The sequence below is a fragment of the Triplophysa dalaica genome, chromosome 14 (genome assembly GCF_015846415.1).
Source record: "Triplophysa dalaica isolate WHDGS20190420 chromosome 14, ASM1584641v1, whole genome shotgun sequence".
Lineage (NCBI taxonomy): Eukaryota > Metazoa > Chordata > Actinopteri > Cypriniformes > Nemacheilidae > Triplophysa > Triplophysa dalaica.
The window spans coordinates 6,262,525-6,528,299 of NC_079555.1; the positions used below are offsets into that span (position 1 = coordinate 6,262,525).

General features: G+C 37.7%; 15 protein-coding genes and 1 long non-coding RNA gene across 24 annotated transcripts; 11 read left to right on the forward strand and 5 right to left on the reverse strand.

The window, feature by feature from the left end:
* The first annotated feature begins 14,501 nt into the window (after nucleotides 1-14,501).
* On the forward strand, nucleotides 14,502-22,682 carry LOC130435414 (chitin synthase chs-2-like). Its single transcript, XM_056766026.1, has 19 exons — nucleotides 14,502-15,147; nucleotides 16,477-16,618; nucleotides 16,708-16,887; nucleotides 17,020-18,035; nucleotides 18,110-18,199; nucleotides 18,284-18,436; nucleotides 18,522-18,696; nucleotides 18,782-18,883; nucleotides 19,011-19,152; nucleotides 19,287-19,487; nucleotides 19,578-19,862; nucleotides 20,028-20,207; nucleotides 20,297-20,687; nucleotides 20,838-20,869; nucleotides 20,950-21,014; nucleotides 21,098-21,208; nucleotides 21,327-21,544; nucleotides 21,703-21,790; nucleotides 21,868-22,682. Exons 1-19 carry the CDS (start codon nucleotides 15,119-15,121, stop codon nucleotides 22,000-22,002), a joined length of 3,735 nt encoding a protein of 1,244 aa, XP_056622004.1. The 5' UTR covers nucleotides 14,502-15,118; the 3' UTR covers nucleotides 22,003-22,682.
* A 779-nt stretch (nucleotides 22,683-23,461) lies between these two features.
* c1qtnf13 (C1q and TNF related 13) lies at nucleotides 23,462-28,623 on the reverse strand. 3 transcript variants are annotated; one of them, XM_056766230.1, is made up of 3 exons: nucleotides 26,608-28,623; nucleotides 26,359-26,448; nucleotides 23,462-24,862 (listed from the first exon to the last, which is right to left on the reverse strand). In XM_056766230.1, exons 1-3 carry the CDS (start codon nucleotides 26,612-26,614, stop codon nucleotides 23,790-23,792), a joined length of 1,170 nt encoding a protein of 389 aa, XP_056622208.1. In that variant the 5' UTR covers nucleotides 26,615-28,623; the 3' UTR covers nucleotides 23,462-23,789. The 3 variants fall into 3 exon arrangements, with proteins under 3 accessions (XP_056622208.1, XP_056622211.1, XP_056622210.1); XM_056766233.1 differs by lacking the exon at nucleotides 26,359-26,448 and having other exon boundaries at nucleotides 27,438-28,623; XM_056766232.1 differs by lacking the exons at nucleotides 26,359-26,448; nucleotides 26,608-28,623 and adding an exon at nucleotides 25,944-26,110.
* A 2,959-nt stretch (nucleotides 28,624-31,582) lies between these two features.
* Nucleotides 31,583-33,810, forward strand: ube2na (ubiquitin-conjugating enzyme E2Na). The gene is made up of 4 exons (XM_056766843.1): nucleotides 31,583-31,588; nucleotides 32,123-32,369; nucleotides 32,943-33,083; nucleotides 33,764-33,810. The coding sequence occupies exons 1-4, from the start codon at nucleotides 31,583-31,585 to the stop codon at nucleotides 33,808-33,810; spliced, it is 441 nt and encodes a 146-aa protein (XP_056622821.1).
* A 1,845-nt stretch (nucleotides 33,811-35,655) lies between these two features.
* On the forward strand, nucleotides 35,656-53,346 carry nudt4a (nudix (nucleoside diphosphate linked moiety X)-type motif 4a). The gene is given in 7 exon segments (XM_056766575.1): nucleotides 35,656-35,962; nucleotides 35,964-36,041; nucleotides 36,043-36,150; nucleotides 42,739-42,849; nucleotides 49,238-49,282; nucleotides 49,498-49,585; nucleotides 51,625-53,346. Coding segments are annotated over 7 exon segments (921 nt in total). The 5' UTR covers nucleotides 35,656-35,677; the 3' UTR covers nucleotides 51,831-53,346.
* Nucleotides 53,347-54,058: 712 nt separating this feature from the next.
* Nucleotides 54,059-74,707, forward strand: eea1 (early endosome antigen 1). Its single transcript, XM_056766187.1, has 29 exons — nucleotides 54,059-54,201; nucleotides 57,187-57,261; nucleotides 57,446-57,546; nucleotides 57,785-57,839; nucleotides 57,988-58,059; nucleotides 58,164-58,200; nucleotides 58,309-58,413; nucleotides 58,890-59,011; nucleotides 59,136-59,291; nucleotides 61,148-61,264; nucleotides 63,431-63,769; nucleotides 64,419-64,568; nucleotides 64,808-64,927; nucleotides 65,018-65,221; nucleotides 65,301-65,501; nucleotides 65,590-65,703; nucleotides 65,788-65,943; nucleotides 66,078-66,217; nucleotides 67,318-67,648; nucleotides 67,860-67,961; nucleotides 68,087-68,281; nucleotides 69,488-69,670; nucleotides 69,803-69,988; nucleotides 70,144-70,275; nucleotides 70,375-70,560; nucleotides 70,756-70,994; nucleotides 71,077-71,197; nucleotides 71,490-71,588; nucleotides 72,917-74,707. The coding sequence occupies exons 1-29, from the start codon at nucleotides 54,178-54,180 to the stop codon at nucleotides 73,037-73,039; spliced, it is 4,185 nt and encodes a 1,394-aa protein (XP_056622165.1). The 5' UTR covers nucleotides 54,059-54,177; the 3' UTR covers nucleotides 73,040-74,707.
* A 1,134-nt stretch (nucleotides 74,708-75,841) lies between these two features.
* plekhg7 (pleckstrin homology domain containing, family G (with RhoGef domain) member 7) lies at nucleotides 75,842-89,311 on the reverse strand. 2 transcript variants are annotated; one of them, XM_056766560.1, is made up of 17 exons: nucleotides 88,995-89,311; nucleotides 87,625-88,335; nucleotides 86,824-86,846; nucleotides 83,670-83,788; nucleotides 83,497-83,537; nucleotides 82,994-83,089; nucleotides 82,747-82,893; nucleotides 82,052-82,147; nucleotides 81,862-81,963; nucleotides 81,296-81,409; nucleotides 80,775-80,949; nucleotides 78,737-78,852; nucleotides 78,544-78,631; nucleotides 78,374-78,453; nucleotides 76,775-76,928; nucleotides 76,490-76,587; nucleotides 75,842-76,394 (listed from the first exon to the last, which is right to left on the reverse strand). In XM_056766560.1, the coding sequence occupies exons 2-17, from the start codon at nucleotides 88,210-88,212 to the stop codon at nucleotides 76,284-76,286; spliced, it is 2,148 nt and encodes a 715-aa protein (XP_056622538.1). In that variant the 5' UTR covers nucleotides 88,213-88,335; nucleotides 88,995-89,311; the 3' UTR covers nucleotides 75,842-76,283. The 2 variants fall into 2 exon arrangements, with proteins under 2 accessions (XP_056622538.1, XP_056622537.1); XM_056766559.1 differs by having other exon boundaries at nucleotides 82,994-83,092; nucleotides 88,995-89,310.
* A 1,659-nt stretch (nucleotides 89,312-90,970) lies between these two features.
* Nucleotides 90,971-153,362, forward strand: itpr2 (inositol 1,4,5-trisphosphate receptor, type 2). The gene is made up of 57 exons (XM_056765659.1): nucleotides 90,971-91,328; nucleotides 95,062-95,132; nucleotides 96,473-96,588; nucleotides 96,676-96,762; nucleotides 98,057-98,215; nucleotides 98,924-99,022; nucleotides 99,128-99,211; nucleotides 99,338-99,484; nucleotides 100,040-100,135; nucleotides 100,870-100,914; nucleotides 102,519-102,667; nucleotides 103,445-103,544; nucleotides 103,647-103,810; nucleotides 103,899-104,040; nucleotides 104,127-104,285; nucleotides 104,365-104,537; nucleotides 104,635-104,754; nucleotides 105,145-105,327; nucleotides 105,533-105,784; nucleotides 105,943-106,090; nucleotides 106,417-106,564; nucleotides 107,035-107,225; nucleotides 107,375-107,495; nucleotides 107,746-107,797; nucleotides 108,820-108,988; nucleotides 109,084-109,251; nucleotides 109,653-109,739; nucleotides 109,895-110,020; nucleotides 110,137-110,259; nucleotides 110,364-110,564; nucleotides 111,042-111,293; nucleotides 112,602-112,727; nucleotides 112,875-113,003; nucleotides 113,125-113,245; nucleotides 114,452-114,633; nucleotides 115,540-115,682; nucleotides 117,538-117,646; nucleotides 131,065-131,167; nucleotides 132,092-132,279; nucleotides 132,369-132,549; nucleotides 133,650-133,894; nucleotides 134,216-134,416; nucleotides 134,639-134,749; nucleotides 135,145-135,240; nucleotides 135,342-135,458; nucleotides 138,918-139,028; nucleotides 139,114-139,306; nucleotides 139,412-139,537; nucleotides 140,305-140,480; nucleotides 141,349-141,513; nucleotides 141,861-142,044; nucleotides 142,857-142,931; nucleotides 143,742-143,869; nucleotides 144,506-144,671; nucleotides 145,217-145,377; nucleotides 150,443-150,604; nucleotides 152,566-153,362. Exons 1-57 carry the CDS (start codon nucleotides 91,237-91,239, stop codon nucleotides 152,647-152,649), a joined length of 8,007 nt encoding a protein of 2,668 aa, XP_056621637.1. The 5' UTR covers nucleotides 90,971-91,236; the 3' UTR covers nucleotides 152,650-153,362.
* Nucleotides 153,363-156,957: 3,595 nt separating this feature from the next.
* Nucleotides 156,958-161,460, reverse strand: sspn (sarcospan (Kras oncogene-associated gene)). Its single transcript, XM_056766241.1, has 3 exons — nucleotides 160,964-161,460; nucleotides 159,352-159,438; nucleotides 156,958-158,530 (listed from the first exon to the last, which is right to left on the reverse strand). Exons 1-3 carry the CDS (start codon nucleotides 161,219-161,221, stop codon nucleotides 158,171-158,173), a joined length of 705 nt encoding a protein of 234 aa, XP_056622219.1. The 5' UTR covers nucleotides 161,222-161,460; the 3' UTR covers nucleotides 156,958-158,170.
* Nucleotides 161,461-162,486: 1,026 nt separating this feature from the next.
* bhlhe41 (basic helix-loop-helix family, member e41) lies at nucleotides 162,487-165,920 on the forward strand. Its single transcript, XM_056766908.1, has 5 exons — nucleotides 162,487-162,699; nucleotides 162,791-162,854; nucleotides 163,004-163,111; nucleotides 163,220-163,331; nucleotides 163,484-165,920. Exons 1-5 carry the CDS (start codon nucleotides 162,638-162,640, stop codon nucleotides 164,386-164,388), a joined length of 1,251 nt encoding a protein of 416 aa, XP_056622886.1. The 5' UTR covers nucleotides 162,487-162,637; the 3' UTR covers nucleotides 164,389-165,920.
* A 2,143-nt stretch (nucleotides 165,921-168,063) lies between these two features.
* ctsd (cathepsin D) lies at nucleotides 168,064-173,730 on the forward strand. The gene is made up of 9 exons (XM_056765973.1): nucleotides 168,064-168,284; nucleotides 169,934-170,090; nucleotides 171,635-171,758; nucleotides 171,948-172,066; nucleotides 172,156-172,355; nucleotides 172,441-172,563; nucleotides 172,669-172,813; nucleotides 172,907-173,005; nucleotides 173,191-173,730. The coding sequence occupies exons 1-9, from the start codon at nucleotides 168,223-168,225 to the stop codon at nucleotides 173,350-173,352; spliced, it is 1,191 nt and encodes a 396-aa protein (XP_056621951.1). The 5' UTR covers nucleotides 168,064-168,222; the 3' UTR covers nucleotides 173,353-173,730.
* A 143-nt stretch (nucleotides 173,731-173,873) lies between these two features.
* Nucleotides 173,874-188,201, reverse strand: slc6a15 (solute carrier family 6 member 15). Its single transcript, XM_056765972.1, has 12 exons — nucleotides 188,049-188,201; nucleotides 186,205-186,679; nucleotides 182,469-182,626; nucleotides 182,180-182,306; nucleotides 181,871-182,052; nucleotides 180,045-180,155; nucleotides 179,121-179,362; nucleotides 178,804-178,993; nucleotides 177,827-178,019; nucleotides 176,954-177,113; nucleotides 176,458-176,620; nucleotides 173,874-175,100 (listed from the first exon to the last, which is right to left on the reverse strand). Exons 2-12 carry the CDS (start codon nucleotides 186,509-186,511, stop codon nucleotides 174,708-174,710), a joined length of 2,226 nt encoding a protein of 741 aa, XP_056621950.1. The 5' UTR covers nucleotides 186,512-186,679; nucleotides 188,049-188,201; the 3' UTR covers nucleotides 173,874-174,707.
* Nucleotides 188,202-192,546: 4,345 nt separating this feature from the next.
* Nucleotides 192,547-219,073, forward strand: lrriq1 (leucine-rich repeats and IQ motif containing 1). 6 transcript variants are annotated; one of them, XR_008908772.1, is made up of 26 exons: nucleotides 192,547-192,912; nucleotides 193,116-193,221; nucleotides 193,307-193,404; nucleotides 193,662-193,722; nucleotides 194,069-194,289; nucleotides 194,399-194,467; nucleotides 194,582-196,129; nucleotides 196,232-196,384; nucleotides 196,510-196,660; nucleotides 197,127-197,320; nucleotides 197,820-197,947; nucleotides 199,040-199,113; nucleotides 199,215-199,308; nucleotides 201,362-201,532; nucleotides 204,310-204,624; nucleotides 204,928-205,099; nucleotides 205,652-205,771; nucleotides 206,436-206,525; nucleotides 208,466-208,572; nucleotides 208,705-208,785; nucleotides 208,899-208,987; nucleotides 213,501-213,630; nucleotides 213,761-213,821; nucleotides 214,263-214,383; nucleotides 217,304-217,554; nucleotides 217,635-217,649. XR_008908772.1 is itself a non-coding variant. In XM_056765452.1 (25 exons), exons 1-25 carry the CDS (start codon nucleotides 192,793-192,795, stop codon nucleotides 217,435-217,437), a joined length of 4,608 nt encoding a protein of 1,535 aa, XP_056621430.1. In that variant the 5' UTR covers nucleotides 192,547-192,792; the 3' UTR covers nucleotides 217,438-219,073. The 6 variants fall into 6 exon arrangements, 5 of the variants coding, with proteins under 5 accessions (XP_056621430.1, XP_056621434.1, XP_056621431.1 ...); XM_056765452.1 differs by having other exon boundaries at nucleotides 217,304-219,073; XM_056765456.1 differs by having other exon boundaries at nucleotides 208,708-208,785; nucleotides 217,304-219,073.
* Nucleotides 219,074-220,483: 1,410 nt separating this feature from the next.
* On the forward strand, nucleotides 220,484-224,225 carry alx1 (ALX homeobox 1). Its single transcript, XM_056766626.1, has 4 exons — nucleotides 220,484-221,011; nucleotides 221,598-221,890; nucleotides 222,286-222,414; nucleotides 223,498-224,225. The coding sequence occupies exons 1-4, from the start codon at nucleotides 220,810-220,812 to the stop codon at nucleotides 223,834-223,836; spliced, it is 963 nt and encodes a 320-aa protein (XP_056622604.1). The 5' UTR covers nucleotides 220,484-220,809; the 3' UTR covers nucleotides 223,837-224,225.
* A 7,568-nt stretch (nucleotides 224,226-231,793) lies between these two features.
* LOC130435893 (uncharacterized) lies at nucleotides 231,794-235,298 on the forward strand. The gene is made up of 2 exons (XR_008908895.1): nucleotides 231,794-232,065; nucleotides 234,414-235,298. It is a non-coding gene; the product is annotated as an uncharacterized LOC130435893 (long non-coding RNA).
* A 12,228-nt stretch (nucleotides 235,299-247,526) lies between these two features.
* rassf9 (Ras association domain family member 9) lies at nucleotides 247,527-251,870 on the reverse strand. Its single transcript, XM_056766925.1, has 2 exons — nucleotides 251,676-251,870; nucleotides 247,527-248,992 (listed from the first exon to the last, which is right to left on the reverse strand). The coding sequence occupies exons 1-2, from the start codon at nucleotides 251,720-251,722 to the stop codon at nucleotides 247,711-247,713; spliced, it is 1,329 nt and encodes a 442-aa protein (XP_056622903.1). The 5' UTR covers nucleotides 251,723-251,870; the 3' UTR covers nucleotides 247,527-247,710.
* nts (neurotensin) lies at nucleotides 251,866-256,974 on the forward strand. The gene is made up of 5 exons (XM_056766926.1): nucleotides 251,866-251,971; nucleotides 253,296-253,770; nucleotides 254,317-254,378; nucleotides 255,602-255,823; nucleotides 256,570-256,974. The coding sequence occupies exons 2-5, from the start codon at nucleotides 253,677-253,679 to the stop codon at nucleotides 256,711-256,713; spliced, it is 522 nt and encodes a 173-aa protein (XP_056622904.1). The 5' UTR covers nucleotides 251,866-251,971; nucleotides 253,296-253,676; the 3' UTR covers nucleotides 256,714-256,974.
* The last annotated feature ends 8,801 nt before the right edge of the window (nucleotides 256,975-265,775 follow it).

Consider the following 265,775-nt stretch of genomic DNA (forward strand, 5'->3'; position numbering starts at 1 on the left):
TCTAGGTTTCTCTTAATTAACATAGCATGAGTAAGCAGCATTTATTTATGATTGTTTTGGTGTTGACCTGTTTATAGTGTTGAAAAAATGATAACGCATTGTCGATGAAGATAAAACTTGTCAAAGAATGTAGTGTAGTTTGTTTTTTACAGATTAGAGCATGAAAACACTGTTGCAGAAGATGCAAGAAACATGAAATCAAGCTTAGCTTTAAACCATAAAATATATATATATAAATTAACTGTAGCTGTTCGTCTGAAACTATTAAACAGTGTAACCCTTTGCATCGTCAGCAATCCTTTATTTTACATTTTAAATATGCAAAAATTATAGGCAAAAGTTACGGATCGCAGCTTCAAGAGGATGCACGTTTAAACATTTTAATCCTTCTTAACTTTTATCCTTTATATTTTATCTTTTGTAAGATATAGTTCTTGTATTAAGGGAATGTTGGGCATATGCGACAGTGACAAACTGTATCAGATGCTGTGGATGGGTGAATTCATGCATGAAAAAATAGCTCGTATGTGAAAACGGGTAATGTGAAGATGAGATCAAATCTGTTACCCTGGAAACGGAATTTGCATGAGGGACAAAACTAAAGCTGTCCTCATTGTTATTGAATGACTCACAAGAAAATGAATATTTTTTAAGGGTGTAACAGCTGCAGAGAATGAAAGGACAGGTGTGGGAAAGTATATTTTTCTTTTGTTTTAAAGGTGCAGCATACAGGAGAAATACTGTCACTTATTTGCCACTGATTTGGCAACAAACCAGAAGAAATCACTAACACATTAAGAATGTAACACATAATACTGGTTGAACGTTACCAGTGTCTTCTTGTAATAGACAGATTCCAATTTTCTTGGAAGATGACATAAAAAGAAGCATCTGAAACAGAACATCAAAAAAAGAGTACAATGAGTTTTTTTCTAAAACAGTCGTGAGTAGTTTAACCAGACGTAGTGCACAAAAAATCTGATCAGATTATTAAAGTTGAAACATGAATTCTTTATTAAAGTGGAATTAAAAGCTTAGCCATTTGTCATGGTGTTACGTACTGGATCAGATGAGCAGGTATTATCAGCCGATAAAACCTTTTTTGTTTCATCTTTCATATTTAATTTATGTAATTAAATGTAAACAATTTAGCAGGCACCCAGAAAAGCATGTTGTTTGTGATACACAGTTATCAATAATAAAAAATATAATGAACCCACAAATAATCTCCTCCATGTTTAAAAGTTATCAAGCAGGCGCTGTAGCTATGTTAGCTGCACATTTATGCTAAACTCTTCTTTCATCTCATATCACAGGTTCTGTGTTGAATTAACATCTTGTACTGTGAAGGTCAACAGAAGACAGTGAATCATTGTCATGTTTGTTAAAACCAGCTTGAGATGTTTCCTGCTGGAACCTCAGAATTCTTATGTCGGCCAAAAAGATTTTTCTATCATGACTGCACTGTTTAACATGTACAACATGTAATGATTGTTGTGTTTTGTTTTGTGTAATGTTGAAAAATGAAAAAGGAAGTTCCTGGTTTTATCATGTCTGTCACAGGTTATTTCAAACTTGTCTGACTTTCTTCCGCTGAACACAGAAGAAGATGTTTTGAGGAATGTTATTAACTGACCCCCTTCCATTGGTTTTGTGTCCATACAGTTTGTTATCAATCAGTTACCTTCTTTCTATTTCTGTTCTTTATCAGTCATTCAGATCAAAAATCTGAACTTCTTTTGAATTGTGCCGATCAGTTACCATCAATCTTCGGTTCAGTGAAAGAAAAATATGTTTTGCAGAAGAAAAAATGTGAGGCAAGTTTGGATGACAAGAGGGTGAGTGAATGATAACAGATCATTTTTTGGGGGGGATAAACTATCACTTTAACTTAGCTGAATTTTTAAAAAATTATATATTATATTTCAATTGTTTCAAAGTCCTGGCTTTGTGATATGATACAAGATATGTGATATGATACCTTTTTTTCAGAATAAACAAACAGTTCAAAAGAACTTTGTTTTCTTTCTATATCTGTTCTTTTTTAGTTCTTCAGATCAAACATCTGAACTTTTAAATGGGGACTTAACACTTCTTACCAGTCTTTAGACTGTTCTAAAAGCAGCTTTAAAGGAGAAAAAAACTGAAAAGTAAAAAACAGCACATTGCAGGGTGTTTAGAACAAGCAAGATCATTCTAGTAAAAAATATCTAATAATATCTAGTAAATGCAGTCTCCCGGTGAGGAAGCCAGCCAACAATACCCTGTGGTGAGGAACCCAAACTCCAATGATAAATAATTGGAGTAAGAAAAAACTTGGGAGAAACTAGTCTCAGCCGGGAGGGCCAGATCTCCTCTGACGTGTCAGTTACAGAGTAAATGTTTTTGAAGAACAGGGAGAGTTTATTAGTTGTGATTTAGGAAGTTTAATTTGTTGAAACTGTATGGGTCTTTAGCCTATACAGTATGGCTTATTAAAGTTATATTTATGTTTATTTAAACAAATTAAAATTTGATATGTCATTTGTATAAAATGCGAGTGAAAAAATTGGTGAGGAAGGATCATGGATTAAAGTGTAGAATCAAAAACAGCATTGTGAAGAATATTATTGTGGTGACAAGATTGCCATCATGGTTGCAACGAGAGAAACAGATCAAACACAACCTTATGGGGATAACAGTCTCATTCATAGATTTTAGTACGATTTGCTTTTATGCCAGTGATGGTTAGATTTAGGGGATGGGTTAGAGAAGGAAGTTAGTATTGCCACTCTCACCTGTGTTCTTACAGTAAGCACAGCAAATTCCCCAATCTTGTAAGGAAGTCAACAAATGTGAGCATGTTTTTTAACCCCTTTGATATGCATTCTCAACATGTCTATGAATCAATGGAAATTTAGCTGAAACTACTGCTTGTTACATGACGGCACCAGCAAGGCACCTTTTGTGAGAATTCAGCCTAAAATCATTTTGGTTTCCATCATTGCGTGACAGATGTTTGCTTCATACTGTCATCAAACCTATATGCAGGCAGCAGTTTCTGGTTAAAACTTAAAGCACATATCACACTAGTATGTACTGTATGTCAATCATAAATAATAAAAAAACACAGAAGTCAAGCCTTGCCACCTGCCAAGTTCTTAAAGACTAATTCATTTGTGCTTTACCATGCTTCTTTAACCAAATCCGATGACCAATGACTGATAACTGAATGGTTTATACGTCAAACTTGTGAGATGAGATTATTCCAAGTAATGTGTTTGATGCGACCTATCCCTTTCATCTTTAAAAAGGTGAAACCCAAGCGGCCGGAAGTAGATGTATTATTCATAGACCGGGAATTTGCATTTCTTTTTCTGTTACTTTTCCACTTAAACCTTTTCGCAATAAGGGAAAAAACGAGGTAAATAATAAAATAAATCATTTAGAATCTTACCCTTCACGGTTATTTGTTCCTGTAAGTGCATGTCCACATTATTGTAGGGTCTTCACAAATTGCAGGTTTGTTCAATTTGAACAAAAAACGATTTGTTCATGAAACTATCACCTTAACATGAAGGTGTCTTAAAGACGTTCATTATAACATTCTGTTCTTAAAACCAGCAATATAATGCATCTACTTTTTTTTGTTGGTTAATATCTAAATATTTATCATTTTAACACAATAACCAAATTTGTCTTTATGGTAAGAGCAGAAAAATCTTAGCCTTACATGGCCAGAGAGAGGTATAATATAGAGGTATCAATAATAATATCTCCAAATATTTAGCGGCAGACTTCTCAAATCTGAATTATGGACAAGTCATGGTCAGTATTGCGTCTTAGACGGTGTTAGAATAAATAAAACAATGTTGACTAACACGTTTAAAATAACATAACAGACATGTAGCAGACTGTACCAGTTCTGGAACCAGAAAGAAGAGGAAGAAAATAACTCAGTTCAAGGAAACCGAATGGGACATTTTTCTCTTCAGAAAAATGTAAAGATCCGCCTTGTTTACATTTTACCTTATTGAATGTGATGAACCATGACAGGTCAAGTGAATGATTTCATTTTTAAAGCATTGTTAGGCTTTTCATATTCGTGTGCCATGTGTAATGTTTTTTTATTTTGGTTTACCAGCAATACCCCTTAATAAGCAATTACACAATTTAAAAAGGGATTCAGATTTGATGTTTTACGTTGTATTGTCATTCCACCCATTCACTGAATTGCAAAACAAAAAGGACAATTTGCTAGTTAACAGTGCACAATAACTGATCAAAGTGGAGATAAACATACAATTTCAATAGAGTATTATTGCTGAGCATGGGCGGAACTTCATGTCTACAAATCTACCCATCTTCTTATCGCTACTCCCATCAAAATAATACATCATGTCACAAATCAAACATCATCTCAAACAGATTTGCTAATAAGGTGCTCATTGATGGGTGTATGTGTTATATTAGCAAATACACGCTGTGCTGTGTGTGTACTCTATAGACAAAGATGAACAATAATAAATATGTAGAACATTTTTGTAGCATGCAATACCCAGAATAATAATGATAATTATGCAAACAATGTTCAGTTTGTAAAGTGTTGTGGACATTGGAATGTCAGCACATCAAGAAGTAGTTTTGAATTATTATTTTAGACAGTAGTCTAAACAGTCCCAAACAAAAGTTGTTTCATGAAAATGACAGTTCATTACTGGCCGTCAAATGAATCGATTTAAACATCTTACACGTCCTTGTCATACCAAGGGATGACCATCTTAGTGTAGTGTCTCTTATAAAGTGAATGATAATAATTATAAAAAACGTACATAGAAATAATGATGATATTAATATGTAAAGTGTAAAATCAATGTACAGTATGAATGTATTATCTATTTGGATGTTAGTACAGCAAAACGCAAACAATACAGTTGTTCTTTGGTTGTTAAAATGAACATTATATAAACAATTCTTGTCATTCCTGACTATTATGTGTTGTTGCTGAGGCCTGACATTTTAAATTATGCGACCTTGTTCTTTGAATTTTTTTAAATGCCTAGCAGGTTGACAGGAGAATCTGATGACTTATTGCGCACGCAAATGAAAGAATTAAGGTAATGAACAACTGTATTGAAAATAACTAAGATTAATAGATCCTAATATACACTCACCTAAAGGATTATTAGGAACACCAAACTAATACTGTGTTTGACCCCCTTTGGCCTTCAGAACTGCCTTAATTCTACGTGGCATAATTCAACAAGGTGCTGAAAGCATTCTTTAGAAACGTTGGCCCATATTGATAGTATAGCATCTTGCAGTTGATGGAGATTTGTGGGATGCACGAAGCTCCCGTTCCACCACATCCCAAAGATGCTCTATTGGGTTGAGATCTGGTGACTGTGGGGGCCATTTTAGTACAGTGAACTCATTGTCATGTTCAAGAAACCAATTTGAAATGATTCGAGCTTTGTGACATGGTGCATTATCCTGCTGGAAGTAGCCATCAGAGGATGGGTACATGGTGGTCATAAAGGGATGGACATGGTCAGAAACAATGCTCAGGTAGGCCGTGGCATTTAAACGATGCCCAAATGACACAAAGGGGCCAAAAGTGTGCCAAGAAAACATCCCCCACACCATTACACCACCACCATAATTGCGTTAATGAGAAATTGAACAGGTGTTCCTAATAATCCTTTAGGTGAGTGTATATGTCCACTTTTGCAGTTGTTCCCTCAAAAATAATGATGAAAGCTGGTTGGTTCATTACTAGTAAATGACAAAAAAATTAAAAAAAAGAATAACAAAAACATTTAGTTATAATTTTGTGCACTTTATTTAAAATGTATATTTGTTTGTCAATTTGTATCAAGAATCTGAACTTTTAAATGAGGACTGAACACTTCTTACCAGTCTTAAGATTCCGAAGCAGCTTTACAGTTGAAAAACACTGAAATTTAAAACACAGCACATTGCAGGGTGTTTATACAACAAGCAAGATCATTCAAGTAAAAAATATATAATAATATATAATAAATGCAGTCTCAAGGTGAGCAAGCCAGCTAACAATGCCCATTGGTGAGGAACGCAAACTCCAATCATAAATAAATGGAGAAATTAAAAACTCGGGAGAAACCAGTCTCAGCCGGGAGGGCCAGATCACAGCTGCACTTAGATACTTTGATTCAAAGTTACAGAGTAGATGTTTATGAAGAATAGGGAAAGTTTATTAGTTGTGATTTAGGAAGTTTCATTTGTTGAAACTGTATGTTACAGTATGGCTTATTAAAGTTATGTTTATTTAAACAAATTAAAATGCTAAATGTCATTTGTATAAAATGCGAGTGAAAACATTGGAGAGGAAGGATCATGGATTAAAGTGTAGAATCAAAAACAGCATTGTGAAGAATATTATTGTGGTGACAAGATTGCCATCATGGTTGCAACGAGAGATACAGCTCAAACACAACCTTATGGGGATAACAGTCTCATTCATAGATTTTAGTACGATTTGCTTTTATGCCAGTGATGGTTAGATTTAGGGGTTGGGTTAGAGAAGGAAGTTAGTATTGCCACTCTCACCTGTGTTCTTACAGTAAGCACAGCAAATTCCCCAATCTTGTAAGGAAGTCAACAAATGTGAGCATGTTTTTTAACCCCGTTGATATGCATTCTCAACATGTCTATGAATTAATGGAAATTTAGCTGAAACTACTGCTTGTTAGATGACGGCACCAGCAAGGCACCTTTTGTGAGAATTCAGCCTAAACTAATTTTGCTTTCCATCAGTGCGTGACAGATGTTTGCTTCATACTGTCATCAAACCTATATGCAGGCAGCAGTTTCTGGTTAAAACTTAAAGCACATATCACACTAGTATGTACTGTATGTCAATCATAAATAATAAAAAAACACAGAAGTCAAGCCTTGCCACCTGCCAAGTTTTCAAAGACTAATTCATTTGTGCTTTACCATGCTTCTTTAACCAAATCCGATGACCAATGACTGATAACTGAATGGTTTATACGTCAAACTTGTGAGATGAGATTATTCCAAGTAATGTGTTTGATGCGACCTATCCCTTTCATCTTTAAAAAGGTGAAACCCAAGCGGCCGGAAGTAGATGTATTATTCATAGACCGGGAATTTGCACTTCTTTTTCTGTTACTTTTCCAATTAAACCTTTTCGAAATAAGGGAAAAAATGAGGTAAATAATAAAATAAATCATTTAGAATCTTACCTTTCACGGTTATTTGTTCCTGTAAGTGCACGTCCACATTATTTTAGGGTCTTCACAAATTGCAGTACCTTACAGATGTGTCAGACAGATTTGTCTAGTAGGTTTGACTGACAGAAAAATAAAAGCTTTGTTCATGAAATTATCACCTTAACATGAAGGTGTCTTATAGACATTCATTATAACATTCTGTTCTTAAAACCTTAAGACAAAATAATGCATCTACAAAAAAAAATTCGGTTAATATTTAAATGTTTATCATTATAAACTAGCTAAACATTTATGCAGCTTTTAATTTTAACACAATAACCAAATTTGTCTTTGCCTAACATGACCAGAGAGAGGTCTGTCAATAATAATATCTCCAAATATTTTGCGGCAGACTTCTCAAATTTGAGTCATGGACAAGTCATGGTCAGTATTGCCGTCTTAGACGGTGTTAGAATAAATAAAAATAATGTTGACTAATATGCTTAAAATAACATCACTGACATGTAATACATCTCATAAGCACGGCCCTACTAGCTGTGCCAGATCTGGAATCAGAGGGAAGAGGAAGAAAATAATTCAGTTCAAGGAAACATTTTTCTTTTCTGAAAAATTTGTAAGTCCGCCTTGATTACATTTTAGGACATGAACCATGACAGGACAAGTGAATGATTTCATTTATTAAAGCATTGCTAGGCTTTTCATATTTGTGTGCCAGTGTTATGTTTATTTATTTGGTTTACCAGCAATACCCCTTTATAATACCCCTACACAATTAAAAAAGGGATTCAGCTTTGAAGTTTTACGTTGTATTGTCATTCCACCCATTCACCGAAATGCACAACAAAAAGGACAATTTGCTAGTTTACAGTGAACGATAACAGATCAAAGTGGAGATAAATGTACAATTTAAATAGAGTAGTCTATCAGTCCCAAACAAAAGTTTTTTCATGAAAATGACAGTTCATTACTGGCCGTCAAATGAATTGATTTAAACATCTTGCGCGTCCTTGTCACAACAAGGTATGACCATCTTAGTGTAGCGTCTCTTATAAAGTGAACGATAATAAATAAATTGTACATAGGAATAATGATGATATTAATATGTAAAGTGTAAAATCAATGTACAGTATGAATGTATAACCCATTTGGATGTTAGTACAGCAAAATCCAAACAATACAGTTGTTCTATGGTTGTTAAAATGAACATTATATAAACAATTCTTGTCATTCCTGACTGTTGTGTGTTGTTGCTGAGGCCTGACATTTGAACTCATGCAACCTTGTTCTTTGAATTTTTTTACGATGCCTAGCAGGTTGACAGGAGAATCTGATGACTTATTGCGCACGCAAATGAAAGAATTAAGGTAATGAACAACTGTATTGACAATAACTAAAATTAATAAATCCTAATATATATGCCCACTTTTAAAATTGTCCGTAGGGTGTGAGTGCGTGAGTGAATGAGTGAGTGTGTGTGCCCTGCGATGGGTTGGCACTCCATCCAGGGTGTATCCTGCCTTGATGCCCGATGACTCCTGAGATAGGCGCAGGCTCGCCGTGACCCGAGGTAGTTCGGATAAGCGGTAGAAAATGGATGGATATATGCCCACTTTTGCAGTTCAGAAGTTTGTTCTAATAAATGACAAAAAATCTGAAAAAGAAGAATACCAGAAACATTTACAAATCATTTTGTGCACTTTATTTAAAATGTATATTTGTTTGTCTATTTGTATTTGTTTTACACTTATTTTTTGTAAGAAAAATAAGTGTTAATGGAGAAGTTGTTTTGGTTTTATATTATTGTTTCTGAACAAAAAACAGTTTTTAAATGTTGTTCTCCAATAATAATTTTGTGGGAATTTTATGTCTATAAATTAAGTTCATTGCAGCGATAAGAATGTAGCTTTTATTTGGCTTAAAAGTGTTTAAAATCTGTACGGGGTTGGAACACAGTCGTGGCCAAAAGTATAGCGGTGACATAAATGTTTTGCAAAGTTTTTGCTTATGCTGTTTATAGACTTTATGCAGAGTGATCGGATGCATTTTTAATAATGATCTCCCCAGATGTCAACCCCATATAGAGAACCTTTGGTCAATCCTCAAAAAGCAAGTGCAAGCAGAACCGCATAAATTGTGATCAAATCCGAGCACTAATAAGGCAAGAAAGGCTCGCCATCAGTCAGGATTTGGCCCAGAGATAACATCCAGCATGCCAGAGCGAATTAAAGAGGTTGTGAAAAACAAGGCTCAACACTGAAAATATTGATTCTTTGTATATATAATGTTTATGCCAATAAATGCTTTTATAACTTAAAATATGCTTATCCAGTTTTTCCAGTAGCTATACAATAGAAACATGTGGAAAAACTATCTACAAATGCATAAGCAGCAAACTTTGCACAACAAAAGATGAAGATGTTCAAATACATGCTTCTAAAAGTCAAAAGTATCATATCGATATCGGTCCTACTGGCCCTGTATTTATTTGGAGTCGGATTAATATCCAATTTCGCAATATCGCCCTTCCCTAGTCAATAGACCAGTTGCTGGTCATAGCAGTGATGTCGGTATTATGCCAAAGTACATTATCAGTACAATGAAAATTAAGAAATGCCCCTGCTGTATATATAAAGGTATGTTTAGCATCGATTTTGTTTTACACTTTTAGTCACTTTCCTAGTTACAATTTTACATGTCAAGCATATAAAAGCACTAATTTTAAATCTTGATAAATGTATCATCAGCTTTCACATTGATTTCACTTTATAATTCAAAGTAACATCACAAGCATAAATCCCTCTATAGATGTTTTAACAGCAAGGAATATTTTTGAGTATTTTAAAAAAAAAAAATGCCATTTATAGGCTACAAATGCTGTCCGTCACTTCTGTGCAAGACTGAGTTCAAATAAAAGGCTCGTTCTCTAAAGAATCCCTTCATGGTTGTGAAGTGCTTTATTCAGAGGTAAACAATGATGTGTTGAGGAGGGGGGAATGGAGTGAAAACAGTGGATGGGAAACATTATATTGCTCCAACTTCACATTAACAAAGTGGATTGAAAGTGACCTATTTGTCAGGTATGGTGACCCAAACCCGAAATGTGACCTCTGCGTTTAACCCATCCAGAGAGTTGTAAACACACGTGAGTCCAATTCTCTAACCACTAGACAACGACTGCATTTAAAACAAAAGAACTGCGCAGATGTCTGCAGATGTCATAACAAATAGCACTAAATACACACACCTTATCCTCTTTTGAAGTCCACTGCGCACATCGAGGCCGTGGATTGAAGAACGAGTTTAAAAAGTCAGAGTAAAAGACGGGGCTGAGCCGAAGCCTGCCGCTGAAGTGCGTGAGCCCTTAGAATCGCCCTAATCCCCCGGCGCCCCTGGGTCGAGGTGACTCCTTGTCCGGGGGCGCGGGAATGCAAAACATTTGTTTGGCGAGTCATGTGAATATGTGCATCATGTCAAATTCGAAAAGGATTGTATTGTCGAAAGAGCTTATGATAAAAGAGACGCTTGTGTTTGATAGATATCCGTTTAGGCTCATGTGTAATCAGAGTTAAGTGGAGGGGTCATTCACATTTCGCGTCTTCTGCAAATGTAGACAAGCGCGCTCAAATAGGGCGACACGGTCGAGATGCGGTGAGGGGCTCCCTTTTTCTAGGACCTTCGGCGCCCCATCGAGATGAAAACATTTCAACTTTTCAGAATGCCGCACGCGAACCGCGGGTCATGTGACAAGAACCAGCCCACCAATATTGACAAGCTCAATAAGGATGGAGACACAGATGATCACAGCATAAATAAATCTAGTAGCAGAGTTATTGCAAGGTATTTTCAGTGCATATAAACCATATAACATTTGTTTACCTCCTCGTCTCAACGACTAGAGTGGCTCATAGTTGCTTAGCAAGGACAGACGGTAGGAGAGCTCAAACTCCTAGGCGCATATGGAAAAAATGATAAAGCAGTGCGCCTCGCGTTTTACGCGCGCCCCTAGTCGGGTGTTTTGTGAACGCGACCGTCTATTTTATCATAAACCCTTTCGACGCGCCTGCATCAGGCACGTATTTTTATGCGTGATGCACATGGGTTCACATGACGTGCCGAATACATATGTGACCCTCAACAACAAATCCAGTCTTATGTTTCAATTTTTCGAAATTTAGATTTATACACATTCTGAAAGCTGAATAAATAAGCGTTCCATGGATGTATGGTTTGTATGGACATAACCATATTTGATCGAGATACAACTATTAAACTCGGGACCTAAAGGTGAGCATATGTCACTCTGGAATCTGAGGGTGCAAAAAAATAGAATATTGAGAAAATTCTATGAATATGCTAATCGGAGGCGCTCAGGGCCCTGTAGTCAGAGCAAGCAGTTGCCTAGGTCCTCAGGCTGTCTCCAACTCTGGTGAACATAATGTCAAACTAATGCAACAGTGTCACGAAAGCGTATACGCAGCAGTCTACTTGAGTATTAACTGCACAAACCAGCGGTCCTCACATGCAGAGCGAGTCGCGCGACGCATGTCCCCGCAAATCTCCTTTAAAGTCTTTCCCGTTGTTTGTCACCATAGATTATAATTTTTACGCCATTTAAAACGCATGACCATTTAAACTTTCTAATGATGTCTCACTTGAAGTGCGCGCACAGACGCCAGTTCTCATACAATGCAAGCTAGGCTACAAGCAAATTCACTATCGCGTATTTTTGGCGCATCTTATAGCCAACTACTGTGAAATACAATGTTATGTCAAAAAAACATTAAATATATTCTATATCAATAGCCTACATCTCGCTTCACGTGGAGTAATTATCACACTGTCTAACAGCCCTTCCCAAAGTCCGGACTGAGGGAATTCGCTCCGCACAGTACACGCACAGGCACCCGACTCGCACAAACCGGTGTATGGGACCGATCACGCAAAAAGCATTTTTTGCTGTTAGACGCGACTCTTTTTAACTGTTTTCAGTTGACAGAGAGCGTTTTGCGCGCTGCTGATGCGCACCAGGCGTCTTTATTAGTGTTTACCGACTTCTTCAGGTAAAGCGCATTTAGATAAAATGTTGCCGGTACATCCCCGCGAGCGCGTGGTTTTGCTTTGCCGAACAAAACCGCGCATCCAAAACTCTGTTACTGTTTCAGACTGCCTGGGCATATGAAAATGGATGTCGTTTGTCCGTAAATATTTGCATAGTTTGTTGCCCAGACGGACATTTATGCTGCACAATTCACCAAAAGTTACATTGAAGTTCTATTTCATAAGCAGAAAATATGTAAATGAGATCGGCTTTTTGCATTTTGTTGTATAAAAATGCAGCACTTTACGCAAGTACGACTAGATGACGCCATGATGATTAGCATATGAAGAGTTGATTTGCAAAAAATAACTTGTACACAATATGTTCAAAAAAATGTTTTTATCGTGCATTCAAATTAATATCAATGAAACTGCAGTTGGGTTATTTTGATTAGGTGATTATATAAAATACAGCTAACCAACACAATAAAAAACATGATTAAAAATGAAACCGAGTTATCTATAAACTCTTCATATAGAGTTTGTTTGTTTTTTCAACGTTGTTTTGAATGTTTATTAAAAGCAAATTTTGTAATATTTTTGTCCCGGACCTTTGACGTTGACAAGAATTCAGATTCGGAACTTTAAATATAAACTTTGAGAACCCCTTGACAACCGTCGGCATTACATTATCCCACAATGCTAATGAAACAACAAAATACAACATCAGTTTTGTATCCTTATTTGTACTGTGATTATTTAATAATACAATAAAGAATAATGTTAATTTCTACAGGATACAGCGTTTTTATTAAAATGCCACTGGAATGTTAAATAGACCCACTGTACCTCATAGTAAAATCAAATCGTGAAATAAGATTTAGTTAATAGTCTGTCATTCTTTCTTTTGAAGTGGAACATACCTAAAGTATAAACACTTGTCCCTAAAGAGAATAAACACTTTTCTACAGCTGACTGTTTTTAAGAAATTAAAATTGTGTTTTTTCCATTTTAAATATATATGAGTTTATATTCTACACATATCCAAAAGACCGGACAAGTAATGGAAAATGAAAGTGTTCCTGAATTTTTTTTAAATCATTAACTTGTTAATTTTTTGCAGTGTATTAAAATACTTTATTTATTCTTAAAGGTGGAGGGGATGGGGGTGATGTGATGGGCCTCCAAAATAAATTTCGCTTAGGGCCTCCAAATGTTTAGAACCGGCCCCGGAGGAGCCGTGGCAGCCCAACGCTAAGAACCCGGTTTGTTTTAACACTTTTAATGGGCTTACCAGTGTAATGACGTTGTATGCGATTTTGATGTGTATACGATCCAAACACAAAAATAAGGGTATGATATATTTAAGGTAGGAAACTTACAATATAACTTTATGGAACATGATCTTTAATGTTTGGCATACAAGACAAATCGATCATTTTGACCATTATATTGTTTGGTTGGCTTTTGCCACAAATATTCTCGTGATAATTTACCCAAGATTTACCAGCGTCACATATTTTGACATGACGAGCCCCACACATGACGGGCTAAATACATGTTTTGAAGACCTTCGCATTCTTGTGCCCCTGGGAGAGGAGTGACTGCCCGCCACAACAGATATATAGATGCATCCGCCTTCTTATTGAAGGCATGTCTCCCCGCACGTTCTAAGATGACTACATATCAACCAACAATGACAGTATGACAGCTTATAATTGCACTGTGTAATTTTTTTGTTTGTTTAGTTTTCCCACAAACGCAAAATGTAATGATTACCTTCATGATTAAAGAGGAGAGAAATCCTGACCTTGAACCAGCTTTCTTCATGTGACTTTATTTGTTGCTGGCATGCGTGCACTTGACAAGCGACCTGCCTCTTCAATTCAAAGTGACTGGTCAAAATAAATTCACCAACTCTTCTTGAACATCTTAAGTCAACTTTATTTTTTATCGCTTCTTTCATTTGAATTGTAGCTGTACAAGTATGTTAAAAACACATGTTAATATATATATATATATATATGGATTTTATTTTCCTTACTTAATTTTTCATATTTTTAAAAAAATAAAGAAAGTAAGGAAAATAAAATGCATATTTGCACATATACACACGTATACAACTAACCTACATAGGCATTGTTTATTAGTTACACAACACATGGTTTTATTGCACAATTTACAAAAGATGAACTACATGGCTTTAGAACTCATGTTCAGTTGAATTTGACTCTGCCCATTTCTCAAAACTTCCTCAGCACATGTTCATGCTGACGTAAATCAAACCACAAAACGATGTATAATTACTAGTGTGACACATGTCATCAAATTTCCATTTACAACAACAATAATAATAGCACCGAATGGGTGTAAATCTTTCTAGCATAACATCTGTAAGCTAAAAAGAACTTGAAGTTACAGTGAAAACTTCTAGTATGTTTGTGTACGATTCAAATGAAACAAATGAATAAATGATTCAAACGAATAAACACACTCGTGTTTTTTAGACACCACGTTAAATGTGAGCCGAAGATGAGTCAGGCACACCGAATAAAACACGCCGTGTCATCGCTAATTCAGCTTTAATAGTATTACTGTACAATTAGTAGACTTAGTAGAAAAAATATGTTCAGTTATTTGTAAGACTGATAAATAAATAAAAGGAAATAAAAGGAAATGAAAGCTATTTTAACAATTTTTATTAAGAAGATCTGGTTTGAGTTGGTTTCATTTCGAAAATATTTTACCCTTTAGGGGCTGAGACTATGGGCAGGCATCTATCACGTGATTAAGAACTACAGATGCTCGTGCTCGAGTATATACAATCAGTCTAGTCTGCTGATGTTCAAGGGAACGTTGGCATCACCATGGAAAAGCATGACACTAACGAATCCAGGTAATTAACAAAAACTCTCCTGCTTTAAAACTGTTATAGCCTGAACGATACTTTTGTCTTGTTTGGTAACATTAATACATTTCAAAACAGAGGGCTACAATTATTTAAAACTGTTGATAAGTATGATCATAAACATTTGAATATATCGCAAGTTTGGTTCCAAAATGACATAACCACGTAAAAAAAAGTAAAAAAGTATTTTTTATTATGATATGTATTATATTTTTTAATATATTATTATTGCTTAAATCAAAACAAAGCAACTGCAGTTTGATTGATAATAATTGCAATGAACAATAAACAAACATGATTATTGAACATCTTTTAAAACGGAGATCTCATTTTGGAACCAACCACTTTATTTGTACAGTAATCTTATATACGTTATATTTGCAAATCCATTTTTTTCTTTTTATCCTATATCTATATCTTCTATTTTTTTCGAATAATTTTCATTATTTCCCTATTTGCATCCTGTTACTTATATTTGATGTAATAGTTGACCACCCGTGCTTGGAGGGGGGTTAACCCCTGTTTTTTTAGAACTTGAAGTGATCGTGAATACTATTTAAAAATAACAGATTACACATCATCATCACAAATACTATTTTCTTATACAAACAATTGACGAAAATGTATATACAAATATCGTTCTTGTTCATGTTATTTCTGAGCATCATACACGTTCTGTCAAGTTAAAACAAAAAGAGCAAACGCTGCTTGTAATATACTTATAACGTTAGCTAAAGTTGATACAAACGTCAGTGCGCGTTATTTATGTTGTTCCAGGTGCCTTGTGTTGTAGTTTGTGTTGTTCCCTATCTTATATTGTACAGTTTAGTAAAAAAAGAAACCGCGGGTTCGCCAGTTGATACGATCGTTAAGAAAAGTTAGAAAAAGTTCTACATTTTACAATTATATTTGACAAGTTGTAGGCACTCACTTCTAAAGCGCGTCCCAGCACGACGGGAAACTTTGTCCGATAGGGAAACTGTTTCCCGTGCAGTCCGTTCCTCCCCACATTTTACCTGGCCTCTCGCACCATCCTCCCTACTGTCTCTCTCTCTCGGCTGTTATCCGTTATCATATTTTTTCTTTTAGACATGTTTTGCTGATTTAGTCGTTTTACTGTGTGTAGGTCTACTGCATATATGTCTGAGGTTTCTAAACATAACAAATTTGCACATTATTCAGAGTCAGATTTCTCAAGTTTTAAAAGTGCAAAAGAAAGAAACAAAATGTACTGTTGAGTCAGCAATAGTTAAATCACTTTTGTTCTCTCAAATTAATTTGACAATCTTTTCGCGCTTTATTTATATTTTTATTTAGCAAACAACAACCATGGGACACGTGCAGAAAAGTCCCAGTCATTCAAGTTGAGCAGAAGCCAAAACCAGCTGCGAGGTGTTTGAAATGGTTCACCTGTATCATTGTTGCCATACTTGTATTTGCTCTTGCACTGCTAAGTAAAGTAAGCTCCTTTATTTAATCTGACCTAATTTATTTTATGAAGTATACGATTTTAATTTTCTGATGTTTTGATGTTTTTTGTTTTAATAGACATCATTTCTGCTTTTGATAACTTTTGGGAACAAAAATTCCACATTTGTAGAGCACAATGTGACAGCTCTTCTAGGAACTGGCTTTGTTTTGGTTGCACCAAATGTTTTACTTCTGATCAAAAGTATGTGGAAAATCCTGTTCAAGAGTACAGGCATACCTCCTAAAAAGGTTTTGTTGGTAAGCACATATGTTACGTTTGATCCTGTTGTTCATTAAAACTTTTACAGACTTAAAATTAATGGACGTCATAATTTTTTCTATACCCTAATTTTATCAATGAGAGTGTTTTCATGTCCTGTTTTTTTCTAGGTACTTGGTATCGAGTTCCTGGTAGCATTAGGAGCTGCAGTCCTTACAATCGTAGCCATGCCACATTTTGACATTGTCAGTAATGTGACGATTCTGAACAGTGTGAGTATCCTGTCTGCCGTGTTCCAAGTGGTCGCTCAGTTCTTTGATGGAGATAGGAAACGCTATATAACAATACCTGTGTGCTCCATTGTCCTCATCATCCTGGGTTACATCCTCTTTGCAATCAGTTATCTGATAATTGAAGAAAGTACACCTGAGGTAAAAATATCAGTCGGACTTGCCATCGTGGGAACCATCTTTGTTTCTCTGAACTGGTGGGAGAACTTTAGCTCACTCTTTAGGATCAAGCTTCTAGGGGACATTTCTCGAGACATTGAGAAGTCCCGTAACGTGGTCGACATCTTCTCCAGTCTGATCAGAATTCTGGTTACTGCGGCTGTGCTTGGAGCTTATGTCCCTTTGTCAGGCCAGGACTGGAAGTCATCACTGTTTTTGTTCCAAACACCCACAGTTGGTTTGCTGGTGGCTGTCCAGATTCTGTCCTCTGTCATGTGCCACTGGTTTGTGGTTGTGGCCTGCAAGATGCATTTTCTGCGCCGCAGCTTTGTCATGCCCATGTACCTGCTGTCATTCGTCGTATTGATTGTGTTTTTGGTTCCAGTTCAATTTATGCCCTTGCAGTCTAAACCGAATTCCACCTATTGTGAGAATATTCAGCAGAATTCTAATGACCACTGGGTGAACATGATGATAAAGGACGTTGTAAGAACTGTGTGTACAAGAGACATTGTGGTGAACATGAAGAAAGAAGGACTGGTGTTTATGGGCATCTCATCTCTGAGCTTGTGGCTTGGACTCATTCTCAGTACAATTTATGTCTGTTACCTGAAGATCCAACGAATTGAAAGGACCAAAGATTTGTTTGTGCGGCGCATGTATGAAGGAGCTTTTCTGGAACAGTCCATGTTGCTGAACACCCGTTTTGAGGTCAAAAAGAAAAACAAAGAGAAATCGTAAGTGTTCTTCCTTTCTATACCAAAAAAAAATGTTTATTTACAACTTACTAAATTATTGTTTTCGTCCTCAGACTACAGGAAACCATCAGGGTGTTTCTGTGTGGAACAATGTGGCATGAGAACTATGATGAAATGATGAGTATAATCATTTCTATATTCAGGTAAACACAAAGTTTGAGTTCAGTCAACTTTTTCAGATGCACATAAATTCAGCTACATAATAATATTATTTGCCTTGCTACTAGGCTAGACAAATACAAACCAAAGGCTGAAAAGAAAAGCGATGTGGAGTTTGAGTTCCACATACATTTTGATGATGCTTTTAAGGATGTCAACCATGGACGTCACATCAATGAATATGCTGAAACCCTTACGGACGTAATAAAAGAAGTTTACACGTAAGAACTGGACTACAGTCGAATGTGTTTACTGGGAGTGTGAACAAAACATAACCTCAAATTGTTGTTTCTATGCATCCATTAGCATTTTCAGAGATTTTGAGCCGTGTATGTTTAAGAAAAAGGAGCCCCTCCCTGAACAGAAGATCACAAATACTCCATATGGCGGTCGGCTGGAATACACTCTACCGAAAGGCAACGTGTTGACCGTTCACCTAAAAGACAAGAAAAAAATCCGTCACAAAAAAAGATGGTCTCAGGTACTATTTATTGCTGCGAAAACAGATATGGACAATATGTTTTCTATTATAAAAAAATAATTTCATCAATCTTATTTATTGACAGATCATGTATCTTTACTACATTCTTGGGTGGAGACTAAACGGAAAATACTACAAAATGTTTGAGGAAGGTGCTGAAAAGAAACTCCTAGATAATTCTTTCAAGGTTAGTCGACTTATATGATTATTAACATCACTATGCAATCATTTTCATCTTGCTCCTGGAGACTCTCAGGAGTAGGACATGACGCTCCTATCGGCCAGTATTGATCATGTTTGACTGTGTTTTTCAGAAAGAGAAAGAGAACACATACATTCTGGCTGTGGACGGTGATACTGACTTTCAGCCGTCTGCAGTGATGCTATTGATTGACAGGCTTAAACTCTACCCGGAGGTGGGGGCTGCCTGTGGCAGGATTCACCCTACAGGTCCAGGTGGGATAAAATAAACAAAACATGGTCTTATAATTTCATGTTCAGACACATTTTATATCCACTGAGTTACTGTTTATCTGTAGAAATAGAACTGTATAAATCAATTTAGAAAAATGTTCATATCTCTAATAAAGGTCCCATGGTGTGGTACCAGAAGTTTGAATACGCGGTAGGCCACTGGCTGCAAAAGTCTGCCGAGCACGTGCTTGGTTGTGTCCTGTGCAGTCCCGGATGTTTCAGTCTTTTCAGAGGCTCCGCGCTCATGGACGACAACGTTATGAAGACATACTCAACCAAAGCCACTGAGGCCAGTCACTTTGTCCAGTATGATCAAGGTAACCTAGCTGCAGCGAACCACTGACAAAAGTTTTGATCCGATTCCTTAAACAAATTCACCTCTAACTCATTCTGTGTTGTTATGTCAGGTGAGGACCGCTGGTTGTGCACTTTACTGCTGCAGCAGGGATGGAGGGTGGAGTACTGTGCGGCCTCTGATGCCTACACGAACGCTCCGCAGGATTTTAAAGAATTCTACAACCAGCGCAGACGCTGGGGACCTTCAACCTTGGCCAACACCATCGACCTATTGGGTTCGGGAAGTCTGACTGCCGAGAAAAACAGCTCCATTTCCAAACTGTTCATCTTGTACCAGGTTTTTAGCACAGGAGCGTCCATCTTGGGCCCTGCTACCGTCTGTCTGATGATATCTGGTGAGTTGAGGATATTTGTGGATTTATCTTCGTTACTAAAATGCTTATTAAAAGAAAATACTTTCAGTAAACAACAATATTTGTATACCTTGTTTTAGTGTGCTTCGTAGTGTTTTGTGAGAACGATATTCACTATTATTGAACACTTTTTTTTTTATCTTACAGGAAGTTTTATGTTCATCTTCGGAACACCTGGAAATTGGGCTCTTGTATTGGCTGTAGTGCCCCCTGCTGTCTACATGTTACTGTGTTTCAAACTAAAACCTGACACACAGATTACTATAGCAGCAGTCATGAGCGTTATCTACGCATTTCTCATGGCAGGAACGATTCTCTCGATCATAGGTAACTGTGATAGATAGCCTATCTTAAACTTTCAGGTAAAGAAACAGGCTTTTTTGAATGAAATCTTTTTCTACTGTTAACCCTCACAGGTGATTTGATTAGGAATAACACTTTCATTACCCCGAGTGGCCTGTTTCTCATCGGCATGGTGCTGTTGTATCTCATCACGGCTGCTCTGCACCCTCAGGAGTTCTCACTGATCATCTATGGACTTTTATACTTCCTCTGCATTCCTAGTGGCTATCTGCTGTTAGCCATTTATTCCATGGTCAACCTGAACATTGTCACTTGGGGTACACGTGAGAGCAGTGGGCAGAGTAAGACGTCAGCTGTCAAAGCCATTAAGAAGCAGTTCATGCAGGCCTCATGTTGCAAATGTCCATGCTTGACATCTTATGACGTTATGAAGGAAGACGCAGCAGCTGAAGCCATAACAATGACTGAAATGCCACAAGTTGAAGTTCCTGTAGGCATAGAAAGGTAAAAACATCAACATTGGTCATACTATTTCATGACACTTTCTGTCTTTTGTGTTGTTAATAACGGTTAAATAAATATTTGGGTTATTTCATTAAAGATTTATATTAATATACTTGGACTGATAGTAAAATTGTTATTCTTACTCTCAAGTTCAGCGGAGAACTCACAAGTTTCATATCAAAGTAAGTACTGCGTGCCGTCCATACTCATATTTTTTATTTAAAAGGAATGAGTAGTAAACTCTTATGTTTAATTTCGCTAGGTTGGATTGCCCGTCTGCAGGAGAAACCTTACAGTTTTCCACTGTCTGAGACTACACTCACAATGGTAAGAATAATCCTTGAAAACATGTTTTTAATGTTCTTCCTGGTGATGGATTGTAATAGCTGGGATTTGTCTTCTTGTGATAGGAAGAAACTGAGTTCTGGACAGAGCTGCAGGCAAGATATCTAGAGCCACTTAAAGAAAATAAAGAACAACAGGAAAAAGTTGCGGATGATCTAATAGAACTTAGAAATAAGGTAAGCGTGTGCAAACATGACTTTGAGTGGTTTTAAATGTGTTTTTTAGAAATGAAAGAAAGCTAATGAAAACTGTCAAAAATGTGGCAACAAGATCCTTCCTTCTTTTTCCATACAGGTGACATTTGCATATTTCTTCTGCAATGCAATTTGGTTAGTTGCAACTTTTGTCCTTCAAGCTATTGGTGACACAGTGTCCATAAAGATCCCAAAGATTTATCCTAATGGGACTCAGTCTACGACAGAAATGTTTTCGCTTGATCCCATTGCACTGATGTTTCTACTGGGCTTTGCTGCATTGCTAATACTGCAGTTTTTTGCAATGATATACCACAGGTAACAAAACATGCCACAAAATGTGTCAATCATATTTTAGAGTATTTATAAACAAGCCTATTATATTATGATAAATAATTAAACAGTTCAGTTGAATTACATCTTGGTAAATATTGTCAATGACTAGTTAGATAAGCTATTGTCATGTTTTGTTTCAGAATCTATACATTGATCCATTTCGTGGCGTATGTGGGTACAGACACCAAAGCTTACAAGAAACGCACCAAAGCTAATAAAAAATTTCAGGTCAGTTATTGGATCATTTTCTGAAGTTTGTTTGTTAGTAATCCACTTTGAAAATAAACATATGTAAATCTGAATAGGCTTCACGCGTCTCAAGTGAGTCAAGTGTACCACAGAACCGAGATGACCTTGATGACCTTGATGACCATGATGACCATGATGAATATGATGATCAAGATTACCAAGATTACCAAGCTGAGAACATCTATGATTAATGCCATCTCACATCGAGTCTATAAATGTGTTTCCTCAAGTACCTTCCATTTTTTACAATTACAAGAGCTCAATTTTGCACAGTGAGTTTAAAATACATATGAAGTTATTAGAAATATGACATGAATACCCTTGCCATGTTTTATTTATTGAATGTATTATTGTAAACATTTATTTTATCATATACATATTTTTTTAATGTTTATATTATGTATTATTCTATTTATTATTCTGTTTACTCTATAGTACTGTTTTGTTTTGTATGTATTGCTATGCCTTGCTTTGCTATTTAAATGTTTTGACCATGTTGAAGACACAATGATTGATACCTCATCTAGATTGATCTGACAGTATGATGTGACGCTGTTAAATCAGTAAACAATTACATAAATCCAGTTCAGTTTCTTGTTCAATCCAACATTCATACAATTCAAATGGGTAACTCAACGTTTTGACATAAGGAATAAAGGATAGCAAAATAGAATTAGGAGAGTGTATTTTAGAAGTATATTTTAGAAAATAATTTGTACAACTACAGTTAATTATGAAGGCCAATTTGATAATGTGAAAGGAACATTGTGATTGTGTTTGGTATGGTATGGTATGGTATTTGGAAATATCGTATACAAATGCAATTTATTTCTTCTTGCCATATTAGACAAACTCAGATTAATGTCTAGGAACTACAATTTGTCAATAACAACATAAAAGCATCAAACAGTCATAACCTGCCTATTAATTATAGGCTACAGGAAATTGTAACTAAGGTTTGTAGAATACAGTTAAATCGGTTAGCAAAAAGTGATATAAAATGCTTAACAGATCAGTGGATCAATGTAACTGTTTCTGAAATCTACTTTCAAAATGTAATCCTGAGATAAATAATAAGATTATGAATATTAAATTATAGTTTTTGAGATACACCCTTCAGGTTTTTATTTATAATTAAATAGTGAAATAAGGAGTTTATGGAATATGTTTTTTTAACAATATTTTTTTTTTATTGTAATATAAAAATGCCAAAGGTTGGCTTTCTAAACATTAATTTCAATCTTTGACATGGTAATCAGTCAGTATTTAAGATATAAAGAATGTTCGGAAACACTTTCCTTGAAACAGGTATGTACATTGCATTATAAAGAGATATTAAAGGGTAAAATGCATTATAATTCTTCGTAACGTGTGTTGTAATGCATTATATGTAGTTGTAAAGAAGTATAACCAATTTAAAATGTGTAGTGTAACAATGAATTGCTATGTGTTATAATGTATTAACTGTAATAACAATTATTTATAAGACATTACAATGCATTAAAAGGTGTATTTCAATGCTTTAAAACTACTTTTATAATGCATGATTCATAAAGGAGAGTGTTACCGAATGTTCTTTACATTATGTTAAATTATATATATAGAAAACAGTAGAACACAAAAAATGGATTTGAGCTGGGTCCTCACAGGCAGGGTCATAAATTCTACAATATATGAACTCAGATTCAAAGCTCATCCATCTGCAAAGTATTTTTATTTGATGTTATTACTGAAAGACATCACTATGCTTATTAAAGGTTATCCAAGCATTATAAATTTGGTTGACATACATGTAATCAATTACACTGAATAAGTACCTGACACAAATACAATAATGAATATTAAGAGATATATTTTACTGATATATAAAAACACACAACATTAGCAAGAGGAATGCAAACATTGACACTTTTAGTACAAAAAACAAATGGTTAAAACACGCACATTAATTATTTAGCGCTACAGCTGGCTCAGGGTCTCAAGAGAAATTTCGGTCTAATGATTCACTATCAGGGTAGACTAGAAAACCAGAGAAGGTTGTGAAGCGTCCCTGGTTGCTGTAAACGGCATAGCCCTCCTCCTGTTGACTGTACAGCCAGACGGTTTCTCCTCTCCTCAGCGCCAACAGTAGACTCTGACTTTGCATCTCTCTCCTCCGAGACGTGTCCTCATCGAACACCATGGCCTTCACTTCTCCTCTTCCTGTCATCAGTTTCACCGACACTGCCCGGCGAGGGTGCTTCCCCACAGTAAATGCGAAGTAATACGCACCTGGAAAGTGGCAGGTGAAACGTCCTGATGTTTTGTTAAAATGGCCACCTATGTTCACGTACTCCACGTCAAATGTAAGAGCTTCTCTCTCCCGACGTCCTTTGCTTTTCCCCAGTGCAGACGATGTCCTCGCGACAGAAAATGCAGAGCGTGGTTCCTCATGGGCTCCTCTTCCTCCCCAGGTATATTGAGGGTCTCCAGGGGGAGGACAACCTGGAAGATGGAGCCCTGGAGGAGACAGGTGGTTACTGAGGTACCCAAGAGAGGAGGTGGATTCTGGGTAGACCAGATAACCGCTAAACGTGATGTACTGTCCGACGTTGCTGTAGATGGCGTAGTTGGGGCTCTCCTGAAGCAGCAGGTAAACCGTGTCCATGGGCTTCAGACTGATCATGACACTTTGACTGTGCACTTTTCGGCCCTGGTTCCGGAATCCGTCGAACGCCATGGCCTGCACCTCCAAACCGTTCTTCACCAACATGACCGACAGCATTTTTTCTGGAAACTTTCCAACCGTAAATGAGAAGTAGTATGCGCCCGGAAAGCGGCAACGGAATCGACCTGTATCTGGGTTGAAGTCATCACCAATGTTGACAAGGAGGCGGTCAAAGGTCACGGTTTGCTGAATGCCACCCAGTGCACTGCTGCTACGTGTGGCAGAGAAGGCAGAGCGTGGGCTTGTTATCATCGGACCAATGTGAAGCGGAGTGACACAGCCCAGATAAATTAGAAGAGCCAGGACAGACTCAGTTCTGCATGGTCTCCATACAATCACACCCGCTGTAGAAATAAAACAAATATGTTATTCTATCTTGTGTTTAGTGCCATGCATCAATGTCCTTATTTCTAATTTAACAAATGTATTACGGTTGCTACCTTCGATCATCATATTATCACTCTATTTTTAATCACACACAGTTTACTTCAAAGTTATGTGTATTGAACTGTGGGAAGTTAGGTTTAGCACTGTCAGAACAGATTCTGTCTTTCATATCAGGTGTTTAGTGGAAGCATGAGTCCCTCTAATTCAGCTGGCATTGTGTGTTTACAGTGTGCACTGGAAAAAGGCAATAGATTAGACATTGGTTCGTCTGCTCCTATGTGCTGGAACAAAGGCATATGTCAAAGGTGCAGATCCATGGGAGAGTTTATGGACATGTAAAGACCCCATCAGTTAGTCAGGCGAAGAGCTCAACGAGGACTATGATACATAGAGACATAAAAAAAGGGTCAATAAGTTAAGGGTCATTGGTCATTTTTCTTGTCTTTTAACCTCCAATTGACGATATTAATTTTAATTGTCATGTAATTATTCTTTTAGCTTTTGTATAGTGGTTAAGTGATTTAATTTTGTATGTTTTTTATTTCTTAATGTATCAATGTGTAGTGTAATGTATTACATTTCCTATTTGTATTATTGTTATACACAAAATGACATTTTGTCAAAATAACCTGATACTATTGTATTATTACCACATGCCTTAAATACTTATATACATATATACATACATACATACATACATACACACATATATATATATATATATATATATATATATATTCAGTCTGTTTATTTAAGCTTCCATCCCCATTTCTGTGTTTAGCATAGAACTCATAAAGAAAAATGTTGAAATAAATAGTAAAACTAAACATCACATTCAGCAATGGTTTTATGCAAACTATCTATCTACAGTATATTCATTCAAACAATATGTGCATTTAAATAATAATTATAAAGAGTTATGATACAAAAAATACATGCAAACATAAATTAAGTCAATATTTTAAACGTTATCCCTTTACCACAACATCTGATGTGTGATTAAAATAAATAAGTAATGTCTTCCAGCACAAAACATACCTGGTCTATGTATCTGGAGATTTTTCATATTTGTGATGTTGAGCTCTTTCTGTCCACTTAAGCTTTTGAAAGGCTTGTTTTAACCTCTGAGAAGCTGTTATAATGTTATTTCTGTGTGGCATCTACTCTCACCAAAAGAAAGTGCCCCATATTCAAATGAAAGAGGTATTAGGGGAGGGGAGAGAGAGAGAGAGATTTCCATACAGAGAGACAGAGAGACAGAGAGAGAGAGAGAGAGAGAGAGAGAAGGAGAGAGAGAGAGAGAGAGAGAGAGAGAGAGATTTCCACAGTTTGCGATTTGATTTCCCATTTAGTACCAAACTGAGAACTTCACATAAAACAGTTTATGAATGTATGACTTTTTTGGCTGTGTAGTTTGCAATGAAGCCTTCAATGACAACAAAACTACATGTACCATATCGTATCGTTTCCGCGTGCGTCTGGAGGTCAGGCCGCACTGACGCAAGGCGCCGGAAGGCGTGCGTGCACTGCGTCTCCGCCGTCACTGCAAACGAAGTGTGAGACACCGAGAGTCAAAGCTAAAAACCGCATTCGAGTCAAGATGGCAGGGTTGCCCCGCAGGATTATTAAGGTAAACGTGAAGTGAGACACATTGCACACGATTAGTATCTGTTTTTAAATTACATTAGCACGCAGTCCTTACATATCATTGAAATGATCGGGCAAAGAAAGACGACAGCTGGCTAAGCCTTGTGCACTATTTGTTAGCCACTTCCGTTTCGGTACTTTCGCTCGGATCCCGAATATGGGTGGGTTAAAAATACATCCACTGTTCGGCTTAAGATGGCGGAGGGCCTATTACTTAATAATTGCCGTTTAAGACCCTAAATCGAAGTGACAAAAGCGCATCGTCCTGAAACACTAACAAAAGTTAAATGGCTACAGTGGCACGAGCGCTCGCGGTCATTCATTGAGCCCGAGCTGTTTTGTGCGAGCTTGCGAGCTAACCCTGCCAGATACCGCTAGCTAACTACCCACCAGCCGTGAAACATAATGCAAAAATGAAATCATTTGGCCAACACAATGTACTTTTCACCGATTCATATACCGGCTATGAGACACGCATTTTCAACGCGTCAAACGATGATACGGACACGATTTTGAACCAAATAAATCGTGTCACTCGCTTCCTGTATGCTAGGGAAGACGTTTGCGGTTCTGCTGCTAAACGAGCTATTGACTGCAGGCCCCAAATAGCAGAAATGTCAAATACTGTCAACCAGTGAACACATATGCGAAAGAACACGCCCGCTTCACGTTACTATTCATTTCTCAATGACATTTTAGTATATTAGCCAGATTTATGAAGAAAAAACGAGACGCATCTTCTTTCGTGAACGCATATCTTTCAGGATATGATGAAACAATACGTAAAGACGTTAAGTCTCTAAGCTCGTTTTTTAGAAGCTACAATTATTTATGTGGTCGTAGCAGAACTGCCAGTGTGGACAAAAGAACTACATCTGAACTTACATATGTTGTCCACTTCTGTAAAAAACAAATGCTAAACAAAACATTCCCAGACAGACTATCAAAACATTTAATCCTATGCCGTTGAACAATTTGAATCAATGTATCAGTCCCTCTCTTCTGTGGTTCAGAGTACAATATTCGTTTAATTGCAACTGCAAACACAAACACACAAAACAGACATTGGGGGGGTTTGAGGTATTGGGTTTGAGTGTGAATTGTGGTGGGGCTGGGAACGCGTTTTTGATCCCTGGTCCCTCAAAAGAGTCCATGCAGCCTGTCTCTCTTCTCCTTTCTTTGCATGTTTTTCTCTGTGGGTTATCTGAAACATGTGAGGAATGTATTTCTGAGTACAATATGTAGGCTAAGATGACAGTACTGCAGTTAAAAAACAGTAGAGGCTTTGATGTGTCCAATTGTGGTGAATTCTTTGGGAAAGCAATAGATAGGCGTGTGTCAAACGATTAATCCTGATTTACTGTGTCCGGAATAAAACATTTGTGTTTATATAATATTTCTGTGTACTGTGCACAGTAACATACACATATATGTAATGTATATTTAGGAAATATTTATTTAAATGACCAATAATTGAAAGTATATATAAACGTTTATTAACTTATGTTTTATTTTTTTTAATATATGCATGCATGTATGTGTATGTGTTTATAAATACAACATTAACATGGACAGTACACAGACATATATTAACCTATGTAAACACAAACTTTTATTCTACATGCAATGAATCATGAATGGTCTTTTTACAGCCTTACCTGTCATGATGACATGTGGCTTATGATTAATTCTCTGCTGAATAATTGTGATTAATAGTTGTCTGTTAGAGCTCGAAAATTATTATGACTTATTATCATACCATTTTTGTGTGCTTCGTTAAATAACTGTAACATATTGTGTCACAATATAATTTTAAATTGAAAACACCAAATTCCCGTTTGTCTTTCTAATCGTGCGCAGTAATTGGGGATATCTGAAGTCATTTCTGTTTGCTCATATAACTGCAAACGGGCGATTATTTAATTATCGTGACAGCCTAAGCCACAATATAAGCTACAAAAAATATTTTGTTGTTGTGCATAACAGGTATTATAGACTTAAATAAATCCTGTTTCATCAATATCAAAAGTATATGAAAATGGCTGTTTATCTGTTTATTTGGTTCACGTTCATACTTGCATGTTAAAGGAATACTACTGGGTTTTTAGGATCTATTGACAGAAATGCAATATAACATACAAAACTATTTCTTCAGAGGTGTATAAAGACCGTACATAATGAACCGTTATGTTTCTAATACCTTAGAATAAGCTATATATATCTACATACAGAGCTGGCCTACATACATTGAATTCGCTTCCATGTTTTGTACAGCAGCCCTAAACAAACAAACAACTCTAAAACGTGTGGTTCCTCTCCCTATCCCCTGTGGTATAGTGGTGAAACGGATTGCGTATCTGGACGAGTACAATATTAAAGCGGTTCCAGATAAACAATGACGCTCAAAACTGCTCCATCACAAAGGTAACAAAAACTACAATATCTTGGTTCTAACCGACAGAAAAAACAATGTTACTCACATACTATCCGAATCAAAGCAACCTCCTAAAACGATCTTTCTCTCCAACGACTCTCTGCTGGAAAGTGTTTCTATAGATATGTATGAGTATCTCTGCTAAAAGCCTTAGTACCGCGGATCCTAATGCGTCTCGGCTGGAAAGTCTTTATATTAGCGCAGATCTTAGCTCGTGGCTGACTTGTATCCTTCTTTTTATATTTAAAATCCACTGACCTTTTATTTTATGTAACAAATAAGTAGAGATGCACTGATTGCAATTTTTTTGCCGATTCCGATTTTATTATAAGTGAAACCTGCCCATTCCGTTTTTTGTCGATTCCGATTTTATATCCACAAACCATAATTGAAAGTATATAAAAAAACATGAACTTTTCTTCAATACACATTTTTTCATATTTTTTTATTATCATTACATAAATTATTGAACATTACAATTTCTCTGAATACAGTTCTACAACCTGCATTAAATTACAGAATTCCTCTTGCCCAAATAACTCTTAAATTGAAGAACTCTGTGACTGAAAATAAGTATAAATAATAAAATAGAACTAAACTTAATCGACCTTTTTCATTTTTGTACTCTCACAAAAGTCTAAGATAACAATAAAATACTTCCACTTTATTCTTGTCTGTTTCTGTCTATGAAACTATCATTGTTTTAATTAGTTTTTTCTAAAATGTAAATTAACTTGTCTTTATCTTGGGTCTGTAGTACTAAAAGAAGTGGATTGATTTTAGCTGCCACTTCAATAAAAAGTTTTAAATCTTATGAGTGAATTCTACTCTAAATATGTATATGTATTTGCCCTTTTTTGTGTTTGTGAAGAACTCAATCAGATATGTATCACAAATATTGGTGGATTTATTAATTTTTTATAGTTTTGATTTTTTCCAAGTCGTGTTGAATGTCATTTTACCTCAGTGAAATGACCATAGTTTTAACGTAAGACAATTAATCGGGTTGAATGGAATTTACATTTGTTTTACACATAGTGAACGAATTCAACATGAGTTTAGCATGTGTCAGAGTTTAGCATCAGAGTTAGCATGTAGTACATACCCGAAGTAGACGGAGCAACGAAGGTGAACTTCTTGACAGTCAAAAATTGACTTTGCACTACAAGATGTGTGTGCATGCGCACGGAGACCTCGGCAGTTCGGCTGAACCACGCAGTCACGAGCGTAATTGACGTTATTGCGAGCGTCACTGGCAACATACGATTGGCTTCGAATCGGCAAGACGTGAGACAGACTTCCGGTCTCTGACCGGTCCATCGATGCACCTCTATAAATAAGAGATCGCTCTTTCTACAGTCTTTCTAATGCCCGCATGATCTCTTCCCTGCGTCAACATGAGAACGACATCTTTTTGTACAGTGGTGGCCACCGTCATGTTTGAACTGAGCGATTCGTTGCAAATCTATAATACAATGTAGTGGCCGCAGTAAATCAAAAACTGCTCCTTTAAATGGAGGGAAAGTGGTTTATAAGTTAATGTAAAGTTAATGGTCACTCTTTAAAGTAGTCATATGTAACACTGACACCTAACGGTTCAGATTGTTATCGCAGTCCAAATAAAAAAAGTTGGCGAGGGTTTTTCCCCTTCCCTCAGACTCCACACTCACAGGAATTGCCCGACACTTAAAGGAGTGTAATGGAAAGCATCAACTCTTACACTTAAAGTATATCTGATGATTTATACGTTTGCAGTCATGCAGTGGTTTTGTTGTTTGCAAATATAACTCCGTGGTTTTGCTGTCTGCAAATATAACTCAATCAGCAGCTCGTTTCAGAGGTTTCGCCCTCTGGAGATCGCATTTATGAGCTATATTGCAGTCTTGTTTAAATAACTGTAATAAAATGTTATATTACTCCTCGTAAGTTAAAATAATATAGTAATTCTTTCCAAGTTTGCAACGTAAAAGTACCGGAAAGGGTGCAATCTGCTCTGACCCAGATTGTTTGTTATTGCAATATGCTATGATTGTTGTCGCCTACTGGCAACCGAGCTGTCGAAATACACTAGTGGGAAAAACGTCATTGGGGGGGGGTCACATGGACCAAAACATTCTGGCACAGAATGCACTTCAGAGTGGAATAACTGCCTACAGCTTTTTTTTGAACAAACCAATGTATGAACTTAGCATGTTTCCTAAATGGTTATGAACATATTAAGGCATTGATTTGATTTAATACAGAAAAATATTACACACTACTCCTTTAATCTGAGATGTTATGTGTGGAATAATTGCTCTGTCAGTGTTTTTGGTCTCAAATGGGAAAGTAGGCAGTCTTTCAGGGCTTGTGTATATTATGGCAGTTCTCAGATGAACAGTGTTTCCAAACTAAGGCTTTCCACAGGTGATATCAGATTGTCAGTCTTGATAGTCAGATGGGTGTGTGTTTCCAAAGATCTTAAGATTTACCATTGAGCCTTACTTGAGTGGTGGATTTAATGTTAATGGCTGGCAGGTTAACAATCGTGTATTATATTAAACATTGTAGTCACTTTGGTTGTCTCAGAGTAATGCAAAGTGTAATGTCAGGCAAAATGTCTGTGAGCAATATAGACTCAAACACATTAGATTTTGCCCTCTAGTGGAATTGAAAGGTAAGGTTTTATCTAATAAAAAATTCTGTGAGCAAAATTATATAACAGCTAGCCTAGTTCCTGTCCTTGATTCTTATTGGTCACCAGCTGTGCTTTAATCACTATAAAGCACAGCTATAATCGCTGCACTTACTTTGATTCTATACATCAAAATGTGAGCACCCCTAGCAACATAAACATAAAACTTTCTGTTGCCGTTCACAGTTGATCAGTGACTTGCAGCAGAAGGAAGTGATTTTACTTCATGACCGATGCACAGATACATATTTTTAGCCTTTAATATTTGTATTGTCTGTTTGTGCAATTCTGCCAAACAACGCTCCTCAGCCATGACGTGTTCACGATAAAGCAAAGCCTCTCACACCTTATTGCTTACTTACATATGCCATGGCCATTTTGGAACAAAAAATAAAAATGACATGGTGGATTTTTGTGCTGCATCCTGATCCAGGCTGATTGATCTTTTTTCCATGTGTGTAGGAAACACAGCGTTTGTTGGCAGAACCAGTGCCCGGTATAAAAGCAGAGCCGGATGAAGGGAACGCTCGCTACTTCCACGTGGTCATCGCCGGACCTCAAGACTCCCCGTTTGAGGGTGGAACATTTAAACTTGAACTATTTCTTCCTGAAGAATATCCCATGGCAGCTCCGAAAGTACGATTCATGACCAAAATATATCACCCCAATGTAGACAAGCTGGGAAGAATATGTCTAGATATTTTGAAAGGTGAGAGATGATTATATTCTATCTTTAAAATCTGTAAGGTCTGTCTACGTAAATTATGATTTTCTAATACAGCTTGTCTGTGTTTAACAGTCGACTTCTGTTGAAATGGAATAGGCTTTTTTTTGAGACATGGGACAACCCATTAGTAAAAATTTACATGTCATTAGTTTTGCAGTAATTTCATATTAAGATTTTACATAATTTAACATTTGTTTAAAGATTCAACAAACATTAAAAAAAAAGAACAGATAGTTTTGTAAGCTGTAGTCTAGTTATACTGCATGTATTATTAGTACTACAAAAATTATACTTGGAGGATTCGATCACTTTTAAAAGAAATTGTGGGGTTTGGAAATAAATAAGTGTTGGTTATCTAGACAAGGTTCGTTTTTATCTCTACCTCTGAGGAATATTAAGACTACTATAAATCACTTACAAAAAAATTGACCCCCCCACAAGAGGATGTTTCTCTGCTTTACTATGCTCTTTGACAATATGATGCTGAACTTCTTATACTTTTCTTCTAAAGCTCTTTTTCTCATCTTTTGTTTTTGATGGTGTGATGCCATGCAGATAAGTGGTCTCCAGCCTTGCAGATTCGCACAGTGCTGCTATCAATCCAGGCATTACTAAGTGCTCCCAACCCTGATGATCCTCTAGCAAATGATGTCGCAGAGCAGTGGAAGACTAATGAAGCTCAAGCCATAGAGACAGGTGAGTGATGGAGTCCTACATTCACCCAAACCCATGAGACTTTGAAATGCTTTCGTTTTCAGGTGCCCCGTAGTTGACCGGCGTAACCTGTCTGTCATGTAATTTAAGAAGACTTAGAATCTAGCACATGAGTCCTATGGGCTACTTTCGTTTGTGAATTTTGTTGCTTTATTTGACCTTTATGACCCCGAATGATGAAAAAGCACTGGAATTCTGCAAAACATGTTTTGTGTGCTATGGAATGACAGAACATTCACATGACAGAATTTTTTTTCATGGGTAATGTCATTCTTGAAAAACTGCACTTCTCATACTGTACTGGTTTAAGTAGGTTAAAGGATATCTTGAGGAGCAGGTTTGACTTATTTTCATATGTGGTTATTTTCAACCCTGTTGATGTATGTACCTCAGACAGAATCTCTTCAAGTTCTGAATCCAGTTCTTATGAAGACGTTTTGATATGACTTGTTCCACCACAATGGATATGCAAGAAGCAATATTCACACACTTTGTTGACAAATAAGATTTACATTTGGTTTTGAGTGTGATGTAAAACCTGGCATATTCACCTTAGAATATTTTTTTCTCCAGCATGTATCCAAAACCACATTCATTGTCATGTGACTTTGTTTTAAATAAAGTAGGGATGTGTATTAATTACTTATTTTTGTCTTTTGCAGCCCGGACATGGACCAGGCTTTACGCCGGAAACAATATCGAAGTCTAGAAATGTGTGGGGGGGGGTTGGGGAAGAAAAAAGTGGAAGTTAAGAGTGAACGCAACTCCATGTTCTGCCAAGACCAATTCATTTTTCATGTAAAGGACACAGTCTTAGGAATAAAAAACATGATAAACTAAAGCATATATTAACAAAGCAAGCAAGAGAACTGCAGGCAATTTGTGAATTTAAATGCACATTAGTACAAAAAATTGTATTTGTCCTGATTTACTGCTGTTCAGATGCATGGGCAGACGATCTCATACAGCTTTCTTTATACAGTGGATGGGGAGGTAGCCACCGACTTCTGCTATGAAGTGTGCATTAAAACTGACCGTCATTTGTATGTCCCATTGTGCTTTTTTTGGGGGGGTTACTTTTTATATTTCTTTTAACCTTCTTTTTCATATGTTGCTGTTTGATCTAGCCCCTGTACACCCTTTGTTAAACGGCAGATTTTCCCTTTAGCAAACGTTTAGGTTCACAAAATAGAAGAGACACGAGGTTAAAACTCAACACAAGCAACAATTTGACCTAGGAAATGACCTGGAACGATCTTCCACAGTCACAGATTCTGTTACATATTTAGACCCTAATGTAGATTTACGTTTTGGACTATGGGCAAAGTAGAGGTATAGAGAAGGGAGATTTTCCACAATATTTCTTTTAGTATAACATTTATGTTGTCATATCCGGTTTTAGAGTTTTGTTTTATTTATCTACCCATTGTACTAATTGCACTCTCAAAACTCCAACATCGTGTGCTTTTTTTTTTCCTTCAGAGTCCATTACATCGATTCATATGTCTGTTTTTCCCTTTAGCATTTATTTGGAAACACCAAGGTTGCAGTGGGGTTGGAGACGAATGATTAATCAAAAGATTTTAGTGAAGGGTTACGGTTGGGAAAGTTTGCAAGAACATCGCACCAGATCAATAAAGGTTTTGTCTCTATTTCCATGATTGGTCTTTGGTTTAAAAAAGCCTAATTGTTTGTAAATTCCTGCTTTCTAAAGAAAGGGGAAAAGATACCGCTTTTTAAAATGTGATGACAACAGTCCACACATATACTTCTGTTCTTTCTGTAAATAAAATCTGTTGATTAATAAGAAGCATTTATGTGTTGGTTTTATTATTTTTATGACGTTTTGTGAATGACTAACCAGTTTTGAGTGTGTTTTGTTTGCCAGCAATTCCGATTAAATTAAATAAATGCTTTCATAGGTTGAAATAAACGTAAACCACAGTCTAATGTTTGTTTTTTACTGCACTGCTTTTTATTATTGCACGACATGCGTACACATACATACAAATCATATTCAAATAGTATCGCTATTCAGAAATAACCTCCAAATGGCTTTTCACTCAAACTTTCTTGTAACATAATTAAAGGGATAGTTCACCCAATTCTCTCCTCATTTTCTCACCCTAAGGTTGTTCCAAGCCTTAATTTCTTTGTTCTGTTGAAGACAAAGAATTTTGAAAACCGTCTCAGGTCAATGGTGCCGCAATCTTTTATCTGCAACATAACAAAGGAATTGATGCTGGTTAGAAACAACTTAAGCGTGAGGAAATGACAGCTGAATTTTCTTTTTTTTGGGTAAACTAGCCTATTCATTCAAAGTGCTTCAATTAGCAAAATGATAAACAGTTAGTTGCATTTATTTGTGACTGCCAGCAGATGGCGCCAACACAATGTGTCACAACCTCGCATTTAAAACCCCGCATTGTAGCTTTTGTCTCATGTACATTTTCGGCAGTAAATTGTTTCGGTGAAAAACGTAACAACGTATCCGTGTTTAATTCCGCAAACTTTACGCGTTTTAAAACATAATCCCCGCTGCTTTCTCAATACGAGGGCCAGAGGCGGCTTTATTGATGTCTCATTCATATTTTCAGAAAGGAAACGCCTATCTGTTGATGGCATCTTCAGTTTGTAACGCTGATCCTATTGCAGCTGATTTAAGGCGACTGCGCAGAGCAGCACAGCCGCAACAGAGGAGTGTTCGCGCAGCACCGTCCAGCCACCATGGTCAAGACGAGAAAAGCCCAACTCACAGTCTCTACTGTCAACAGAGGAGTTATGTCTTCAGCGTGAGGCGTTTTATAAATACAAACTGTATGATCAGCCTGGACGATCTGGGACGACTTTCAGCTTTTGGCCCTGAAAGACAGTTGCGTTGCGCGTAAGAGCCATAAACTAGGCAACCGAGAACACTTGTATTCTTGTTTCGTTCGGCGAAAAAAAGCCCATGATGAAATTCAAGCCCAATCAGACGAGGACTTACGACGGAGAGGGCTTCAAAAAACGAGCAGCCTGTCTTTGTTTTAAGAACGACCGAGAGGACGAGGTAAGGCTGCCTGTGTGTGTTACTAAATCACATTTACCACTACTTCAGTGATGCGGACGTCTGTGATCGATACGCTTTTCAGTCCTTTCAACTCCCTGTGTAAATACACACAGGACGATGGTAAAATCACCGTAGCGTTAACTTGAGATGTAAACAGTACGCTGCAAGTCAACCTCCAGATATCAACTCACGATTCATAGCTGGGAATGTAAGACGCTTTATATACGACTGATGCGAGGAGATATAAATGAGATCAGAGAGTCAGAAGTGAGTTTTACTCATCACTGTCCACAGCAGGTAACAGTCTGCTCGCTCCGATCATATCTCACTGTCGTTACTCATTATGGACTTTAAATGATAGCGTGTTTGCCCTCGTGTCTTTGCAGGGTGCCTACGGTTTTGTAGTTTATGTCATGAGTCACAAGGACTCTGTGTTCTTAATAACAGAGTTTATAGGTCAATAGTTCCTTAACTGTACCTCATTAAACACTTGTGTATTAAGTGTGCTAGTTTGACTTACCTTTTTAAAGGTACGCTATGGATTTGTGAAAGCGATAGTGCACCCGAAAGTGAAGATTCTTTCATTTACTCAAACTCTTGTCATTCATACTTGTTTGACTGACTTCTGCAGAACAAAAAGGCAAACAATGACACACATTTTTTAAATATTTCCTTGTGTGTTCCACAACAGTCATATACAGGTTTTGAACAACACGGGGATGAATATATGAAGCCAAATTTGTATTTTTGTGGAGCTGTCCCTTTAAGAGGTAGAAATGCAGCCTGCTAGGTTTATTATTTAGTAATATTTCGTATTGCTTGGCAGTGGTTTGACATCTACGTATATCTTCGGGCTAAAGCAGGTTTTAGTATTGGTTGAACGATTTTAAATCCAAATTAGGAATGCAGCGACATGGGGATGAATATATGGAGACAAAATTAGTATTTTTGGTGAGCCGTCCCTTTAAGAGGTAGAAATGCGGCGTGCTAGGTTTATTATTAAGTAATCTTTAGTATTGCTTGGCAGTAGTTTGACCTCTGTGTATATCTTCGGGCTAAAGCAGGTCAAGAAGTTAGCATAGGTGGAAAGATTTTTAATCCAAATTAGGATTAGCGGTTTTATTCTGCATTACATAACAACAGATCATAGTTACATTCCAAGGCTTGTAGACACATGATGGGCCACACCCCTTCAGTTATTGATCTAAATTGGATTGTTTACAAAATATTGTTGGAGGCGAAGCAGAGATGAGAGCTAGTGCATGACTGTACAGTATTGTACCACAATGCTTTACCTGCTTTGCATCAAGTATGTTTTGTTTAGCTATAAAAAACATTTGAACCACATGGTATCCTGTTAAACTTAATAAAATAACTTGCTAAATAATGTGGCTCATTTACATGTCCAGGAAATGGTGTCTTTCATAATCTAAGCGGTAATCTTTCATTGAAAACTTTTAAAGAGACATTGGCCACATGTAACTTTTTGTGACCTTCGAAAGTACTAAAAATACTGTTGATTATGAAACGCGTCTTGCACGGTTGAAGTGTTGTTAAATTTTGAGACAAGCGCTTCACCTGGTGTGGGCTTGGAAATGAGGGGAATGTGCGGTTGCATTTACAAATCCTGTTGTGTTCCTCCCTCATAGATGTTTTTTTGTTTATTAAACAAGAGTGTATTCCTTATTAAAGATTCACTTATTTCTTTGAGTACTGGCTACTGTATACAATTGTCAAACTTTGTGGACCAAAGACATGGGGGCCTGAAATATTCCGCATAGCAACAGGACTCGGTCTCCCAGGTATCCTCCATGTGATCAGCACTGGGGAGGGCACGAGGGGGGGGCTGAGCTTGGGGTGGGTAAGTTACACTATGTCCTAAGTCTCCAAGTCTGACAGTGACCTATCAGCAGCAATTTATAGAACCAGAACGACAGCACTGGCCGTTCCATTACAGATTCCTTTGCCGTTTTTTGTCTTTTTTCCTTTATTTGATCACTTTATCTTGCTCTCATCTTTGTCAGCCATGTCATCTCTTTCTTTTTGTTTATCATTAATGCTGAGAGCGTAAAGAGTTGACTCAGCACAGCAGACGTCAATACATTCCTGTCCTGGTGACTTTGAACCCAGCACAAGTAACAACAAACCATGTCCTCCAGAACTGTAGTCCTACAATTCATCTGCTGTTGTCTTAAATCATCAACGCAACTCATTTTGACATTATTTGAAGAAAATGTTATGTGCCTGTGCTAAATAAGCCATTATGCTAGGGTGTGATGGGTGGTTGTTAGAGCGTTGCTATGCAGTTTGCTACACTCTAAACACGAAATAATAGACTCATCTGGAAAACCCTGTGTAGAAACCTGTTGTTTTCAATTTAGCACAAAGTGAAACTAAACGGGTTAGTTGAATTAGCGTGGAATTTTAGATGGATGCCGTAGAGATACCATCTTAACCAGAATTCTTACTCAGAATCTTTAGGTCACGTTACTAGTTCACTTAAAGTAATTGTTTTCTACATTAAACTGATCGAGTTTCGATCAGAAACAAGTTTCCATCATGACACAGCCCTCGGCACAAATACATCGGGGATATTGATACTTTTAATAATTGATATTTTTATCTATTAATTTCTGCATTTATTAGACTACCAAATCAGACGTGCAGCCACTCCTATCCAGTCTGACTTTGATACGAGAATCTGTCACCCTAATAACAGTCATATACACCATGACGTGTCACACTTATCACTGGAGCACAGATGGGGAATTTTTTCTTTGACAATTTCTTTTATTTCCATTCATTAATTTACGTGTTTAATACATTTATTTGATAACTGGTACATCTATTTATTTATTTAACCTTAAGTCATTTAAGCACATTAGTAAATCCACCGTGTGCAGAGCGGTGAGGAAAGTGTACCTCGCTTAGTTGCTCTCAAGTGCTTTCTTTAGCCATTTTGCTTTTTTGGTGCCGTTGCCATGGTGAATCGTAATATCGGAGCTCCATTGATCATGGCTTTGCATCGCATAAGCCTACCCAGAGTTGATTGAACCAACTCAATTGAGCTGTTCTGAAACCAAAAACTCAAAGTTTCGCATCTTAGTCTAAATCAACTCGGAGTTCACATTTTAACTCCCTATTGGTTGAACCTCCTTATTGAAACGGGCCCCTGGTCTCTATATTCTGGAACTTCGACTTGACTCATGGTCCCTCTTCCAATGTAAGGTTACAGGATTTTTGTCTTCCCTTTTATCGTCTGACAGGGTGTTCGAGTTCCACTACTGTCCCTGTCATCCTACTTCAATCCTTGCTATTACTCATGACAATTCCTTTCCTTAAACATGCTTCCATAAACATGCTTGTTGACTGTCCAAACAATTTGGGCATACTTCTACCGACAGTGAAGTAAAGCTTTGGTCATATTGAAAAGAAAATCTGCGGATTCAATTCTTCTGAACAATGTTTGTGTATGTGGCGGCGTGTTTGGGTTGAGGCACCATCATTCTTTTGCCCGCTGACAGCTCCTGCATTTTAGGATGCCTGAGCTATATTTTTGTCTTAGAAAGTAGAGTTTAGGAAAGTTTATAGTGCACAATCGTTTATGTTAGAGATAAGCAGTTAAGTCTAGCAAGTGAATAATATTTTCCTCAGGGACGAGCAGAAAACAACAATTCACGAGAAGTCATAGCAAGAATGATCCGATAAATTCAGACCTGTCTTAGTTGACCAAATCTGAACAGTTACCATTAAAACAACCCCGAACGAAAGTTTTACCCTTAAAACTTGCAAATAAAGTGATCATAGAATAGCATTGAAAGTCTGTGTGAAATGTTGGTTCAATGTGTGAACGGCTTAGTAGGCGATATCATGTTGACCTGCTGTTATGTGTGTCCGTTGTTTACTTTTTTATTTAAGAGATTATTGCTAGTGAGCATTCTTCAAAGTTCCCAATGAAAAGCTTGTTTCAAACATACAGTCTTTATAATCCATCCCTAGATAGTTTTATAGCCACTGTATTGCTCTGTTCTGCTGGTAGTAAAAAGATCCTTGTTCTCTGGTTCGGTGGCAAGTGGGACACTCGTGCCCCTCAGACTCATGGAGGAATTTAAGATGCTGTTCATCTTGAGTGTCAGATGGACCCTGAACTGGGTCAGTATGTCAGCTAATTGCTCAGGACTATCAGTATATTACATCAGTTCATTACAAAAAACACACATTCATTAAATTACGTTACAAGAAATCATAATTTAAAACATTTGCAATTGCCTGTTTAACTATTCATGTGCTGGAATGGTATGAATGAGTTATCATTACTCATATTGTTTTATATTTATGTAAATGATTCATTTATTTGAAAATAGGTCTTGAACTTAAGTTTATTGTACATATCAGACAATAAACGGCGATAATTAGTCTAAGGAAGTATTGTTAGCTGTTCCAGTTTTGTCTCAAAAATGTTGTAATTCCTCTGTTATGTGACTGTGTTGAGTTTCTTTGCAATCCACTAAAATCCTCCGTCTATCTGTTATTCAAATTTGAATGAAATATGCTATGGGGCTCACAAAGTGCACAGATGCCTTTTTTAAACTTTGTAATGCTGCGTATGTACTATGTAGTGGTCTACTTTGAATTAAGTTGAATATCAACAGTATTTTGCGGTGTAACTCTGAAGAAGAAAAACACATTTATGGATGCACTGCCAGTGTTTACTATCCTCGGAAACGACTGTTGACTTAGTTTGCTTTTAGTTTTATGAGTGAATTGAAAGAGCTTAATGAAACCGGCTTGGCTATCTGTTCACTTGGGGTTCTGTCGGACATGTAACACACCCTTGACTGTAGTGCTGAATGGAGTAAATGTGCACTATAAAGTGCTAAAAATAAAGTTGAAAGCTCCGCTTTAAAAGAAGGCGATATGTTGTTTTTCGTAAGCAGCACTTTACCAGACCCATTGAAGAACTTTGTGAACGATAATTTGTCTGAGTACCAGCTATTTGTATTGTTATTTTTTTAGTGTTCCTGTTTAATTTGGTTTGATTAAACTAAACGATTTTTCTCCTTCAGAATTGTCATGATGTGTTTCTTGCGGCATGAAACGACTATCGCAAACACATTAGCTGCATTAGTAAGCATATTGATCAGGTTGGCCAGAAAGAATGCTACTGTTGAATGCCATGCTCTTTCAGAATCGATGTGAAGGCTAAACGTGAGATTTTTTCAGCTATCGATGCGCACCTGTTAAAGCTCCCACACCTCACACCCGAAAGAAGTGCTTGACTCAGCATACAGAATCTAACACTATGGCCTGGACAGCTGTTGCTTGTTTATTTATAATAAGTGATACCATAATCGCCTTGACGTGTTGTGCAAAAATTAGAGATGAACTGATTACGTGGATGTCCGGATTTCTTTTTTTGGGCTATTTAAAAAAGCTGAGCATATCGTCATGTGTTTTTAGGGCCCATTCATACTTGTTTGACAATAACTATGAAGATAAGTAATGTTATGTTTATTCTAAGCTTGCGAACAGTTTCAGATTTTAAACTTATTAATGCCTGGCTTTTAAATTCAAATGGAATCTGATTGGCGTCAGGCTTTTAAAGGGATCCTGATAATATTGTTTCTCTGTGACTTTATAGGTGTAGTTTGTACTCTGCTGTTCTCCTAAATCTTTTACTTTTTGTAAAAAAACTCTTTAAAGTTATAGTTTACCTCGAAATGTAAATTCTGTCATCATGTACTCACACTCTAGTCATTTCAAACCTGTATGACTTTCTTCCGCAGAACACAAAAGAAGATATTTTAAAGAACATTGATAACCAAACAACGGTGGTACCCATTCCTTTCTATTGTATGGACACAAAACCAAGTCAATGGGTACCACCGCCGCCATTGTTTGGTTACCAAAGTTCTTTAAAATATTATATTTTGTGTTCTGCAGAAGAAATTAATACAGGTTTAAAATGCAAAGAGGCCGAGTTAATAAAAACACAATCAGTAAAAAGTGATTTTATTTTAGGGCAGGCAAAAAGAATAGAAACGTGTTGTCTGTCAACTAAAGACGCATCATTGTGACAGGCGCTGCCAGTGTGGACAACTTTATTAAAAGCATTTACTCATCCTGGTTTCATTTCAAACCTGCTTGACTTTCTGTCATCCATTGCACACAAAAAAAATGAAAAGAGGGCGAGTAATTGATGGCAAAACATTTTTGGGGGTGAACCATCACTTTGATTTTAATTTCAGAACAACAAAACAATTTGTTGGTTTATGATAGACCCAACATTTGTCTGTTTTATTTAGAATGTCATTATAATTATGTGTATTTTGAAATAGGTGTGTGTATAAACTGACTACATTACCACTTTTGACAAGGCGAAGTAGATTCAATTCATTTCTATAGTGTATGTTGAAATCAACAGCATAGCAGGACGTTTATCACGTGAAAGTGTCATCTGTAGATCGATGTACTGTCAGCAGTATCAGGTTGGGCTCTGTTACGTAATGAAGATGTTCTTGCAAAGTGTTGATGACTCTTGGGATTTGTACTTATCCACGTTTCTATTTGCGTATCCCCATGCGGCAGGTCTTGCTTGTTAGCAGCAGTCGGCATCCAGATCAGTGGATCGTTCCAGGGGGTGGGATGGAGCCAGAAGAGGAGCCGGGAGGTGCTGCGGTGCGAGAGGTCTATGAGGAGGTGAGGTCTGTCCCAGTGAAGCCTCTGGCTGCTCCTTGAGTTATTAAAGGTCTCCTCATACGACCACTTTCAACAAGTTGTTATGATTTATAAGGGTCTTCATGAAATGTCTGGAACATATTTTGCTTAAAAACACTCAATGGCTGTGTGAAAAAAAAACCTTGACTCATCAAAAACAGCTCTGCTCACAGCAACCCGTTTTAGTGCATGTCTCTTTAAATGACAATTAGTTACAGCGCACCCCAACCCCCTTTCGTCCAGCTTTTCAACACACGTCTAGTACTGCCATTGCAATGGTTTAGCTAAATTATGTTTCCTGAATTCCTCTTCGGTTAGTTTCGTATTAAACGTCTCAAATCATTCGTCCGGAGACAAAAAAATCTGTCATAGCAAACAGCACTCACGTTGTGCGTTTATGCTTGCCTAAAATCCACAGATTGCGCACCTGCAGATCTCTCCGGAATAACGTTTATTAAGCACTTGTCGTCGACAAGTTATAACGTTACACACACTACGCAAAAGCACAACTAGTATGCTGTGAGTGATTTTTCAGCCTAAGCACGAATGATTGGAGACGTTTAAAACGAAACTAACCTGCAGTGTTCGCACATTCATTAGCAGCTTGCCACAGCTAAACATGTTATCCAACATAATGTATTAACATTCATACAGCTAAACTCCAAGTGTCCATCTGCACTTATATACAGCAAGTTTAACACTGGCTTTGAATGTTTAGCCCGTGATTGACGTAGCTCCCTTCGCTATCATATGCCAACGTTTTCCTCCTATATATACTGTACATTTACGTCATTTCAGACTGTTGATAAATATATCTCACATCGGCAGTTTGTCTCGTTCAGTCGGTCTCGATACCTCTTGAGAAACAAATTTGAAGCTAATCCTGCTTGTGCTATCCCAGGTTGAAAAAGCATTCCGCGCAAACAAGCAGTTTTTTACTTACGGTTTTTTAGGGATTTCCACAAAAATTATACAAATCCACTGCTGTCTCCTCCAAGGTTTGGACTCTGTGCAGTGACTACATTGCATGTTGTCCACGAACTTTAGCCATGGCGTCACGTACACCACTGTCGCTTGTGAAAACAACAATGGCGGTGGGTGGAACGATGTAGATTAAGGAGCGGTAACATTATAATAAAATCCGCTTTGGACATCACATCCGGAGCGAAATCTGAACGGCTCCATTTCTCACATGCTTTGAGGGAAAGGCACACCAAAACAAACTTACTGGGTTCTTATTTTTCAAGTTTTCTGGATGCACCCGGGTCCCTATTATAGCACTTAAACACTGTAAAAGAGGGGTTTTCATATATTGTCTCCTTTAAGGATTATTTTGCAGAGGTTCTAATGTGGGTTTGTCTTTTGAAGTGAAGCCAAACGTTTGAGAGAGATACATTTATTTGCTGATCACTATGAAACAAAAACATGACATTCATAAATATTACCTTTTTTTTTACATTCAATCTGTTTCTTTTAACAACGATAATTGATAATATTTCCATTATTAGGGTTTGTATACACTAATATATACAGTACATTATATTTGTGCAGTTTATATAGAGTTGCATCATCAGTCCCAATGGTGGTCTTTCGATTAATTGGGGTCCCATAGGTACGATGGGCAGAGACTTGGCTGTTGTTAGGTCGAGGGACCTAAATGAAGCCTGGATTGTATGTTTACTAGCAGAGAGCTCATGTTTGGGTTGAGAATTATGGCCTGCAGCTGTCCCTCGTAACTTGTCACCAGAATTTTTCCCTTCGGATATCCACCACGCATACTGCATACTGAGCAATATATACTATACTGTCTCCTATTTTAAGAAGGTATGATGCAAAATAGCACACAATATGCATCGATAAACATTTCAAAGTGTGATATCCTACATTGTTGTTTTATAATCCAATTCCAGAGGCTGGAATAAATGTTTCGTTTAGTCTGTTTTTCTATAAAGACTGTTCACCTCAAATGTAAGTTCCTCATCATCAGTTGTGATGTAACCTCAGCTCTATCAGTGTGCCTTTTCTATCAATATCAAATGATGAGGCTTCACTAAATGCCTTTTATCTTATCTGTCTTAAATACAAAAACTAATGGTTTTGTGGTTCAGTTCAAGGATGCGTCGTGTCATGACATTGAAAGGCCATTGTAGAAGTTGCCAACATGGTAATTTGTTGACAGCTGTGGAGCATGGCAGTAACATTTAGAAACCGTGTCTCGTTACCATTGGCCTCTTCCATCTGGATGTCTACATCCATCATAGGGTTTGTAAGCTGCCCAATTTGACCAAATTTTCCATGGCCTGTTTTAAATGGACAAATTTAATAGGAAAATATTTTATTGCAGACTAAATTAACAGTTGCTTTCACTTTAGGGCTAAATAATTTCGCTGTATAATAAAGGAAGCTTGTGACGATTCCTTTCATAACATGAATCGAATTAAACATAGGTTTTAAATTTCAAAGCGTAAGCTTAATTGCATTGCTTTGAATAAAAAACGCCCAGACAACTAAGCCACATTAGAACAGTTTGTTCCTTGTTCATTTATCCTTTATGCGCAAGACTTCATTTTTACTTCGAGGAATTTGTTTGTTACGTAATGGTTTAAAAGCGTGTAACCCAAACCATTAGAGTGCTGGGAGACCCTGAAGACTATAAAGCTGTCTGTGAATTATGGCATGCTGGTGGTTATGGCAGCACTCGTGGGACATGAGGTGCTACCCCCAGGGGCTTTGCCAGCGGCCTCATGAAGCTGGTCATTTATTATAAAAGGATTCTTGTTAAAAGGAGCCCTTCAATATTTGACGAGGACCTAATAAATCGAATTCCTCTTTTGACTAGGGACAGGTTAACATTGTCTCGCAAAAACAACACAATGAATGTTAAGAAGGATATTGGACAAGATGAAATGTTGGATCCTCCCCTTCCAGCATTGACATGTGTTTATGGTCATATATAGTTGATAGTATGGATATCATAAGTACCATTACTTTTTTTATTTTTCAATTCTGTTGCCACACCGTCTGATTGACAGGTGACTGCTTTCAAATGCTTTCTTGTGCATGTACTGTAAACGTTTGTTTGTGTGAATGACCAAATTAAGCAATTTTTTGTCAAAATGCTTGTTTTGTCGCCAGCAGAATTTAAAGTTTAATGCATTGTCCACACCTAGACGATATTTGAACGCGTGTAACGATTAAACAAAGAGCGCCAATGTGAGTGTGCACACCGACGCACAAAATGGCAGGCTTATAGGCTTTATTTTTATTTTTTGACGCGATGCGTTAAAAACTGGACGACCAGTGAGATTGCCACAAGTTCAACAACTTAAGTTATGAGAGACAGGTTGCATTAACAACGAAACATGGGTTTTGTACAAGATAACAATACATAAAACAAAGCTTTCAATTTTCTTCAAGTACAGCAAATTCATAGCTTTTATTCTAATTTTTACCTTGTAGGGCTATATGCTTTTGATAAAAGTAAACAATTAAAAGGAATACAACAGCTTTGTGATTTTGCGATGTATTTTCTCAGTTAAGTTTCCGCAATAAGAGTCCCATCCACACTTCCATGTGAAGAATGATTATGCCAATATAATGTTCTTTATATAACAGAAACATGTTTGACTGCAATTTATTATTTTGTCTGTATTCTGCCAATTGGTTGATGTCTCTCACGTAGATGCGTTGCTCTAATATGCGTTCTATTGTAGTATTAAGAACAACCTGATTAAATCTCTTCTGTGGTGTTTTATTGTGTGCTTAGTATGTTTTACATTGCATTATCTAAATGTTATCCGACCATGCTCTTGTTTAACTTTCATTTTCTCCTCATGTTCTTTTCTTTCCTCGTCCATATAACTACACCATTTTTACACGTCTCTTCATTTTTCGTTTGGATAATGAATTTAATTTGAGTAATTAATTGGTTTAGGGCTCGTTTGTGTTTTGTAATTATTAGTTTATGAAAGATGAGTAGAAAGATGAATTGCGGCAAAGTGTATCCGTTAAAACCACCTGATTAAAATGAACCAGTGAATAATTATCATGTATTTTGTTATATCGAGTTAAAAAAACATTTAAAGGTCCAGTGTGTAATTTTTTTGGAGGACCTATTAACAAAAATGCAATATAATATACATAGTTATGTCTTCAGAGGTGTATAAAGAGCCTACACAATGAAGCGTTATGTTTCCATTACCTAAGAATGAGCTATTTCTATCTACATACACTGCTGTGGGTCCCTTTGCATATAATTCGGCACGTTTTGTCAGCCGTCGTAGTGTTTCGAATGGGAGGGGTGGAGTGAGCGGTTGGTTGCAATTCGCAACCTTGCCGCTAGATTTCACTGACTGGACCTTTTAGCAATATATAATATTGTAAAGGGCAAATATGCATATAAAACATAAACGTAAATAAACTGGTGAAAATAAGATCAATATTAATGCTTCGTATTTAAATTTTATTAATTCAAATCTATGCACAATATAAAACACGGTCAATTTTAGAACAAAGCAAGGTCAATTTTTATGTTCCATTAGCTTTACAATAATTAACAACATGTTTAATTGTACATGAAAATCGGCTGAGACAGTTTTGCGGGCTGTCCGTGGTATTCTGTCCCGTGGGCTCATGGGATATAGATCATCTCGAGTATCTGTCACTGAGTACGTCTAAATCTGGGTGTAACCAGTAAACCATATGGGAATTTCTCGCCTAGTCTTTTTATTTTATTTTTATGAATACTGAAGATTCAGACATACTACTCTGATCAAGTACTGTTTTCTTCTACTACATTGTATGTATGTAGGCGTATTCGGACACAACATTAGTATACGCACGTCCAAATCTCGCGAGAAATAGTCCACCACACGGGTATTTTCTCGCCTACTGTTTTGTGAATACTGACAATTCGGACATACTATTCGTTCACCTACCGATTTTTGCTTACTATAAAGTAAGGAAGTATTCCATGTAGGACTCAGCCATTGAGGAAGAGGAAGCAAGATGAATTCTTCTTCCGTGTGGCAGAAGCATAAAGTTGCGCAGCACCACCTTGTGTACCGGGGCATTTCTGTCTTTCATTAAGTGCCATCTATGTCAGGGAGTGAATTTGCACGTTCACGTGGCTCATCGCTAGTGAAAATCATTTGGCTATGAACCCCGAAAAACGTATCAAAAAGCTGGCGATAAGCGTGTGTGATTATCGTCCCGGTGTGGACAGGCCTTAAGACTATATCAGTAATTGAATTGGTTTCCATTTGATTGCTTTTGTCAATTTTGTTTAAAAAAAAGTGTAATGAATTTTTGAATATTTTGCATGGTTGCAAAGCAGCTTTACATATAGATATAAAAGAAAAATTCAAACTTCATGCTGCTATAGATACCTGTAGCTGTGTTTCTACTTTAGTACTGACGATTTATTTCTCATTATACATGAATTTATTACATTGGCCAAAACTCAAAAACACATGCCCATTGGTTTAAATGAAATTAAATGAATAAAATGGTTTATAAAATGTCATTTCACTCGTATTAGTATGACTTGTTGAATGATTGGTACCAATACAGCACTAGTTTATGATGGGTTCATCTGTGCGATGCAAAAGTCTGTTATGTGACTGTGTCAAAAAAGAATACAAGGAGATGACAGAAATCCACTCAGGCAGTTTGGACTCTCCCACAGTCCCTGAAATCACCCCCCATTGTTTGTCAGATCCATTTATGAATGCCCTTGTCAACCCAAACTGCATGTGGTTGGAGGGTTGGACATTTCTCTCCAAATCAGGTGAACAGGGGCATGTCTGGGTATATTGCAGCGTCTGGATGAAGACGTGCTGTTCCCTTGAGCGTTATGTAGTCTGGGAATCTCCTGTGTTATGGAAACATACTGCTCAGGTCTCTCGGGTCAGTGAGCCGGGCCTAATGCGTTGGCCTGATGTGTCAGCACCAGCTGGCGTGGTGCCTATAATGGTCCTGATAAGCTACTGTTAACAGTGGCATCATGACATAAGCTGCGCCATGATTCTTACAAAGACTTTTCCTTAAAGTGTCATAAGCTACACAATAATGAGTCTTAATCCCTCTTTATAAATTTGGACCACGTGACCTGATGGATGACCATGTGTGACCTTATGCTGTGTTCTTTGTGTACTGACTGTTCTACTTCTCTTGTATAACACAAATTGTGATGTGTATTTACTATGATGTAAATGTAAAATGTGCTTAGTGGTTTCTTGCACAGTTTTTCATTAATACATCTTGCAAAAACAACCGTAGATAAAAGTAGCTTGTGGTTAGGGAAAAAGGCAGATGTTGTGTTCTGTGAATCTCATAAATGTTTTCTCCGTGTCTATTTCTGCTTGAACAGGCTGGTGTGAGGGGCACCCTTGGCAGGCTGCTGGGAGTGTTTGAGGTAAGACTGGCAAACTACCTTATATAAAGTTACTTCGGGCCCCTCCAGCACGTGGGACCGATTAATCACATACACTTGAGACATCAATAAACATGACTTTATTTCATAGATTCTCATAAACTTCTTATCCTCACACCTCAGTGCACATTTTACAGTGTTTCGCACATTATGTTTGTGCAACCTCGTGATAAATTGATATTTGTCATTCTGTACAGCAGAACCAGGACAGCAAGCATCGAACGTATGTGTACGTGCTTACAGTTACAGAGACACTGGAAGACTGGGAGGACTCTGTTAATATCGGTGAGTTGCTGTTAAGTGTCAGATTTCTGTGTTGGTATAAACAATGGCAGTCAGTCGGTTGGTAGAGCATTGTGTTAGCAATGCAAAGGTCATGGGTTCGATCCCAGGGAACATACAAACTGATAAAACATGTAAATTAAATGCACTGTACTTGGATAAAAGTACATAAATGCACGTGTAGATTGTTATGTTACATTTGCACATATATGACATATATTTAAGACAATTTTGCTTTATTAAATAGTTATTTTGTTAGCTATATGCCCTTAAACAAACATTTTAATGTACTTGCCATTGTTGTTCCAGACTCTTCCCTGTTCAGATCTGATCTCGTGGAAGTATTTTACAATTTCATGTGAATTCAAACAATGTGAGAAAGATGTATATAATTATAAGGAAAATGAGACTTAAAGATTCAGTGTATGAATTTTAGCGGCATCTAGTGGTGAGGTTGCGAAATGCAACCATCAGCTCACTCCAGCCCTCCCTTTCGAAGCACTACGGTGGCTGACAAAGAACGAAGATGTCATTACGTTTTCGCTTCTTTGCCGAAGGAGATAACGTATTTTCAAAACGCGGTCTGTAGAGCAGTTTGTCCATTTAGGGCTACTGTAGAAACATGGCGAATTCCATGCAAGGGGACCACTAAAAAAAGTGTGCAGTGATTCAACAGAGAGGACTTTATTTATGAAAGAATGTTTAGTTTGCTAGGAGGTCATTGGTTTCAGACATATGTCGTATAGTATTCACAAGCTTATCCCCATCCTAACAAATACATTTTCTTTTCGTAAGACACAACTACTGACCTGTAAACAGGGCAAATACAGGGATTTATCTAACTGTTTTTACAACGCTATTACAGCTGTTAAGCAGGCGTGTGGATCAGCCGCAGAAATATTCTACTTACTGGATTTTTGTTGATGGGAAGGAGTCATGAAAATATAATTTGCCCACAGACAGCGCAATTCAAAACTTGCCCTATTTGTAGATGGTGTGGAAAGAAAAACCTAGTAACCCTTCACTCCCGACAGACGTATAAATAGACGTAGGTTTGTTCACAGGGAGGCGTGTCTGTTAGCAGGGGCACAGTTGTTTTCCAGTTAGCGTCACTACACTCCCCTACACTCGCCTCTCTCCCTCTGTGTGTGTGTGCTTGTACCATAGTTTCAATTGCCAAATAGGGCATCATAACCTCAATACACTGAGATCAAGCAAGCTCATGACACAGAGCTAAGCAATATGCACAATTGTCAACTTGGTGACCTTTCACCCTCCTGCATATTTAACATCCGCAAGCGTCTCTGTTAAAATGCTTCAGGTAAATGTTTAAGTTCCAGCATTTCGCGGGAGACGGTTTTGAGGACTATTAATAAAGTGGAATGTTCGTCAGGCAGATGGTTGTGCAGCCGAACATCTGACAAGTTCAATGTGAAGTTGACCTTTTGTACAGTACTTATATAAATGCTATGCATTTTTGAAGCTTAGTTGCAAGTGTATTTATTGGCAGTGTGACAGAGGTAAATGAAACATCTACGAAATGAATATTACATTTGAATTAAGTGATGGATTTATGTGTTCAATACACAATATGACGTAGAAGATGTAATTTATGCATTTAAATATTTACGAAGCACTTTTGTGTGCCATTAGTTTTTTTGTTTATATTTGAACTTATCAGTGAACTAAAAGATGGTGATTTTGAAAAGCTTTGCATTAGCTCAGTGGTTAGAGTATGTGGCTATAAACGCCAAGATCATGGGTTCAATCCCAGGGTATTGCACATACTCTGAAACATACAGTATGTGTAGTTTAATGCAATGTAAGTCACTTTGGATAAAAGCGTCTGCCAAATGCGTTAATGTAAATCGAAAGGTAGGGTTTAGTTCCAGACAACTCTGTCCCCTACTGAATGATAGTAAAATAGTTCATATAATATTAACTTGACCTCCTTAATGTGGATGATCAACATTTTCATAGTACAAAGTAAAGCATTCAAACAAAATAAAAATGAATAATTTGATATGATTTTGATTTGACAGGTCGGAAGAGAAAATGGTTCAAGATTGATGAGGCAATCCGGGTGCTACAGTGCCATAAACCTGTCCACGCAGAGTACCTCCGCAAACTCACTCCTCGCTGCGGCCCCACAAACGGCAACTCTCAGGAGCCAGCGAACACAGACGACAACGCCCCCCTCCACCAAACAACCTCACAAGACTGTGGACTGTCCCGTTTACACAGATAGAACTGCCTACAGAGGGCACCAACGCAGAACGTACTTTATAAGGCAAACTATCCTCGGACTGGAAGAAACTGTTTTTGCATGAGAAATTTCAATGTTTACTCTTCAAAACTTTTTTAAGTGTAGAAACCAAAGGATAGTTGAGACGTCTGTCAGTTTCAGCTCATTGAGAGTAATTTCCCTCATTTTTCATTTATAAAACGACTATTTCAAGCCAAATTAGTTGTAGTAACCGTATATAGAAGAGCATGATGTCAAGTATTAAGTGCAGAGTAATAGATGTGGTGAACGTGAAAATGTTATTTGAAGGTTATTCTAGAAGAGAGTCAGACAGTGATGGATTTGTACAGTTGTTTTGCCAAGGTTTGAGAAGGGACAATCGTAATGGGTCATTCAGAATGGTGTCTGTTTATATCTAATAGTTATCTAGGCCTATCTGTTAGGTATTTGGTCAATGAAAATTCTCACAACACAGAACCAAATAGGAAAGTAGTATAATTTCTTCAACATGTGTCAAACTGATCAATTATGTCGTTTGTAAATAGTTTAAATCTGGGCTGATTTTGATGATATTAGATGCCTTCATCACAGATATCTACCTGTAATATAGGTTAACATGCTGTGATGTTTGAAGGTATTTTTACAGTCTGGTCTTAAATGTGAATTTCCACATTAAAGAGTGAAAACTGGTTACCCGTCTTTCTTTTTGCATATAGACGAAAAAAGTTTGGTCCTCTGTTAGGCAGAAGAACTTCATGTCGCCATGTCAATTCACAGTTCTATCTTCTCGAGCCAGGGTGGCATTTCCTAAAATGTGAACAAATTAAAAGAATTGCAACGGTGTCGTTGGTTCATGGAAGACTTTGGATTGTCATTTTGTTTATATCGTCCCAAAATAAATTCTGAATATTTCAGAAATACAAAATGGTAACACTATTCATGTCAAACAAACCAATATAACCAAGTAGACTTGCCTTATGTTCTATTTTCATTTTTTTTTCACAGTGTTTTATAAAAAAAGCAACAGAAATGCAATAAACATGTGTTGTTATACTAACAATGAGAAGGAATTTCACAACTGTGTGTATTTTGACGGTGAACAATATGTGGAATTCACTAAATTGCAATGAGATATGTGGCCAAACTGTTTTAATGGGACTGTGTATGGTTAATAAGCATACTTTTCTTTCCTCATGTCAGTTAATATATGTAAATATGTTTTAATATTCTAAATTTCAGCTTCTGGCTAAGTAGTTTATTTACAGTAGTATGAATCTCACAGTTTTAACGATTGCACTGCTTAAAACACAAGCACCTCAACCCTTATTTATCAATAACTTATTTGTCAATAAGGATCAATGAATAAAAGGTAATGTGTAAAAGATGTGTGTGTTCAAATGTTCCTAATGTGATTTGACAGAATTAACAAAATGTTGGTTTCTGTCAACTTTGATTGATTGTCTTTGAGAAAATCAGCAAAGCCCCGAACAAACTGAAAACAATAAATAACTTCTAACAATGTTGGAATGATTTTTTATGTGCTGCTGATTGTGTGAAGGGGTGGAGATCCACGTGTCTCTAAGTCAACATCATATTTTCTTAACTTTTTCCTGTAACAACATTTCTGTCGGGGAGGTGTTATAATATTAAAGTTAGGCTTCAGAGTGTTTGGGAGGTTTGTGTGCACTTTCGTTGATTAATTATTTCCCCAGCCTGTAATATTTAAGTATTTTTGAGGATAAAAATTATTTAGGCAAAAGATGATAATATTAATATCACCTTCAATATTAATATCAAACCAAAGCTTCTGTTAGAAAGCGAATATCCTTGAATTCGCCAGTTGCATCCTCCATACCAGTTGGTGGCAGTAATACACCATCTTCATAAAAAAGTAACATTAATAAAAAAAGTGTAATAGCTTTAAAAATGATCTACAATATCTCCTCCCGATGGACTTTGGATATTAGTTAAAATTCCTTATCACATACTAGCCGTTTCCAAGCATGCTCCCAGCCCTTCACCAACCAAGTGCCGCTTCTCTGTGGTAGATGCGCTGCCCATTTCCCGAAAGGTCACGCCTTTGATCTAAACTCCCTTTCTACTATTGGTAGACACTCCTCACAGACAGCCTGCAATTGGACAGTTATGAAGTCGGTCATATATTTGGTCCAACCACACTAAACGCTAACTAGGTGAAGGGCGGGACATCCCTGAAGACTGGTAGCTTTATCGATAGTGTGTGTGTGTTTCTGCAGGTGTCAACAACAAAATATTAGACTCACACGCTCGTCAGGACAGAACCTGTAAGAGCTGATTTCTCACAGTTTTAGACAGAAAAAGCGACCGCAGTATGTTTAGACGAATTTTACAGATGGTGAGTGAAACACTGTTGAAAAAGACAGACAGATATTCTCATTCAGTTGAATGTGATTGTAGCTTGACAGGCCTGACGCTAAGTGATGGCCTTGTGCAGGAGTGAAGATTCCTCAAAACGTATATTCGTTGGTCGTTTTTAAGGACAGTTACAAATTACGAGTGCCTATTACATATTTGTATTTGTCAGGAGTAGTATTCAGCGCTTACATGCATGTTGGCATGTATTTTGAGCTGTTAGCCGCTAGCGGGACATAGCTTAGCGAAATAACTAGTTTATAGATGACGTCATGCAATGGCAAACTGTAATGAACTTAAGTTAATCATTATGTCTCTTGTTAAAGAGGTGTCCATTTTAAAAAGCTGATGTGATCGTATTGGGCACCCTGTAGGCTTGCTGTGGTCTGGTATGGCACGTGACTCAGACGATTGTTTCCATTCAATGTCTAAACTATCAGAACCACGAGAGTTTCTATGAAGTTTTCTGCTGCTAGTCATACGTTTTTGCTTTTAAATAGGGACATTCGTTGCTGAACTTATAATTTCTCACGAGCTTCTGTTAAATGTTACTGTAAGATATGAGCACCGTGATGTTATTAGGTCTTAGATCAGATTGTTGATATAGTTGTGCTGCTTTTGTAGTCGGCATGCAGAATAATGAAAGAATGGAAGTTCATTAAATCAGAAATGTTTACTTTTTTGTTGAGAATATATGAAGAGCTCTTTTCCAAAACGCTATAAATCCATTTTAATAGTTTTCATGAAAATGACATTTTTTTTACCTAGACCCATACATTTAGTTAATATTCAATTTATCCTGTTAAAATGGTGTGTTGGCTCAGTCTGAACATGTTAAACAATGATTGTTAAATGAAACAACAATATTGTCGATTATAAATTCAAAGTTTATTTTTATTTTTTTCCAAAAAAACTTTTTTAAATGTTGATTTATTTCTTTAAAAAAAAAAAAACACGAGAACATGAAACAAATGACATCAGGGACTCATACTATAAATTAATATAAATCAAATAAATGCCAATGCATGAAATAAATAACAGCCAAATAAAATATATAGTAACAAACTAAATAGTTAAATAAAATAAATATTTTCAATTTCATGTTTCCATATTTTCCACCACATACAACAAATAATAAAAAATAGCACCCATACAAATACCACTAATGAGCGAATTCTGATTGGAAAAAACATTTTCAGCACTTTTTGCGTTTTGGAAAGGAACTGCATCTTGCAGTACATTTTAAACAAGGAAATATAGTGATTTGGCATGAAACATTGATGGAGCAGTGAATAGGTTTAGTACACAGCAAAATGGCATGACAAACTCATTTAAATTTGGCGTTTAATGCGTTTTGGAAAAGAGCTCTTCATATCCACCTGTGTAATGTTTAGTGTATTTGATTATCCCTGCTGAAAACTTACAGTACAGTTTCAAATGTTTTTCATTAAAAATACGAACCATAATTTTTTTTATCAAATACATTTACATTTACATTTAGTCTTACATTTAGGTGGGGTAGGCAATAGAAGCAATTGGGACAAAATAAGTACAACAAAAGCATAAGTGCAATCAAAAAAAAGAGGGCTGGTCTCATATAACCCAACACAGTATACAGAACCATTCATTCATTCATTGATTTTTTTTTTTAAAGATTAGAGAAGAAAATAGAGTTAGAACAGATCAGTCAGATGTTGACGGAAGAGATGTGTTTTCAGACGTTTCTTAAAGATGGCTACGTTTCTTAAAAATCCATGAAAAAAACTTTTATATACAGTAGTGTGTGAGGCTTATTCCAATAGGATTTCACCGTTATTTTGTTGTTTCCCATCTGTCACATAACATATCACCAGTAGAACCCAACACATCACCAGCAGAGACCCACAGAGACCATAATACAGTTTCCATTTAAATCAATGCACTTCCTGTTTCTATTATAACCATTAAAACCAATAGAATTTCTGTGATGGTTTTTATTGTTGTTTTTTATCAGCCGAGATCTGCCACCAAAACCGAAAGTTTATTTTCAGTCATTGTAATACCATGAAAATTTGTTTTAGTTTTTGGACATTCACAATAGCAGTATTTTTATAGAATGCTGGTGAATTATGATGTACTGTTTTCAACTATGCCTTGAACTGGGAACTACTGTCTTTCAGTTCTTCCATCAGATAACTTTGCACTGAACAGTAAGTGTTATAGAAGATAAAGTACAGTACAATGATTTTATCCTTGGACCTTTAGAGTCTGTGATGCACAGATGTGGTAATAGTATGATAGGAACTTTATGCTCAAAATCAACCATATCTGCATTAAAATATAAATATGACGCCATGAATGCACAAAGTAAATGCTCAAAAACATATGTTACAAAAATAACTGAAATAGGACGGCCCATCTAACACATCCACATATGGACCTTAAACTAGGAAAATATACTTTTACCTAGACTAGATGTTTTTATTTGGTATCAATGTTATTCTCTTTCTACAGTAGAGCGGAAGCAAAGTGCAAGCTTGTTTTGGGGCTTATGGCTTTAAATGGGTTATGTCTTGTGATCTGACATGCTGGTCTCTGCATTGTAGGCATAGTCTTTACGAAATGTCAAGGGTGTATCAAGGTTACAAAGCAAGGGATTTTTTGGCATCAATCTGCTTTTTGTTGCCAGCATCAGCGTTTGCTCAGGAAAATGTTAATCTGCCTTACTGCTGAGTATATACTCACTGTTTCAGCATCATGCGTGTCCTCGGATAAATGAGCCATGCCAAGAAGCAAACAACGCCATTCTTTGCCTTCACAGCTTGTGAATGAAATGCAGCAAAGAGGCCAAACCTGCACTCAGATAGCCCACCAGACACCTGACCGGCTGTGCGAGAACTGAATAGTGTGATCGAATGAGTTTCATCACAACTGACATGTTACACAACGCTTTTCTGACTCTTATTTCTCTTTCTGTTTGTGGAAACAGACTCCTGGGAAAGGAGGTTCCCAGAGCTCGGAGTCTGAGCAGCCGTCTGCCGATATGAATAATGAGTCTTCTGAGGTAACCTGAATCTAATTAAATGTTTAATCCCACAGTGTTACTCTAAACCAAGTTATGCCTTAAATTAATGTTTTTATTTACTAGAATCATATCAGTTTTTTGGAGAAAAAAGATCTTTTACAGAAAGGAATTATTGTGCATTGTTCTTTCGATCTCATTGCGGTTTTAATTTGTTTGTCCACAGGGCTTCATTTGTCCTCAGTGTATGAAGTCACACAACTCCGCTGAAGAGCTCTTTAAACATTATGAGGTGTTTCATGAGCCCGGTGAATTCACTACTGGCAGGTGGGGCTTCGGTATTAATCTGGGCTGTATATAATCATAATAATAACATGACTTTTGATTGACGTTGACAAGTCTCCAACCACGATCCAATCTGTTCTCAGTTAACCAACCTGGCCCCACCTCTTTGTTGTTGAATCTTACAATTTTTGTAGTTTATTAAAATGGTAATTTAACCTTGCAAAATGCTTTAAGTGTCTTCAAAAAACACCAGTATTAATACAGGCTGTGTCTTCTTCAGGGAGGATCCAACCCTTCTTCGACAGGAAGTTCAAGATTTACAAGCTTCACTGAAGGTATGATGCCTTTGACTCCAACTCTTTTTATCAACAATATCAGGCATAAAATGTTTGGTGGTTCTCATAACACGATTACTCAATCCTGTTATTTCCACAGGATTTTCCTGCATCAAATTGTCATTAAACTTTTTTTGTGTGTTTTTAGGAAGAACGCTGGTTTTCTGGGGAATTAAAAAAAGAATTGGACAAAGTGCAAGGACAACTAGCGAGTAATAAAGTAAATTCTTTGAAATGTTCAAGAGTTGTCTATGTTCTTAATTAATGGTGATTTATTAATGCTGCTGTAGGAAGGTTTGCACCATTCATGTGTTTTGCTTTTAGGGCTCACAGAGTGATGGGACCAGCTTAGGAGATTCAGGTTAGTTTAGAGTAGTTCTAATCCTCTCTTAAAGTTAATATTTGCTTAAAATTTAAACATAAACACAACGGTGTGAGATGTAAGGTTTCAGGTTTTTTTGTTTTTCAGAGCTTGAAATGAGGCTCAATGAGGCAGAAACTGAGAAGTTCAACGTCAAACAGATGAAAGATATGTTTGAACAGAAAGCCGCCCAGCTCGCCACTGAGATAGTTGGTAAGATTTGCAGGAAAGTTCTTGCCTTTTTCATGAATATAGTTTATAATTTGATTTTTTACAATAATATCAAACAAGATATTTTAGAAAAGAAACCGAAACCCACACCCCATTTGTTGGTAGAGCCAGTGTTGCTGTATTCGACTGGGTGTGATTAATCAAACAGAGTGGTATTATTGCCATAATCTTTGCACTTTCCAGGAAATCATCCCTTAGCAACATAAACAAACGATACTGTGCATGCACGCTTTTGTTGGCCCGAACTTAACTTTATATTATGGTTATTATATATTTAAATTAAATATAAATAGTTATAATTTTAGCCACTAGCCAGACCAATCAACAAACACAGTCCCGAAATTAACTTTGGGCCAGGCGCATGCGTCCAATGAAACCTTCTGTAAGTGTGGTACTTGAAGTAGAAAAGAGAGAATACATTAAATAAATTTGAAATAAGCGTGCACTTGATTTCCCAGACATCAAATCACGTTACGACGAGGAAAAAAGCTTGAGAGAAGCATTGGAGCAGAGGTTGACCAATCTCAACCAAGACATGCAGAGAGAAAGACAGGAGAAGGAGAAATTATCAGCAGAGCTGGTAACCTCACACTCATTGTCTTCTGATAATTAATGAGTTAATATTCTCTCAGCTGCTCATGCCAGTGTATCATCAACCTCATTCATCATCCGTCTAATCCTGTCTTTCTTTGGCTCTCCTCCAGCTCCAGAGGCCTGGGGTGGAGGATGTGGAAGTGTTGAAGAAAGAGCTGGTACAGGTGCAGACGCTCATGGACAGCATGACGCGAGAGAGGGAGGAGGAGTCAGAGTGCCTCAAGAGCCAATACGAGCAGCTGCAGGCCAACTTCACTACCTCAGAGGTGAGGCACTGCCCCTGATAAAGCGGCTCAATCCTGTCATGTCTACACTGTAACGCTCAAGTAATGATAGAGGTTACAGTACCATGGTGACTTGCTTTATAGACATTCGGTCACTAAGCTGTTTATTCTGAAATTGTTAGTATTGATAGGACCCCGCACGTACAGAGATTCTTGCAATAATCAATAGCTTGTGAAGGGAGATAAAGGGAGGCATGGATCAGATTTTTGCCCCAATCATGTCACTTTGCCCACTAAAGCATGTTGGGAAGTTCTGAGTGGCAAGATGCGTAAAATTACCTTAAACCTAAAAAAGGAAATAAGGTGTTGGTTGTTAACACCCTTAAGAGCGGGTTTTAAAGCGTTTGAGTCACACGGACTGTCCTTTCTAACAGGTTCCTGAGGTTAAATATTAACCCTTCCGCCTCCCACCTGCCTCTGAGTATTTCCTGTAAACACGACCTCCTGACCTAAAAGTGTTTGTCTTTATATGAAGGTCCTACCAAAGCAGAGCACCTTTGGTTCGTAGAACATTACAAACGGGTCAATCGAGTGTGTTATGACCTTTTTTAGATATTCTAGTCTGGTGACTTTCGTTGCTCTACATGATTCAAAGACTGCCATCTAGTGACTGTATACAGTATACCAAAAATACTTGGCAACAGATTTTAGTGGGTTATTGCTTTAATAAAACAGCAGTCACAGCAAAACAACAAAATAATTTATTAATAATTTAAGTATTAGAGTAAGATTAAAGAAACCCTTCACACAAAAAATAAAATTCTGTGATCATTTACTGACCCTTGTGTTGTTTCAAATCTGTATAAATGTCTTTGTTCTGATGAACACAGAGAAAGGTATTTGTAAGAATGCTTGTAACCAAACAGTTCTTGGACCCCATTGACTACCACCGTAGGAAAATTTGCTATATAAATGTCTTTCTTCTGTTAAACACAAAAGAAGATATTTTGAAGAATGTAGGAAAACAAACACTTCTTGGGTACTTATGACACCATTGTTTTATTCATACTATGGTAGTCAGTGGTGGCCAAGAACTGTTTGGTTACAAGCATTCTTCCAAATATCTTTCTCTGTGTTCATCTCAAAAAAATGTGTTCTTGATATATAATTTGATGGTGAGTAAAAGATTTTGAAAGAATTTAAATTTTTGGGTGAACTGTCCCTTTAAGTATTTTTCAGCATAAATTATAATTTAGGACCCCATCAAAATTATTTGCCCTTTGTAAGAAAATAACCTGATCACCTGTTCATAGGCACTGTTTGTCCTGTCTCACTTCACCGGTCTATGTGTTTGTATGTGTCTCTCCCTCATCCTGTCTGGTCTCTCACCCTTCATGCCTGCTTTACATTCTCTTTGAGATTTGTAAACTGGAGGGAAAACTTAACAATCCTTAATGTCAATATTTTTTGTTATGTCGGAATCTTTCTTTTCTATCATTTTTCAAATAATTTTCATCATTTGTAGCTGTTGTGAAATTTAAATGAATTTGAGATGACTTTGTCCCCCTTTTTACTGTCTTTTTCTTTGCTTTTGATGATTCTGTGTTTTTAAAGATATTAGGTTAATATTAATTTGTTCGGTTTTTGAGTATTTAGACAGTGGATGCCATGTTTGTCCTAGGTCATGTTTAATGTCTTTATTTCTGGAGTCTATTTAAAGTTTGTGGAAGGATTAATTGAATATAAATGATTTAATATTTTGGCTGCTAGATGATTGATGTCTAAGCAGATCGATTTATTGCCTCTTTCATTTGCTTAAAATTTAATATGGAGAATCTCTCACCAGGTGTATCACCTTGTCTGCTTTGCCTGTCTCATGCTTGTTTGTTTGGTTGCAGAAAACGATAACTCAGCTAAAGGCAGAACTTGAAAAGGGACCTCAAGAGGCAGCGGTCTACACCCACCAGATCCACCTATTACAGAGCAACCTGAACAACCTCCAGCAACAGACCCAGGTAACACGTTAGTAGTGATGTTCACAAGCGCATGCAGATATATTGTGCTTTAAGTAACAAGGCACGTGCTGTTTATGCTGTATATTTTAATAGCCTACTTTATGGCTTTGCTGAACGCACGCCAGCTCCTGCTATGTAAAGACCCGCCTGTCTCTGGACCTACCAAGTATTTCAAATAACTTCTAAATTTAAGCACTCCGTCGCGGCGTTTACAAGCTTTACCAGCTGCCATTTCAGGAAAGGGCCGACACATTTTACGAGAAGGATCTCTAACCGGCCCCCTCGCACCCGGTCCATAGCGTCCGTGTCAACCTGTCACCACACCATGCGTTTTGATTGGCCATTAAAAAGTGTTGACACACTCATCACAGATGCTGTATAATTAGAGCAACAGGGGGGCGGTTGACTCGTGCCAGCTGCGATATTTACAGTGACAGACTGCCGCAGGTATTGATCCACAACTCTCTGGTCTGTTGTTGGAGTTGTCAGGATGGGATTAGGAGATCAGAGCCCAGAGGTGTATTGACTTCCGAAAAATGTGGACCACAGCAGATGATGAGATGTGAAATATGGACGATTAAGGGTCGTTAATAGAACTATTCCCGTCAGCCGTCCTTGGGGATAAATATAAGAGTTTCAAGAGGATATATGGTCAAGAGGAGGTACGGGGAAGAGATGTGGAGAGTTATAATTATGGGGATCACGGTACATTGCGCAACTTTAAAATAAGAAAATGTCCCATTCCCATGATCTGCAATGATCTAAAAAACTGTGACTAAAAAAGAGGTGATGACTGTGTGAACCGATTTGGTTCTCTAAGCTATTGTATTTCCAGCTATTGGGTTATTTATACACAAACAGTGAATGTCAAAGACAATTTCAAAGCAATCCTCATTCATGCCATCAACCACCTGTTGTTTCAAACAGCATAATATTTTTTTTCCATGAAACACAAAACGTTGCATTTGTGTATATTAAATATGCCGTCTTAAAGGGAGAGTTCACCCAAAAATGAAAATCCTTCTGCATTTTGTTAAAAATACGTATGTCGTCTCTGTCTTTCCGAAACCTTGTATGTCCAGATTCACAGTTTTTCAGGAAATTGAAAAACCCTGTACTTTTAAAATGATTGAAAAGTCTTTTTTAATACTTTCTATTTGATCGATATTTGCAAGACCCAGTGACAAACATAAAGGGTGACTAATAATAATGATTTTTGGCAATATATAAAAATCACAAAGTACGGAGATGCAGTGTTTCAGAAGGACAACCGCAATATGACCCTGAAATACAAAATATTTAAATGAATATATTTTGTGTCGGTGGTTTTGTGTCCATACAATGGAAGTCAATGTGGGTCGAAATTGTTTAGTTTCCAGCCTTCTTCAAAAGATCGACTTTTGTGTTAAGTAAAATAAGGACAGTCATACAGGTTTAGAATGACTTGAGAGTGTATACATTTCCGGTTTGTCCTTTTCGGGTGGACTATCCCTTTAAGATGCGTCACACCAGGTTTGACTTCCAATGGCACATATGATGACAACACTAAATAAAACTATTCTCGATTGAATTATTGCTTTACAATTTGTTAAGGTACTTTGACAAATGGAAAATGTAAGGCAATGAAAGAAGACACCGTTAAGGCATTACCCAGTGAGACTAGAGAGTGACTGCAGTGCACAAAGAGAATGAAAGAAAGGGGCTTTGTAGTAATGGGAACACAGCTGTGCCCTGGACATTATGTTAAGAAGCAAAGCTCATTGTGTGATGTAGGTGCCCTCGTCATGTCACCACTGTGTGCCAGTCCCTGTGTCCTTATCGCCCTGCCCTCTTTATAGCTGTCGCAGGGCAAAAGTCACAACACACTCTCTAGCATTCAAGTGCCTAATCCTATCCTCATAAAACAGTGCTCTCTTATCTACATACTTTTACACAAAGAAGTTCAGAGGTCCCAGAGCTATCCCCAAATTCTCAGACACTTTTCAGCATGCTATTCTTTAACTAAGCCGAGGTTATAATGCTGTTATGGGATGTTCTGTACAGTATGCAATAGGCTTGTCTGTAATACAAAAAGATTTTGTATCTTGTCATAATACAACAATTTATGTCCTTTAATTGAAGAAGCTAAGCATCTATAAACTTAATTATCATTCTGCCACTCCTCAGCTTTTGTCAGAGAAGTTATCTCGGAAGGAGAAGGAGAGTCAGGAGCTTGAGGAGCGTCTGGGTCAGGAGCAGACCTCTAAGAAGAGTCTTCAGGCCAGCCTTCACCAGAAGGATCTGGAGCTCCAGGAGAGCCAAGCCCGGGTGTCAGCGGGAGAGGCGGCACTGAGCCGGGCTCAAGCCGAAGGAAATGAACGTGGGGAGGAGGCTGCTCGACTCAGGGAAGAACTCGGTGAGATGGTGAGGAACCACCTGGAACTGAAGGCAGAGAAGAAACAACTCCAGCAGCAGAGGGAGGATAAGGAGAACCAGGGCTTGCAGCAGCAAAGTGAGATCAGCCAGGTCAGATACTGAAGAATTTGTTTTCCCATCTATGTAACATCTATCCCTCTATTCATTCATTTACTTGTATACCCAACCACCACACTTGAAGAGATAAAATGAAAATTCTGTCATCATTTACACACCATCTTGACATTTCAAACCTGTACGGCTGCTTTTTCCTGCAGAACACAAAAGAAGATATTTTGAAGAATGTTGGTAACCGAAAAGCAGAGGCAGCCATTGAATTCTATTGAATGGACACAAGCCCAATGCAAGTGAATGGCTGAAATCGCTCAAAATATCTTCTATTGTGTTCTGAGGATGAAAGAAACTCATACAGGTTGACATGACAAGAGGTTGAGAAAATGGTTTTTGGGGGAACTATAATTCTGTGAATTTATCTGCACATCAGTCATGTATACTTTCCAACCATCTATATACCCAGGCAGCTACCCATTCATTCATCCCTCCATCTATATACCCACTTTACCCTCCGCCTAATAACATCCATTCATTTCTTCCTCAATCAATTTGTGTCATCACACGTACTCAACATCCATCTTCCCAACCATCCATCCATAGAGCATCTTTGAGGACTGTATAATTTGAAAGATATTTAAATGACAAAACATTGATGTTATTAGAGCCACATGTTTGTGTCCTGCAGCTGCATGCCAAGCTGCTGGAGGCAGAGCGTCAGCTGGGGGAGCTGCAGGGCCGGCTGAAAGAACAGAGGCAGCTGTCAGGAGAGAAGCTCAAAGATCGAGAACAGCAGGTGACAGACCTGCAGCTCAAACTGTCCCGTGTGGAGGAACAGGTAGGAAAGGCTTTATGTGAAATTCAAAATAGCACATAAGAATTTTACGACACTGCACGGCAAACCAACATACAACTGGAAGACTCGGACCAGATGGACGTATTTGTGGAGACTACAAATAGTTTAATCAGCAGCATGTTTATTTGTATAGTGTATTGTTACCCTGATGGAATAATTATTACTGCGGTGAGCTTAAGTGTCTTGTTTTCACACTTAGCTGATGTTTTATTTGTGTGTAGTTGAGGGAGAGCTTTGCGAAGTCTACCGACCTACAGCATCAGCTGGACAAATCCAAACAACAGCACCAAGAACTTCAAACACTTCAACAGGGCACTAATGGAAAACTTAGAGAAGCACAGGTAGATACCAGTGTAACATCTCGCTTCGGGATCAGAGAAAACAAAATTCAAATGAAGTCAAAACTAATCTCATTTGACCTTCCTGTACAGAATGATCTGGAGCAGGTGTTGCGTCAGATCGGGGACAAGGACCAGAAGATACAAAATCTTGAGGCTCTGCTGCAGAAGAGCAAGGACAGCGTGAGCCAACTAGAAGCTGAGAGAGAGGATCTATGTGCCAAGATCCAAGCTGGAGAGGGAGAGGCAGCTGTGCTTTACCAACTCCAAGAAAAAAATCACTCACTACAGGGACAGGTAAGGAGAACAACACACCTACGACATCAGGATGTGCTGCCATCTGTCGGAGATCTCGTTAAGTTAAGTGTCATTTCAGATGACGCAGTTGACCGACAAGCTCAAGAACCAATCAGAGAGCCACAAACAAGCTCAGGACAACCTTCATGAGCAGGTGCAAGAGCAAAAGACCCACCTACGTTTAGCACAAGACCGCTGCCATAGTCTAGAGACCACCATCTCTGAACTTAATGCTCAACTCACAGAGAACAAAGAGAAGAATGCCCAGCTGGACACGCAGGTAGAACAAACATGTCACGTGCCAGTTGGGTTGCTTATGTCGGTGAATTTTATCTTGGTGTTGGATGTAAATGACGTTTGTCTCCTAGCTAAAAGCCAAGACCGAGATGCTGCTGTCTGCAGAAGCAGCAAAAAATGCTCAGCGTGCTGACTTGGAGAACCACCTGGAAACGTCCCAGAATGCTTTGCAGGACAAGCAACAGGTAGAGGCAACACACTAGAATGTGTTTTTGTTATTGATCTGTTGCAGGCAAACCCATCTGTGTTTTAAATGCGTGATTATGCAGGAGTTGAGTAAAGTTCAGACTCAGCTGGAGGAGCAGCGCTGCAAGCTGCAGGATAAACAGGAGCAGTGTTCTCAGCTGGAGAGCAGTCTGAAGGACAGCAGAGACAAAATACTGACAGCCGAGCAGAGGATAGAGACACTGGAGACCACAGCCAAGGTCAGGATGAGCTCTCTCCTCTGAATCACTGCTGCACACGTCTGCATTTTGAGAGGGTTTGATCCTGTTGAGGGGATTTGGTGCTTGTTGATGTGAATTTGAAGTAATTGTGTATGTGTTTATGGCTGTTACAGAAAGCAGAGGCTGAATTAACGGAGCTTCGCTCTGGGAAGGAACAGTCTCAGAAGGAGAAACAGAAGCTGGAGAAGCAGCTCAGTGAGCTGGAGTTGAAGACGAAGGAGTTGAACCTTCTGTTAGAGGCGGAGAAGCAGGGGTTGGTACTTTATATGGGAAAATGCTGAATATTATTTTGTGATGAGCAACATTTCTTAAAGTTGCAATTTGTAACTTTGTTGAAGGGGTCATATGGCGCGAATACGTGTTTTTCTATGCTTTGGTGTGTAATAAGTTGCCCATGTATGTATTAGACACTTAAAATTGCAAAATAGCATCGGGACAAAAGATGCATTCTATCTAAACAGAATGCTCACCCAGACCTGCCTGAAACACCTCGGGTAACCACACCCCCACAAATCTACGTCAGTTCGGGGTAGGATTTGACTAAGGCCTCCCAAATGTATACGCAAGTAAGGTGGGAGTACCGGTCAGTACAATTACTTCGGAACCTGATGTTCCAAATATGGTAAGAGGCGCTGCAGTATTTGACCAATCACTACGCACTGGTTAACTAGCAAATCACAGCACACCTCGCTTTTCGGAGCGATGAGCTTTTAAAAAATCTGCTCGTTTCAGAGAGGCGGAGCAAAGAGGAGATACAAACACATTAACGGTATGTGGAAAATACAGCGTTTTATAACCTTAAATTTAAAACAAACGATTATATTCGTTTTAGCCGTGTCATATGACCCCTTTTAAAAATAAGCAAAAATCTGTTATAAGCAAGTACATAATAAATTCTGTGCTTTCGGTTTTAACCCTTTAACTCTTACCCCAGTTCGCAATGGTAAGATAAGTACATAAAGTAACTTGAGGTTTTAAACAGATGACGACATTGAGAATGTTTTCACGATGAAAAACAGAAACGTTTTTTCCAGCGGATGATGATGTTGTGCTGTAAAGAAACACTATGTTTACACAGAGACGAAAATGCTGTAGTTTTCAAAAACTTGCACTTTGAGGTCTCAAAGTCCCCAAAAAAGCATAAAAGTTGAAAACGGTCACATGTAAAGGGCCTGATAGAGACAAAAGTTACAAACTGCAGCTTTTGATACACAAAAACTATAGTATATATATAGGTGGCCTCAAAACTAGACTTAACCTGACTTTTTAAGTCATTGATTCTTTTTGGATTGATGTGTAAGCTAAAACGTAGAGACCGTTCCTATGACGGGTCTGTCTGTATTTCTGCCTCAGAGCTGCCAGCCATCAAGGAGAGTTGGAGAAGAAAACCTCAGCTCTCTCTGAAACAAGACAACAGCTTGAGAAGGTGGAGAAGAAGTGTGGAACCCTGCAGGCCAGCCTAGATAAGCTATCTCAGGAGGGTCAGACACGGCAGGCGGAACTGGACAGGAAAGTGCAGGGTCTGAGCACGGAGCTCCAGAAGACCCGGGAGGAGAAGGAGGCTTTGGTTAAAGAGATGGCTACGGTTAAGGAGGCTCTGAGCACAGCTTCAAAAGCTCTCAAAGAAAGCCAGATTCAGCTGGAGAAAGAGAAGAAGAACAGCAAAGCAGCTCTGGAGGAGAAGGTGAGTGCCATGAGTTTGGAAGTTGATCAGTGTTACTAAGATAGATACATTGAATCCAAAATGTGTCTGAATGTTTGTGTATTAATAAAAATGTATAGATGTCATAGATGGAGAGTGACATTTTATATCATGCTGTAATGTTTTATTTTAAACATCTTTGTGTCTCCGATTCGTAGTTGTTTTCTTATTAGCCACATTGTTATATATTTAGGAAAAGTCCCATCTGAAAGCACAGCAACAACTTCAGAAAAACGTTGAGGCCACTTCAAAGGAGCTCGGTGAGGTCAAAGGTCAACTAGAGAAATTGAAAGAGGTAAGAATGTGTAACTCAGCATTGTGCAGACCTTCGGGTTACCCCCATGCGTTACTGACACCGCTTTGTGTCTTCAATGAATCGTGATGCATTGCAGTCATAAAGTTCTTGTTGAAATGCTGTAGACAGGGAAGGGCCTGCAGTCTCAGCTGAGCGCACTGAACGGCCAGCTGAAAAAGTCTGAAGAGACACTGAAAGAAAAGGAGAAGAGCACACAGCAGCTTCAGGCACAGCTGAAGACCACCCAGGGCTCCTTTAGCCAGGAAGTGAAGCAGCATGAAGCACAAGTTTCCGAGATGCAGGCTAGCCTCACTAAAAAGGTAAGAGCTATTACATTACACACTTAAAGATAAGACTTGTACGAGCTGGTGGAATTGTCACTCATATATTTATTTCCATTACAGGACAAATTGAAAGTCAAAGTCTAAAACTCAATTCACTTTAATTCAGTCAATCAATTTTTCATTAAAGATGCAACTTATTTGATTAAAAATAAACAAAAATCTGTGTTTAGACCCATAAGCTTATAGGTAGATTTTGAGGACATTGTTTGACCTTAAACCCATATATGGATAGGTTGGTAAAATAACCTGCAATTTCATGTTTCAAACAGAGATGGCTGTAGAGAGCTAAATGTTTTCAAATGCAGCGTCAAATTTGTGACGGATTTACAGAAATACAGGAGTTAGTGACATTCTGCTCTGTTGGATATCAACAGTTCATTGAAGTTTTGATGCTAAAAAGGATAAATGAAGCAGGTATTCGTCTCAACTCTTTTTGCAATAACCAGCTCTTTAGTTTATTTGGAAACCTGTATTACAGTCGAAAAGAACGCAAACAAAACATGCCACAGTTTACTGAAAATAGCAGGACAGTCATACATCTTTGGTCACTGTATTTATTTACTGAAAATAATGTGAAACGTGTTCAACTGTTGGTTTTTCCAACACTGTTGATTGTAGAAACATTAATGTTAAGGAATAAAAAAGTAAGGAAACAAAAAGGAGAGCAAAAATATGTTCAGTGACGAGTATTTTTTGGGGAAAGTTGACATTTGGCCAAAATCTCTCTATATACAGTATTTCTATTGTAAGTATCTCAAATAAAGTTTGTGATTTATTTTGGTAACGATAATCGTATAGTTAAAACATGTCTTGTTACAGCCTACTCACTATAATACTTTATTAAAGAACAATTAATTATTTGTTGCATAATTAGAACACCTTTTACCATGTTTTCAACCTGGCACAATATGACGGAGATGTTTAGTGAGACATGGCACGTAGCTTTCAATATATGAAAATAGTTCCTATTCTTTAGGCACTCCACTTCTATAAACACATTCCTATTATTCTTATACTTCAATAAACTTCCTCTTATTGACTCTTAACATATTGTTATCTCTTGAATTGTTATTGTGACCGAACTTCTCTAAAGAAAGGAACTGAACTCTGACTAAACTGAACTGAATAGTCAGGCAAACTTGCATGCTGCCTGTCTCATTTTCTCTCTGATGTGTGTTTTAGGCCGAGGAGGAGGCCAAGCTCAAAGAGCAAGTGGCAGCATTGTCTAAAGATCTTAATTCAGAAAAGAATCGCTGTACGGAGATGCAGAAAACTAGCGACAGCACCACAGAGCGTCTCGCTGCGCTTCAGTCCGATTACTACGGAAAGGAGTCTGAGCTCTCTGCTGTACACCAGGACCTCAAGGTGTGTGTTTGTGAAGCTGTAAAACTATTTACAACCATGTGTGTACACTTCCCTTCAACTATAACAAGCCAGTGCATCATTATGTGTATTATTATTTATTATTATCTGGTTGTAATGGTATTTGTAATGTAGGCGTGTGAGGAGAAGCTGGCTTTATCTCAGGAGGAGCTAGTGGCCAACAGAAACCAGCTTAGTTCTCTAGAATCCCAGATCAAGGAACTAAAGACGGGCCATGCAACGCTAGAGAAAAACCTCAGCAAGAGAGATGAACAAATCAAGACACATGTGGAGGCTCTTCAGAAGCTCCAGAAACAGCAGGTAAACTCACATAAATAAACTCTGCAGCTGGGGTCACATAGTGACAGCCACAATATAAATGTTTATTGTAATTTCATAATTTTGATTTGCTTATCATTGCACATTTATGAGAATAAAATGAAGGTAGTGAGTTATCTGTGTTGTGTGTCTCGCAGGAGGCAACCGAAGAGCAGCTGAAGAATGAGAAAGTTCAGCGTGAAGAACTGAGAGCGTGTCAGAGCACTCTGGAGAAGGACAAGAACAAGCTAAGCGCTGATCTCAAAGCACTGGCAGGGAAGAATGAGAAGGTCAGGATAACGAACTCTGACCCCTCATCTATTGGATCTTCTTCCATTCTCGAGGAAGTGAGAGTGGAGTGATAAGTGAGAAAAATGTTGTGTGTGCAGGAGCTGAAGGATCTGCAGGCTGCCAAGCAGCTGTTTATCCAGCAGAAGGTGGAACTTCAGGGGAAGGTGGAGGCAGCTCAGGCATCACTGGAGCAGGAGCAGAGAGATCACCAGAAGACCAGAGACTCCATCGAACACGCACAACAGCAGCTCAAAGCTGAGACTGACAAACTACAGAAGCAACTGGTACTGATTATCTCTACAATAAGATACCAGTGGTTTAGTTTACATTGTGAAATGTTTGGTTGTTATTCTTACAGGTCATGATAAGGATGATACAAAATTACATTGAATTTAGATACATTTAACTTCAATTTATTTATGTAAATACAAACATAAAAAAGATATTGAATATAAAAAAGATATACATTTTACTCCCAGGCGTTGGAGGTAAAGGCTAAAGAGGGGGTGGTGAGACAGAGGGAGGAGGAGGAGGTGAAGATTTCCATGCAGGTGTCGGCACTAAACGAGAATGTGGCCACGCTGAAGAGGGAGGTGCAGAGCAGCCAGAGGCGGGTGGGCGAACTGGAGAAACAGACGGATGAACTGAGGGGAGAGATCGCTGTGCTGGAGGCCACCGTCCAGAACAATCAGGACGAGAGACGTGCGCTGCTGGAGAGGTTTGATCGCTTTAGATTTATTTCGGCCTAAATTGTGATCACGACCGTGGGTTTTGTCAACTTTTATTGTTGATTTTTTCAGATGTGTCAAGGGGGAAGGTGAGATGGAGAAGCTTCAGGCCAAGTTGCTGGAGATGCGCAGGAAGTTGGATGACACCACGGCTGCCATGCAGGAGCTTGGCCGTGAGAACCAGTCTTTGCAGGTCAGATGCCTGCACAAGTCTAAACTCTGCATTTTCTGTATTACTGTCTCTTTAAATGCTATCGTCCTACTGTCGTTTCAAACCAGCCCATTGGTTTTTGGGGTTTATGTAAGAAAGTCATATGGGATTGGCGCATTATGAGGGTGAATACATTTTTTTGGACTAGATGTCCCTTTAATACCCCACACCCTGATCTTACACATTAAATATGACATTTATTTTAATTCAGTTTTGTTCTTGATCACTGTTTCCACACATAAAGGGAAACTCATGCTTTCATTTCCTCATGCAGATAAAACAGTCACAGTCTCTCACACGGAAGTGGGCAGAGGATCATGGAGTACAGAATTGTATGGCCTGTGGGAAAGGCTTCTCTGTCACTGTCAGAAAGGTGTGCAACCCACTCACACACACCCATATTTAATGAAGCTGTTAGTTCAGATGGATCAAAGTATGAGATCAATACCGTGTTAATGATCTATCCCATTTATCTATGCTGTTCAAAGGGCTGGTGTGACAGTACATCAAAGTGGGTCACATACGCTTTTATTTGATGTTCTCAGAAAGTCACAGAGCAATAGAGTGCTCTGACACACTGTAACATAAATCACATATATACATATATTTACCTATACATATATAGTTGTGTCGAGTATTTTCGCAAGCACTGATTTCAACGTGTTAAAAATCCTAAATGAATGCAAAGAGTTGTGAAAAAGGGCGTCAGATGGAGCGGCAGCTCTTATTCTTAAATCTGCTACTGTGACTCCTGTCACTAATGTTAATCAAAGAACAAAAGAAAAGAGGAATTCAATGCGTTTTGTAGCTTTAATTCTGTATTTAATTAGGAATTAACATTAAAGACTGTAAAGTGTTAATTATGATGAACTTAATTAAATTTCTGTATATTTACTACCTGTAAGACATGATTGATCTTAATTTTACTGTACTTCAATGTTGAACGGCTATAATTAATGTTAAAATAGGGAAAAAACAAACAATTTAATGGAGACATCAGTTGCAGTACTAAACTAATATCAGAATGTTGGCTTTCATTTTTAAATTTATGAAGTTAAAGAAATCTGTTGTTTCTTCAGTTGTTTGGAGAATTCAATATGAAATTATTAGAACGTAATAGTATATTTAAAAGCATTTAAGTTATTTGTGATTAATCGTGATTTAAAGTTTTTTTTTTTTTATTACTCAGATACATTTTTTTAATCGTTTGACAGAACTAATATATATATATATATATATACAAAGTATATATACCTCCCAGTAAATGAAGCATACATTGACAAATTTCTTTAATTTTATTTGTTGATCCACTCAGAATCATAGATAAATGTTTGGTAGTCATTCTCCTGGGCTCCGTCTTTATAAACTTTGAATACGTGTGTCATATTTCCCACTCAAGGTTGAGCAGCAGTATATTCTCCAAAGACTCAAGAGCAACATGTAGTCATCACATGTAGTCAAAAAAAAAAAAATCTGCTACATCTGTAATCCAAAAGTGGACATCACTTTTGTCCACTACTGTATGTGTTAATCTATGTCTTTTTCTAGTTAATGCAAAATTCTGTTCTGAAATCTATCCAAAGAAAAAATACAGAATCAGGCTGAATTGAAATTTCTGTATACAAATGTATGCATTTTTGTCAGTGGGTCTTAGCATAACCAGACAATTGAATTTAAATCCTCGCTTTCTCTTTTCCTCAGCACCACTGTCGACACTGCGGCAACATCTTCTGCGCGGAGTGCTCTTTACGCAACGCCATGACGCCCTCTTCCAAAAAGCCTGTCCGAGTGTGTGATACTTGCTTTGACGAATTGCAGGGCTGATGGCTTTCCACTAAGCCCCTCCCCTGCGGTTCACTGCCCTTCCCATCATGACCTCTCCCCAGGACGGATGAGCGCGTGATGGGAGAGGCCGGCTGAGGTCGGGGTAAGGGCCGGACAAAGGGACTGCAGGGGCCACTGACAAACAGCCCGTTTTCAGCTGCTGCAGTGCCCACTTAATCCCACCAATCAGATGGAGGGAACACTAAACTAGAGAGGCCAGAGAGCCTGTCCTTATCTGTACAGTGCCTTTGCCACTTACGCGGCCCCTTTCACACCCAGAGGGATCAAAAGGGAGGGGTCGGATCGGTTTTGATGTTGTGTATAATTTGTTATGAATGAATAACAGATGGAGGTTCTGTCAGGTCTTTAGTACTGAATGTGTTTGGCACTCAAAATTAAAGTTTTACACTAATGTAGTTTTTTAAAAGTTTAAAGAAATAGTGTTAAATGGGCGGTGATGAAATGCCATTGGCGGATCAAACATCTGTTCTAAGATCTTGTATTTTTGGCTGAGAGTATCTGAATAGAACCAAAGCTGGCTAGCAGATCCTTTGATATGTCATTATTTGTAAAGTAAATGTACAGGCACAGGCATATGTGAACAATTCATGTGTAATATTCATATTTTGGAGCTGTAACACTTGTCACTCATTGTGGGCATGTTGCACATTTGATATGTGACATAATGTACATGCTGTGTTGTATGTTTAATGTATGTTTAAAACTCAACACTTGGAGTTTGTTTTGCATTCATGATCACCGACAGAAGTTTTTTTGTTAGTTTTTTAATGGTTTATGCACACTTGTGTGGCATAATTTGACTTGATTTATTATTTTCTACAATTATTTGTACCTGTTGGATGCATGTGCTCTGCTTTCAAGCAATGTGTGCAAACGAATTGAAAATGAATGTCGGCTGCTAGTGATGTCTGCTGAGCAGTTTTCCTCATTTACATCTTCTACTGTACGAACCTACAGATCCTGAAAATGATGGAGCTACGCTGTCGCAGACAGGCTGAACTGTGCCAACCAACCTTTCAGACTTGATCACAAGATTAAAGTTTGATGAGACTTTGTTGAGAATGCCGTCCAAATGAGTGGAAAGTGATACTAACTGCTGTAGAGCGAGCTTCGCCTTTTGTGGTTTGCCAAATAGGCACGTTCTGGTGTTTTTTCTGTACAGGCAATGCTTAAAAGGATAGTTCACCCAAAATTTAAAATGGTGAATAAACACAAAACCACAGGCATTTCTCAAAAATTCTTTATGCACAAAGTCATGTACAGGTATAAATCGAGATGAGGGTTAATGAAAAATGTTTATATTTGGCTGTGAACTATGGCTGTGTGATTGTGAGGTATTGCCGTGCCTCAGGATGTTATGAGCTATAAACGGTGGTTTATAACCAGCTCAGTCATGTCCCATGATTTAAGCACCTGTGACGTCGTGACAATGCCCTTTAACTTGATTTTTAATTAAATGTTTTCTCCAGTTGACATTATCACAAAGCGTATCACAGATGCCACTTAGTGCCATTTAACTGGTGCCCTCACTACACACCTCTCCACTAATGACGTCCTTTAGAAGGTTAGATATGATTATAACGGAAAAAAGAGTAAAGTAAAACAACAACCATCCAGTCTTGAGTAAACATTAAAATAAGAAATGAACATTGTTCCACTGTGCTTCATTTGTATATCTGCTTATAGCTTAGATCCATGGCAAAATGTGTTCTTGAACGCATGTCCAATACAGTTCTCCATCTGTTCCATAAGACAGAAAGTGTCTCAAATCTATCATGTTTACTTTTAACCTCACAACATGTGGGTTCGGAAATTTCACCCTGCCACTGTTAAATCTTTTCATCATAAGCCCTATTTGAAAGGTAGGAGGGGGAACGTATCATGACATCATGTCAATTTCAAATAAGGGTCCTCGTGCTCAGTAAGGGAAAGATGAGTGAAGCAAGCCATAAACAAATGACCTTCCAACCATGAGCAAACAGAACATGCCACTTTTGCACTTAGTACAGACCTTTTCTTGAGGCCAGGTCCCATACTTGTTTTCTTCCATTTCAACACCTAACTAGCATAGCATTGTTCTTGTCAGATACCGTTCCCCCTATGTTCCATTGGGTAGACAGTTCATACTTGTCTGACACGTTCACAGCTCACTCTCTATCCCACAAAAAGTATGTCCTCAGCCTAGTATCACTAAAGTTTTACATTATACCAGGAGAAACCTATCCCAGCAGCTTAAAATGTGACTATCAGATAAGGTTCCCGTGATTAATAAACCAAAGAACGTAGATGGGACTCAAAATCTCAACCAACAGAGCTAAGGGAGCACTAACCACTGGAACACAGACCTTTGCTTGTGGCCAGGTCATGTACTTGTTTTCTTCTATTTCAACACCTGACCAGCATAGCAGGGGGAGTGGTATCTGACAGCTGAATTGTTCCTATAATTTTTTGTTCCCCCTCCGTTACATTGGATAGACAGTTTAAACATATCTGAAACCTTTTGGAAGAACACTACACTTTTATCAGAATCTGTTATGTTTTGTCATGGCTAACAGCAGGAAGATCACATTTGCATAATAGTGGGGATGTAGCTGTGCCCTATGTTTGCATATTATCTTTTTCTTCTCTTTTGACTGCCCATTAGATGCCGATTCATTTTTAAAAGGGAATAAATATATTAGTTGCTTCATTAAGTAACCAGATTAGATTTTTATATTCAATAAAAAATGTCATGATCAACACATTGACAATAATAAAAGATTTGTTCAAAGTATACAAACAACTTGACAGCCTTTTATTCTTTTCATTGTCAAACTTGAAAATCCTTTCCAAGACAATGTAGTGCACATTATTGTTTCAAACACTTTCATTTACAAAAATGTTAACTCTCACTAATTTACAACCACAAATTCCATTATAATCTACATCTTCACATTTCTGGAAGCCTTTTTTGTACTGGTTAATCTAAGCATTCTACACAATGAGAAATGTTTACAGATATAATCAGCATTACAGTCTTAATCACAGTGGCACTACAGCATATACAGTACCAATAGGTCCCAGTCAACAACCTTACTGTGCTGCTACAGTATATACCTGTGTATTTCTGTTTCAATAATCTTTTATGGAAAAATGCTGCGGAGATGTTTTTCTTTGCTGAAGTGATCTGGTAAGTGGTCCGATGGCACTTTGAGGTAAGTTCTACAGAAAGTCTCTGTACAGGTTAAATTTGTAAAGACTCCAGATAAAGAGTAGAGTTCTTGACCCGAGGCTGTTGGGAATCCTGCTTCAGCAGAGAATTGACAGCATTCTCAATCTCCAACATCCATGCTTTCTGAAACATCATTACATCAGATACATTATTCTCAGTCACATTTTAAAACATCATAAAATCTGTTATTTATATTGACTGATGAACTGCATATTAACCTTCGCAGATTCAGCCTGGGCTTGTAGAATGAAAACTCCGATGCACTGCTGATAGCGATTCTGATGCATTATTATGAAAGAATTAGGCAGTCCAGATGCTGAAAGATTAAAAACAAAGCCGTCCGTAAGCACAAATGATTTAAAGAGTGTTTTCCTATCGTTGTCAGTGTTGGTCACGTGAGCCTTTCCTCAATGGAAATATTCTTGTTTTGTTACAAGATTACTGTATTAAATGACCTAAAGCTAAAAAGTGTTTCACTGCATGCGTGTATGGGTTGTTAACACCTGTGGCATTGAGCTGGTCTATGTTCTTTAACTGAAGGCGGTCCAGGGAGATGGGCTGATCCAGAACAGTGAAACTACAGCCGTCTTGCAATAAGATTTCAACCTCCTGGCCCACAACTGGACGCAAAGGGTTCGTCTCCAACACACTAGACTTCTACAATAGAAACACAATATTCAGGTTATATTCAAAACTGTTTTAGAGATCAGACAGAATCAACGCCATCTAAAGGGGGTCATAACTTAGTTTTTCCCACTAGGGTCCACATATAATAGTAATGTTATGCACAACCCATCATACTGTCACTTATTAAAATGAGCTGAATAAAATTGTTTTGAAGAGTTGAAGAAACACAAAAACATTTGAAATAAAACATTTAAGGCAGCTAATTTGTCTTCCTGACCATTTTTCATCCTCCCTCTGACACCTTTTTAACTTGCAATTTTTGGCCACCATCCACAGCAACGAGGTCAATCCCACACTTTTCTTAGTTTAAGATTTCTTTCTCTTCCTTCTGTTTCTCTCGACAGCGTTGTGAATAGGTTTTAAGTGGAAACTTTTAACTAAAAACTTTTACTGCTTTTTAGGGTAGGTCTTAGTGTTAAGATAAAATGTTTTGTGAATACGGGCCCTTGTGTATAGGTATATGATGGGTATTTCAACATATTTATTGCAGGCACCATTAACATTCTGTTGGTTTAGACAGAAAGCAGCAACTGTAATCTGACCTAGACTTTATACAACAGAATGTGGGACAGGTAATATTACTTTATAGAGATGATTATGGCTGAAATAACTGATGACATTATTGACTATTGGCCTTAAGGGCTTTTCATCGTATAATGTAAGGCATTAATCGCATTATGAGGGTTCATGTTAACATAGGAATTAGGAAGCTAGCGCTGCCGGATAATGTTGTATCTATAGGCTACATATAAAAATAAACTCCTCAACAAAACCTCAAACAAAAATTATGTCGTTTTTGGTGCTCTCCTTGACAAGAGTATCAATGAAACAGTCAACCATGAGGTTTCTTTCAAACATTGTTTTGCGTTGCACTGTTTCCTCAGATATTCCCCTGTCACTGAGGAGTCCGGTCACATGACAAAATAAGCTGATCCTGATTGGTCCTCTTGTGTGCATTCAACGTGCTAATTTGCTCGCAAATTGAATTTATAAAACCAAATTATGATTCGATTTTGTAGATAGAACCTTTTTGTTTCTTTACAAGAAAGCCCTAAAATGTATACATTAAAACAAACATGGCATAATGTAAATAAGTTGTCACAGAATAAGAATAACTCAATTTTGACAAAATTTTCAGATAGAACCTTATAAATCAATGTGTGATGTAATATATCCGATACATTTATCATCTTTCACAATGCACTGATCCTTACTTAACCTCATAGCATGTAATTGTAGGAATAGCTTGAATCAATAATCACTCCCAAACATCACCGTCACATGCTCAGACGTTTGCCCACTCTCTGATTTCAGTCAATACAGTGAGTGGGCATTAACCAAAACAGCTATTCCTTTTACTGCAATAACACCAAACAAAAGTTCCATTATATTTCTAAAACAGTATCCAACTGCACCTTTTTGCTTCGCTTGATCTTAGTGATGAGAAGGAATTCGTCAAAGAGAAACAGGTAAACGTCATGCAGCTTTGTGTTTTCTGTACAAAAGGAAAAATAACGCAAGTTAACACAACTCTGTTTAAATGCAAAAGGGCAGATCAAATAGAGTTCATTTATTTCCATTTGACCTATTAGAACGAGCCTGCCGTCGTACAGAAGACTTCGATGAGACACCAGGTTCTCCAAGGTCACAGCTTTTAACAAGTGCTTCAGATTCTGTGAAGAATCAAAGACACGTAGCTGTTAAATATCTATGAATAGAGATCAAGCGAAGCTGATGCTGACATACTATTAAGTTCAATGAAGGCTTTTGAAACAGACCTCAGGGACATGTGCTCTCTTCTCTCTCTCCCATAAAGGAAGCCACACCAGAACTTCCTGCAGTCGCTTGACCTTCTGATAGTTGTCCAACCACTTCACTTTGCCCTCAAGGTCATCTGAAAGAGAGAGAGGGGGGAATCATTGTATCATCAACCTACACAGAACGGTTGTCTGTTATGGGTTAAAGGCTTCATCCACACCTCACAAACAAACATTGCTGCTTTTGTGCAAACAATCACAGATCCTGTTTTTGGTTGACAATTGATTCCGATCATACTAGATTCTTCCTACTCAGTTCCACATAAAAGCTCTTTTATCAACAATGACACACGCATGAAATGTTTGTCTGGATCCCACGCCCATCGGATAAAATGCTTCATGCGCTCGTAGACTCGTAAAATGTCAAAACGTCACACAATGCACAAGGAAGCAATGCAGAACTCAACACACCCTTGATGTCTTCACATTAAGATAACAGTGAATCGGTCTGTACTTGACAGATGCTTTATCCACAGGGTTTGATATTGAGAAATTTAAACGATTACATTCAAATGATCAAAACTGTCATTAAATTAAAATCTGTATATGAAAATGTTTGAAAAAAGTCTGCATATGACATAGGAATGCAGTATTACACAATTTATGTTAATCTCACTTCTTATCAAAACAATATTAGGGATTTATGACAAGGTGTGTGTAATATTCCAGGATGATAACTGTGCGGACATCCGTAAACATTGTCACATTTTGTATTGCTTACCAATACATCTGACATGTCCCAGTCAAAAATAGCTCTAGTCTTTACGCACTTGTGACTGTATGTTTTTTTAAGAGCGGCCGTGACAAGCAGTTAGAGAACTGGAAGAGTTACCTGTCACTCTTTTGGATTCCACCTTTGACGTGAACAACAAAGACAAGATCAAGGACATTTTCCCATGCGAGTATTATAAAAACATTACTGGCATATTAACATAAAGTCGAAAGGTCACGTCAACAACCCAAACCTCTCTTTCAAGAATGTGAATTTTTGAAAGAATAACAAAAAATTTCTACGTGGTTTAGATATTCATAATTAGACAGTTTTGGGGTGAAAACCTGTTTGCCAGTATTCTTGTAGCATAGGACGCAGGAGCTTTTATTGACATTGGAGGTGTAAGAACTCAAGATTAAAGCTGTAATCTGTTTCATTATTTTTTGGGTTAAAAATGAACAAAAATAAGTTGTTGACCAGGAACAAGAAACAAACTGTGTTAAAAACTAAATAAGGTTATAATTATTATTTATAGACAGATTCAGCTGCAACAACCAACACAAGTTATGTTCCCCAAACTTAACTTTAGGTAGACCACCGCAAAGAATCTATAACTGTTAAGTAGTTTTAATTCAATTTTATACAATCAATATCAAATGAAATGTTACAAAAAATAACTACAAATCGATTAAATTGTACCAACTACAAAATATATTAAATTGTTATATTCTAACAAAACAAAGACCGTCTGCGTCTGATGAAACCGTCTAAGGAGCAATTGAATTTTTCTGGTACGATTTCACGAGAAATGTCAGTTTGAGAAATGTAAAGTAACTTGCAAATTTTATGTTTCAAACAGAGACACAGAGACGCCAACACAACAACAGGCGATACAGAGACTGCAGCCTTAATATGATTTGTAGATTGAAACCGGTGCTGACTTTAAATGATATTACAGTCCAAGCATTGCTTCATGTGAAGTCTAGTGGTCGGAGGCATATGAAAAAGCCCCTGAGGACGTTGATGTTTTTTTTCTCTCCCACCCAGGAATGTAACACCAGAACTTGACCTTCTGACACACGTCCAACCACTTCACTTTGCCCTTAAGGTCATGTGAAGTCTGGGGGTTGAAGTGGGTATGACATCGGAAAATCGAAAGGGTGCAAATTTTGAAAACCCTGCAAGGGCCGACTGGAGAGCCCTACAGTATGTAAATAAAATATGTCCCAGGTAGACGTGTGGTGAGAAAAAAGTTATATTATATTCAGGGAGAGGTGGAGAACTTACAGATGGCTGTGTCGACTAGGTCCACAATGTTCTGTAGTGTGTTCTCCTCTGCCTCTGAACAGCCCTTCTTTCCTATATTCTTCAACAGCAGTGGGTACCGCGTAAACCTCTGCAGAGGAGCCACCAGCAGATCCTTCAACTGCAGCCTGCGGCACTGCTCGCTGCGTTCACACCACTAACCAAGAGAAAGCGAGATATACGAGATCAAATTTAAGATTTTGCTTTGATTTATATCCAGATCTACTGTGTGTACAGAAAGTGAGTGAGTGGGAAAAAATGGGCCATAATGTGGAGACAGTTTAAGCTTTGATGGCACCAGATGATGTCATGAGTAGTGAGGGAGTGGTAGCTATAGCAACGATGTCATTAACCAAAGTTGCGGTCACCGTGTTCCAACATGTTGAGCAACGGCCCCTGACAACCAGCCGAATCTCAGTGTTGTAACACATGCCCTGTTCCCTAGATCTTGTCAGAGCGTTCAGACCAAGCCCTGATTTACCATGCGGAATCACGCAAGTTACCTTTACGAAAGTGCCAAAGTCCTCTCTAAACTTCAGGCTGTCCAGATAAAGGATGGCTGTGCTGTAATTTAAGCAGTATTTCTGTAGACAATGGCAGATGCTTTCACCAAACACCTGCAAAGTCAACAGTCAATATGGGAGAGATCAGAATAGGACAATAGAGAAAACGTTCTGTTTTATTTGAGATTACACAGCAAATAAGGAACAAAAGTTCAGGTGCTCGGTTTTATAGAACAATCGTTTGATAAATGACTAATACAGCTGAGGGTTCAGTTCTCATTTATTGTGTCCCATACAAGCAATTGTGAACCTGCAGTTTTTTTATACTGGCTTCTGTATAAAGGTCACTGACACTGCAGTTAATGCAGAAAGACAAATACACCCATAATTTAATGCTTTTAAAAATTGTATATGAAGTTATGTAACAAGAGAGATTGAATGATTGTAAAATGGGCAATAAATGTTTTTTATACTTGTACTTATTGTGTAGAGGACAACAGTATCGTTTATTTTGGACTCGTGGTACGACGCAACAAGAAAAATAAAGATCCCCAATGGGCTCCTACCTTTTTGAGGAGTTCTAAAAGAGTCTGACTACTATACGAGTCTGGATTTATCCACAATTCCTTAACGACGCGCAAGAGACTAGTGAGAAAGCCAAAGCTAACCTGCAATAAAGTAAAAACATTGAATGTATTCCATAGGCAAGAGATGAGATTTAATTTATTAATATTGTATTAATATTTTTGATCTTACCAAGCAAAGCTCATTGAGATTTGCAAAAATCCTCCAAGAATCAATGTCCTGTAGGCACCCTCTCATCTGCAAGTCTGACAGTGTGGTCAAAAACACCTTCAAGCAAAACAAATGCACATTTTAGCTGAATATCTGGCATGATATTGCATATGCATTTATCATTTGTGACCCTGGATCACAAAACCAGTCTTGAGTAGCACGGGAACATTTTCAGTTAAATCGAAAATACATGGGTGCATGGGTCAAAATGATTGATTTTTCTTTCATGCCAAAATCATTAGTATATAGATCATGTTCTATGAAGATATTTTGTAAATTTCCTACCTTCAATATATAAAATTTTTGTGGATGGCCAGTAACAGTGCCTCTTATTAACAACTTCAAAGGCAATTTTCTCAATATTTGGATTATTTCTAGAGTTTTAAACTGTTATATTTCCGCCATATGATAACTGTCATATCCTAACAACCCATACACCAATAGAAAGCTTAATTGTTCAGCGTTCAAATGATGTTAAAATCTCGATTTCAAAAAATGTACCCATAAGACTGGCTTCGTTGTCCAGGGTCACATTTCGTTCTTAAATCATTTATCATTTCAGTATCATTTACCAGTTATCAACTGTATTGTAACCTACGATGTGGAATATAATTGATATTCAGTAATATTGTTGATGTGTGTGTTCATCTTCAGACCTCTTTTAAAACCATGAGCTGATCTAGGAAGTAGACACATTCACTGGTAAACAGCTCCCAGATGGCCTCCTGCTTTCTGTAAGCTTCAGGCTCCTTTGCTGCTCCCAGCTCAGAGCGACCTCTCAGAAACTCCTCTAAAGACATATCCTGAAAACAGAGGTGATGAAGCCTTATATTTATAGAATTTTAAAATATCTCTCTTAATATATTTTTTTAGGTTTTGTGGCCATTAGTTATGAACTCACACCTTATACGTCTGAAAGTCTGTGTCCCTCCACTCCTGAACCTGAATGCTAGCCAAACACTTGTCAATGTCTGCGACGCTGCGAACCATCCCTTTTGTCTGCTAGAAAACAGCGCTCACATTTATTCAACATCACACTGCCTTCAACTTCATCTCTTTTGTATTTGATCATAAACTGTGGAGCAGATTGCATAGAAATTTGATAACAGCATTTCTGAGCTATGCTGGACGTGCTCGTGTTGTTTACGGTTAATGGAATGGGTGTGCTGGTGGAGGTTAGAGGGAGTTAGCATGCAAATCTAAAAGTGGGTCAGTGAACACTATGTACGGAACATCGACATGACACAAAGCAGCTAGAACACTATGACACAAAATATCTGCAGGTGCAAGAACACAACACAACACAACACAACACAACCCAACAATGGCACCAGATTAAACATGGTCATGGCAGAGATATCTTCATTATGGCACTGAAGCGTTTAAATATGAGAACGTTCACTTACTGTTCCACGCCTTGAAAATGGCCACTTTGATTTCTTAGTATCTGTAGAAATGTATAAAATTTATTCAGTATTTTGAATTTAAATGTGCGTAAAGTTATTACATTTGTTCTTCCAGATTTAATTCTGTTGGTATAAACGCATATGTAGTTCACCATCAATAAAACTCCTCCAACCTGAAAAAGATGATTTATTTAAAATATCAGCCACGCCATTGGACACGAATAAATCTCCAGGGGAAACATCCAATCCGGGAAGACTCACGACCATAGAGCTCCGCCTCCTCTCCTGCAGCCTGAGAAAAAGGAGACCGGAAGAGAACAGCGGAGTTGAGAGGACTCTCTAGGCCATGAGACACTCAGTTTTTAAAATCATGCATGATGAACTTACTGCTTGGTCACTGAAACAACACCAGCTGTTCATTTACATGTTACCTAAAAACAATTGCTACTGTAAAACTATGCTGTAATTTCACAGCAGGTTTGCCAGTAACTTACTGTAGATATAATTTTTGTTTTAATCATAAATTTAGCAAATTAATATTTTTCTTTCATAAAACAAGAATAAATATCTTTGGTCACTTTTCTTGTTATGTAAACGGTAAAATTTCTTGTTAATTTTTTTACAAGAAAATACTCTTCATACTCATTTTTAATCTCAAAAGTCATTTTTTTATTAAGATTGAATTAATTGAAAACAGTACTAACAGGAAAGTAGTATTAAAGCGATACTTCACCCAAAATTCTGTCATCATTTACTCACCTTTCTTTGTTCTGATGAACACAGAGAAAGATATTTGTAAAAATGCTTATAACCAAACATATCTCAACACCCATTGACTCCCATAGTAGGAAAAATTACTTGATCATTTTTTTGGTTCTGTTGAACACAAAAGAAGACATTTTGAAGAATGCAAGACAGCTAATAAATCTGGGGAACTTTTTACTACCATAGTTTTTTTCCTACAATGGTAGACCTGGGTGTTTAGGTATGTTTGGTTATAATCATTATTCCAAATATCTTTCTCTGTGTTCATCAGAAATAAGAAATTTATACACAATTGAAACATCTCGAAGGTAAGTAAATAATGACAGAATTTTCATTTTTGGGTGAAGTATCCCCTTATTCAGTAATTAAATCTAAAGTAAGTCGTAAAAAAGATTCTTCCACAAATGAATTGAATAAACCCAGTCCAATGTGCTTCGTTTATCTCAGTTCACAGACCCAAGCCATAGAAAACTTCAAACTGGGATTGTAGTAGATCTATGGGAATTGTTGTCCAATATAACATGTTCAATCCCATTGGCTGACCTGCCAACATGTGTATTTTAGTTATCTTATAGAACAGCTAACCCTCCTAAATTCCTTTCTCAATTTTATGTTAAAATTCAGTTTTACTTTGCAGTGACAGACTTTTTTATTTTTTATTTACACACAGAGAATTCAATTAAATCTTAAATGTTGTCAATTTGTAACAAAATAACAAATGTAATTGAAAATTGCTAATGTTTTGGAAACTAATAATAATTTAAATTGTTGAAAATATCATGATTCCATCGTAACACTGCACTCAGTATCACTTATTGTATTGGATCATGAGCTGACTGTATAGTTACACCCATAATATTCAATGATGAATTATAAGATTATAATAATACTTATCTTTTCTTAGACACTTTTTCTGATACATTATGCACTGGAATAGCAAGGTGCTAAGACTGCTGATACATGCCAATATCAGTGGTTTCATCTTCAGAAATACCCTTAAAAACATACACTAAAATACAAAAATAGAACACAATGGATAGATTTTAATGTATTTTAGTGTATGTTTTTTAAGGGTGTTTCTGAAAATTAAACCACTGACATTGGCATGTATCAGCAGTCTTAGCACCTTGCTATTCCAGTCAAGTTGCAAGCTAACACTGTTATGAAGTAAATCTTCTAATTGTGAGCTATACAAAACATAGCATGGCAAAGTGCATATGATGTATAAAAAGCCATGGTTTTGCTTGATTCTGCTCTTGTGCCTGTCATGGTCCCTTTCTATTTTGATTTCTGTTCTGCAATGCTCCAGTTCCTCGGTTACATTTTGACAAAACAAATCCTGAGGGCTTTTAGGCAGTGGTTTGAAAATCACAACTCGACAGTCTGGTTTCAATAGTCCCTCCCAGCCCTGCCAATCCATCTGTAAAGAGACTCAGTAACCATACTGTATGTGCCACTGTGTGATGTGTCAGTAAACTGTGAGGCAATCCTGTCTTCCAACAAGGCAATGGCTCCACCAAGTATAGCATTTACTTCCAACATAACACTATCCGAAGGTCCAAACACGAAAACAACAAAAGCAATCACTATTATCAGCATTTTTGTGTCCCTCGCCGTTTATATCAGACCATATACCAATAAATACTTAACAGAGATAAGTATTGTTCAACACTATAAAGGTAACATCCCTTCCCACGGTACCTGGCATGACGGCCCGCTCACATACTTCCTTATTACCTGCGTACTCTCATCTGCATCCTTTTGGTGCATAATGTATATACAAACTTGTGTTTACCACAGTAAGGTAGGTTGTGTCAATCTTCAGGTTTGCACGTACTAAAAGATGTCAGTACATCACGTTTAGATCCTCCCCAGCAACTAAGTGCATCTTCTTTTAAACCAAGATATAAACAGGTCATCGCAGATTGCCGTTTATCAAGAAGTGCATCAACACTGCAATTTTATTGCAGTGTAGCCGCCTACAATGAAACGGCCCTCTATGCCGACTTCCCAGCCCGGCGCGGCCGCAAAGAAGGGAGCTTTGTCCTCGCACCTCCGCGGAATATGTCTCATCCAATCGCTGTCCAGGGATGAGCAAAGCAATCAGAAGGGGCCATACTGTAATTAAGGCCACAATAGCTGCCTAATTATCCGCTGCTGAATAGAAGCCCGTGGTCAGAGCGGCCCGATGGGGGACAGTAGCACTAATGAGACTGTCTGGACCGAAACATGGGACTCTAATAACGCTCCCCTTAAGAGTTTGTGTAGAGCAAACAAAGCGGCAATACAATGGACAATGAACTTTCCATAGCCCAGCATGTTTTGCTCCAGTATGGCGGGACTCCACAGAAAAATGTAACCTGCTCTGGCCTCATCATCAAACAAGTTCCCATTTGCAAATGAAAAAAGTTGAGCGAGAAGTGTTGGATGGGTTGTTTTTGTAAACAGAGAAATGAAGGTTTGGTACAAAGTGTTTTGGCTACAACGTGAGAAGGACATTGCTCAGTCATATGCAAATGTGGATGGTTTATGCAAATTGTTAGATAGAGACAGCTCACCTACCTTTTATGACCTGCCTCGCTCACCTGTAGGCAAAAGCAGGAGCATAATGTGAGTATTTGGAGTAGCAAACAACAGTCATCTTTTAATTTCTAATCAAATTCAAACACATTCTTCATGCAGTATGTTTTAAAGTTATTGTTCAAGCTAAAGACTTTCCAGAAGTCTTATATCTACAGAAACGTCCTTGTTCAATTGTGGTAACGCTTGAATGAATGTGTGGACGGAGTAAATGGACTTTTCAGTTTTCTTTTATTCACTTGATCATTCATTGACCCTTCTATTATTTGGTGATTGCTGACAGCAGTGAATGGGGCCTCATCAGAGGAGCCCTCCCAACGGGATTCAGGGCTCGCTCAAAAGCTGTCCGTGCATGTAACTACCGATTCATTTGCTGTCAAAAGCTCTTATTGTGATCTGCTACCCCAGGAGTCATTCGTTGACCAAAGGAAGAACGATTCTCACTGCTTTATTTAGAGCCCATTTAGAATAAATACTGTTTTAACCTTAGCTCCAATGAAGTTGATCATAATTATTTCTTATTCTTACGTTAATTTGAAGATCTTTGGTAAGGTTATGGTTAAATACTAATAAATTTCATGTTTTCACATTTGGACAACATGTTGCATATGTGAATCTATGGGTCCCATTAGATTTTTTGTAAAGGCAACTTTATTTACCTTCGTGAGAAATGTGATTCATAAATAAATTTGCCTCTCCTAATTCCATATTCTAAATTATAATCCCTGACCTTTATTATTAGAGACGTGATATGTGTAATGCTTTTTGAAGACTCGTGTATACCTGCTCACTGTCATCAGTGGAGCTCTCAGCGTTGTCATCCGCATCAACATCCTTTGAATCGGGAGCCTCTTCACTTTTGCACATGACGCCGTTGTAAAGAGTCTTCGATCTATGAGACCTGACTTTCCTTGAGGACTCAAAGCTCCCCATCTCTCCATCCGACTTGACCGCCAGAGGAGACGGCGACAGGGGACTCCTCGGAGAAGGTGGCTCCTCTCCCAAAATCCCGTCTAACCTGCCCTGCTCTCGGTAGGGGAGTCTAGTGCTCCTCATTCTCCTCAGAGTAGGAGACGTGGAGATCCGGGCCGGTGCTTGTCTATCAAACTGAAAGAAGTTTGTGGCCAAGCCGTCAGCCTCCGCGACCGAACCGTACCTCAGTCTGGTGGGCGTCCTTCCCAAATCTATCCGCATTATGAAGGGATTCCTCGTCTGCGTCTCTTTGTCATCGGTTGGTCCACACTGAGTTTGGGTTTGCGCATCCGTCACTTTTACGTTCTCCTTCTCGTTCCATTCTATATAACTCCAGTCCAAAGTTTTATCCACTTCCTTCCCGTTATCGCTTATGAAGGCATAATTCAGATCAGTCATTTTGAGCAATACGGCATTGTACCCAACAACAGAAGGCAGATTAGGAATCAGACGTGGGTTTGGATAGAGTCGTTCCCACAAAAACGCGTCCAATCCATGTCTCTCTGGGAGTTCAGAGAGTTTCTGGAAAACAGTAAAGGATTAGAAAGGCCACCCATGCAGTAGGCCAACGTATGTTTGACTTCTTGCAGCAATGGCTTTTGACAATTTTATCCAGTTAATCTGCATTGTTTAAGAAGATCAGGACTCAGACATTGAAAGCTCCCATGAACGTTATGCAATTTTCTAATAATTACACAGATTATTTTTTCTTAGAAGGATTATGCTAAAGCCATATGAGTAATATACCCCTCATCCATTTTCATTTGTATTCCTTAAAAAACGTAACGGAGTCTAGTTTAACAAGAGACAATCTTAACTGAAACAATGTATCGATTCTCTGTAGCCTATGAATTGTGACATTGTAGCGTGGGAAACAAGCACCTGATCCTTCTCTACAACACGTCATCTAGGTTAGCTTTACGTTAAAGACAAAAGATGCGTCCACTTTATTAGCAGCGAAACTATAATGTGGTATGAACAATAAATACATTTTGATTCGTATTTATTATACGCGCGTGAGTCATCAAACAAACAAACAGACAAACAAACAAACGACAATCGCTATCCAAAGTGTATCGACGCACGAACTGGCATGTTCCCCTTTCAGACAAGCGAATTATATCTGACAAACATATATTTTGATGTCGTTGATGATGATTATTTAAGTTTCAGACGCTTACGGTTTTTGGGTGTCCGAGCTGTTGCGATGGGCTGCGGTCCGGATGAGCAGAGAACCGGGTGGTAAAGCAACAGAGCTGGACCAAAGGCCCGGTGTATCACAACATTTACAATAATACAAAAACTCACAGTTCAGAAATGACAACGAACGACAAAGTCCTATTTGTTTAGTGCGAAATAAGCGCGTGATTTAAAGAGAACATTTCCCTCTGTGGCTTAGCAGGTATCGTGTATGAGGAGGGAGGTCTGGATGTTGCCCGAGGTCAGAGGAGGTGGAGCGTATCTGTATTGTGTAGATATGTGCGTGTGAGTATGAAGTGTAACCCAAACTGACGAGTGCCTTTGTGTGATGACTTCATATTTCCCCCGCAAGACAGCTGAGAAAGTGGCTGCAGGTAACAGGAGAGGTTGAGGGTTGTAGTCTCACGTGAGCAACAACCTCATGGAAACTTTTCACCAAACATCAAGCATCTTTCCTTTCGCGCGCGAGACCATTTGATCAGGATGATGCTGAGATAAAGCACATCACTGTTTGGTTTATTTATTTGTTATTATTTATTATTCAGTCAAGTGCAGTAAAGTAGTTACTGACCTAAATTGTTACACAAAAAAATAGTTGTAGAATATGTAGAAAAAAAGACATTCCAATCATTTTCTGTGATTATTGTCGTATAGATTGTGTTTAGTGTAACCTATTAACTCGTAGGCCATTGCATGGACTGGGAAAGAAGCTTATGATAAAATAAAGCTAGGTTAAAGTCAAGCATTATGTAAAACTAGTGTATTATTGTTTAAACTTATTTAAATATATTATTTTTTTATATAAATTATTCATACTATTCCAATTACGTTGATATATATATATATATATATATATATATATATATATATATATATATATATATATATGTGTGTGTGTGTATATATATGTGTGTGTGTGTATATTATATATATATATATTGGTGTAAAATAAGTTTTTTCAGTGGGTGTCAATTTGTATAAATGACGTCATGAAACAAGACAGACTTGCACCTTGCATCTTGGATGTAAGCATGTGACTTTTGTGATTGCTTCAACCAAACTGACACTAGATGGCAGTGCAGGCAAGTTTATTATTAAATCAGCCAGCACTCTCTAAACCTATAAGTGGTTCAGTAAAGCCTACTATCCATAAAATGATTTACATGGCTATAATGTTACATTTAACATTTCTGCATAAAGTGTTAATGCCATTGTTAAAACCAGATCAACAAGAAATGTTTAAAACGAGATATTTATCCATTTCAACAAGTAAAAACATATAAAAAATAATTGGAATCATTATTGCAGTTTTACAGCAAATCATTGCAACTTATCAGTCGTTTTTGTCGTTATCTTTATGTACACGACGTGTTACAAATAAAAAGTTTGCAGTGTTAAGATAACAGTTGTATCTGTGATAATGCAAAGCTTTTAAAGACTTTTAAAAACTGCTCATGTTTCATACGACTATAAGACCTTGTAATTCTTCAAACAGCACGAAACAGCAGTATCTTGACAAATAAACATAAGTAGCGTTCTGGACACAAACAAAACGAATGAATTAATTATAAAGCATTAAATACCGGCATCAATAAAATAAGTGAATAGCAATATTTTCACATATGGACATCTTGAAAAAAGCACAAAATTGTAGGGAATTTGACTGCCGAACAGATTTATTAATTTACAAAGTGCCAGATGTCATAAATGTAGGCTATTTAACACAACCACGAAACAACACAATTAGAAAAGGTCTAAAAACTGAAAAAGTCTACATAACAAAACTTTGCGAAAGGAAATGTGATATGGTGTGAATACTTGCACCATCACGCGCATGAGCGCGCTAAACACAAAGTTGGTGAACTCATTTTTTAGGTCGCATACCACAGCACTAAAGACAGAGATCATCACTTCCTTGATTTCACGGGATAGGAGAGTCAGTCTCCGCCCACCCGAGTGGCATATTGGTTAGAAAAAGCCTCGTTTGTCTCACAGGAAGAAGTTGAAAACATGAAGAAAAGCGACAGTTAGAGAATTCACTGAACTCACAACAGTGAACTTACGAACTCAGCATATTTCATCTCTTGACTGGAGTAAAATGTGTTACTGTCAAAACGCAGGGTGCGCGCATTACAACAAGTGAATTAAAGTCAACTGGACACAACACGTTGCGCCGGATCGGTGGTTTAAAGTAACACAACCAAAACTTTAACGTTTGCAGACATGTCGGATCACAGTTCCAGTTTTCTTCACATTGGGGATATCGTGTCTCTTTATGCGGAGGGTGCTGTAAATGGATTTATCAGCACTTTAGGGTACGTTGTTTCCCAATACTCTTATAATCTTAAATCAAGTAAACATGAGGTTTATAGATGTCTTTCATATGCTGATGTGATCACAATATAAAATATGTAAAACAAGGTTTTGGATCCACTCCATGTCAGATGTTTGAAAGAAGGAAGTGATTCGAGGCATGCAGGCCAGAGATAACTTAGGCTACAGTGTGACAGTATAACATGCAAATCTTTGAACAGGAATGCAAAGTTTGATGTTGGTTTACAAACTACAGTTAATGCAACAATGTAGCCCCTAATAAAGCAAGATAGAGGGAAGTTAAATGCTACAATTAACTCACCTAAGCATGGGGGTTGACATTGTGTAACACCGTTTCAAACTTCTCTAATGCTGACTTGTCCTGAAACCAGTTGAACATTACAAGACGTTTGTAGGCCTACGCATACTTGATCTGTACGTCGACCTAATGATTATCGATCGTAATTGAAAGGCTTCTGATACTGAAACCACAGCTTCATTTAAGGTCGTGATCATCCTTTCGTTCTCTATTTGGACTCAGAAAAGTAGCATCGGGAAAGCATGCACAAAAAATGTGACAGATGTACCTTCTGTTTAATGGTATTCAGAACAGTATTAATATTTCTCATGCTTCTCCACTTATAAATGCTACCAAAATAACAGTTATTTGGTTGTTTTGGAGTTTCTTGCCCCATCACTATACTTTCACACACGTGTGGATGTGTGCATGCTCTTTGCGAAGGCAGCTGTCAGATTGCATGCTTCAGCGAAATAGTTGAGGTTCCCGTTCCTCTGCTATAGTCGTGTCGCATCTTGCAGTTTGTCCAGTTGTGAAAACACTTATGATCTTAAACAAAGGATGCCTTTTATGTGTTCGCTGCCTTTCAAGGTACTACAAGATTATAATAAAAGTTGTATAGAGATAGGGTTGTTCAGGAATGTATTTTGTTGTGGTGCGGGTATCCTGGTTGGATAAAATCTGTTGGTTGAATGAACAATAATCAGCATTCAAAGTGGTAAAAATGAATACAGCGAGATAGTCTTGCATACAAAACGGACATGGTGTTTTTATTTTAATTAGAAAATAAGATTTTAACATGCTTCACTAGTGACAGTTAGACATTGTTATTGAACATGGACAAGGTCTAACTCCTTCACTTCATGTCATCAAGTAATGGAGCTATAATTATCATAGTTAAACACTGCAATCCAGGCTTACATTTGGTTCATGTTTAACCTTGTGTACTTCGTCACGCCTTTTGAAGATTACTAGCGTTCAAAGAGTTTGAAGAGTGTAGCTCCACTTAAGACACTCATTCATGCCAAATCAGGCCATTGCTTCTTTTCATGTTGTTTTTATCCTAAAAACACACATCGTATAGTTGTATTTTTAATGTACAGAGATACAAAGAAAGGGGAAGTGTGCTTGCATTCACAATTACAGCAATAAAACAATTTATCACCATGAAAATATCCATTTGTAGGCTAAGTAATCATGTGGTATGGCTTTATGTGTAGTGGGTTGGTAGCTCGCATCATTTTAAAACTTTGACATTTACAAGGCAAATGTTTAAAGGGGTCGCATGACGCAGCTTATATTAATATTATCATTTGTTTTAAATGTAAAGCAATGTGTATACACGATTTAAGGTTTAAAAGCACTGTATTTGCACAAACTGTGCTTGTTTGGATCTCCTCTTTGGAGGTTGTATGAAACGCGCAGATGTTTTACAAAGCTCATCGCTCTGCGAAGTGTGCTATGATTGGCCAGTTAACCGGTGCGTAGTGATTGGTCGAAAACTGCAAAAGTGTGACGGAAATGTAACGCCTCTTACCATATTTGGAACATCAGGTTCCAAAGGAATTGTACCGAACTGATACGTCAAACTAACATGAGTATACATGTGGGCAATCTTAGTCAAATCATACCACGAACTGACGTAGAGTTGCGGGGGATTGGTAATACGCTTTAAGATAGAATGCATCTTTTGTTCCGAACTTTAATTTTTGCAATTTTACGTGTCTAATACATGCATGGGGCATGGGCAACTTATAACACAACAAAGACACAGAAAAAAACGTATTACTGCCATACGACCCCTTTAATGCCAAATACTGAATACTGAATAATGAAAAATAACTGAAAAATTCTCAGATCTAGTGTTCAGGGTGGAGTACAAACTTGCCCTCTGGAGTGCAACTAGCTGTTACTTGATGTTTTAGACCTGAAAGTCAGGTCCTTGTAACTTTGTTCTTATTTCAAGGGAATTTTATGATAGTTGAAAGAAAATTGTTCACCGACTGAGCATAGGTACGTGTTAAAGGGATAGTTTACCCAAAAATAACATGCTGTGATCCTTTACTCATTATACCCTCATGTCATTTATAACTTCTATATGAGTAATTCTTTGTTGGAACATGAAGAAGATATTATGAGAAATGTGTCGGTCGTTTTGTGTCCACACAAAGGCAGTGGAGGCAAATGTTCTTAGGTAACCAACAAAGAAGAAAGTCATACAGATTTGGAATGACCTGAATTTAAGTAAATTAGTAAATGTTTTAATTTTTAAATCTTTTTTTAACGCCCTTAGATGACTTTTGTTTTATACATGGTTGATTCTAGATTTCATTAAAGAAGATTTACATGGAGTTAAAACACTGCAGTGATTCCCATCAAGCATACAGAATCATAAATGTATAATTAAAATAGAAATATATTTAACCGTTTTTTAATTAAACAAAACTCTTTTAAAAAAGTACATAAAAATGTGTTTAAAACATGTTTTAAAATCTTTACCTGGATCGAAGTGATAAGCAATGATACGCAGATGTAATTTAAGCTGTTGGGTACGATTTCACAGGGAATGTCAGTTTGACGTCATTTTACTTCTGACCATAACGTAACCTCCAATTTTATGTTTCAAGATGGCTATATACAGTAAAACTAAAGTTATGTTTTGCAATTTTAGAAAATAAAATGTAATTTTGGTTTGCAGCATTTATTTAAGGGACCTCGAATGCTGAAATAGCCTGTAACGGTCCACCCACCACCTTCCTCCACTCAGAACTTCTGTTGCTTTAGAATATATTTACAGACGACTGTGTTCACAAGATAGCTAAACTGAGACAAGTGCTATCATTAAGAAAACCATCTACTCTCTCTGATAAGTAAAAGCCTATTATTAGTTTTAACAATTACAGTGGAGAAAGCAAGGGTCTAAGTTTCTTTATCAGGCCTCCGAAAGAACTGCTGTTTCCGCCATCATCTGAAAATTGTTCTAAGTGTTTATTGAGGGTGACTTTAGTTAAACGGCCCTCCAATAACTGATTGCTAGTTGTAAACTTAATCGTATTTTGAATCTTACCATTGTAACTATAATCTGCTTTTGACCATGCTTATGGGGAGACCATGAAACTGAGTTGTTTTGTTCATCGACCACAAGACATTCAAATACGGACTTGTTGCAAATTCGATATGATTTTGTGCTTTATATACTTAGTTTGTATATCATTTTTCATAAAATAGCTTTAAGGCCAGAATCTTGAAGGATATAAAGAGATCATTAATACTTCTTGTGTTAACTTGCAGCCATGCAGCCTTCTGAAAAAGAACAATTCATTTGAAGTATACATCTATGTCAGTTTGTGTTTTTGCTGTGAATTGAAACCATGACCATGACTCATCCTTTATTCCTTTGTTGTAAAATCAAATAAACTGTGACATTTTCTTCACAGGTTGGTGGATGACAGATGTGTGGTGCAACCTGAGACCGGAGATCTTGCTAACCCGCCGAAGAAATTCAGAGGCGAGTCATTTAAGTTTTAGCGACAAAAAATTGTTGTTATGGCGATATAAATATGTAGCATTATCCTCCTGTGTTTCTTCACACATGCTTGGATGCTGATTAATTACGGGGACTGTGAGCAGAAACAGACTCCTACACTTCTGCTCCGCTCTGGGATAAGCAATGCTTCTTAGGTTTTATAGTGAAATCTCAGCAGGGTTTCTGGCTGTTGTCTAATGACTACAATTGTAAACTGAGGCTTGATAAACAATGTTCTTGGAGGATGCTACGATAGGATACACACTGTAAACTTTTATTTTACTCTTTGTGCCTTGGGCTCTGTGGAAGCATTAAAGTAGTTTTAAATGGGTATTTGGAGTTAAATACTAATAGATGTTGTGCTGAATTTGTGTTTTAATGATGACCTCACAGTGGGTTGCACAAATAACTAGATGCATGACTGGTTGACTAGCATGACCCATCCTTAACCTATGGCATGACCATGAAATTTGCCTGAGCAAACAAAAATGGGGAAATGATGCATTTAAAATGACGGTGGTGTGGTATCATGAGGGTTGCAAAGCAGGAATGTGCAGATGTTACATTTCTTTAAAACCTGATATTCCTTCTTAAAATAACCCTGTTTGAGTTACAAACACGGTGTGACTTCTTTTCAAAATGGAGGGACTAGTATTATTGCACCTTCTTTACTTGTTTATGACAGGAGAGTTGTAAAAGTGGAAATAATTCTGTACAGACATTGTTTCATTCTATTCCCATCTCAACATGTATATTGTCTTTTGGCTGTTCTGTATTACAGTATTAAAATGTTTATCCAGATGTGATCCATTAGACTTAATTTGTAAGTGCGATTTGTGATTTTTGTTTGTGATGCTTTATTTATATCATTAGATTTCATTGTTCTTTTTCTGTGGTAATTGATGTTACATGCCCCAGATATTGTAGAGCTGATTGTTCTTTAATGTTTTTGCTTAAACAGCAAGAGGAATCAATGTATACAAGTATAATTTCTTCATCCAGAGATTTGTTTGAACACAACTCACAAGGTCAATGTACCTTAGTTTACACAGTTTAATTTTAAGTGACAGATCTTACCTTTAAGGCTGAAGGGATGTTTGAGGAAGCATATTTGAGTTTGTCTTCTCCAATCTTTGTTTGCATATTTCTTCTGAAGAGGATTCATACGCCTATTGGTTTCGCTATAACAAAATGACATGCTTGCATTTGTCATTGCTGGGATTTTATAAAGTGACTCAAAAGAGACAGACCATCGCTTTAAATAAAATGGTTGTTATGTATCTGATTGCAAAAAGAAGCTAAAATGTCTTTCTGTTCTCCAGATTGTCTCTTCAAGGTTTGTCCTATGAACAGGTATTCAGCCCAGAGACAGTTCTGGAAAGCAAAACAAGGGAAACATGGGAACAACTCACAGGGAGACCTCTTTAAGAAACTACAGGTACCCTTACAACACTGTAGCTCAATTTTGCGTATTAGTTTTTTATTTTGGCTTGTTGTAATTCATGTTCCTGCATGCATTTTCCAGCATGCAGCAGAACTGGAGCAGAAACAAAATGACACGGAGAACAAGAAATTGCTGGGGGAAGTTGTCAAGTACAGCAGAGTCGTACAGGTGCAGCAAACTTCCCTCTTCTTATCAACAAATGGTTTTTTTTAAACACTTCTTTATGCTTGATGTCTAAAAGGTTATGTTTATTTTTACACTGTGGCCAAGGCTGCGAGTGTGCCGCTCGAGGGCTGAAAAGGCCGCTCTCACAGTGAACACACTGTTGGACTGGTCACTTGAACCTGTTTGTCAATGAACTTCAACAAAAAACGTGTGGATATATACATAATATTATTCATAGACAACTTATTGGATGTTGCATATTGGCATTGGTTTTAGGTGATATGGTGGTGAAGGTCGATTTGCATTGCCAGACCTTCATACAATTAATGTAGTGCATGATCTGCCAACAGGATGTGTCTGCCTCACTTTACAGACACTTAACAACCATTTTTTTTATTGTTTACATTACACTTGGTTGGCAAATAGGAATTTGGATATAACCCTGAGAGCACAGTAGAATATACGGGTGCCATAAACCCTTGCAAATCTTGGCAAACGGCCTTGAAAATTCCTTGAAAACACTGATTGAAGCAGAGTACAGTATTTGCTGTTGCCGTTTTGAAGGTTAGTTGTTCATTTGGAAAGGTGCAAACTTTAGCCTGCTAGCACTGAAATTATAATCCCTATGCAATTCACCTTCCAAAGCCACTCCAAACACATGAATGTAATGAATTACAAACTAAATCCATTCAATTCTTCTCGAAGCATGTACATACTTGTCCAAAAGAAAGAGAGCAACCATGATTTCGTCTTTCAGACTCTTTGCCTGCCGGTGCTGTCTCCATCATGTTAAAGCTGAACCGATGTTAATACGAGTTTTTCCTCTTTCATGATCCAGACGTTTTTTCGTGACTGCTTTTTAAAAAACGGACTTTCGTTTTGTAGATTTACTTGTTGTCGGTTCCGCAGGAATGTTTGATTGTTGCTGATTTTCCGCCATTTTCCATACATTGACAAAGCGGACATTACACACTGATGACGTACGATGTCTGTGTGAAGAGGATGTGCAGTGGTATGCAAAAAACGTTGGCTGAAAATGTACACATGACCAGTCACAGCGTTCGGGCAGAACGTTTTGATTGGGCGAATGTTTTTTGGTACTATACCTTTCACAGTCGATATATAATTATAAAAATATTTTTGGGCCACTATACTTCTTGATTGCTATTAGGATGTAAAGAAATTTCCAACCAACATGACAAAAAAAAATTCTCCACAGGATCACCCACCCTGCCTTTAAAAAAGGTCATAAATCCATTTTGTGCTATTTCTTACAAATTGTCCTTTCTAATTTCAGCTTTTACATATAAAGAGTAATAAGTACCTGACGGTGAATAAACGTCTGCCGGCTCTGCTTGAGAAGAACGCCATGCGTGTGTCTCTGGATCCCTCAGGAAACGAGGGCTCCTGGTTCAATATCCAGCCTTTTTGGAAGCTACGCAGTGAAGGGGACAATGTAGGCATTGCTCCACTAACCCACTTTATTTTTTAACATTCACTAATTTTTAAGATTTTAAAAAAAAAAACTCATCATAGTATTAACATTGTTCTGTTGTATTAATGCATTTGGTCTTTTCTCTTATTTTCATCTCAGCAAGCAAAGTGTGAAGGTATATAACCTGTTTGAAGCATGCAAAGTGTGTTTATATGAAAATGTATGTGCATACAAGGATAAATGTGCTGCTGTTCACATGCATGTATAATGCAACTCTAACAACCTGCTGCACAACTGTGTATGATATTTTTTATTCAAGTCAAAGTTAGTATTATTTAAATAATATTCAAAATTTCTGTGGATGGTTCGGTTGAGATAATTTCCTCTTATTTGTAGAAAGTAGAGAGAAGTTTACATACACGCATTTTTTCCTTCACTGTGTCATTACTAAACCATGATTTTACAGTTCCCAAGCATGAAATTGATTCATGTCTGCTCTATGTAAGGCAAGGATTGTATTGTGCTAAATAATTATTCAACCCTCATTTTATTTCTGGGGTGTAGTATAGACTGACCTCCAATACAGGTATATGGTCTCTAAAACATCTGTTTACACGCTATGCATGTCACAGGATGTGATGTCATACTTTTTCTTTTAACATGTAACAACAATATATATAACGGTAACCAGTATTATATATATTTGTGTATGTCCGTCTCTTTGGATAGGTGGTGGTCGGCGATAAAGTAGTCTTGATGCCTGTCAATGCAGGACAGCCTCTCCATGCCAGCAACATTGAACTTCTGGATAACCGTGGCTGCAAAGAGGTTAGACACCTCTCATTCTCAAGACCAACATGAATGAAATCACACGAGGAGTCACATCTTGTTCCTGTAGTTTAAGTGATGGTGATGATCTTTATGATCTGACAGGTTAACGCTTTGAACTGCAACACCAGTTGGAAGGTCACTCTCTTCATGAAATTCAGTGAATACAGAGATGATGTCCTAAAAGGGGTGAGTTGTTTCATTTCAGCATGACTTGTTATGTGGGGATGATCAATAATGCATCGGTCAGTGTGTTTAATATAGACTGTGCTTCTTTAATATAGACTGTGGGTCTGTTTTATTTAACTTACTCAGGGAGATGTGGTGAGGTTGTTTCATGCCGAACAAGAAAAGTTTCTTACCTGTGACGAATACAAGAAGCAGCAGTACGTCTTCTTACGAACTACTCTACGCCAGTCAGCAACCTCCGCTACCAGCTCAAAAGCACTCTGGGAAATTGAGGTAAAGTTCCTTTTATAAGCAGGGAAAATTTGAAAGCTTAATGCCGTAACTGTTAAAAAACGTATTTATTCAGATTTTTCCTGTAAAATGAAAAAAAAGGAAAATTATAGTTTTCCGTGTATTTAAACTGAAATACTGTGACAAAACGTAACAAAAAAAGTGGAAAACATATTTTTACAGTGGAAAAATTGTTATTTTACTGGTTTTAATAAGATTTTTTCCTATCTAATTACTGAAAAATTGACTAGAAGAACTTTATTTATAATGTTAATATTATATCCAGGGAAACCTGTTATTTTACGGTATCTGTCGGTGCAGCTGACAGAAAATGTCCATGTTTTTGTAAGGAATTTTTTAAAGTCTACTTAAAAAATGTAACAATATAAATGTTATTGCATTAGAAATAAAATATCAATCATTATGAAATGACATGCAAACATTTGGAAACATGTGAGTGTCATAATTGTTTTTGCATGATTGAGAAATGCAAATATTGAACCTTTATGAGGTATCTAACCAAATTCTGGAGGTGAATCAATGTGCCATGTTCTTCAGGTGGTGCACTATGACCCCTGCAGGGGAGGAGCCGGTCAGTGGAACAGTCTCTTCCGCTTCAAGCACCTTGCCACGGGACACTATCTTGCCGCAGAGGTATTCTTTCTATTTTTACAGGTTCTTCCCTAATCGTCTTCCTGTTTTTCTCTTCTTACATATTTGTGTAATTGGGTAGTGGTTTAGGATACCGTTTGACACAGTGAAGCTTGTGTGAAAGCTTGTGGTTATATTCATTTGCAGGCAGGACGTGTATTTCCTAGCAGTAGTATTTCCTAGTGGAAACTCACCAGCCTGTCACTCAAACGTATTCAGGTTTTGCCAAGATAAAGTATGAAGTGAAAAGTCTGATTTCTCTCTCTTTTTTTGTGAGAATATGTAAGTTTGCTGCCTTAATATAAACAGACAATAAAGAAATCTATAAATGAAATCCATTTTCTTTTGAATTTTTGGATAAATACATGTAAAGCTTCGATGTATCTTGTTTTGAGAAGAGAATTAAGTAAAGTAGGGAATGGCCTGCAGGGGGCAGTATCCTCAACATTACTGTCACAGTGGTCCGCCGTGCACATACAGAGGGGTCATTGTCAACAACACTAAACGCTTCCCTGTGTCTCAGGGTTTAGAGCATAGCGCTAGCAACGCCAAGGTCACGGGTTCGATCTCAGGTATTGCACAAACCTAAAAAGACAAATGTATAGTAAAATGCAATGGAAGTCACTTTGGATAAAAGCGCCTGCCAAATGTGTAAATGTAAATGAAGCTGTTTGTGTGCACCGTGTGTGTTTGTGCATGCTGTAGAAGTATTATGAACACTCTTGACTTTGTTTCAGGTAAATCCAGTTTTTAAGGAACATAGTATCGACATAAAACATGAGGTAAGTCAAGTTTCATTTAAATGCCACAATATGCATATTTGCAGAAGCTGAAATGTCAGAGTCATAAATTCGGCCTACATGGATTCTGTCTCTGCAGAAAAAAAAAATTTGTGCAGATTTCCACAGAAGTCAAGTCTTTCACATCAATCATTTACACCACCCGCCCCCTATGCAACAGTTTTCTACTTTCTTTGGAAAATATTCTCTGGAATTGTGGCCTGTGTATTTAAATATGGCTAAATGTGTTTTTAAACAAGAAAAACAAAAGAAAAAGAAAACATGTGAAGAAGATTCAGAATTGATTTTGCACATCTATCATGTGTTGCTTTGCATGTCCAACATAAAATTAGTATTCATTTATGAAAATGTGTCACTATAATCTTTGGTTTGGGACTTTGGTCTAAACACACATTGTATTGTGAGATAGTTGGTGATTCCCAGCCCTAATGAATAGATTTTATTTTCGTCTTCAGCAATTACATTAAAGCAGCTTTGTATCATACTGAAGTCAACAGAGCCTGTTCTGTCTCGGCTACACAGCACTGCGTATCGGGCGTCTCAGCCAGAGCACAACTCTCCTGCACAGCTTCAATATTACCTAATGCATTCCACCCCTTTCTCATTCTCCCCTTCTCTCCTCTCTCGCTGCAACTGAGAGACTCGCACATCTCCCGTCCTCCACCTCTTGTTTCTTTTTTCGTCTAGCTGGTATCTCTCGCCGCACCTTTTCGCAGTATTAGTATTCCGCTTCAACAGCCGTGCTGAAACACACGCCTGTTCACACACACACGCGCACAGAGGAGGCTCCTTACATAATGTCTGAATCTGGGGGTGCCCCATGAGAGTAAGGCAGACGTGCTGTCTGCTTCGCTAGAAGAGTGAGTCAGAAGAGCTGCAGAGAGAGTCAGAGCAGAGGAGAATTTATAATGCCGTTCTCCAAATAGCCCTCCATCAAAAAACTCGGGTGAAAACAGTCTGTACCACAGATGCAGTCCTGCATAATATCCTCACTGTAGATGACCTCAGGGTTTTTAAGTGAACACTATTCAGGGTTTGCAGAAGCTGCGGGTATTATAGGAATTTACAGAGTTCGATACATGTTAAAATATTTCGGCAACATCCTTGACTTCCTGGCGATTGCCAAGAAACATCACATGTTCGTAAATCAATGTGGGACAAGGATAATTGTTAAATACACAAAATAGGCCCCCTTACGAAAATCATGATTTTACTACAAATGAAAAAAAGTTTAATAATGGTAACGCCTAATTAACAACGGTTTTGCTACATTAACTGTAGTTTAACTATTTGTAATAAATTTCAATAAATTTCTAGAGCTATACTTTAATAAAAATATGGTAACTTTTCTCTAATACATTACATGAAAGAATACATGGAATAGGCTGTTTACATAGAATAAGATGTGTATGAATTATGTTGGTAACAAGAGGCACTAAAAATTCATTTTATGTAATGAGATAAACCAATGTAAAACAATGAACACATTTCAAAAACAATAACATCCCATGTAATTACTATTATCAATAATGTTTGCACGTGTGACACTTATGTGACCTTCCCTCGTCTCTCTGGGCAAACTTTAGACCGAGAGTCTCATCATTCCCCATAAGAAGAACTGGCTGGCCGAGAAGATCCCCTACATCCTTGTCGCGGTGCCCCACGGCAATGACATCGCCTCTCTCTTTGAACTGGATGCTACAACCTTACAGAGAGCAGACTGCCTGGTGCCCAGGTTAGTCCGCTTCTGAAAATAACCGTTCACAAGGGAAAACCAAATGGCATTACATTTGCATGTGTTTATTTAGCAGAACCTTTTATTCAAAGCGACTTACAAATGAGGAAAACTGGTGATCCAAGCAAAGGGGACTGTATGAATGGTTCTGTGTTAATGGTTGTAGAACATGTACCCACAATGGGTTCAAGTGCTCACATCGCCTTTTAAAATCAGCCATTTTACTTTAAAAATGTACTTATGAGACCATCGGTCGTGGCTGCTTGTTCTTTGAGTCTCCTTGAAGTGCAATCGATATGATAGGAATCATTAAGCTTTGTACTAAATGACGCCCTCAGGCCTTGATGTCCTCCTTTAAATTCACACTTTGGTGACGATAACGCTAGACTGTTGTGTCATCTCAATGTTAAAGAACACCGTAATGGAGTGGATAATGGATAGGGAAGTGCAAGATGCCTTACAAGAGTGTAAATTTTAATTGGTCGACAGATGCTTGGGTCAAAGTGTGTTGAATGAATGTTTGGTGGCAGTGATGAAGTGAAGCATTTGCAAGTCCGTCTTCTATACTAAGTTTTTATTTAACGGATTTATAGTGTTCTCTGTAAAATCTAGCTAAAGGATGCATCGCAGGTGCACAGGGGATGTAGTGAGCACTATTCAGAATACCAAAATTGACACATGGGTCACTTTGTGGACTCCATGGATAAGGTCAAACCTCCAAGACCATTAGGACACATCAAGTGTGTTATTTGAGACTGGCCGTTTGTATTTTTTCAGGAACTCATATGTGAGGCTCAGAAACTTGTGCACAAACACCTGGGTGACCAGCACCAACATTCCCATCGATGTTGAGGAGGAGCGACCCGTTATGCTCAAGGTCACTTTTGCTCATGTCCTTTTTATTCAAACTTTCTTATGCAAGAACATTTTGTCTTGTCCATATAAGAAGCTCATATGGTTTCTCTGTCTATTCTAACAGATCGGCACCTGTCAAATGAAAGAGGACAAGGAGGCGTTCTCCATCAATTCTGTCCCCCTGTCAGAGGTCAGAGACTTGGACTTTGCCAACGATGCCAACAAGGTCCTTGAATCGTTCGTGCGTATATTGGGGATCAGCAATTTCCCAGCAACGAATGAACGCAGGTATGCCTGCACCAGAACTGGTGTGGTGGTTGACATCTAGATAACCTTTAATTTACACACCGAGTTATCTCTTCTCTTGTTTTATTAGGTTTACCACTAAGCTGTTAGAGGATCTGATCTTCTTTTTGTGCGAGGTTCCGAACAACGGGCAGGAAGTGCTCTCTGTGGTCATTTCCAACCCCAACAGAGAAAGGCAGAAACTCATGAGAGAGCAGAACATCCTTGCGCAGGTTTGCTCAAATTGGAAGACATTTATTGTGCCTTATTTAGTCACCAGCTAGAACCCAAGCATGGATTATTGGTTTTATGTTTGTAGATTTTTGGCATCTTGAAAGCCCCATGTGCTGACAACAAGGACTCGCCTATGCCAAAGCTTGAAGATCTGGGGGACCAGCGCAACGCTCCTTTTAAGTACATGTTACAGCTTTGTTACAGAATCCTGCGTCATTCACAACAGGACTACCGCAAAAATCAGGCAAGGAATGAATTGATTTTGAATCCATCCTATCCAGAAATCATCCAATATGAGTAACACATGTTGTTCTTTCTTACAGGAGTACATAGCCAAAAACTTTTCCATCATGCAGGCTCAAATAGGCTACGAGATCCTGGCAGAAGACACCATCACCGCTCTGCTGCACAACAACCGCAAACTGTTGGAGAAGCACATCACCGCTCATGAGATCGAGACCTTTGTCAAACTTCTGCGCAGGAACCGAGAGCCCCGGTCTGTTCCTCAAATTTCAACATCCACTTAAAAGAGCAGAACCGTTAAAAAGTTTACATTTGTTTTCATTGACTGTATATTTCTTGTGTTTTCCCAGGTTTCTAGATTATTTGTCGGACCTCTGTGTCTCCAACAAAACGGCTATTCCAGTCACTCAGGAACTGATTTGCAAATTCATGTTAAGCTCCACGAACGCAGATATCCTCATTCAGACAAAGTAAGAGCTTGTCTCTCTCCTGTTTAAAGCGATCGTTCAACCAAAAAGGACAATTCTGTCATTTGCTCACCGTCTTGTCAAACCTGTATGACTTCTGCGGAACACATTTTTGTGTGAAGATTTTGAAGAAAGTTGGCACCCATTCACTTCTATCGTTAGGACACAAAACCAATGCAAGTGAAGGTGTGCCAGTTAAAAACATTCTCCAAAATATCTTATTTTGTGTTCTGCAGAAGAAAAAAGTCATAAGGGTTTAAAATGACAATAAGGCAAGTAAATGATGACAGAATTTCCATTTTGGGTTGAACGCTCACTTTAAAATCTACTGAAATTACCCATGTGAGAATGACTCTTGAGTTACAACATTCTGTAATGTGACGTGTCTGACAGGATCATTCCACATACGGAAAGCTCTCTGGAGTCATCTATGGCCCATGAGGACAGTGAGGATGAAGAGGTGTGGCTGTACTGGATTGACAGCCACAAAGAGCCACATGGGAAGACCATCCGCCACCTGGCCCAGGACTTTAAGGATGGACAAAAGAAGGATATTGACATCATCACTTACTACAGGTGAGAGATCAACGACATGCATTTACATCATTACATACTACAGATAAAAGAGCCATGACATCATATTATACTCCAAGTGACTTCATTTACCACAGATTAGTGTTTCTTAGTGTTCAGAAAGGTGAAGAACATCCACAACAATTCCACCGGGTTTTGTTTCATCAAGGAAATCGCATCCTATTTTGTACTCTACGTTCTCTTGCAGGTGTCAACTCAATCTCTTCGCTAAAATGTGCCTGGACCGGCAGTATCTGGCCATCAATCAGATATCCATACAACTGCCGGTGGATCTTATCCTGCGCTGCATGTTCGACGACTTCCTGCCTTACAACCTGCGCGCATCCTTTTGCCGTCTAATGCTACACATGCATGTAGACCGGGACCCACAAGAGGCCGTAGTGCCCGTTCGCTATGCACGTCTATGGACTGAAATACCTTCCAAGATCTCTGTGAATGAGTAAGGAGTTTTAGGATTATACAGACCGTAGATCCACCTGCAACACTTGAATAGATTTACTTCTATTTGTTTTCAATGAGTGTACTTGTTTATTTGGTACTGCGCTTAACTATGCTTTTGTTTTGCCTGGCTTGTCTGAGTATAAATCTGGTACACAGGTATGATTATGAATTCAGAGACACATCCAGAGAGGAGATGAAGATGAAATTTGCTCCTACGATGAGGTTTGTGGACGAGTACCTCAAAGACGTGGTCAATCAGCTGTACCCTTTTGGAGACAGAGAGAAGAATGAGTTGACTCTTGAGGTGAGTTAGGAGTGGTGCTTGCCAAGCATTGGGACTTGGCATAGGTAGTGGACACCCTGAGCCATAGCAAGTGATCAGAGATATTTGAGGGTGGGCACATTCAGTTTGGACCACCGATGGGGCTATACACTATATGCCCTAGCAATCACCCATTACGCACATTTTTACTGTGTGTTTACTGCCAGGTTTTGGATTTTCTAAAATGATTATGTAATTGTGTCCATGGGACAGAGCAGATTGACTTTGTCAGCTTTCATACTGAATGATTTACTCTACAACTCAGTTTTTGAATTTGAATGGCCTTTCTCTCTCTCTTGCTCTTTCAGGTGGTCCACCTGGCACGTAATCTGGTCTACTTTGGTTTCTACAGCTTTAGTGAGCTGTTGTGTCTCACACGCACCCTGCTGGCCATCTTGGACATTGTCCAGCCTTCTTACACATTTATGGCCAAACTTAACAAGGGTCCTGAGGGAGGTGAGATCCCTAGGCACAGATACTACTATGATTTTTTTTTTAACTACGTTGAATAATTGTTACTACTATTCGTCAAATTTGGATGAAATTAGGGGTGCGTGATATTGTCGAGAAGTAACCTTTTATCTTACAGCCCTAAATGAAATTCAAGTGTCTTTAATTCTTTAATTGTCATAATTCTCTCAATTCATCGGCCATTTTGAATTTTTAAAGGTTGTCGCAATGCATCATTGGATTAATTGGTTGCAACCTTAGATTTCAAATTATATTAGGTATTTTAAAAAGTAAATATATTTTGCTGTTTAATATTGCATAAAATGTTGCACAAGACTGCTTTCTTCATAGAAAAGTAAAGCTACTGTATATGTTTTTAGATTGAGTCTCTAGAACTGTCGTTTAGATACCGGCTCACTTAAGGTTGTGTATTTTTGTGTGTCTCTGTGTGTTTGTGTGTGTGTATGTGTGTGTAGGTAATAATGTCATGCGCACCATCCATGGTGTGGGTGAGATGATGACTCAGATGGTTCTGAGCAGAGGCTCAATGATGATGCCTCACATTCTCCCCGACGCCCAGCCAATCCACGGCAAGCAAATCTGTCTCCATGACAACGAGGACGTCATGGTGATGGACACCAAGCTCAGGATTATTGAGATTCTGCAGGTGACGCTGTCATTGATGCACTTGTGAATCTCAGCAACTATTTTATGATTAATGTTAGGGACCAAATAACTTTTAAGTGATTAATGACTAAACAAAACTGAACAGTTGTTTATATTGTTTCTTCTTCATTTTATGTTTTCCTTATATAGTTTATTTTGAATGTGCGACTGGATTACCGCATCACCTACTTGCTATCCATCTATAAAAAAGAGTTTGGTGATCAGACTCTGGACAGTTCTGCCTCAGTGTCAGAAATTCCCATCCAGTCTGGTGAGAGCAATTTCACGAAACTTCTCCAAAGAAACTTCTCCACAGAGTCAGATTTAAACCACAATGGTGTCAAAAAAGCTCGATCTGAATCTGTATTTATGTGTATTTACACAGTTTGTTTAATGTTGTCTGGATTTTATGTGTCATTTCATCTTTACAGGCTGTTCTGAGCAGGCACAGAACAGCCTTAACTCGGATGTGTAAAGATAAAGTAAAAGCTAACAGTTTTTGGTACTATGGTACATTTCAGAGCCAAACATAGAAGAGATTGCAGTGAAAGCAGAGCATATGTTTTCTGGAAGGTGAGGATATTTTTTCATTGGTGTTTATGAGGGTCTTTTGAATATTTTACATTTCATAAATTTCTTCTAACACTGTGTCTACACCGGACACAGCGCGTCAAAAGACAAAAGAACGCAAAATAACCTATAATGATTTAAAATTTTGTCCACACTGGATGCGGCACTACGCAACAATCCCATTAGAACAAGCCATGTGTTGAATCGCCCTGCGCCGGTCACATCCTGTGAGGCCATGGTGTCTCTCAAACAAAATGAATGTCCAACTTTGAAAAATGATCATTTTAACCCTGAATTATTGTTAAATTATTGTTAAAAATGTATTAGAATTTATTTTATTATGAAAGTTGTGTAGTTGTGCTTGGAGAGTGAACTGAAGCTCAGCTTTGGGAAGAATTTAAAGGAATAGTTCACCCAATGATAAAATAATGTCTTCATATACAGTCTGTATAAATTTCTTTGTTCTGATAAACACGGAAAAATGTTTGGAAGAATGCTTGTAACCAAAGAGTACTTAAACATCATTGACTACCATAGTAGATGAAATTACAATGGTAGTCAAAAGTGCCCCAGAACTGTTTCTTCAAGCAGAACAAAGAAAGTTTACAGAGAAAAATAATTTATATAGATTAGGAATGAAGTAAATGAAGACAGAATTTTCATTTTTTGGGAGTTCCTTTGAGGACACATCTGTGTCAAGAAGAATGATTGCTGACAAGAAAAGATCAACAAAATATTAAGTGGTTAAATTGTAGTCAATGTTTATTTTCTGTATTCAACATTTTTATTTTAAAATATAACATATATTTCCTGATTATGCTGTTGTTTGCCTTAAATGTTGTTGCCAAATAAATACCTGAGCCAAGTTTAATTTTACTCCCGTTTTGTACCATATGCCTGGGGAGCAATAAAAGCAAATATTGTACAAATATACCCTATGGATATCACTACTGTAATTGCTTTCTGTTAGGTTTGGCTTGATACTTACTGACTGCGTTTACCTGTGGGTCTCTTTGTGTTTGCAGTTCTAAACAAGGAGGTACTGTGGACATCGATAATGAAGGTGGTCAGACGTTTCTACGCGTGCTTATTCATCTCATCATGCAGGACTACCCACCATTGGTCTCTGGCTCTCTGCAGCTCATCTTCAAACACTTCAGCCAGAGAGCCGAAGTCCTCCAGGCCTTCAAACAGGTCTTAGTTTCACTCATACATCACATTATAAATATCAGACCTCTAATAAATCTTGGATAACAACAGGATGTATATGTAAATATCGATGTACACAGGTCCAGTTGCTGGTTTCTGAGCAAGATGTTGAGAACTATAAGCAAATTAAGGTAAACCTGGACCAGCTGCGTCTGACGGTGGAGAAGTCCGAGCTGTGGGTCGAGAAAAGCGGAAGTTACGGGAATGAAGACATCACAGACAATCAGAACAAGGAGCAGAATTCGGAGGTGTGCCCCTCTTGGCAGAAGGAATACATTGCAGATATTCTGCTAGATAGAGCGAGAGGCATTTCGCTGCAACCTTAGAAGGACATCCAACCCAGCCCACATCCAAGTGTGACATCAGAAGCCACACCCATCTCAAGAGACCACGCCCTCCCAATACAAAATGTTATAAATCTCCGCCCTGCCCATATGTGGGCATGGCCTCTTACATCACACTTAGGTCAAGGATGTGTTGGATGTCCTCCTTAGTATGCCGCAAGACTTACTTGGATAGAGTTCGACATGCTTCTTTACGATGATGCTTTGCGAATGTAAAATAAGAATTTCATTAATGCAGATTTGATGTTGAGAAATTTGATCACTCTGTTTAATCTTGACAATTTTGTGTTATTTCTGGTTTACAGGAAGCGGGTATTTTGAGTCCAGTACAGGATGGCACTAAACCTCAGATCGACAGCAACAAGGCTAACAACTACAAAATCGTAAAAGAGGTAGTGAAAATCTCTTTTTGATTCGTTTTCATTAGGTATGTATTTACTATGTATATCATCTATGTATGTTTTAAGAAAGTTCTTCTCAAGATACAGTATTAGCAAAGTGTAGTAGCCTTGTGGTTCGTGTGTGATGTGCTGTTTCTGCTACACAGATCCTGCAGAGTCTCAGTAAACTCTGCTACCCTGCTAAGAAGAGTCGTGTGCAACAGCAGAGGCTGCTGAAGAACATGGGAGCTCATACTGTAGTCCTGGACCTGCTCCAGATCCCATTTGAGAAAGTAAGTGGACACATTGGTTTAAAATCCTGGATCCCCGATGGAATCCGCAACCAAGAAATGGAACAACTTTGTGATATTTTGTGATTTGTACTCAACACTTTCTCCTTCATCCTCAGGGTGATGAGAAGATGGACGACATCATGACTCTAGCACACACTTTTCTTCAGAACTTTAGCAGAGATAACCCTCAGAACCAGACGCTGCTGCACAAACACCTCAACCTCTTCCTCACACCTGGGGTGAGTTACATATTTTATATTTATGCTGCAGTATGCATTACACTATGTATTAATCGAGTTGAAATGAAGTTTGTATTTGATGAGGCTATCTTTGCTTCATTTAGCTTCTCGAAGCAAAGACCATGTGCTATATCTTCAGAAACAACTTCAGCCTCTGCAACGAGATCAGCGACCGTGTTGTGCACCATTTCGTGCACTGCATGGAGATCCACGGCCGTCACGTGCAGTACCTGCGCTTCCTCCATACCATCGTCAAGGCAGACGGCAAATATGTGAAGGAGTGTCAGTGTAAAGTTATGAATGAGGTGGGGACGACTTTGGGTTTAAAGGAATAGTTCACCGGAAATGGAAAACTACAGCATAATTTACTCAGCTTCATGCCATCCTAGGTGTATACGACTTCTTGTCTTTAGCCAAACACAATCTGAGTTACGTCAATACACTCTCCCCCCATTGTTATTTTAAACCTGTATAGCTTTCTTTTCTGTGCATAGCACAAAATAAAGTATTTTGAAAAATGTTGTTAACCGGCACCCATTCCATACAATAGAATTAAACATTTTTTGTGTTCTGCTGAAGGAAGAAAGTCATAGAGGTTTGAAACGACTTATGACAGACGACCATCCCTTTAAACGATATAGCTTTGTAAAACCGACAGTGTTGTGACTATACCTTTTGGCTTATGTAAACCACTCCTAATAGCCCTCATGGATTTCCGTTCAAAAAGTGTGTATTTCTATAGTGCTTTATCCAGCTGAAACAAGCTTTGTTTTTAATTGCAGCTGGTGAACGGAGGTGAAGATGTGCTGGTGTTTTACAACGATCGTGCCTCCTTCCCCATGCTGCTGGAAATGATGCGCTCCGAGCAGGAGCGCAACGATGAAAACGGGTCTCTGGCGTATCACATCACCCTGGTGGAGCTGCTGGCGGCATGCACCGAGGGCAAGAACGTCGACACTGAGCTCAAGTGCAATTCACTACTGCCCCTCGATGACATCGTCAAGGTGGTAGTCCATGAGGACTGCATTCCAGAGGTGATGGGGAATTACCACCTTACTGTACCCACACCTTCACTTAAAGCAGGGGTTCCCAAACTTTTCAGCCACGACCCCCAAAATAACAGTGCCAGTCACTCGAGACCCCCACTATCCTCGAGGTGGTAAAAGTATACAAACGTTGCGCGCAAATGCGCACATGCAGCTATTCTACCCAAGCGTGCAAAATGACAACACAAAAGAGCACAGTCTAACATAATATTGTTTTATAGCTATTTACTCAATACTTAACTTGCTATTATACATAAACTATGTACTATTACTAGAGATGGATGAATTTCATCAAAATGATTCGAGTGCTGATCGATGTGCCTCTTTCGTACCTGAGTTGCGGCGCTTCTCCGCCGGCCTCCCTGCGTTGTTTTTGTTCGATATTAATCAAAGTTTTATTTCGCCAAATAAGAATATATTAATTTAAAGCCTGAAAACTAGTCTGCGTGTGCATGGGACTGTTTAACGTGGTGCTGTAAATGGACCTGCTGCACCTAACCTAATGCGGTGGCTAATGTCTTTAAATGTGATGTAATCACCTCAGGGGTCATGATCGAGGGGGAGGAAATTACTAAGGCTGATGGCTTTTTATTTGCCTTGTTTTATTTTTATCTTCACAAAAAAAAAGTTTTAATTGATTACATACTTTATTTCTAATATTTATATTTTTTTCTTCTGGAAATCATCTTGTGACCCCGCATTCGCAGCCTTGCAACCCCCACTTTGGGAACCCCCTCTTTGGAACATTCCACTAACAATGTAACATTAATATTTTCACACCAATGTTTGAATATAATGTTTTAGAACGTTTACCAATGACAAATGATGATAACGTTCTCTTTTAATGTGACTGCAAGAATGTTCCCACTTTGGGAACCCATAGCTTAAAGGAACAGTTAACCCCCTAAATATTTTTTTCTCACCCTCAAGTTGTTCCAAATCTTTATACATTTCTTTGTTTTGATGAACACAGAGAAAGATATTTGCAAGAATGCTTGTAACCAAACAGTGTTCGGACACCGTCGACTACCATATCAGTAAAAATTGCTTTATAAATGTCATTGTTCATTTGAACTCTTGAATCTTCTCACAAATCTTCTGGGGCACTTTTTACTACAGTTGTAATCTACCTACGGTGGTAGTCCATAGTGGCCAGGAACTGTTTGGTTACAAGCATTCTTCCAAATATCTTTCTCTGTGTTTATCAGAACAACGAAATGCATACAGTGTATACCATGCATCTAAGTGAAACCAGGAACCTGCCTGTATGACTATTTGTTTCTTTAACTTCTACAGATAAAAATGTCTTATGTGAATTTTGTGAATCACTGCTATGTGGACACTGAAGTGGAGATGAAGGAGATCTACACTAGCAATCACATTTGGACGCTCTTTATAAATTTCCTTGCAGATATGTCTAAGGTGAGTCTGATAATGCCACCACTTTCTTTCACTCCCTCGCAATGGCTATATATGAGGCTGAACGGCTGTAGATCACCCATGACTGATTTGCTCTAGCTGTGTGGGTGCTAAGCATTATGAACTGTGTGAACTGTGATGATGTTGTAGGTGTGTGACAGCGCCACAGACAGGAAGCATGCTGACGCATCCCTCGAAAAGTACGTCACCGACACCATCATGGCCATCATCAAGGGCTTCTTCGGCTCCCAGTTTTCAGTCAGCAACTCGAACCTGCAGGTAGAGGGAGATACCACGAGTCTTGACCCTTCTGGCTTCTCTTTTATGACTCATTCATTATGTTAATGCAGTTTTTTTTTTTTTGATGTGTGACTTTGTGGTACTTATATCTCATTGTCAGGCCCATCAAACGATATTCATTCATATTCTGCAAAATGCCTGCAGACTGTACAACTGCACCTGGCTCAACTCCCTGCAGAAGACTAACATTGAGTGTTGCATTAAAACCCTCGCTGACGTGGGTATGTTTCATTTTTGGCAGTGATGATCCATAAGAGGGTTGGGGTTTTGATTTGCAGGATAAACATCATTTGTATTGAGTAAATGCTTAATTTTTGAGTCTCGTCATGATTGAGTTGGGTTTCACAATCACACATGCGATCCCATCTGGAAGTTGCTCAGTGATTAACAAACTTTGCTTAGAGGATATTTTAATAATCTTTCTTGATGTGTTTCAAATATTACACATTCTCAAACTAATCGTTATTACATATCTTTGAGAAATTAAAAGACGATTTAAAGTTTTCATGAAAAACATTTATTTTGAAGAATTCTGTATAAAATATAAAAAATAAGACCTTTTCTAGACGTTTTCAATAATAAATTGTGAAGTCAGGTAAATTTTTCACACTTGAGATTGTTAACCAAGAGTAGATTAAAACCTGGATTAATGGACTCTTGAGTTATTTTGTTCCATATTTACCGAAATTAGTTATATACCGAGTTAGTATATATTGCAATTTTTTAATATGATGTATTTATTGTTAATTATTGTCTTTCATTTGAAAAGGGATTTATACAGTTTGTTCTTCATTTATGAGAGACACCAAATTTCGAAGGATGTTATGCAATGACAAAACGGCATTATATTTTCAATACAATTGGACAAGACCTGCTTATATCCGAGTTTAATAAATGCTGGTCCATCTCTGAAAAGAGGGTTTGCATCCATTGTTTGACAATTTGATGCTGAAATTTAGCAAAGTATGTAAAGGATTCCCATGCCAACAGTTCTCATAACTTTGCTTTATGATGTTCTTATGTAAGTTCTATCAAAGTGCAAAAACATTCTTGCAGTCACATTAAAAGAGAATATGTTATCATCATTTGTCATTGCTGAATGTTCTAAAACATTATAAACATTGCCGTGAAAATATTATTGTTACGTTGTTAGTGGAATGTTTTAAACAAACAGAAATAAAGTAACTAAATGTAAATGTTAGCAAAATGTTCTTGGAACATATTTTTAGTTGGGTTTGACATGCTGTTGTTGTGTTGGTAAATAACACAGCTTTGTCTCACATTGTTTAACTTTTGCGCCACAATATGAAATGTTTCTCAGCACAGGGTAAAAAATGTCCTTAATAAAGGTTAAGTGCTGACAGGGCTAACAAAATGCTTAACATAACACTCGAAACTAAACCCTGATCTCATCTGACCCCTTCCAGCTAAAAACCGGGCCATCCCCATTCCAGTAGATCTAGATGGTCAGGTCAACGTTTTGTCCCTGAAGACACACACCAACATGGTGCAGCGTGCGGCCAAAGACTGGAGACTGTCCGCCCGCGCCCGGCCACGCAAGGAGCCTTTTGGGGCCCCAGATTACAAGAACATCATTGAGAAACTACAGGTAACATGGCCCTTTCACGTCCAAACACTGTCACTGTATAGCGCGTCAAATGTGTAGATTTATAAAGGCAAACCAATGAGCCTGTAAATATAGATCTGGGCTGCCACCAAAGTTTTCAGTACTCCACAAGGGACAATCCCTGTCCCCAGTCAATGAAATACATTAAATACAAGAATGTTGTTATGTTTCCTTTTTTGCCAATTTTTTTGTGTTGTCTGTTTGATAATACTCTTATTTTTAAAGGGGTCATATGGCGCAAATACATGTTTTTCTGTGTCTTTGGAGTCCTATAAGTGTCCCATCCCCAAAAGACAAGTAAATTTGCGAAAATTATAGTGTCGGAACAAAAGATGCATTCTATCTAAAAGCGAATGCTCACCCAGACCTGCCTGAAACACCTCGTATAACCACGGCACCACAAATCTACATCAGTTTGTGTTATGAGTTCACTAAGACCGCTGAAATGTATAGAAAGTAAGGTGTGCGTACCTGTCAGTACAATTGCTTTGGAACCTGATGTTCCAATATGGTAAGAGGCGCTGCATTTCAGTCACACGCTTGCAGTATTCGACCAATCACTACAGACTGGTTATCTGGCCAATCATAGCACACCTCGCTTTTTTTTAAATCTGCGCGTTTCAGGGAGGCGGGGCAAAGATGAGATGCAAACATGTGGAAAATACAGAGTTTTTAAACCTTGAATCGTGTATACACATTGCATTACATCTGAAAAAACCCCCCCGATAATATTTGTTTTAGCCGTGTCATATGACCCCTTTAATATCATAACAATAATTTTATATAGCAATTTTGTAAATCACAATCTTGAAAGAACTTGAGGATTAGTTAGCACTAATGTTTTTGTGCATTGAATTGTGTTTTTGAATTCTGTCTGTACTTCTACAGGGAGTTGTTTCCTGTCTTGAAGAACAGTTCAGTCCTCGGGTGCAGGCAGAGTTCTCAGTATTAGTAGACGTGCTCCACAGCCCAGAGACGTTGTTTCCCGAGTCGGCGCAGCTACGCTGTGAGACAGGAGTCTTTATGTCCAAGTGAGATCCACACCCACATCAAACAAATTAAAATCGTGCGTCAATCCGTGATGAATATATTAAATGATAAGCGGCAGTGTTATGAATAGGCCCAGATTGTAAATCCCCTTGAATATTGTGACTGGTTCCAAACAACTGACGCCATAAACATCCTTGACTGATTATATGTCGCTTGTACAAATGAGTTTAAAAAATATAAGCATCAATTTCAGTGTAATACAAAACATGTTCATGCTTGTATATGGGCCATTCAAGAATCAAGAATTCAAGTCATAGTTGTTTATTAAGATTCTTCTATCATCTTTGGAAACCTAAAATAATATTTATAATATCAGTAAGCTTAATATATATAAAATCATCATTGATTGAGTACGTTCAATTGAGAGATGGGAGTCCCAAACCCCTTAATTTCAATTTACGAAAATGATATTAAAAAAAGCTTTTTTTACCATTGTCTTTTTTTAAGTTATGTTAAATATTTATTTTATTTTTAAATATAAAAAATTTCATTTCATTACCGAAACACTGTATGTTTTAGTCCATAGGCTGATATTGATTTTAGCCACACCCCTACATTTTTGATCAAGAATCATTACCTTGTCCCTCTCTCTAATAAATACACTGTGAGTAGATCTGTCTTAAAATTCTGATGTAAATTTGTTCAAAAGTCTGAAAATCAAACATCTTTTTTCTGCAGTTAAGAAAAAAAATTGGGCGTTATTCCATAAAATTTAGCTTTTATGTTTGTATATCGTTTCAGAGCTGTGCCTGCTAACCATGTGCTGATTATTATGTTTGAGCCAGGCTCAAAAGTATTCAAAAATGGTCACCACCAAAACAATCACAATCAAAATGTATCACTGGTTGTCATTGTTTCGGTTGTGAGAAAAAGGGACACATAGTCATTTATTTAGGGAAATAAACAAAACTCTGTACAGTTACGCAAATCATTAGTATTTTAGTATGTTTTAGGAGTGATATAGTATGTGAGCTGTAAGTTTTCTATTAGATATTGACTTTCAGATGTGTATCTGCTATATGTGCTGGCTGCGTATGTGCAACAAAGTTAGTTATTTGTATTAACATAAAATGTTGAAAGTCTGATTCAGCTGAGCAAATCAAATATTGTGATCGCTACAAAACATTACCATCAATACTGAAAATATGTGTGTCATGATCAACACATGGGATGTTTTGTCAAAAATAAAGTATATGTTAAATTATCAACTATGTTGTTATGATAGTGTTTGGTTAAGTGTATATATAGACTGATGAATCCTTTCTATTATATGATATATTATGGTGTTTCGGTAATGACAAAATTTAGGGAGAGGAAGAATTTTCCAAAACTTTCTAAACCTACTTTAACATCAAAGTTACACATTTCTAGTAATTTTCATATAGAATTTACATACATTACAAAATTCAGCAAACAAAACTATAGTTTTAACTCTGATTTTGCACCGATTCTGTAGAATCATCCTTATATGTATCTGAGCCTGCTCTGCTTTGATTAGTTACCAGCGGCATCATGCATGTATAGAGCTTATTTGCTGTGAATGTGCCTGAGTGACTAAATTCTTCATTTAAGCAATTTCCTGCATCTGCGTCTGCACGCTGTTGCGCTGAAATCAAAAATACGCTCTACATGGGAGGTTAGCTTGTAGGACTACATGACTTGGACATAAAACCCAATTGTAGTTTTATCATCACATTAGTCATAAATTCTTTGGATCATTTTCAAAATTCCATTCATTATCAAATTTGATAACATATTAATGCATAAAGTATTCAAGAGCCTTATTTTATATATTTTAGTTTCAAGTTGTGAATTGTGATGGCATGTGTCTTGCAGGCTCATAAAACACACCAAGAAGCTCATGGAGAAAGAAGAGAAGTTGTGCATTAAGATCTTACAGACCCTGCGGGAGATGCTGGATAAAAAAGAGACGTTTGAGGAGCAAGTAAGTGTGATGGATCCTCTCTATATCCTTGTGGCTTTTTGGTCCCTTTTGTTCATTCATTCACTTCTTTCTGATTGAAAGAAACAGAAAAGCAGTATTGCAGAAATTTGTCTTATGTATTATATGCACATACTGAATATTCTGCTACAATTAGCAAAATGGCAATCCAGTATTGTAGATTGACAATGCATTTATGTCTTTAAATATACATTTAAAATAAAATATGTTTGATCAGCTATGCAGCCATACTTTTATCCAACACCTCAAAACAACGCATGTAACTAGCGATGTCAGCTTTGCCTTCACACAATGATGCTGTATCGTGGAGTGGGCGTGGCCAGCTCGAAATGCATTTTTAAGTATATATTTTTTATTTTACAACACTGTTGTTCAACAGTTCATCAAACTATTAATGTACATGCATTTAGGGAAAATAACATTTGAGTGATCATTTTGCCACAGATTTGCTTGGCTATCTTAAACACATATAATCAGTGTAATCAATACATACTGCATTGCTATTTAGCAAAATGCTGCCAATACGTTTCCATACTTTTCAAGTGTGCTTTGAAAACGCCACCACCTTTAGTGCCTCTCTGTTGGTTAAGATACCTTTTGTCAGGAATCTCTGGCTTCACTCACCTTTCATCATGTACACATAGAGAGGATATTGTTTTGGTGGATCAAGTCGATCACCCGACACCTGTGATGGCATAATGCCTTTAGGAGAAGTTGTTGCCATGCCACCTATCACCATAAGAGGGCGCTGCCAACAAATAAAATAACATTGAACCTGATGACCCCGCCTCTCTGCTGTAGAGGAGAGAGAGTGTATGCGGGTGTGCTAGGTGAAGCGTAGCTCTCGGTCCTCTGCAGTGTGGTTGGCGTCTGTGGCGGGGTGGATGCTGGGAGTCCTGAGCTCCAGACAGTTAATCAGCATTCAGCGGAGAAACAATCCTGCGCTGTTACATAAGCAAAGGCACATGAGGACACGCTCGTAGTGTTAGAGCAAGTAGCCATAGCATCCAGCAAAAAGAATCAATACTGCAGCGCTGTCTACAACCTTGCATATGGAGGGAGAGATAAAAAGAGGACAGTTTTTAATAGCTGTTTCGTTGGCAATACTGAACCTCAGTAAAGCTTGCCTTGTTGAAAGTTTGAATCTTGAGGAATTGGTCTTTATTTTTGTGTATGTTGTGTTTGCTTTTTTTAATCAATGAATCATGTAATTTGAAAATGAAATATATTTTTTTCACCGCCAGCATCACCACCCAGAAGTACAAAGATAATGGCTGTAATCAAACAGGTTTTCTAAACCCTCTACCCATCTATTATAAACATATTGTCCCTCCCTAAACGCACTTAATTGGTTGAAATCGTGGTGCTGTGTCCAGAGCCTTTGAGAGAGAGTCGCGTCATCTGCTGTTTTCACAGCAATGGCGGTTCATGGAGCCCCTCAATAGTTCCCTGAAGTTCCTAGCAACGCATGGAGCTGCAGAAAAACATACCGACTTTTTACCCATTTAAAGACACAAGTCGATTAATGAGTTTAAAAAGAAAAGAAATCGAAAGAAATAAAGTATTAAAAGGAAAAACATAACTTCCTGGAACTATCTGAAGGCTCCATGAATCACGTGACCCGCGAGAATGTTGAACTCCTTTTATCTCGACTCTCTTTCTCAAGGCTCTGGCCGTGTCAAGCTTGTTGAGATATTTTTTTGATGGCACCGCAGTGTTTACACTTTTATAAAGCCATACCAAGTAAAAAATATTACAACACACTTTAGAAGCAGTTGAGACGCGTTCTCCAACCCGTGGTTTGCGTCATTCCATGTCCGTGCGTTTATACTGAAACTGTCTCGTTCTCAGTGTGGTTTGGTATTTTTGCTGTGTTATTCATGCCCTGAGAGTGGTGCTGCAGTTTCACGCAGGCCTATTCTGCACAGACCAGCGGCTCCCTGGGGAGAGAGAGAGTAGGAGGGCGGGCGAGAGAGGGAGGGGGGAGCATGTGAGAAGCCATGTGAGGGAGGAGAAAAAGCATGGCGCAGCAGCAGGCAGAGGGATTGGAGAGCAGCCGTGTCTGCCGAGTCCATGAGGAGTCTGAGCGGGGGGTGTTTACGTAACCGGCCTGCAGTGTCTGAGCCAACCTCACGTGGCTCATCACGTTCTCTCTCTCTCCCTCACTCGCCTTGGTTTTGTCTGTCTCTCTCATCGTTTAGGGCTTGTTTATCTCACTGTTTTTCTGTAAGGCTTTGATTTATTTTGTGTGTGTGTGTGTTTGAATTCTTGAATAACTAGAATATATTCTCTCTCTTTTTTAGTTGATTTGTAGAAAATGTACTATTGCTAAAGTAGTGAAAAATAAGAGTCATATAAAATCTCAATACTCTAAATTAATTGTTTAGTAGAAACGGATGAAATGAAACGTAACAATGCTGAACAAAACTGAAATAATATGAAGCAAAATGGAAGTCAAATTAAAAGTGACACAAAGTATTAAAAGGGATCAAATCTGTCTTATTCTCTTTCTTTCTCTTATGACTTGGTGATTTGGTTGCTGAGCAGCAGGTCATGACTCATGAGCAGATATAATTGGCCTTGGTCTCTCTCGCTCTCTCTACCTCTCTCGCTCTATTTGTCAAATGATCTTCTGTGTAAACGTGGTGGACGAGGTGAATATGAGTGTGTTCCCGTCTGCACGCTATGTACAAAATGTTGTAATGTCGAGCAGGTGCTGTTGTTCAGCTGTAATCTTAGATCGGTGGTAATGGCCAAATGGTCACAACAGAACATAGACCACAAAGCTTGAGGAACTGTGTCTTGATCTTTCTGTTTTCCCCACTGTTTATGCAGTTTATAGATCGATAGCAGGCGGGTGTGAGGTTTAGGGTACACATGGTCACTTAAGGTTGCAGGGAGGGTGTGGTTCCTATGAAGGGATCTTAAAACTGTTTGTGTGGAGTTTTGATTATAGTGTTTGGAGAGTTGCTTTTTTGCGGTGAAGTTCTGACATAAAGGCAAAAAACAGGTGCATTAAAAAAACATTAAATACATTCAAATGAAATTATATATTTTATAGTATTATATTTTCATTTATTATTTCATTATAATTACTGACACAATTACATTGAAAAATCTTTTTTATAGTAACCTAGAATAGAAAAACATTTTGTTCTAAGCCATGGTAGATGGTAAAGGCTTATATTTGAATGGATAAAATGGAAACTGAGTTGTTTCTGTATATATAAATAGTATTATCTTGCATTCATTTGTGACTTTTAACTCAATGTTGATTTTAAAATAAACGTGCTTTGTCCTCAGGGATTTTTTTTTCTACAGTAGTAACGTAGTAGATTACATCATAGTTTGGCTTAATTCAGTACAAATGTTGGCAGGTTCTTGAGGCGTTCTCAGATCTCAGGCACGAGGGTTCATCTTTTTCAGAAAGCTATAAAAGACCATAAGCACAACACGGTGTTCGTGTCGAAACCTTTTGAAAAGTATCCAAACCGCTTGTGTTCCTCAGCGAGGACTTTTTCTCTTTTCCAGGATCTTTCGTCCAGCTCTTATTACAAATGTTCACAAACCGCTATGTGTTATGTACTGACATCAAGTTCTTGTATGTATTTGTATGCATGTGTTACACAGAGCACTACCTCGAAGCGTGTCCTTGAAGTAAGCTCTCTCATGCGTCCATGGTGTGTTTGCGGTGACTAAGTTGGTGTGTATGTGAGATGACTTGGTGTGTGTATAAACAGGCCTCTCCTGTTTGTTGACAAAAGGAAGAAAAGCCCAGTTACATAACACTCCATACTTCCCTCTCTCTCTTTCTTTCTCTCATCCTGTCTATATCTCCCTCCAGCCAAGTTTCACACCAACGCCCAGAGGCAAAGCAGCTTTTCAGATTAACAACCTCACACAGTTAAGCCCCTCACACACATGCAGATGCGCACATGCACCGCTGGCCGAGAGTGTACATGGTGTAAAATGCGTCCGTATGCACACTTGTGTTAGCAGGTGTCCCTGATGGCTGCAGTGGAAAATGACTGTTTCAGCCCACACACATTCACCAGAGTGTTTAGAGATCCCAGACGAAAAACCTACACACACACACGTTTAACCCCAGACTATTCCGAGTGCTTAGACGGAGGCTGGTGTTTAATCTCCAACGGCACCCTGGCATTGTGGGGGCGAGTTTTTCATGGGCAGTGAAAAATCTAGTTGGGTAATATTAGACCTCACTGCGTATGCGGTCTTTGAAACACCTTTGTTTCTGCTTATATAACAGAGGCAAATAATGTTATTACAGTTTAATGAAATAATTTTGTTATAAAATAAATAGTGTATGTGCACCGATGAATCGATGAATGCAAATGACGCGACTCAGGCGGCGCGATTCATTTAAACTTGACCGAGAAGTTTGCACGAAGAGCAAAACAGAAGCCTACGGTTTGACATGTCCGAACACGTGAAGGAACGCCCCGTCGCGTTTTTCGCATCACTCATGCGACAATAACAAACTTTTCGCGCATGTAATAAAGAGCGTGGAACGCGTTTGTTCGCGATTGTAACAGCATTAGTGTGTTTTTTATATAGGCTGATGTTGATCTTTGCTGTTGAACCTGAACGTGTGTGTGTGTGTGTATGTCTGTCTTGTGATGTCTTAAACCCTCCCCCACCACCTAACTAAGTCTTCAAGTGTGCGGTTGCCATGGAAATGAATGGGTAGATCCGGTTAATTTCCTGTTTGGCAGGAAAAACACACCTGTAGATGATACCTCAGGAGGTCCAAGGTGCTCAGAAGGTGGGCTTTACTGGGGAGACTTCAGATCGGGATTTACTCCGCAACCGCATAGATCATGTACCTTATAGATATCCATTAGGGGTGTGACGAGACGTGACTGAGTTCACGAGAACGAGACGAGATTTGTAGACTTTTTTTTAAGAAATCCTCAATGATGAAATATATAGGGAAAAACAGGCTCTTATTCACCTTAAAAACACAAAATGCAAAAAATGTAGGCATTATAAAATCAACTTGTATTTTATGAATAAAATTAAACTCATTTTTTCATGAATTATATACATATTGAAACAGGTGCAGCTTTATGTAAAAAGCGGCTGCACCACAAAGGGAAAAAAGCGAGATGTGACCGACACGACAATAGATTAAGAACACATGTTCACATAGATGACCAAATTAAGATGTATTTTTATCTTGCATGACAGTAGAGTATGAAATAATCATGGCTGCATCAGTCAAATAAACAAAAGTTAAGATTATATTGATTAGATACATATTGCGTGTTACACTTATGTTCATTTCTTTTCAATTTAAAAGTAAAGTTACAATATTTATTTATATTATAATCTGCGCAATTTTGCCGCAGCATACTTTGATGATGTTGCAGTGCGTTTTTTGTCAACGAAGTCCACTTGAAGAGATATCCCGTTCTCAGGGAATAGGGAACAGTGTACACTGCATAGGAACCCTATCAAATGGAGTGGTTCAGAGATGACATATTTTTGTAGGCTAAACCAGAAGTAAGTGCCACGCTCTTTCCTTCGAACAAAAAGCCTATGCATTTCCATAGACTTTTGGAAGATTGCAAAAAATAAGATCTGTGATTAAAAAAGGTTTATGATGTTTACACGTTTTGTTTATCAAGATAATATTTTCAAATTAACACAACATTTGTTACTTTTGAAGCCGAAATACAATCGGCAGAAGTTTAAAGCTAACACGATGCTATAAACAGACTACACTTAAGGTCGCTCGATATCAACGTCACCACCACCAAGTCTCCGACAACTCTTACAAACTTTATTAAAAATGTGTTCTTAATGACTCCGTGAATGAATCTGCATCTACGTTTTGAAGCCCTTGTTGCATTATCTGTGAGCTTTATATGCGCGATGGCGACTAACGTCCCGGCTAAAGGAAGTAGTCCCTTTTAGCTGCTTCTTCTCACCGTTTTTAAGAGGCAATTGGCTTTAATAAATCCCAAGTGGGTTGTAATTGTTGTGTTTTTTTGTCATAGAATAAAATTGAAAAATATTTAGAGGTTTTGTTTATTTTGGGCGATTTACCGAAAACCCATTAAAAAAAACACATAGACTTCGGAAAGAAGGCGACCCCAGTTGCTTCCTCCCAACTGCGTTGATGAAAAGCACGACATCTTAAATGGTGATTAGGAAAGAATGTCAGCTGATATCTTTTTTGTTAAGTGTTCAATTAATAAATCCATTAACCGAAGTAGATAGTATTTTTTGTGATTTATATGTGGAAAAAGCGCACTTATGTGAAATAGGCGCATATTGACCTCATGACCACCTTATAATATAATCAAAAATAAAAGATAATACAAACCAAAGAACAAAGACAAAAAATAAATAAATAACACCATATTCAACCTATCCATATGAATGAATACAAAACAAGAAATATAATTTATATTATTTAATAAATCGAAGAAAATTCCAGCTTTGTATTATTTGCTTTTGACAGCATTTTTGAATATTTAATATCAGAATATAATTTTTAAATACGATAAATAGGGTGATTTAAAAAAACATGTTTGGGAATAAAATTCTCAGCTAACAAAGGTAAGTTATTAATAATTCTTCACAGTTTCCATATTTAATTTTATATAAACGACATGTTAAATTGAACCATAATTGTCCAGGTAGGAAAGAAAAATATATTCTGAAAGAATGTTCTGTGTTTTCTCGAAATTAGCTACAGAATTTACACAGTATATAATCTCCAGAAGACAAATATCACATACAATTTTTTTATGAATTTCTTCGATTTTGGGGATAAACTGGAAACTTTAAATTACAGGTTCTTATATGTTTAAGCACTCGTTTTTCAAAGAAAACTTCTCAATTCTTTCTTACAGCTTGACATTGTTAAGAGTTTGTCTAATATAAGTTTTAGAACATTTCGCACTTTTAAACTCAGTTGGCCAAAGAAAAATGTGATAAAAACGTGAACGAGATATTTTCCATTGCTGATGTTTCCTGTCGACTCAACAGTGCGATTTGGGAAGTGTTCATCTTGCCAGCTCTGTTTTCACTCCTCTCCTTACTGCAGGCACTCTCTTCTTCTGTTCAGGCGAAAAAAAAAAAAAAATGTATAGACCTGTCAGATCTCGCGAGATTTCGTGCCATGAGATCTTGTCACACCCCTAATATCCATCCTGGTCCTCTCATTCTTTCTTCTGCAGAATAAAGAAAGTCACTGGAGTTTCGAATGACATTAAGGTGAATAAATCTTTGACTTATAATATGTTCAATATAATTTAAAGAAGTATAAAGGGCCTTGTGGAGGCTCTTTCAGAAATGATACCTCCACTTTACATCTGAAACACCTAGAAAAGACTGATACTTTATATAACTGCTTGCGTAACAGATGTTATCAGTGTTAATTATCAGAGAATCTTGGATGCTGTTCGCTTTTATTTGCTTTTATAGTGGATTTATCACATGAGCACAGCAGCTGCAATTGATTCCTAAGTACCTGTTTGTGTGTAAATGCTCAACCTTGTCCGCCAGCAAGGTTGTGCTTTTTTCCCCTGATTCTCTGATGTCATACAGTTCATCTTACAAACAGGTTCTGTGCCCCTAACGACATTAGGCGATCACATGCCCTACTTCCGAACAGCCATCTTCAGCAGTGCTTGTTTATTTGCCTGCTGATGTTTGTCTTGGACCAGCCTGAAAATCAACAATCTCTCCAATTGCTCTCACATGCGAGGCTAATTTGTTTTGCTGCTGGTGGCACTGTTTATGAGGAGAACCGCACTGAACACTGCTGCCACTGAGAGCAGGTCACAAGGGACCTCGGGACCAATCTCAAAACGGTCAGGCCACCGGACTGGGTGGATGCTTACAGGAAACTTGAGTTAGTGACGCCCTCTTGTTCTGCTCTTTGCTGTTAAATACGTGATGAGGAATACAATGTGTTATAGTCAGAAAAAGCCAAGGGTAATAATAGTGATGAGAAAGCTATTTCAGAATTGTTGCGTCATTATAAAAAAAGACCTACCTTCATGTTATGCTTTTTACATTTGATAATTCTTGACTCAGATCCTTCAATAGGTTGAGACACGGTCATTATGAGCTATGAAAGGCTTTCAAAGCAAGAAAGGCTTGCAGAAGTTCGTCATGTAACTGTACGCAATAATTTATCATTTTTATGTGAACTGTTCCTTTAAGACAGTGCCAGTCCAAAGTAATATAACGTAGCATATGATGCAACAGAAACTTGAGAAAGAAAAAGCAACATGGAAGATTGAAGAAAAGACTTTATGCACTCCATGGACCTTAGAAACACGGTTACATAGATTTCTTGCTCATTCTTTCTTTCTTCCTCAGTTTCTGTTATGCCGGTGTTTTCAAATTCTGGCGAAGATATGTCTGTGATGTTCATGTCTAGACTGTCCGATGAGGTTTAAGGTGTATTGATTTTTCTCTCGCTCGTTCTCCTCAATAAATCCATTCCGCCCAAAGTACTTGCTCCACCCTTAAAAATGGAGGCGCATAGTAGCAAAGTTTCACTCCATTAAGTTTACTGTGTCAAATTAGTATTGGACATCTTTTGGGTAGGGTGTGAAATTGCAGCTTCCGAAGTAACCTGAAGTAACCTCCTTGGCTGAAAGCAGCAGGGTATGTTTGGGGGGTTGTAGTGCGCCTCAGCTGTCAATTTATTATACATTATGTAGGACATTTTTTTTACTTTCATATACTGTGGCATCATAACTATAGGAAACTTGCTGCATGTTTTGAGGCAAGTATTGCTCATAAGTATTGAACTTTGACTGTGTATATGAATGATGAATAATACCTCATTGTGTATGCATTTTTTTTTCCTTCTCCATTTGGTCACACTACTTTAGAAATACCGTACTTCACTTTTCAATACATTCACCTAGCTTTCCTTTAGCTCAGTGGTTAGAGCATGGCGCTAACAAAGCCAAGGTCGTGGGTTCGATCCCAGGGATTGCACATAATTAGAAACAGATGTATAGTATAATGCAATGTAAGTCGCTTTCCAAAGCGTCTGCCAAATGCATAAATGTAAATGTGTAATTAAAATTCAAAACTGCATGAAAGGGATGACTCCTCTTATGTTGCTTAGATGCAATCTTATGTATAGATTTAAATCCAGTGGACGATGCTGCAAGCGCTGGTTTAATGTTCTGACACTCTTTCTCCCTCTCCCTCCCTTCTATCCACCTTTAGTCAATTTTTTAACACATCCAAAACTTGGAAAACCGACTATGGCAGCTGTAACCCTAGGGCGGAGCCCATGTGCTTCAATTGCAGTCGATATGACCCAGGGGGGAGCTGTGAGGCCTTAAACTGAGCCTGAATCAGACTCTCTCTCTCTCTCTACTGATCTCCATCCTGAGTACTCGGACACCTGCAGACAGCAGAGCAGGGCATTTTTAAGCTCACTGGAGCATCCCAGGCTTAGCCGGCCCAGCCGCAGTGTGGCGTGCCCGTGCACATTTTAAAGAATTCAGCTACCTCCACTCCCCCAGTCTATCTAACATTGAATCTCTCCCTCACCCTTGTCTCTCTCTATATATATCGCCCTCTCCTTCTCTGTCTTGCTGCTTTATCTCTCTCTCTCACTCTCTCTCTCTCTGTCTCTCTCTGTCTCTCTCTCTTTTTTCCCACCGTCCTCACTTCACCTGCGCCGATGGTTTATTCTTCTCCCATGCAGCAGCAGACAGATGAGTCAGACCGGTCCCGTTACCTTCATCTTTCACTTTTCCTTGTTGTCTTCCCATCTAAAATCCTCTGCAGGAGTGCAAGAAAACTGCAGCATCTGGAAGGATGCTTAACTCCCCCACTTCAGTTGATTTTGTGAGAAAGCGAACAGATTCTGAGAAACATGTGAGAGTAAATAGGTGCATGCAATGTGCTATTAATCTATATGGTTGTTGTGAGTCGCTACTAAGTTTTGCCTTCGCTTCTAGAGCGTTGCTATGCAGATGTTAGGGTGTCATAGGTGGTTGCTAAGGCAGTGGTTGCTATGGGGGCCAGTGCATCATTCTGCAGTTGTTTGGGTTTTTGGACTGGTTGATATTACGTTGACATGCAGTCGCTTAGTTGCTTGCTCTTGAAAGTCAGAATAAGGGGTTTAAACAAAGTTAAATTTAAAGTAGGGGCATTAAGGGAAAACAAATATTCTGTCATTTTGTTCTGCATGTTATTCAAATCCTCTAGATGACTCTTTCTTCTTTGGAACAGATATTTTGAGTCTCCATGGATTTGTCTCCAAACAATAAAAGTTGTTGGGGTCCACTGTTGTTTGGTTACCAATATTCTTTAAAATATCTTAATTTGTGCCAGAAGAAAGAAAGTCACACAGGTTCTCAAGACATTACGGTGAGCAAATGATAAAATAATTTTCATTTTAGGGTAAAGTATTTTTTTAACATCAAGTACGAATTGCAATCATGATGCTTGCCTTCACAAGTGTTAAGAGTTTTTATCAGATCGTAATGTTCACCTGCTGTGAGAGCGTGTGACGGTTCATCCAGACATTCGGAGCAGACAAAGTCTGCACTGACTGCTGATGAGGCCGAGTGTTTACTGAGAGCAGGAACATCAACAACACGTGCTTGTCGGAGTGGGAGAGGAAAGTGTCTTCTCTCTGTGGCAGTTTGTCATTCTCCTGAGGGCGTGCACGGAGCCGCACGGACCTCGCGTGTCATCCTCTTGAGCGCCGCAGAAGGTTTTGATAATTGTCAAAGCACTTCTCCCATGTACTGAACTTTAAATATGTTGATGCATAATTCAGAATGGCTTCTGTTCATCTGGGTAGATTAAAAACCATAGAAACAAAGATAACTTTAGTGACATCCAGTCATGTCACTCCAACCGGAGTTTATTTTCTCTCTAAACCTTAAAATGTTGCAAATATCTTCTACCACATGTATAAAAGTGTAAGAACAGGACAAACATGAAGGATACCAAGAAACACAATCAGACACATATTCTGTACTATCCTGCTCCCTCCGTCGTGCCTTCCGCGTGATATCCCAGCAAGCCGCCACCAGGTGTTACGTAACTCTCTCTCTTTCTTTCTGTTAATCTCTCTCTCTCTCTCTCTCTCTCTCTCTCTCTCTCTCTCTCCCTCCCTCTCTCGCTCTTTCAGTCTACGTGCCAGCCCCCTCACTCTTTCACTTTTTCACACATTCAGTTTTCTCTCCCACAGGGAGACAGATTTTCGAGGCGGCCGTCTGCTTTCTACCTTCGGCTTTCACCCTCTACCTCCCCAAGGTTTCGCTGCACTTCTGGCATAATTACAGCAATTTCGACAGTTTATTCCAGTTATGTAAAACATTATCCCATGTGAGCGTGAGTTTTTATCAAACACGGATGGGAGGGAAACACGTAAAAGTGTGAGAAGTTTCAGAACAGGAAATGAAAGTCACTTACATGCTTAAAAACTGAGATGACCTTGAAGTTTTGTATGGCTATAAAATTATCATTTTTTGAATGGGCAAATAGAAGCATTCATCACTTCTTTGAAGCAACTATAACTTTAAGTTAATAAAACACAATTTAGTTATTGAGCAAGTATCTAAAAATTCATTCATCGTTACGGTCTCCTTGCCTTTGTAAATTAAGCTGTCGGGTCCAAGTTTGTGGGAGTTTGACTTGCTTTGACCTTAAGCCATGTAAACATAAGTACGTAAATAAACCTGCAAAACAAAAATTCACTTTTTAAACGGTGATGGCAATGTTCAAGCCACAGTTACGCATTTAGCTAACAATGTCAATACTATGTTTAAGGCAAATTCTTTAAAACAAAATTTAGTTTTGAGGAGGTTTATAATCTTTATATTTCATATTTTTTTTTACATTTCATCGGTTTAGAATTAAAAGGTTCTATCTGACATTTGGTCAAAATTGAGATATTTGCATATTCTGATTCTGTGACAACTTATTTACAGTATGGCATGTTTTTTTTAAATGTATTTGAATCCACAGAATGCTTTGTCATATAACCTGACACCTCATTGACAGGGGAATATCAGAGGGAACAGTGCAACACAAATCAAAGTTTAAAAGAAATCTCAAGGTTTAATGTCTTATTGATACTCTTGTCAACCAGAGCAGCTCAAAAACGACAAAATTTTTTGTTTTGTATTAGGTTTTGTTGAGGAGGATTTTTTTTATAATTATTGACAAAAAGCTAGCCAGCGGCGCTAGCTTCCTAATAAAGTTACCTGTGTTTACATAGACTCTCATAATGAAGATGATGCCAAATAGTCAGCCATGTCAAGAGTCATGATTACAACAAAAAACATTATGTTTTTTCAGCCATACTTATCTCTAAAAGTTATTTGATCTGTCCAGCCTTTGGTGGATGAAACATCGAAACAACAATTAGCGCAGTCTTTTATGCTTAATTACACTAATTTCATGTTTTAACAAAAGTTATAAGCAAGTTGTTTATGTTACTTAAATGTATTGCTTTAATTAATGATTTGCAGATAGAACCTTATAATTTCTAAACTGAAATAGATTTTTCAGAACCCGCAGGTTCTATCTCCGTTTGACACCAAAAAAAAACCAATTACAGCGTAATGGTTGTGACATTTTGCATTATGAACATAAAAATGTTCAGAGAATAATTTTTTTACAATTATATTGAACCATCTGTTAATATTTTGTTATACTTGTTGATAGAGTCTAAACATCAAAAAAAGTTATATTTAAAAATTATATTTAATAAAGGGAAATAAACATGTGACAAAAAAAGGATGTGGTTTTTGGGAGACGATAAACTTTGTAGGATTTCTATAAAATAAAATGCAGAATCCTAAAGCAATAATACCCAATGAATGAAGAAGGGATCCCACTTTATAGAACATAAAATAGTTACTTTCTATTCATTTTCATGTGTCCATTTATGAGGAATATGTAGCGTTATGGATGTGACAATCCTGAAAATGGCACTTGCCCGACTATGAAAAATCATGCACTAAAAATAAAACAAATGCTTTATTAATTTGAAGAGAGATCTCACATGGGTATTTGAACCACCAAATGTTAAAATCTGTGCTGTTACCATAGTAAAAACTGATGGTAAAAACTTTGGTAAGGTTGCCCATTTACAAATTTCTGAAAATGTTGATATTGTACATTTGGAATACATTAAGGGTCTCTGTCTTTTCATGTATAAAATAGTTTTGTTCCTCATATCAGTTTTGCTATGTGAAATGCAAAAACTTTAAAGCTCAATCTCTCAAAACTACTTGGACCGCAGATAGAACCTTTTATTTCCAGGCAACTGAAACTTAAATATAGCTTAACTTTATATACTGTATAACATTTTATGTGTGGTTATGGACAGCATGTCAACTGACATAACTTGTCTCTTTCTTCCTCAGGGTAACGTGCTGAGGAAGACTCTCCTCACCCATTACTTCGGCAACCAGCGGCCCCATGCCAGATCCCTAGACTACAGCAGTGGAAACAGCTCTTCCTCTGGAGGTACAGCAAACAGTCGGCTCACAGTAAACAAACTCTCGCTTAACTTCACTTCTTCTCGTACCTGACTCTAATGAAGACTGACTTATTCACCGTCTCAGCACAGCTGGTGCTGTCACTTTAAATACAAGAGAAAAACATCAGTTCAGTACACAGAAACTCTCCAACAAATTATTTAGGAAATTAACTTTCAGAAAGATCAAATGGTTCTTACGTGTCAACGCCACAGCAAGCTTGTGGGGCTGGTTGGGGTACGTTGCCCAAATGTTGATTTACCTAATCTGATTTGGGAACATAGAAACCCTGTTTCAATACCTAGTGAGGTGGCTTGCTATCTACTGTCTACAGTATGGATGAACTTTTTGGATCAATATTTTAAATAGAGGGAGCTTGGAGCAGTGGGCTTGTCTTATCCAGGAATAGGATAGAGTTTGGGAAAGTGTGTTATCTTAGAAGTTAGAGGTTGCTTTTTACATTTTGGAAGATACTTTGCATCTTGACTGACCTGTTATACCTTATAATGCTGTCTTGCTAGATTTTATTACAAAGAAACATATTAATGACATGTTGCAAAGTAATTCTTTGTTACTTGTAATCATATCTGTCATAAGTTTTTCACCTACTGTTCCACTTGTGTATATGGTTGAGTGACAGTAAAGAGATTTGATTTGTTGCTAGTTGAGTCGATTCAGATTCAGTTCGAATTTGGTTGGAACCCAATTTAAAACGAATGCTATATAAAGACCTACAATATGGGTTTTGGAAATGCACTGTATGATGTATATTGTATATTTGGATGTGTCTATAAGACATACTAACAAAGCAATCCTTTGACAGGAGTGTGATTATTGTATGGTTTCGATCACGTTGTAACAAATTAACTAACACATTGCTTTTGTGTTTACATGTGTGCATGTATATGTTTAGGTGGTTCTCCAGGGCAAGACTCTGATAAACCAGGCACTAGTGTTGCCGATATCCAGTGCATGTTAGACAGTGTTGGTGCTTCTGAGCTGGTCATCGATCTCATCGTCAGCTCTAAGAATGACCGTATCTTTGAGGAGAGCATTCTGCTGGGCATCGCTCTCCTTAGAGGAGGGAACACACAGATCCAGGTAAGCACAGGTGCTGCCCAATCCATGCGTATACCCGGATCTTGCAGGTGCCGGTGTTTGATGTAATTTCTTGTCATCACACCCCGCAGAACTCTTTCTATAATCAGCTGCACAAGCAGAAGAAGTCTGAGAAGTTCTTTAAGGTCTTCTACGATCGCATGGAACAGGCTCAGAAAGAGATCCGCTCCAGCGTGTCAGTCAACATGTTTGAGCTGAGCTGCAGGAAGAGAGAGGAGGAGGGAGATGGTGTGGGAGTGAGAAATAAGAAAGGTAAACTTCCTGTTTTTCGGTTCATCCTAAAATAAGAAGAATAAAATGAGTACTTTAATTTTTGCAGGATGACTTTAATGAGAGTTAGATGGCAGAAATGGGAATTTGGGCTTTGCTTAATTGTCTTGAAAATATGGTCACAATACGAAATCCCAATACCCTTACAGTAGGCTTCATTTTCTTTACTAGTTGTAAGTCCCTAACAAATTGTGTTTAAGATTATTTCGAAATGTAAAAAAATTCAGGTGTAAAATATGATCAAAAAAGATATGTTCGAGGTGGGATTCAATTGCCAAATTTTAGTGGCGGTCATCTATTAATTTTCTCAATAATATACAGTAATGACCTAATGTCAAATAATGTCATAAAATAATTCAATGGTAATAAATAAATAAAAATGCAGTATGTTAAGCATAAAAAACCTTTTCTTATCATTTTTCAAATCTTCCTGTAATAAAACTCAACCCAGACTTATAAATGAAATGCTGCATTTACACTGTAACTGTGTCATTGGTTGAATGAATAGTCTCTGACAAACAAGTACTTCTTAATGCATAACTATTCATGTAAGTGCATTTGTTGCCCGAGGCGACTTTAATGTCAGGACCCGCAGATGTCTGAATAAACATCTGTCCCTGATTCAGCTGCTGCCTGTCATGTCACATGAGGTCATGTGAGGGGTAGCTCTGGTTTATCAAAGGCTGGACATTAAGAAGCAGTCTTTTATTTGAAGAGAGAAAAATTTATTCCAAGTTCGGTTCATCTCAAAGAGAAGCCGTTTGATGTGGTGCCAAATATGAGTTTGTTTGACTATAGAAATTAGGAGGATTAGGGTTCAGTTACCCATGAAAAAGGTGATCACTACTGTAAAACCAAAAGCTACAACCTTGTTTGAGTGACTTTTAATAGTTCTTTAGTATGCTAAAAAATAGCGTAACACAAATGTGTTGGCTGTGTGGAGAAACATTTTTCGATGTTGCCGTTGAAAGTAAATATTAATGCATTTTTAATATGCCAAAGCATACAGTTCAAAAGCAGTATTGTGCCAAAATCTGTAAATATTTCCTAACCTGATGTTCTTTTTCTTTGGCTCTGTAAAGTTCGAGATTCCTTGTACATCAGAGAGGACGTTCGGGTTCAGCTGAAAGACGCCTCCTCTGTCACCTCCAAGGCGTACAGCACCTTTCGCCGAGAGCTGGACCCTGATATGGAGCTGATGGGGTCCGGATTGGAAGGGACAGAGGAGGTGGTGGAGGAAACCCAGATGAGCCAGGCCATCACCATCATGAAGCCCATCCTACGGTTCCTTCAGCTGCTCTGCGAGAACCATAACAGGGATCTGCAGGTGCGGTGCAGCTCATCTTGTCAGAGGTTTTGTTTAGGTTCCAGGTTGTAAGACTGTGTGGATAAGGTGTCTGCCAGATGCATCAATGTTAATGTTTCACATAACAGTGATTAAGAATGTCCATTCCCAACATTAAGCTGCTTACTTTTTATGATTTGAAGAGTAAAAAAAATGAAAATCAATTCGCCTAAACCAGATTTGGAAATCTGTCTCTATTCAGACCTTTACTCTGAGTCCAACCCAGAGACCAATTATTGCCACTCAGGACTTTAGATTTTGGTTTGTGTTGTTAGTCCAAATCTTTTCGTGCTCTTTACACAGAACTTTCTGCGAGACCAGAACAACAAGACCAATTATAACTTGGTGTGCGAGACGCTGCAGTTTCTTGACTGTATCTGTGGAAGCACCACAGGAGGTTTGGGTCTGCTGGGTCTCTACATTAATGAGAGGAATGTGGACCTGGTCAACCAGACGCTGGAGACCATCACAGAGTACAGCCAGGGTCCATGCCACGAGAACCAGGTATCGACCCCTCCTCTTCAGTGGACAAATGTGTTTCCACACAGACTTTGTGAACTTATTTCTGTCCTGATTATTGATTATGCAAAAGGACAGGCTATTCTACACGCCAGATACTTAATGAATAAACAAATTTTGCAATGAGCATCTGTTACAAGTTTCAGATAACAAGTGGAGTTTCAATTTAGGTCTTTAGGATGATAGATTATCCTTTTTCTCCCACAGTCATGCATAGCCAGGCACGAGTCAAATGGCATTGACATCATCATCGCACTCATCGTGAACTCGATTGATCCGCTAGGAAAACACCGGCTTGACCTCGTGCTGGAGCTGAAGGTAGGTGTTTGTGCACTGTTGCTCATGTGGATCCTAGAAGGAGGCGGTTGATTCAGTCATAATAACATTTTACGGATGATGAAGTAACCCGTTTTGAAGCATTACAGATATTTGTTTTTTGTTATTGGTGTTTTCTGCCTTTATTTAAAAAAATGTGTGTGTTAAAAATGAAAGGATTTGATTTACTTACAAATTTGATGTTTTATAATATCATTAAACAGCTTTTTAAATAGTTATTAAAAAGTGTACAATACTGCTTGATATGTAAATGTTCCAAAATTAAATTGATATAATGTATCAAAAAAATGATCAATTAGCTTCAGGACAATAGGTTATTATTGCATGTCACAACCATTTAAGTAAAAAATGTCTCTTTCAATACAATGAAAAACCAGAACAATGCATCTAAACTACTTCTGGCCATTATGGAGAGCCGTCATGATAGCGAGAATGCCGAGAAGATCCTGTACAAGATGAGACCCAATGAACTGGTAAGTAAATAATCTGAAATTTAAGGGCGTCATTATGAACCCAATATGTATTTATTAGGCTTTGCTCATGTGTTTTCATATATATATTTTCAAATATACAGGTTGATGTGATTAAAGAGGCCTACGCTCAGGGAACAGAAAGTGAGATTGATCAAGAGACATCATATCATATCAAACCTAAAGATGTTGGCCACAACATGTACATCCTGGCCCATCAGGTAAGAATCCTGCATAACACATTGCGGAAAATGGAGTCTTGCGGTGGCACGATTGGTTAAGAAACAAATATCAAAAGTACAAAACAACCGAATATCACAAAGAACGTGGCCATCCACGTGCACATTTGCATTGTCTATTATAGAAAAGCCCTGTGAGGAGAAGTTCAAGCCTCTGGAGAGGAAATCCTCCAGCCAGCTGTGTGTTTCTCAGTCTCAAACTTTCACTTCCTCCTGTATTCATGTCGGGTTCAGCCATCTGCCAGACGATTTATTTCTGTCGCTAATTGGCTGCTTTCATTATGACTCCGACACAACTTTTAAGTGTTCTTCCATCTTTGTTTTTCCAGACACGCTCTCACATCACCTCACACGAGAGAACAAATGTGCAAGTACACTGTAAAAAAAACAGTGTGCTGTTATTTTTACAGATTTTCGTAAAATGTAACCTCCCCAAAATGTTACTGTTTTTTTTAAATAGTAAAAAAAGCGTAAAATTACAGTAAAAAAAATGCAAACTTACAAGAAAATCAGGAAATACAGTGAGGGAAATAATTGTGTAAGTTTGCCTGCTTACAAAGAAATAAAGGGTCTATAATTTTTATGGTAGGTTTATGTTAACTGATCGAGAAAGAATATAAAAAAATCGGGTGAAAAAAAGTGATATAAAGGTTATAAATTGATTTGTATTTCAGTCAGTGAAATAAGTATTTGATCCTCTACCAACTAGCAAGAATTCTGGCTCCACAGATTGGATATGTGCCTATATGGAGCACAGATTAGTCCTGTCTCTTTAAGAAAGTACTCATAAATCAGCTTGTTATGTATATAAAAGATGCCTGCCAACAGAATCTGTATCTTTCATTTCAACCTCACCACCACCATGGTCCAGACCAAAAGGTTTTAAAGGATGTCAGGGACAAGATTGTAGACATGCACAAACCTTGAATAGACTACAGACAGATGCTTGGTAAGAAGAAGACAACTGTTGGTACGATTATTTGGAAATAGAAGAAATACAAAATAACTATCAAATGCCCTTGTTCTGGAGCTACCTGCAAGATTTCCCCAATGGAGTAAAGATGATCATGAGAAAGGTTAAAGATCAGCCCTGAAGTACACGGAAGAAGCCTTTTAATGATTTCAAGAGAGTTGGGAACACAGTTAGCAAGCAAATGCCACAATAGATAGAAATCCTGAAGCACCCGCTAGGTCCTCCTGCCCAAGAAGGCCCATGTGTCTTGTTTGAAGTTTGACAATGAACATCAAAATGATTTAGAAAAGGCTTTGGTGAAAGTGCTGGCACTGCTGTGAGACCAAAATTGACTCCTGTGTTTGAATGGAGAAAAATGTTGACTATGACCCCAAGAACACCATTTCTATCCTGACACATGTGCAAACCTGGTGACCAACTTTCAGAAATGTTTTACCTCTGTGCTTGCCAACAAGGGTTTCTTCACAAAGTACAAAGTGTGTTTTGCTTTGGGATCAAATACTTATTTCACTGACTGAAATGCAAATCAATTTATGACCATTATATGAAAATAAATCCCAGATTTTTTTATATTATGTCTCTATCAGTTAAAATAAACCCTTATAGATCCTTTATTTCTTTGTAAGCTGCCAAACTTATAAAATCAGCAAGAGATCAAATAATTATTTCCCTCACTGTATGTACTTTTACAGGGGAAATAATCATTATAAAACGTTCCTTTTTTTACAGTGTATGCAAAGCTCTCTCAGAGTTTGCTTTGCTGTAAATTTTCATACGATATGCGTCAGGATGTTCAGCTGAAGTTTGAATAATCGGCACAGGGTTTGCCAGTAATTTTTTTAGTGTAGTTCCTCACATTAAGAAAACAAAACAGTAGCTAAGACTAAAAGAAAAAACAGTAAAGTTGGGAAAAATAGGGAGATAATACATTTTGTTGGGTAAAAATGTACATTTGCTCAGTGAGTCGTATTGAATGATGTCATAAGCTTTTACACAAAGAATTCTGAATGTTCTCATCGTCCTCTTTTTTCATCGTACAAATAGAATGACAAAAAGAATGACATTTATTTAGTGTGTTTTCGTCTACGTACTTTGCTGTCTCTAAATTCTTCTCAATAGATTCATGATGTTCAATGATAGTTTACTCAAAATGAAAATTCTGCTATCATTTACTCTCCCTCTTGTCATTTCAAACCTCTATATTTTGAAGAATGTTGTTAAATGAATATTCCTTAACACTTTCATCAAAATATATTTTTTGCGTTCTGCGTTACAAAGAAAGTCATAAAGCCTTAAAATGACAATGAACGATGAAAGAATGTTCATTTTTGGGTGAACTATCACTTTAACTTGTGAAATGAAAATATTCCTGGGAACGTTGTTTGGAACATGGCTCAGCTCCCTATGAGGAGAAACTATTACCTTGTTTGAGTCTTGAGTACTTCACATTATTTATTTTCATCAGTTTATGTAGAAGCAGAAAGACAAGACATATTCATCCTTGATCAAGGTTGAAGGGAAATGAAAGGAAAATTCTTTCATCATTTACTTTCCCTAATGTTATTTCAAACCTCTATATGACTCTTTCTTCAGTGCCACAAAAGAAGATATGTTGAAAAACGTTGCTAACATTGTTCCCAATTGACATCTATTGTACGGACACAAAACCCCTTAGACATTTCTCAAAACATCTTCTTTTGTGTGGCACTGAAGAAAAACTCATACACAGGTTTCAAATGATATGCGGGTGAATAAATAATGACAGAATTTGTACTATTGGTAAAACTACCCTTTTAAAATGTAACAATATCCCTTTCTGACTTTTGGGTTCTGCGAGATGTAAACACTGTGTCAAGTTTTGTGATAGAATGGCCAACTTGTGCCCTGTTAAGAGGAGAGCAAACCATTTTTTTTATCTCAATGCCCTGTGAAAATAATAGAGGGCTTTTTTTACATTTATTAATTTGGCAGACACTTTTATCCAAAGCGACTTACAAGTAGGAGAGCATATAAACATTTTGTCAACACGCTAAACAGTACCGTTAGTTTACAAGGTCATGCTACTAGGAAGATTAAAGCTGGATATGATTCTTCTCTTGAATGTGAACCGCTTGGTTCCTGTTAAGCATTATTGATTCTTTGCTTCCTTTTGATCCTGTCATCCGGTGGAAATGATCAAAAAATTGTTGTCAGGGTGCTGTTTTGGTTACAGGCCTGGATGTCATCATCTCACTGTGGGTATCCAGGCATTAAGAGAAACACCAGAGCTCCGCTAGTGGGCTTCCCCTGAAATGTGTGTTTGATTTAGAGATGATCAGATCGATTAATCCGGCCTCATATGCACCGATTCATCCATGATATTATGAAACGACTCGATCACTAATCTGTCACTAATACACCCATATTGAGCCGTTGTTTCTGATATCTGTTGAAATTGATGTATTGACTGCTGTGTTTCTGATGATCAGTTGGCACGACATAGAAAAGACCTCCAGCAGAGTTTGAAACCTGGCCCTGACCTCAGCATCGAAGGAGATGACGCGCTCACATACTTCACCAACCACACCGCACAGATTGAAGTATGTCATGTTTTTATGTTTCATTGTTTAGTTTCATAATTTTTGATCATAACATGAGACAAGGTTTTTATGTTTCACATTTCAGATTGTGCGTCATGACCGCACCATGGAACAGATAGTGTTTCCTGTGCCCAACATCTGCGAGTACCTAACGGAAGAATCGAAAGTGCGCGTGTTTACAACCACAGAGAGAGATGACCAGGGCAGCAAGGTCAATGATTTCTTCCAGCAGTTCGACGATCTCTACAATGAAATGAAATGGCAGAAGAAAATAAGAAGTGAGATGGTTTTCTTTGCAGAGAAATGTAACCATCACAACCTTGTGTCTAGTTTGTACTGATTTCATATTGACTTATTACGCTGATGTATTGATGTTTTTGCAGGTAACGCACCACTCTTCTGGGTGTCGAAGCATATATCTTTATGGGGTAGTATCTCATTTAACTTTGCTGTGCTGGTCAATTTGGCAGTTGCACTTTTCTACCCATTTGGAGATGATGGCGATGAAGGTAGTTCATGCTTAATAATTTTTATGTCTGTAATCATCTTTTCCATCCTTTTTTTAATTATTTCTAAATGGCATCCATAATAAAAGTGTTTACATATTAATTTTGTTTATATTTTGTATTTATAAACACAAATACATACACATACATTTATCTATTTATATATATATATATATATATATATATATATATATATATATATATTTGATATATATATGAAATATTAAGATGTGTTTGTTTATATTTACCAATAATTGAAATTATTTATAAATGTTTATTAATTTTATTATTTTATATTTTTCTTAAATATATGCATATGTATACAGTGCATATGTGCACAGACATATGTAAATACAAACTTATATTCCGGATTCAATAAATTGTGATAAATAGTTTGACATGTACATTTTTTTCTATTTATTTACGTTTGTGATAGTCTAATATTACATTATTCATATTTTTTAACTTTGGTGTGTCGACTTTATACATATTGACAGGTGCAAACAGGTTTTTTTTTTCCCAACACTACACAAGTTATTTTTACAAAGAACCTTTCCCTTTTCTGTTTCATGGGAAAAATTTGAGAAATTACAGATTATAAATTAAATGTCATTGATTTTTTTATTTAAAGATATAAATGTTTTAAAAAATATACCCTCTTTTTGCGGGGCAATTTACACCCACAAGATTCTATAATACTAAGCAATAAAGACCATATCATTTTACAGTATTAATTAATCAATTCATATTTTGTTTATTTCGTCTGGCAGGTACGTTGCCGCCGCTCCTGTGCTTCTTGCTTTGGTTGGCCGTGATTGTGAGCACCTTCATGCTATTTGTGCTGCCTCGGCCTGGTGGCATCCTGGCGTTCCTGGTCACCATCATCCTCCGCTCTATATACACACTGGGTTTAGCACCCACGCTGCTGCTCCTGGGGGCTGCCAACGTAAGACAAATTCATTATCACCCATTCATGCTTCGTGCAGCCTGTCAACTGTCCGTAACTGTTAATAGATTAAATGTCAGATTGTATTTAAAACCTCAGTTCTGTTAGAAAAGACCATAAACATTCCAGTAAAACACTGAATAAATGCTAGAAGCAGCTTGATATATGGCTTAATGTGAAAAACGACCGTGGATGATATTTTGAAGATAGAACTTGATGTGCTTGATGTGTGATCATATAAGAGCGATTTCATACCTTTCCAACCAATTGGAGCTTCAGTGTTGAAACTGCGGACTCTACCCTCTGTTGTGTCAGTCTGTGCGTCTGCTCCTGCTGGCATCTCCGCAGCCATTATGGCACCGCATGTAGAACCAGCAGAGACATGTGCTGAAACAGATTCTGAGAGTCTGGGATTTATTTTGTAGTTGACACCACTTCAGGAACCAGATTTCACGTTGGGTATCAAGTCGTAACCCGAAATTGTAAAAACAAATATTGCCAAATATTGAATTGAAAGGCCTAGGGCCAACATTACGCAATATAAATATTAAATAAAGTAACGTAATAATTAGTTTCTAAATGTTTCTTGAAATGTAGTTGCTTTATAATTCACAACACAACACACATTCTGGCATTTCTGACATGTTAGATTATTTGTTTCCAAAGGATTTGAAATGACGCTGCTATTTGTGGTGCACTTTATTGCATTTATACAATCACCGTTGTTACACGACCCTATCAGAACACGCGTTACCCATATCAGATGAGAACCTCCAAAACTGGCACTGAAAAGTATGAAGGCTGTTTTTTAATGTGATCTTAAGGATGTTTCCAGCTCTAATGGTACGAGTGCATTGTCTCTTCACAGCTGCTGAATAAGATTGTGTTCCTGGTGAGTTTTGTGGGGAACCAGGGCACGTTCACGCGAGGGTACAAGGCGGTCATCATGGACATTTTCTTCCTTATCCATGTCGGTTACGTCATTGTGTGCATGTTGGGTCTGTTTGTACACGAGTTCTTCTACAGCATACTGGTAAGAGTCCGTATTTACAACTTAATAAATATAACTATAGAATTAAACATGTATGTCTCTTTATTTTATATTTATGTAGTTTATTTAAACAATATTATACAAGAGGCTGTGCTGTGGGTTGTTTACATTTGACAGTATATTCACATTATATGACACTTTAGCTATTTTACCAAGCAAATTTATTATAGTGCTTTTCACTAAAAGATATAGTGCTTCTTCATAGTTGGCCTCCATGAGTGTTTTAAAGTGATATGTTTGTTAGAACTGTATATTGAACTGTAGGTTGTTCAATTTGATTCACGTTCCTTTGCAAGCTCAGTCTTTTCTTACCTTTTCAATCTCTGTAGCTGTTTGATCTCGTTCGGAGGGAAGAAACGCTTTTGAACGTAATGAGAAGCGTGACAAAGAACGGACGCTCCATCTTCCTCACAGCTGTTTTGGCCATCATCCTGGTGTACCTCTTCTCCATCGTGGGATTCCTCTTCTTTAAAGATGACTTTCTGATGGAAGTGGACCATCACCCTTCATTAAGTAAGTCTGAAGTATCCTGGTCTGCATGTTCTTATGGTCATCCGCTCAAGAACGTGTTGTTTCGGTCTTACATTTCTTATTACCGTGACGTTCTGAAGTGCGGAGGTCATTATCATGTAACAGCGAGGAGCTGGACACACCCGAGGGATTATTTGTGTAAATATTTTAGCGAGATTAATGAAAGGCTTCCAGTTTTGCGACTCATTTTTTGGGCATGCATTTACATATGGACGTGTTACCGCTGCAATAGCCGTGTACAGTATTTATGTCCGTGTGCTTCTTTATGTAAACACACATTGCTGTGAGGCTGTGTTGAGATGGGTGAGTATCTGCTAGCACATGGCACCTGTTGCATAACCCGGCATAGGCCACACTCCCTTATGTAATCACTTCCTCTCTGGACTGTAGCCCTACACAAACACCAGGGACGAAAGGGCACATTCGTAAAACACATGCATGCATGTGCTGGAATACAATAAACATCATTTATTAAACTTTCGACTGAGTAGATTAGCTTCAGATGTCAGTTTGTGCTGAAGACATCGAAGCTAAATCAATCCAGTCCTTTGAATTGTTGAAAAAACAGATCACCAAATATGTAACTTTCTGTCGTTTACTGTCCCTCATGTTGATCCAAACCCATATGAGTCCTACCATGAAACTCAAAAGATGTAAGACGGGATGTTAAGGATTTATTAAAGCAAGTCATGTGGGAAGGCATATATTTATGCGGGCTTTTATGGGTTTATGAGAAGTTCCTTGAAAGATGAATTTAACAAACAATTACAGTATTTGTCTGCTTCGTTTTTTAGAGAGACCAAATATGAGGGATTCCAAGAGCTGTTCAAGTGAGACGTGTTCTAACTCCCCCTTTAAACCTCAACACGGTAAGTCAGTACACCCAAAGGTAACTGGACAAATTGGCCAAAGATCCAGGGCAAATAAACCACACTTAACATGTGTGAATATTAATGCATTATTGCAAAATGTCATTGATACTAGTAAAAAACCAAATGCCATGATTTTCCACATTTTTGTAATTTATTGAAAGACATACAATACATTAAGACTTCATATTTTTTACATAGCTCCTCAGTTTCTCCTTTAAATTGACCTCTATCACACCCTTCTGAATAACATGGTGCCATGTTTCATTTGTGTGCGTATGGATTTTATATGTGTTTGTATTTCAAGGTAGTCCTCTCGTCTCTAGAGGTTGAGGTGTTGAGGATTGTGTGTGTGTTGAAGGCATGACTCATGTGCCGCTTTGTTCTGCTTTGTGCTACGAGTCTTTATAGATCACCTGTGCCTGTAGATATCAGCACGTGTCTCTCTCTCTCTTTCTCGCTCGCTCCCTCTCTCTGTCTGCTGTCTGTTGACCTCTCTGAAAGAATGAGCGATGAAATGTGACAGTCTCTCTTTACATTTTTATGCGTCTTTTCATAGTCTCTGCTGTACATTTTAAAAAGGCTCATGTCAGTATGACATAATGAACTTGAAGACATAAACTGATATAGCACAGTACAATATGTTAAATCCAGCAGGGGTCCAACAATGCAAAATCATGTTTATTATAGGTTAAATTGTAATCCTATTCATCCTATGTAATCCTAGTTTCATATACCTTTGAAAATCTTTATAATCCACAAACCATTAAACTGTATATACGCGTGTCTGTGTGCATGTGTCCATCCCAGGGGAGGAAGTAGTTGATGGTGTAGAACGTGTCTGTGACACCCTGCTGATGTGTATCATTACGGTCCTGAACCACGGGCTGAGGAACGGAGGAGGAATCGCAGATGTTCTGCGCAAGCTCTCCAAAGAAGTGAGCGAAATGTCATCAACACAACACACTCGGACATGAGCTACACCAATAAATCACAATGTTGCAAATACATTCACAGCAGTGGAGACGACAGGCATCTCTTCTTCATACAAGGCTTCTGCATTCACTTTACTCTCTGTGTGCATCTAACTATACGCTTTGAAGCGTTGCAGAATCAGTCACGCTAGCTTCAAAGGCTTCTGTCGGTTTGAGTCTCTTTCAGGATGATAGAAAACTGCAGAACAATAATTTCATGATAATCTGTAATAGAGGTGACTTCAAAGCAGTTGTTTAGGAGGTTTTAGGATTTACTATTTAATAACCTATATGTTCAGCCACAGTCCAGTTCTAAACTTCAGTTGAGACATAAAGTCATCCCACAGCAAAGTAAAAGACTGACAGATGACAAGTCGCATGAAAACTGATAAAAATCCAGGTTATCACATAAAAATATATTTTTCGAATTTTCCTAATTACAAATAGGACTGTTGTATTGCCTAAAAGTGAATATGAACGTGTTTTCTATGCAGTATTTGGGTTAATAAAAAAGATATATTTTCTATTATTTTGACTTGTTTCTCCAGTTTTATTTTCTGTAGATAAATATTCCATAAACTTCCTAATGTTGCTCCTCAGGAGCCCATGTTTCCGGCGCGTGTCGTGTACGACCTCTTGTTCTTCTTCATCGTCATCATCATTGTGCTAAACCTCATCTTTGGTGTGATCATCGATACATTCGCTGACTTGAGGAGTGAGAAACAGCGGAAGGAGGAGATTCTGAAGACCACCTGCTTTATTTGTGGTACGTCTTTGCTGTCCATTCATGCAGAAATGAGAGTGCTAATGCTGACACAACCCATGTTTGCATATCAGTATATTTCAGTATAATTCAGTATGTCCTCATGGAGGAAAGCATGAGCCAATCATAAGACAGTATAGTCTTGTAAAACTATACTGTGTCTTTTTTGATGCAGTACATAAAATCTATAAGACACAGTAAGGCCCCTTTGATGTGAGCTTTTCTCAACATCTGCACACCAGAAAAACATCCTGGAAAGTCTTGGAACCATCCCGTAGATTGACTCTAAGCAGATGTCACGATATGTTAAACTGACTACGTTTGAATTAGTATAAGAGGTCTGTGAATGCACTTTTTATTTAAACGATTGAACTGTGATCATGGTGAAATTTGAAAAGAGGAAATAAAGTTTATGTAAGAGAAATCATCGAAGAATAAGGTTGTACAGTGACTTAACCGCAGTGAAGCGCTATGAATGAAACAAAGTGATTCCTATAGTCAGACAAAAAGAACCCTTTTTTCAAATTTTGTTATCTGTTTGTTTTCAGGCCTTGAAAGAGACAAGTTTGATAACAAGACCGTGTCTTTCGAGGAACACATCAAGTCGGAGCACAACATGTGGCACTATTTGTACTTTCTTGTCTTGATCAAGGTGAAAGACCCCACAGAGTACACGGGTCCCGAGAGCTACGTGGCCCAGATGATAAAGGTTAGTTCATTGCAACATTTTGGGCTTTTTTAATTATCGCGCCAAATTGTTCTTGTTGCTTAATCGTTCCACTCCGGTTTCATTTTCCACCGCAGGGCTGATAGCAATTTTTTTTAATGTAAACACAATTGCATCACACGCTACCTTGGTAACACAAGAGACTGAGCTATAACGCCTCTGTGCATTCATTAGCATAATTCCGCGCCTAGAACAGTTTGGTATCGTGCCATGTCGAACCAGGCTCACGTGGAAACGCAACTAACCGTTTCAGACTGTGCTTAGAACGGGTCGGAGCGATGGTGGAAAATCGCTCATAGTATCATTGTTTGTACATCCACTCATTTCCTAAGAGAATTTTGTTTTGCTCACGGTCTCACTTAGCCAAAGCTTTGTTGGTCAAGAACCGACCCATGTAGATAAAGACGTATGACTGACATTGCAAGGGATTTCATTTTAATTGGATGTGCTATCAGTCGTGAACTATAAGTTGAACAGAACTATTACACCACAAAATCAAACCAGTGTTACAACTCTATAGAAAGACTACGAGTGCATTGAAAAAACAAAAAAAAGTTGTGTAAAGTTAGTCCAATGCATAAGAGCTAACTAGACGCTAGTTTTGTTTTCATTGAATGGTTAGCGTGTAAACTGTGGGACGTCCGTGGGTGTGCCGTCTGAGCCTCAGACAAAGTCACAGTATGCTGTGCCTGTGCCAATACGTCTGCCACAGTCAATGACACGGCCAGTTGTGTTTTCGCTCAACAAGCGGTAATTTATTTCCAAACTTGTGAATAAAATATTCATTACAACACTTAATTGACGCATGATTTATGTTTTGATTAAATAACTTTGCCTGTAAGCGGATTCTTGTTTGCTTTGTCATTGTTGACGTTGTTGGCAGCACAAACCAAGGACTCCCACAGAGAGTTTGCTGAGAATGTGTGTGTGTCTCTGTGTCTTTGCCACTGACTCCAAGCTGACTGTCTACAGCAGGCGCCATCAGAAACAGACAGAAACGCCCCTTAAAACAGGAGAAAGACTCCCTGCATTGAAGTTCCTTGAAGAGTTTGTGTGTGTGTGTGTGTGTGCGTGCATGCGTGTTTGTTTGTTTATGTTTATATGTGTGTGTAAGTGACCTTGCATCTCATATATTGAAGCAGTGTAGTAATTAAAACCCTTGTTAAGGGTTCTGTCTCTCTGATAATGGTGCTAAAGATCATACTGTAGTGGAGGTGGTTTTACTTTATACAGAGAGAGGAGTTTTATTATATTTCATAAAATACACTGTGAATAGATAACTCGCTTTATTAACCATGTAGAGTTGAGCACTACACTCTTACACACCCATTGAGAATGTTTATAAAAAAATTCACAAAAATTGCAGAAGAAAACATTGACGTGAAATTTGTATGTAAAATGAAACTGTGAAAAGGTCTGTCTGTCCATCTATCATCTAATTTCATTGGCGTATTAAATCATTATTGGGTGTTGCCACAAAGACTCTCATTAAAGCTGAGACAGGAGTGATATGAGATGTATGGCCAATGCATAGAAATGATTGTTTAGTTTTTCCGGTAAAATGATTTGTTCTGTCTCAGATCTTCATCTCTTGTATGATAACAACAGACATGATACTGTAGCGGTATATAAAGCACTGCAGTCTGACTCTTTTGCGTGTTTGTTTAGTCTAAGGTCAAATTAGAACACACACGTACACGCTCTACAAATGGACCCTGACTAACATCATTGCCCACATTTAAAGCAAAAATCGCCTATAGAGGAAGATACACTTCTCTAGTAAGAACATCATAAAGATTAATACACAGGCTTGCGTTCAAGCAGGTACGCCGCAGTATACTGTTATGTTTGTGCGTGATTATCACTCACAGTCTGTTGGAGAGAGAGAGAGAGAGAGAGAGAGAGTGCAGGTACTGCAGCAGTCACACTGTTATGTAACCTATCCCAAGTGGCCCGCGATTAGCTCAGCCTATTCACACGTGCTCTCCTGTCCTACACACACACACACACACACCTGCTACACCGCTCATTATCACACAGTGAGTCAGACATCTCCTTGGCAACGCTGTCGTCATGCACTGTCGGCAGCATCAAGAAAAAAACGTCTCGGCCTCTAGACTTGCGATCAATGCGGGTTCAAAGGTCACAAATTCACCATGGGATGTGTCTCACTTCTGATTTTCCCCCCAGCTGGGCGTCTCGAGCCGTATGTATGTGTGTGTGTGAGAACAGATCACTGCAGGAATGTGTGCAGCGGCCAGCCATGTTAATCAAACTGATTATTGCAATCATGCTTCTATTTCCAGAGCCGATTCGACGGCGGAGCTCTGAAACCGCTTTTCAGTTACAAAACAGCGGCTTTATAGCGATGAGAGGCGAGGACACGTGACGCAATTATTATGCTGTCTATCAGATGGGGAGAAATGTTTAATGGCACTTTAATGACAACTCAGACACCTTCCTCACACAAACGCCTGCCGTGGTGTGAATCTGCCGGTGCGAGTGTCTTCATATGATCGATCCACACTTAAAGCGTTTCATATTTTTGATTTTAAAATACCTCCTCATGTCACATTTAAAGTGCAGTGTCAGTCGTTCAGAGGAGATTTTGAATGCCCTGGCTCTGAAGTTGAACAGCATTTTTTATTTATTGGCAGGCCCGGTATCAGGCTAGGTGGACTGGAGGCTATTTAGAATGTCTGGTTGGGCAGCATTTTAGTAATATCGTCGTAGTTCATTGCATGAATATTTTTCCCATTTTTCTGTGACAAATCACTTGACTAATCATATTTATTAGATCATATTAATAAAAAGTATTTTAAGAACCAGTGTTTACATTTTTTGGAGGATCTATTGACAGAAATGCGATAGAATATACATAGCTGAAATGTCTTCAGGTATGTATAAAGCATTTGTTTTTATTACCTTATTATGAGCTATTTCTACCTACATACACCCCTTACATGGATTTCGTCATGTTGTTTCTAAAGTAGCCGTAAACAGACATACTGCGCTACAGAGTGCTTTTCGTAAATACATTATCTCCTTCGGGAAAGAAGCGGAAACGTGACATCTTTGTCCTGTGTCACCTGCCGTAGTGCTTTGAAAGGGAGGGTGGATTAAGACATTGGTTGCAATTCACAGCCTCAACACTAGATACCGCTAAATTTCATTCTGTAACATGTGAGTAATCCAGGCAGGAAGCGGATCCACGTGCAGCATAAGATTGATTAAATAAAAATCAAAGTACTTGTAATAAAAGAATAAAGCAACAAGGAACAAAAGCAATTCATGAAAACAGCAGATAACAGGGACACTAAAACAACGACTGACCAATGACAAATGAAACACAAGGGATATATAATATACAATGAAATATATAATAAAACAATGAACATGTGACAATATTAACACTGAACTAATAATCAAAGAAACTACAAAATGACCTGAGGAAACAGGAACTCAGGAAAACAAACGTAAAGACAGGGGAACACAGACTGAATCATGCTGCTTTTTTTTATTATCAGCTGCACAATTGTGCAGGGGCCCAACGAAAATCTGGGGCGGAAATGCCTCCCTACACACAGCCTGGCCTGTTGGTGGTCCACGACCCCCCTTTTAACGGATCTCCAGATATTTTAGAACTAAAAAATATTTTTTTCTGGGTCTCGATGTTTAACTAAATATAATAGAAGGCTGATATTTATGATTTGTAAATAATAACTTGTATGGATTTATGGATTGATTGTATTGGTGAGTAGATGTGCTGAATTTATAATATACTGTATCACAGCATCAATGCATGTCACGCCTAGCAATGCGCTTCGTGCATGACTGTATTCATAATATAGCACGGTCCCTCATGCTTTATAAAAAAGGCTTGATCGTTTAATACTCTCGAAGTCTTGTGAAAAAGAGACATTGTCTCCAATCAATCTGTTTTTTTTTTAACCAACCATGAAAAAGAGGCCAAAGGACAGCCTTGTTTTCATGTTTGTTTGTTGTATCCCTAAGTTGCATCTTTCAGTGAAGATCCTGAAAAATAAATCTGTTCATAAGACCCGAAAAATACAGTCTGGTCTCTGTTCCTCTGTCCTTGATTCACCTACGCTTTACCACACCTCCCGCATAAAGGCTTTAATGTTTTTTCGCGGACGTCATCATGAACCATTCCCTAATAAGAATTTATCTTCTGAAACTTGATTCGGTGCATATCTATCAGTGGTCCTGATTTTGATTTGAAGATTTGTTGTTGGAAAGACTTGTTCTATCGTACGCCAGAGAAAGCGAAGACGCAGAAGGCGTCTCGGGTATGTCTCCCCGCGAGTGTGTGCGTGTTGTGTGTGTTGTTTCGTGGTTGTATAAGATCGGAAGGCAGCGCTTTCCCACCTCTAAACATATCCTGGAACGCTCTGAGCACCTTGCATCGCTCCTGTCAGGCTGACTGTGAAGAGCACCTTACATAACTGCCTGTGATGAGCTGCTGCACTGTTACCCCCTCCTTATATCACACATGCCACAGACACAGACGGAAGACCCCCCCCCCCCACCCCCAGACAAGATAAAGTCATATACACACCGATCGCACACAATAAATTACAGAGCACAAACAACACTGTTGAACGCGAGCTACCGTGCAGGCCCACACACTTGACAAAGCATAATGACTCACTGTTATTATCTAAATCCAGGAAAAAATCCTTTTTTTACTCGGCCTGTTGTTTCTTTTGCATGAGAACTACTTTGTTTTTGGTACTATGTTTGCGTCATAATCTACTGAAGGACATTTTCACTTGAATCATTCTTTTAAATTCATTTATTGTGAATACTGTAATAGTGTTATTCAACCCAAGGTTGTGTGTATTTTTCGAACTCATTACTCCTTTTTATCCCTTTGTAGTGTTGCATGTAAAATCCATTCATTGCCATGTTCAATCTGTGCCTCGTGACCCTAAACCAAATTGGTTTTTCGGATATCTCCTCTAGCACATCCCTAATAAAAAAGATGAACAATTCCAAGTGTCATTCACATCTCCGTTTCTTTCAGGAGAAGAATCTAGACTGGTTTCCAAGGATGCGGGCCATGTCTTTATTGAGCTCTGAGGGAGAGAGCGAACAAAACGAGATCCGATTGCTGCAGGAGAGGTTGGACACTACCGTGGCACTGGTGGCACTGCTGTCCAGCCAGCTGGCTGAGCTTAAAGAGCAGGTAACGTATAGCACAACATGCTTGCGTCCCGTCCAATAGAGTGACCTGCATTCACACCACTCTATGAGCAAACCGGTCTTGTTCATGCTCAGTGAATCAAAGGTCTTTCTTCCTCACTTGGCCTCTGGAGTGTTGACTGTTCGGCCCCGCTGTGGAAGTGCGTCAACACAGGGGTGGGGCGGGTGGCCCGCGGCAACGTGGATGTTCCGGCTCTGCTCCGCTGTGTTAGATCGCTAATATCACCTGCCTGGCCCACATGTGATTCAACGCAAACAGTTTAACTAATTCACATGACACAGAGGGAGACAGAAAGAGAAGAGAGCTTTAGTTTTTAATTGGTTGGCGTTGGAAAGGAAATTGCTGCCCCATGGCTCGGTCTCATAAAAGCATCTCTCTGACTTATAGTTTCTGCAGGTTTCATAGCGTGTTGTGAGATTTAAGCTTCTCACTGTGTTCTGTGCTGTACCCGAGCATAAACATGCACAGTCACTGAGAATCAGCAGCGATTGAACCAGAGCCAGTTGAACCAGAAACTTGAAAGTGGTCACAAGGAATCAAGTTTTCCTTGATCTCTGCTGCTGCAGATAAAAGAGCTTGATGTACTATGAAAGTATTCTGTAACTTTCGGTACTCAAAAGTTCTCCGAGAACTTAAAAGAGAATTTCATAAAAACAAACTGCTAAATGACGTTGCAACATTTGGAGATCTGAGACATGATTGGCAGCATGTGACTGTGGGTTTATTTACACTTCATTCTCACATGCTGAGTGTTAAAACTAGTCATGGTGACTTGATGAAGCCAGATTCTGGTATCTGCAACGCCACAAAAAAGAAAACATTACTTAAAGAGTTAAACGTCGGAAAGATCATCAAACCTCATGCTGTTTGTGGTTGTGTGGCACATCTGAACTTTATGTCCTTCTGAAGAATCTCAGCCAAGGGAAAGTGACTGAAGTTTAATTTTTTTCAAGGTCAACGATCATTTTAGCTGATCTATGCGGAATGTTTCGGCATGGATTATGTCTTTATGTAACTTTTTATAACTCTTGTTAAAGGATGGGGCAGTTAAAACCTGAGAGCATTAAAATGATCATGTTAATGTCACACATTTTGTTTCCTAATAAAAGGAGCAAAAAAACTGAATACAAAAACAAAAATATAGTATTATGTTATATCATTTATATATATATATATATACACACACACATATATATTTATATATATATATATTTACTGTATATACAACAACAGACACAGTAGACTACTGTAGCCCCCCTCATCCACTAGCGGTTCTTCTGGTGGTCATGAGGGGCCGGCTCACTGTAATTCTCCTTGCACTGCTGGATGTTAAATAACTTATTAAAGTGATTTCTCTCCTGACAGCCAGAGATAATAAAACAGATCCTCCTCACCCCTCAGCTCCAGCCAGTCTGACTTCCAGCTCAGATCCTGTAGGCGAAATTCGACTTTGTTGTGTTCAGATAAACAGCCTCTTTCCAGTTGAATATAGCAGATTGTGTTCCTCCTCTATGATATAAATGTAGGATTGTTTACTCACTGGACACATCGCTTGGATAAGAAGGATGCAACTCAATTCGCTTCTCAACAGTTTTTTAGTAGAGTTTAGCATTATCATAATGCTAAACTGTTATCTCTAGAAGCATATATTAAGTATTGCATTTAATAGTCATGCTTTATGTTAACTGTTTTTATAGCCAATTTTTATTTAAAAAAAATGTATTAGCCATCTTTACCACTAAGCTTGTTGCAGTGCATTCTCAGATTGGGTTCAATTTGACTGAAACGGGGCATCCTTGGAGACAGCGAATCTATTTCGCCCACATAGAATGCTTTCACGTCAGCTCAAAAAGTCTACAAGGTTTACAACAAAATGACTGTCAGAGGGAGCAGACCATGAGAAGTGACTAAAGTGTCTAAAAATGTTTTTTACACGCCTACAGATGACAGAGCAAAGGAAGAATAAACAGAGAATGGGCTTCCTGGGACCATCACAGATGAACAATCACATCCACCCTGCGCACTGAGGACGAACTTATTCACACATAGATGCTCACATTCACACCATGAACAACGCATGGTGATATCACACTTTACATGACACAACAGTAGTTACATGAACAGAAACGACTAAAGACTATGGTGTCATCTCATTGAAGTGCTTTCTGATTTAGAAATCTGAGAGATTTGGGAGATTCTGGAATGTTTTATTTTGGAAAATCATAAACACCGTGCTTGTTACCAGTATTGTTGAGGCCAGTGTTCAACAGCCCATTGGGATCATGTTTAACTCGGACTGCCTTTGGAACGGCTCTCTGATTTTTAAACTTAAAGTATTACCATTAACATTTTAATTGTCATGTACATAACTGGATTATTGCTGGAATAACTGGAAACATAAAGTGCCTAACGCTTTGTACTTTTTTGAATTATGGTGCCTTACTGTATGATTCTGTTATGCAAACTATAGGACTGGAAACATTATCGTCTCATAATAAGTTAATGATGTGACCGTTGGAATCAATGTTTTCCACATCCTACAAAGATCTAAACCCTCTTGATCCTAGTCCTATTCCTCTAATGATTTTTACTTTGTTTTTTTAAGTAAAAATGTGTCTTACAAAGTTGTACAGAGAATAATAAAGAAATTATATTTGTTTAGTAGTATGGAAAGTTTGACTGTGAATGGCGTAAAACTTTCTTAAAGGGGTAGTTCACAAAAATAAAAATTCTTCATTTATTCAGTATCATGTCATTTAAAACATGTGGAACACAAGGAGATAATTTGAGAAATGTCTCAGTGGTTTTTTATCCAAACGGGTCCGGTGTCATTTGTTTACCAACGTTCTTCAAAATATCATCTTTTGTGTTCTGCAGAAGAAACTAAGTCCTACAGGTATGGAATGACATAAGGGTGAGTAAACAATGAATAAATGAGCATTTTTTGGTGAGCTGTCTCTTTATTCTAAATGTTATGCAGAATGACTGTGTTGTTAATCAGCTACAATGCACCTGAGTTTTTACACGTGACAAGTATTTCAGAGTTCAAGAGAGTAACCTGAGCTTAAACATGTGACGTGAGTATTTTTAGATTAAGGCCCTCCTTTTATTGATGGAATGATATAGCATTGAACGGTGAGCGTTACTACCAAATCAAAGCTTTTATTTACTGTATAGTTAATCATTTGTTACTTAAAATTCGTGTTTATGGCACTGCAGATGTGCAATAAGATGTAGAAAAGAGATAAAATTGCATCAACCAGATAACAGATCTGAAAAACAAAGACGACTGACATCATTAAAAAGTTAAAATCAAAGTCTAATGAAGTGCATCTGTTTCTTTTGCTGATAAACTCTGCTGGGTTAACATCCATCAATAAAACACCTGTTAGTAGCTTTAGTTACAGTTTTCCTTGTTTGTTTAGCCCACAGAGCCCTACCCAGTTACTAGGGAATGCAAAGTCTCATGTCTAGTAGTTACTATACTCTAGCGCAGGTTAAAATTAGCTGCTGACTGCTTCTTTATAGCTCACAGCTGTCACTAAGCAAGGGAACGTCTAGAACTTCTGGAATGCTCAATCAGGGGGGAGATGAGAGTATGTTGGATAGCTGCCACTCTCACTTACTGTCCCCAATCACTGACTAGGACCGATCATCTATTTAAAGCATGCTATTCCAATACAGAACAGGAACAATCGATTAACAACAATAGTCATGTATATAGCAGTTATTCAATGAATGGGTCGAGGGGTGTTTGGTTTGTTAATGTAGTGTTCTGAACATTGATCATTGTTTTAAATAAGCATTATGGTATGAGCGGATGTGGTGTTATGTGAATATCTGATTTATTAACGAAAGGTTAATAGAGCTTGCTCCTTAGCAGTCTGTAGCAGGTGGCACAGATGAACAAGGACACTCTTTTTTTTAGAAGGTATTTTATTGGATACGTTTTTTTTCCAAAAGGAATCAATATGTTTAGTCTATCCCTGAAGAGGAAAAAAGGCAAAATTCCAATGTATATGTTAAAAGATTTTGATTTTAGAGATTAACAAACCTAGATTCAATTTAAAATTTAAAACATGAATAGTTATAGGTGCTATACACTAACTTTATTGACCAATTAACTATATGCTTAATCCATTGTTTCTATAAAATGTGTGTGTAGATGCCACATTTGACCGCTTCAGACATGTCAATGCCTCTCAGTTGTGTTGTCAGTCAGGTAAAAATGTTATTTTATTTTTCAAAAACACAACTTTGCACAGTCTTTTATAGTAAAAATATAGCAGACATTTAAAGGGGTCATTTGACGCGGCTAAAATTAATATTATTGATTGCATTAGATGTAATGCAATTTGTATAAACGATTTAAGGTTAAAAAAGGATGTATTTTCCACATACTGTGCATGTTTTTATCTCCTCTTTGCCCCGCCTCTCTGAAACGTGCTGAAAATTTCCAAAGCTCATCGCTCTGAAAAGTGAGGTGTGCTATGATTGGCCAGTTCACTAGTGCGTAGTGATTGGTCGAAAACTTCGCAGAAATGTAATGCCTCTTACCACCTACTACCAAAGCAATTGTACTTACAGGTATGCCCACCTTACTTACGTATACGTTTGGCCGGTCTTAGTCAAATCGTGTTAAGAACTGACGTAGATTCGCCGGGGTGTGGTTACACGAGGCGTTTCAGACAGGTCTGAGTGACTATTCGCTTCTAAAGAAAATACATATTCTGTTCCGACACTTAAATTAAACTTAAATTTTAGCAATTTTAAGTGTCTAATACATGCAGGGGCAGCTTATAACACACCAAAGACAAAGAAAAACACATTTTTCCAGGGAATCACCCCTTTAAGTCTCTATAGTTACTCTTAAAAGTTGTTTAACTGACACCTTTGTCTTGTTGGATTGTGTTCAAAAATATGTTTGTATCTACGCAACAACGCACATCCTTTGATGTGCATACATGATGCCCTGTCAACTTCCTGTTCACAGACCGGATTTGACTTTGACATTGTTCCAATATGGTGGACGACTTGCAGCCCGTGGAAACAGCTGTTAATGAGTCATCCATGTGTATGGGCCATTCCACCAAATGGGTGCCTTTCGCTCGTTGAAACTCTTCAAAATGAAAGTATGTTTTTTCAAAACAGAATCTAATAACACACATACTTAACTATTCAAAATGAGTATTGGTCCATCTCAAGTACTTCATTTTTCAAATTCATTTCTGGTTTATAAGTGGAAGATGAATGCATTAAAGTAGCAGGACTGAGACTGTTTTTATCTAAGATATTATATATTTTTAAATATTTACATAAATGCATTTTTATTTTTAAGATTTTAATCATTATATTTCATGATGAAGTGTGTTAGATACTGGGACACACAATAAACGCTATTATTCAGTGTTTAAGGTAGTTTTTATCAATCTTTTAAATGTTACAGCTTAAATTTGCAGTTAGGATAGTAAGTAGCACACTTACTATTTGCTTAATAATAAAATGTATTTTTAAATAATGTTTATTCATATTCCATTTATTCATATTAAGTCCTGTGGACAGAAATGGCACCCATTCAGTGGAATGGCCCATATGCATCTATGTATCCCACAGCTAATAATGTAATTAATTTGATTAAAATATGAATTCATACACTTTTAATAAAGTTTCAAACACGCTTTCGTTGGACAATTATCGTGCTGCACAGTCACGCAGGTGTGCACAGTTACGCAGGGGGAGAGACGGATCCGGGAAACAACATCCAGCACAAACACTCATTAATCTAAATATACCTCCTCCCTTCCTCCTTTCCGCATGTGATGGGTCTTCATGTGATCGTGTGTGTGTTGTTGTCATGCTGGTTGGACGGAGAGCAGATGAGATCTGTCACATGAGCGCGTCTCCGAGTGGCAACAGTATCCCCCTGCTGCACTCTTTCCCAAAAGCACCAAATGTGAGGGGATTTTTCATCTTCCTGCTTAATCTAATAGTGAGTAACTCACTCAAACTGCTGTTGAGAGAGAGTGGCCAGAGATCTTTGAGATGATCTGTGTGCTCTTATAAAGACCTTTAGAACAACAGCACTGATATATATATATATCAGTTTTAATTAATTATTATTTTGATTATTATCAGTCACATTACTGTAATAGTATGGTTTTTTTTACAGAAACACTTGTGAAACTACTGATGAGTTTGTATTTACTTCTTTATTGCACAATTAGAGAGTATTATATGAATATTTGTGGGCTGCTTCTCATTATAGGAGAAACACATAGTGAAATTCAATTAGTCACTATTTAAAACAGACCATGGTTGGATGATGAGGAAAAGAGTTATGTAAATGTCTTTTATTAGAAAGAAGCTCAAAGGAGAGATGAGTCATACAAAGCTTACATTTAAGGGTGTTTTGCCCGTGCCAGAGCATCATGTTCCATTCAAACTAAAGGTCTCTTTAAAGTATAGACAGAGTTTAATGCATTTTTGGATTGATTGTCAAGTTTTACATTACTTTCATGTTTCCACGTTTACAAATAATAAAATGACTTCAAATCAAAACAATAGGAAGAGTTTTATTCACATTACATTGGCAGTGACTAGCTGTTTTCTCTCAGTACCCCTTCTAGTCCCCCCAAACCTTCACTGGCTGCTGTTTACTGGCTGTGTGAACTGTGACTTCAGGCCAGCCGTGTCACTGGACACACCTTTCATTTCTGAAAGCCTGTTTTGTATCTAAGGTTCTAGGCAGTTCTTTCTTAAAGCGATACTGAATCGAATAATTTACATTTTAGTAACAGTGCGGTTTTATATTATTTTTTGTATGTTATCACTACATATCAGAGTATAGAAGATTACTTTGTGTCACTATGTCTATAAGACAACTGTCATCAGAATGTGGCACGATTATACTATACTTTATGTATTTTTTTTTTGCATAATAAAACTGATCATAAGTAAGAAAATGTATAACTTTTGCAGAAGAATTATGAACATTGTATTGGGCCCTGGACCAATAAGAGCACTTGAACTGAAGAATTGAATGAAAGGAGTAGGACAAAGATGAAGTTCTTCATACAATATCAGCATCTCTGCAGGTTGTACAAGCAAAATCTCAAGCAATTTTACATTTTAAAACCCCATTTCAAAAGTAGCTTGAAGCTCACTGTACTTCCACATCTTTGATCTTATGTTTTTACGTATTATTATGTATATTAATTTAAACATGTAAAACTGCAAAAAATAAAATGTTATGCATAGCATCACTACATGAGTAAGAAGAATCGATTATTTAAGTCGTGACAGGTCTCGCTTTCCTTCTGATAAAAAATACTCTCGTTGTCTGTGGCAAAATAAAGATGCTTAACCTTGAATATAAAATCTTAAAAAAGCCAATATTCCAAAGTATAATATCTCTAGAAATCACATAAACCTTTTCCCAAATATTTTAAATATCCTAATACAAACATCATTAAGTTGCAAACAGTTTTTTCCTAAAGGCACGAACCCTCCTCTCCTTCCTTTTTCCTTCTGGAGTGTGATTTCTCAGCCCTAAACTTTCTGCCACTGCTGGTTAGAGGGAGATCCCGTCTGCAGGCCTGCAAAAAACACCTGATACCGGTGTTTCCACATCATGAAAGCCCCCACCAGGCAGACAATGGCCTGAGCCAGGTTCAACACGATCTGCAGTAGGTTGTACATCGGGAGTGTGCTTACGATGGCACTGCAGTCTGCTACGCCACTGTAGGTAAAGGTTCGAGCTATAGGATCCTCAGGGTCAAGGGTGCACGTGCAGTCCTCGCCCATTTCCTTACACGCAAAGCTGTTAGTCAGGGCATAGTGGTGGCACTGGAAGGCAATGACCAGTACAGAGATGACAAGCCCTATCGTGCAGAAAAGGAAGTACAGGAGCTGGAAGGAATGAAGAGAGAATCTACTATTATTTTTGATGATAATGATAATGGAATGGACTCTACACATTGGTGTGACCTGAAATGGTTGCGTTAATGGAAATTAAGAACGGAAATCTGTTCATATAAGAGCTAAAAGTTTAAACTTTATAACCCAGAAATTAAGTTGGTGTAGATTTTATTGGTCCATCAAGGCACTGAAGGCATGCCAAATTAAAATATAATGATTATATGACAAATTACTTCATATCTATCAGAGCAAAATTGCATAAGTTCCTCAAAGCACATTTGAAGAGTTTGGTTCCAAAATGAGATAATTGATATATTGATATCATATAAAATTATGTTTTTTTTATGTTGTCATGTTTTATTAGTGTTCTATTGTGTAAATTAGCTGTATTTTTGTAGTTGTTTTGGCTTAAATCAAAACAAACCAACTGCAGCTTGATTGATATTACTTGGAATGAACTTTAAAAAAAATAATTTCTGAATTTTTATAAAAACAGAGTTATATCATTTTGAAACCAAACTCTCATTTGTTCACTATAGGATTTTTCATATGGCTCCTCCCCTATTACTTGATTTTACATTTAATGTTTGCATTTCTATTTCTATTTTATATTCAATTTATGGAAAACAAAGAAAATCATAAAATATGGATATACAAGGTTTCAAGGACAACCGCAATATTTTAGCTCATGTCTTATGTAAAGCATTAAATCACATAAAATATTTGTATTTACTGTTTTATGTAACAAACCCGTGAACTTTTAAATAAATAAAAATTTGTAGTTCAAAAATCCCAATTGCATTAATTTTCACCTTTGTGACAAATTGTACCGTTGCTCTTTCATCAGGCACTCTGGTAATGCAGAAGAGGACGAATCCCAGCAAAGCCACCACGCACAACTGCAAAAAAAAGCAGGGGAATTTTAATAGACCTCTTGTCATTCAGACCCCATATCTAGCACCGTATTTAAACGAATCATACATGTGACCCGCAGTTTTATGAGGCGGCACGAGGATGCTGCGCAAACACGTCCATCACGTGCAGCTCACCATCTGTTCTTGAAAAAGTTATCATTGTTGGCAAGTTATGAACACATACCAGTCCACAGGATTGTAATCTTATTTGCTTTATTTGCTGTAAAGCAGGACACCACAGTTCCCTGCATCCGCCTGGCCTCTCATGAGCCACCCGTGACCCTTATTGTAATCAGAATTGTGCAACTCAGCATCAAGCTGTCATCTGGTAATTTATTGACTGCAGTTGCAAATTGAACAGTTCAACCCCCCTTCAAGATATCTTTATCTCTCATGCTCGTTGTATCACCCTTTCATTCTCTCTCTCTTTTCTCTGCTCTCACTGTCTCTCAGCATGATTGGAGTCTTGTGACTAACGTGTGGTGTCTAATTTGATTGTTTTTCCCAGGTTCTGAGGCGAGCGAGCTGAAAAGAAGTCTTGTTGACCTCAGCGTTTTTCTTAAGGAACAACGGAGCTGGTCTCGTGAGCCCTGAACTTGAGATGCTACAGTGCAAAGACAGGCCATCTGATCAACCTTTCCTCACCAATGTTGTGTATGTGTCTGTGTACAATATGGCTCTTTCATAAACACATTGCTTCATAACATTGCTACATTAGCCGGATGAAACGAAACATAAATTGGAATGATGGTCAAAAAACGTATGTTAGATAAGATGACAACATGATACAAAGATATTTTTTATGAAAGAAAGGTATCTCTTAAAAAAGTACAAAGTTAATTTTCAGAAACATTTCGACTATGACACTTTTGTTAGTTGTATTAAACTTTTGAAAGAAAATTTACGTTTTTGTTATCCCAAAAGCTAATGTATGCCTGGAAAGTGTATGCATGTTGCAGCTCTAGGTTATCTTGTCTTATCGTCTACGTGACCGGACATGCATGTCATAGGCGCTTGCTTTGAAGAAGCCTTGTAAACTTACCAAAGGTGCAGTTTCAACTGACCTTCTTCTCTTCAGAGTAAACAAAGTTCAACTTTCTAGATAATTGTACCCAAGAACCTTCTGAAAATGTTCATTTGAATATTTGTTTTCAATGAATAAATCTTGCCTGTTTTAAGCATGTTAAATAACTTTTTTTGTAACTTTTTCATTGGAAATCCTGAGAGTCGATTACATGCTCTTCTACACTTTCACTTGTGGTTCTCATGAACTCTCAATACGTTTAATATCTATGAGGTTTTTAGTTTCACTTAAATGCGTCTTTTGCACTCAAACACAGGTGATATTAATCTCTGTAACGGCATGCATGCTATTAATGTATGCTTATGAACTTGGCAGTTTGGCCAATGGACGGTGGACAGGTGAGATGGCCTCATGCATGGCCCCTAAAAAGCAAACAAGGCATGCTGGGAGCTGAGGAAAAGAAGGATGAAGAGGAGGATTGCTTACAATGATTCCAGCCCAGTGGGGCGTCTCCCTGGCTAGCAGAGAGGAGCTAATGGCAACCATGAGGAAAGCCACGCCTGCTATCGCGATACCCAGCAGGAGCTGTAACAGAGCCACCAGTAAAGGAAAGCGGCAGCCACAACAAATCTGGGCTTCCTCCGTCACTGGGCCTCTTGTTCCTGCTTTTCCCTTCTTCTTCTCATTGCCAGGGGGTGCGTTGCCTCCACCCGATGACCCCAGCGGACTTGTTCCCATTCCCATAATTCCTCTTTCAGATCGAGATTCCTAATCTTCCTCTGAGGCAAATTGTTCTTATTCTCTCTTCTGTTTGTTTGTTTGTTTGTCCCTTCTTTTCTTTCTTGCCTTGTGTGCCTTTAGCTTTCTTCAGCCTGAATGTTCCTGTACACACTGCCTGCCTCTTTCTGCCCTCCCCTTCCCCTCCCTTCTCACTGGAGGAGTATGCAAGCCCTGCTCGGCTGCTGCTATTCGGAATCAGAACGGGCTCTGAACTAATATGGAAAACATTTGGAGCAGATTCCACATGCAGCGTGAGAGCCACATATAGAGCAGAACGAGCAGAGGAGAGAAGGGAGAGAGGATGGGGGGTAGGGGACGGAAAGCAGTAAGGGGGGACTCTAACACACGACAGCGACCAGTCTATGAAACTAAGTGGTAAAAGTGAATCTTACAGGCCAAAAGACTTTGTCATTGGCGAACATGTGGCTGAACGCTTGAATCCTGCAACCTCTTGCTACGCAGACTTTATAATCTACTCATAACAGCCTGGAGTCAGTCACATGATTTTGATAAGGTTATGTGACCTGTAGGCATGTGAGACGGTTAATCGCATGAAAATTATGAGAGTGCAGGTACACCGCAGAATCATTTACTGCATGCAATGTGTATTGCAAATAACGAGTAATTAAATCATTTTAATGCATGTTGCAAAACATTACATCCAGCATTTTTAGAGCGTATGTGTAAAAACTGATGCCCCCAAACAGTGAAATTTAAGAAAAAAGTCACAATCATTTTTGATGCATAACTTGCATTGCACAGAACGTTTAACAATATGATGTTTGAAACATTTTGGCTAAATAATTATTTACTCACTAATGGGCATGGGTGGAGCGAGTCCCACCCCTATTGGGCCCCATATGATTGTAAGCAATGACCCTGCTTTGGGGACAAAACTGTGAAATGAGCAAAATCTGTCAAATTCTTCCTTTGGGAGGCATAATTTTAATTTAAAAAAGAAACTACTTGCATACAATTATGTGCAATTTTAATCACAATGTGTAGATATAACGATTTTGAGACTGAAATCATATCTTCATGGCTTTGAAGTGATATGCTGGGGTTTATTGTTCTCTCCAACTGAGTCTGTTCAGCAATGATCTGACAACTTTCAAGTACAGTTTAATTCCCAGACTGTCGAGCTGGTGCAGTTGACACGTGAGTCAACTCGCTGTTCCTGTCGGATGCGCGCGTGCGCTGTAGCTGCCACGCGCAGAGTGAGTGCGCGAGCGAGGGAAAGTGGCAGCTCAGGCGAGCGCGAACGCACATCATCATTCAGAGGCGCTGCGCGATACTGGACACAACGCACCGCTGCTCCTCTGATACTGGATTAACAAACCTTGAGTGTAGAAGAAGTGCACTAAAAAGTGGCCAAAAGTTATGGAAGAAAGAATACCAAGAATGCAGGGCAGACAGTTCCTGGATCACGCGGATTTCTTGGGGTAATTTTTGTTTTGGTTTGAACTCATTTACTCTATGTGAGGTTAATGTCTAATTGGATAAATGCTTAAGATTAGTCCTTTGTGTTTATAGGGTTGAATATTCGTCTCTGTACATGTGCAAATCGAAAAGAGGAATGAAGAGAGAAGAGGGAAAGGTAAGCAAACTGTGGACTGCTGATAAAAACGTGATGCCAGTCAAGCTCAGATAACGCGTTCCTTGCCACGAGTTTTCAACGATTCGAGTGTTTATTATGACTTTAATAACTAATGCAATGCATTGACTATTGTTACTCCGAATGTGCAGGACGCTTACAAGTTACCGCACAGACTGATCGAGAAAAAGAGGAGGGACAGAATAAATGAATGTATTGGGCAGCTGAAAGATCTATTACCAGAACATCTTAAACTTACGGTAAAGTCTGGTTTGGTTTTGTGAATCTTAGTTTTGTGATTTAATATCAACCACAGGTAGAGAAATAAGATTTAAGATTTAAGATTGAGCGTTGGTTCTGTTTTACAGACCCTTGGTCACTTGGAAAAAGCGGTCGTTCTTGAATTGACGCTAAAGCATTTAAACGCATTGACAGCTGTCACAGAGCAACAACACCAGAAGATCATCGCTTTACAGAATGGTAAATTACATAATCTGCAGCATACACACATATACAGTCACATCAAATAAAACGAAGTCTTAACAAAGCCAATGTAGTTTAATCATATCGATCATCTATCTAATCTGCGTCTGTCGGTTTCACAATGTATATATTTTACTGTTCTATCACAGGGGAGCGATCGTTGAAGACGTCTCTCCAGGTGGATTTGGACGCTTTCCATTCAGGCTTTCAAGCTTGTGCCAAAGAAGTCCTGCAGTATCTGAACAAGGTGGAGAACTGGACCGCTCGCGAGCAGAGGTGCACGCGTCTCATCAGTCACTTGCACAAAGTTTCCGCGCAGTTTCAGCCCGGCGCTTGCCTGCTGCCCGGCGATGACGCGCAAGAGCGGGACGCGCAAAGAGATTCGCAAGCCAACTGCGTCCCCGTCATCCAGAGGACTCAGAACCTCGAGCTTAACGAGAACGACACGGACACCGACAGTGGATACGGAGGAGAGGCGGAGAAAGGCGACGGCAAATGCGAGAAAGGATGCGACGTGGCGAAAGGAGTAAAGATCAAGCAGGAGTTTGGAGACGAGCGCGTCACCAAAAAGCCCAAAATGAACTGGTCTGCGATCGGCGCGCCTTGCTCAGATTCTGCCGGTACCCGGCCGGACGTGGCGTTTGTGAACTCGTTAATGGGAATGGTAGGTGTCGGTGGACAACAAACTCCGTTTTGCATGCCATTTTACTTCATTAACCCGTCCGCGGCAGCATCGTACATGCCTTTGTTTGATAAAAGTCAATTGGAGAAGTTGGTGTATCCGGCGGCGGCGCTGACCACCCCGTTCCCCTGGCTTTACCCCGGGATCCCCGCGCATGCGTCAGCCGCGGCCGCCGCTGCCATCGCTTTCCCAAGGGTGGCAACCGATAAAAGCTCTGAATTTGATGCAGGACCCTCAAAAGACATCGAGTCGCCATCTCCTGATGTTGATCTGTCAAACGAGGCCGAGCTTGCCTCTCCTGTGACTGGGGAGCATGTATCAGATAATGATGCTGGTCATCGGGCACAAAGTAACGAAAATGATGGTACATAAGCTGATCTTTTGGTCTTTCACTAATTTGCTTGTAAAATCGCGTATATTTATCCGTTTCTTAATTTAATTGTCATTATTGAGTATTAACTATAGTGTGTCTATGGATTTCCAAACAAATGCTGTTCATTTATTTGGTATTTTTGGTATATTTTTTCATTATTATGATGACTCAAAGCAGTTGAAACAAAGTTTCGCAACATTGATTTGTGGTTTCTAAGGGGAGAGTGGGGGACGTTGTAACAGCCAGTGCCTTTAGCGCTGAGATATTTAAATGAAAATCCAAACTGATCGACAGCAACCATAATGACCTTGTCTTGCCATCCAATGGCATATTGGTATTGCGTAAAAATGTGTAAAATCTAAGACTTTTACACATACCGTATATTTTTGTTGTTGTGATTTTAATGAAGAAACTTATAGTTTAGTGCAATACATATGATTTTAATCTTCTTTAAGCTACAGAACACTGCTTTTCAGTGAGAGTTCTTCTCAAAGATTTGGAATTCACATACTGGACTCTTGGATGTAACGTTTAATACTGACCTTAAGCAGGCTGGTGTGACTGCTATACAGTATTTATCAAATAACTTTCTATTTGCTAGAAAGACTGCATTCTGTCCTTGACAGGATCAGTCGTATTTTCTCTTTTAATGTTCAGTGCTTGAAGCAGTTAGAAGACTTTAATACCTCAATGTATCATAGTGTTTGGGCCAGCACTCGTGCTCCTCTGGTAGGGGTGGTGACAAAACTTTTGAACATTACTAATTGGACAAATCTTGTGAGCAACAATCCTCTGATGTCATGTTACAGCAGCCCCTGCCTCTCTCTCCTGAACAATGCATACAAAACAATAATTACCAGAAGGGTATAAACTCTCTAAATTGGACGAGCAGAGCTAATTATTTTGATATCAGGATAATGTTTTACCAACACAGAGAATTTCCAATTCGTCTTTCCCTATCATGTGACACAGAGCATCACATTGCTTGCACCTACAGCTAAAATGTAAAGGTATACTAGCACCTTATGGAACTTTGATATTGAATGTAATTTGTGTTCTTTTGGTAGATAAAAAAGTTTGTACTGTATATATTCTGATACTAGTAGTAACTTAATCCTTAGGAAAAGTGCACTTTTTCTTGCCTTCGCAATTTCCTATAACACAATCCTCACTCTTCATATTTAAGCCAATGCCCTTTGAACTCAAACTATGATGTGTTTTCTTAAAGAAACGTCTCAACTTTACGGCAAGTGTTGGACTATGTCTATCTTTGTATGTATAACATCATGATTTTCAAAGCTCACATAAACCTCTATGGGCTGCCTCAGTGACAGTTCTTACTTCTTACTGTCATGACTTTGGTTGAAAAGTGTGAGGTAAAAAGCTTAAAGTGATATATGATCGGTCATGTATTGCCTTTCGAAACATGGTCACTGTTCATGACCTGTGGAAAGCAACATGGGTCATGCTGTGTATTGTGCAAATGTTGTGGAGCATTGTAACATGACAAATGAATAAAAAGATAAACAGACCTTCGGACTAGATAGATCTAAGATGAGGAGGTGCTTACGTGTATACATTGAAGATTGACTTAGATTAACTCACGTTTTACTGAATGTGTTCATTTTTATGCCTGGGTTCATGAATGCATAGATACAGTAATGTAACAGCTGACTGATTTTTGTTTATATTGTAACACATTTCATAGGCCCTTTAGTGTCTTTGCCTCAGCTGTCATTTGCCTAAACAGTGGCATGTGGATGTATATAGTTTGTGAATATGCTGTATGTTTAATGTTCATGTTGTAGAAGAAATCTATGGGGTTTTTTAAGGATAAACTGAGCGACTGCAGCACATTTCCTTAACGCTTTACACATTTTCTGTTTGAAATTACGCAGCTCAGTTCCAAAATAAACATAAGCTCATGTGAACAAAATGTCATTACCCCCTCTTTCATTTACTCATGGAAATGTATATAATATTTCACAGCACACAAGAGAACTTGTGTACAGATAGTTGACAGAACAATCCCTATGATCTCACTTTAGTACAGGTCAAAGTACCCATGTGGCACACATCTTAGAGCACACATCTATCAGAACACCCGTAACTGTGTTACTTTGGTTGTTAACCACCCAGAAACACTTGCTTTCAATGGGAACAACTACACCGACAGATATAAACAGATGGTTTGCATAATTTGGTATGTAATAAATACCAGTGATTTTCATGTAAAACAAGGCAACTATCTCTAGTCTCTGGAACACCTGGACACTGCTGAGGATTCACATTCTGTATGTACATACCATAAACGTTCACAAAAGGTACACTATAATGTGGCCATGTATTATTTGCTTAGTTTATTCATTGAAATCAAGAAAAACAATGAAATAGATCATACGTTGATATATGAATAGGAGAGGTGTTGTTTTGTTGTTTTTAAAGAGTTACAGTATGAGTCAGCTTAAAAATCAGCTGACACGAGATTCATAATGTTGGAATGTGAAAGCAAACAAGGTTACTCAATTCACGTGATATGTGCCTTTGGGCAGCTGGCAGGTGATATCATTACGTTTTTGTCTAAAATAAGGAATATGAACTACTTGAACATACATTATCACAAGTTGAACTTTTATTACTTTATGAAAACGTAGAAATGTGCAAATCATAGTTCCAACAGACACAAACAATAAAGCATAAATCAATAGCAAGGATTCATCTACTAATTCTTGTTTATGAATAATTGTGTAGTATACTACTCTAAACTATATCTAATTCTAAACATTAAATATTGCAAAGGTTCAACCAAATGTTACTTTAACCAGAAAAAGTGTGTTTAAAAGTAAAAATATTTTACAAACTCCATTACAAAAACAATTTGTACAGCTTTGGTCCACTCTATCTTTAAAGTATTTAAAACATTTGTGAAGCATATGAAACCAAATGCCCCTTGAATAATTCGAGAACAGTGCATTAACGAGATTACATCCCCCTCTTGTGGTAAAGTTGCGAAGGCACACTTAACACATGTCAAAAATGTACTGTACTTATGCGGCATTCCAAACATTTACAAACAGATATTTCCACCTCAAACCGGAAATATTTTTTTACAACGTCTTTATCTTTTATCATGTTAATTAATACGTTTTAAATTTTTAATAGTACTAAGTAATTATAAACTTTGTTCTAATTATTGTTTTTTATATTACAAAATACTCTTATGTTACCCAATCTAAACGTTATTTCAGTGTTAGCGTGGAAAATATTCCAACGCAGCGCCCATGAGGGCATGATATAGGGCATTTTTTACATTTTTAGTTTAATTGGATTTATATTAATATTTTTAATTTTAAGTAAATTGTGAATACACTTGATATCTTGAAATCATAATGAATTCATTTTTATCGTGTTCTCAAATATATTATTTACTTAATCCTCATTCTACTAAAGCGTTTTAATATAGTATCCATTAGTAAACAAACTAGATATATTTGTATAGTAAAGTATAGAAAACGTGATATGTTTTACTGCATCTTAAGATATATTTAGTTTTTTTTAATCTAATTAATTTAACTAAATGAAGTTAACGTTGAATAATAATCTTTTAACAGACGATCCGGTGTTAGTGCGCAGGATGCCGCGCAGTTTTGACGCTCATGAACGCATTGTGAGCCTCATCACATGACTTTGAGCAAAAGTTGCTCAGCAGCGCAAACGCATCAGCTGACTTCGGTCGTTTTGTTTGCCTTAAATATCAAACGACACAATACTCTCAACACATTAGTAACGTTAGTGTCACTCAGATGTGTTAACAGCCTTGAAGTTTCGCCAACATGAGAATCGCCTGCCTGCTGCTAGCTGCTGCCTTTGTGTGGACGTCCGACGCGATTGTTCGGTAAGGGCAAGCAAATTTAACAACAACGCAATCCGATTACTAGAGCACGGTGTGCCTTTAAATCTCGTGATCAGACGCGCTATTGTGGTTGTTGTTGATTCCGGTGGGTTCATTATTTTTTCCCTTTTATATCAGTTAACTGAAAACATCTTAAAATGTATAGATCTCCGTAAACGCTACAGTTTTAAGTACATTTAGAATTTTTATTTTATTGTTTTATGTACATTTAGAATTCCACATGATGCACGAACGGTTTATTTTAGGGACATCACTAGGTTTTCAGGCAAATGTATGTGTACGTATGTAAAAAAAAAGATTGTAACTGTTACACAAAGGTTGTGGATCTCCTGCTTAACCAAAAAGACTCCTGAGACCTTTGTGACTCAGCAAAAGCTTCGAGTTGTTTATAGATCAGTATGAAGGGCCCTTTTAAAATTCAACTGTTGCAAATCCAGTCTTACACGCTTAAAGGGATAGTGAACCCAAATAATATTTTTTAGCACTTACTAGCACTCATATCGCACCAAACCTGTATGAATTTACATTTACGTTTAGTCGTTTAGCAGACGCTTTTATCCAAAGCGATTTACAAGTTGGGTAAACAATTCAAGCAATAGGGTCAAACATTAGGACAACAAAAAGCATAAGAGCAATAAAAACATGTCTCACAAAGCCTACTACAGTGTACAGAGCCAAGTTTAGTTTATCTAAGCTTAAATAAGCATAGCTTATTTTATCTTTTAAAGATATAGAAATCATAAATGATCGGTCAGGTGCTGTGTTCTTCTCCAGGACACTAACAATACATTCTGAAGAACTTTGGTGTCCCAAATACACTGGAGACCTATTGACTTCCATTGTGTGGGCACCGAGACATTTCTAAAAATATCTTCTTTTTTGATCCACGCCAAAAAAAGTGTCATATACTGGTTTTGTAACTCATAAGGCAGAATAAATGGTGAACTATCCCTTTAAGCTAACAGACATAGAGACATACACCAGCCGAAACACAAACACATATAGACAATGTGTATCACCCTCATATGGTTATCAATGACTTGAGAATGGTGTGGCTGTGTTTGGTTTGGAGGCTTTATTTTGAATGATTAAAATTGACCTAATTTGCCTTAGCAAAGTTTGGACACACATACTGAGGATTATCATTGTGTCTTGCTGTCTTATCAAAGTCCAAAACGCAACATTACACTGCAAAAGAAGGAGATCTATTTGATTTCATTGCAGCTGATTAGATTAGAGTTTTGATTAGAGTTATGACTGAAACAGAGCAATGTTTTTTATTTATTAATTTACATATATGTGTTTATAATGTTACTTAAATAGCATAAAGTTCCATACAGCTGACACGTTTGTGCATTTTCCACTCTGTTCCAGCACAATAAGAATAGCCCATTGCGAGCATGTGATCTGAGGTCTGGCAGTTACTAAATGTGAAACTTTATACCACTGTAGTGGAAATTATATTTTCTACAAATACACAATAGCCTTAAATCAATATGATGTTGAAGGCGATCTGCCCTGGCTTTTTAATCATGAGAACAGTTGCAGTATGCTTCAGGTGATGCAAGATAACAGCTAACCTAACTAAGATAACTAAACCTAAAAGCATTTCTTCATCTCTTTCATCACAGGATTCCTCTAAAGAAGTTTCGTTCCATAAGACGCACACTGAGCGATTCTGGCAGAGGTATAGAGGAACTCGTGGCTGGTTCTGTGCATCTGAAATACAACCTGGGCTTCCCAGCTAGTAATGGTCCGACCCCAGAAACTCTCAAAAACTTCCTAGATGTGAGTCTTGTTTCTTTCCCTTTAACCAGTTTCCTCTCTGAAGTGGTTGGGGTTTGCTTAATGTCACGCCTGTCAGTCCTGTGACTCTACTTACTGCAAAATGCCAACTAGTCAATTTCCAAATCTCCTGCTCTTCTAGGGCTGGTTTCTGTAAAAATGTCCAACTCGGACATGCCGGTGTTGTAACTCAATCACTAAAGAAGCCACGGTTTCAGAGTAACGTGACTTTAACCACTGAGGTTGCATAAGGTTGTAACCACAGGCAGTGATGTATAAAGTACCTAAAAGCAATACTTGAGTATAAGTACAAATATCTTGCCAGAAAATTACTTTGGTAGAAGTGAAAGTTACCTTTTAGAATATGATTTGAGTAAAATATTTTACTTAAGTATAAAATGTACTTTTTATATTAAATCTACTTAAATATTCAAAGTAAACGTCTCTAATAATAATGTACGAGAAAAATAGCATTAAGATAAAAAAGCTGATCACATAGAAATTTACAACTTTGAAAGGGCTCTGTCTCAAGCTCAATAATTTTATCAGGAACAACATGTTTCCAAATTGGCAAACTATACAAATATAAGTTCAGAAACCACATCTTTATAACTTTACTTTATAACTTTATAAAAGGATAGTTCCCTCCCACCCCCAATATTATCCCTCTTAGAGAACAATTTGCAACAAAATTTGAACAAATCTGTCTGGCCCTTACTTCTTTCTTTCCTTGCATTTCCCTTACAGTTACAACCCAGTCATTTGATAATTCATTTAAATAAAATTTGGTGTTTATCTTTAAAAGAATTACCACATTAAAACCTTGTGTTGAAATTACCTGCAGAGAGCTCCTCTTTGCACTTGCACGTTGAGCTTTAACCAACGATTGGTTCAGCAGTTTCATGGTGACCCGATCTCCGACTAGTCTATATCTATTTCTATGCTTTTATTTTGTAGTTACGAACATGCTGAGGGGAATTTCATCAAAGTAAAAGTATACATTTTGTTCAAGAAATTTAATGGAGTAAAATTAAAAGTCTGCAGAAATATAAAGTCTCAAGTATTTTAAGACTATCTGTACTTTACTTAAGTACTGTACTTAAGTATTTTTACTTTTTTACATTACAACATTGACGGCAGGAAGTAACAGTATGTGAACAAGCGTTTTCTGTAGTGCAAAGCGTGTCATATGATTATTAAAATTCACTATCACTAGGCGAAACGTGACTGACACAAAAAGAGGAACATGAAACCTGTAGTGTCATCTTTATTCAGCAAAAAATGTGGGTACGTTTCCAGTAATGAGCTGTTATGGAAAGCATTGTCAAGCAGTAGACTTTTCTAGACTTGTGGTCATGAGGCTCTTTGTCAAGCTTGTGCTAATAGATTAGATTTGTAGGATAAGTCACTCAGGTTTTCTCAGTAAGTAATGTTATTGTGACAATTAATTGAGAGTTTAAAGTGCTGTGACTTATTTCACAGTTGTACTGAAATCATTCCACAAAATATGTTCCTATGAATAATAAATGAACTGTTTTTGTTTACAGGCTCAGTACTATGGAGAGATTGGTATTGGTACTCCAGTCCAGTCCTTTACTGTGGTATTTGACACTGGATCCTCCAACCTGTGGGTTCCCTCAATCCACTGTTCACTGAGTGACATTGCCTGCTGTAAGTAAACAAAACTAGGAGATACAGTCCCTGATGTATATTTGGGTGCTACACAGTCATGATTTACAATATATGGTTGTTTGTGTTTGCCATCTACTATCACATAATTGATATAACTTGATTTCATAAATTATATCCGAGGTGGGAAATTGTGTAACTCTATTTAAGACGGAATTGTTCATCTTATAGTGCTTCATCATAAGTACAATAGTGGCAAGTCAAGCACCTATGTGAAGAACGGTACTGAGTTTGCCATACAGTATGGATCAGGAAGCTTGTCTGGATATCTCAGCCAGGACACATGCACGGTAGGGATCAACAAGTCGGATAGGTCTAAACATTCTTGTCACTTGACAGAATGGACAAAAGAAAGACCGATCTGCTGCTTCTCTTTCAGATTGGTGACATTACAGTTGAGAACCAGATATTTGGAGAAGCTATCAAGCAGCCAGGAGTAGCCTTCATCGCAGCCAAGTTCGATGGTATACTTGGTATGGCCTATCCTCGCATTGCTGTGGATGGGGTCCCTCCCGTCTTCGATATGATGATGAGCCAGAAGAAAGTGGAGAAGAATATTTTCTCATTCTACCTGAACAGGTATTTTTAGGTCGAAAGTCATATTTTTGTCACTGATTTATTCTATCATTCAGCTCTGATTGTTGTTGTTTTGTTTCTCCATCAGGAACCCTGACACTCAGCCTGGTGGCGAGCTGCTTCTCGGAGGCACAGATCCTAAATATTATACTGGAGACTTTAACTATGTTGACATCAGCAAACAGGCCTACTGGCAGATTCACATGGATGGGTGAGAATCGCTAAGGATGTTTCTTGCTATTTGTGAACCTGTTTTTTTTTTTACGTTTAGATATCAGAGTAGTAAGTACACTTGGTGTGTGTGTGTTGTGTGTAGAATGAACATTGGAAGTGGGCTGACTCTGTGTAAAAGTGGATGTGAAGCCATCGTGGACACTGGAACCTCTCTGATCACTGGCCCATCCGCTGAGGTCAAAGCCCTGCAGAAGGCTATTGGAGCGATCCCTCTTATCCAAGGAGAAGTATGTTGAAGTTGTACAAATCTTTACCAAACGAACAGTAAAGTGAACAATTAAACCCTTCAAGGTTCTCTAACTAGACATGTTTTTCTGCAGTACATGATTGATTGTAACAAAGTGCCCACGCTCCCCACCATCTCATTTGTAGTGGGTGGAAAGACTTACTCACTGACTGGAGAGCAATACATTCTCAAGGTCAGTAACTTATTTGTCCTGGATGCTGTTGTTTTGATGTTATATTTTGCATTCGCAGTTGTGAAATTTGGTCTGCTGGTAAAGGTCACGTTGTGAGTCACAAAAACAATCATGTGTCTTCTTGCAAATGTCATGTGGAATGAAGACAACAGCTAGTCCCTATAACAAAGATAATCTCTCTGCAGGAAAGCCAGGGTGGAAAGCAGATCTGTCTGAGCGGCTTCATGGGCCTGGATATCCCACCCCCCGCCGGACCCTTGTGGATTCTGGGTGATGTGTTCATTGGGCAGTACTACACTGTGTTTGATAGGGAGAATAACCGAGTGGGCTTCGCCAAGTCTGTATAAGCCCGCTGATTGATTTAACACTGAAATGAGGTGTCATGAGAGTACTAAGATATTTGTCAATTATCATCTCTTCTAAAATGACAAGAGTATAAGTATGATCGTATTGTTTGCACTGCTTTTAGGTTTCAAATGTTTTCGGTTTTTTTTAAAGAGGATTGTGGAGAAGTGATTCAGGGAAACGTCAATAGAATGACAGTTACACTCGTTTGCTTTGGAACTTATCTGAATATTTGTGATCGTAACACAAGGTTTAACATTTTCGTTTTTTAATTTTCGTATGACATGTTTAATTTTAGACACTACCTAGTTTTTACTGTTGAAAATGACCTTTCAATGATCAAACAAATCAAAATGGACAATAAAGTTGTTCTAAACCCACCTGTGTTTTTTCTCTCAATCCCACACATTAAATCCCCGCAGTTTTGCATTGCATTGTTTGATTCGTAAGCACAGGTTTCAGCTGCAAGAACGTAGCAAAGCAGTGTCTTAATCAGTGTCTTTCAATCTTAATACTGAGAAAGGAAATACTGTGTAATTGAGCAAATTCATGGAAAAAAATATTTACAGGAAGAGGGAGGAAAGAAACAACTCTTTCCCATGATATAACAATGATAGCACATAAGCAGACATACAAACATAAAAGTCAGCGATCTGGATTTTAAGCACTTCGTACCAAAACTATATTCCAATTTGTTCATAATTTACAGAAATTCTTAAATGTACAACATTTATTTAATGTCCTAACATGTGAGAATTCAATAGGCACGCCGTTTAAAATAATGGATTAGGGTCGTTTTTTCAATGCAATCCATACGCTGACACGCAATGATTAACATCCAAAAGAAAAGTACTGCATGTTGTCCATGTCTCACACGCACGTTACATTCTAGACTTCTCCGAAGCTGCTTAACTGCTACTAATCTCGTTTTTTGTTGGACATCAACTGCCCTGCAAAATAATATTTATGTACAAATAGCCATTCTACAGTAGAGCATAAACCAGGGATCTGGGACCCCTACAGACATACAGAGACTGTTAAGTGCGTGCCGACAGTTGGGGAACTGGGACAGGGTGCGTGAGTTCTAGATACAGATATAATACAACTTTCTGGACCAGTATCTGTCAATGACCTATGAAGATAAAGATGGCTGTAAGAAAAGAAGGTTCAAAAGTGGGTGGGGATTGGAATGAGACCACTGGACAGACAAGGAAGGGAGCTTGATTTTGATTGGTTAATAAGATGGTTGGTTTCAGCTGAAAAGATGAAATGGTGAGAAACGTGCACAAAATTGAACGTTCAGCCTCACATGACAAATTAAACGGGACTGGTCCACACAGCACAAAGCTGGAAAGTTTCACAAATCAGATTCGGGCATGTCCGGAATGTCTGTGATATTGGGCATTACGTATCCAGTGCCACAGTTACCGTTGAGCATGATGTCTGCGTTGGATGGAGGGCTGCTCTGCTTGCGGTAGTTGGATGGCATGGGTGAGGGAGCTTCACTCTGCGTCTTTGCTTGGAGAAGACTAGCGTCATCTCCTTCCTCGTCCTCTCTGGTTAGACATGTCGTCTCTTTAATAATGCGACCCTTCTTATAGGAGACGGTGGACAGGCCTCCTGCGTTCTCGTCAATTATGTTCAGACAGCGCAGAATAAAAACCACGGGTACGGGGAGAATGGCGAAGACCACCAGCGAGATGCACACAGCCAGGCCCCAGGGAGGGTAGCTGAGAGATTGTTCTTGAGCCTACGAACAGATGGAGCAATTGGATTATTCTAGCACTAATTCCACCATAATCCTGTGATGAAATTAAGTCTGACCTGAGGATAAACAATCACACTATTTATGTATCTATGTATTAGGCCTTTTTCACAGATTTCGGAAACTTCGTCAGCACAGGGTAAAGCAACCTCCCCTACAGAATAAGTCCCATTTTAATAGAATGCGCTTGTGTCATTTAAAGCTACTTACGTTTATCTGTACTATCTTTAAATAAATATTAAATATGAAAGTTAATATCTGTGCATTTATCTGTTTTGTGCACTCAGACTGCTAAGATTCATTTAAGTGTTTTGAGTTTATACACTCTCGCTTGCGTTTATTCAAACGTTGTCGCGTCACTTTATTATAAGTAATTACTTTAAAATCCTGGTACACTGTTAACATAGAGTGTTACTCGTTAATATTTGTAAGTAAATAAGATAACATGAACTGCTAAGGTAAGGTTTCTTTTTTATTGTAATTAAAATATGATTCTTTGTTCATTCATAATACCAAATGTAAAATGTTAAAACTTTAATTGGCAAAACGTAATAAATGTAGGACTTTAAAATCAACCAAAGTTAAGAATAAGTATAAAATTGCGCTCTAACTAATGTTAATAAATTAGAGCTTATTATGAAATGCTTACAATAAACAGCTGTATTGTCCTTCTCGAACCTCTTAATGGGTCGCTTTCAATACTACACATAAGATTCAAATGTTCCTGAATAATCATGGTCTTCTGTTTATTTTAATATAATGTATAGATAAACAATTATTCACTCTCCTATCACAGTAACACAGAGTAGACCTAATAAAATATGCATACATATGCTAATGCATGGCAATGATCCAATGCACCCGCGAGTAAAACGTCTGATATCATTTATTTTAGATGCCGCTAAATTTCAAACACTGGTCCATTATACTACTTAAATGACTTAATCAGGATAAATGAATGATCATAACAGCTTTTTTCACAGGAAACCACATTTTGACACTTTGAATTCATAATGATTTACTATTTGACTTCTAACAGGCTAAAACATATGTGACCCTGGACAACAAAACCAGTCTTAAGTAACACGGGAACATTTTTAGTAATCGCCAAAAATACATTGTGAGGGGAAAAATTATCGATTTTTCTTTTTGCCCAAAATTTCAATTTGGAAAAATTTACCCTTAAGACTGGTTTTGTCTTTCAGGGTCACATATCTCAACACCGGTATATCATTGGGCTTTGCACATGCAAAAACCAGTTATATTTTCTTCAACGTACAGCAATTGTCTATGTTTAATAGATGTTAATACTTAAGTTTTAATATAACTGGGGAGTACTCACCATTTGCTGGTTCCATGCACTGTAGCTGGGTGGAGACAGACCCAGCTGGATGATGCTTGTGACCAGAAGCCCTATTAGCAGAACCGGTGTCACAAACTTCCACATGTAGTAATAAAAGCGATATGGAGTGAACCCAAGCATGTCCTTTAAATCCTCAAAGAACCTAAATGAGTGTGTAGAGGAGATAAAATCAATGCAAATCCTAATTTTTAAGCATCTGTTATGATTCATAGATTAGGCTCCTATATCTATAAATGAAGTTTTTATAGTGATATTATAGAGTAGAATATGAAATGGCCAGAGGACATTTTCTGCTTGTTTGCGTAACATAAAATAGGAATTTGTGTTAATATCTCTCAGTTCCTTATGCTTAAGACTTTTGTTTACTAGTCCAACAGGCTTAGATGTCATATCAGACTCAAGTCACTAGAGAGCGCTGTACGCTTTCTAACAGCTCAGCTCCTTCATTTAGAGCGATGATTTGTGAGTCACGTACTTATCTGTACCGTAGATCCAAGCAACAGCTATGTTCTCCAGAAGAACCACGATGAGGAGAGGCAGAGTAGCAGAATAGTCATCAAACATGGCTACAAAGTAGTTTCCAGAGCGCTGGACAAAGATTAAACCAATGCCGAAGGCAAGTACACAGCAACCAACTGCAAAGAAAGAATGTGCATGATATTTAGCTCATTGGAAACAAAACTTTATCTTTGCTGCATGAGTTGTGCAAAAACAGGTCGTACTGACATTTTGGATATTGGCAGATCCTTTTCACTGTACAATATGCATTTGATGATCAATGATACACGATTTAAGGTTGAAAAACGCTGTATTTTCCACATACGGTGCATGTTTGTTTCTCATCTTTCTGAAGTTCTGAAACTTGAAAAGCGAGGTGTGCTATGATTGGCCAGTTAACCAGTGCGTAGTTATTGGTCGAATACTGCAAGCGTGTGATGGAAATTCGCACCATATGACCTCTTTAACTCTTCTGCAAAAGTATAGTTACTGGTAGCACTTTTGTGATTATGGCTATCATGTGTATAATAAAATTTCATTTATGAAAGAAAAATAGGGTTGTCAGTGTGGTTTTAAATAAGTTTGTAATTGAATGGAGGTTTGATGAAATGTTAGTTTTTTTGTCAACATTTCTTCGAAGTTCTGGTTGTACTTTATTTAATATATCTGCCTTTGAGCAAGAAAATTGTTCTGGGTGAGAGTAGTAACATCTCATATGTTTGTGACAGTTGACTGTATGTTTCTGAACAAGTTAAAACAACAGTAACTGTGTAGCAAATAAAGATCATTGTAAAATAAAACCAATACAACTGGCTGCAGAATCTTGGTATCATGGTTGGCTTTGTCTTACCTGTGAGGTATTCCTTGCGCACTTTGAAGGTGTCAACAATGGGCGTCAGGATGCCCTGGATGGTCCCGAACATGCTGCCCAGTCCCAGATTAACCAACATAAGAAAGAACATGACAGACCAAAAAGGTGAAGCTGGGAAATGGGTCATAGCTTCAGTGAAGGCGATGAAGGCCAATCCTGTACCCTGAACTGCCTGTAAATGAACACATTCAAAATCTTTGAATATTCTAGCATGCATTTAGAATAACTCACGTAAAATAAATCCTGTAAACACACACATCAATAATGAATCAAATAAATGTAAAAAATGAAATAAGATGTACAACTCGTCCTGTAGATAATTCAGAACAGGTTTGCCATTTATTTTTGTTTAGCAATATTGTGTGTGGTTTCATGTGAATGAAAGAGGGGATTATAGTGTCCGCTCTGACAACAAGCACCACATATATTTCCATTTGTTTCATCATGCAGTCCTGTGGATCTCCCACACATCTCCTCAAAACCCAGACAGAGAAAAACATTGAAGTCTTCATTACAGACCAATAAGATGGTTATGTACTGTACAGTAGCAGATTCTTCTGCAGTGTACATTTCTGAGATTATCAAAGAGACATGCCTTAGTTGTAAATGACCTCAAAGGTTTTGATCTCTCAAAAATGTAAGTTCATTGCAACAAAATATCATATTTCTGAGAACATCAGTAACCAAACCCCACTGACTTTGATTGTATAGACACAAAAACCACTGAGATGTTCTCAAAGTATCGTTTGTATCCTGCAAAAATTAAGTTATACTGGTTATGAATTTCATGAAGGTCATTTATCATTGTATATTTTGTAACGTTTCTCACTAGTATTGTAATAACATGTCAAGTGAGTGTGTGTCCTCCAGGGTTAAATTCCATAGAAAGTTTTTGCATGTCAGATGTCTCTAATGTTTCCCTTCGGTGTATCAATTCACTTGGTGCTCCTCCTCACCTTGTTAAGCTCCTCTTTGATGTCGCAGTTGGCTAAACCTAGGCGTGGGTAATCGTTTTCCATCACACCCCGGATAATAGTGGTCATTTGCTGGTAGTCCTCAGGGGTAACATCGCTGAAGTTAATATGGTGTGGGATCAAACTGTGTTTGATTTCTTTGCCAAGGAGATCAACGATCTTTTTTGTGTTTCTGAAATGCACGAAAAAACACAGTCAAACTACTGGGTCAGAATAAGTGTGTATGAATTGTTCAAATATAGAAAACAAACAACCAATTGGACGGTCTTAATTCTTCTAGGCTTAACTTTTGAACTCACATTTCCACACATTTGGCGTTCATGATGTTGGCTTTGAAGCCCAGCACGGCGAACACGACCAGCGTGGCCAACACTGAGGTGAAGAAGTTAATGAAGGAGACCAGCACAGCATCAAAGTGGCAGTTGTTGTCTCGCTTGTTGTAGCTGGAGAAAGCAATTACGCCACCGAAACCGAGACCCAGGGCAAAAAAGACCTGTGTGGCAGCTTCACGCCATACTTTGGTTTCCAGCATGATTTCCAGCTGTGAGAAGATTGAAGTTTATCATGTGTCATACTTAAATGCACCTTCAGTTAGACATACTTAACCAAGAAGTTTGAACAAAATTAAGGTCTCTTTAATCCAGCTGTTAAACGAGAGGCTTTTGTAATTGTGTGTTACACAAACAGCCCACTTATAAGGCTCTGACACGACACATACCGCACAAAAAGGCGCACACTGACATCGACAGCCTCCTGCACTAGCATACAAACACAGACACTTTATATAACGTAAGGGGTCTTGATGTGATCCGCAGAACACGAGACAACGTCTCGTACTGTTTGTTGAATGTGTTTTTATGTAAAATAGCTGGCACAGCGTAACATTCTGCTGTGATTCTGCATCTGCTGATGGAAGTTAATTCTCTTTTGTCGAGCACAAATGCATTCTGGGAAATCTGGCGGGGGGTGTTGTTTCCATAGATACATTTACTGTTCTCCAAAGAACTGAGTTGAGGGATACACATGGGAATTAGTAATGAACCATTAACATAATTTTGAGTCAATTGGATTCATTGCTGGTTTATAAAGCAGAGCATGAGGAGTAAATTGGTCTAATGGTTGTAATGTGTCTTTGGGTTGATAGTGTCGGCATAAAAGCCAAGAGGGCATAGTTAGCATCTGCTCACCCATTCGCACATCCATCTCGTGTTGTAGGGTCTTACCTTGGGGGTGAACATGTGGGCGATCCCGTCCACAGAGCCTTTTAGAAGGAAAGCACGGACCAGGAAGCAAATAAGCACCAAGTAAGGGAACAGAGAGCTGAAGTACATGACCTGTAACAAGTAAAACGCAAACAAATTGTCATAGATGCAAATACAACAGAACGTTTTTCTGTACTAATATACACTTTTTACCCTGTCCAAGTGTTTTTTTAAAGCTGCAGTACTCCTTACAATACATAGGGGGCATTCAAATGCTTTTGTTTTTTGCTTTAACATTTAAATCTGCAAAACTTTCTTCACACATATAAATTATGTTATTTACACTACACAACTGACAAACTTTTTCCTTCACACAGCTTACATAAAATGTGTTTTTATTTATTTATTTAAAACAACAAACCACTACAGGATATTTTCTTAAGAATTAAGAGGAAAATGCTAAATGTGGTTTTGTTGAGGAACATCATAACTAAAAGCTTATTTGTCCAAGCATGTACAATAATGGAGCTTTACGGTGTTAAAATCTTATATAGATGTTGCTGCACGGCTCATGTGTGACTCACAACCCTGGGGTGCTGGGAAGGGTTGGTGTTCTTTGACCTCAATACATCCATTCGCTAGTAAAGTCACACCTTAAACATCATTTCTTAATGTGTTCTACCTTGCAAAGAGGATAATTTAGCACTTAATGATTAATGCTTAACTTAATCCCTGTACTCAGGTAAATTTAAGAAGTGGTTATCTAAGGCAGTAAAAACAGACAGAATTTGATTTATCATCTTAATCTGTCGCACAAATTACAACTTTACTTTAAAAAGAAAAAATACTTAACCCAGATACATAAACAAAAAGCTATGCCACATGCTTTTACTTTATGACCATTGTGCAAATGATGTACCTCGGCTGGTAAAGCATTGCTTTAGCAATGCAAATGTGGCAAAGGTTTGATTGTCAGGTAACACATGACATGTACACCACGAATGCACCGTTTTGGATAAAAGCATGTACATAAATGTAAATGTATATTTAAAAGGATACTGTTTGTTCTCTTGTTCATCTAGCTCAAACTTAAACTATCCCACAACTTACATGATTAAAAGACACCGTTTCTCTGTGGCTCCCTAAATATGATGCATAGAGGAAGTTTCACAACAATCCATTTAATCCATCTCCACCTCTTCCTGTGGAGCATTTATAACTCTAATTCTACACTACAGTGTCATCAAACGCCAGTAATTGTAGCTGAAATATACTGGTTAAAGCACCATAGAACTATGTCCAGGAAGTCCACATAAAACCAATGCAACAAATGCTACTCTGTTTTTGTTCTCAAACTAAATTACAGTAAGTAAATTCTTATTAAAAAGTTAATTTTTAATCAACTATTGAGGAAGCACATAAAAAGGTATTAAAGGAACAGATTACCCAAAAATTTTAATTCTGTATTTTAACCACTTAAGGGTGAGTAAATGAACACAGAGAAAGATATTTGGAAGAATGCTTGTAACCTAACAGTCTTGGCCATCATTAAGTACAAAAGTAGGAAATTTGCTTAATTTTCCTGTTGAGCACAAAAGAAGATAATATTGGAAAGCATACCGTTCCGGGGCACCTTTGACTATCATTGTAATTTTACCTACTAAAGTAGTCAATAGTGGCCAAGAACTGTTTGGTTTCAAGCATTCTTCCAAATATCTTTCTCTGTGTTCATCAGAACAAAGACATTTATTCAGATTTGGAACAACTCGGGCGTGAGTAAATGATGACAGAATTTAATATTTTGGGGTGAACTGTCCCTTTAATGCATATAAATTAACATTTCTTACCTTTCCGGAAGATTGGATGCCCTTGATCATTGCGAGACAAACCAACGTCCACGCAAACAGTAGACATAAAGTCATCTTCCAGTTAAGTCCTCCTCCCTCTGAGATGGAGTCGGAGATGTTCAGGGCCTCACGATACCAATAGAATGTAGTGGCCGAGCTTTTCTCACACTCTGGTTCGATATCTACGGGATAACAGGAATGTTAAGTCTGACACATAAATAAAGACTTGCCACTTTCATACAGCACCTTAACATTAGTCGGACAATATTCTGTTTAACTATATTACATACATGGATGTCATTGTCTTACATGTGTGGGTTTGGTTTTTGACCAGGGGACATTCATGCCATGGAAGAGGCTGTTGGAAGGACTGTGAGAAGTAGAACAGGCTCCAGCCGATGATGACGTTATAATAGAGAGCCACAAAGAAGCACACCTGCAATAAGACGAGACAGTGAAATGCAGCATATGCAGGGGCATGTCTTTTATTGGCCTAATTTGTTGCCTCTCCCCAGGGAAAAGACAGGGCCCGTCTCTGGCTATTTTCACAATGCGCTTGAAACAACATGTCTACGTGAAAGTACGGCCTGATATTCACCAAACAGCTGGCGAAGCCAATGCCGCCAAGGCGTGGGCTGATGTAGTTCCACACCCCGATGCTGCCCCGGCGGATACGCTGACCCACTGCTAGTTCAAGAAAGAAGAGGGGGATCCCTATCACCACCAGCAGAATGAAGTATGGAATCAGGTATGCTCCTGCAAAGAGAGGAGATCATTTGTGACAAATATATGTGACCCTGGACAATAAAACCAGTCTTAAGTAGCACAGGAACATTTTTAGTAATTATCAAAAATACAAGGTATGGGTAGAAATGACAGATTTTCTTTTATGCAAAAAATCATTAGTATATTAAGTAAAGATCATGTTCCGTGAAGATATTTTATAAACTTCCTGCTGTACATGTATAAAAACTTTATCTTTGTGAATGGGTTACCTGCTGCAGTGCATCAGATTAACAACTTCAAAGGCGATTTTCTCAATATTTTGCTTTTTATGCACCCTCAGATCCCAGCTTTGTAAACAGTTGTTGTTCCGCCAAAAAGTATCATTTATATCAAACCATATTTCAATAACAACCTTATTTCTTCAGCTTTCAGATGATGTAAAAACCTTAATTTCTAAAAATTGACCCTTAAGACTGGTTTTGTCGTCCAGGGTCACATATAGTTATTATGTAGACCACTTCGCCAGATGTAAACACTAGTCTAGAAGCACTTTCGGTTGAATTGTTATTGATTAATTTTTAATTTTAATATATCATAAATCTTAAAGATATTTGTTTGAAATTTGATTTAGTTATAAATGTTTTGTTGTATTTTGTTCAAATGTTTGTGTAGTATTAAAAAACTGAATCAGGAATTTCTTCTGGAGCAGGGTTTCTTTTGTTCTCCAAAGTGGTCTATACACAGCTGATTATGATTCTATTCATAAAATATTTATTACAATTAAATACAAATAATATACAATATATGAATATTAATTAAATATAAAATAAATGGTTATATTAGTAGCGACTAGCTAGACCGATAACCACACAGAGACTGGAAGTTAACTTCAGGCCAGAGACATGCGTCTAATGAAATCTGATACCACAACTGATTTGGTTTAAGGAACAGACCAAAAATACATGTCCAATTTGAAATATCTAACCAAGTAGCATAAGCACACTTTTCAGGCAAAACAATTCACAAAAAACTTTTAAATGATTAAAATAACAGATGTACCCAGTGACTTACTGTAGATTTAATTATTTTCCTTTTAGTACTGTTTTCAATTTGAGTTAAACGATACTTCAACCGAAATGAAAATACTTTGACTTTTGATATTCAAAATGAGCAAAAAAAGACTGGCATTAGTACAGCAACACTGCAAAAAACGACATTCATCCTAAGCACCTTTGTTTTGTTTTTTAGTAAAAATATTTGATAAACTTCTTAAATTACGAAACAATTACACAAGAAAAGTGACGCAAGATTTCATGAAAGAAATTTAAGAAATAGGAAAGTTTTTGTTTAAAACAAAATTGTGAATTAAATCTACAGAAAGTTACTGGCAAACCTGCTGCAAAACTACAGCAAAGTTTTACAGTGTTCTGTTATAAGGTTTTATTATTGAAATTATGGTATAATTTAGGGACGCACTGACAGTATCGATTGGCCAAAGTGATTTAATTAACATCTATTGGCTGATACTGATATATATATATATTGTATAAACAGTACCACATCGTGCAATACCTTTTTACCATTTATATGGGCATTTTGGGGCTAATTGCATTAATTCGCAATATTTTTTTTGACATAATTTTAAGAAGGATCTCTGACTATCTCTCACTATATTTGTACAGATTTCTCTTTTTTCCGCAATTATTTGTTTTAGGCAGATGTTGGATTATGCAGAGACAATCTACCATCTTCCCACATTTATATTGACCTTTTTTACGCTACAGTCAATATTCAGATTATTATGAATCGACCAAACTTCAGTTGATACTTCAGTGCATCACTAGTTTTATTGTTTGAACTTAAACATAAACCTGAACTTACAATGTACAATGCGTGCCATTATAAATGTGAATAAAGGAACATTGGAGATGATTCAAGCATAGCCAGTAGCATTCGAACATTCCTTCATCATGAGGAATAACAGCAATACAATGGCATTACTTTAGGAGTACTGCAGGCTTGATGCTCATGTGCTGAGTTTCTACCATGTAGTAGTCATGTGCTGTAAACCTACTGAGATTCAAAGACAGTTATTTCTGAAATTGTATGTTCTCTTATATTTAGTGACATGAAGCTGGAGTAAAAGTGAATCCAAAGGGTGTGCATGAGATGACATCTGCCAGAACGCAGCAGAAAAACGTTGTAGGGTGGGTTTCCTTAAGGCGAAATATGCTGTCATTTAGCACACAGATGGTGCAGTGCTGTGTTTGTGTTGCCCTGGCTGAAAGACATCCACAGACATGACACACACAGTAGCCTATTTAATCTAATTACAGATCTGCATGGCAGGGTGGCCACACTTACTTATAACAACCTTGAAAACAAGACCCAGCAGGGTTGTGGTGTTTTGGTCAAACACTCATATAGACAAAATGACAAACTTGCATGGTAGTCACACATTTACTTTGAGCATCTAAATCCTGTGATACCATACACTTCTACTGTTTTTATATACAGCTGTTTTCATTTATAACTTTCTTTTTGTCTGATACAGTAAACATTAACTCATTAATAGAGTGTCTTTTCAAATGAAATAAACAGAATAAGGCAGAGGCATGAGTAATGATACCTACTGCATGTCATTGTTGTCAGGGTAAGCAGATGTAATCTGATTTGACATTTAAGAGATTTGTATAATCACAGATGGGTAAAATAACCTGGTATTATCTTCAATAAGAAAAATGTTTAATTAAAATCCCCTGCCCTGTTACTGTGACGCTATATGTCATGATCAACTGCACATCTGCGACTCAGCACAACTCATTCTTTACTGTTGATCGTTTTTTTCATTTGGTTACTGCTTTTATTGCAGTGACCTTAGCCACTGATATTTCTAGAATAATACACAGTGCTGACCTTCAATATGAAAGACAGTTATCGTGTTAAAACAATTATTTCTTTATGAAGTACCCTCGCTTGTTCTGACTAAATATGTGTTATAATATGAAACATGCTGTTCTAATACTGCTGTTATTCTAATACTGTGAAATGTTGGTAATTGTTTGATCAAGAAAGACCTTTGGCATGGACAAAACACACACACTAGAGAAGTCCTTCCTGTTGACACATGCAGACATGCAAACTCATTTTAAGGGGGAAATACACAGTGTACTTATGAAATGAGGTGACAAGCATAAGTCTCACTTTCAGGACTAAAAATAACTGGTCTTTAAACAAAGTTTTTTTTAACTTCCAGACACTTGATTTGTATAGATGTCAAAGGCAGACTTGCAGTTTCAGAGTCAATTCCTGATTCACAAACACCTCAAAATTTTTCACTCATATACTATTCATATATAAGTATTCATTGCAGTTGATGTACATTACAGTGAAACATTTTATTCAATAAGTATGCAAGTCTTGCCAATTGTTTGTTTATAGAGTATATATTAAGCTTTAAGATAATGGTTATTATTATATATTCGTTTTTTATAACTGCTGCATTGTTAGACATTAAATTGTCTTCATACAACAGGCAATACATTGTGACTATAAAACAAAATTATTTACCATAATGAGTTATATTATGCCTATATAGAGAAACCTACCTCCGCCATTTTTCTGGCATAAATAGGGAAACCTCCATACGTTGCCCAGACCCACTGAAAAGCCAACTTGGGCAAGGATGTACTGGAGCTTGCTGCTCCACGCAGGCCTCTCCTCCTCTTCCTCCTCTTCCTCCTCTGAACCCTCCTCAGCATCGCGCTCTTTTTTCGGAGGAACATCTCCCACTGTCAGAGAGCTTTTCTTGAAAGAGTCCTCACATGTGTCTTCATTGGAGAGTAAGTCTTTGACAGATTCAGTAACTTCGTCATCGTCAATCTCTCTCTTGGCTGTTTTGCTGTTTTTGGGCATTTGAAAAATGTCTTTTTTGCCGATGGGGGTGAGAGAATCTTATAAACCCTCAGCAGGGGTAGATGTGTGTCAAAAGGGTTAAAGGCAGGTCAAAATGGGATTCAGTGAATGCACAGAGGAAGGTGTGGGTTGAAAAGTTTATCTTCTCATTTTTGTAGTATAAGCTTCCTATGAGATACAAAAAAGAGGAACAGAAACAAGACAGATGTTAATCCCGCTAATATGATGCAATGCATCACCTGGCAGCTGGTATTCAATCTACTTTTTAATAAACACTAGAAAGTTTTGATGGAATCAAAGTTTCACAATGTTTCCCATTTGTTCCTGATGCTTTTTTCTATTGTTTTAAAGTTTCATTTAGTAAATCTAATAAACTGTATTTACACATGCCCCCTCTCCAAAAACACGCCCTCGACACACATAAGCCAATCGCATGTCAGCAGAAAAGCACGCTCAAAGTTAGCTCTCCCCCCCCTTTTAGTTTACACAGAGCCCAGTGTTGTCTTAGAGACAGGTGTAATATCTCCTATTTTTATAAAAATCTTAAAAAATGACAGCATTTTGTTGCCCAGTCACACAGATGAAATCTAGTACCGTAACATAGGTCGTTATACGACGCGTGGCACATAAACCTGTTTACAATAGGAGTAAAATGCGAGGTTGCCATTACGCACATCACAGCTTATTCTCTGTGACAGCAAATGACATTCAAACCGACCAAGAACGCTCCGACTAACTAACGAAACACTATCATATTTCAAGTCTAAATAATTTAGCCCCTTTCCGGAGCACGAGGTAGGTTCATTTGCATACGAACCCAAACAGGCAAGAGCTCCCTAGCGGAGCAGCAGCTTCGGGCGTCACGTGGACGAAGCACCCAGGATTCCAAACGCGGGTTCGCAAATGTAAAGACATTATAGATTAAGTGTGATTCCGTTAAGAAAACAGTATGAAATATTGTTTGTGTCACACATATGTTGTTTGTACATCTTTGCCATGAGTGTGGCAACGGAGTGATGCTCCGGTGATGCGCTCCCGCTCATGTGATCATTTCTGTTGAGGGATGCATTTTTAAGGCATTCTCCAGTAAAACGCTATTTCCCCTTCGTTATTAAATCGTTGATGTACAACATGGTAGTACAAAACGCTTATTCAATAACCGCGAGGATAGTAAAAAATTGCAATGTTAATACAGGGACATAAAGCGAGCCTGTAATCGTACGTGCCAGGCAGGTATAAAGAAAAGGTGAAACCATATTTGCAGGAATTATGAATGCGACTAATTTACATTCACATGTATTACCAGGTAATTAATTAGACTGGTTTACTGAACTAACAATCAGAAAATCAAACACAGTATAAAAATATGTATAAGTAACGTTAGTCTATGTCAAATACATCCTACATTTGTAAGGGACTTAAATTTCTCCCCCCGCCCAAATTTACTATGTCACCCATGTGCGAGGTTTCATCATGCACACAGATTGCGTAGCCGTCCATTCATCATGACAAAAATTCGGCACAAAAATAATCTTACCTTATTAGGGACAAAGAGGAAAGAATAATCAGAGGTTTTGTTGCTATTTCCTCTTGTATGATTTGATGGCTTTAAGACACACAGCATATGATGTCTGATCGAAATGAAATGTGGCCGGTGGTACCATGCATGAGGCGCAGATGCTGTCTTATCAGTTCGCTGGACGAAATTCATTGTGGGGGAAACGACCTCGAGTTCCTTAAAGACGTGAACTGGGCGTGTCTTATGTTTGATGTTGATACAATATATTTAAATATCTGTATTACTGTGACAACGCTGAATTATATCTCGCTTTAAATGTGTTTTATGTGTCAAAATGTGTTTATGTGAGTGTTTAAAAATCCCCCGTATAAAAGGTGGTACAATCCACTATAGCACCCACAAGCTAGTTTTTAGGGTGTGCAGTACTGTAACCTCGTGCGTAGAAATCTTACATCAGCCTTACTATAAAATGGCTGAAATCAGATGATGTAAAGCAGTTAGGTTTTAGTCTAATTGCCCTTCATCCACTAAGCGATCATCACTGCCACGAAGATATTTAACGTTTAACGTACTCCGTCTATGGATGACAAAAATATAATAAGAGCATGCACGCTTCCGAGCTTTTATATGCGGTACTAGTAAGCATATTTGCGTTGGCAATACAGAACATCCATTGAATTCAGCGCTATGTCGTGTGCACCTGCTTCGTTCATTTGTACTATTGCGCAAGAAAAAAGATGCATATATCGCCGCATGCACCTGCGTCCTTACATCCCAACATTCGTATAACATAAACATAACATTTAAGACACGTTTTTTAAGTTTAACTTAAGTAATAATCACAAAGTGAAATAAGGTAAACAATACATGTGCTGTTTTTCTAGTTGCAAGAAGATTAATACAAATGTTTATGTTTCACATAAAAATCACAGCACCGAGAGAAGAGTTAACAGTGTTTTTAAATGCCGCCAGGCTGTGCCCCTCCTTGGTGATGCAGCACGCTGTCATTCCTGCATGATTGAAATGATTGATTAATGGAATTAATGATATGAAAAAGGTCTACATATTGCATTAAAGCAGAATCATTCAGATAATCCAACTCTTGCTTATAGAAATGCAATGTACATGTATAGCTGCATTACCCATTATGTCATAATTTAGCTTTTCATACCTTATATCATTTATTATAATATACTTAAGTAAAATCTACCTCTATATCTTATATGGGCCTAAAGTTATTGAAAATGCATTGACAATGCAATAATAAACATGGATAAAAGGTTTGTTTTCTAAAAAGACTCTCTTCTCTGTGGTTCTCTTGTTCAGTTTGATGGTTGTTTGTGTCATGTGACTCTGTTGATAGCTGGAGGTGATCATTGCATGTCTCACTTACAGGAACTTTAGTGTGACGTTGCATTTCACTCATGGCCTGTAGTGATGTCATCCAGAGGACAAGTTTCCATTGATGGTTCATTGACGGTCCTTTATATTGCATGATGAAGAAAAGCTAACGATACTACAAGATTTCTTTAGCACGCATGATCAGTAAAACCCCAACAACATTAAAATACAAAAGACTGTCAGTCACAGATGGCAGGTTGTTTTGTCTACCTGTTGAATAGTTAATGTTTTAACTACGCCATGAGTCAGTTAACACCACAACCAGATGGCCATTTTAAATTTGTTGTATTTATATGCTTGTGAAAGAACCAACTAAAAAACATTTATCTATTTTTTCATGAATTCAGATTTGCTTAATAGGACTAGGTGTTATAATCCCACTATTTCAGCACACTTGAGTTCCCCAATAAGACATTTCCCACACCTTATGCATGACAGGTGGAGCGGTCAAGAATATGAATAGAGGAAAGGAGGTCTGAGGTTTCACTGGGCTCGTCGGTTAGGCATCCTCTGTGTTTGTGGAATATAATATTTATACTTACCCTTCCTTATTATTATCAGAGATACATTTCATGATTTGTGTGTCCTATACATATTCATCATATCCATGGGTGAAAGATGCTTTTGGTGAGGTACTGCTGCAAAAGCACTTTGTATGGTTCCCATCCTTACAACACGTCGTCAGTTGTGCACCTAAGCCTCTTTGGGTGTTTCGGCCCTTTATAACAAGACACCCTCAGCCAAGGGAGGCCCAATGCACGTTGATCAGACCTTGGTGTGTGTTTTATTGTAACAAGGTAATCTGGCAGTTAGGTCACTTTACCTAATAAATTTGTGTTCTTGTTTTTTTAACCAAAATTTTGATAAAAATTATTGCAAAAAATCTCAGAATTCCAAATGCACAAATTATTGAATGAATTCAACTTAGTTTTATCATGTTCAACCCACTTAAACTTAAACAAAGGATCTTCGGGTCATTATTTTGTGGTGGGACTACATTTACTGAATTTTCTGATCTTTACTGAATTTACTGATCTACTGAATTTAGAGTTCCCAGCATGCATGACATCATGAGGATAGTCATTTTTGTGAAAAAGTTCTATTTTATGGACTTTACAATAAAATGAAAGACTTGACACTTTTTTTGTTCAGTTACCTTTAAGATTTAGAAGAGATTCTGTTTGTATTTTTGAGTTTGTTAGCACTGTCAGAATGGGTGGTGCTTGTGCTTGATTTGTGTTATTTCACTCAGTGAATAGTAATGCAGATGACAAAATTAAGACAATTCTCAGCTTAATTTTACATCATATATGTGTAAACATTAATAAATATAAAACTGAAGTTAAAACTTATTTGCCTACCAACTGCAAATTTTCTCACAGCTAATATTGTCTGCTATGAACAGTGAAAGAAAGTCTGCAATTTAATTCTAAACAAATAAATGCCTAGAATCGTACATCATAGCCCTGAAGCGAATGTGTTCAATGAGAGGTGAAGCATAGGTTAGCAGAGAGCTTTTCACAAGACTCTTGAGTGAATCAGCATTTAATATATTCTGACACCTCAATCTTTTCACATTTCATTTCTAAAAACCACCCATGTCGTTACCTTTATCGTGACAAAAAAACCCTCATCTGCTCTCTTTATCCTGATCTCTCTCTGTCCAGTCCTCTGTTTTTTACTGTCCATGTACCAACATAATGGAATTAATGTGGGGATTGAAGTGGACAGCGGTTCGTTCATTGACAATGAACGGATTAATTTCAATGTGTTCCTAAAAGCCTTATTTCTCAGGATTTTTTGTGTCATTGGGTTCAACATAGTCATGGGATAATCAGCAGGTTGTTAAATTTTTTATTGAATGATAAAGGAAACCCACAATAAAAAAGATAAAGGTACCACAGACAAAAAGCATTAGCCTTTAAGATTGTATTTCAAAAGGTTCACTTTTAGAATGGTGACATAAATGCAGGTGAGTCAAACCTGAGTATATCTCCCCCAGTGACTCCTTAAATTTATATATATAATTTAAGATCTTATTTTCATAAACATGGCTGAGATAATTCAATGCTGACAAATTCTTTAATTTTATGATCTAATGTGTTGATGGTTCGGTTTATGAAAGAATACTATCATGTTGCTCAGAGCTAAAGACACATTTTCTTCATCAAGTAACAGTATTTCTCAGATATGGCAACATACCAGTAACATATAAACCTATAAACCTAAAATATAGGGACACCATTCAATCCTGAGCTCTGTTGAGAGCTGAGCAGGCTTTGTCCTAATCACAAGTGCAAATCTGCAGCCGCTGCCTATCTGGTCCCTGTCTGGGTTCCATATGCTCTCAGACAAAAAGCTCCACACACCTTCCCTGCTAACAAAGGGGTTGATGGTACTCTCCACTAATTCAAGCAGACAAGGCTTACTGGTGGGAGCTTTTTGAGCAATTGAACTTGGTGAATGCTTCTGATGAAACATGGACAGTTGATTTGACTCATACAGTCTCCAGCAATACAAGTGAAAGTGTTCACCCACTCATAGAAAACTATGCAGGTTGACCAAAATCTGCAATTTTTTGAAGTAATGTTTATAAATGTTTAATTATTTTCAGATCAAATGTTGTGTTTTGATAGACAGACAAATTGATCTATGTAAAATTGCACTAGAGAATCAACAATGATGACATCATTTCCATGTCTGATGGTGAGATTATTCCGATAAATTTAAAATACGTTGTTTTACGATCCAATACCTAAAAAAGTGTCGTCTCATTCAATTTTTAATTGCATCTAATGTAACATTTAGTCTACTGCAAGCCGCTTGTACAGAATGCAATGTATCATTTTACCACTAGAAGGCCTCAAATAAATCTACTGTTAATCCCCAAAATAGGCAATAATATACATTATGAATGTGTACATTGGGTGGACTGAATTTTCATGTAACACGTAGGATATTTTATAAAATAACTTGCGTAATATCGTTGTCCTATTTACTTGCTCCATTCGACATTAAACGAGAACGTTTCATTAAATTTGTCCTTCGTGCCACGCTGTATTCTGTGGTGTCCATAGCAACTGCGATGCACGCGAAAGGTGCAACATGAGGCGAAAAGAGAAACAGGCTCTGGATATTAAATAAAAAAAGAAACTGACAACAGACCTTGAGATTTAATCTTACTATTATATGCTCATAGTTTTGTTTTGAATAGCAACAATGCCCTGAAATGTTTTAATTCGTGTTCGTTCGTGGATACTTTAGTGAGATGTCTTAACGTTACGTTACTTCACTAACAGAGGCCTACTCTTCATTTGCGCAGAAAGTTTTGAACTGGTTTTAGATCTTGTTCTGATGGTCGATGACAATGGATGACATCGAGAAAGAGATTGATGAAGAGTTGAGGAAATTAAACTTAGATCCCTTTGAAAATGTTTCAGAAGAATCGGAAGATGAAAGCTTTATTGCGTTGGATGCATCTGTAAGTGTCATCTGTGTTTTAACACACTTTCGATCCTATTATAAAATGAATTCAAATTCTCAATATATTAAATAAGTTGTTTAAGTATTTTGGAAATGTAATTGCGATTAATCTCTCCGTGTTGAATTCATATACACTAATGATAAAACTCTCAATAGTCCAAAAGCTCATTACACTGACAATCACCTGTGTTTTCAAAAAAGCCTCATTCAGAAGGTCTTTCTGACTCGGTGCTTGCATACATCCAAGCTTCAAGAACTCGAACTAATGCCTTTGAACAATTAATCATTGAAGATTTTGAGGGAAAAGGTAAGACATTAAAAAAAAATGTATATATATATATATATTATTATACCTAAATTGAAGACTTAGTATTTTTCTATCTCACTTTTAGACTCCTTGATTCAGGAACTTTTCGTCACCCACAATGATAATATAATAAATGAAGGAGCTATGGATTTTATAGAGGAACCCACACAGTGGAAGGATAGAGTGAGTCTTGCTTGTTTGTTTGCCTCTACGGTGATCATCCCTGAGCACACACTGTGTTTATGGGTACTGGGTTTTGTCTTTAACATAATCTTTAATTTAGTTTAGTCGCTCATGGTGGCAAAATACTGTTATGTATTGCAGTTTTGTGTGTTCAGACAATGTGAATACAGGCTTTAAATACACAGAGACATGGCATCAGCAAAAGAAAAAACACAGGCTGCATAAGTGTACATTTAAATACTATATTTAATTTTTAGGTAGTCTGTGGAATGAGGGAACAGGTGGAGTCACAGAGCGCTCAAACCCTCAGTATGGATGGTAAATATAAAAATGATAAGGTTAGATAAGCCTGTATTTTAAGTTAACATGAGTAAAGCTTAGGGTATTTAGTTCAGCAATTAAAATGTCATATTACTGTATTCAAATATATAACTATTTAGTCTTTATATATACCGTACATACATGTTTCAGAAATAAAATACACATTTTTAATGATGCAAGATTAACTGTATAGATGGCTGTATTATTTCACCATTAGATGGCACTCTTTGAAAACATATACTTAGTGATTGGAAAGTATACAATGGAAATAAACAATCACAATTTTGAAGGACCTCATTTCTTTATATTCACACAGCTGCACCTCTCACTGTTTTGCTTTCAGTTGGAATTGACCATGACATTTGCTCTGAGAGTGAATTGCAGCTTAGTCTTGAATGGAAAGAATTGGAGAAAAGACTCGAAGAGGAAGAGGAGCAGAAATTAGAGGCACAGAAGATGGAAAGAGCGCTGCATTTGAACTCCGAGAGAGAGGAGAAAGAATGGAGAAAGAAGTCACTGATGGAGTTCGAGGAGCAGCTGAGGAAGGTAGAGAAGGCTGCTCTGGTAGGTTTGTCTTTAACATGACAGTTATTGATCTTAAAAGTTATTCCTTGTGTATGGAATAAAAGGACCTTCTATAAATTTAATCAACCTTTTTGAATATTTATTATAGTTTCAAAATGTTGGAGAAAATAATAATGTTCATTGCACAGTGGATCAACAAGAACTGGATAAACAGCAGGTGAGGAAAAACAGTTTAGATTAATCATAAAATAAATGTTTTGTGATAAGGTATGCTTCATAAAGAAATCAATACGTTTGAATGGTTGATGCCATCTTTACTGTTTAATTTCAGGAGTTTATATGGAAGCTGGAGAAGGAGCTAGAGGAGGAGAAACAGGCTTTTGAGGAGGCTCAGCAGGAGGAGAGAAAGAGAATCCAGGAGCTTCAATGCAGATCTGCTACAAAGATCCAAGCTGTTCTCAGAGGAACGTTAGCACGCCGCTGGAGCACAAGAGAGCTCAAGAGAAGGAGAGAGGAAGAAAAAAGACTTGAGGAAGAGAAGAGGGAGTGGGAGAAAATAAATAAGGAAAGAGAGGAGGAGAGGAAGAGAACCGAGGAGGTAAAGCGTTTTCACAGGGAGGAGATGGAGAGACGCAGAGCTGAGTATGAGGCATCAAAAGAACAAGAGCGCCATCGCCTGGAGGAAGAGAAAAGACTTGAGCAGCAGAGGAGGAAGGAGGAAGATAGAGGAAGGAGGGGGATTGAGATGAAAATAGAGCAGAACAATATTACAGGTGTAGAAGAAAGACATGTGAATGAAGAAAGCCAATGTGTGAAGGCAGAGAAAATACTTCTGCAGCAGAGGAAGAAAGATGATGATGATGATGATGAGAGGAGGAAAGAGTTGAAGAGGAAGGAAGAGGAATACAATGTCACAAATATGGGAGAAAGTAGAGTGAAAGAAGAGAGCCAATGTCTGGCGTCCGAGAAAAAGCATCATCAACAGCTGAAGAAAGGAGAGGTGGACGAGAGGAGGAAGGAGGTTAAGGGAAAGGATGAGCACAACGTAATTACAAGTGTGGAAAAGAGGAGAGTAAAAAAGGTAAGCGATAGACATGAGGAGAATGTTGAGAAGAATGAAGAATATGAGAAAAGGCAACTGGTGAGAAGTAGCAGAGCAGAAAACAAATGTCAAAGAAAGGAGGAAAATGAGGAGAGAGGAGAACGAGCGATTCAAGGTAGTAGTGAGGAGGTAAGGGAAAGAAAAGTTCAAATGGAAAGAATAAGAGATGTGTACAAGAAGAAGACTGTTTTGGACAAAAGTGAAAAAATTGACCGGTTTGATGATCAGAAACTATCAAAAAAGTGCTATCAAGAAAAGTCAAAAGATGGCAGTGAAGAACTTGACTGTCAGATGGATCTACTGCAGTCAAAAGAGATTCAAAAACTTTCTACAGCCTATCCACTGCCCTGCATAAATGCACATCAAGAACTCTCTAATGACCATTTCATTAGTCTGTTTGGTTCACCGAAAACTACAGGTCATCTAATTTTCGAAATGACTCGGAACACATTTGCAGATCAAAGTCTCAATGGTGTAGAACATAATATGGACACTAGAGGGCAGCAAAATACTACGACTGTTTTGCTTGAAAACTGTGTACCAGAGATCCAAGAATTGGCTTTTGAATGTCTGCCTGACAGCACAGAGCAGAAGCGTATGGCCTGGATAAAGAACTGCACTCCTTGGTCCATACTGTCATTGCAGAATAAAAAGAAGAGGCCATCTGCCCAACAACAGTCCCGTAAGAGAGGGGCAAGAAGAGGAAAATTACCCAGCTCGCCTCCTTTGTCTGTGGACACTATTCTTAAGACAGGAGCTTGGAGTTCCCTCGAACAGGTAGTTGATGAAATAAACTTTAAATGTGTGGGCGTTGGGCACAGCTATTTCTTAGTTATCTTTCAAAGTTCCTGTTGACTGTAATTGTGATGTAAAAATCAGGTTACAACAGTGACTCTGGAAGACCTGCCAGGCTGTAACCTGTCCACACTGTCTCAGTGTTATAAACTAAAGACGTTAACACTTAGACGCTGTGGACTCATATCCTTGGATGGACTTAACCAGTGTTCTCAGATCAGATACATTGATGTTCAGGTGATTATGATCTTTATTAATCGCTCTTTATGTAATTATTTAGCAATTGGTTTTATACAAAACGACTTACAAAGTGAGGAGAACAACAAATTAGTTTTAATCAAATGTTTTTTTTTAACAATAAGGAGAACTCGGTCACACATGTGGATTGTGGAGGTCTGGCAAACCTTGAAGTCCTCCTGCTGGGTAAAAACCAGCTTACAAACATCCATGGCCTCGATGATGCTGAGAATCTCCAGGTCCTTCAGCTGTCACACAACAACATTTCATGTATAAGTGAGTGTTTATTAGTCACAAATGTTAATTTGTCAAATGTTTTATATGTCATCATGGTATTTCGGTCACACACTAAGAGATGAAGTAAAATCATTAAATCTGAATGTGGACTTTGGTATTTAACGGCTAGCGTTGTCATTGACCAGTAGGCGGCAGCATTGTTTTATTTTAGTCTCTTGTACTCCTTTCTTCTAATGACATTCTCAAAATACATCCTGATGTGTCTCACTTCTGAGGTTATGGCATCATATTGAATAAATATGAATAAATATATCATAAAGAAAAGGAAAAATGCAGTTAAAAGGTATTGCTGTCAGCATTAGATAGTGTCCTGCCAATTCTGTCTTTTTAGATTAGATTATTCTTTGGCTGCTATTAGATATTTTCACAGTGCCCCGTGATTCAGTACATTCTAACCAGGTTTCTCCAGCAGCATTGGCTTGATGAAATATATTTTCTCTCTTAGGTGGTTTAGGAGCCCTGAAAATGCTTCAGAGATTATTAGTGGACCATAACCAACTGCTCAGCATGAGAGGTTTAAATGAAATGTATACACTTCTGCATCTGGACTGTTCATACAACCACCTTAGCCACGCCGAGGGCTTGGAGAACTGCGCGCTCCTCAATACGCTGGAGCTTAGAGGAAACAGTCTAACTCAGGTTGAATTTTACGAAGTAACAAAATTAGTTACTTGACGTTTCATGCCTTCAGCATTGATATCAAGATTGTATTGAATTATTATAATTTTTTAGTTTTCCATTACTTTGTTGTTTTGCATTCTTATTCTGATTAGTCAATCTAGAAAATATTTCCATTCCAGTGTCCAGGAAATTATTACAAGAAATGCATCACCATCAGAGAGTACTAGACCACAATGATGACAGCTGTTGTTAACATTATCTTCTAGTAAAACATGCTCACCAATTTAACTGGATTTCTAGGCTGTGGTCACCTTAATTGAATTATTCTTATCTGTTGTGTTGAATGTGTAAATGTTAGACTTTGAGATCTCATATTTAGGGTGGGAGTTATGTTTCCACCCATCTCTTCTCAGGGGACAGTGTTTTTGGTTGGAAAAGACATGTTGACATTTACTGTGTGGTCATTTTTGTCATAAGGGGATTGTTTTGTTTTGTATTATTTTGTCTCTGGATATAGCTCCCTGTCCTGCATAACCACGTCCTTCTGAGGGACCTTTCTCTGGATGACAATCTTATATCTTCTATTAGTGATCTGGAGTCTTATTGGTTACCTTTGCTCCAAGACCTCTCCTTGGCTCATAACAGGTACTGTAGGGGGCAATAAAGAAAAAAGATGTGGCTGAAAACCTAATGCCAAACTAATGTTTTTTTTTAACATTGTCTTGGAGTCATCCGCAAATTTGAATACACAAGTTAATAAATAAACTCAAAATACATTTTTCTATTTATTTTAAATTTTGCACATAGCAGTAGATACATATTTGCAGATGCATTGGAGACTCAGGTAAAACATTATAGCAATAAGGGAAAATCAATTATATCAAATTACAGTATATGTAAAATAAATGTACAATAATATTATTTGAGTAGGCGGTTTACTAGGTTTTAAGACACAGCCAGTGAGTTTATAACATTCACTTTCAGTAAAATTCTACTCAAAGGTGATGTGTGTATTTGATGTGTAAATACTTTCTTGTATCGCAGTTTAATGCGCAGAGTCAACACTACAGTCAACTTTACCAGAAAATATAAACACGGTGGTTCATTGGTCCTATTAAAACATTGAACTTTTTGAACATCTTGAACAGGAGTTGAGTTTTATTAGTGGCACAAAAAATGACACATTTCGCCCTTACAGGTATACTCCACCCCAAAAAAAATTCTGTCATGAATTACTTACCCTCAAGTTGTTCCAAACCTAGCCTATATACATTTCTTTGTTTGGTTGAACACAATGAAAACAACTGACACTCATGGGTTATCAACTGACACTCATGGGTCACCATTGACTACCATAGTAAAAAATATATATTTTCTGGTTTGGTGAACACAAAACTAGATATTTCGAAGATTTTACTAAAGCAAACAATTCTGGGCCACCTTTGACTACCATTTTAAATCTTTCTACTATGGTAGTCAATGGTGCCCCAGATCAGTGCCCCTGTCAGTTGTTAACATTCCTCCAAATATCTTTCTTTGTATTTAACCAAACAATAATTTTTAAGGTTTTTAAAACAACTGAAAGACAAGTAAATGATCATTTCATGATAAAATAATTTTTGGGTGAAGTATCACTTTAAATAAAATTGTTGATTCTTTTCTGAAGCGATGGTGATGTGGCACGTTTTAAATTAAGGTGTTATATTGTTTTTAATCATATTTATTGTTTCCCATCAGTATAACTGACTTAATTCCACTCTTGGACTTGATGTCTCTGAGGACGCTGAACATCAGTCACAACTGTCTTTCAGGTAAGGCGTAGACATGTGAGAGGTTAACTATACTGTCCGTTTTTAAATTTATTGTAGGTTTGTATGTCTCATGAGAAGATGCTGTTGTGACTCTCTTTTAGACCTTCAAAATGTTTGTCTGAACCTCCAGGGATGCTTCAGTCTTCAAGAACTCAACCTGAATGACAATCCCCTAAAGCAGGAGATGAACTGGAGGTTTGTATTTACACCTTTAAAGATTTGCTCTGTATAAAATTGTGCTGTCAAAATGAGATCAGATCTTATGACTGATATCCGTCTTCATTAACGGAAAGATTTATTTTGGATTGGTCAGAAGCTGTCATGCAAACATTCAGGCAAAAGTCACTAAGCATTTCATAATTGTGTGAGAATGTGAAACTAATGTGAACAGGGACATGGGCTGGAAGTGCACCGGGCTTTTAAAGTAGAATAAACATTCCTCAGTACCGCTGAGCTTCCGGCCCATATCACCACACAAGCAATTGTATCTGTGTCCGCTATTGGATTACATAGTGACATCTGTACGCACGTGGACATAAGTGCTCGTAATTCTGAAAATATTTGCTCAGTTGAGGAACATTTTTTAAGCAAATGGGCTTCTGCTCTAAAGTGTTTTTAACAGACTTAAAGGGGCTGATTTAAAATGAGCAAATTATATGTTTTATGTGGTAAAAATATCGTGTAAGAGACAGAATAAAGAGATTAAGAAAGTTTAGACGCATGTTGGAATTAGTCTCACATTTAAGTGCCAAGCGGTCTGTCTTAATTTTGTTAAAATGGGACAAAAATTACATCATTCTTTGTAGTTTGGATGGCCTAAATAGTTTAAAGTTGGCAACACATTTATTTTCCAGAAAATGTGCTTTGCCAGAACTTACAGTGTGACTTTTTCTGAAATATTTAGGTACTTTTTAGTATTTTTAAAATATAGGAAAGTGTGTTCTTTCTTTACGTCTTCTGTATTCGGCAGTGACGGATAGGAAGCTCACTCAAGTCTGTCTCGGTATTCCTATGAACTTTGTCTAACCCTCAATGCCAACAACGGAATTAGAGCCAGTGTTTTCCTCTCTCTCCACCGGTTCTTTCATCCCCATCCAGTGATAACAGAGGCTAAATTAAAGTTCCGAAGGATATTTCATAGAAGTACACACAACACATGACCGTTCAGAGTCTGGAAGAACAGAGGGATTTCAGTAAGATTAATCGAACCTCTGTATATCTCTCTTTTTAAGGGGAAGTTTTTACTAATTGATGAGTAGAATCAGTTTTTAGGTAGATATTGGAGCCAAAATGAGCATTTGGGGATCACATGACCATGCCCACATTCAAGAATAAGGGCCTGGCGAAATGTTCTGTGGGCTGCCATTTATATTAATAGGTTATATTTTTGTGGTTAATAATTTTATTTACATACATTTTTTCAAAAGTTACCTTTATAACACCAGTGCTTGGCACCTAAAAATAAGTGAAATTTATTATACAATAATATTTTATTTCTACAACAATAACATTGACACTGAATTTATCACTCATTATTCAATCCTCAGTTCCTAAATATATATGTTTTTCTGCCAGCATGCTCCAGCAAGGTCCTGTGTTTGCTCATACACTGTCGTACATTTAAACACAGACCAAGAAAGCAGTACAAGCTCGCTTGAAATGACTGTCATATCTCTGGACTGAGGCCAGCAAACCCTTTTTCACTTCCAATCCACACCACGTATCATCATGCAGGTTCTCACTGAGAATAGCAGACTCTGACTAAACCGTTTTACTCGACGTGCAGACGCTCTGTTGGTTCTCTTGGGTCCAGAATGTCAAACTCATTAAATGTATTATCCCCATTTCCTAACTGATTTCATTTGCTCAATGTAAATATTCCCCAATAGAAAACCCATGGAGACAGAAAAGGAGGGTCTGGAACCAACATTTCCCAGTTACTTTTTTATGATTGCGGTGGACAGTCAATGGGGTAACATTACGTGTTACACTAACTGTTTTGTGTCCAAAAGAAGTAAAAAAAAAAGTAATATGATCTCCCTACACTAGCCCTATTATTTTTTCTCCTTTTTGTGACCACAGGTTAACTTTTCATAATACAATAATAATAAAAATATGATTAAATAGAAAATTATCGGTCTATTCAACCACTCACGTTCTGGAGTATGATGCACATTGTGTGGTCTTTTCATTTTTCATCATGCAAATTTTCCTCATACAAATCCCTTAAATGCCTGTTTTCTTTCAGGTCCTTGCTTCTGGAGACAGTGCCTGGCTTGATTAAGCTGAATAATGAGCAGACTTCTGTAGCAGCAGCGTCCTCCAAAGGCCCAAGACATCAGTGGAGTTTCCAAGCCCTCTGTCAGGCACAGCAGAGGCAGCGTGATTCACTTCTTCAGAAACATAAGATGGAGATCAGGTGAAAGCTTATTTCAGTCTCCATGAAATACCAATAAAGGCAACTTAAGTCAAAATTTAAATGTTGGATGATGAATGATGAATGATAGCAATGGATGTAAATTATACAGAATCAACACAGATCAACAAAGCCAAATGTCTATGTTCATAATAAAGTTGTTGTTGTTCTCACATATCAGCAAGATATGACATTTTGACTTTGATATAAAAGCCCCTTAGATGCTGTCTCAGACCACCAACACATAAGTCAGAACACTCGCCATGTTTCATAAAGGATGATTGGCAGACGTCTGTGTGTCCTGCGGTTCAAGCTGAGGTCTCTCATGGCTCGGAGGACTTTAGAAATACCCCCCTTCAACCCTTCCGCCGCACACTCCACACAAAGAGTCTTTTGGACTCCCGTGGGGACTGCTGCAGCCATTTAACATCTGACCTGACCCAGTGTCAGACCCAAGATTTGGCAAGGTGAAGACTTTGCTGTCTGACCGCGATACAATGTTATATCAGTCAGTGGCTTTGTTGATCTATATGCCTAGAGTAACCAGTTAATCCCAACGGATCCCTTTAATATCATCAAACTGCAGCAACAAAATTAGATTTTCTATCGTAAGTAGCCGTATTTATGATGCACATTAGTTCTGCGCAAGAACAGGTTGAATAAGGGTTTGGAATCAGAAAATGAAAACCTTCTTTCCCAGTTTTTCAGAGGGAGTTTCAGCTGTCGGAGAGAAGAGGGACTGTTTAAGCTCTAAGATTGTATTTATTTGCCTTGGCTGCTTGTAACAAAGTTTGCCTTTCAAGATGTTTATTGCCGACTATGTATGCAATTTGACTTTGATTTGTTTTAATGAGGTAATCAAATTAACCATTATAACCACATGTCTTTGTGTTTGCACTTGGTGTCAACAGGTTTCAACAGTAGTTTTGTTTCATGGTTCAAATGTACATTGCGTTTGACGCTGGCTCTTTTTTAAAACTACATGCTGAACTGAGGTGTAGCTGCTTTGTGTGTGGGGTGGCGCTTCAGCATGTCAGAGGATTAGAATAGCAGGGATTCTGTAGTGACAGAGATGGTTTATAATGTTGACAGCAGGGACGGCTTGGGGTCAGAGGCATGAGGGGCCAAAGTCACCATGGCTAATAGAGTAATTAGAGTAATATTGAGGCACCTTTGTAGAGAATTTCTGTAAAATGTAATTATTTGCCAGTTGAAGATCACAAACAAATATACATCTAGTAAATATAATAAAGTGATCGCTCACCAAAAATAAACATTCTGACATAATTAATTTAGGATTTACGATCGTTAATGAGTAAGTAATTAAATAATGTAAATTTTTGGGTAAACTGTCTCTTTAAGTTGTCCTAGTAATGTTGCTGTCGGTTCTGTCCGTTAGACTGTTATAAATTCATATCTCAAAAAAACTATTTTTATTGTATATCTGAATGGAATAATTTTGTGTAGTTGGTCACTTGGTAGAACATTGCATTAGCACACTAAGGTCATTGGTTCACTGCAGCTTCAGCACATTTTTTTTTTGCCACAACATGTTTTTTTCAATTTCAGTTATTTTTCTTTTTAACACAATGTACATTAATGTTTTTATGTTATAATAGAATTCAAATAAGAGTATTTTCAGTTCCCAGCATGCTTTGTGTAAGACTGTTGGAGAGTAATTTTCTTAAAGGTATAGTTCACCCATCATAATTTACTTTCCCTCTTGTCAGTTCAAACCTATGTGACTTTCTTTCTTCTGCAGAATACAAAATATGATAGTTCAAATAATGTTGTTAACCGACACGACACCCATTCATCAGCATTGTTTTTGTGTCCATACAATAGAAGTGAATGGGTGCCAGTGCTGTACACTTACCAACTTCCTTCAAAATATCTCTTTTTGTCTTCTGCAGAAGAAAGAAAGTCCTACAGGTTTGAAATGACAGAAGGGTAAGCCAATGATTACAGAATTTCCATTTTTGGGTGAACTATCACTGTAAAGAGTACTTGGGGATTTTTGAGGTCCTACTTTGGTTTATGGAGTGTCCAACAACAAGTTTATGTACAGTGAAGGTGTAAAAACACTATTATTTCGTAATTATAATTACCTTACCTCTTGACTGACTCTCAAATGGTTCGTTGCATGATTCTTCTGTCTAATCCCCTCCTTTCTACTAGCCTAGTCTGATGTGATTGGTCAGATGTACGAGTCTGCTACGATTGGTCTACCGTGAAAGAGGGTCAAGAGCTAAAGTGTTTGGGGGAGAAGAGTAAAGTTTTCGCGGGCAGTACTAGCAATACGTGGGCGGGACTATATGTAGTGATGTAAATTGGACTAGGGACGACTCGTTTGCGTGATTCAGAGTCGACTCCTTTTTTTCCAAGCCAATAAATTTGTTATTCATTCACCTTCAGATTTACAACTTGGCAGACTGCTTACTTTCAAACACGGCAACATTACTAATGTCATTTTCATGATCTCAAGTTATGTACTCTTTAAGTCTTACGTGCTTTTCAGTAAACATAAACACTTTTAATTAAAAGTTAAATGTTTATCTATCTTTCAGATTTAGAAGAGTTTGATATATTTTTGAGTTTTGTGGTTATCATTGTTCAGAAGAGTGGTACCTTTTCTTAGGTTTTGGGGAAGTTGCATTTTAAACCTGAATTTCTTTAAAACACTGTTAACTTAATATATTAGAATACATTAAAGAACATTTCGAAGCTTTAGTTTTTTAACCACTTTCATTTATGGACTTTTTTCTATGCTACACAAACAGTTCTGCGCCATCTCAACACGATGCCCAGCTTCTCTTCAGTGGTCACTGTGCAGACCTCTTCAAATTGGCAGTGGACCAGCGTTACGCCCATGAATATGGGGACAGCTTTGTTACGGACGATCCTGCATCTTCCACAGATTTTTCTGAAGCATCTCCATCACAGAGGATAAGCCCAGAGAAGCAACCTCGCCATACAGTAGATCCCCAGAAGACTCACCGTGAGCTTCAAACTAATGACCTTCAAGCAGACTTCCCAGATAGCTGTACAGAGACACAAATTGAGATGGAACCTGTTCAGACGTTGGACCTTGAAAAGTATGGCTCTCTCAAACAACACATGTTTTACACAACTTATTGACGTAACGTAATGTTTACAGTTTTGACTTTGTAGTGGATGTTGTGAGGAAACATCTTGCATGATTTGAAGCTACATTTCATTTTAGCTGAAGTTAACCAGAATAAACTCATCTCTAAATTAGTGAGACGACATTAGATCCCCGGTGGGTCTTTCTCCAGATGTTTTAGGGCAGATGAATCATCCCAAGCTTGAGTTCAGTGACATTCATTTAGTCATTTATGACCTTAGTGAGTCATCAGATAAAATTGTCTTTCACTCAGAGCGGCTGTGGTCATCCAGCGATGCTGGCGGAGAAACGTATTGCAGAGACGTTGGGGCCTCTCATGCTTAATTGCAAAAACTACAGAAAGATTGAATATTCGTAGGATGGAGGAGACCAGCATTAAGAGGCCAGAACTCCCTAAGAGCGACCGTGCTGCTGTTGTTATACAGGTAAGACTTTTAAGTAGTTTTTTGGGAGATATTTGGAGAAATGGACGGTTGAACTTATTTTTGCCTTCAAATTTTTTATCTACTTTCAAAACCTCATTTCATGAATGCAGTAAATAACTCAAATAAAATTAAATCATCCTCATTGCGCTCTTACTGACTAAGGCTTGTTTTGCATTGGTAGGCTGCGCTTTTAAAAACAGGCTATTTCTTTCACATATGTAACTTCTAAGGGATATTTTCTCTTTCTGGCTGTGTTTAATGAGTCTCCGGGGACTTGAACAGGGAGAAAAAAATGATTAATCAGATTCCAACGTGTCGCAGGAGTGGGAGCGCCGGGGTTCTGATCCGCTAAGTCTTTTGTCCCGCGGGGAATACGCAGATTTAAAGGCAACCCGGTGTTACATTTGTCTTACAAAGTCAAAGTCACCGAAAGTTCAAACTGCAGACCGCGGGGCAATTAAATAGAGGTTAACATGTTTTATCTTCCTAATGGGATAACACACAATATTTATGCTTGTATATGATTCATGGTCGTGTGTGTTGCCCCTGCAGGCTGCGTGGAGGGGCTACGATCTGCGGAGAAGGCTGGCCTGCGCTCTCGCCGGCGCGCGGTTCACGGAGAGCGATGAGGACTTTGAAGAGGTGGACACAGACGAATTCATTTTTGATGAGGTATGAGCAGATGCGTGGTGCTCCTGCCTTTACGGCGATGTGGGTAGACTGATCGCTGGGACTGGTGGGTCGACAGTCCTTTAACTAGCACTTGTGGCTGCGAGGGAGGAAGCTGTCAGCAGTGATTAGGTGCAGAAAAAGTGCAGTCAACGAGCGGGAAAACGTTGTTTCTTTTTCCTATGTCACCTGCTTTTTTCTGTCTATTTGCATCAGGGTTATTTAACGTTACTTTGGCTTAACCCATGCATTATGCTAAGTGAGCTCATCTGCGTTGCTTTTAAGGTGATTCATTATAGTGAATTAGGATGTCACGTTACGTTTCGTGTTTTTGGTTTATGTACGAAAATCCTGAGGACTTTAAGATCAATTCTGTTTTTCTTTTTGAAAAGTTCTACCCACACTGGCATATGTATTCATCACGACTTGAGCAAAAAATAAACATGCTCTGTTTTGAAGTGGATTTGAGCTCAAGTGTTTGTGCACAGTGAAAACATCAATGCTAGTTCAGTGCTTTTAGTTTAATGCGATCTGCCACTTGCTTTGAAGGAATAACAGAAACATAGAGATGCATTTCATCAGCTGTAAAAATCCCATCAGATGTCACTTTGGAACGATGCAATCCATGTTCAGCTCTTTGCTTTCATGTGTTCTGGGTTGTGACTAGAAGGCGATGGAGAAAGACTGGATAAGCCTGCATTCCAATACGTCACCGGCCAGGGCGATGCCATATTCAGCTCACTCGCCGTTGCCAAAGGTAACAGCTCCACTAACCCTCCCTCTGTCTGTGGGCCGGCACAATCAGAGCCTCTCGAGGTGATTAAGTGCCGGCTTTATTGCCTCCAAAAACACAATTACTTTCTGGGCCGCCTCAAACTTCCTTCTCGTCAACAGATGTCATTTTTCAACGTGGTGCTTTTTCTCCCATGATTTCTTTTCTTTAGAGAGAGCCGGACTTTTCCATCACGGTAGCGATGCCGTGATGGGACGCAGCTGCTGTTGAGATGTGGAGATTGTAGAATGCAATTCAGTGTTTTTGAACCAAGATGAAGACTGAGTGAACAGATACATTGAAACACTTTACATGCCATAAATATTCCAGTTATAAGTGCATTTAAGGAATAGTTATTTTTGTTAGAAGTATTTCCTCTAGCTGTATTTCATATTTTCAGCAAATGGACTTGTCAACCAAATTACCTGAAGTAAAGTTTTATTTTTGATTAAGGAAAAATGTGCCGTATATATTTTAAAGTTGTTCTAATTCACCCAAAAATGTCATTCTGTCATTCACTCTTCCTTAAGTTGTTCCACACCTGTATACATTTCTTTGTTCTGTAAAACGCAAAGGAAGATATTTTGCATAATGTGGGAAACCAAACAGTTCAGGGGCACATTTGACTACCATACCAACATTCTTCCAAATATCTTTGTGGTAAGCAGAACAAAATGTATACTGGTTTGGAATAACTTGACTCAAATGATGATAATTTAAATTTTTGGGTGAACTGATCCTTTAAGATAACAAGGATATTGTTTATGTACTGTATGTTGAGGTATAGTCCTGTACGATACATTAATACTGATCAGTCTAGAATGAATTGGAATCAAGTTGATCTACACATACAAATCTCCTTTTTCCTTATTTAAATCTCCTGATTCACTGTATTCGTATCACACTGAAAAAAATAACTTGTAGAATTTATTTAAAAAATCGTTATTTTATTATTATTATTTTATTATTATTATTAAGGATTTTATTAAGTAAAATATGCTTCTGTAATTCAAGTACAACTTAATAACAGGAATAAAGTAAATTCTACTTATGTAATTAACATTTGTTAGAATATCAAGTAAATGTTACTTAATGTAAACAAAATATATATCGCTGAACAAAAACATGTGTCTAACTCAAACTTCACGGATTACCTACTTTCATATTGAAAAATACAATTTTATAACAACATAGAAGTAAGACTGGTGGGCTCTGTACTGGTATTAGCACAGTTACGGTTAAATAAGTGAAATAACACTTCATGACTAATATAGTGCCTCCCTCAGCCTCGGCACAAGCATCGTTCTCAACAACTTAAAAAATACCCAAAGATAAAAATAATACCAAAACTCTCTTAAATCTCGAAGATAAATCAACAAAAAGCACAAACAAGTCTTTCTTTTTGCTGAAAAACACTTAAATTACAGTTTGTCTGGAAAATTAATCTCATAATGCAGTTAGATACAAGCATGCTGGGAACTACAGATCAACTGCCAAGGTAGTTGTATCAACTAAATGATTTAATAAGTCTTAACAGAAGTTGTAAACTTAATTTGACCTAATTAAATGGATTAAACATAATAAAATTTAGTTGGATTTACTTAATAATTTGTTCAATTAAAATTACTCAAACTAAAATTTTAAATCCAAAATTTGTATATTTTATTCCCAAGATTATATTTTAACAATATTTTTATATATGTTTTTATATTAAAAACAGGAACATAATGATGTTAAATTTATTTTTATAATTTATTTTCATAAAATCTACTGAGGTACATAATAATTTTTCAGAATTGAAATTTGATGTGGTTCTGTAAATTCTCTAAATGAGTAACACTGATAAAATCTGCAGACTAATGCTAATGTTTTGTGGTATTTTCAAATAGTCGTGGTATTTACAGTTTTCATTACCTTTCCCGAAGCCTTGTGAGAGTCCACCTGTTAATCCACGTCTACCCAAACATGCCTGGTCAGATAGTAAAGGTGCAGTCCACTTGGAGCAGTGTGTGTCACCTCACCTTAATAGCAGGTAATGATAATAGAGCCATTAAACTTTCCTTATCATACAGTATCTTAATATAATTATCTGTATCCAGTTTGGGGTCTTTGTGTCTCATGCTGATGAAAGAAAAAGGAGTTAATTTTGTTTTTAATTTTTCAGTAGAATATTTACAAAATATTCTAAATCAACGCTCAGAAACGACACTCTTGCCGAGAGGTCAGATAAAATCCTCAAAGAATGGTATGTTCCTGCACTACTTGTAATTCTTTCAATTCAATGTATATATATTTTTCTACATTAATGTGTATGTGCGAGTGAACTCAATTGGTTCATCTTGTTGGTATCTCTCTTAGGGGCTTCACGAGTAACTCCACTGCTCTTCTCATGCTAAAGAGAGCCAAAAAAATGAAGGGCAGTAAACCGCAACACAAAAGATTATTGGGTAGGTCTGTCAGTCTCTGTCTCCGTATAGCTATTTCCCTTGAAAAAAATATGTATTTTGCAAACAAAGGTCTGGAGGAAGAATATTATATAAGTTTTGTATCTGTTATATGCATTGCATGTTGGTTATCCCATTAAAATGAGAAAGAAGCCATTACTATATAATAAAATACGGACAGTCTTGCTTTGTTGAAACTCGTTTTTTGGAGGACTTTCTTAATGAAAAAAGTCAGTTTCGTCAAAAGCATGCCTGTCTTAATGTCCTTTTAATTGCTTTTTTGTCTCTACCTCTCTTTGGTGAGCCATCGTACTTCGCTAGCGTGACATTCTACCTTAATCTGCCATAACAGCAAGTAGCCTCATGCCTTGTCATGTTCCATTGATCTGTCCACAAACATGCTTGCATGTCTTTGGGCTTTAACGTTCCCCCATGTAAAAAGTCTAGAAGTAGCTTTTATTACTAGGTGCTAGGGGAACATCAGTACTCATAAATTCAATGGGCCGTGAGTCTGAGAAGAAGCCCAGACGAAGCGAGTAGTCCTCGCCCTGGCCTGGTTCCTCCAGGGTTGGCCTGAAGCCGGCTTTGATCAAGGTCAGGAGTGCGTGACTCTAATGCCGCAAATCCAATCATGGCCCCATGAAATGAGGGCCTGTGTCGAGCTCTCGGAGCACTGCTTCATGGGCTCTTTGGTCTCTTAATGGAAAGTGAAGCTTTGGTTTGTGTCAGTTTTCTATTTGCGCTGGTCTGCTCAATGAATGCAGCGTTCGCATGAGCTCATTCGCGGCTGCGTTTTTGTCTGCGTTATGTGTTCTATACCAAAACGCACGTCTGGTCTTGTTCAATAGCCACAGGAAGCAGTATGTTTGCAACGAAGCTCAAATGCGGACCGGGCATAAGTTCAAGGACTTTAAAGGTACAGTATTGTTGAGAAATGTTTCAAGGTATTCACTAAATGAGTTAAAGGGATAGTTTACCCCAAAATTTCAGCATTTACTCACCCTTTTGTCAAACCTGTTTGACTTTCATTCTGCTGCAGAACACAAAAGAAGATATTTTGAAGAATGTTGGTAACCATTTTGTTTTTATTATTTATTTGTCTTTTATTTGTCCACAATAAAAGCAGTTGCACAAAATGCTCCCATTGAATTCACAGAGATGCGATCCATTCAGTAATCTGCATGGGTTGAATCCATACATTCGTCAACTGGGACACCCTTAAACCTGCCTTGCGTGTAATACACGAAAACATACACATTGCCCTATCAAATTGAATACACATGATGGGGTTGTAAATAGCTGGCTAATAGGTTGTGTGGGATGGCGGAGAATAAACAAGATGATTGTATTTCAGGAGACTTTGTAGCGGACCTGAAGTGTGAAATTGAGTTAAGTGCAGAGGAGGTAGGGCACTCAGAGCTTTTTCAGAGCGAGTTGTCTGCAGCCCTGGTGCCACACTAGGGGGCGGGGCTTCCAACGAGATGCTACCGAGGGGGGTCGAGCGCAAGAGATAAGGATTGGGAGGTAGAGATGAAAGGCCAGGGCAAATAAATGAAACAAAATTCTTCTTACATTTAAACATTTGCTTTCTTTCGTTAGTGCTTTTTTGTTGTTGTTGTTGTTCCGACTCCATCAGTCCCCCGGCGTATGTAAGCTGATACTCATTTTCAAGCGGGTTACTTCATATCCAGCACATCCACAAAAGAGAGCTCGGATAAAATAAACACAAGTGAGTCGGATATCTTGGAAAGAATCTGTCACGGCTTCGGGGGGCTAATCACCTCCAGAAGGGGGCTTGGAGCGTTCGACTGAAATGTAAGCCCCTGCTGGGGGAGAGCAGGGGAGCGGCGGCCGGCCTGTTGCCTGGGGCTTGGGGCCGTCTCGAGTGGGGTTGGGGTGGGCTATTGGGGTTGCATTGCTGGTGCCTTCTGCAGGTCAGAAGAGGGGAAGAGCAGGTAGCCTAACACCATCCCAATCCAGAACATAGTGCTCAGTTACCCAGTTAAAGAGCAAGGCCATGATGCCCAAGGTGATCTTACACTCTTACGTACTATGTCAAAGTATAATTTAATACAATGTGAAGTGTGATGCTTTTTTTAAACGCATGCATCAATTCTGAAGGGTAAATTAATACTTTTTTACTTTCTGAATGTTATTAATTCATAAAATGACTATTTATATTGAACATCAAACTGTTACTTAACATTTTCTATAAACAGAGCACAAATTCATTGCATTTTCCTGTCCTCTTTTGATTGACAGGATATGTCGACCCTACATATAGAATTGACAAAGCATCAGTTGTTTTGGTTTTTGAATGTTATGCTTTTTAAATTCAGCTCCCAGCAAATTAAGTTGGAAATGTATACTTCATGATGATGTTTTTCCAATAATAATTTACAATAACAATAATCAGAGATGATTTTTAGAACTAAATTAACCAAGAATCAAATCTCATTTATTATTGCAAAGCTTCTTATTTATTATTTTTCATGCACCAGCGCAAACAATAAATCTCCTAATAAAATGTTATCAGATTCCTTCCATCGATTTGATCCATTTTTAGTTATCATGATCGCCCTGGGTTATTTCAGTTTGATATGAATGACAGGCGCTTTTTGCATTAAAAAAGAGTTTGTGTATGTGTATGTGTGTGTGTTGACCGCTGATTGACCGCCTGTGGTCTGCTCTCTGGAGGTGAAGGTTTGACCCAGGGTAAAGGAAAGTGGGAGACGGAACCTCACGATAAAAGACCTGACCTCCCTCTATGAGTCTGCTCAGAGAACTCCCAAACAATCAAAGCCCCATGGGTATGTCTCGTAGTCTCACACATACACACGCACACTATCCGACCAAAAGGACACATTTCACTCAGTGTGTTCTGTGCATGTGGCATGACTTCATTGTGATTAACTATTTAGGCATTTTGCAGCTCAAATTCCTGTTTGGTATGTCTGACCTAAAAATAACTGGAAGATGTGTGGAAGCATTTTGGTTAGATTTATTTAAGCTTCATCATATTAAAGGTTCATAACTGTCACTTGAAAACATATTTCCAATAGGGGAAAATATAAGAAAATCATTTTGTAAAAAATACTGGTAAACTATCTGAAGACAAAATTCAGGTTGAATTAAATGAAATTGAAAATCGTAAAGATAATAAACGTAATAGAATATTGTGTGTATAATAGTTTGTTTTCGGATGTTAAATACAAAGATATGCAATATTATATTTCACTTCAACAACAGATCATGCAAATGCTTTAAAAAAAATATTTTGTAAGTATTAAAAAAGGTTCACTTTGGTAATCTGTGTTTGTTGTACTATTTTAGCCCTGTGTGTGAATTTAATATGGATGTGGGTTTATCAGGGAAGTTGTAATCTTAGTTTTGAAAGGCTTGACCTCGTCTGCGCCACAGTATTGGTATGAAGGAAGCAGGATTTATAAAAATACCTGCACGATGACCTTAAAGAAACCACTTTGACCTGCTTTGTTTCTATTGGCCTGACTCCCCTCATGAAAGAACTGATTCTCTGACTCCTGTCATCGCCATAGCTGCACCACACGGATAATGTACTTAAGAGTTCCTCTAACAGGCGTGACTCCTGGGCCCCCTGATGTCCTGAGGGTGGGATCGATAGGGGGTTGCGGGTTCGAGAGCTACTGGACACCAGACGTATACATGTATCTGTGCTGCCTCTTAAGGTCCTTCGCTAGTATCATCATCTATTTTATTTTATTGTATGTTGATGCACAGTTTGTATACATTGTCTGAGTTATAAAAAAGCCTGTTCTTTCCACTTCAACTTTTTCTATTGTGTTTAACTTATAATATATGTAAAGGACATTGAAGACATTGTTTTGAAGTAGTACAACTATTGAAAGTAAACATGCAATTGCTGCCATTGTTGCATTTCAGAATTGCTTGAGCAGCAAAAAAAATTGATTTTTTTTTTTTCATTTTTCGTTCAGCCCTTGGGTAGGAGTTAATGGCTTGACATTTTTAGTGGATTTTCAATTAACCCATGACAACTGTAACCCATAAACCTTGTCCGCTTTATGTTTTTGGCAAAACCATGAAAATGACTTAAATGAATGGTTCATTAGTTCCAGCACTTGGACGTTGGATGTCATTATCAATTCTTGCTAGTCTCCGCTGAGAGGATGTGTTTATTTAGAATTAGACCTTTTTGGTAGCACGTATCAACAGTGTCCATAAATGTTTCTACTTACCACTACATTTGCTTTATTTATTGCTCAATTAACCTAAGCCACAAAAGTTATTAAAACAAATGTGATTTGCATGTGTTTCCTAACCTTATGTTGTGTTGAGCCATACCCCCAAAAATGTTGGTACTTTTGCTGCCTATAAAATCCAGTACAGTTTATAACATTCTTGTTGCTTTATTCATTTTCTTGGTGCTTATTGGAACTCTCTTTAAATGTAAAGTTTATTGCTGTTCATGTTGGACTGGTTGAATAAAACATATTTTTTCCTGTTTTATGTCGTGCAGTTCGTCAAGTTGAGAATGAAGTACAGAACGGACAGAGAGTCGGGGAACCACAGAATTATAAGGAGAAAACTTACCAGTGGCTCCACGCACAAGCAATTCATCCTCACACAGATGCTGCAGTCTCAGGACGGTAAGATACTTTGTAGAAATACTGTACAGAAAAATTATATATATTATAATATAATCAGTGATTCATTTAGTGGGCATTATTAGGTCTTAAATTATTGTGCTGTTTATCTGTTAACCTATGTTTTTTAAAGGGATCATTTCCTCCCTGAGATTGATCGTGATATTCTTTATGGTGGAAGGGTGCAGCTTGTGGTAAGATTGGTTTTCTGTATTCTGTATTTAAACCTTAAACAAAATTAACTGTACATTTTTTTTAAATAAATTAATTAATTAAAGTAATACACATAAATGTTAAATACTTAGACAATAAAGTCTCGCTAAAACTTTTGCTTTAAACAAATTAAATTAGAAATGAAAGTGGAAGTGTGTATGTTTAGGTAAATATGAAGAGTTTGATTCCAAAATGAGATAATTCCGAAAAAAAACAAAAAACTAATTTTATTATGTTTTTATTGCGTAAGTAAGCAGTATTTATTTTATTATGGCTTAAATCAAAACATACCAACTGCCGTTTGATTGAAATCAACTGGAATGCACAGCAAAAAACATTTTTTTTAATGTTTTACTCATTTTGGAACCAAACCCCTCATATGTGTGCTGTACACCATTTAAGTTACTGCTTTCGTTTTTAAGGCCAGTGTTGGTGGAAGGAGTGGTGTAGATTCAAGAGCTAAGCTTTGGGCAAACACCACTGGGGTCTCTTCACCTCCTAACAAACCATCTCAGGCACGGAGACATTCAACTGAACATGAAAGTAAGTCTCAAAAAGGTTATAAATACCGTGATAACCTTTCTGTTTATGCAGAAAACAAGATTTTTCTGTATTATTTCATGAGTGTTTTGCAAAAGCAGTGCCTAATCAAAGCTTTTGCTTTCATAGATTATTATATTTCAAGAATGGATTTGTTGATAAAAGAAAGGTTATGAAGTAGAAAAACTTCCTATTAACATTAGAAACATATGTCTCGTTATCTTTGCCCTCAGTGTTGATAATATCACACAAGCCACAGAGAGCAGCGAAAAATGTTCTTTCAATGAAAAAAACAAACTCCCCTTTTCCACTGTTATTAAAACATATCAGCATATAATTTAATCATTTTTTGCTATATGTCTTTTTCAAATCTAAGATTACACTCTGATGACCAACTCCATATTATCCTCCAGTAATAATTTCTGAGGGTGTAAAAAATGGTGTAAAAAATTATAATGAAAGCAGCATAAAGGTAAAATTTGTCCGTCAAGCTAGGGGCAAATCATGAACTGCACCGCTCAGATAGTGACAACTTATTATGACATTATAAACAGTATTTATACCGACATGGTCACAGTATAAACATACTTTTTTAAAAAATATTGACTGATTTTACAATATCACCCAAAACAAATATCATTGTGTTGCCATGGTGAAGTAGATCAAGACAACATGTTCTAGTATGTTCCTGAATAATTTTGCTTGTGGATGTATGCACTTATGTGAACATGGTTGCACATGTGCGCGTGTCAGCTCAGTATTAAGATGCCAGGGTCGATTAGGGGACAAGGGAATAATCTCTTTTTCAGCAGGAAACAGCGAGCAAGACCTTTGACAGATCACTGAATAAGTGCAAGCTCTGTGACACACGCACTCCCTGCACCCTGACAATGATGCTAGTGAGTGACATAAGCAGGGCTCAGCACATTTAAAAAAACGATGCAGGACTGAAGGCTCTTCACTGTCTCTCCTAATGAAGCTAAATTGGAATCTGATGATGAATTGAAAATTAAATCCACGAGGAAACTGACACTGAGTGACTGACTAACTGACTGAGTGTATGTCTTTCTGTCTGAATAACTTAATAGAGTCTTTCACATTGAGGTATTTATAGGTGATTTATCGGAGTAAGTTTACCAGTACAAAGTATGTTGCGATGCTGTTTATCTGTGGATCAATGCTGTTATCATGTAATCTGAATGCAATATGTATTATTAGTGGGTGTTTCTTAAACTACAGCCCCATTACCCATTCAGACCATTCAGACTATGTCCCAGCATTTTGATTAGTATTTTACAAAATTTCACACTTCTTGTTTCAATCTTAATCTAAGTAAATATATTCCAACATTTCAACTAACCTAAAGAAATAGAAGATATAGAAAAACCTATTTCATTTAATTGTGTGAAATTTGATTATTTGAATTTAAACTCAAATAATATGACTAGAAATTTACAGGTTTTTAAGAGTCAGTGAATAAAGTTCTTAAATATGAATGTGAGATTTTAGGAAACATGTAGAGTAGTATAGTGGAGTTTTATATTTTTATATTAAGTATTTATATTTGAGTATTTATTATAAGAGTGTTAAAAATCTGAATAATCTCTATTTTTTAATTATGAAAGGTGTTAATATTTTTGTGTATTTATGATAGATAAAATGTGAGCCATAAAATTAACTTTAGCCATACTTTTTCCAAAACAAAGTAGAAATTTTATTAAGAACATATACAAAACAAAATTCTTCTCTGATGCATTTACTGTATAAACTTACAGCGGTGTGTGTTGTCAGTGGTTAAATGAAACTAATGTGGGTGAAAACGTGTTTGAGAAAGCATTTTCACTAGTGTCTTCCAGTTACAATCGAATGTATTCCCGTGGTGTATTAGCCTGTCTGTTGTTTATCAACTAACATAATATAAAATTTCCCAGTACCTCACAGGCCACTTGTCATTTGAATTGAATCAGTGTGAGTCATTAAGTCATGGGGCTGAGGTTGACAGGCTTAGTTCTACGTTTAATTACGAAACGAAATCCACAAGTACTGCTTAGCTTTAATGCAACAAGATACCCTCTGCTTACTGGGGCAGAGCCATAAAGAACAGTTTAGGGAGCCATAAACGTTTTCATTATGTGTGTAGAGGAAATCTCCCGGTGCCTCATTTTTGCCCCCTTTCAAAGGTAATGGGAACAAAATGGCTGAAAACAATTTGTTTGGTCACAGCGGTTAAGTGAGTGTGTGGCCGTTTTATTAAGTAGCGACCCACAAAAGTGGAGCAACAACATGGGTTTCTTTTAATATAAATGTTGGGGGTTAAAATGTAATTAATGTCCATACGAGGCCGACATTGATTTTTTTCCCCTCACTCAGACAAGGATCAAACAAAGCCTAATTTTATGAAAACAAGATTTTCATCAGCAAAAAATGTAGACATTTATAAAATGTATTGCATTTATTATGAGCTTGGGAAAATAAGAGCTATTTGGCTTAGAGATGGCTTTCACTGTCTTGCACTAAATTGAGCTTTGAAATTAAAATGATGCATCGTTTTCTGAATACGTTAATATTAGATTTGAAGGTTGCATATGTTGCATGGACGTCTATTGAGATTTTCCTGTCGCTCCGTCTTGCTCCGTATTTCTCCTTTGCGAGTGCGGCAGAGGCTTTTACACGTGGAACGCATCAGGCACAGAAAAAAGCTCGCTTTGTTCTCTGTTTGAAAAGAACTGTGCTTAACTCACTGTGGAGTAGACAACTCTGATGGGCCATAGCATATGGATAAGGACCATGAATCCCTGCTGGGCGAGAGCTTCAAATCCATACTACTAGTTAACCATGGCACTATTGCAGGCATGCATGTTCAGTTTGTGAAAGTATTTTTTTTTTATCCATTTATAATATATATTGTTTTTTGTTTTGACAGAGACGGAAGTTCCATCACCCAACAGAGTTAGTTCAGCTCCGTCCCGAAAGGATCGCATCTCATTCCGGGACAACCCGGTCCGGCAAAGTGGAGGCTGGGGTGGAGGAAAGAAGAGGACTCAATTGAACAAGTAAAAGACAGCCACATCAGCGCATCGCACTGAGATAACATTGATTCAGTTTTTCTCTTTGCTTTCACCTCCGAATTTGTGGCCGTGTATACGTCCAGGGTGTGATGGATGTCTTGTTGATGTAAGCCCTTAACAAGACTTACAATGCACATTTGATCTCTAGTGAAATTCCCTGCAGCTGCTGTTTTTACTAAAATCCAGCTTCCTCTCCTCCAAATGAATTAGAAGCAATGGATGAGATATAGCCCAAATATCTGCAGGCGGTCACAGGATACGTATTGCTTTCAAGTATCACTCCATTTAACGTGAGCACCGTGAGTCATGGAATGGGTGGAAACCATTTACAAATGACATGCTTAATATGCAGACAATGACAGCCAATAAAAATCAGCTTGTTCCTGTTTTAGTTTACTTTTTTTGGTCCTTTGCTTGTAAATTTTTCATTTGAGTCGTTCCTAAAAGCCTTGTTTTCCTTAAACTAAAAATGAAAGAGAAGTATGTTTATTGAAAGTTACAAATCAAAAATCACTGTTAATGAAGTTTTGTATACATTTTCGCAGCAAATATTCATTTTGAATTTGATTTGATAAAACGCTAAAAGCAGAGTTCCAAAACTATGGCATACAGGTCCAAGAATGTGTTTTTTCAAGCGTTAGTATCAGATAGCGATAGGTGTTTGTGTGTTTTAATTTGCACATCAAAAGGCTGACTATTCACAAACAGTGGTTTGAAAATAAGTTTCTGGCTCCAGCTTATTAGTGCGTAGAAATGTTCAAATAAATCTAGAATAAATCATGTCTTCTTATGGGAGTTTTGGCAGCGTGTTTAGGCAGGGCATCCATAGGTCTGAGACTCATAATGCAAAGACCCTGGCTGAACTAAGTGTCCTGTAAACATATGTGTGTTAATACATAGAAATAGGACCAAATTTAAGTATTTTGAACTGGACGATCACAGACTGGTTAAACGAGTGCCTTGTCTCATTAACATTTAGTTTCCAACTTTCCACTTTTGCTACACGAGCTCACAAAAGCAGAATGACTTCACAGACTGAATGCCAGCGGGTAATTCGTGCCAGTTGTTACCCACTGCAAACATAGGCAAACCATGAGAGAAAATCTTTGCAACTGCCAGTGTGAGCAGATCTGTGCAAGGTTAGCAGGACCCTTCGGAAGTACCTATCGGTTTGTTTATGTTTGTAATAGATGTTGGATTTAACTATCTAGGAACACTTTATAAGCGAAGTAAATATGCATTGACTCAATTCTTCACATTAAAGTGAAAAGGCTTTTCAAACCAGATTTCAGTCAGAGAGCTCTATGCATCTGGCCTGACCAGAGCAGCTCTCTCAGCAGCTGCCTGGTCTAACAGTTTATTATGATTTTAATGACTAAAGTGACTGCAAAGGCGTGTGCATACAATCCCTGCTGACACGCTCATGCTGCCCTCTGACCTTCACTAGAGATCATTCTGTCTATGAAACATACAGTGACAGACAATAAATAATTGTGTCCTGTACAGAACCATTAACCACGACTCTTTTGACTGGTCTGTTTCTTGTATATATGTCACAATATTGACATGTATGTTATTTTGTATTTTATATTAATGTTTGTTTTATCCTATTATGTTTAATCAATATGGCCTTGCACAGCCCTCTAAAATAATCAAATAAAAAATGTAAACGTTTAATAATTTTTTCTGTCTTATTTTACTGTTTTAATTTTCACACAACCGCATTTTATTCGCGGAATTGGCCTATTCTTAACTGAGTACATGGCTTCTCTTCTTTCTTGCGCTTAATACGCAGACAAAATTTCAACAAACCACACAGAATTTCTCACATTTTCCCCTCAGCGAGGGGCCGAATACGAGGTCATTTCAGATCCTTAATAAGAAACCCCCCTGCTACTTAAGAGCACTACTATTTATTTTCATTTTTTTGCAAGAGTGGCACCATCAAACCTCTCGCATTGAAAGTGACCCGTAGATATGGCTAGCCTGGCAGGTGGTATGATTTGCAGGGAGAGAGAGAGAGCATCTCTGTGATCTCTTACACGGGCTTTGGAGTGACGCTGGTGTCGGATGACCGCTTTACTGGTCTAAATACAAACGAATTCAGGTGGTCGCAAAGTCATTTTGGTGCCGACTTTTATTCTGGCTTTTAGAAAGGTTATCGGTCGTGTACTCGCTGTGAATGTTTTTAAAAAGTTATTAAAAGCCTTATTAGTTGTGTGATGTTTCCGCTGGAGTTATGTGCAGTAATTAAAGGCCTGTTTTGAAAATTGTAACCTATATAAAGGTAAAATTGACTTTAGTTTATTGATTTGTTAAAGCGCTCGGTTATTTTGCAGTGCAATTATTCTGAACATCTCAATTGTATATAGCCTAACGTTTACGAGCTACTTATAAGTTAAAAAAAATCAGTAAAAAAATCCAGTGTATTCTATTTTTTCAGGTCGTAACGGAGATCCTTTCAATTGCATATAATGTGCTGCCGTAATTTTATATGTCTCCTGTATGGTTTTAATTTCATTTGATCTGTAGGCTTATCGTTTTGTTGTGGAGATAAAGTTATCATATTTATTTACAACGTTTAGATTTAAATTTCGATTTATGTATGATGTATTTATAAATTTAATATTTTGGTAATTATAATTTAGGGTCACGTCATCAACAAACAAAAAGAAGTTAAACAATATGTACAATTAAAAAAACATTCGGAAGATTTATAAGGGTTTAATTTTCCAAATTAATTGCAAGAAGAACATTTGAATAGCCTGCTACAACTACAAAGGTATTTTGAATGTAACAATAATTTTAGAATATTACATATGTTTTGTTAGATTTTAAAAATTATTTTGATTACTTTGATTTATAAGGATTCACGTCTTAGATTATTCTAACTTTGGAAAACAGGAAAATATGTTTTGCTTTTGCTAATGCATACATAAAGCATGTATTAGGCTAACTTTTTAAACATTCACCAACTTTGGTATTTTATATTTAAATGGTTTAACAGTTTCACAATCACACAAAAAACACTTTAATCTAACTAATCACATTTTATTATCCAAATACATTGAAAGCGAAAGCAAATGTAATTGCTTTATTTCGGGTCATTGCAGAGTTTCATCAATCTTTTTTATTGTGAAAGTTCGTGTGGGTGGAGTTTCTCCTTCTCCATATTCAGAAGTGGGGTGGTTGCTTAAAGCTCCCTCTTTATGCAGTATAAAGAGTGGCCCTCGGTCTCTTTAAGACAAGATAAATTAACGGATTGTGAAAATAATTGGCTGCATTGATTTCATTTTGACATCACTGAAACATTAATGTTGTCCTTTGGTGCGCTTTATGCTTGACACGAGGCCAGAGGACCATGATGGAATACTTGAGCGACAAGTTTGCAATGAAAAGTCAAGCGATTAAAGGAAGCGATTTCTACATGGACCAAGTCATGGAGACTTTAGACAATGTGCAGTATTACAACAAGACATCACCTAAATGCGTCCAGGCCTTCACAATGCAGAACAACGATCACACCACGATGGACAGGTCCTCTCCATGTGACAACCAAAACAGTAAGTTTGGCCGGTTTGAAAATAAATAAATTGTAACATAGCCTAACAGAAAAAAATAAACAGACAGTTGATCGAACAAATAGCTAAACGCATGAAAGTATAAGCGCATGCTCAGGATTTAAACGAACAAAAAAGTTATTGAAATTTTTAACATTTTGTTTATAATTTCGCTTCTCAGTTTTGCTTTTTCTAATGCCAATGAATGAGATTTATTATTTGTTAAGCTTAATCAAAGTTGATAAGTTATGTGAAGTAGAGCATAGTTGCTGAAAAGTTTTTAGTTTTTTTGCGAACTATAGTCCTTGCATATTTCGATGGTAAAGACACAAATTTGCCACTTAAAAGATCATAACATTTATCAATAGCAAAAACATACGTAATGCAAAAATTGCAAAAAAAAATCACAAGCATCGTAATATAGTTGACAGATCACAAGTTTACCATGTCTTTTTTACTAAATTGAAGGTTGCGCATTGTAGTGTTAACATTTGTTCGTTTTGTTAAAGTTGTTGCACAAAGTTCTGATAAAATGATACAATTACAAATATTACAAATTGTCATTGTAATAATACATAAATATTACTAGACGTGAATTACTGCGCTCCCAAAACCGAGGACAGCAATCTTCACCCGATGGAGAACTGCTGCAACATCAGAGCCTCACCGGGCACAACCGGACCAGAGAAAAATGATTTGGACGACATCGGGGAAAAATGCGACAGTAACGTGTCGAGCAGCAAAAAGAGACGCCATCGCACAACCTTTACGAGTGCTCAACTAGAGGAACTCGAGAAAGTCTTCCAGAAAACTCATTATCCAGATGTGTATGTGAGAGAACAGCTGGCTATGAGAACAGAACTCACGGAGGCTCGAGTGCAGGTAGGCCAAACAGAAACTACATTTATTTTGGTAAATATTTCGTGCTAAATTAAAGTTATTTTGGAAGGTCCATTTTAATAAAAAACCTTAGTTTTTACTCATTTCTATTTTCATGCATACAGTTTATTAGAGAATTACTAACAACGTAGTAGGCTACTTGATATTTACATTTAGATAAATAAATCTGTCACGGATCCTCATGTGTTTTTGTAAGTTTTGTCACAATTAACGCAAAGTGACAACCCTGTAATTATTGCTTCGCATGTAGTGCATCAATTGCGACACTGACAAATCAAAAAACTAATAGCACTGACTACTTCGGCAAACATAAGTTATCCGAGAATTTCTTCTGTATATTAAAAGAAATAATAATTCAACTTTATGTAACTTTTCAGGTGTGGTTTCAAAACAGAAGAGCTAAGTGGAGGAAAAGAGAAAGATATGGACAGATCCAGCAAGCCAAAAGCCATTTCGCAGCGACTTATGATATATCAATGCTTCCCCGGACAGATAGCTACTCACAGGTAAACCTCTTTATTTACATCATTTCGGCCACATAAACTTGCATACTAGCTTTTATTATTTAAAAAATAGCTTCCAATCTCCCAGTGCTAGCTGTTATTTTAATATAATATATATCTTATATAGCCTTAGTAGGTTCACACAACCTAAACGCATATTGTTTCAGTTATCAATCATTGCGCGGAAATTCGTATGTGGTGAATGAGAATATTTAATACTATAAATTCATTTTTGAAGGATAATTTGAAGTAGGCCTAGTTTGGAAATGCTATTACATGACTACAAGATGTCACATTTTTGCGCAACTTTCAACAAACAAAATGCGCAACAAATCAAACGCGGGTCTTGATAGCTGTAAGGCATTTTGACTGCTGTGGTCACACAGTCAATCCGCAAAAGTAGTCTCATAAAGTCACGGTAACTGACAAAAGTTGTTGTGAGAGAGGAGATGAAGATTAAGATGACGAGGTGGACCTCAATTTCCTTTACCCGGGAGTGGATTCCACGGGGCTTGTATTTTTCATTCATGTGTTTTTCATAATCACCTAAAACATAGGCTTTATGCCTTTATATGAGATTATGGCAGTCCCTTATTTCACTGAGTTTGCTAAAGAGAGAAGGAGGTTGTGAAGGCTGTGGTGATGCGTTTATGTCTATCTGCACAGTTAACTTTATGTTGAGGAATTTTGTGGTGAACATAAATGCATTTTTGTGGGCTACAGGGTTTGTTTTAAAAGCCTCATCTGGATTTATTTAAAGTCTGGAAATAAATGTCACTTTTTAATTTAGACTGAGGTCATATCTGATATGATGTTAGGAGTTTATCAGAAAATACTTTCCCCAGGCAGACTAAAATGTATAAGTTTGTGCCATACAATTGAATTATAGTTACTATATCTCTACGCTATAACTTTCCAAACACTTTGATTACTTTTTTAATCTTTCTTTTACCGTTATTCCTTCTAGACGTACAGCAATATCACTGTTTACAAGTCATTAACATATAAAACATTTATTTGGTGTGTTTGATGTATAGAGACAGACTGTTTAATTTGACAATATAACGCCTTTTTATAACCCCACAGATTCCCAACAACTTGTGGACGGGCCCTGCTCCAGGCAACTCTGTAGTGTCTTCCTGCATGATCCCACGAGGGTCCCCTCCATGTGTTACATCCCCGTACCCCCACTCACCGCGAACCAGTGAACACGGTTACGTAGGATTCCCCAATCACCAGCAAAACCAGTTCGGAGTTAATCATGTATCTCTCAACAACTTCTTTGCGGATTCAATTCTGGCTCCTTCAACAAACAGTCATGCCACGTTTGAGACCAAACCTGAGTTTGAACGCCGATCCTCCAGCATTGCTGTACTGCGGATGAAGGCTAAGGAACATGCAGCCAACATATCTTGGGCGATGTGAACTCTGAACTTATTCTAAATGTGCTGATCTGAATAGTTGTCTTCCTCATAACAACCATATATGTGCACCGGAATTCCCAAAAAAGACTTTCACAATTAAGAGAGAAGATTTATGGCTGCCCCAGCAACAAACAAAGCATGTTGGTGGGTTAAATAATGATATTTTTTCATAAGAAAGATATCAGCAGATAGTTAAAAAGGTATTTGCAGTGATCATAAAATCCGACTCCATTAAAAAACTGTTTACAAAACATTTTGATTTGCAAATTAATTAAACAGCAGTTTTATATTTTTTCTTAGGGGCTCTTGTTGTGAGTATGAGGACTATGGCCTCAATAGTATTGTGCTCTCATGACTTACAGAGATATTGTGACTGACATACTAACACTATGTCTGTGTGCTTTGAAGCAAAGCTGTATAATGCTCTTGAGCTGTGGATAGTCTGCGCTATACCACATGCAGATGATAATTTATGATAATAAAAGTTCATTCAAAATTGCCAAAAGTATACCCAATGTGTTTCTTATTTTTTGTTTCTTATATTTTTGATTCCTTGGACACGATTCCTCTTATATTACTGCACGCTGCATCCAATAAGGTCTCTTTAGAAATAGTTATTGACCATATTTAAAAATAAATTAAATACAATGTTATTTATGTTATGACATTATTATTTCTCCCAAACTATCTGATGTAATCATCTGTTTAAGACTTTGCAAATAAACAATCATTTGGAAAATTTATGTTTTTTTAATATAAAAATCTGATTATATGATGATCACAAATTGGTGACAGAGGTTTTTATTGACAAACACAATGCCTTTCTGCGTATAAGGTATATTAAAATTAAATATATAATCTAAGTAAGACTGAATACTAGAAAGAAAACATATTTTTTATATTCAGAATATCCTTGACATTATCATGAAGCATAATAAAACAGTACTTTTTAACTTTCAACGACTCATAACATGAAAATTAAATAACTACAAAGTGGTAAATTGCAGCTTAATTACATGATTTTTAATGGAAACACAACCACATTTTTACTTTTTTATGATTCTTCATTTAATTATTATTTATTTTTTATTGAAATTTTTCCTTTAGCTCAGTGGTTAGCTGCGCTAGCTACAGCAAGGTCATGGGTTTGATCCCAGGGATTACACATGCTCAGAAACAAAATTTAAAGTATAATGCAATGTATCTCACTTTGTATAGGGGCATCTGCCAATTTTTTTAACAAATCTATATAATTTTTATTACTTGTTTAAAGAGTATGTACAGAATAAGTTTATAACTCAGAGATCGTCCTGAACATTTGGGGAGTTTCCAGATAGCGACAACAAGGTCTCAGTACACAGTCAGAGATCAGGAAGATCGTATCTGAAATCTCAGCATCTGTATAGTCATTATTTGTTCTTTTGGCCACTGGTACACTCATTTCCTCATACCCAGAGCGTCAATGAAACTCTGATTTCACTGTATGACTAATGGTGCAGCACATGAAGGCAGAAGATTCCAGCACACCTTGTTGCAGATGAGATTCATCAGCAGACCAAATGGATTTGACCCTCCGGGGTGAGCTGGGATCATTAATAAAGTCCCTCACACGTTTGGGGGAGTAAACCATGAGGAGACAAATCTTTCTTATGCCTGCTCTCAACCCCTGGACTTGGAGAGAAAATCAAATCTTGAAACACTTTAGACATTGACTACACAAAAACAGCTAACTACAAAACGTACTACGGCTGCATTTGAACTTATTTACATTAACACCCACAGCTTAATTGTTCATCACTCTTGTAATAAAGCGTCTGATAAGTGTCCAAATGTAAATGTTGGAGAATTTTTTTAACACACACAAATAAAAACACTATTCCTTTTTACACATCAGGTATACATTTTGTGAAAGATGTTTCAAAGATAAGCTGGCATATTCAACAGCGAAAATAAAAACAAGGCCCACGGGAATTTGTGTGGAAAACTTACGTGACGCCTCTTGTCCAACAATTACGTCTTGACTTTAAATGGCTCTTTTCCAGATGACTCTTAGATTTGTCATGCTCTGTATCCTTGATGGACATTTTTGGCCGCCCTCTTCATTCAATACAATGTGGCCTTTATAATTACAGCATGCAAGTAAACACATTTAGGCCTGTGCATTTCCTATAGATGGCTTATCCAGTCCTGTGTTCTGTGGCAACAGAAATAGCCCAACATGTCGGATGTGTCATAACACTGTCAGACGTAATGTCTATCGCAATCTATCTTTCTGGACTTTCACATTTTTGTTTGTGTATTTGTATAGGTATTAATGGCACATGCATTCCAATGTTCAGTGCCATCATCAATATTGCATGAAAAACTGCCTCTAGGATTAAAATAATGATTTTATGTTTGTCCATATCTCCTGGTCAATGTGTCAAAGTACCTTTAGAAACGTCTGAGAGCACAACCAAGCACAAACAGACACCATAGCCGTGAAACACTGAATAATGCAGCATACTTCTGATGTACTTATGGCTTATTCTCTTAATGACAAGCACACGCTGGTCTATGCTTCACTATTTCACACTTCTTGTTTTCTTTCTATCCATACGCCACATCCACACTGATGGACATTTCAGCTGGGCCCCATCTTTCACAAAAACTCCCAGCATGCAGTGGGTCCTGATGTTTTTAGACCCGTGCCGAGTGAGGGGCCGGCGATCGCTCTTCCTGCCAGGACAGTTATGTATGTTCAGTAGGAGCAGCGGTGCTAGAGTCAGTACTGAGCTTCATGATTAATGAAAGAATTCCCCGAACTGACTCTCCTGCTTGAGAAAGAAGCCCTGTGAGTTATTGTGTGTGAAGTGATTTTTTTATTATCGTTTCACACAGCGTTTGGCTCTTTCTGAGAGCCAAATAAAGCCAATAGATCAGGCAGTGATGATGCCACAATGGTGGTGCGTGTAGTTGATTCATGTTAATACTAGCAAACTGTAATGAGACCCTGAAACAAATGGGATGGAAAGACTGATCAGGCAATATAAATTTAAGTGAGAATTTTTTGGCCGGTTTTTGTAAGAAAATCTTGTTTAACAATGTAGTATTCACATCTTACAGTATCAATGTGTAAAATACATTTGTAAGCCATGGGATTCAGGTAGCTTAGTTTCATAGAAAATCATGGGTTTGATCCAAGGTAACATAGATACTGTTAAAAGGAAGTCACTTTAAATAAAAATGTCTTCCAAATGCATAAATCCAAATTTCAGTTCTTGAAATATTGAATGATTAAAGTTCAGATTAGTAATTCATTATAGCGTTTTTTACATTTTCATCATCTTTTAATGAACATACTTTGCACACATTGCAGTCAGGTGGTCTGGACAATATGTGTGCAACCGGCCTTGAAATCCTAATTTGTTGAGGGTGGTGAGTCATTGTGCGATTGTCAGTGTTGACGTTTAGAGTGCTCATGAATAGTCAGATGTGGCGGCACCCCGCTGAGATAACAATGTTTACTAATGCCAAGACAAACAGGGGCAATAAACAGACCAATTAACCATGAGAGGCAAACAAACTGAAACATGCCAAATTACCTGTGACGTCTTGACTTTCAACTTGCATGATTTTAATTTTGTGTATTAAATTGCCAACATTTCTTTCAAAGTGATACTTCACACAAAAAAGTAAACTCTTTCGTCATTTACTTACCCTTATTTCATTTCAAACCTGCTCTTCTGCCGACACAAAAGAAGATATTTTGAAGAATGTTGGTAACCAAATGAAATTTCCCTGCTTTGACTTACATTGTGTGGACACAAAGCCAATTTGACATTCCTAAAAATATCTTCTTTTGTGTTTCTCAGAAGAACAAGTCAGGTTTTGAATTGATGGATTTAGTTTTTGTACTATACCTTTAAAAACAATGACGACAAACCTGTACCCATGTGTCAATTTATTTTCCCAAATACCACAAGTCATTCAGAAACACTTACATCAACCACAAACAATGCGAAACCACCTCACACTAAAACCACAGGCACAAACATCAGATGACAAACAAATGGAATTCTCCAAGTGACTCCCAGCAGGACAAATCACCTCTGAAGCTCAGCTCTAAAGCCCTCGATCTCCATCATCTGCGCCGGCTCATCTCTCTCTGTGCCTAAAAGCACCGTTCCCTCAACATCACACTCGGAGACTTCAACAGATCTTCTGTATTGTAGAAAAATAAGCTAATAATGTTTGAGATGTAAATAAGTGGTACAAAGATCTGGTTCCTCAGTGTGACTAAACAAATGATGTTGTGAATGTTGGCCGGGTGTAAATGTTACTTACCGACCATGTTTATTCATGCAGACCTACATCTTGGAGATGCTTGTGCCAAAGTACCCTATACTGTATATACACTCACCTAAAGGATTATTAGGAACACCTGTTCAATTTCTCATTAATGCAATTATGGTGGTGGTGTAATGGTGTGGGGGATGTTTTCTTGGCACACTTTAGGCCCCTTAGTGCCAATTGGACATAGTTTAAATGCCACGGCCTACCTGAGCATTGTTTCTGACCATGTCCATCCCTTTATGACCACCATGTACCCATCCTCTGATGGGTACTTCCAGCAGGATAATGCACCATGTCACAAAGCTTGAATCATTTCAAATTGGTTTCTTGAACATGACAATGAGTTCACTGTACTAAAATGGCCCCCACAGTCACCAGATCTCAACCCAACAGAGCATCTTTGGGATCTGTTGGAACGGGAGCTTCATGCATCCCACAAATCTCCATCAACTGCAAGATGCTATCCTATCAATATGGCCAATATTCCTAAAGAATGCTTTCAGCACCTTGTTGAATCAATGCCACGTAGAATTAAGGCAGTTCTGAAGGCGAAAGGGGGTCAAACACAGTATTAGTTTGGTGTTCCTAATAATCCTTTAGGTGAGTGTATATACTGTTGAATTTTTGTTTTGGCAATTTTTTTCTAAAAATGAATTACATGACAGTTGGAAATGTATCAGATTTTTTACGTTATTTTTACTTTTGGTGTGAATTATCAGAAACAGCTTCTTTGTCACCAAAGTACTAAAGGTGGCGGCTAAATACTGTATGAAGGTTTAAGTCTGTAAGTTTGCCTTTAAAGATAAAGGTGATGTATTGACAGAGAAAGTAACTCATCCTTTGATGATAAAACACACAGATACCCCCTCCCACTCCTCACATTAAGTAATCTCTGGATTGTGGACAGTGACATATCACCCTGTCACGATCTCATGAACTAATGGTAGAAATGTTCGTTTCTTATCATGTGTATTGATGTGATCTGCTGACCCTGTGGGCATTTGAAGCCACGTCTCCAACGTCAAGCCAAGTCCTCCCACATGGCTCTTTCCTCTCTGGAACGGCTTTGAAGTTCATTCTCATCAAGGTGAAAAATCTCAGGGCCTAGTCACTTGAACGATTAACTGAAATACTACAAGGTACGACTTGATACGATTCCCTATATAAAAGCTGATCTGTTCAGCCAAGACCAAATACCTTAATATGTCATGTACACAGTCATGCTAAACCCTCCGAGAGTTGTCATGACAGGACTTACAAATGAGTGATATTATAATACAACAAAACCACTCTGGAACACAATCTAATTGTAATCTTTTATTTGTACATCCATTCTGGGTGAGTTGTGAACTTTATACCAACTGAACGATTTAACATTTACTTTCTCTTACAGAAATGGCTTGCTTATGGATTTAAAAACTTTTGTTGTAACATTTTCCCAGGGTCCTGGAGATTCTGGAAATGATGCCCCTGTTTATTTGCGAAGGCTGCTGTAGTTGGTGATAAGAATTCCTTCTACTTTTACTGTCCCCGTTATCTTATTAGGAACATAATCACCTGTTGAGTGACAAAGGGGTCTCGGCTCATGCTCGGCCCTTCTCAGGTGACTCTGCTGATCTAAGAGATTTACTCTGAAGGGGGTTATGTAACAGAGCCTGGCAGAGAACTGCACTGTAAATACAGCTCTGTGCCTTGATAACCCATGGGATCTTCTAATCAGGTCTAAGGAGAGCTTTAACACCCCCCTGTGGTTCTCATTATTGGACCAGGGTGACAAGCTAAGTAGCTATAGTCCAAACCCATGGCAGGTCCTCAGGGATTTCCCCCATGAGGTGTTGAATCAAGAGCCTGATGGCCTCAGCGGCTTTTTTTCTGGGATAATTCTCTGGGAAACTGATAGTCACCGTTGCATTGTATCTAAAAGCCTCATATGATACTTTTATGAACAAATACTAAAGAGACTGCTGGCTGTGAGGTGAACTGCACTAAAAATGTATACATACGGGTGTGATTAAATCAAAACGTGTGTCAAACGATGCCACCTGCTGGTGGAGATTTGGTAATGCATATATTGCAGAAACTGGTACTGTGATTTGTTCAGGTGTGACATTGATTGAAGTGAAAATATAAGCAAAGCTAGTGAAATGGAGGAGGTCGTGATTTCATATTTTTTACTCACTTGGCACTACTTTCTTGAGCAAAATATCCTCTGATGTATTTTAATAACCCACTGAGAAGCTGAACGTCAAGTATGAAGGAAAGAGGCAGCAGTTGGAAGTTGGAATAATGAAAAACATTTTAGACCTCGAAGAGAAGGTTAAATTAGATTAAAAAAGCTGCTTGAAATCTTTGAAACACCACCCACTTCAATGGCAATAACCATTTATTTTACAATGTCTCTTTACAATGCAATGACAACACAGTGGAGGCTGAATCTGGAGGAGTGTTACACTTCAAATAAGTGGCTATGATAGAAAAAGCCTCAATCAGTGAGCTGAACAATGTGAGAATTGAATCACCAGTGGGGTGTAAAAACACACGAGCGCTTGTTATGTGTGCACGTGCTGCTAAACCTGAAGATGGAAATCAACAATGGAACTTCCCGTTTTGTACCTTTTTGTACTTGGATTCGGTTGATTCACTTGATGTTTAAACATAAGATTCATGTTGTGTGCTGCATTTGGTCACCCAAAATGAATCATTCATCCCCATGCCAGTCTGTAATCCTGACTTGACTTTCTATATTTTGTGGAACACAGAAAAATCTTGAAGAGTGTTAAGATCTCTTGCATCAATGCATCACCAAAGTGGCCATATACATGTTATATTCTTAGTTATACAGGTTTCCATAAGACATGACAGTGAATCTTAGTAAGTTATAGTGAGGTTGAGGATTCGAATTAACACAATCGAATTCGAATTAACTACAGGAATAAACACAATCCTTGGATAGGTCCAGTAATACTTGTTCTGTATAATTAACAAAACCTTTAAAATGATTCAGCTATACAATATTTATTTTTTTAGATCTATGACTAAGAATTGAAATTGGATGGTTGAGAGGATGCTCATGTTCTGTGAACGCATTTTGTGTGTTTTTGTGTCTATGTAATTTTATTTTACATACTGGCATCATAGTGTGATTCATAATTTATATTATTCTCCATGAAGGAGCAGTGTTCTGAATCACAGCTACACTATCAGAAATAGCACAAGTCTAACTTACCAACTTAGTGCACAAAAAATAGCCTAGTAGAGTGATGTTTCATGACATCTTCCCCCATTCAGACTTAAATTGCCAATAAATGCACAATGACTCCTAAAATATGATTCGGTATTTTGAAAGATTATGCAGTTGTGGATACGGGTTAGCCCTTTGGCCAGTTTATGAGTCTTCAACCACTTCAATTGTCTTTGAAGACACGTTTTGACATGATAAAGACCTTTCGTGAGCAAAGGGGTAGCCATAGCAAAATCTGTACGCATGCGTAACATACCAGCACCTACCAGCAGATGGCAGCATAACACACAGGTCACCTAAAGACGTGTGCTGCGAAACTTTAAAAATCCCTAAACATCAGCATTAGAAAGTTGCAGTGTCCCTGACATGATATTCAGCACACAGAGCGCCTCTGCTTTCTGCTATTCAAATCACTCAGAATGAATGCATCAGTCAATGCCCCGGGGGAATGCTTGGTGTTTGTCTCTTATTAAATCCTCTTCAATGTTTGTCAATGAGAGGTCTCTGCCAATCTCTTCTGCTTTTGCGTGGAGAGTGGGGGTCCCAGGGGCGATGTTGTGCGGGAAATATCACTTCATCAGTATTCCGCTGCCTATCTGCCCCACTGGTCAATCAGCTCAGTGTATGAGGCTTCAGTTACAACCTTAATCTGAGGTAAAATCTATATGCACATTTACATTTCTGATTGTGAATAGTAATTGCGACATTTAGAATGCTACGTTGTAGCGCTGGTAATGTCCGGCGATGACGTTCATGTTTGTTGTTACATTATTCATTGAAATACATTTTAAGGAAATGTCCAGAAAAAGATATTTATATAAAGCAGATATTATTTTAACGAGTTGGCTTTAGGGGCAGTAAATGGGGGCAATTGGTTTTGTTGAGAAAAAATAGAACGATATTTAGGCTTACAGTGTCACAAGGAAATAACAGAACGTGCATTTACAGAACGTGCATTTACCATTTTAAATGCTTAAATATTTATTTTTATTTAAAAAGTATTATGTACAATATTTACAACTACATTTCGATATGAGCCGACCAACGCCAGGAGTATAGTTCCCGTTTTACGCGTACTCGAGGGACAGCGTACAGTGCGCTTGACGCAAATTTCGTCATCAGAATAGTACGTAGTACGCACAATAGTACGCGCACCGCCGATGTCACGAGGTATAGAGTCCCTGTCGCTACCCGATCCGTCCTGGAAACACGATTTGTGTGCGTCTACTTCCGGCCAAAACAATTTACGGCAGTTTAAAAAAGTTAATTGTTACCCCAATTGAATAATTAAAAAGAAATCTATCTTAATAGTTTACATTTGTTAGACACTATTTAGTAAAGTGTGTGTTTTATTTTTAAGTTATGCTGTACATATTTTAGCGTACTTTAACAAATGTCTCTATTTAAGAAACACACATCATTTTCTGAATTCATTAAATTTATTTATTTTATACATTTCTTCCTTCTCTTCTTTAGTCATTCATTCATTCACTCACTACCTCCCTCCATCCCTGCCTCCCTTAGTCACACACTCACTCTCTCATCTATTCATATACTTAAATTGCTGATTGATGAGAATGGGATTGACCTTTAGGCCTTGTTTATCAATACTGTATGCATTGATGATACAGTTCTTTTCAGTATAGAGTCTATAAACACATATTTACGGTATGGAACGAGTAATGTCAAAGTACTTTTTTTTAAAACTGCTGTAAATTGTTTGGGCCGGAAGTAGACGGACTTTCTCGCATGCGCGGAACAAATCGTGTTTCCAGGACGGATCGGGAAGCAACAGTCCCCCCTCAATTTCCTGCCCCTTTCGGACCCTGATTGATTCTATTGGCTGGAAGAACGTCTTTTTGGGTACTCTTTTAGCGCCTGATTGCAATTCTTACAAAATACGTTACCATACATGTCACAAGAACTTAGCTAAAATAACCATTACCGTCTTTTTCATTAAGTGCTTGCTATGCTAGTATTTATATGAGGCTATAGGTAGTGAAATAAAATAAATCTAGCCCTAGCACTTACCGAACATTCACAAAAATTTGAAATTTGTACCAGTCGGGGTCCTAAAGGGGACTGAACTCGAGGGGGTAGTCGATACCCCATGACACCCTTGGCTGAATCCCAAGACACCCACTTGCGGTCTTTGCACTTGAATACTTTCATGACATATTTCCTGTTTTTGGCAATAGTGTTCTAGTGGGCGTGAAGATCCCAAGTAGGCATTAAGTATTTCTAACCCTATGTGACTCACTTATCAAGCACAAACGTATAACATTAATTAATGTGGTGTTTCTAAATATATACATATATATAATAACTGACGTCTCGTAAATTGTTGCGAGTGCGGCGTTGTAACGTTTCTTCACAGAAATAATTTATACTTATTGACAACAAAAAATATTTGTAATTTTATTAAGTGAAGGTTAGTTTCTGATATTGAACTTATAGACCGTTTCATCTGACGCACGCAAGCCTGACCCCCAGTTATCTTCATGATGGGGGTTTGGCTTGTGTCTAATAACTATTTATATTACATTTATTTTATGTTAACATTATTATCATCAATTTGTTGAATTTTCTTGTATTTTCCTTTTTATTAAATAAACAATTTGTTGAAGGGGTCCTTAAGTTCAGTCGCATTTAAACAAATGACAAATTGTACATCGCAGTCTTAATTCAAAATATTGGAGAGACAAGTATAGTCAAGTAACGGTTCTTCTCGGTTTCTTTTGATTGTAATCAGAAATAATATACAGGCACGCTATTGTTTGTGAACGTGTACCGGAAGTCTTAGTAGGCAATTTGTTGGCCCTGGAGCTCATAGCCTACATTTGATAGATTCCAGGTAGTTAGTCAAGCTTAAGGTATGCACTTAACTTCCTAAACGACAGCTTTTCACTAAAGATTAACCATTTATTGGTCTTAGGTGTTTACAGAGCATTAATACCACATGTCCTATATGTTCCTAATGCTGCATTTCTTTTCGATTCTAGGAAGAAAGAGAAGCTCCAGTCTGATGTTTGTTCAAGTTTAATCCACAACAGACTTATTTCACTATATGCCATGCCTGAACACACAGACAGATGACTCTTAAATTCACCTGGAGATGAGTCAGCATTCCCATCTCAAAAAAAATCCCCTGCGTAACCCGGTCACAACCCATTCAAATGAGCTATCCCAGAGACTATAGGAAAGTCTTAAGATTGATTAAACACACAGCAGACTATTTCATCTGAATGTTGGACATTTACGTAGGATCGGTAATGAAGATAATCAATTTAAAAACAGTGAGACAAGGGAGTCAGAGTGCACGCTATTCACATAATTGCACCCGCTCAGAATAGCTTATGAATCTCCCCGCGCAGATATATGTCGAGCTTGGTTGATTTAATAGGTATTGCATACTGAGTCATTGTACGTGGCTCCCAGTTGTTGATGGTCTGCAGCTTTTGCTTTCATCGTCCTTTGGATATGGATTTTACAGCCTTTCCGTTTATTGGTAGTCTTAAACAATAAAGAAATAAATAAGTTTAAAGATCGAGTAAGTGACCGCCCAGCTGTCAAACAGAAAGCAGTGTAAATAAAATATCAAAAGCACCCGAATATGATTGACCTTTTGGGGAGATTCAGGACTTCTATCTGTCCATATAGCCAATGCCATTGAATTAACCTTATGTGTGCAGGAGATGATGGACTCTAGACTACTGCATTATTCACCTCGGTGTACTGTCTTTTTATTATATACTGCATGCTGACACTACCCATCTTTCTCTTCTTAGCCTCGTGGAAGGCAACAAAGATTTTTTTATGCCTTTAAAAATGCAAATGCTTCAGGGAGGCAATGAGGTGTCTTTCCTGAACTAAACTGCTTAAACCAAGCACCTGTATGCTGTCTGCTACATGCCTGTTTTCTAACACCTTCTTGTGTAGAGAGATAGATGTGGGTGTTTCCAATGGGGAATGAAGGAAGTGTTGCTTTGTGCACGCCCTTCCTCGCTATCCAATGAGAGCGACTTTGTAATTATTGCTACCAATAACTGCTGCTTTATTATAACAGAGACAAGGTTATAAAAGACACTTGAACTTCTGGTTTGTGGAGAGGGAATACACCATGAGGCTAGTGGATCGAGTAGCTGGCTATTTGATTGGCGCGTTCTCTTTATGATTTTTCAATTTATGTATTTTTGATGTATTTAGTCAGGTTTTGAAGTATTTACTTTCCTTCATTCCGTGGGAGCCATTTACATATCAGTGAATGTGTAAAATTGAGTTTTTTTGACAAAGAGCCACAGCATGATCAAGCTTGTTTTAAAATAATCGAATGAGAACTACTTTAATTCCTTTTTTTCACGGGTTTACAAGCTGTCAAGATGATTGAAAAATGATAGGAGCAAGCTCTTCTGACACATTTTGAGCGCCGCAATCCAAACAAGCTATTTTATTCGCAACACATCTGTCGTGGACGGCTTTCATGCAAAGCAATAAACATTAGCTGATGAGAGATTTGAATCAGAGCGTCAAAAATGCATTGTGCACCCTCTTTGGAACAGCAGAAAGAAGCCGAAGCTAAACTTGGACAGATTTACGAGTGTTTTTATGGGCCTGTTAGAAATCACTCAGGTCTTATTGAAGCTGATAATGAAAGGAAATATAAACGCAAGCAAGCTCTCCTCATTGGCAGGCTTCATGGCCTTCCACATTACTGAAAAATTGTGCAAGCGGTTAGACTTCTCAAACACTTGTGAATGTTAAAAAGCTTGTTAAATGAAGAGCAAAGACGTAACATTGAAGCCAACCCAAACACATGTGATTCATAATGTATAGTAACATGTTTACATGGTAACATGCTGTTTGGTATAGATTTAAGTATTCTATTGCTACTTTTAGCCAATGCTGGGAATCGCTATCTATTCATGTACACTGGAGATTCACTGGATAGCAAACACTGTGTGCTTTTTGACATTTCTCACATTCAACAGCTTGTGCTAAGACACACATAAAGATTATTTTGAATTAACAAAAAGTTATATTCAAATCCTTGTCACCTTATCAGAAAATGACAGTGAACATGCTGTGTGATTCACTCCACAGCTTTTGTATGCTGACAATATTAGCATTAGTTAGTTAAAATGTCCCTCGTTGCGCACAGCTGTGCTGTTTAATTAACGTAATTTCCGTAGTCGCTCACACGCTAATTGCTATTAAAGTCCTAACAGCTCTCTCTTCATAAAATGGAGAATGTCTTGCAAGTAAACGTTTTCACTGCCAGGTTTTAGGTTGGAAAATGGAGGAACCGAAATGAGAAAGAAACAGGTGTTGACATTACACAAAGTTTATGTGCCAGAACTTGCAGATATCTCATGGCAACATATTAAAATATACAGTTTTTAATATATGTCGGTAACCTTAATTTTGCCACTTAAATCCAAATCATTTTTATTTCAATTTTATTTCTGTTACGCTTTCCATGCTGTGTGCATTGTTGTAAAGCAGCTACAGAGACTGTTTTTTGCACAGGGGAAATTGGAAGAAACAAACAGGAAAATGATAAAAATACAAGAACAATGCCCAAAAATATCATCAGTTGCATTTGGATATGACACAATATATACAATAAATAAAACACAACGTTTTGACAGTGTTCTTGCCAAGAAACAAATTAAAAGCTAAATATGCCAACAAAATGACTGGGAATTTCCTAGTGACTCAATAGTAGGAGGTCAGAGAAAAAATGTCATCTTTGCTACAGGGAGTTTTATGTAAAAATTGGTTAAGCTTATCAGAAATTCCAGTATCCTTTTGGACAATTTATATTTAATTATTGCTTATATCAGTTTGCTAATATGAACTGCTTTTGAACTGTCTGTGCCCTTGAAAGAAGAAAGCATACTCATCACTTCAATTATATTAAAGAAACAGGCATCTGTGGGTTTAAGCTCATCTGCCTCTGTAAATGACAGGCCTGAACAGAGCAACTGTAGAACAATTAATGAAAATATTCTCTAATCCTCTCGTCTGAACCTTTGGTATGTCTGGGGCACAAAACCCAGGCCCCTGTTTAAATGTGATTGGCCAGTCTTATGATGTTGCTACATCAGGGCCAAAGATTTTAGTAACTAGAGTTATTTTCGAGATAACCATAAGGTTTATAAAGAGGTGAAACCAGGAAGAGCCGCTTGAGGTAAAGACAAGCTTTATTTAAATTCCAATGCTATGAACTGTGCGAAATACGACTTTTGTGAAACACACAATCCTGTTATGAATGAAAACGTCTAAAGTGTCAGTGACAAGATTTTGCTCATCAATGATTTTTGTTCTTCAAAGAATTAAATGAATAATATTTTATCAGTGGGAATTATTTGAAAGTGAAAGGAATGAATAGTTTTCTATTTATATTACTCTGACATTTGAAGAGGTTTTATGTTTTTCACTTTTTGGTTATATACATCGGCATATACTTTAGTAGCTAATTCTGCTTTACTGTTATTAAAAACACAAGTCTGGGCAAAACAAATATTTTATGCCGTAACTGGAAGTAATACATGAACAATTGTGATGCTTGACTGAATCTCATTAGAGCATTTTTACATTTATAGAGATTTGCAATGCGTGTATGATCCCGAAAATAAAGATTGACAAATGTTGATTACTGTACAAAATATTGATATACAAAATGCAACAGTTTTCAGCTTTTAATTGAGTATTATAAATCCCCAACATAATGTGTATTGTTATTTTTTAATTACATTCATTTTATAAGAAAAACTATTTTAGGTATTAAAATTTACTGTTCTTAAGGTGCTTGAAATCCACATTGCAGCATTTTTAAATCAACCAGTGAATGTATTTGTTTTTGAACAATGTGTTCCTAAAATACCGTCTTGAGGATCTCTGGTACATTAGCATAATATCTACCCGTTGGAATCATTCAGACACAGTGGCCCTGTCTGTTCCAACAGAGGTCAGCTTGTACTTTCCAGCTACCACATCGCATGACCATTTTTCATAGCACAAACTGCTGCATGAACAAATGCAATAAATGACTTTACAAAAGCTAATTTTAAAGGCATGTCTGAGACCATCTGAGTCAACAATTATGAGTCATCCGAGAAATAAAGGGGTTATTGAAAAAGTCTAATAATCATTCAAAAGATCCTTAATCTTGTTTGAGGTTTCTGAAGGCTGCAGCTGTCTAGAAGACTTGTAATAGAGATCATGTGTGATGTTTTGAGTTTCTACTTTAGAAAGGCGGATAAAACATTTTGTTGTTTGCCTGCAATGCAGGCAGCTTGATCTTTCCGCTCAATATCACTTTACCCATTGAGGAAAACATCAATGCTTTTTTGGGTTCCTAATAGGCTGTAAGTAATAAGCCCCTCAAACCATTTTAGAACTCCAGTCGTGCATTAAAAAATATTTTCAGGTTTACACACTTTACAGTTGGATGTTATGTTTTTTAAATCATCTTTGTAAAGGGAGCAAAAGTAATTGCATCCTATCGGAGGCAGTGGAATCGTTCAGCTTAAAGTGACGGGATGTTGGCGTACATAGTAAATGTCATGGGAGCATGACTTTCACGTGACAATAAAAAATGAAAGACATTTAATGGCTCACCATGTTTGAACGTATGAACGTGTTTGCATCATCGCTGGGTTTAGATCGGAGAGGCGAGGATTAACAGGGTGTTTGTGTCTATCAGATCTATAAGCTTTGCTAAACCCATATTTGATATAATGAACGCCCTTGAGCTTATGCTGCCCTCTTTTTACCCCACCTTCATATTTCTCAGCCCTCTGTCATTTGATAGGATTACATGAAAACTGGTCTGGGTTACTTGTCACGGCAGCATTCCCTTTCATGCTATGGACATTTGACATATTTTGCTTAAGGTCAGAACACAACCCGTGTCCACGCACAGAGTAAAATGCATAGTCTTAAAGAAAACTGGGTTTAAAATATCCAACCAAAATTTTGTAACTAAAATATCACTTCTAGTATTTTCTGTGTTTTTATAGATACATGTTAAATGTACCTGTACATGTAAAAGTAAAATGATTAATTCCAAATAAGTGTTTTTTATTTTTAAAATGGAAATCAAACAAAATGTCCAAAATAACAAAAGATGAAATGTTTGCAGATTTTGAATAATTTAAACAACATTATACTTTTAAATTTTACATTTGAAATGTATTTTCAACATGAATATTTGATGAATTTTTTTACAACTTTAAAGCATCTTGGCATTCTCTCAGTATTTCACATTAGTGTTTAATATAATTTCTGATGTTCGACACACTGGACTGGAATAAAATCAATACATGTAAAAATGCTGATTGAAGCAAAACTGTCCGCAATTTTTTTACAAGTTTAAACATATACATTTGCAAATCCAACTCTACCCTATGTCACATGAAAAGACAGGTTATCCAGAACTTACCTAAACTAAGACAAACCAGACGCTATTTTGAAAATGCCTCTATATGATTTCTTTTCTGTGCATGTGTGCGGATAAAGCCACATGAAAGCTCCCTCTTCAGAGTGCATGTCTGCGTTCTGCTCGGGTGGTGAGAGGGAGTACAGCAGAACACCGAGGGGTGAGATAAGCAAGAACAAAGCTTACTTTCCCACAGTGCGAAAACAAAGATTTCCCACCCTCAGGCTTGCCTGCCTTGAACGCTAAACAGAAGACAACACAATCTGAGGAGACCCGGGAATAAGAACTTCTCTAGACATAACTATTTGTTCAATCAGTTTGTTTTCTCTGGTGTTATGGATTTCTGCTCCTAAAACACATCTTGGATCAGAGTGATGTGTTGAGAAGCAGTGCAGTGAATTGCTAAAATCACGTCTTTTAAAAGCAATATATTAAAAATACAAAAAATAAAGACATTATGCAGCGCAGTGTAGTTTTGTGCAAACAAAGTCTTTGCTTTATTTGTAAAACATGCAAATGCATAATTCAGTCTGCTTAAACCGACTCTAAAATCAAAACTTCACAGGGGGGAGGTCTCAAGTTGGAACTTGCAGCCTATGAATAAAACTATAAATTATGTGCAGTTTTAGACAGTTCGAACATGTTTTGTTTTAGGGCATTTCGATTTGTTAGTTCTAGAGTGCAGTCAGCCTGGTCCTTAGATTTATTACATGCATTGAAATTTAAATTGAAAGGCCGCTTGATGTGTGTGAGGATTTTGATTAAAGAATCCAGGCCATAAAGGAGACAATAGAGGGCGTTGTCCTTATGCAACGAATGTTTTCACTCTCTGATTCAAGGTGTTAAAGCCAATGGAAGGGAGATGGTACGAGGATGGTCGGGCAGTTCAGAAAACACAGGAAGTACAGTGGCTTTTTGTCTATATACATGCAGGCTGCTCCCCTTACTGGGTGTCTGTTTCCAGGGTTGCACACATGCATAAACACACACAGGTACTTGGATGCACTCACAGAGGGGATAGGTCTCAACCTCTCTTCCCTCTCGTGGCGGCGTTGTACGTAATTCAGCAGGTGTTGCTAATAACCCGGCTGACATCATCCTCCTGCACAAAGGCACATCAAACCCATACCTCGCCAAAGAAAGCAAAACTTAAGCTGTGGAGATAGAAAAGGCTTGAGACAAAAATACTTTTTACAGGACATACTTCACCTACCAAAATCCCCTCTAGGCAATCTAGTTTAAAAGAGACACACTGCCTACTGTTTCCACTGTCTAAAAAAACAGTCTGGTTGAAAATTTTGGAATAGTGTAAAGCTAATAATAACATACATTTTTAATATAATTATAAATAATCATGAATATTGTAATTATTAAAAAATAGAATCTTCAATAATATTCCAAATATCCCTAACGCCAGATATTCACCATATACTTTTCAACTTGTCAATGTGAGTTTGTAGCACTGCACATTCGCAATGTCTACTTACAATACACAAAAACAGTGATATCCTTACAATCCCTCTGGGTAACATCAATTCATTTGTTCACAGAAGGAATCTGGGCCATTGCTCCAGAGACCTACTTGTCTTATTGTGGGACAATCTACTCCTGTGACCTGCTCACAGTAATGCAGGAAATGGTCCATGAGCATTGACATTAGGCTTTGTTTCATTTCCCTGATTCTGATATAGATGATTAAATTGAATTATGGTTCATATTGAATATAGTCATATGCAGTACATGATCCAGTTGCCCTGAAGAACATTGCCATGCGTGGGAGGTAGTGATGTACAGGTATGATGCAGATATGGCTTCAAATAATTATGGTAAAACAATTTTATTTAAAAACCTTAGGGCCTAACTTATTGAGTAAAGTAGAAGTACTACAATAGCGTAACGGTCCGGTGTAGGAAATTTAATGGCATCTAGTGGTGAGGTTGCAAATTGCAACCAATGGCTCCCTTTGAAAGCCCTACAGCAACTGACAAAGCACTTCACGTGAACTTGTATGCATCACGAATCATGTCAAAATGCATGCCTGCTGTAGACACGTCGAAAGGGTTTATGATAAAAGAAAGGCGGGCGTCTCTTTTATTAAAAACCCTTTCCACGCGTCTGCTGCAGGCACGTATTTTGCCAGACACATGACGGACTGAATACATGTTTTGCCGAGCTTCGCATTACTGCTTACCGTGAAGAGGAGCCACGGATCGCCACTGGTATATACATATAACGTTTTCACGAAACGTGTTTGTAGAGCAAGTTTGTCAGTTTAGGGCTACTGTTGAGACAACATGGCGAATTCCACCTGCAGTGTACGTAGGTAGTAATAGCTCGTGGTGATAAAAACATAACGCTTTATAATGTAAGGTCATACACCTCTGAAGACATAGCTGTGTATATTATATTGCACTTCTGTCAATAGATCCTCCAAAAAAATGACACAATGCACCTGTATGTTTTATCACATTTGCCCTAGACATCTCATTTTTAATACAAAAAAGCATATCAAAAATATTTTATTGACTTTTTTATACTAAATATATTAACATATAAATATGAAATGAATAAATATGTTTAAATTTAACAACATTTTGCCTAATGTAAAATAAATTATAAATAAAAATGAAAAAGTTTAGTTTGGTAACCTAGGGTTTGTTGAGCCTGCTTTTATTTTATAGTTTTGAATTGAAATTCAATTAAGTGAATTAATAATTAGTGTTTATTAAACACTGCTTTGACTAGCTTGTACTAAAACTGTGACTTGAGATTATTTTTTATTACATAATTAATTTGTACAGGATCGGTTGAAAACCAGGAAGCGCATTGCATCTACATGTGACTGGTTTCTGCTGTGTATTTGTAAACACTACTTAATTTACAAGAACTTGTGTACCCTGTTTCATTCTGAGTGATATCCATAGAAAGTCAAAAGTGCTCGCTCTGTTTGGAAATTGACTTCAACAGGAAATGTTGACCATTGACTCCAGAGGAAACCACTCCCATTGAATGTACAAAAGGAAAGAAACGTCACTGTTATTATCTTAGAGATACAGTATACAGGGTTTTACCCAGTTTACATTCCTATGTTAGGAATTGAAGTTTTATAAGCACTAATCCATGGAAGAATTTAGATGCATTAAAAAGGTGAACTTTATACAAGTGCAATAATTTGTAGAGATCTGGATTAAGAGTAACAGGAATCTGTGCTGTGCTATATTAAGGTGCATGCAAGGTGTAGATTTGAGGTTTTTGGAACAAGCACTTGTGCTCTCCAGAAATTAACATTGGCACGGACTAATCTTATAAACAACAAACTGAAGAGAAACCAGAGGATTGAGAGAGAATTTCATCAAGATTAGTGTCCCCATCACATTCTAGAGGAAGCAGAGAGAGAGAGAGAGCAAGAGAGAGACGTATTGGGCATCTATGTGATCAAAGGCTTGCCGAGGAGGATCTCACCCGTGCCGGATAGGTTCTCAATAATTGGTACTTCAAATCCTCCAAGTTTTGAGACTGAAGTCCTCAGTTCAAAGTCATCTTCAGACACTTTTGAATATACCTGATGTCACAAAGGCACCTGTGTACCATCTGTGTTTGCACACTAACTCAGCAGAGAACTCCTTGTATGTTTGATCTTGGTTGTATGAAAAGGTTAAAAACAAATGAAATTCATCTCGTGTATGCATCCGTCATCATTCATAATATGAATTTGCCATTCAAGCTGATTAAACTGCTTTGAGATTTTGAGGCTTGTAAAAACAGCAGTACCAAACGTGTTCTTTTCTAACTATGGAATTATTCATTATCAATTTTATTTATTTATTTTAAAATTTATTGTAGATAAGCACCTCCAGTGCCTCCTCCGCTCCAACAGAACCATCAGAAGTAAGATGGGGGTCATGGCTTTTTTTGATTAGCTGTAATGGATAAACTATCCACGCTGTAGGCAATCAGAGCTTATACATGCAAGGCGGGCAGTGAGGGCCTCACAGGAAGAGATTGGTAATGCTGGGAAAAGGGGGCCCGTGTTTCAAGGAGGCTTCAAGCATGGAGGGCGAGATGGTAAAAACAATGTTTATATAAGCAGCTAATCAGCAGAACATATGGGGTTATGAAGTCTGGGGGAGGGCGCGAGAGTCTCAAATGTAAAAAAATCCTTTGTACAACCCAACATGGGAAGAACGTCCTGCTTACAAATAACTGAGTATAAATGTGTGTGGAACAGCTGTGAACATCTAAACATGTGTGAAAAACAATGCGTGGCAAGAATCCAAAAAACAAGACTCTTTCAGGTTAAACAACATATTTGAATATTTACTTTTGTAGGTTTGTTCTGCCAAGAGGCTGGCTGGATATCAAGTTCAGTTGTTTTTATGTACTAAATGTTCTGATTTATTTCTAAACACACATCCAAAGCGTTATGCCCTTTCAAATAGATTATTTCATCGAAGTTGAGTGTGGAAATTGTACAACTACTCTAAAACATCTTACACAGAATTATAATCCATTTACATTTTGGCAGATTCTTTTATCCAAATCGACTCGCGTTGCATTATACTATACAATCCTCTTTCTCCTTTTCTCCTTTCTTGTGGTCCTATCTTATATTGCTTTGAGGTAGGGGACTAAAAAGTTGGCACTGCAATGCCAAACCACAACATCTCCACTGCTTCTCTTTGTCTGTACGGTGCTGTAATAAGCTTTTGCGAACACCTGTGGCATAAATGGACCTAAATACATAAAGGTGCTTTAAGCATGCCAACACCTCAGAATGATGACAACATGCATGTGCTTATGAGAGGTTTACTCATTCGGTTCCCCTGGGGTGGAATGAACTGCCAGTCTACACCCGAACTGGAGCATCCTTCACAACTTTCAAAAAACAGCTCAAAACATACCAGTTCCGCATTCATTTATACAAATCTTGTTGTTCATTCTCTCCCTTTCTTACTTCAGCTTTGATCCTCCTAGTAGCGTGGCCTTGTAAACTGTTTTGTTGTAAACAAAACTGTAAACTGTAATGTTTCGCGTGTTGACAAAATGTTGATATGTTTTCCTACTTGTAAGTCGCTTTGGATAAAAGCGTCTGCCAAATGAATAAATGTAAATGTAATGTTCTTACGGCATTGCGATTGCCAATAGTTTGATCTATGTTTATGCATTTGGTACGTGCTTTCAACCTTTTCAAAAGGTATACATTTGCGGACTGGGAACTGAACAAGTGAGGGAACCATTCTTTACAAGTTGGGCTGCACATCAAAGGGGGTTTCAGGGCCATGCGAGTTTATTGCTGTTTTTCTACTCGTAGCGACAGCAAGATTTTTTATGCATGTGATCCCTGAGGGTTTGGAACCAAAATCACACTTCATTGAGGTAAACATTTTAAATAAATGAGAGGTGGCAACAAAATGAACAAAGGTTATACACATCAGGTCATTTATTCTAAACATTAATGAATTTATCAAGTTACGTTCTGAAGTGAAGGAATTTGTTCAGATTACAATTTGAACCGAACATCTTTAGGTCCAAATTAGCCTCTAGCGTCTGTCAGATAAGCGATTAGTTTTATGGGATTTAGAAAAAAAGTTTGCTGACATGATTTTGCAAGTGCACACTTAACATGCGATTGTAAACTGCCAAAGGACAATGTTCTTGACAGGGGGCCAAAAATGTTATAACTTTGATCGATCAACAATGTATCTGTTCTTAAGTGTGCAAACAATGCATCTTGTATGGTTCACCTTATTACTTTCAGCCTGAATTCATGACTCTGTGAATAAACCAAAATGCACGTTATTCACTGATAATTGTTAAACTCAAGGACCCCGTCAGTCTGTATTTTGTCAGCCATTAGGTTTCAGAACCTAATGGGCAAATAAGGGCAAATAAGATAATTGTATTTTTTTGGGTGAACTTTTCTCTCAAAATTAATAAGGATTGATTCATGCACAAAATGTGCTTTGGTGTGCTTTATTGAGGTTGACTTTAATAGACATTAGAGCTTGTAACATATAATTATGAGATCCAAGCAAAAGAACATCTAAGTTGCTGTCAGGTGAGCATCTCTAGAGCACGTGCTTTCTATAATCCTGTTAAAATACACCCTACGCCCCCGCGGCAAAAAATACAGCGGCTCAGTCTGAGATTCTGAAATTATTTATTAGACTTTTGGTACAAGTTTAAAATTCATCGATGCGTATGAGAGCAAAATGCACATACAAATCATTTACCCGAAGGAATGAAAAGACAACCAGTCCAGGCAGACGAATAAAATAATCCAATTTTGAAGATTTTTGTCTGTGTTTAAAATCCCGTCACTTGTGGAAAAAACAAATCGTGTGTTTTTCGATTCCAGTAAACATGCTCCAGTGTCTTGTTACGAGATACCCTTGGGAAGGTCAAGTTACCTACCCATGTCCACCTTACACACTTACAAGATTTTCAGGCGAACCGTCTGAATAGACGCAATGTCCCCATTAAAAGTTTAACATGAAGGAGCTGCATGACACAACCTCAAAGGGCTGTTTACAAGATTTGTCCAGTTTAATTGTTAGCGCTTGAAATACTGCCGCAGAGGCAGCGAAGAAAAAAGTCAGTAATTGCCGTTTTCGCCCCTGGTAATTACAGCCGTTTTGCAACATGACTGAGTCCTGGCAGCCCTCTGGTGTCTTCTGAAATGACGGTGGCAGTAAACAAGTCACGGTACTGGCAGTAAATTAAAGATGTATTGCCTGCACCCTACAGGTTGTGTAGCGCTGGATACGAGCCAATGGGATTCTGTTATTATCTCAGTGCGACACCACAGCGCTCAAAAGGACCCAGTGAAGCAAACACGTGAAAAACCAAGGTCAGCTGCCTAATGGAACTTTTAAAAGCCATTTGTTTTGCATTACTAAAAAATGTTTAAACGTTTGTTCTGAGTCATGCTGTGCGACAACAGGGCAACACGTAGTCACCGTTCAGGAACTCTAAACCTGTATGCGGCCTGGCAATGAAACCACACTTGAACAGGACTGGTTTAGATTTGAAAGAATGAGGGAATTATCTGAAGCGAAAGGAATCAAATGTCTTCTGGCGCTGACTAAAATGCAAGGCTTTCCCATTAGAATTAAAATATTCCTCATTCTTGATTCTATCTGCATCGGAACGAGTTCTTACTCTAAGTGCCGCTTTAGCTGTGAAAAGAACGTGAGACCCACAAGTTATCTTGTGCCACACCGCGAAAGAATGTTGATAACAAATCTTGTATTGCAAAAACATGAGGGAAATGTCAATGCTATGCTTAAAAGGCTATTGTGAGAGAGGACACGATAAACCATTTGAATATAGTACTTTTTTGCATAAAATAAAATATTTAAAACGTACAGCAAATAAATTATGCATTAGGAGAAATGATATAGCTCTATATTAAGCACTCTGTGCAATCCTGTTTATGTACATTTTAACAGTCTTTCTGCGAAAAGATCAAAAGTAAAGCTCATAAATAATCCATATGCTGTTTTAATATAAAACAATTTGATTTAAGCACATATTATTTCTAGATAAATGTGTTGATTCCTAAATGACAACATTTACAAGGTTTTTTGTTTGCATAATTGTTTTAAAGCAATGTGCATACAAGTCCATTTCAAATTAATGCAAATAAGATACTTGGCAATATTCAGGGGGGGGTTGTTTTGGTTTTGGTTATACTTAATGCAAAATTAGAATATTTCCATATTTAATCTGAGCTTTAAGTGCATAAAAATTAAATGAATTCAGTTTTCATATACAGTATTTAGCTGCACTGTAACATGATATAACTGTAACAGCATAATAATTTTGTTCAAATGCTCATTGAATCTTTATCTTATTTAAACATCAGTATCCAGAGGAGGTGATCTGTCCACACAAGGCGACAGAGAGTCTTGACTGTGAGTTGAGCTTATTCCAGTATCTGAGTCCGTGTCTGTTGCATCTGTAGGCGCGCATGTTTGTCTGATCTTGCCTGATGTCTGCTGAGAGACAGCAGCCCTGGTCTGGCTCTTTAAAGATACAGGCTGGTCAGGACAGGTCCCCAGCTCCAGTGTACCGAATTGAGCAACAAGATGCTGGTATTCTTGGTTCCGTGACTGTAAGGCTGTGTTGTTCTGTTGCAGTTCCTTCTCGATGTCTTGTGCTTGGGAATGGAGCGAAAGCCCGGCTCTCATGCTTGACTGGAGTTCATTGCGTAAGCTTTCTAACTCCAAAAGATCTGAGGAGGTTAGAGTTAGGTCAGATCCCAGCTCCGGTTCTGGGCTTGCTGCTGCTCCCCTTTTCAACTCCTCTGAATCGAAGGTCCAAGGATTGCTCCTTAGCTCCAGGTCGATATCTCGAGAGAGCCGATCAATGAGTTCTTGGTGTCTGCAAATGTGTAGGTCTAGTTGCTCGATTCCATCACTGGTGTTAAAATACTCCTGCATCTGGCTGTCCAATTCAGACGAGAACAGAGGCAATGCCTGTACATCTTCACAATCTGTGAGGCTGGAGGGAGATGTGGGGCTGCTTTTCACCTGTCGCTCCAAATGTTCAATCTCCAAGTCCAGCTCACGCATCTGCTGAATCTGCTGTCGCATGGTCTGGTCCTGAGAGATGATCAACCGCACCATCTTGCTGATTTCCTCAGAGCCCTCTGATGTATCTTCTTTCTGGATCTTTTCCAGTTTGCGGAAAGCCTTCTTCACCATGCGCTTCTGCTTTTCCGCAGTCACGGTCTTGGCATACTGCGCAGGTGCCTTCTCCAGTCTCCGCGACCTTGCTCCTCGAGATCTTGAAGCCCTCTTGGCTCCCTTGGATGAAGGCACAAAATCGCTTATTTTCACAAGAACAAACTGTATGAAAGGTCTTTCATCACCCCAAGCGTTCCATAATCTGAGGATTCGAGTGAGAGGTGGCAGAGCTCTTTCAAATCCCTTCCACCGTTCCAGGATACAAAAGTCTTTGGGTTCTCCATGAAGGAGCCTCTTACTTTCGGGTATAGTCTTGTGGTCCTCCAATAAAGCCTCAACCAGGTCGGCACAGGTCGTGTGCTTGGTCACACCGCAGACAATTTTTTCTTCTTGACACACGCTCACCTGGATTTCCTTTCCTGGTGTCTCCTCTGCATCCTTAGACCTGCTACAGAAATAAAACAAGTGCAAAATAAGCTAAAGTAAATGACAGACTGTAGCCATTGTATGGTATGTTAAATCAATATGATAAAGACAATTTGTTTGAACAAACCAGCGTATTTTGTGATGAAGGAATGTGAGAGGTATTCAAGAATGCAAGTGGTAAGTTAATGGTTAAAAGACCCTTCTACAAAAGTCAATAGTTAAACTATTTTCACACAGAATGAGTCTGCAACGGAGGTATATGGAAAGCCTCTTATAAACATATATAATAATTAACCAAATGCAAAATGTACAAATCCAAGTTCTTTATATTGTATGATATTAAACGCAAAATACCACAGCTCTTAAGGCACACCTGTATTAATTGTATGACCAACTTGTTGGATCTCCCCAGATCAACAAGATTAACAGGAAGCGTAGTTTGTCCACAGATCAGTTATTTAAGCTGCAATACAATACATGCAATAACACTCACAAATGCTTTACACAATGGTTTTGCCCCTGGCGTACTGATTTTTATTTGTGAAGAAGTTCTTATAAATAACTTTGTGATGACATGTTACTTCAATCATTTTATTCAGAATTCAATTGTTCTCCAAAAATGGTCTACTGCAGTTTGTCTTCCAAGCTCCTCATGAGTACAGGAAATGAAAGAGATGGATGCACCTGTGTTTGTCTTGTGGGAAAATCAACGGTGACCAGCGGCATCCTGGTACATACATCCTGCCAAATGTTTCTATATCGTGAGTCGTGAGGCAATGGGAAAGACTGAATTCCATTCATTTATCGTGAACAAATGCAGTACAGCGTAAAATAAATGTACTACAAACGGTCTGCTTTCTGTATTTACAGTAAAATACAGGCCTTTTTTAAAACAAACTTTGCGTGTACACTAGAGCATGGTTCGGTGAACACTACGTGTATAAGGTTGGTCCGTAACATAAAACCCTGATTTGAAACGTATATCACTTGTATCTATTGTGGCCTAATAATCACAACACCGTACACATTTTATGATGCTCAGTGAAGGTGAACAGAACAGAACACTCTGCTTCTCAACACATGTTTTGCCAGCAGACATGATGACCGTAACACAGAGAACATGATGTATTCTTCATACATTCCTCATCACAGTGTCTGAACAAGCGTCAGGTTATTTGGACACATGTAAAAAACTTAAGTGCACCAGATCGTATGGGGGGGAAACCATAAGTCACATATTTCACACTAAAGAGTAATATTATGAAAACATGTCATCAACACACAGTACAGCAGAGGCAGACATAAAAAAACTGTGCTTCCGGAGTCCTATCTAAAGGGATCGGAGAATTTTGAGGAAAAAACGGTTTTTCATTCTGGTTTGCCGATTCTCAGGAAAAACCTGTTTATTAGTTTAACATCACTGGGAAGATGTTTAACATCTCAACTGGAGCTCTGCATTAGCTTTTTAGACTCATTAGAAAGAGCAAGCGCATAACGCTGCTTTAGTAATTTACCAATATTTAAGCCATAACAGTTTGATGTTACTCCATGTTTGGCACACTAAAATAACTACACAATTTTGGCAGCTGAGGTAGTTTAGTAAAGGGTAATAAGTGCCCACACACTTAAATTCCTTGTTGTTGAAGCGTACAGCTATTGAATTTCATAAATAAAAAGTCAAGGATATCTGTGAATTTAAACATGCATAAATCAATCCATAGAATGTCACAAACCACTAGAACTAAGACAGACAGAGTAAGTTTACCTTGATTGGTTTTTCCTTTGAACATTTCAGATAATTATAGTTGGCTTATGTGATTTTACAGCGCCATAAAGATTTAATCACCCCTTACCTAGTCCAGACTGAACGGTTTAAAGACCAGCAAAGCTCAGTAAAATGTCTTGTTGTGAAATCTATATTACAACACATTCATACGTAATCAAATGATTTGGCCAGATTTATCCTCTGCCCTAGCGTAGGAATATAAAATGTAAAAAATATATGGCACACCATAACATAAAAGCTAGAGCACACTTACAGCCACTCTAAATCCACTTAAATCTAACACAACAATTCATTTAGACAGAAACAACTGGAAACACAGACATCACATTTCAAAAGCAACCACACAAGCTCAAAAGCAGGATTAGACACAATAATAATTAATACTATTCAAATAATTATATTATAATTATTCTGTATAGTCTGTAATATTATGCATTTGCTGTCAGGCACAAATCTGAAACGATTTTTCAGAGGTATAACTCAAACACAAGTGAAGTAGACTATACACAATCACATCAATTTATAAGCTCAGCCTTGTTACAGTAGTTCTTTTCATCCAACACACGCACATCTGACATGCGCGACTTGATATTTAGAGGGAAAATGACTCGGTTTGGAGAGACATGGCGTTACTTTACGCCAGCTACCTGCATCCACAGAGGCAACAGGGCAAGCAGAACAACAGCATTAGTGTAACTCGATTCTCAGCGACCATGCAGCGGAACATTGAAAGAGAGCCAGAGCTGTTACAGGACCCAAACCCATTACGCCTTTGTCATTGTCCAGGCAGTTACGCACGAGAAAATAATTGAATCTCCCTCACGATTTCTGTTTTCGTATTTTAAATATGCATATTTGTCTATTCTATGAAATATTCTGTGAACATCTCACATGAAACGGACGGTGTGAATCATCATACCTGTTCTTCAAACGCGCTTTCAGAAAGTTTTTGCCGAAAGGAGCCATTGCGCGTCACCAAGCGTCAATACGATCACAGGTCAGATCCGAGCCATCTTGTTAGAAAACGGAACGCACGAAGCTCAAATAAAAAGTGCCAATGAAGTGCCGCTCGTAGAAAAAGTTCAACAACTTGTGAACTTCAAAGTAAAGAAAGAGTCACAAGCGGCGATGATCGCGCAGGCCCGGCCCACAGCGCACGGGGGAGGTGACAAGACTCAAGGCTGCGGGGAGAGCAGCGCGGAGCTGAATCTGACGGTAGAGCTTCTATAATAAAATTAATTGTAATGCAATCTAAATCCATTCAGCATTGGCACTGTTGACTTTTGAAAGCGATCTCAAAGATATGTTTTATTTCAGATTAGACTGAGAGGAATTTATAACACCACATGGCCTATTAAAACCTGCAGTATAAACATTGCAAGTTTGAAAACAGTATACACAGTCTCTAAAAAAATTACAAAAAAGTAGTATTAATAATATGTGACCCTGGATCACAAAACCAGTCTTTAGCAGCACGGGAACATTTTCAGGAAAAGCCAAAAATACATTGTATGGGTTAAAATGATCACTTTTTCTTTTATGTCAAAAATTATTAGCATATTAAGTAAAGATCATGTTCCATGAAGATATTTTGTAAATGTCCTACCTTAAATATATAAAACTTTATTTTTGTGAGAGGATGGCATGCTGTAGGGCCTCTGATGGACAACTTTAAAGGCGATTTTATCAATGTTTAGATTTTTGTGCACCCTCAGATTCCAGAGTTATAAACGTCTGTATCACCGTCTGTAATTTGTCCTTCAAAACTCAGACATCATCTGAAAGCTTAATTATTCAGCTTTCAGATGATGTAAAAATCGAAATTTCGGTTTTGTTGTCAAGGGTCACTTATTATGTCCACTCGAGAGCGACGTCAAGTGTAAGAATAATAATGAAAACACTTTAATGATGACATGGTTACAATTTTCTGTTAGAAAAGAGATTCAATATAATGTTCAAAAAAAAAAATTCTTGCAAGAAGGAGCAACACAGACGCCAGAGAAAAAGCCAAGCATGGTTGATCTGACAGATTCATAATAAAGACTCTTATCACTAGGTAAGATAATACTGGAATCTGTTGAACAGTCATTTCTTCAAAAGGCTTTATCAATATGAATGCTTTTTACTCGTACAGATATTAGTTACACATTCTGTTTCTGCTATAAATCCCCTAATAGCTAAAGAAGCAGCTAAAGCAAGCAATAAACAAAGATTTCCCAACTTTTTCCCATTACAATTGAAATGCTTTCATATAAATCAAAGCGGGTAAGAATACATAAATATATTGGGAAGCTTATTGTCAGTTACTATAAATTGTTATTTTTCCATTTTGCTATCGTTACTGCTATGTGTTAATCCAACAGAACAGCATGACCTGTGCTGATGTGATGAGTTCAAAAAAAAAAACTGTCAAAAGGTCTGTTTTTTTCTTTATCAACCAGTTGAGATAATACTGCAGAACCTTACATGCTCTCCGACTTTATCTGTCATCATCTTCATCATCACGCTTCCAAGAACTAATAACAAATTCCCTTTTCAGTGCAAGTTTTGACGTCAACAACGGAAGTGGCATTTCTGAGGTGTCTACTGATGTCATCGTGACACAAGACGAGAGGCCACTGTGGGAAGGGGAGAGAGATATGGAGATGGATAGGAGGGGTATGAACGATATCACTCTGACATCATAGAGGCTCTTATATACTGGGTGGAATGGAGCCCACCAATCCACACTTCACTTCTGAGGAACCCAAGAGGAGACACAGCCAACAGGTTGAACAAGAAACCAAGGGGACAGCATTGACTTCTGCAGGAAGTGCTCCTCTGTGATCATCTCTTTATTTTCCCCATACTTCTCTCTGCTTTGCCATTTGTTATATACCCTTTTTTGACCTCTAACCCTATGGACTTGGGCCTGTCTTAAATGTGTAACGACTGTGGGACTACTACCAACAAGATGCAGATGCAGCTAACCTTCATAATGCTACTATTTTTATTTTATAGCGGACTATGCTCAGGTAGGCTATTTAATGCTTTATAGCTTCTGATGGGTTTCCACTGGTTCTTTTATTTTAAGCTTCGAATTTTGCAAAGTAAACTGTTTTAGAATTATCCTGATGGCCATATTTTGTGGAAATGATGGATTTTTTGGTACTGTATTTTTGACACTTCCGTTGTCAAGATTCATTGTTATTTTAATGTTGCAGTTATAAGTGTCAGAAAGAAAATCACTTTCAATTGATGGAATGAAACAATGTATATCTTCTAGATAATTTTAAAGATGACAGACTGATTCCTTCATCCAGGGAGCATTTAATATATTTAAAAAACAAATCTTGTCCAGAAACCAAATACGTAAAGCTCACATCAAAAGGTACATTTCTTTGCAACCAATGTATCTAATAGTCTACTCAAATTGGAATAATATAGTGGTGATGTGAATTGTAGCATATTCTAGATTCACTATTACAGAAAAGGAACTGAAATACATTTTTGTATGTTTATATGTCTGGTTTTACCTTAAAAACGTAAATATTTTTTTAAACTGTTTTATCCTCCTTTAGATATAGACCACGGGAAAAGGGCAATAGAAGAAAAGGTACTGAGAAGTCTCCTCACATCAAAGGTATAGTATTGCTTTTAAAAACATCTGTCACCAACAGAATGCTGTCATTCTATAGGCTTTAAATATGTGCCTTTCAAGTGTAAAGGGCAACTGAATTTTAAAGTAATGTCATGTTTTTTTATATATTTTCTTATTTTACTAATGCATTACCAATGTTAGAAAAGTGCAAAAAAAATGTAATGTATGCACTGATGCCTTATAAGCATTGCTGAATTAATACAACATTTCTTAAGACTCGTAGGTTATATACTATAGGAATGGATACAATTTCCACTTGAATCTTATGTTCTCTGCTCACGTTTCCAGAATTGCCGAGGGGTTTGGGATGTCTATTAAATTTAGGTTTGCTCTCTGGTCAGTCAACATGGGCTATATGACATGATCTACAAAGGTCTAAAAACGCTGGCTTGTGTGAAACGCATCTTTAAAATAAGAATTCAGTAAATTAGGTGCAATGCAGCAAACACGCAAAATGGATTAAGTTTTTATGCTTCATTGGTGGACTAAAGGAGGTTTCATTGGTGGAGGAGATACTCATTTGTTCACTGAACAATGTTATCAACTATTATGAGTGACAGTTGGCATAGCATGATTATTTCTGGTAGTTTAAGGTTTTGTTTAATTCCTTGCAAGACAGCTTTTATAATATTTCGTATAGACGCCCACTCCGCTACAGCTCTGCTATAGAGTTACTCAATAATTCTGGTTTAATTGTCATGTCTTATGCTTTTCATAAGGCCAAATAACATTTGGCATTGACAAATTAATAGTAGTGGAACAGATCAACTTTCTGGATGTCTTAGAGGTCATACAGAGGTCTCTTTGATATATAAGATGGTTTCAATTGGCATATTGAGAGCTGTTTTTAATGCAGACTTTAATATCTGAAAATGGATATACAGTCCTCAACCACCTCATTCTGGAGTTGTGTAAAATAAACAATATACTCAAAGAAATATATACAGCACAAATATAGGCACTGCAGAGCCAAAACCAATTGCCAGGCTTTGATGCGATTAGATTCATTTTGTGAAAGCCAATATAGAGATTGAAAGAACACAATGCGTTTATCCAGTGGTATTGAAAGATATTATAAATTCAGGTATTGGCACCATGAATGAGAAAGTAGGGATGGCTGTAGACAGCAAAACTTTATAGAAGTTGAAATAAATCAGAGATGCCAAGCAAGTAAATGAGAACATGCTTTATCATTTTGCATCTAGGTAAAGCAGAGCAAGCACATCGCCCCCTTGTGGCAACTGCCTCTTCAGGATTTGTGCAGGATGATGGGCAGTCTTGGGGACGCATTGCAAGAGGCCTGGGGCATCGAGGAGAAGGATGAAACAGAGCCTGACTATGATCAAAGTGTATCTGGTACATTCGCCCAAATGCTCGTGGAACTACGTGACCTTCAGAACCTCTGTAGGGTACTGGAGCCCAGAGAGGTGGGAAACAACATAGAAACACAGACACCAAGAATTTTCAATGGCCAAAAATTTAGCTCCTCAGCAGAGATGTTTTGGTTACATACTTTTGGAAGTATTTTAAGGCTGTCTGGTTTGTTAAATGCATTTCCATTATTTCCTAAAAGGCACCGCAGACACCCCACTGAGTTTAATTAGATTGGGCTGCAGTCTCAGGACTTCATAACAAAGATGATTGTTCTGGTTTGAAATGTACAACGGTCAATAACTGAATGCAACATGAATGTCTTGGGGAAAACGTTGTTTGAAAAAGACAAGCTGCCGATTTAAAGAATGGCCAAAAGCTAATCACAATACAAAGCCAAAGAGTTTTACACAGACAGAAAGAAAAACTCAAAGCACTAAATCAAGGTACCATTTTATTGAAGTACTCTGAAGTCTGATGTCACACTTAAAAGTGATGGGAGTCCTGTCTAATCTCCATTTCTTACATCACTTCAACATAGAACTGAACTGTGATTTCAATTTACAGTCATCTGTGCATCCATAAATGTCGACGTATAGACTCAATCACATATACATCTTACGTAAGCACACTTGAGAGCTCTCAAAGGAGAAATGATCAAAAAAAGGCAGGAGTCAGACTAAGCATCAGTCAAGACATGCCTGCTGAATGACAGCACCAGTCGCCCAATTGCTGTGATCATGTAATGATACGTTGAGTGACACTGATTGTAGCAGCTCAAATACTCTGTCTTTCATTTTAGCTTCAAGACGGCCAAGAATATCAGGACCTGGATCAAAACAGCGACACCCCACTGAAGAGGAAATCCCCCTATATACTAAAAAGGCAACTGCGCACCAACAAATCAAGAAGGCCGTACATTCTGAAGCGAAGTGCATATTACTAATGTTCAACAACCACATGCGGAAAGACATTTTTACATTTTGTGAACGTGTCTGTTTTCACTGTCATATCATTGGTAGCAAGTGTAATTGTGTAATGTTTTAAGCTTGTTTAGCAAAACTTATTTAATTTAATGTGAAGTTAGTCCCTTCTTCACTACGGGATGGACAGTGTAGATAAAAAAAGCATTTATTAAATTTATTCTATGTTTATTTATTTATCTTCTGATGTAAATCATACTTATTAAAACTCATTATGATATTGATCATTTCTTCATCATTCTGAAATAATGCAACAATACTTGGGAATGTCTTTTTGTACACTGAAGGATATTACCTATTGTAAAATACTAAAACATTGCATTATCACCTTGAGCTATAGGCCTACTCAAATATCTATCTCTCTATATTAATCTATATATATATATATACTTTTAAAAACGTAAAAATACTAATGAAATATTTGAAAGAAATCATCTTTTCAAAAAAGTGAGCTTGACAAAGAAAATATGTCTCAGGATCACAACTGTGATTTCCCAAAGGACACATTTGGTACTCCTATTTTGAAAGACCACATTCTCCGAAAGTCCTCTCAAACTGTTAATGAATGAATTAAACAATGTGAAAAATGAAAATATTGATACAATCCCTGCATTACATCTGACAACTTGCTGAGAGTCATTACGCTATAACCTTACATATTAACTTTATTCTGTTACTGAAACTCTTGTATAGGAGATTTATTTCATGGGTTCTAAAGCAGACAAATGCTCAATTAGTTTGTTCAGATTCATTGGTCATTTGTCAAATACTCAGCTAAGCACATCACTTACATTAATGAAATAAGGAAGAGAGAGCTTGTTGATTTTTCATTTCTCTAATTGGCCATTGACCATTAAAAGACTAATTCATTTAAGTAATTTGCTTAAGAAAGTGCTGAACAATTCAAAAGACCCAAAATATGTTATTTCTAAAAGGCCTTTTGACACTGTGATATAGACACATTGTTCTCAATACAAGTAAAGTTAAATTTAGATTATGCATTCAAAATCTTTTCATTTCAACATATAGAATGCTGACAAAATTGATTGTGTCAAATAAATTTGCATTTGATAGTCAGGCAATAAATTGTAGGTAAACCAGCAGATGGCAGTAGAGTCTAATGCAATACAGAGACCCCAAAAGGCACCAAGCATACAGAGACTACATAGCATACAGAGAGGCAATAAATATGTATGTAAACAATGGTGCTATGCACTATGTGCCAATTAGATTTGCAATTGCTGTACATTTTTGGATTTCTATACAGTATGAGTATCTGTATTTTATACTTTATATTATTGTACTAATCTGTCTATTTTTCTAATACTGTACTATTTTAATACTAGTAAAACGAATTCAATAAGTAAATGAATGAAGCTGTGGATATTAGCACTTATTGGATATCACTACTTTACTTGGTTTAAATGTGGATAAATGTGGATAGCATTTCACAGTAGAATGCTACGTTTTTTATTGATGCACATGTGCTTTCTTTTTTTCCCAATTTCTTCCTTCATTGATCGCATATGGTCGCTTGTCTTGTTTGTCTGTCACTTTATTGCTTGTCTGTCACTTTATTGCTTACTGCTGAAATGGGGGGGGGGGGGGAAATATTGGTGTCCTTCAACACAGTCCCACGGAATATGAACAAACTGCATGCATAGCTCTGCATTAACAGCGCACTTGTTATGTGATGGCGGAGTAAATTGGTACGCTGCAGTTTGTTTTATATTTGGACAAAGTGACAGCTGTGCTTTTCATGTTGGCTTTAAAATATGTGAACTGTATTTATTTATTAAGTAATTCATTTAGATTTCCTAATTCAGAGCCTTAAAGGTACAGTGTGTAGTTTTTTGGAACATCTATTGAAAATATTCTATATAATACAACATACATTACACTGTCTACAGAGGTGTATAAAGACCTTTCATTATGAATCATTATGTTTTTGTTCCCTTTGAATGAGCTATTTCTATCTACATATACCACCGTTCACCTTACATCGTATTGCCAATGTTGTTTCTATTGTACCCATGAACGGACAAACTGCTCTACAAAGCGTGATTCGTAAATACGTTGTCTCCTTCGGCAAAAAAGCGAAAACGTGATGACATCTTAGTTCTGTTCAGCCACCATAGTGCTTCGAAAGGTAGGGGTGGAGCGAGCCGTTGGTTGCAATTCTCAACCTCTACACTAGATGCCGTTAAAATCTCCAAATCGCTCCTTTTAATGTAAATATACAATGTGGTACTTTTTACTTGATACCCTCACATGTTCTGATTAAATGCCATGATGTTGCATCCAATTGCCGTATTTTAGCAAACTGTATGTATGGACTTGACTCATGCAAGAAAGGTCACATCACCTCTACAAAGGTCATTGTTTGTGGGAGGACGCCAGGGAAATGCAGTCCTCCTCAGCATCATCTGTTGTGTCCATGCTAGGGCTCCTTAATTGTTTTGGCCGCAATCCAGCGCTGCAGCTCTCTTTAATTTAGCTTAAATTTTCCAATAGAACCACAGATTGACAGTTTAACTTAGCCATGGGTCTTGGGCGCATCCCGCGTCTGATGCAAAATCAAAGTCATTTGTGCCTTCATCTGGGCAGGACGGTACATCTCCAGCCAGCCGGCTACATCAAGATAATTGCTTGTGAAAGAACGAGATTAGTTCTCTTTGTGAGAAATCTGATTGTGAGGATTGAATCTGATTGTGTGAATTGGATGATAGTATAACAAGCGTGACCTTGTTCTCTGCCTGCAGAGTAAATAATTAGCGCCTGCATATGGGCAGTGTTACTCGGCGTCGGCGAAAAGGCAAAGGGTGGAAAAGTGACAGTTTCTAACAGGAGAAACAGATCTAATCCAATTTATTGTCTTCTGCAATGAACTAAATTGAAGTGACCTCCGCCAAAGTTTATGGCCAGTGTGGTGTCCTAACAAGCCAAAAGACACGTGGACAAACAGTAGGACATCACAGATGTATAGCTGCCAGTCTAGTTGAATTGCCTGTGCTACACAACATCTTCGGTTGACCTGGCAAAGAAGTTTGAACAGTGAAAATTCTGTCATCATTTGCTCACTCACTTGTCATTTCAAACCTGTATGACTGTAGAACACAAAAGAAGATCTTTTGAAGAACCTTGGTAACTGAACGACGGCAATACCCATTGACATACAATACAATAGAAGTGAATGGGTACCGTTGTTGTTTGGTTAACAACATTATTCAAAATATATTTGGAGCTAGTGTTAGTTAAATCCATCTATAAATGTCATATAAAAACTGAAAAACACTTTCCATGTCCATCATATGACAGGGAATGGATAAAAAAAATGGATCATATGCAAAATGCACTTCATGCAATTGATCAAATTATTACCTCTGTTAGATGTCGTAGTCCCTAAACAACTGATGAAAAAACAACATTGAATATCAGCATTTCTTCCACATACAGTAACTTAACACAGCTTTGAGGAAACCGGGAAGAAAAAACAAAATTTACACAGCACAAAGCAACCTAATCCAATGCATACTTCTCATGTGCTGTTTTAAAGGCTCCCTCCAGAGAAGGAAGAAAAGAGAGTTGATGTTCTCAGACGGGCTGCGAACAGAACCATTAAAGGGGCCGATGGAGATGGCGACAGTAATTGTCACACAGGAGGAGAGAGCGGTAACCGCTATGCCAGGTTTTAAATGAACTGATTGCATCTCTGTGGCTGCCAAAATGGTAAAAAAATAAGTTGTGTGTCTTATTTTCACAGTTTCCGCTTGGTTATTATATGTCCTACAACAGTAGAGAGGGAAAGGGGATCGGCCAGAGTGCCTTTGTTCTGCATGGCATCACATTCTCTCCTGCTTTTAGTGTGCCCATGAGCGAGGTGCTTTTAAAGAAGAGCCTGGGGAAATGAGTTATCTCCACTCTACATGCAGGGAAAACCCTGCCATTAATCTTTAATTAAGGCTGTTACAATGGAGAGGGACACTGCAGTAATAGGAGAGAGAGAGAGAGCGATGGGGGTTCGCTATAACAACAGGAGAGAAGCCAGAGAGTGGGAGAGTAGAGAGCTGGAGTGCAAGAGCACATTAGTAGGAGCTCATTGAACCATCATCAAAACACGTCCTCTCATCATCTAACAGACTTTGAAGAGGACCTGCGCCTCTTTTGCAAATAAAGAGACAATTCCACTATTGTTATATGGAGTATTGACATTTCTAAAATATAGCAGGGTTGTATGGCTAATGGATGTGTGATATTTGGATGTTGGTGGGCGCGATCTGTGTTTTGTTTTGTTCACGCCCTTGCTGGGCGACTGTGAATTAATGTTTTGCTTAATGACTCATTGCATGCAAATTGATCTTTAACACTCTCTGTTATTGCTTAAAATTAGATTTATACAGATTCCCATCACCAACCGTGTATGTCTCCACATGCATAAAAATAAAGTTTCTTCAAATCTTAGATTTTGCTGAGGGCAATGTCCTTTTTTGTAGAGACATGTCACCTTATATGGTTCTCGAGTTTTAATACATTTTTGGTTAGTTTCTACACACTACATTCTGTATTTTGTAAATGGAAATGTTCACATAGTGGGATAGTTCATCCAAAAAAACTGTAATAATTTACAATAATTTACATTTAAATTGTTCTAAACCTATACAAGTTTTATTTTTCTGTTAAACACAAAGTACGATATTTGGAGGAATGTCAGTAACCGAAAAGATCTCATCCTCCATTTACTGCCATAATAGGGAAAATAAAAGCTATGGGAGACAAAGGGGGATGAGATCTGTTTGGTTACTGACATTCTTCCAATTATCTTCCTTTGCAACAAGTTAGGTTCAACATAAAACACACATTTTCTTATCAAGAACATAGAACTCAACAACACTCAAACAGGTTCTTCTATCATCTCAGGCTGCAAAATATTTTCGAGTGCCAATGCGATCAGTTTGACAAATAGAAGCCTTCAACTCATTCTCATGTCATAGTATCTCTCTGTAGTAAAACACAGGGCTCTATCACCGAGTGATGACCACCATCAGCTAAATACAGCAGCTCTATTGCGAGAGAGTGTCATCATACAGTAGTTAATACTTATGAAAATTTTAATGGTTTACTGATGAAAGCTGTATAGAAGAGAAGGAGCCCAGAGCTACATTCCGGGGGGAGCAGAAGGATAAATGAGACTAATTATTGGATGTGGGTAGATCCGGCTCCAGCGCCCCTAGTGATATGTGACAGCGGTTGAAAAGAGCCAGATGTGGGACTCCACCTTGCTGCATGGCAGTGATGGGATATTAAACCAAAGAGGCTCTGGGGAGAGCAAGCGCAGCCAAAAATGGTCCATTCCAACACCTGTGGCATTATGTGTCTAGGCCTACAGATAAACACCTGCTTATGGGTTTAAGAGCACGCTAACTGGCTAATGATTGCCATGAAATGGGCCATTGTTCTTATCGGGGAGGGATTTGGGGTCTATCTTTTCTCCCTCCGGGTTCATCTTAGCATCAACACCTGCAGCCATTGCTGTAATTGAATCAGGAAAAAATGGAACTGTGCTTGGTCAGTGATGCATAAATATTTATTGCGAGCAACCATCATTTCTTAACTTGAAAACATGGTTTTCTGTTTTTGGCTGGGTTAGAACAATTTTGTTGGTCGCCATGTCTGGCCGAGCAGGTGTTATGCTGGTCTCCAAATCTGATGTGTTCGAAATCCTCCTGGAAAACAGAATCAGCTAATAGCATCAAAGACAGGTAGGCTGTTTATTCAGCAAAGCTTAAAGAAAGTCCTTGATGCAGTCTTTAACACACCTGATTTAACCACGTCGACCAGATGTTCTTTTTGTATTGAAATGGACTCTTCTGAAATCCCTTAACCGTTCCATTCTGCGTGCGTTGAAACATGTTTATTTTTTAAAACAGGAAAGCAGACGTGTTTCGGTGGAACGTGGCACTCGTGTCTCAGCCACTGTTTGTTTCACAATGACACACCCACCCCCGAACACATCAACACACAGATCACATCCTTGTCATAGCAGCTTCCCGTGAGCACGAGAGCATCTTATCTCAAAGGGACCTTAGATCAGTGGCCGTCAGACAGTCGGTGGCTTATTACAAGACATTCATCACCCACATCTCTGTTTTGAGCTCCTCTGCTCCTTGGGGAACAGCTTTTACGACCTTTTGTTTACCCATCAATCTGTTCATGCTTTTCTTTTCGATCCTCTTCATCACGTCTTTCCCTGACACCCGTATCACTAGGCTCTTAAACCATTCAAAAAACCCATATAAATGCCAACAAGTTCCTCTGTTTGTTTTGGATGTTGATCCAACAACAAATAACGTATGATCACAGTCAAGCTTTGATTGCTCTTCGGGGCAGGAGTGGACGGCTATCATGTGAATATTTTTTATGTCGGACCATATGAAAGTTAATAGCACTATTTATGGTGCTATTTATAATGTGGCATTCATGTCATTGGTGGTATGTATGATTTACTACCGCAGTCATTGTAATACTGTAAATAGCTCACAATATTAGTGGTCATTCAAACAAATGGACTGGTGTCAATAAAATCATTCAATACATCAATACCTTTTCGTTTCAGGTTTGGTTTGTTTGATGTATAAGCATGTTATCTGAAAATGTTTGACTGTCAACCAATAGTTTGCTTTTCTTGAAGTGAACAATGGCGGTACCCATTCACTTCTGTTGTATAGACACAAAACCAATGCAAGTCAATGGGGACCGCCGTTATTTGGTTATCAACATTCTTCAAAATATCTTCTTTTGTGTTCTACAGAAGAAAGAGAGTCATATAGGTTTGAATATACAAGAGGGTGGGCAAATGATTTTGGGGATCTCTTTAAATACTTTCAATGCAGGAAAATGATTTAACCTACTTTTACATGCCCTTTAACAATGAACCAAATAAAACATGCGTTTGACATTTTTTGTAATGTACCCAAATTTAAAACCTATGACCTATGATTAATTTATCACAGGACAATATTTGTGATTGATTTTGCTTTTACAGTCCCTAAAGTATTCAACTACAATGAAGAAAAAATGACTTTCTTACTGTTTTTCTTGTTTTCCAGTTAAAATGTCAAAACATTCTTGAATCAAGAAGCATTTTCTCGATTAGCAAACTGACCTAAGAAAATAAGTGTGTTTTTTAGTGAAAAAAAATGAAATTTCCGTGATTGTTCTTAAAAAAGGCCAATGATAGAATTTTTCTTACCCCATTGGCAGATTTTTGGGCTTGTTTTTAGCACAAATTCACTGAAATTAATAATATTTTTACTAAAGACAAAACTTATTTTCTTATTTTGCTCATCAAGAAAATGCATCTTGATTCAAAATTTTTTAGGCATTTTTACTGTAAAACAAGAAAAAAAGACTGATTTAAAGCATTTATTGCCTTTCCTTTTTCACATCCTTGAGGTTTAGAAACATAAAGTACTTTTTCCACCATAAAGCAGGAGTAAATATTCATAATTCAGCCTGAAGTTTTGCTCAGGAGATGCCGTTCATTGCAAATTCAGCCCCCGTGCTGTCACATTAACAACGCAATGTGGATGTGCTGGTAAATCTATAGTTTCACTGTAGTGCTGAGGGGCTTAATCAGTTAGCAGTTTACTTCGGATCGAAGTGGAATTTCTTTCATATAAAACCCGTTGAACTTTTCAAGTCAAAAACAATCGATTGGTTCCTACTCCCTCCCTATTATCTTCTGCCTGCTTCTCTGAAGGTATTAACATCCGTAATGATTTTTTCTTGGGAATCAGGTTGTGTGAGATCTTCAGTGCAGCAGATCATTTGGGAATAGGGTACGAGAAGCCTCTCTGCCTTAGATTCACATCATTTGATAGTACGGTTCGCTCCCTTATTTACCCGGAACCGCTGCCATGGAAACCTAGAATCGATTGGGTGGTGCTCCGTGTAGGGCCAGGAGTTATTATGGTATATTGGTTTTTCTGGACCATTCTGACACCTTTTAAAATGCACATTAGCCATGGTTTCATACGTATCTTGCCTGCCATATGGACCCACCTCAGCTTTCGTTCTACTTCACTTTGAAGGGCAATGCTGCTGTGGCCTCAGCTTTTCTGCACCGGCCCAGAATAGGTGGATTTTGCTGGTTCTGTAATAAAAAATTATTTCCTTCAGGTGCACTCGGAACAGTTACTAAAATGTCTATCTAATGAATATAATTCATCCTGTGTGCTTTGAGATACATTATTTCAGATATTCAGAACTATAAGTTCTTGCTTTTAAACAAGTATACTTTAATTCTCATACAAATATGAAGTTAATCGTTTTTCTCACTTTTGGGTAAACTGAATAAAATAGAGATGTAGATTTTTACCTCACAAATAACTGTACAATTAAGAAACTAAAGTGAATGATCAAATTAAAGTTACGCACAACTACGGCAATTGTTTTTGTCGTTTAAATCTTGAATTTTTAGAGAAACTATACACTAAAATGTTCAAAATTGAATAAGCTGAACCAAAATTCTACTGTGCACAGAAAAAATTCACCCAAATGGCCCAAGCACTGTAAATTCATTATGAATGTATTAACACGACACAAAGCATACAGTATGAATAAACAAATAAATAATGCATGAGTCGGTTACTGCTTTGGGCCACGGTTTGATTGAATCTGTGACATCTGTGATGATTCCAAGGCTCTAAAATTGCTTTATATATATCACAACAACTAATGTTTATTTCCACAGTGGGAAGTTTTTGAACGGTTTGGCTTGTTCAAGCTCGGCGTTCACGCAAAAGCAGAATATTACAATCCCTGTATTGATTCTGTAGAAAAGATGTGTGTATTTGCCGGGGAGTGTGTTTTTAGACCTTATCGTGCCCCAAAAGCTTCTACAATCTCCGGATATCCAATGATCAAATGGCAATCATTTTGTTCAGCTCAACACTTGAGTCAATGTATATTTAGGTACAGTATACAAGGCAAACAGTTCTAATGAGAAATGTAAAAAAATATATGT

What these genes read in the sequence shown, in the direction of transcription:
- alx1 (XM_056766626.1), top strand. Translation starts at nt 220,810, where the DNA reads ATGATGGAATACTTGAGCGACAAGTTTGCAATGAAAAGTCAAGCGATT. An exon ending in TCCATGTGACAACCAAAACA is followed by an intron (nt 221,012 to 221,597) that starts GTAAGTTTGGCC and finishes AAATATTACTAG; the next exon opens with ACGTGAATTACTGCGCTCCC. An exon ending in TCACGGAGGCTCGAGTGCAG is followed by an intron (nt 221,891 to 222,285) that starts GTAGGCCAAACA and finishes GTAACTTTTCAG; the next exon opens with GTGTGGTTTCAAAACAGAAG.
- eea1 (XM_056766187.1), top strand. Translation starts at nt 54,178, where the DNA reads ATGTTTAGACGAATTTTACAGATG. An exon ending in GCTCGCCACTGAGATAGTTG is followed by an intron (nt 58,414 to 58,889) that starts GTAAGATTTGCA and finishes TTGATTTCCCAG; the next exon opens with ACATCAAATCACGTTACGAC. An exon ending in CACTGGAGACCACAGCCAAG is followed by an intron (nt 65,944 to 66,077) that starts GTCAGGATGAGC and finishes TGGCTGTTACAG; the next exon opens with AAAGCAGAGGCTGAATTAAC.
- nts (XM_056766926.1), top strand. Translation starts at nt 253,677, where the DNA reads ATGTGTAACGACTGTGGGACTACTACCAACAAGATGCAGATGCAGCTA. An exon ending in GAAGTCTCCTCACATCAAAG is followed by an intron (nt 254,379 to 255,601) that starts GTATAGTATTGC and finishes TTTTGCATCTAG; the next exon opens with GTAAAGCAGAGCAAGCACAT. An exon ending in GGGTACTGGAGCCCAGAGAG is followed by an intron (nt 255,824 to 256,569) that starts GTGGGAAACAAC and finishes CTTTCATTTTAG; the next exon opens with CTTCAAGACGGCCAAGAATA.
- slc6a15 (XM_056765972.1), bottom strand. Translation starts at nt 186,511, where the DNA reads ATGCCCAAAAACAGCAAAACAGCCAAGAGAGAGATTGACGATGACGAA. An exon ending in GCATCCAATCTTCCGGAAAG is followed by an intron (nt 180,156 to 181,870) that starts GTAAGAAATGTT and finishes TACTTGTTACAG; the next exon opens with GTCATGTACTTCAGCTCTCT. An exon ending in GTGCATGGAACCAGCAAATG is followed by an intron (nt 175,101 to 176,457) that starts GTGAGTACTCCC and finishes ATCTGTTCGTAG; the next exon opens with GCTCAAGAACAATCTCTCAG.
- itpr2 (XM_056765659.1), top strand. Translation starts at nt 91,237, where the DNA reads ATGTCGGATCACAGTTCCAGTTTTCTTCACATTGGGGATATCGTGTCT. An exon ending in AAGCACTCTGGGAAATTGAG is followed by an intron (nt 99,485 to 100,039) that starts GTAAAGTTCCTT and finishes CATGTTCTTCAG; the next exon opens with GTGGTGCACTATGACCCCTG. An exon ending in TAACAAGGGTCCTGAGGGAG is followed by an intron (nt 106,565 to 107,034) that starts GTGAGATCCCTA and finishes ATGTGTGTGTAG; the next exon opens with GTAATAATGTCATGCGCACC.
- ctsd (XM_056765973.1), top strand. Translation starts at nt 168,223, where the DNA reads ATGAGAATCGCCTGCCTGCTGCTAGCTGCTGCCTTTGTGTGGACGTCC. An exon ending in TCAGCCAGGACACATGCACG is followed by an intron (nt 172,067 to 172,155) that starts GTAGGGATCAAC and finishes CTTCTCTTTCAG; the next exon opens with ATTGGTGACATTACAGTTGA. An exon ending in TGGCAGATTCACATGGATGG is followed by an intron (nt 172,564 to 172,668) that starts GTGAGAATCGCT and finishes TGTTGTGTGTAG; the next exon opens with AATGAACATTGGAAGTGGGC.
- lrriq1 (XM_056765452.1), top strand. Translation starts at nt 192,793, where the DNA reads ATGACAATGGATGACATCGAGAAAGAGATTGATGAAGAGTTGAGGAAA. An exon ending in AAGAACTGGATAAACAGCAG is followed by an intron (nt 194,468 to 194,581) that starts GTGAGGAAAAAC and finishes GTTTAATTTCAG; the next exon opens with GAGTTTATATGGAAGCTGGA. An exon ending in AAGCAGGAGATGAACTGGAG is followed by an intron (nt 199,309 to 201,361) that starts GTTTGTATTTAC and finishes GTTTTCTTTCAG; the next exon opens with GTCCTTGCTTCTGGAGACAG.
- c1qtnf13 (XM_056766230.1), bottom strand. An exon ending in CGCGGAAACGATACGATATG is followed by an intron (nt 24,863 to 26,358) that starts GTACATGTAGTT and finishes TTATTTCTACAG; the next exon opens with CGGGTGTGATTGTATGGAGA.
- LOC130435414 (XM_056766026.1), top strand. Translation starts at nt 15,119, where the DNA reads ATGGAAAAGCATGACACTAACGAATCCAG. An exon ending in CTCCTAAAAAGGTTTTGTTG is followed by an intron (nt 16,888 to 17,019) that starts GTAAGCACATAT and finishes GTTTTTTTCTAG; the next exon opens with GTACTTGGTATCGAGTTCCT. An exon ending in CTCACAAGTTTCATATCAAA is followed by an intron (nt 20,870 to 20,949) that starts GTAAGTACTGCG and finishes TAATTTCGCTAG; the next exon opens with GTTGGATTGCCCGTCTGCAG.
- ube2na (XM_056766843.1), top strand. An exon ending in ATGTCTAGATATTTTGAAAG is followed by an intron (nt 32,370 to 32,942) that starts GTGAGAGATGAT and finishes GATGCCATGCAG; the next exon opens with ATAAGTGGTCTCCAGCCTTG. An exon ending in AGCTCAAGCCATAGAGACAG is followed by an intron (nt 33,084 to 33,763) that starts GTGAGTGATGGA and finishes TGTCTTTTGCAG; the next exon opens with CCCGGACATGGACCAGGCTT.
- bhlhe41 (XM_056766908.1), top strand. Translation starts at nt 162,638, where the DNA reads ATGGAAGAAAGAATACCAAGAATGCAGGGCAGACAGTTCCTGGATCAC. An exon ending in GATCACGCGGATTTCTTGGG is followed by an intron (nt 162,700 to 162,790) that starts GTAATTTTTGTT and finishes TTGTGTTTATAG; the next exon opens with GGTTGAATATTCGTCTCTGT. An exon ending in CAGAACATCTTAAACTTACG is followed by an intron (nt 163,112 to 163,219) that starts GTAAAGTCTGGT and finishes TCTGTTTTACAG; the next exon opens with ACCCTTGGTCACTTGGAAAA.
- sspn (XM_056766241.1), bottom strand. Translation starts at nt 161,221, where the DNA reads ATGGGAATGGGAACAAGTCCGCTGGGGTCATCGGGTGGAGGCAACGCA. An exon ending in CCCACTGGGCTGGAATCATT is followed by an intron (nt 159,439 to 160,963) that starts GTAAGCAATCCT and finishes TTTTTTTTGCAG; the next exon opens with TTGTGCGTGGTGGCTTTGCT. An exon ending in CGGTACAATTTGTCACAAAG is followed by an intron (nt 158,531 to 159,351) that starts GTGAAAATTAAT and finishes CATTCCTTCCAG; the next exon opens with CTCCTGTACTTCCTTTTCTG.
- plekhg7 (XM_056766559.1), bottom strand. Translation starts at nt 88,212, where the DNA reads ATGACTGATCTGAATTATGCCTTCATAAGCGATAACGGGAAGGAAGTG. An exon ending in CATTTTCAAGGCGTGGAACA is followed by an intron (nt 83,093 to 83,496) that starts GTAAGTGAACGT and finishes GCTGTTTTCTAG; the next exon opens with CAGACAAAAGGGATGGTTCG. An exon ending in ACTTTGGCACTTTCGTAAAG is followed by an intron (nt 80,950 to 81,295) that starts GTAACTTGCGTG and finishes TCTCTTGGTTAG; the next exon opens with TGGTGTGAACGCAGCGAGCA.
- rassf9 (XM_056766925.1), bottom strand. Translation starts at nt 251,722, where the DNA reads ATGGCTCCTTTCGGCAAAAACTTTCTGAAAGCGCGTTTGAAGAACAG. An exon ending in AAAGCGCGTTTGAAGAACAG is followed by an intron (nt 248,993 to 251,675) that starts GTATGATGATTC and finishes TTATTTCTGTAG; the next exon opens with CAGGTCTAAGGATGCAGAGG.